The following is a 278,555-nucleotide window of genomic DNA, read 5'->3' as shown; positions in this document are numbered from 1 at the left end:
TATATATATATATATATATATATATATATATATATATATATATACACACACACACACACACACACACGAACATTACATTTCTAGACTAAGTATTACACATACCATTAATACGCCGAAAAAAAAGACTCAATGGACGGTAGAAGCTATCGTCATTGGGAGACTTATAGACACGCTCTGATATGGAGAAGCAATGTTTATTTGAAGTAGAAAATAACTCTTATCTTGCCACATCGTTAACAATGCCGTTACTTTGGACTGATAATGACTGGCATTACTAATTCGAACGGCCAAACATCTGAGGAGACCAGTCCGTAAAAGCCGTCTTTTATCTTTTATCTCGCGTTTCGTTGTCGCTCATAGTCCATTCGATCAATGAAGTGCCTTCCGTCCATGGACTAATCGGACCATCGAAAATGGTGCCTATGACATAGTGTTAACAACAATAACAGAGTTATCTTTATCTATTCGTTAATATAATAATTATCTTATTATATATATATAACATGAAGTTGAAGCTAAGATCGACATTAATGTCGACTTAGAATACATTTAATACTTATATGTTATTGTTCAAGTTACTAGCAAATTTTTATAACTTACACCTTACGTTAATCTTGTTATTTCTAGAGGGCGAAATAGTCCTTTTAAGGATTAATGCCTCAAGTATAGCTGACGAATATTACTAATTAAAGGATCACTAGCGACATATGTCGTTGACTTTGACAATATGGCCAGATTGGTCCGTCGATTAGGGTATTGATCAGCGCAATATTCGAAATAGAAAAAACGTTTCACGACTAGATTTCAATTCTTTTTGCTCGTTTAATGAGCACATACGTGACTATTGAATTCGTCTTCGTAGCTTTACGCCTTCAAATCGAACACTGCTGTTTCCTATCTGTTCCAAACTTAATTCGGCAAGAAGTTAACTTCACATAATTTTATCGCATTATATCATGCGTTTATGTCGTGCATGCCTTTTTGCTTGTACTGATAACAATCAGGCCGCATATACAGTGGTGATAGCCGCTGAATTGATCCAAGCTCACCGACTAAGGTCCCCCTGAAGTCGCTGATAGGGACAATAATCAAATAGTGCGCAAAGGAAATATATATTCATATACTATACAGGTTGTGACTAGTGGATAGGAAGCGATCGATTTATTTGTACTGCGATCAAAAACAAACTGGTCCTTCTACGAGGAATAGATGTGATAGTTTCGGACTGATCATCCGACATAACACTAGACTGCAACGTGAATATGAAGTGCTATACGTGACAAGGGAGCTCTTGACGAGATCAAAGACCCGCCAAAACCGCCTCCCTGACACAATTTGAGCTAGCGAAGGTCTTCGACAGTAGAACTACGTGCCTAGGCAACGTTTTCCAACTACCTACGAACCTTAAGTGTTCCGACGTCTGCTTTGGGATATCATCAGTGCAGAGACATGCATTGACAAGAGTCCCAACGCTATGGCCTATAAACCAGAACAGGGGGGGGAGGAGGAAGGAACAGAGGGAAATTTTCGTGAAACCTGATGTATATATATCTGTCTTTATATAATATTGTTCTCACAGATTCGTTTGATATTTTCACGCGCGCGCGTAGGACCGGTAAACCTAAGTGGTATTCGACAGACCTATCTGGACGTTTTTAGTAGGGAAATCGTGTCGTGGATTTAGAAATCCACATCCTTATTTGAATAGAGGTTTTATATTCTCAATATTAATAGTTGTTGTTACTCTTGTTAATAATAATTATTGTTACTCGGTCCTTTGTCACCTTTACAAAGCTAGCATGTCAAAAGACCTGTTCACAAGTTAAGTAAATATCTTTGCAGTATTGTACTACGGAAACCGTAGTTGTTCTCTACTTTACACGTAAGATATAAAGCGGCAGTGGCTTAGGATATGCAATACCTGTCTGTTCAGACATGCACAGTGTACGCCAATGTAGCACGATGTAAGCCCCGATGTACATTCTAGTATACGCTATAACCTCACCGACTTCATCTTTACCTAATATTTATATCCACTTATAGTTTGTGCTCTAACATGCCTGTTGATGATAAACTAACATTTGATTCGTTGTAACACGCTTTTCGTTCGTGGTAAACGTGTCTGTCTTCTACTGCGAATCAGTGAACCTGCAAACCAGTAAATTTAATCTATCTTTCGTCAACATCACTTAATCGGTACTGTCTGAAGGGACGGTGATCCTGCTATATTAGTCATCGAAGTACGGTTTTAGATTAGCCAAATAATGCCGTTGAGCCATTAGCAGCTGCCGCCTCTTCTATATATAGAGGACATAGTCTCGCGCGCGTAGACACTCATAGATACACACGGCGTCGAACACAGCTGGAAGGTAACCTCCTCCCTCATCTATATTTTGCCACCACTATGATCAATGCAGCAGGCACCATTGGGACAGAATAGCTGCATGTGCTGGCTCTAACAGCTACCTGAGATGCCCCGGCTGAACGGGAGACCAAATCGGCCGACCACGGAACGAATTGGCTTCTGCACAGCGCCGGCGGCAGCGACGAGCACTCTCTATTGACGGCGGTGGCGGCGACGACGACGACGACGACGACGACGACGACGACAACGACGACGTCGATGAGGGAAAGTCGTGCCACCGGCACGATTCGGAAGGATCGAAAAGGTGTTTTTTACCGCTTCGGCAAGAAGCGAAACGCAGCGACGCGGCGGTGACTGGCACGGTCCCAATTATACGGATTCATACAGCTTTCACAGACTGCGGCTTCTATTACGGGAATCTCCAGGCTCACTGTCGACGCACTGGCAGGCTTACGACCTGCTAGGTAAATACCCAACCACCCACACGTTGATGGTTTACATTTATCCTATAGCGGTGGAATGGAAGTGAGTGGATAGGACAACACCTGAGACGGCTTTAGGACGCGCACTGGATAACCGTGGTTTTCGCGCTGATATCGGCCAGATTCCCATGGCCTGCCATTATAGAGTCGGGCAGGCCGCATTTCCCCAAAATGAGAGCATGCGTGCCGTAGAGTTGGAGTGAGGAACAATGTATATAAAATCATATGTGGAATCCGTCGTCGAGACTGAATTCTGAATATTGTTGGTGGTAACGAACGTAGAGTTTTTAGTTGGAGCGTATGCGATCAGATGAGCTTGTGGGATTTTTCATGTGAGTCTACGTAAAAAAACACCGGCAAATGGTGGAATCAGTGAATCAGGTCGGTCATGAAGCCTGTATCATCATCGAATACCGATCACCATATATAGAGGGTAAGTTGTGTACGCACCCGTTAGATTTCATCAATAATAATTATAATAACGTAAATGAGGTGTTTCTTTTTACTTTACGTATTTGTGAAAAGCTCCAAACGTATTAAACTCCATCGAATTTACATAAAAGTTCATAACACAGATTTAGCTCTTACTAAGATTCTCTGACAATGTAAGAATAACAGCGGAAAAACATTTAATGTATTTCAATAATGTGTAAAATTTACACTGGCAAAAATTGCAAACAGAAGCCTAAAAAACATTTACAAGACGCCGCAAAGATGCAACACATCTAATCTGGCAATACCAAGACGTGGTTGATCTCCAGCTATCAAAAGGTTACTCACCCACAATATGTAAGACTGCACATTTTACCCAAAAAGCCGATTATTCCTTGTTGTACGCACTACCGCCTTACCATTACCGTCCATAGCATATTTTAGCCAAATAAAATAAATAACAACTGAAAACCATTGGACTCTAATAATAAAAACATTAAGATCATTTCACCCTAATTGACGCCTTCGCCCGTATCGGTTCAAAAAAACACAACGTCAGTCAGCCAGTCGACCTCGTAGGCGAACCCGCTCCATACACTCGTCCTGTTTGTCCAAATAAAGAATAATTTAGACCACCCCAAAAGACATAGTAGTTCTCCGATCGTTTTTTACATCATCGGGAGCTTGTGTCCCGTCGTCATCATAAACATCAAATCGAGCTGCTTTGTCTTTGTTACGTCTCTTTTCACGAAGAAGAGAGGATGGATTGCCGATAACATGTATAACTGCATAGCTAAATACCTGAATATTTGTATGTACCCCTAGTTTCGATTATTATGTAGCTTCATTAACAATAAGCGTGCGTGACAAAGAAAGAAGTAGCCATGCCTTTGCATGTAGTCTGCTGCGTGCACTTTGCCCTATCCGCACGGCGCGTAAAGTTGTATGGAAGGTCAACTTTTTCGATCCCGAATCTGTATTGTTACGCGGAGATCCTTTCGGCTGGTATTGTTATACGGCGGTAGTCAGATAAGACATCGTAACTCTGACGTAATAATAATGCGCCATCTGATTCCGACGCGTGATAACAGGCCAACAAACGAACGGCCCAGTGAATGTATGCTTTCGACGGCTACAGCGTTCGAGCTAAATTGATGCAAGCCGAAGCTAAACAGCATTGTGAAACAGTCATCTAGCACCGCCACGAAGGTCCTGGCGAGTCTCCTATTTCGACGTTAAGGGCAACAGTTGCGGCTATAGTGTTGGCAAAAAAGTGGAGAAATTAAAAAAGTCTGCCATTAATGAACACCAATGGGAACGATGATTGCTCCATGCGCGTTTTAAAACAATTGCTTTGTCGGTACTCGAACACATTTTACATAAAAAATGATAACATAAATAAGGTAGCATCGTATAATCGTCGGAGCAGTATTTTAACCCGAAATGGGTTGAAAACAATGCCTGGAAGAAAATATTGTGACGCTTTTCAAGCCAGTACCGACAATTCATTCTGAATTGTGCTTGAATATATAGAAGAGGCTAAATACATATACGTTTTACAACAGGGGAAACGTTTAATACTGTTCTATAAGCTAAGGTTCAAACCGGAACGAGGATTCTGTGCCACGAACTCCGGCAGTAATTCACCTAATAAGGACGTTGCAGTTGGTACTAGACTGATAAGCACAAAACATCTGTTAGGACGCCATTTATTAACAAAACTATTAAAGGACATCTTTTTTTAATTGAAATTTCGTTTTTATACGTAGATCGTGTGCTGAAACTCGGATAAGAACAGAGGATAGACAAGTGTGTCACCGCTAGTCTTAATGCGAGAGAGTTGGTCCTGGAAGTTTTATAGCTGCAAGTTTTGTAAGGAACCATATTTCAAAAAAAGTAGAAATACAATTCTGAAGGACTATTCAACGGACGCATTCCTTCTAAAACTTAATTAGATTGTTTAAAATATAACGGAGAGCCTAATTAGTAAGTTTAGTGGTGGCTAGCGGTGCTTAATAGTCAAAGGTTACACTGTTTTTTTTTTTCATTTGAAAGTAAAAACTGTCAATTTCCAAAGAATCTGAAAGCAGCTAAACGGTTTGTCTAACGGCCCAGTTTGTAAGTTTCCCTGGTTGTTTATTTTTGCTTGGGTAATAACCTGCGAAGAAAATATCTCTGATAATAATAATTCTCATCATTTACTAAAGACTGACAATCTGTTTATCACTTTAAGTAGTTATAATGCAAGCCGACATTGCTGTTTGCTTACAAGCTTTGGGCAACAGAACGCTATCGACGCAAACAGAAAGCCCAGGATAGCACCAGCGACAGAGAACAAACGAAAATATGAAACAACCATTGTGCCTGAAAAGGTACCTGTAAGTCCCATTGTCTGACCTGTAGGCCCGGATCCTTGCTTGCCATTGGGCATGCCTCGGATCGTAAAATTTCGCTTGACAGATGACATCGATCGTGCCGTATATTACACATAGAGCATTTCACTTTTGATATGATCTATCGATTGACACCAGTCACTCTGATCGACTTTACTAACAAGTATCACGTCAGGTCTGACTGGGCTTCCGGACATACATGTATGGCGTTCGTTTTTAAGGCGATGGATTATTATTGTTGAACATAATGTAAACAAAGAAAAGACTGGCATCCATTTTGAGCGAATACAGGCCATCTCGGATATGGTGAATTGTAAATATGGTTAGTATTCGTAGGGGTAGTCGGACTAATATCGTTTTCAGTTGTCCAACGTTCAAAGGGCAGTGGGTATCCGATCACTGTGGCCATCGGAACTGAATGAAACCATAACATGGCCATGTGAAACATTAAGGAAATTTACTTACTGGCAGGCGCTAATCGGATATGAAACACTTGGCTGATTAACGTACTCTATCGACACGAATATAACATGCAGATCGACCGAGCGGCTGAACTTTTAAGCCAAATAGTTTTTTTTTTGACGCACTGATATGTGAAAGGGAAAAGAGGGAAACCCAAGCCAGAACGGCAAAAGAAACAGATTAGCTGTTATCGAACTTTCTCGCTTTGCGTATCTGATTTCTTTTCATAGAGTTGGCGATCTGATCTAGTTGGGTCCGATTAAATGCAAATGACAACGATAAGTCGGTAAAATCCGTTTGTCGATATGGCAAGACACCGACGCAAGAGCCATACTCCGTGTTCACCTAGCTAATTTGCCTTGTCAAGAAAACATGCACAAAACGTGCCATATTGCTGAAGTAGGACTAATTGTGCAGCACCCCGACGAACGTGACCCCCCGAGATCAAGAAGACAGCGGGCACTAAGAGTGAATACCAACGACAGGCACACATTTTCGAGACCGAACAGCTAATGCAATTGATGTAAACGTAGGAATCGCGTGAGAAGAAGGTAGTACAACACGCCAGTTGATACACCCATTGATTGTTTAGCGCAAACTGCCCTACCAGTCCTTTAGATATAGCAGTACATTTAGTGCCATATATATATATGCACGCTCGAAGTGCCATCAACATCTCGCGGTCGTTGTCGGCGAATGTCAACTTCTTTTTTCAGCTTTGCTATCGCTGCCAGCAGCGCCCTTAACGTCTGTTAGATTTTGGGGCATTCTTCCGTTTTGTCACACTGACTAGCACCGTTGACATCAACCTAAGTAGAGAGGGTACGTTGAACGGATCGGAACAACATTTAACAGCTTTTCGAGCAGAGCTATGAGTATACGTGGCTCCATGCGCATGGCCAAATCCTCACGGCCCAGCCACCAGCATCGCGTGTCACATGCCCAGCTCGAGCACTCACAAGAACGTCATCCGTCGCTGCAGAAGCGGAATTCTCCGCATTTTCGCCCGCGTGAACCACAACCAACGGTGTGTCATCACCATCTGTGCTCCGGGGCATCGGCGTGGACTCAGCACGCTTGTCTAATAGAAAAACTAACCAGCCTCGTTTTCGACTGGGAAGCGGTCGACTTTCTCAAGTTAATGGCGGATTTTTTGCTTGTATTGTTGATTTTGCTGTTTGTGACTGTGTTGATGCTGTAAGTACTTAATGGTGTCTGGCTACTCCGTCGTTCAATGTTTCCGTCTAATGACATGATTGAACTAAAGATCAACTAGCAAGATTGTTGGTGTAGGGTGGTAATGGCAAGGCTTTGCGAAAGATTCTTGCGCTTGCCGATAGGTGTCGTTATGCTTCACGTAAGTATGAGAGACAGAAAAACACGGGTGAATAGCGATAAGGGGCCATTTTTTTGCTTGCCTGGTTTAACCAAATGAGCTGAAATTGGCTCAATGGTTTCTCACAGGTATATTAGAGCGGCAAACACTCAGCGCAATGGAACCCGAGAGATATTAAACATCATCAAGCTATTATACAATCACCATAACGCTGTATATATCTAAAGTAATTGAAAAGACTGACGCGAATGATCGTTGTCTATGTGGTGGAAAATGTCTACGTTCTAATTTATAGCTACATGAAAACCTTCTTGAGAAAAATCAGAATAAAGTTGTTGTAGAATGGAGTCTCAAGGCCTTTCTCTGTTCTTGTGAGACCACCTTTTTGGTCCCTTCGATTCGATATTGTTGCTCAATAACTTAAGCTACAGATATCAGACGGGTTTGTGCTTGTCGCAAGCAGGAAAAATACGACAATGTAGGAGTGGTTTTTAAAGAAAAACTATTAACTAGATTATATATATATGTATATATATGATCTATGTAATAAAGCTGATGTTGAGAATGACGAAGGCGTTACGGATTCGCTTAATAACTACGCGAGTACTCATATGCCCCAACTAAGACCACTGACACCATGCTTTTTATGTAGTTTTGTTCTAGCGTGCGTGCTACCTTCGTAGTATTCGTAGGATTCGATAGGATTATTATATACTTGACTCGTACGGTTAAGTAAAGCTAGTCGCAATGAAGCCCGTGCAAGTTTGCATGAACACTACCATAGTATGCCATAGACCCCTTTACTCATTTACCCAGTGCATTGCTAAATTTCTAGAACATCTGCGGAAACGCCCGGTTGTACGGTCACACTTATCGATGCCCCTTTGATCTATATACTGTGACCTAAAACGTAAGCTATATGTTTACGGGAACCTCAGCATGAAGCATAGATAACAATAGAACTTAATAAAAAAATAGAAAAATAATAGAAACGATGACAGCAAAACGTGTTGACCAGCGAAAGTGCTACCTTTATCGCAGTTTTTATTTCACTCTTACGGCCAACAACAGGAAAACGCCGCAGCTATCTACTGTTAATCTTTTTTGTACATTTAATATGTTACACAACCCTCTTGGGCCTTTTTTAGCCTACTAGAGGATCTTTCATACGACCCTGTACCGGATGCGGCCTGCAGACGAGCCGCCGGCAGCGGCAGTCACTTATCGAGCAACTCCCGTGTTACTGTTGCCTGCTGCGGCGGCTCGTCTACAGGCTGCATCGGCCCTTCTATCTCCTATCGCTCCTTCGCCGCAGGATCTGGTCCTGGCATCCCGCCTTTTCTCTAGCATACCACGACACGCCGTCGTAGCGCCCATGTCGGCGGCGACGATGACTCTGGTGAGCATCATTTTTAGTAGAAAACTTCACTCAGTCGATTATTGCTGAGATCGTTTCTGCTGGAGAAGAGGCTAAAGAAAAAGAAAAGGGAAACAGTTGTCCATTCGAACCGACGAAGCAACGAACGATGAAGTCGCCGCTACTGCTGAAGCACACCGACCCATCAAGAGCCAGCCAACTCGTACCGAATTACTAGCGACGTCTTCATGTTGGCAGTTCCGCGCGAAATCGCCGCTATCTCCGCCACTGCACCAATACGCTTCGTCATTGCGACCCAGTCCTCGCGCTCTTTTATCGCACTGGAGAACTGCCACTCAGACGGATACACGCAGACAGAGCAGCAGAACGACAGCACGGAGCAGAAGAGTTGAGACCAGTCACCGCAAAAGCGAGGGGCGCCACTATTCGAAATTGAAACGTTGCCAGTGTCCCCGTCTTCACAGCGCGCTCGTCGATAGCTGGCCGACAGACAACAGAAGCGAAGTAAACGACATGATGAAGGCGACGGATGCTGGTGCTGCAGGCGAACGGTCCACTTCAACGAGCTGACAGACCGGTACCGAAAGATAGAAAAACACAGGAAAAGCATACGTGAGCTCCGAGCATAGCTTGGACCTAGTCGGGTGGAGTGCCTAACGTGCGAGTTAACGCTGCTTGACGCAGAGTTGAGTTTGTTGTTATTGTTTGTGTCAGTGATGCGCTGTGATTGGTGGCGTTGTATCTTGTCTTCGCGGCCTTCCCTGCCAGGTCCCTCTCCGGCTGCTCAGTCCGCGCGGATAGCAGGCTAGAAGGCTTATACGTACGCTCGTAGTAGTTCTTTCTTGAAGTTTGCTTGTCTGGTTCGACTTCGTATGGAACGGAACAAAGATGATAGAACAACAGTGAAAGAGGCTATTGCAGACGTAGAAGAACAAAATCTCGCTCCCTCTCTATAGTTTTCGTGAACAAAACAAAGACTGACTGAACAGAGTTTAAAACGAAGTACCTTCAAACAATTGACGAGCACTATTGAGAAATTGTTATGAATACGTAACAGCAGGCATTTGTTTATCGTTTAAATTATGGCACACATCGAACAAGACGCTTGTAGTGCTATACTCCGACATACATTGCTCACGTTGGATCCATAACGTACGTACGGCCGTCTGTCTGTCTGTCTACTTGTGTCGGTGCGTTTGGCTTAAGATGTACATTTCAATCACATGCTAAGTCTACTAGTACTTTAAATTTATAGTTTCGTGTTAATAAAGGGGGTGAAAAAGTTTCTCGTCTCATGCGATTTAGTGGGTAACCACGACTGTACATCGTGTCCATGGCAAATGTGCGAAGCATACGTCAAGTCTTGGTGAAGTATCGAGTGCTTCCCTAAGTAATAATAATACTCTGTGGTACAACCGATTCAGCGAAGCCGCCGCGTGAAGTGATGACCTATACGCGTTTCAGACCGAATCGGAGTAACCCAAACCTTGTTGTTTGCTCCTTGAGAGTGCTGTTTTTGGATTGTTTTTGAATTCACTTTGATCTCGGGTGTCTATATATATATACTATATATACTATAGTATATACTATGGTGAAGTGTGTACTGTGAATAACGTTTGCTTATGACGACGGATAAGCAAGAAATGCTCACTTGAGCTGAATGGCCATGGGCGCAGGAATATCTCCAGGCACTCAAGTCGTTGTGTGCTGTAAGTAGACAGCTAAGTGAGACCTTTGACCAAAACTGGCATAGTTGGGGTTTCAGTCACCTGCATCTATAGGGTGTTGCTTAGTGCTAATAACTGGGAGCTTAGACGTATTCGAGTGTGAAAAAGAACAGTATTTTCTAACAAAAAAAAAAAGCTACCTTCGTCGATTTAACCGACAGTTTTTCGTCAACAAAACCGAAATTACTCTTACATGGAAAAATCTGTCAACAAAATTAGGAGGTGTATTGCTAGGGGTTAATAGTGCAGTACTGGAAGCTAAAATGAGGTTTTGTCTTCCTCTAAGTGAGACTCAAGAATACACAAAGCTTACATATCCGCTAGCCTAGAACGGACATGCAAGCTTCGCTGGAAATTTCGCAAAACCTCTACGATTTTAACATCTGCGTAGATAATTTTCTTTCGTTTTCCAAATCGCATATTGTTATCTTACTATATACTTACAGAAAATCGAAAGACCAATAACATTGGTTCTTATCACTTATGTCACCTTTAAAATTAGGCATCTAAATTTAGCGACTAAACACATTTTCACTAATAACCGTTAGCCGCAAGCCTTTCGTCGGCACCTTTTTTTTTTTTCTTTTTTACAATTCAGAGAATTTATATAATCACTTTCAGTCCTGAAGTTCGGACGTCAGTCGTAACATGCGCACAGATTTTGTGCTCCTGAAATCTCACTTTCCATACATCAGCCCCGACTACGTAGCTTTCTTACTCTATTAAATGGCTTCACTTTGACGTCAGCTTTGTTTCGTCTAACGATCACGTACCGATATGATACAGGCGATACGTCTACTCATTCGTCTGCTGACAATCTCAGAACCATAGTTCATAAATTTTCCGCCAGCGCTACTCGATCGCCTTCGAATGTAAACAATGAAAAGCTGAATGGCATAGCAGATCCTCTGTTTTACAGTCATTATTTCCTGCTTCTTCGTATTGACGGCCTTAACTGAAATATCCCTCCGAAATCATGCATGAATCAATGATATTGTTTTGTCTAATTCGATTCGAAGTTGTCCCTGGTCTATTTAAATATGAATCAAAATGGCGGTATTTAACGGTGTTCGCCCTACCATAATACACTACTTACGCAAACTTATTTATCTGCAAACAAAGATAAGAAATGTAACCGTTATAGCACCAGCCACGCTTAGACCGAATATTTTTTGGGTCAGAATGTTTATATAATCAATAAGGATACTCGAATTTTCGTATAACTGTTATTTCTTTGTTGAAAGGCTATAGCGAAGTAAACGATGTACTAATGAGACACTGTTTACACTGTCTGACTTCAATAGACAAAAGGTTTTGAAAAAACTATATGTGTACTCACATTTTGTAGAACGAATTTAGGTTGTCATTTCATGATGTGTTGTGTTATGGATGGGAAGCGGCCGTATCATATAATTACAAAGCCCTACAAAACTCGTTCTGCTCAATGAGCGTGGAGTACTCCAGACAGGCCTGCTCACCATTACGCGCAAACGTCTACATTTCCTAATTTCACAAGATAGAAACATGCCGGTCAAGGACGCCAGGAGGTCGTAGCTTTTGACGGTAATTGGAGTCCGTTGCAATTACTACGGAAGGATAACGTAGATATTCCTTATAATCCTTCTGTAGATTCGATGTTTACGCATTAGTATATAGCTGATTCCTGGGGAACGTATCGCAAAGTGTAGAATGGAACTCTTTCGGAGTGTCAAACAAACTTTTTTAATACGCCAGATCGCCTAAACACTATACCGCTACACTCGTCAGTGAGCCACCCGTTGTTCCTGAATAGAACGAAAGCCCGTTTTGCCATTGTGAGCACCGAATCTTCGGCTGGACCTGTGGTCCTCTCAAGGCCACCTAGCGAGGCGCAGCTTATTATTTGCACCGAGCGCCAATCGCGGAAAATACGTAATCGAAATTTCTCTGTATTTTCACTCGTGAGTTAGCTGTATGGCTAAAGAGTGGTGACTGTTTATTCTGCTTATAGGAGTTAGTAATCTTCAATCGTTTAAGTTGTTGCGATACACACTGATTACTGAGCAACAAAAATCTTTGCTAAACAATAAAGTATTGTACAGTTCATGTTGCGCGCAGTGAGATTGTACTTGATTGCTGCTTGTCCCTTGTAATTTTCTCTATTTCTACATCTCAATTGCAGAGTTGGACTCATTCAATAATAATAATAGCAATAACAAAGCGTCACTCATTCTGAGTAGTTTTGTGCGTAATCATGACAGTCTGTGGTACATGAAGGCCATGTCGTTTGATGGACGTATGAACGGTACGCGCTCTGAAGCACAACTAGAAACCATATATAGAATGGCAATTTGAATTTGCTACAGTAAATGTTGTTAAGCAATATATATAGCTGATAGATTGCGTTCAAAAAAAATTCCAGATGACGTATTCATCAACGGGAATCCCCGCTCGCAGTTTTTTAGTTTTCACTTGGCAGTGAGAAACTTATTCTCGTCATTTCAACACACTTCCCGGAGATCTGGAAAAAGTAGGCATCTGGAAGAAGAACAGTCTTCGCTCACGTTTATAAAACTGGCAAAGTGAAGAGCTGGTGAATGAGACGTTATAAAATTCGCGGAGGATGCATTCAAATTTGTTCTTAAATGAGCTATAGATACGCGCTATTGACTAACTTTCGTGGGTCGCTTTATACTACCAGCAGCGGTAGCCTATATGCGCCATGGAGGAAACCCTTTTCTGAAGTGAGAGACGTTAGCATATGAATAAGCATCTATTCCAATAAAAATAACAGTAATGCATCTAAGACCTAGTAAGAGGTAAGTTCGCAGGGTACGCTTATAGCGTGATACTACTACTAGTTGTCTTTTGAATTTCTCACACGATGTGCGGGATTCAGTCCATGAAGCACATGCAGAAGTGACATTTTACGGATACAGACTCCTGCCAATAGTTGCTCTCGACTGCTAACACAGTCTGGGCTGGAGATGGAAGCTAATAAGGGCTAACTGGAAAACGAATGGTCTAAGTTTTCTAATGAAAACTTTGTAAATAAGTGTTGTGTGTTACGCAGAGGTCAGCTATTGGATATGAGTAGAACTTACAACTGATCTGCTCAATTATTATCAAGGAAAAAGCAATCTACCGAAGTAGGTACAATGAGCCGCCATACGCAAAACGAATCTCGTAGGAACGTGTTGCTCTTTTTTAGGTAATAAATTTACTATTTACCTGTTTCTATTACATTTTTTTTCAGTGTTTTGAGACAGATATATCAAAAATAAGATTGAGCAGAGGTCGTTGCAAAAAAATCTTAACAGGACAGTAAACTGTTGTTGGAAAAAAACAAGTTCAACATGCGTCTCTGTGCCTGTCTTCCGGGTGGAAAAATACGGTATATACTTGAACACAAGGAAAAGATTATCTACTAAGTTAACACAGGTTTGTAGCCCCCTGATGTACATGTTTAGCCAATCGTGCAGTTTATCTAGGAATAGCTTGTACAACCTGGTGGCCAAGTGGTACAAGCCATTCCTATAATCAATGCCTCCAGCTCCACTAGTACGTTTACATCAGATGCTTCTTCAAAAGCTTCTTTTGGAAACACGGTATATCATTCCCAAACATGCATTTTGAAGTGACGCTTTTAAAGGTCCCCTGAGAATATACGGTAATCGTTTACGGCTTGATATGGCTTGCGTTAGATCTTTGACGCGTACATTGGCGATAGCGTACTACCTGAGCACTGTTTGCTCCGTCCGCACTCTCCTGAAATGTTTCCTGTTCAAACCAGTTTGGCCAATAGCTCGTATAAAGCATCTGTATTGCGACGGGCCTCATTGCGGGATTGCAACGACCTGTGCAAATATTCTTTTCGAAATCCTATTTTTTACGAATCCGATGTGAGGTCGGACGTTGCTTTAAGTTATCTCCAATGTTATAATGAACACAAAACGTTAAATCCATCCTGTATCGACCAACCTTTCCGACGGAAAAAAAATCCCAACTTACGATGATTTATTTTACTGAGAAATTTCCATTATAGCGGGACATATGACGCGCAGTATTAACGTTTAGGCAAATTTCCGCTTTCGAACTTTACCTAAAAGCTTAAGCGTGTTCTCGGTCCGATCAGCGGCATTATTTATAGCCGACTATAAGTAGTCGTCTGTAAAAAAATGTTTGTTTTTTGCCATCTATTGGAGTTTTTTAAGGTTTCCTAAAGCGACAAGTGATAGTGCGGTAACCGAAAGAGCAGCACATTCATCCTTGTGGGACAGAGAGAGATGCACTTATTTGGAAAGCAATCAGTAGACGGAGAGGAAAAGAAAAAGCATTTTGGATAACTAAAAAAATGACCTAAACTACCTTCAAGCAGAGCTGCCATAACAGAACTGAAATCTGAATAGGAACAATGAGCATGGCCAACAATAGAAATAGTTTGAGTTAAAAAAAAAAGCGCTGCCTCGCGACTAGCCAGGAAGGCTTTTTACGTCAGGTTGAAATGTGACCGTTTTCGTATCATTTAAACCATACATACGATATTTAAAAAAAAAACAACATGCCATCCCCCATGTTTCTACTTCTAGATCTTGGATTACCTCTCTAGAATGAAGTAATGACTATTCGCCTAATCAGAATTAGAGGAAGAATATTGAAGTTTCTCTACTTCGTTCACTTTTTCTGTTGTACGAGCATGACTACTTTTCAGTAGTATTAATATTATGGTATAGCCTCGGGCAGACTACATGGAATTGTGATGTGTCAATCCATCTCTCTAGTAGGCGGACCATGAAAGACGAAAAATATGACAGCGAAGCTTTCTGCTGTCCAAATCCAGCGATAAAGCTGAAAATACCGACCATTACATGCCGCAACAAAGAAAGATAGAAAAAGGAATCGATATCGACGACCAGGCCGAGTGGAAACGTAGCTAATCGCCTATCTACCAGCTTGCACAATGTGGCATCGTCTATAATCATACAAGTTTCCCCTCGCTGTTCACGGCATACCAATTGATAACAAAAGGACAGGAAGTTTGCGTAACTGTGACACTGGCGCTTGAACTTAATCACTGGCCACGAGGCGAAGTTGTCTAAGAAAAACTTCTCACTAGCGCTCATCATACTAGCACTGTCCGCAGAGGCCGCGGGCAATAGCCGTGTTCATCTTTAGCTTCCTGTCTAGATAAGACGGCCAGCAAATATAGTTAGTTAATTATCTGTAATAAAAAGAATATATACTCGTCCAACCCAAGTCCATATCGGGCTTCGAATGCCACGTATTAGGCAAATCGCCCCTTACGGCAGTTACCCTCGTTCCGTATGATCGAACTCGATGTTTATACCAAATAGCTGCCGCGATAAAAACATTTGAAAAAAATTGGAAAATAATGATGGAATAGATGCACTTTGATGGGGTCCATACGTTGTAAGAGTTATTTCGTGTTCATCAAGAGGGAAGCGCAGGCTATAAGCAAGGCAGAAAAATAATACGCTTGGAAATAGTGTTTATAGTAAAAGAATGAATGGCACTTGTGATCTTGTCAGTAACTACTATAATCACTAGTCTTATTAATAGGCGGTGCACTATTGCTATATACTAACGAAACACGTGTAAAAATGGATTATTCTTCCTGCAGTGTCTTCATAACAAAAACTGATCATTTCTGTTACAGCACGGAGCGTCTTACCACAGTGAAGAGCTGAAGACTATAATCTTTTCGTTATAAGTTAGACTTCGTAATCACCAGTAGGCAATAGCATATAAAGTAGAATATCTATGCATACACACTGGGCTGTTACAAACGGATACGGTGAATTTTGAAATTAAACAACCTTCGAGCTACGCGCTGCTCGCAGACGAAATTTGCCTAGTAGTATCTTCAGCCTTCAAGAAACAGTGAACACCAATCGAGTTTATTCGAGGAAAGATTTGTTAAGAGGGAAAAATGTGTTTTAGCCTTGAAGCTTCTATCCTTCGAAGCCCACGACGCTGCAGAAATTCATTGAAGATTTACACAAAACATTAAGCAAGGAAGCTCTCAGGCGTAACCACAGCATGTGAATGATGTAAACGTGTTAAGAGTGCAGACATTAGGGCGTTCAGGACCCGAAAAACAGGAACGTATTGCCGCAGTAGAGGACGCTTTTCGCAAAGGTAAAGCTTTGAATCGAAGAGCTCTGGCGACTAAAACTGGCATTTCAGATATAACGTGTTGAGAAATTTTAACCGAAACATTGAAAATGCGGAAACTTAGTCAAAAACAGAGACCCCTTTTCAAACGAATCCTAGCTAGTCGAAAACGAGTGTAACGTTTTGTACTCTACATACAACACGCGAAACTTCAATCAACGGAAAGCATACGGTTGCCATAGACGAGGTATGGTTTAATCTCTACCGCCAGCCGGAGGGGGACCAGACGACAGAATGGCGTCGCACTGAATCCAAATCAATTTTGGTGGCAATGCAGCTAATACCTGCAATAGACGTTTCTCTAAAATGAGATTTCTCCGAAAAAGACATCATGAATGCAGGTTGCTATCTCGAGTTCTTCAAGGGACTCATAAACCGTTTGTAGGGTAGACGAAAGCACAAAGTATGGTACCTAATAATATCGCCAAACCTCCTTGCCGTGTCTCAATTATCTCCTGGACTGAGCAAAAGTTTATCCAACACTGGTTTAAGCCCGCTGCTTCTTCTCGTCTAAGTCCATACGATTACGTGGCTTCTTGTGCCCTAAAAAGAGCAATTGGTGGACAACAACAATCCATTATCGCTTTATTTCGAGAAGCTTTGCGTGGAGGAATTACGCATGGGAACGCGAGTGGTGGATATAAGGCTGTCTAGAAGCTGCCAAAGCGGCGGGAGAAGTAAAGACTATTTTTAACATACATCATCATTGTAACTTATCCAGTTTAACGGTTATTCGGTTTCCAGATTCTCTTGCCGATCGAACTTCTGGACACTCCGGTATCTATCCGTAAAAGTAATCTAGTTCAGAAAGCTACGTTAACTTCGACGTCTCCATGATTGGAATTAATTATGAATTTTCGATCGGTTGGAATAACAACCGTAAACATCACACACAGCGCGCCAGTGCCCTGAAACTGAATTATGTCAATTCTGGTCAAGAGATGCGAGAGCTTAGTAAATATAGTAGAGAAAAACTTAGTTTTCTAAAAAAATGTTGATGCTATTTGTTACCGGGAAGCCTGTTGATGCGCAATCTAGGTTCAAAAAAGAGCATTTAAGGCTAAGCAGCAACATCCGTAGGGAGCTACGTAAGAGCTGTAGTGAACCCTTGATTAACCCATGAACAATAATAGAAGTCCAAAGGTTTCTCCAGATATGTACCTGGGAAAACCTTATTCGCGTATTTTTCTGATGGGCTGTGTGCCTAGATTCATAAATTGACTACAAAAACTAGAATATTATGAATCTACCGTTGTGACAGAGACTCTGTCGCCCTGTATTCATGTCTGTCATTGAAACGACAATGGGATATCTGTCGTTTGTGCGTGCCACTGTAATAAAACGTCGCAGCAGATTCAGTATTTAATTTGTCAGCTCAGCCTTCTTTTTCAGCCTCCGAAGCGCCACGGTTTCATCGCTTAAGTAAGAACACTTTGTTCATGTTTTAAGGGCCTCAAACAAAGGGCCTGACATTATCGCTACCGTAGCATACCATAGTAAACGAGCAACGCCCACATCACAAAAGCATCTCATCCTACAATTTTTTTCCTAAAATGGCCCAGTTATTTTTGTTTCGTCATCATTTGCTCTGAGGAGCAGTAGGTAGAATTCTATGTCTCCGAAACACAAACCCTACTACTGTTATTATTATTACTATGATTAGACTGGTTTGAAATTTATACTACTGATTCTCACCCTTCTGCGTTCTTTCATAACAAGTAGATTAAAAATATTGGGGATCGTATATAATAGTGGCATTTATACAGAGAGTATCATGTCCTAATCGGTTTAACTATTATTAAGTTTTGTGGTGTGACCTGCCCGAATTATGCCGGTCATATCGAACACCCCTTTGCGGTAGCGGTCAACGTGTTTAGATACACATGCGTTTATATGTGACGCGTATCATTTGACACGGAGGGCAGCGGGTTCGTTAGTTTTATAGTAAATTTCCTGTTACGGTAACCACCGACGACTACTGACTGACTGGTCGACGTTGCCCTAGCAAACATACACGCAGAAATTTTTTAGTATCCTTTGTCTGCGCAAATCAGTATTCATTTTACTTCAGATTCTGTATTTCGTCTATAACAGTACAGACAGCCCTTACATCTGCAATTGGGACTCCTGCCTAGTAAATCCATCCTGACGCCACAGAGCAGGTACTGCTATTGCTAAACAGTCACTACTGTTTTTAAATGAATATTGTTGTTAGAATTACCGCTGCAGCTAGAAAGATACTGCCAAACAAAGTGGGTACAACCATGATACACTGATAGTCGCCTGCCACTGTCTTCTTTTCTCGGCAAAGTTTCATTGATCGTTCATTTTTTCGATTATCCTCGTTGGCTTCACTCAAGTTCGTGTGCTTCGCTTCGGACTACTTCGTCTTTTCGACGGGCTTTTTCGCTCCTCTTCAAGAGATAATTAAGTGCCGTTCCGTCACGATTTCGATGTCCGCAGCTCCATAATGACGCGGAGCTATCGGGACCAAGCTACTGTTCGACAGCGGTCGGACGACTTTAATCTCAAGTCAGTGATGGCTAACGGGAACACGGCCATCGATGCCATCGTCATGATCGAAGAAATAGTCGAAGTCGTATAGACATCTCATAATACACGGACGGACGGACGGACGGAAGAGGCTACGTTTTGACGGCCATTTTTGGCTGCCCGGCTATGTAGACTAGTTAACCAGTTTCGTCTTTTAGTTCGCTATTTCGGGCTTATAATTTCGGGGTCGCTCTAGCAGTATGAATTACAGGCAGCGATATACATCTCGATTCAAGAATGATTCCTCGCTGTTTTACGAGAGGAAGACTCATGGTTTGGGAGTGAGGTAAATCGCATCAGGCTAAATGAGCATTGCTTGTTAAAAGGAGTAGGCATATGGGCGATTTTGTCTGCACAGAGTTTTGCTTGATTTAATAATTGTTGGATATTTGAAGTTCCACTCTCTGCCAACGTACACCTCTGATCAGCACAGAATCTTGTATTACACATGTATATTTTCTACAGTGTATGTAAGAGTCACAGCTTACCGTAATTTCGCATTAGAGAATAGGTCTGTTCATGCAAAAGTCTTCGAACCTGATGACCATATAATAAACACAAAACAAAGTGATAGCTACCGAACCGGTCAATCTACCTCGACGATTTTTTTTGCCGATTAAAAGTGCATTTGAGCAGGCCAGCTACCGTTCGTCGTCTACTTTATAGTGGCGCCAACTCAACGTCAGAAGGACCGTTCCTACTAGCGGAATGTAACGGTTCACAAGTACAGTTTCGCCTCGTACACGGTCATTCGATCTTCGTGTAAAAAGTAAGAAGTTCATAGCGACACATCAGAATTAAGGTCGCTGAGTGATGGTCTTGCTTTCAGGCAGGCCATACGTCTTCTAGCTCCATTGCGTAGACAGTCAATACCTTGCGTAACACCGAAGGCAGTTTTTTTTTTTTTTTTTTTAGCTAGGAAGCTAAGATAAAAGCTGATTGGCGTCGGTATTAGAACATTTTTCGCATAAAAGAGTCTCTTGTACGCTGTATCTAACCTTAGTGTCTGAAAGACGTAGCTTGGAAACGTACGTCCTAGCGAATGTATCCCATCGGCGGATGCCGTCTACTTTATCAAAAGATCACTCCTCATGTATCTTTCATAAGCCCATCGCCAACTAATTATTGAGGTGTCTCGTAACCGAGAGAGATGTCCAGATAACCTGGTACGCAGGCACCCACATGTGCAAACACACTTAGACATGTTAATCCGCAGAACCCGTTTTAGGCCAGTGGGGTAAATCACTGTTGCTATGTTCATTGAGGTAGCATAGCGTAGATCGAGCAGGCAAGGGACTTCCCCGCAGCTGAGTAATCTACATATCATTAAAACTCCTGGCATGAAATAGAGTGTAGTACACATCGCGGTAACAGGGACTTTGAATGTAGAAAAGGCCATACATGACCGAATTCATCTACCGTCCGATTTTCTTGCGGCTGGCTGATTGTCCTTGCAGAGTAGCAAACGTGATAACGACCTTGTTTCGCATAGGCACGATGTTATTGACGTCTCTTAATCTAGCATTCTGCACCTCTTAGATAGGGCTTGCCGCTAACAACACTCTCATAGTCCGTTCACGTATCGAGGGTTAAGCACATCTCGCGAAATTCACGCGTGAGAAAGATCCGAATACGCCCGGTACGTGATTGAGGCGGACACAGTAGATATATGGACGTTAAACATTGTTAACAAAATACTAAAAACGTGCGTAAGTAGGCAGCGCTCTGAGAAACATTGTCTTTGAAAAGCCTTCGCGCTTTTTTTGTTTCTCTTCCCTATCTCCTATCGTACCCCTATCGTATAAGATTCTGTTGACGCTAAAGAAGCTGATAATATCAATATAAACAAGATAACGCCAATCTATTAGATGGCGACAGAGAAAATGACAACAATAAAGCCAACAATGTATTTGTGAGCTCTGCTATATTTTCTTTTAACAGCAGGAGGATACGCATTTTGTGTCATAGCTGATTGGCGGTAAACTGGGAAGGGAGCACATTTTACTCAAGTATTGTCTACTTAGACCGGAAACATTTTCAGCATAAATCGAGCGTTTCCTACTGATCTGAAGAAGTCAGGAACATTCGTCAGGAGTTTTTGCTCGTTGCGATGGTATTGTTGCCATTGCCGGCCTGCAGGCGTTATCCTTAGTCGTTTCGTCGGCCTCTGAACGAGGGTGGCTTTTTTTTTGCTCCCATAAAAGCCAGAGATCAAGCGCAATGCTACATGTAAACCGATCAATAATGGTACCGTTATCACAGCATTTTCAGTGGGTCTACTCTCTTGCTTAATCGATAAGAAGCAGTCCTGTTGTTGTTGACACCGTAGCTGCTGTTCCTTTCATGAGAGGTTTCGGCTCGTTGCCGGCGACTGCCCCATGTATGCATTTGATTCTTTACATGGGGCGCCGTTCAAATGCCCACACGTTTTCTGTTGTACTCTTTCCGGGCTTGGGTCCGCGCGCAAAGTGCATTCGATGCCTCACTAGAAGTCGTGCGCAAACCAGCAGATATAGAGGAGGCAAAAGTTCGTTTCGCTGATGAGGCATAGTGGTGATGGGCTATATTTTGTAGTATAGCAAGTCTGCTATTGTTTATTGTTTGCTATATATGTAGAGACGACATTAAACAATGTTGAAGCTAATACTGTGTAGCTGATAAGGTCCGTCTGTACTCGTTAATTTTTTCTCTAGCAAATAATCAACTAACTAAACACAATGTAGTATTTTTTTTCTACTCGATTCAGAGAGGAGTAGAGAAGTAGGTGAAGATTAACATTCTATAGGTCCAACAGAAATCAGGCATCTGGATAACTGATCTCTTCATGAGCACCATCAGTCTTACTTGAAATCTCAGACTCTCATGTCAGATAAAGCGAACGAGGATTTTATTTAACAAAGATTCGAGAACTGTTTATTTTTCCTGCAGCTGAAAAATTATTTTTATAGTTGCTAGAAAACTTGTCGAAATTAGACGTTTTCTAAACATCCATTAAGATGATGGTAGCTACACGATATTTTACACGATAACTATACGACAATAATCGAGTATATTAAAAGTAGTTGCTTTTCTTAAGTTATGGTTTCTTTCGAGTATGCCTGACAATTGATGTTCTCAAGAATAACTAAGTGCCCTTTACGTAATCGTATGCGTATTGGGAAACGAATTTTTTCTTAATTAGCTATTGCTATGGTTCATTTTTCCTCATAATTGCAAATAATCTAACTAATTCAAAGTTTTCAGTAGTCGATGTCAGTGAAATGTTATGAGCGTCTCCGTGACAATTAAGACCACTCTCTGATGGCGGCGGGTAATATTTGTAAGTGTTGCTCGAGGTGTGTCAAAATGACCCATTAAGCAGCCCGTTCAGCTTCTTGTCATCATTACAATCAAGCTGGTCATGATACGAGCGCGGTAAAACGGTCCATCGACTATTCTTTTCAATCTTTGTTTTGACGAGACAGAATGCGCCAAGGCGCCAAAATGCGTCCGAGGCACGAACGACGAACGAACGAACACGAACAGAACGACAAATTCACGAGAAAATGTCAAAAGGAACGAAAACAAAAATATGATTCTTTCCACAATCACTTTTTACCACCAACATTTGATCACGGCGAGCGTTTAAAGATGGCTCTTTAGAGCTACAAAATAACTGGCTTCATTTCTAGCAGCTTATCACAAAGCTATACATTTTTGGCGTTAAAAGACAACAGCGGCAGTTATTTGAAATATTGCGGCTTTCGTTCCAGCGTTTGCTGCCGATTTCCTTCGTAGCCCAAAGGGCCGTTCGAACCTTAACCACTGCCGTTGCCATTGGCCATTCGCGACGCCACTGAAGCTGGAAGTGGAAAAAGCAGTTTTGCGTTTTAACACCGTTTCCCCTTCCTCGTAAGCCGAAGTGCTATTTCAGCGCATGCGAAACGTATTTAGCACCGACGCTGACACTCTAATGGTCCTGGTCGACGTGGGATAGCTGTTGTGAGTGTCGTCGGAGCAGAAACAACAAAAGCGACCGACAAACGATCTAAGAGCGATGCTGACTGAAGGAAAAGGTCAGGCGTGGAGAGATAGGCTGAAAAGCAGTGCAGGGTAAGGGAGGTACGTCTCTGAAAGGAGCGTGCGCCACTTTTGATTGAGCGAGTCGCTCTGAAATCTCTGCTGGTCTGCGGCGTGAGGCGTTGATTTTAGCGGGATCACTTGTCGCCACTCTCATTTTCCATCAGTTCTTGCCCATTCGTCCGTTCCAGTATAGAAAACATGTGGAAAAAAGCGAAACACTCTTGGAACGAGTGGGTAGTAGGGTAGTAGAAACAGCTAGCCTTATTTAGATCTAAAAAGTAGAGCATTTTAGATCGACTCGCCGCCTGCGTCGAATAAAGAACAGGCAAAGAAATCTGGAAAGAGCCATGCAAGCGAAGCGGATCGTTCCCGAACCGTTTTCAAAAAATATCGCCGTTCTTTTCGGTTGGACCGCACCGGGACAGAAGGCACCGTTTGATATTCGTTATGCCAAAACTGTTGCTAGGGGACGAGTGGCTCCGTTTTATGAAAGATACGGAAATATTATCATGTTGTTATTATCGGCTTCGTATACAGCACGGGAGAGGGATAAGTTTTAGATTCGGAACCTGAAATCTTCAACACAGGACTGACAAGATGTGCGCGTAATAAAATGTATACGCGTATTGAGTTGCTATTATTTATTCTGTTTCTTGTAGTGTTTGGGAAAACAATCAAGTGCCGGGCGGAGACTCCGTCCTGCCTGAAAGCGTCCGCTGGTTCGGATTGCGCTATTTAGCTAGGAATATTCGGAGAATTTATAGCAAAGCTAGGACTTTAAGGACGAACTATGACGCACATCGTATAAGAACAGCGTAGTATATAGATATGGATAACTTGAACGAGAATTACCTGAAAAAACTTTTCGAAATTTCGGCGCTTGAAATCAGCAGCTATCCGTCATCCTCCTTTGTTTCCGATGCAGGCACATTCGAATAAAGCGATTGGTCTAACGGAAACGTTCTACCTAACAGCGACATACACGTGTACGTTAAGTAAAGGCCCCTGGAATTATGGCAGACTAATGCCCATGTTACGATATCTGCGGTGCTCTATGATCAATACTTTTTATCACAGCAAGGAAAATTCACACTGTTGCTGGGAGTTAGATGGGCCGGGATGAGAATGACTATAATGAACCAATGTGGTCGCGTTGTTCCTGTGAATATAGCGGTAGTACGATTATATAAATTAGCTTCGATAATTATCCGAGTGATTATAAATATATTCAGGCTGCGTTTGTGTTACGTGTTCGCGGCCCAATGCGGTGATGGCTTGTTTTGGAGGCATTTCATTCGGATGGCCTATAACAAAAATACAGCCGGAGCAAAACAGGTTTTCTACTGCAAATAGCATTCAGTTCTAAAATTCAATCGAAATATGCTTTAGCTATGTATTTTATACACGCACCAACGCGTCAAGCAGGATTCGTCGTCCGGAGCGATATGCTTACCACATAAATACATAAAAAATAAAATTACATCCTTTTTGCTTCTCTAGCACGCCTATATAGTGGTCACTGTAGCCGTTCCAAATATTCTATAATATAAGAAAACCCCAGATACATGTACTGCAAAAAGGATGAACGTTGATGATGTCTTGCCTTCTGTTTGCTGAAGAAGAGGGTAACGCCGAACAGATCGATACTTAAGGCAATACCTTATACATTCATAGGCCGAAATAATGACAATAGTAATAATAAATATGCGTACGTCAACTGAGGCGACGGCGCTTAAGCCTGTAAGGACATTTGTTTCGATTGCTGATGCTCGCCGGACATAGCATAGTTGTCCACGGGCAACCTGCCCGGAGCGCAGGAGACGCTCAAGCGATCACAATGCGCATCGGTTTGAGTTAGCGAGCGTTGCATCAGCATCGATATGTCTAATAGGCGCGCGGCGAATTCGACGGTGGGCTAAGTCGCCAATTCATTTTTTGCCCTCTTACTAATGCCGTTCGTGACTACGATCGAAGCGGCCGTCGGGGGGTGGATGTAACATATACTTTTTCCCTCTGACCTGTATCATTGCTGCATACAAACGTACGTCATGTATTGAAGTTTCCAACTTGACAGTGCTGAGGTTTCTTTATTTGCGGTGCTGGTCTTGCGAAATAATATCTACTAATACCATAACATAATAGTACAAATTGACTTTCAAAACAACCCGTCTCCACTTTAATTCCATTGGACCACTTTCGTCGATTTCCTTCACTGAGTTAAATATTCCGTTGACCGAATCACTGTGTACAGACACACGAAGAATCTAAATGAAAAACGTTAAATCTTTAGAAATAATTTACTTTCGTTTTAAACCCACAGAGCAACTTCCGAATTAAGTATAGTTTCTTTCAAAGATGTACGATAATTGCTAGTAATCGCGATAAAATTACTGCAAGTTCGGTTATTTTCGCAGAGTATACGTAAAACGGCCATGTGTTGACCAAACAAAGGAAAAAAATTTAACCGCGTCAACGTACAGAAAGGAGCACCGTGATGCAGATTCACTTGGTTCAGATTCATGCCTTCATTGTTCTCATAGCTGTTATTTGTAGATTTCTATTATCGGTGCTGATGTAGGTGGGTATCTCTCTGCACAGATTACGGACGATCCGGATCGCTTGGCTGTCATCTAGCTGGATGGTTCAATGGTCCGCGTGCTATGTTTAGTTGACTCATTCGATAGACCCGTTGATAACAACAAAGTACTGAAAAGTGGGTTCGTCTAAGATGGATAGGTATAATAGTTGATAGTTTCGATATATGTACATTTGACGACAACTTTATAAAGCATATACTTGTATTTAAAGCGCTCAATGGTGCGACAATTGAAGCCGCACCGAAAAATAGACGCGGATAATATATCTGTATATACATATATATACGGTGGGGCAAAAATCTATTGACAGTTTGGGTGTCTTCATTTAACATCTGTACAATATATACAATACGTACCTGTCAAAAGACTTTGGTCCGCCTCTCGATACTATAGAATGCTATGAATGGCGTCAGATTAAATAAGAATGGCTTGCCAGAGGCGCCCTCCGGCAATTGGTGTTGCAGACGAAAAGGCGGCAATAAAACATGTACTGCCTCTCGTACAAAGTACTATTTCGCACGCTTTGAAATAACCGTTCTTGGGGATGACACGAAGAAGAACAGGGAATTGACAGAATGGTCTTCTATTTCTTTTAAACAGAAAATGGTTGCTGTCTTCGGGGGACACTTCAGGCAAATCAGCCGGCGATCTGTTCATCTTCAGTATTTACTTGCATATCTGTTATGAAGGCAAAAACACTTCAGGATGAAGCAGTGGCAAAATGAACGCCGCCGAAAAAGGCGGTCGTTATTAAACCACCCAAAATAGACCTTCAGTAACAAGTTATCGCTCGTAGGGGCCTACAATTCCTGAGACATAACGAAGAAGTTACGGAAACGAAAGAATAGAATTCGGACAACGACTGAACGGACTTAAATGCCAGACAGCAAAACGCCCCAGCCAAAATCGAATCCATTCCACGGCTGTGTTTCGACAACAATCATATATATGCTTGCTTGTATCACAGTTCGTTCGTTTGTGTATATAACATTGGCGTATTTTTTGGCTCGCTCTATTTATCTGATCCATATGTGTTCCGAATCAAGGACACAGGATGTCGATATAGCAGCCCATTATCAGACGACAAATCAGAAATGCTAACTTCGCTCGCGTTCTATTGCTATTATTGCTAGCGCTTCTACTATATATGCAGCAATAAAGTCGGTAAGGTTCTGTAGGCGTGCTCTTACCTCCTTTAATATGTCCGACTGCGAATGTCTATACGTACCAAGACGCTGTTGTTGCCTATGGTTAGCACACTAGTACATTGCGATAAAAAAGCTGTTGTTCACTGCCTTTCGAGTGCTCAGTTACGCTATTACTGCAGGCCTTGCGGTTACGTACTCTGCCGATGGTTATCGCTACGATTTCTATTGGTACAGTCAGCAGCCGTTAAGGCACGCAGGCAGACGTTGTCAGATGTTCGCTGTAATTTTGCTACCGGGACAGGAGACTGCCGACGCTGTCTCGTCACCGGTCTTGGCAAGACGAGTGGCAGGAACAAGCCATTCAAATTAGACGAGTCCAAAGCTGCTACTATTGTTACAGAGTTATCTATTATTAGTGGCAGTGTATCTGCTACCGTTTCTGTAAACGTTGTTGATGTTGTCTATTACGTGGCAGGTCTCTACGTAGCTCGTACGTATAATGTACATGACTGTTATATGAAAAGTCCTTCATGCTGCGTCGCCGGTAAAAGTGCCTAAGCGTTCCTCAGTTAGATGCGAAAGAGTGGGTTCTTGACGACGACTCCTACTAGAAACATTCTGCTCCTATTGGTGCAACAGATGGCGTTTGGCGGCCATATCGGTCGGGACATGGCTTCTGCCGGGTCGACGGCGTCATTTCAGTCTTTAACCGTAACCAACTGATCCTGCTTTGGTGCCGCGTGCCCTTGCGCGGCTGTAGCTTCGAGATAGAAAGAGTAAGGGAACCAGAGAGGAAACCAGAAAGGAAAGGGGTACAGAAGAAGGGAACGAAAAATCATGATACGCCAAAAGGAACTGCTTGTACTACTGTTGCCACGAAAACGTATGTTATTAGTTCCACTAGCTAGACATGCACTTCTGTCGCTGTTGACTGTGGTAAAAGGGCAAATGTACTACTTGTAAGTTAACTAATAGTTAGGAGCAAGACGATTCGGACGATTGGTAGAGGCGAATCCGACTGAAATGAAGCGTGAGCTGAGTGTGTCCGACGCTACTGCCGTCGGTTCTGCTGCTCCCGGTGATGTTGGCCGGCTCCAGCAGTTTCGCAGCTGGTAACTTCTGGAAAGATGTACTTACGTACGGCTGCACGGAAAATGTAGGGTAGCGAAACAGATCAAATGAACGTACTAGCCATATTACTATCTGGTGATAATATCTACACTATATTGGGGATAGCTATTGTAATTATTTTTATCTCTTTGCCAGTTCACGTCTCCACTGGTTTGTCTTGGTGGCAAAATAGCTAGATAGCAGACTTACCGTCGTGTTGGAAATTTGAATCTCGAACTTATCTATTACGGTTTTTTAATGGATGTCACTCGTAGTTTTTTGTATTCATTAGAGGATGAAAAAATGTATGTAAAAGAGGTAGTTTTTTGGTGAGATTTTATTAAACAAAACATTGGAACCGAAATTGAAACAAGAAACGAAATCGATAATTATTTGGCGGGTTCTTATTGTTAAATATCAAAACCGTGCGATGGTCTTCTCATCGATGACACTATATAGAAATCTGGTGTATAATGAACAGAATGTACGAAACAAGAAAAAAACGTCGATGTATTGTTTACAAATTGTATTATGCTGTAAGGAACGCGATATAAATGCATTAATAATATCAAGATAAGTTGGCTGCTTGAATTAGCAACTAAGCTACTATCATTTTAGTTTAAGAGGTAAGTAAGAGTTTAGGAGGTAGGAAGCCTCCGAGCACGCAGGCCCAACTGGATTTGACACTGTCATTTTAGTCAATGCACTAGAAACGTTTATCATTCCAAAGCCTTATTTCTGCTCGTTTATAATGCCTTCACTTCCTAGCAATTTGAGCTCTGCTCCTACCATAACAATCAGCGTTTCGTACTTTCCTATCTAGTGACGTACATTTCTTTCAGGCACGAATAGCGGAACTCTATATGCGCCGAATGAACGTAGTAGCACAACATCCTCAGTGCCTGCTAGGTGGGTCGATTAGATAACGTTTTCAATGGTTATCTACAGAAATCGATTTTTACATTACATGAAAACGCCATTTGAATATCTGGATAGCAATGAAACTTGAAGCAGGATACTTTGTTTTTCTTTTATTCTATAGTGTTCCATTAGGTAAATCGTTAAAGAGATGTAAAAGATGACGAAAATAAAAATAAATGATTAATTCAGGAGTCCTGTGTGCCACACAGAGTCCGAGGAACAACTTATACGGAACACGTTTTTTGTTATACGACCCAGGCTTTCACAGATGCATACACGTCCACCCACTGGCATATGGATAAATTCGATACTTCAATAATTACGAGGACTACTAGCATTAATTTCTTTCCTATTTATACTAACATTAATTTATTTTCCTTTTTTACAGAAGAGTTAACCTGCAATGAGACGTAACCGTCGGCGAAAAGGACGATTTGGCCAACCATTATAGCAACAGGTCCGCCATGCGCATTCCTGGCCTTCGACCTCCCGAGCTGATCGTGTGTCCTATACCAATCTTTGTGATGGCTGCCGTTCTGCTCGAGCGTACTACGCCGGCATTAGCGCGGTTCTGGGGTACCCCGAATTTTTATTCGACCCGTACCACGATTGTACACCTTGACCAGTGGCTCTACGAAGACGTTGGAAGGGAATGCGCCGAACACCTTAACAGGGCGCAGGTTGCTGCAGTCCTTGTGAGTTCTGCCTCCACTTCACGATTATGTGTGAGAATATAAAATAACATAGATTATTATAGAGAATATTAGATAACATAGATTATTATAGAGATATTATTAGAGAATATTAAATAACATAGATTTACTGTAACGACAAACTTATAATTAACGCGGATGAAAAGAGAGGGATTTTACGAAGCCATACACACTAAAGGTCTACGAGAGGTTATTTTTTTGTAATTTGTAATCATAGGATTTTCAAACATATAACTTCCGATAGCCGCTGCACCGTTGAAAAGCAATGGAAAATTTTACTGCCACTTACTCACCGACTGAATCCTCTGATAAGCTGTAATACTAGTTAGATGTCTATCGCAATATCGATTCGAAGATAAATTGTCACTGCTTATTACTACTGTTGCCACGAAAACGTATGTTATTAGTTCCACTAACTAGACATACACTTCTATCGCTGTTGACTGTGGTAAAAGGGTTAAGTTAAGGGTCTGATTAAGTTGTTATGCTCGCTAAAAGATATGCTTCATCATTCTCTGTTCCGTGCAAGACAACGGCTCGGTGAGGCGGTTTTCATAATCGAGAAACTTTACCACACTTCTATTTTTTGTTTTGGACGTTGTGAAGCGCAAAGTTTTAAGCGGATGATGGCATCTATCAAGGGTGAACGGGAAATAGCAACAACAAGCTACGTACTAATGTATGAGCAGTAAAAAAATATGACAAATATATGTGCAAAATGAAGGCGGGCTCATAGATAATGCATTCGACTATGTCGTCAGCGCGATGATGTCGCCTTTCCAAAATAATCAAGAGACACAAAATAGTAGTAATTATTTTTTTTGCATTTCGGCTCCAGTTGCAACTGCCTACCTTCTCTCTTAAACCTGCGTCTGCTTTCTGCGACTCAGTAGTAATTCGCATTTAAAGCCCTGTCAGAATCCTGGCTAGGATTCAGGAAGACATACATCGGTCTCATCTCCTGTAAGGTAAAGCTGCAGGACGTTGAAGTCGGTGGCGTCACGTCTACAAAGTCGAATTCGCTTCCAAAATCGGCATATTTAGTTTTCATAATGGAATTTTCAACACTTGCCTCATCGCACCCATTTCAATGTTTTTATTTTATCGTTTTTATACTGTAAGAAGTAACGCACCATATTCGATTCTAGCTGAGATTTTATATTGTAAATAAGAATCTCCAAGTGACGCAAGCTACTGATTGCTTTTTTGTGGACGCTCGTTGAATCTGTTGACTGAACTGCTAAGAAGACTTCCTCCACAGCCAAGATGAGAAGGTAGTTTAGTTGCCGATTCTGGCTCAAGCAATTTCTGCAAAACCCAGAGAATTCAATTTAGGCTAGGATTTTGATAATAACATGTGTCTGATCTAAAGCTAATAAGGCATTTGCTCGTCCATGTTCAGTATCTTGAGCCTATGCTGTATTGTTTGAGCGCACTGATTATGCTGTTAAGTACGTAATGCATTTATATAAATTTTATATAAATAATCGGCAAAGATATGTTTTCACAGTTGACCTTGATTATAACTTTTTTCGAGTCCATTTTTCGTTCGATACCATTAAGTTGGAGAACGTCCTCTATCATTGCTTATCATAGCTAGATATACATACCTGTGGCTTGGTTATTTTTTGTGCTTTGTTCACGCTCCCCTGTAATCGACAGTCAAGCTTTGCTTAAGCAATTAACGGCTTTCGGTGGCTAGCCTCGTTTCGTTCGCGCAAGCAGAAGGTTCCCCCTGGTGTCATAATGTCAGTTATGCAGTGGTATCTTGTCGGTATTACGGTTGCACGAAATTGCAGATTTAATGACTCCGCTGTTTTTTTTTTTGACTATGCGTGATTCTGAAGAGGTCGTCGGAAACATCGCCCCTATCCATATCGACGGTATAATATTTCCACGATATGGTCTCTGCTGTAGAGGAGTAGATTGTGGTCGATACCTGAACAGTTCGTACTCTGACGTTTCGAATTTTCGGTAGTATTCCGCGTTAAGTTTTATAAAATCCTCATTAACTCCCCGTCCGCTATGAGTCAACAATAGTGGAAGATACACATACAATGTAATAACAAATTGCCGTTGTTAATAATTACATTAATATGTGCATACACACAATACATTCGATATATTCGTGTTTCATAACTCTCAACAATAGATTATATATAATCTAAAGTTCATCATGTTGAGAGCTGCCAAACAAAAAGCTTTCAAATTTTAAGCTCAAGCTATGCTTCCGTGTGTCAAATAACGAAATTTTGATTTGAAATTATGAAAAACAAACTTTTTACTGGTAAATTAGAAAGTTCTTCGTCTAGTTTCTATAGTCTAGAAATAGTTTTCTTTTTTTTTTATTTGTTGAGTTTTTAAGCCTTTTTTGTAGTTTATACCGAGATGTAATTAAGTTGATCATTTACATTTCATTATCTTTTAGCTGATAAAGTGACACAAATTGTCGACGTGTATAACATACCGCCTTCTTTTTTTAATTCTATATATCGATTCGAGTATTCCCTTTATTTAGGCGAAAGAGCAAATCTGGCGTATCATGTGATTAAACCTGAGACGTATGAAATTGAGTTTTCCTAGCTCCGATATCCGTAATCATAGCATCTTCATTTATACATGGGATTTATCGACAGGTCTGAAAAGTATTAGGAGCCACTTTTCTACTTTGGCCTAAAATCTCAGCCGACAAAATAAGAAGTACTATGATGGTTCTCTTCATCGATGGAAGCGTCTAGTCCAGCCATTGATTTAAAGTTAACAATTTGAACATTTATACAGATACTAGAAAGGATTATTTACTATTACGTTGAAAAGCATTTTCTCTCGGCCTGGTCCTAACACTAAGCGAACTACAATTTTGCCTAAACACATGCAGTTCTATTTCTACTCGCGAGAAGGATTTTTGTCCTGCGCCGCATCGCATTCTCATTTCCCTTCTTCTTCCTCTCACTGAGTGTCCTGTATTCGGCGATCATCTACACTCACGGCTCATCTTTGGTTTCGATCTCTCGCAACGGACGAAACCCACCCAGGAAAGCTCATATGAACTGACGTTTATCATTCTGGAGATTATATCATTGGGGACAGGATTAATTAGAGAAAGGCGAAACATAGAATTTTATAAAGAATCTGGCTTGCAGTGGAATACGATACGAAAAGGAAGGACCGCTATCTTGCCAGCCGTCAGACGTACTATAGTTTTAGCCTATTGAGGCGCAAGTAAGGACTGCGATACCTTTAATAGACCAATAAGCATGTTAAAGTTTTAGAAATGTAGAAAAAAGAACGTAATTGAGGCGAGATCGAAGAGCCTTTCGGTACAATGGGCCTAGATAACGCATTGGCCTTATTTAAAGGAATTTAAAGGAATCACTTGCTATCCAAGTAGAGTAATGTGCTTAGAGCGAATGTCACTGGATACAAGCCTTACCCGCTCCATTTTTTGTTTCTGTAATAAGTATTTATTATTTAATTATTAGTAAATTAGGTGAGGCACAAAATGAGACTATCATCTTAAATTAGCAGCAATCCGGTTTCACTCAGCGATTGAGTACGTACCTGTATTCACCCCTGAAGAATAATATCTTTATTCTATTTTAGAAATAAAATAAAGAACGAATATGTTGCCGTTACTTGCGAGTTCTACGACATATTTTTTCAGGTGTCAGCACCAAATGACCACGCATTTAAGACGGGCCGCGCCCTCGATGGAGTGCTTCAATATCGTGATTATACAGAAAGGTGATTTATACGTGCAAGTACACTGTACATAAATATATCTAGATGACTGAATAATATTCTAAAAATAAATCGCTATAGTTTGGGTAACTATGAGTTAAAAAAAAAACTCGAAATTCCACTCTTTTGAAACTCAATATGGTATCGATCTTATTACGTGATAGTCATACACTTACTGGTATGCACATACGTGGTATCCGTCACGGCTAGTAATTTGCATCAGTAACAATAAAAATAAAAAAAAAAAACTTGCTATAGTAACTTTGCAATGTTTAGTAATACTTCGAATACTGTAAAGTGCTTCATTTAAGGACCAGTTAATTAGAAATGCGTAGTATAGGCCTTGAACAATGACGTTGCTTGCTTCTTTACTTTCGTACGCAGGACAAAAAGGAGCGACAAGCACTATTTATGATTTGAATAGATCCAACCAATTGAGTAGCGATGACCAAGCACATTGGTTTCGCATTCAGAAAACGTATCTCATTATACCTGATAATGACCTCTATGTCAACCGCCTGATTACCCAGGTATCAACCTGTATCATTCACGAAATTGGATAGCGCTAGCGGCACATTCGGCCAGTTCAAACGTATGGCGCGAACCTGCAACGACAATAATATTCGGGTGTACGTGGACGTTGTATTGGGTAAGTTACTTCATGGACCCGAATGAATTTATCCGGGACAAATATAAAATAAATCGTAACCATCGGTGCATGAAACAGCATGCGTGAAACTGTGACAAGCTGCAAGGAAAAATGGTTTTCAACACACCTTGTAACGACTTTCCGTCACGTGCAACAGACCACAATCACACGGGTGCTCTTATCTTGATTGTTAATGGCTACTATTTACTTACAAATAATTATCTAAGTGCTTATGTGTATGCGTTTGCGCGGTGCCCAGCTCTGTTCGGAGTGCCAACGTCTTCCACGCAACAGGCTTTAGTTCTATACGATAAAAGACAACATTCGAGAGAAAACTAACGACCATAATAATTGTTTCAATATACCAGTAGCATATTTTTTCGGGCCATGTTTAAAAGTTGGATAACTGAAGTAGGGAGAAATCGACCTTTGCCTGCCGCCTATACGTGTTTTATAGGCGACTCAACGACTAGCTTTGTGCGATCATAGAATTAGACGTTGGAGAACGTGCGAACATTTCGATCGGACTGAAGACTAGCCAAATTTAATCGAAAGCGTAATGATATACTCCTAGCAAAGCAAATCTGTACGATCGCGAGATGATCGTTGAGAGCCTCAGACGGCAAAGTATATATAGTCGTCTTGCTTAGGCTTGCGACGATGAAAACAGTAGAACAGACCTACGCCGTTGAGCTGAAAGCATTAATACCGTATTGAGAATAGGTTATGTCCTTTCTTCTTCTTCTTCTTCTTCTTCTTCTTCTTGTTCTTCTTCATTCTTTAATGTTCATAGGATCTCGAGTCATCCGAGGCAAAAGGCATGGAGTTGACAAAAAAAAGTGAGAACATCTGGTGAAAAGCAGAAAAAGAAGAACACTTTCCAGGATGATGTATATTTAATTTATGCAAACCTTTGGTAGCGTTAGCTGTCCGTTTTCGAATGCAACCCCAACGTGTTGACACTGTATATTCCCAATAACCTCACACGTGATTTTACTTTGTGTCATTATGAAATTCAGTACTGCTGTAGCTCCCAGATCCATCTCGTGCAACCTATATGGAAGCAAAAATACTAATAGTGCTCTAAAGTCCCATAAAAAAATAGCGTAATCCAGCTTATTTTTGCTGTTTTAAAGGTCACACGACGTCTAACGTTTCTCGGGAAAGTTACGCGCACACAGCTTTTGATGGAAAGAACCTACACTTTAAAGACTTCAAAGCGGGCGACTTTATTCCCTCAGGGCGATGCCCCACGCCGTCTGGAAATGTCGAGGATTACAGGTACGATATCCGAGCACCGTCCAGACCCTGCGGAGCAAAAAGCGTTTTTCGTTCGGGAGTAAAGAGCATTTTTAATGCTCTCTAAAATTAAATGCAATGAAAAAGAAATTAATTGCAATTTTTGCCTATTAGTATAATAATAACTATTATTATGTTTAAGTATATGTCTCGGTGATATTCATTGCTGAGTTTAATAGGAGGTTCGTTGTATAGAATCCATTTATGGTACGGCTGAGTCTTATCTAGCGATCCTCTGGTGATCTCTGTTAGCTTGTTGTTGGTTTCGTATAAATAAATCTGCTCACTATCTTTTAAGACGCTTTCCGAAAGTGCTTTCGAACACAACATCTTTTACTGATATGATAGAACATTCCTGTAGACTATCTATTAATAGTATTTGTCTGAAGTTTTACCCTATTTCCTGTAGTTGTATAGTGATTTGGCTTCCGGTCTCAATTGTAGCGATCAGACGCAGCTTCTCTGGTGTCGTGAGCGCGGATGGCTCCGCCTAGACCTAGGCTCTGATAACGTGCAAAACGTACTCGGGGCCTATTTGCAACGTCTTCAGTTAGCGGGTGTAACAGGATTCAGAGTCGCGTACGCTGACAGACTTGACGTCTACGATCTTGAGGTAAGTGAGCTGGAATCACACAGAACACGCGGTTCGAAATAGGCATAATAGTTGTAATGAGTTATCTGTTCTCGCTCATTAAACAAGTGCGAGTTGCTGAAATAGAAAAGCTTCATTTCTTTCGAAGTATAGCGGCTGAGTAACTGTGCCGTGAAAGAAGCAAGGTTGTCTATCATCGCTTAGGCTCTTACCGCATTTTCAAAACGTTCTACTTACTAGGTGGCTTAATCAACGTTGCGACCAACTAATACACTAAGAGGGATTAAGAACGGAATTTCGAAGCCGCAGAAAGCTCGATACTGTTTCTAAGCAACAAAACACATCATATATTGTAGGGAATGTATGCCCAACTCTTGCTATGTTGTCCTGGACTACCCTCGAAGTTTCACTGATACGCACTAAAGGCGAAAATTGCCTGCACTTTGTAAAAACCGTCTCTCAGACACAACTGAAAAACGAATACGAGCAGTTAGTTATTGCTACTGAAAAACACCCCAGTGTGCGTCGCCAGCGCTCTTAGTCTGTTGCGGAACATTTGTTGACGATTAGTGTTAGAAGGGACGGTCTAATAAGAAGCAATAGCCGCAAATACAGGAGAGGAATTGAAAGACTTAATATACTGTATCTTTGTTGGGCCCTCACTCGAAAAATATCACATATTAGATATCACTATTGAGGTTTCAAAGTCTGACCATAACCATGTGCGTCGTGCAGACACTGATCAGTTCTTTTAAGATCGTCTTAATCTCAACAAACCCCGGTTATGCAGTGATGCATGGTTAATGTTTGCGAGCAATAAACGGGGCTATAAAGCCCCATCTCCCGCGCGCGCATGGCCTTATGGTGACATGTAATTAAATAGAGTAGAAAACGCTGCTGAAGTAGAGAGTAACATAAGAAAGAGAAAAATCAGAAGCACAGATACGACGGCGACGAGCTCCGATGATTTTCAGTATCGCCAAACCAGGCTGTAATGAAACATTAATGATTTCTGAATACGCAAATTACGTTGTACGCGTCTTATACGCGTACGTATCCATCTAAAGTCAGGGTCTGATAGTCGGGCGTATTTTCACTAGATAAATATTGATATTAAGCCTTGTAACAGAGTCACTTTACATTACGAAGTCGATAAGAATTGATTGCAGTCTAGACTGTTTCTTCACGCACTTGTTACTTACACAGAAATAATGGGCATACTTCACTTCATGAACTCGCAGAGGCAGGTGTTGTTTGTTAACGGCTCAAGGGACGAATTCTATTTACGAATGAGTTTCTTTTTTTAACAATTGAGATATCTCGAGAAGCTCGAGGTCGACTCTGCTCCCGCTCGTGATATGGCTAGTGCCACAGATAGCCCGAGTAATATAAATAATTTATAGCTTCTAAGAGTACTCAGTTCACGTTGTCAAAGCTTTGAGCTACAGAGAATACGTTTATTGTATCCTGCTAGCAACATTGTAAACCAGGACGATCACTGGACCGGTTTGGTAAGCATCAAGTGGAAACAGGTTTTGCCCCGAGTAATCCTAGTATACAGTGAACTTCTCCGTTCCGGTAGGGATAACCAAGACAACCTATCTAAAATAACGTGTAGAAGTCGGATAGCTGTTGAAACAATCAGAGACAAAAGACTAGCTTCATTTTTATCTAATTTGGTTAACACCGTTCATCTTTGACGATGTATTTCAGCGAGTCCTGGACAGACTTCTCCCGTCAACAACGATCCATAATCCTCAGCCGTTAACTCCATTTATAATTATTGACGCTCCTTTGGCGTCACAGGATCGACTGCAGAGTCTATCTTCGCTTGGAGCGCTTGTTAACTCTACTCTTGCAAAAAGCATTGAGCGTATCCTACGTAGACGCGATACCTGGCGGACATTCAGTGATGACGTGCAGTTATGGAAACCTTTGCCAGATAAGGTTAGGGCTATAAGGAAAATATCATCCTCATTATAGGTGCAAACCTAACTGATTACGTTTACTTATATTGAATATTTTGAAAATTTCACTTTAGCCCGTTGACAGATGAGAGTTGCAGATTATGAGTTCAGGTTCGATATATTTTTTAAATTAAAAGAAGTACATACCATTTAGCATTTGCTTGACATGTTGGCAGCATATGATCGTAGTCACACTGTAAGGTTCGCTGTCTGTACTAAGATCAGAACAAACTTCTCGAGTTTTGTTACGAGAACTTGTTACGATGCGCGTAAACTTTTTTATCACTTAATAGCATTTGCGCGTTTTTTGTTCATTAGTTACTAGAAAGAGGGCGCATCTTCTGAACTTATGCACACGGTGTTCCCTTTCGAAAGGTCTGATAGTGTCTATCGGCGCAGTGCAGGCGCCTTTTACCTATGTCCGATTAAAAAAGGTTTTAGTGTTCGTAAATTGAACGGTAGTTATAGCTAGCAATTACATACCCCTATTTTGGATAATTCTTGGATTAGAGTTACAAACTAGCTTGGGTGAATAAAATGGTTTTTCCATAATAGGAAACCGAAAATGCTGACATACCCCGCTTAACATTCATCGATTACTTGTGAAGCCGAGCGATAGTGCTTACGCCTGTCAAGTCGGCATTGTATCTGGATAGATCATTAGAAACATTTCTGTGTGGTATGAGCGGACAAAGCTAGATGGACGTGCCAAGCATTTAAGTGATTCGATGTCGCAAATAAGGTCATTTCATAAATAAGTTCAACGGTTGCGAACGCTGCAGATTGTAAGTTGGAAGAGCACGAAGACCCGGCTATTTTCATTGACTTGATGAGCATTCGGTACATCTATAAAATGCGTTAGACTTCTATGAGAGCTGGTTGTTCTTAGTATCATCCTTTTACCCGTTTGTCCCATAGGTGTTTGCCCTTCCGCGCCACACACGAGCCCTTGCTCGGGAGGATCTCACAGAGAACTTTTGGCAAAGAGTAGCCATACATATGGTAACAATGTTCCTGCCACGAGGCATTCCTGTTATCTACTCAGGTATACATAGAAAGCTGTTAAACATCAAATGAGAACATATAATTCCATAATCCCTAGGATGCATAATCAATATAGACGAAATGAAGATCGTTCAAAAACCTATTGTATACATAGAAAATAGTTTTATCATTGAATGCTCTGATCGTGTTGGTTAGGAGGTACTCATTTCCCGTAGCATGGAAAGAGAAAAATTATGAAACTCCATGAGTTTTTAGATTTTCCTATATCAGTGGCGTTATCACGAAAACGTCAGATTTGGATGAACTGGAAACTCTGGTTCCGTGGAGGTCGTACGCTGAGTGTTATTCCTACTTGTCTTCTAGGATGATTGATAGATATATGATCTCCGAATATGCAGCGGAAATTTGATGAATCCTGTGGTCCTTTTTTAAGGGCTTAGATGTCTAACATCCTTTGTTGAAAGCCTTGCACTGTTTTCGCTAAAAGAGATAGCACGTTCATATCTATTATCCTGTTCTTTGAGCGCATCTAACATAATTGCAACCTCATACTGCTGGGACGCTTCTATCCGAATACATTTTTCATCACATGCAATTCATCCAGCTCACAACGTATTTTGCTACCGAGTGTTTACAAATTGCAATTGTTCTATCTACCATTTAACCAATTAAAACCCTATCTTCATACTTTAAGATCTTCAAATTCTCCAAGTGGATTTGCTGTCCGCGTCAATCTTGCTGACGACCCCTGAGAACTGGAATACCTATAAGATATGCTTCATTGCTGGAATCTTCCGTACGCTTCCCGCCTCTTGCCCTTTGTATGCAGGACCCTGTTCCAACTAGCGCGGCGTAATCTTACGCTACCGCCGTCGCACACAGAAGCATGTGATTTTCAGTTTGACGTTTACGATTTAAACAAGAACCTGTCCTTGCGCCTCCCCAGTTGTACGAAGGTAATCACCGCCAACGTTATCATTTTCATCGTTGTTCCCATCATTATCGTGAATATTTCGTCATTCACATCGTTCTGCGACGCCGTCTTCATCAAAACCTCATACTCCGTACGCATGCTTCCACACCCAAATGCCATTCATCGTGACAGGCGACAGCGGGTATGGGTGGTCGCGCGCCTTTACCTCTTTCCGGTTTTCGCCGTCGCTTCTTCCAGGAACGGCATGTTGCCCGATTCGCCGCTTCTGCTCTGCTTAGTACTCGTTTCTCCTTTTTGATCAACGAAAGCTGAAGGCGACGCCGCCAATCCAGCATTCACAGTCTGCCTCATATGTATGCTCGACCCGTTCGTAATCGTCGTATTGTCCTGGTTGCTTGTTAGCAGTTGGCGAGGTAGCTCCCATCCAGCCGCTTGTCAGGTTGCTTCTAGGACAGCTTTTGTTGGAGGTCTGTCTTAGGTAGCCATGTTGATGCCTGCCACGTTTCGCCGTGTTCGCCTACGTTGTGGATGCAGCAGACGACATAGGTGCTGGCAGCCAATCATTTTGAGACTGTGGAGAAGGTCCAGACGATGACCAACCGACAGATAAAATGATGGTCAAAAAAATGTTGCTAAATTTTAGAACGCAGGAAATACACGTATTGTCGAACACGATATCGTTTAACTTAGAATACAACGTTGTCGAAATGGGAAAGGCAGCACTGTTGTAAGGAAAACGTTTGCTACCTCAAACAGGTTACTCACATTTAAGAGCTATATTGACGCTTATCGGTTAAACCTGTAACCTAAATTCGGCCGGCGTTAGAAAGTGATCAAGGTCCAAAGGCAGTTTATCGCTATGTTCCTCACAAAAATGCATTGTTTGTATGCTTGGCTGCAAACACACCAACTTATGTCACTTACTGCTGAAGTGCTTAACTCGACTTAGGTGATTGCAATGTATTCTAGAGCTCCGTACCCTGTAGAAAACGTTTCAAGTTGATTTTTGAGAAGCTTTAAAAAAAGCGGTGCTGTTCTATTGTGCTAAGTTTGTTCTTCGACTTAGCAGTGATGCATCAGCGAAGAATTTACAAGAGCTGTGCCACGCTAGGGGTTGCAACTCAATATTTTCCCCCAACGCCTTCATCCTCCAGGACATCGAAGTTTCATATTTGTATTTTTTCATCGGTATCACTACTAAGTGGTTGAAGTGTATCAGCTACAGGACGGTACGGAAAGAACGACATCAGTCCGTTGCCTTCCGGCAAATGGGGTTTTTTCGCTCATATCCTGGTCGGCAATAACTTCCTATCTCCTTCTGCCGCCATCTAATACATCCTAATGTAGATTTAAGTTAAAATACCAACCTACTAATTGAAATTTAGTTAGTTTGTCTTAATTCAGTTAATCAGACAGCTGCATGCATAAGTGGTACGCTAAAAAAACCAAGCAACTTACAAATTGTTTGTTCGCCAATGCAATGCATCGCATCTTGCCTCTCTTGTAACGATCACTGTTCAAATCCGATTCGAACTCGGAGCACCAAAGCTACACCATTGCAGATACGTATACGTATGCAAAAAAAGCTTATATACGAAGAAGCAAAGAAAGCTCTCTACTTTCTGTTGCATTCGTTGGTCTGGTTTTAAAAATACTAGCCCTGCTAAAGAAATACTACTAAAAAATAAACGGTTCCCTCTTAACTAACAATGTCTAACACTTTTGTTCACACATCAAAGGATGGGCACTTGAAAAACCCCCCGCGCTGGGAATTAATCCTGCAGAACTGGGCCCTCCATCGTCAACTGATTTTGATACGCTGCCTGTCGTTTCGAAAAAGGTGCGTTTTGATTAACAGAGATATTCTGATTTATTTGAATTGAATAAGATGTGAGCAAGTCAAAATTAATCTAAATGCATATACAGCCTATATATATATATATAAATAAGCTCCATTAAAGTTAATTATATATTAGTTGTAATTAAATAAAAAGTGTGCCCACAAATAAAATTGTAATCCGAACAGAGTCGGAACTACATAACAAATCATCAGGTCAATTTTTACTTGTATAACTAAACGAACTCTCTTCGTACATACAGGGTTCGTATGAAAGGGTCTAGGTTGTTGCTGAAATTTGTATAGTTTCTCGTCGTAGGGTACATTTCTAAGTCTTTATTTCATAGCACAATGGTAATGATAATATTATTAATAATAAAATAGGCATATCTGTGTATGAAATATACTCTTAGGATGGATCGTGTTCCGGTGGGTGGGAGTGCATACATCGTTTAGGGGCGCTATCCAGAATTCCTCAATGGCGAAACGTGGCCGGGACAAGTTCTGCCATGAACGTATGAAACTTTTCTTGCTGCTGGTATTGTTTTCTATTGATATTATTTAGACGTTATCGTGAGTTGTTTTTACACATTGATATACTAACGTCTTTGAAGAAAAATATATTGGATACTTATTTATTTCTTTTCTGGTTTTGTTGTCCAATCGATATCTAGCAGTAACTTTTACATCCCTCCGAGCTGGTTTGTGCATTTTCTCAATTGTCTCGTGCAAATTTCAATGAACGCAACGCTAATGAGCCTTGAATTACGGCACAGCTCTTCTGTGGATCTCATCAGATGTAGCTGTTTTGCCTTCAATGCAGACACCGTATTGTACCCCCTAGACGAAGGCGTTACCGCGACTTCCTTTAGCGACATGAGTAAGCTAGGGCGAAAATCTTGTAAGACGCAAGGATAGGAATTATTTGTTGCCACAGACATAATCACGAGCACATTTAACACGTCACGACTTCCTCGTAGGTGTACACGTGCACACATTTAATATACGAGTACCCACGTTTGTGTATGAACAAAAAGGCAGATGTTCCCGAGCTCTTCTATCGGCCATCGACATCTAAGAAACAAACCATTGGCATAGCATAATAAGCATTATTTTATGTATAAACGCTTGAAGGCATTTTACCATTGGCAATCTTTTACACGCAGGAAACTAAGGGCTACAGTCAATGAAATAACAATGCTAAAAAAGTACGATAGTGTCGTAATAGTCAATCTTCTCTTTTAGCTGCTTCATATTCTGCTAATATGCTGTCAACGATACAATGTTGTCTGTCTGATGGGGGGTTGGTAATACTGCATTAGCTCTGGCGTGGATGGAATTAGGATGTCGCAACGGAAAGCTATTTCGATTTTGTTGACGTCATAGTCGCCTAATTATATGTTGATCGACATCAGTCGTCACTATCAATCTGAAGTATTACGTGAAGCTGACTGTTTCAATATAACATTAACTAGCCAGTGCAATTAATTTCCTTAACCTGACATAATCCTGTAGAAATAATAGAAGAACTTTCGAAACCGGCTTGACACCAGCAATTATCCTCTTTCATTTATTCCGCTATGTTTTTGTAGCTATTTCATCGGTCTGCATTAGTATACCTGCCAGGGAGCTCGATCGATTTGTCTTGGTCATTACGATATGTGGGCTTTTGATACAATTCCTCAAGATGATTTTGGGGCGTCTGTAGCGTTGGGTGATTGGCTCTGTTTCTGGGATGCACACAAATAGAGCCGGCCATGAATTGACATCTGAGAAACGGAAGTGACTTCAATTAGTCTTCAGCTGACTTTTAATATGCGTTGCGGTCGAAAAGGTCGGCTGACTTATTAATGCTGAACGTTGCCAAGGGTTGAAATAGTTTTTCATTTATTTACACGAAATATTCACACCAAATAAAGGTAGGTTCTAGTACCGAAACACTTTTAAGGCTTAAGATTTTTTTCTTTTTTTTTTTCCATAATAGGTAGTTGCTCTAAACGAAGATATAAAGAAACACTTCACGACAATTTCATGTTTTGGTTGATGTATTGACGTTACCGAACTCAATATTTTTCATCTTTCGTTATGTTATTTTAGTCGTTTTTGGATTAAAAAAAATCCACTTTTCATTTGCCGGTATAATTTTTTGATTAACATTAATTTGAAAAAAATACTCAGAATCCCACCGTTACATACAAAGACCAATTGCGACCACTAGGGTTTTACAATATTTACTTAACTATTTTTGTCAGTATCGATATACATTTATTACATTTTTATTTATTTTGAACTCCCTCTTATATATCAAATGTTATATAAATCAAAAATTAAAAAATAAGTTTACGAACATGTGCTACAGTTTGACTTAATTCATCAATAACTTTTGACTGATACCAAAATACACTCCGCCCTATAAACCTATATATATACATACGAAAAAAAAAAAAAAATAAAAATAAAAAAAAACCTTCAAACGAAGAAGCTATCGCATTCGATTAATTGCCAGTTTTTGTGTCCAAATATCCATTTCCGTATCTATCGGTTAATGTGAAAGACTGACATCAACAAAGCTACCTAACAAAGAAAATTTTTTTCCATCTACTAATGTGTCTTTTTCAGAAAATGTGGAAGATAATATAGAAAAAATTAAAAGTTAGCCACATCAGCTGTCACAACCTTCCAATGGATACCAATCAGAGATCTGCTTAATACTCAGAATCGCCTTAAAACGCATTTTCACGTTACTGTCACGTTCGCTCGCAGGGATACGGTCATAGTCATTAGGTCCCACACTATGTTGTATCGTCGATAACGAATAGCAGCGCTTTGATAGTTGATGTCAAATATTGTTTTCGGTAGCGATGTTGGCTGTATGACTGATCGTTGAATCTTCATGGACGTCTAACTTGTTATCGTTCCGTAATACTGCCATGACGTCCTTCCCGCCACGGCCTATCGCATTTGCCGCCAATTTGCTCATACAAAGATTGTATCATGAACAGATTGCAGCCTAGAAAACTTCTAATTAGTTTGCTAGAACCGCAACCTTATAATAGAGTTCCGTAGGAAGACAACTGAATGAACGGATAAAATGTACGCGCCGAGAAGTTCTCGTCTTCATCGAGCGAATTGTTTTTATCTTACTGATAACACCAATAGTTTGAGTCAGAATGAACGCATGGCTATTTTGATATTAATGTCTAGTAGTAAAAAGTATATTGCACCAGTGCAATATTTTGAACATTGACATAAGACGAATTTTACTAGAACCGTGGTAATCAGGATCAATACAATACCCTATTGTGGCTGTCGGGTCAACCGCGCGCCTCAGAGCTTCCGTGCTCGCGCGATACTTAGAGAGGCTCCAGGCACGGAAGATCTAACGCTCTTCAGGGCGAAGGTCGAGGAAAAAAAATAAAGATATAATGCACCAATCTAAGGAAGTCATAAGAACTTCGGCGTTGCTTCCTAACAGGGAGCTAGTGAAGGGTTCTTGTGTTTACTTGTAAGTAGAGAGACGCAACAGTACCGCCTCCATGTATTGTTGAATGCGCAAGATTTGTAAGATGTTGAGCTAGTCTGTACATCCCAGCTTATAGAAAGCTGGCGGCGTTTCGAAGATGCTCCGTAACTTCTAGGAAGTTGAACTATATAAATAGAACTATACCTGAATAATGGAGCTTTCTGGAAATCGTAGGTTTAATACAACGGAAGTGCAATCAAATATTATATTAATAATCTGCAAAGTGCATTTATGTTAGATAAGGAATGTTCATCCTACACCTAACAATATTGCCTTGGACCAATCATTGTCGCAGTGAGTGCATCCAGCGAAGCCAATACAACTTTCTTGAAATGTAATTAATTTTTCTCACTTCGGCCATATTAGTATTTATAGATATGCCTGCTTAGTCCAGATCGTCTGCTAGGGATAACATCGGTACGTCTAGCGGAGTTCTTTCACGATTGTGGTACTTACTTCGTATTATTTTGTTTCGTCAAGCTCGAAAACGTTCGCTAAGTTTTTGATGCAAACGCTCTGTGAACGTTATCGTTACAATAGGAAGTTGCTGAACTAAGATTCTGTGTATAGCTCAAGAGCATGGCATCAAATTCACGTACTACGAAGCCTGCAGAAGCATTGCCTTCGAAATCTGTAGGACCATTGTCGCTTCCAAAGAAAATAGATCTTTGTCTTCTTGAGGAAGATGATGAATTTGAGGAGTTTCCAGCGGAAGAGTGCGCCGCTAAAATTGATGAGCCTATGAGAAAGGCCAATTTGTGGGACGACAATTGGGATGATGATAACATCGAGTCTGATTTTTGTCAACAATTAAAAAACGAACAGAATGATATTCCATATGCCAAGGAATTAGACAAAAATGCCACTGTAGTGGCCTAAACAAACGTTTCACGGGCTTGGTCTGGGAGACTGCAAGAAAAGGAAAGGACTTCCCCAAGTCGATGTAGGCAATCATATAGGAGAATCCTTTGATCGGCTGAAGCAATAATTAATAGCAAAGAATAAATTTATATGTGTGAGCTGTATATTTATGTGTGGTGGAAAGTCAGTAACTGTTTATTTAATCGACCTATTAGAAAAATGAAACTTCGTGTTACAATGCGTCGTGCGAAACGGGGTAACAGTAGTGTGCACTCTCTTCTAGACGCTTCATATGGCCCGTATTGATGATGGCCCTTTTCATGGGCCTCTTAGACCTGTAATTGAACTAGGGATATAGAGTTGCTGACGTAGTTCGATATGTTTCATATGTTATTGAACCTTTACCTTCAGACGTCAACTGGTTTCATCGAAAGGCCAGATAAAGAACTTGAGACCTTACGAAAAAACGTTCGGCCATACAAAAGAGCATGGAAAATTTATGTTCAAAGCGTTTGTAGATAGCCAGAAAACGTTCATGAGATGTTTGCTCTATTTACGCGTATCGACTAAAAAATGACACGGTCGGGGCATTTAGCGTGATCATATTTTGCCGCTTGCCTAAAGCTCGATCAAAAAAAAATTAAATACAGCTCTTGATTAAATTGTACATTTGCGAATAGGTAACGATGCGAAGTTGTGTGCAATTTTGCAATATTTGGGACTAACATATTACTAAGATAAAAAACCTAGGAAATTTCGAAGTCGATTTCGTAAACCGTTGGCAGCAATAGTGTTGCAAACGTAACAACACGCTATAACGTGAGAATTGATTTAGTGTGTTAATAAGTTCATTGCTGTCTAGGCTGTTCGTGACTCATGAGGCTTCGAATACTACAGGGCAATTCCGTTCCATTGGTTTTAGTAGTCGACCGTCGCCCGTTCGTTCTTCGGTATGACAATTCTATGAAACATTAAAATCTCTCATTCAAATCATCCAATCCATCTTCAAACTAATCGATACTGCGGCCATATATTGAATTCGAACGCTTTCTTGTGCTGCTGTGTGCCAATGAGCTGCATCAGGTCTTTCTATACACGCATACGTTAGTCTCTCGATAACGTCTGTATTTGATTTGTTCCTTGTCTCCTCTTATCTTTGCCATATTCTTCTCGTTTGTACTTTAGCACATGTAAACGGTACCGCCCAGTATATACAACTGTTTAATACACAATCGCACAGAAAGCGCGATATTTTTGTTTCAGGTTCGGCTGGACGACGATGATACGATAATATCGTTTGCGAGAAAAGGAAGATCATTTGTAGCATTAGCCACTGGCGAGAAGGCTGCCCGAGGGGACTTTAATACCACCCTACGAGGTATGTTAGAAAGGGCCACCTCAGTGCTTTCATTCAGCACACGTCGATTTCTGTTTGTAAATTATAGATTGCTTTGTGTAAATGTATATAGAGCTCATCTTATGAGGAATAGAGCACTTGGTAGAGAGATCTAGCAAGCTGAATGATTGAGCTTTTCCTAAACTTTGCTATTGTTATGAGACTCTAAAGTGCAGAATCAGCATATCACCCTTATAACACCACTTTTTTTCTAATAACGTTGTCAAAGCATGATCTATTTGTTTGTAACTTCCACACTTATACGGTTAAGCTTCGCAATCCTGCTGTCTAACAGTCATACATCATTAAGCGAGGATATAACGCGACGCCTTGTCAATCGCGGTACACAAACATGTGGATTGCCCAGGACAATTTACACAAACAACGACCATGCCACAGCTACCGGACGCGGTCCACGTGCGTATAAGCTGCACTACAAAAGCGTACAAGAGCGAAGAAGTGGGCTCAGAGAGCGATTGGCCGAGCGACACTAGCGTTAGAAGGGAGGGGGGGGGGGGGGGGGCGACTTGGGTGCCAAAAGGGACGTGCAATGCACGGCATGCACGATTGACTAAGCACACTTGCCCGTCCCCTTCTAGGACGACGAAGCCGCCTTAATTGAGAGTTGGTCCTGTACATGCAAAGATTTCTCGATTGCGTGCAGTCGGCCGAGGGCAAGCGTGACTAATCTGTCAGCCATCAGAAGGGGACCAATGACCACTCAGCTAGGAACGCACAAGGCTTCCAAAGAAGCATCGCTGAAGTCAGTATCCCACATCGCACGTTATTGCTGCTATGGACAGGTGTGGATGAAACAGACGGTCAAGATATTTAGAGAACGGTGGGCATCACTGGTTCCTGAATTCGTGGAAAATTATTTTTAGAATGAGAGCAAGCATTTGAGATCCTCAGGAAAAATTAAAGACGGTTACAATTTCGGGTCAGGATTATTCAATGACCGATGGTTGTGAGCCGTTAAGTCTGACACTCAGCTTAGAAAAGAGTAAGGATAACCGTCTGATTGGCCGACTCCTTACGTCGACCACGTATGAACTCGAGAGATGTCGGTTTATCTCAAGCCAGTAAGAGAAGGAGCCCAAGTACCCTCCCCGGAAGCTGGAACGCACAGCTGATGTCTGGTCTATTGATTGCTATGATTTTTTACGGCCTAAAAAGCTGCTTTGTATATAAACACGAGTACGAAAGCGGCTTTCGAACGAAGGCTGAACAAACTTCGCCCGGGCTGTATGGAAATGTGGCGAATAGAAAAAAACAGGAAAGATATAAGGTTTGGCAGGTCACTTATTTGACCTACAGATAAACTCAGGTATGCCCGAAAGGATTTAGCGGGTCCGACTGGTCTTCTGCTGCTTGCAGATATTCTCCTAAATACGTTACATTGAAATTAGCGTCTGTGCAGCTCAGCTATGAGCTGCCGGAGTATAATTCAATAGTTCGATTATCGAGGGCTTTGAGATGTCCAATAGTAAAACTATTGGAAACCACCAAGGGCTCCCTAAGAGATCCACATTTAGTAGATAGATAACTTGCTGATACACCAAGGTTAATATAACGTTAACACAAGTTACCTAGATGCAAGATAAGGTAAGTCATCCATTTTGCGGAGCAGATTATCTTGGATACATGAATATGACATTTGAAATCAATGAGCGAACAGCATAAATAATATTGTCTATTGAAGCGTAGATTACAGGCCTTGGACCAATTTCGTAGCGATGTTAAAGTTGAATATAATTAACTAAGTAAAAAGATTATATGTAGCCGTTAAGCATCACCTACTTTGAGCAGTCTGTTGGATATAGATAATAAATGGCACAACAATGGCGCCCGTTGACAGTTCAGCGATAACTTCGATCAGGCTAGCTGGCTAACATTACAATTGATATATTTTAGAAGGCTTCTACTGCGATATCATATCCGGCGAGCGATTTTTCGAGACGACCTGTACTGGTGATACGTACCGCGTCTATGACAATCACTTTGTGAATATTCTCGGTGAATCCCGCATCCATCGCTCACGGAGGCTACCTATTATGGCATTCCATGAAGAGGTAATTCAATGGCGATTGATCATTCTTTGGTCGACATGCCCTGCAAAGTTCATGGTTTCAGGACGGTCCCTGTACGATAGAGATGGCAGTATCGCGTTATTCTCAGTCATCTGTGCTACGTTAAATCAATGCACCCAATACTTGGAGCTAGGTCAGACTTTTACGAGGTTTCCTGTACAAACCCAGCGTGTAATTCGAATTCGTTGAACTATTGAGAGAATTCGATAGTGATTCCGGTCTAGTTAGCGTAAACAGTTAATTCAGTATAAACCAATCGCTTAATTATATATTTAGTTATTCTGCTTACACGACACACCAACGAGCCGTTCTGGTGAGCATTGGTTAATTAGTAGGTTCAATATTGTTTTTGTCATATTACCAACTACGTATGTACCAATATGGAGGAATTGTTGCATACAACATAAAAAAAAATTATGTTTAAAGTAAAAATATTGTTATTGACTGGATAGACGCTAGATAACACTTGTGCACGGATGAACCTACAGACGGAAAATTTTCCTAGGCGCTTTAATTAAATGATAGAAGTATTTTCGTATATAATTTTCGTTCCATACTAATATATTTTTCTTCCGATATTCTTCTTTTCCTAATTTGTCTTCCGACAATTCTAAAAGTTTTACCACTAATCGTTTCTGAGAAACGCTGTAGAGCAAAGGTGACCACTCGTTGGTTGTTTCAGCTCGTTTGTACCTCTAATGTCGAACCTTTGAACGTGAACATGAACTCGGAGCATTTTTTTTTTGTTACTTCTCATTCGTTCCTTTTTGTCTAGATTACCAATTCTAAGACACCAGATACGAGCAATACGCGTGCACCCAACTATAAAGTTGTGCGTCCCTTTTTTTTCTGTCTGTAACATAGTTTCCTAACATTGCACCAGCAGGTTCTTCGGCACCGGAACAATCTAGAGCAACTTACTTAAGGGATCAGCCCTCAAAAATGCACCTAGTGGATAAGAAGTGATCAATGAAACATCGTGGAGCTTTGATTTGTTGTCAGTTCGCTGGAGCGCACCTCAGAGACACCAAACGGAACCGTAAAGACACAAGTCTGGTATAGCGATACTCATTCAATGTGTAAATAAAACACAGCCAGAAATGTCAGCCGTACGTACTTTCATCCCACGCGCGCCCATCACGGGCTCTTTGCTGGATATGGAAATAAGATAATAACCGACGTCAGAGCTTTATCTCTGCGGCGTTGGCAATGGTGGGCGGAATTGCGCAAGCGCGATCCCGTAGAACGCCACGAACTCAACAAGCCAACGTGGGAGACAGTGGTAAACAAATGACACGGCAGCGGGACGTAGGAAACCTCCCTAATGGTATTTAAACTGTAAAAAGGTTCTCATAAGGTCAGTCTTCCTAAATTCGACCAAAGCACGCATGTGACGACCTTCCAGTTCTCCGCATAATAAACGAGGTATTTTTCTTCAAGAGAGACATTTTCCTGAATTGATTACCGACAAGTCGAGGGAAAATGAGATAGACAAAAGTAAAATCATGCCGAGCCTTATTGCGTGTAGAGAGGTTTTCCATGGTAAGGATATATAAAACAGTTCTAACGGAACGATATACAAAGTATGTAAATCAATCAGCTTCTAGGCTCCAATTCTAGACTACGTAACATATTTTTATTCAGGTTCAGTTTTTATATATAATTTTAGTATCAGCGGCATGTTTACAGAGTTGTCTTCTACATTTTAATTTTCATTCTGTAAAATAAGATCATCAGTCTCCTGAACGTTGCATCTTTGTTTGTAGTTGCGTGGCGTGAAAGGCAATAGTTACGACCATACGGCGCAGTTAACTCTGACATATCGCCCTTACAAGTTAGTTACTGGCGAACTTACCCAAATTTACCTTGGGATACCCCAGCTTCAATTTTTTTAGGTCACTCTCCCAATGCCAGAGGTGAACGATTATAGACTGGAACATCTCTAACCGAATTTCTCACAGTAAACTTCAAACTTGGGACATTTTGTTTGGCCACTGCCATGCGGTAATAGTCATTGCTATGATACTGGCAAGATACTGTGAAGTGGAAAGACCCTGTTACCGTATGCTTAGGATATCCAATCGACAAGCTCTTTCATAATGTGAAAGAGCAAATAATTTAGCAATACATTCAATAAGGAGGTGTCATACAGCCAACAAATGCTTTAATGCCCTGCTGTGTATGGTCGATGGCCTTATAGATACAAATTCCCGCGTGTCCAAAATATCCACACAGAGTATAAATAGGGCAAGTGTGTATACAGAATGTTATCAGACTAAATGATTACCTATGCGATTGTCCGGTACGTTTTTTGTTCGTCTGTATGTATGTATGTCCATCAATATACTTCGGTACCAGAGTATCCGATAAGATGAGCACGCAGGATATCGCATAACTCGGGAAGAACTGATCTGGGTTAAGGGCTAAAGATGTATGTGAACCGCTCCACTGTTCAGTGTGATGTAGTTCGCTGAGGCAAGCAGCGGATGACGGATCCCGGAAAAAATTGCCAATTTGTTTACAGATCTGTATTATTCAGTACTATTCGGTTAACGGCACGTTCGCCGCTTTCATATAGTAAGAGTCGTCTACGAATCCTATATAAACCCATACAGGGTGCCAGGTATATAATACATACATTTAACACCCTTCATTTTTTTTGCTGTTACAATTGCAGAGTCGTACGGTCTCAGAGAGCGAAAACCGTCAACATGTAGACGAATTTGAGAACGTCGTTATCGCGTAATGTGGCCCAAGCAAAATTGCTTAGTCGCAGCAGTACCGAACGAAAAGCAAATAAAGCGATATAATATCGAGAGAAAAGGAAAAAAGTGGGCGCAAACACACAGGATACGCTTATAGATTGCTAGCATATGATCGTGTGAACAACTATCTTAAACAATCTTATCGACCATAACATTGAAGTATTACAGATTTATATTATAAAATGGTCACCGAGCAGATCCAGAGCAATTATACGGCTAAATGAGATATCTGTTTTTTCCTTTTCAGGATGTTGATGAATGGGCGTCCTGACAGACTAACGCTCTACTGAGCAAAATACATTGGAAAAACGAACGGTCTAATTTGGCTGAGATCAGTCTTTAATGGATTGCCGTGGACATGGGCTGTTAGTGACGAGGATTCAGCGCGATGGAAGAAGGTGCTCACGCATGAAGCCGCTATATAGAATTACCATGCCCAAAAAGAGGACGGCACACGAGAAACTAGACGCATATGTAGTACATAATTAATGTGAAAATAATCGATGAAGCTGTAAATTAATTTCGTACAAATATACTGGGAGGTTAGTCCTGCACGGTACGGGGAAACCGATCGATACGAGAACGAATACTACAAAATGGTTCATTTGGGTAACCCGTGCAAATATTTATAGTAGCTTGTTGTTCCCCAGCCAGAGTCGTTACGCGTGCCTTACGTTAGGGATATGTGACTTGTCCGAAGACCTATTTTTGTTTCTATTGGAGCATACAATAGAGGAGGAAGACTTGGCATGGTGGTGGACTGTATGGCCTTACGTATCCTCCGTCGGTCGGGACACACATAAAACTCTTGTTGCGTACACCTAATTACAGAGAGACAGGAAAGTGAACTATATTTACCTTTTTGGTGATTTAAACTTCGCGCCAGATAGTGGAGTCTTGCAAAGCCATTCTGCTATTAACTCAACAATGTTAGTGACATCTTGTATAACGCGTCAACACGAACTTTGTGCCTAATATAGTGTTGTTACTTTACTAGTTATGCCATGCCGAAAGGCCGTATCCCGTTAGAATAAGTTCATCAAAATATCTAGTGCAATATGTAAATAGGTCATTGAAATAATTTCAAGTTATAACGTACTTCTTCGCATAGAAACGAAAAACGGCCGACTTACAATACGCATATGCTGTCTTTACTTATCCATTCGTTCCTAAAGAAGTTATAATAAACTCAAATCGCAAACTTAGTGATTGTTTTAGTTAGCTACATGTTTTTAGCTGAAAAACGAACAGGGATGAATTTCGTATGTCTGTGGCTATGAGTCGATCACAACAATTCTCAGGCAGGACAGATTTTCAAAAACAAACCTTATTCTCTCACAGCAAGGACGGGTATATAGATAAAGCATGGTGTACATTCCTTAACCACTATCGCTAGATATCTCATATCAGTTGTTCGGATCGCTGTGGAAAACCACTTAGAGGCGAGATTGCAGGCAACGAGGGCTGTCGAAAAGATTGAATCCTTGCAATTGCAAATTCGCTAACGACTATTTCTGAAGATTTATACCACACTCAAGGAGAAACTAGATTTGCTTATACGCAGGTAAATGGGTATGACGCGGCGACCAATGGGCATTCATCTGAGTCTAGCCACGAAAGCCGAGCTCAGGCCAGAGTGAGCTGCAAGAGCCGCATCGGAAATCAACCGTGATGTAGATAGGCCTCAAATCAGGGAGCTAAGTCATGGGCTGTTTACCTCGATAGGGTATTCAGTGGCTTTGTTTGGTCAACCCCTGTGTCCACAAGATACACGGGGAAGCCTTAAATGCACCTAACAGGAAATTACGTCAAGTGATTGACTAAATCGAAGAGAAACGAGAACAAAGCTTTTGATTGTTTTGAAAGAAACTGCAAAAAAAACTGTGGCTAATGTACATGGATCCGTAGAGGATTACTCTTAAGGGGATAACTTCGATCTGAACGCTTGAGGCATACGCAGTTGGTAACAAGGCCAATACTGCACCCTCTTCTTCGATCTGGTGGTATGATGCAGACTCTCTGCTTGTCTCATGTACCTCTTCGATAGTGACCAGCATAGATTAGCGGTTTGCGCAAAACAAACATTTGAATGAGATCCGCACGCTCTTAGTAAAAATATCTCCTCTATAATAAAGTAATAATTTTAGTTCATTTGAGTAGGTAAATAAAGAGTTATAGTCAATGTCGACTGGGTAAAAATAGTAACAAAAATGGGACACCGAAACACTTTGCTTACCTGGATTTTAATGAATTAAAGTAAAATTAAGTACTGTCTCTTAGACCGAACTATCCTGCTTGGTGAAAGCTCAAAAAAATGTACCGGGCCAATTAAGAGCTATGGCGTCGCCGGCAAAGTCTAGTGATTTTGCCATCTGATTTCAGTACAACTCTCAACTAGCAGCATCGAAACAGTCCACTATTAGAGCATAACAATCATTCAAATGCGATGATATAACGGTTACGTGTCTGAAATGGAGGGGTATGTCAGATGGCGTAAGCACGATACCGGGCGGGGACCCAAGATTCTGGGTCGCCATTCGTCATATCATGATCTCAGTCTTCAAATGTACAAAACTCAGATATAATCAACTCACTCATGGTAGAATGCAACACGCGGGTGCAAGTTGACCAATGGTCTTTCGAGAGCTAACTTTATTCCTTGTTCGTTCAAAGGAGTACCTATCGGCGGTAAGTGTTTTTCCCCTTCCTTCATTCGGTGAATCGGGTAAAATCCGCCCATGCTATTTCACTTTATGGCGTCCAAGAAGCCTGTGATATATATGAAATATAGAAAGATATTGAAAGGTGTTGGCCTGCCTAGCGCTTCTAAGGCGTTATAGAGTTACGTAACTTCTGAGACACTTTATAGAGAAGCGTGCAGAAGTGAACCCATCAGCAGCATACAAACCACTGGACCGTGTATGGCTGCATACACAGTCCACTACCATAAGAATCGGAAATTCGACTGAATCCAGATAGCTAGCTCACCGAATTGTAATTCCATATACACCTATCTTAATCTTTGTTCCAGCAGTCGCCTTGTTTGGCCAAAATCAACCAACGAAGAGTCGCCCCGTGTATGTATAACAATTCCTTTTTTTGTCCTAAAAGCTAGGGCCTACCTTTTGAATTTCTTCCATTTGATCGGCCTCGCTGTAAACGAATCTTGGAGATTTGACGGCGAGACTGTTGTAGGATCAGCACGTTTGAATGAATGTTTGTTATTGTCAGTGACAAGCAAGGAACGGAGCATAATCTGCTAAGATAGTTGATATTACTCAGATCCAAGACCCGACAATTTGATCAATCCACTATGCTATAATAGTGTCGCTACCGATCGTAGCTTTTTTAGGATAAGAACTTTGTCATTTTCGTGCCTTATGTATTGAACACAATAGCTGAATGATTTTCTAGGTTCATGAGAGACGAGCCCCACGAGGGGGTGGCCCATAAGAGCCACATAAACCCCTATAGGAAACACTGACTATCTGAAAGTTACGATGTGTAATTATCACTTCCTCGGAGGAACTAGTCGTTCAGATGAAAATGAGTTGCATAAAATAAGAGTTAGCGAATAACTCATTTTGTTGGATCGCTCTCTTTTGGACTCTTTGTACTTTCTCTTCCCATAAGTACTGTATTCCGTTCCGCCCGCTGCGGGGGGCTTTCGGTTCCTCGGCATAACTGGGTTCGTGTACGCATTCTCAGCAAAAACAGCTACCCATAATTGATAACCAGGAACATTGTTACAGAACTATTATTGCAATTACCATGATTTCCGTGTCGTTTCATAGAGCATCCGCTGCAATAACCACCGCGATAAGACTCCATACGAAAGTAAATGTTCGATGCTATATCCAAAAACAGATGATTCGGATAACTGAAAACGCCGAAAAAAACGCTATTATTAAGCGGCGTCATGAATACGGGATTATCGCTGGTTCCAATTAGACAGCTGCTATGGCGCGTTGTCAGTACGGCAGTCTAAAGTAAGCTGTTTGTTGTTGCAGACTATTTAGAATCCTAACTGGACAAATCAGCTATAAGATGGAAGCGTTTCATGCATCGGCGAACATGTCGTACGCTTACTTGATCACGATTCAGATCTGTCTAGATGATCTTATCTGTCAAACTATACTACTTACTATTATCATTGTTCTAGTCGGCACTCTTTTGACTGTGATGGATGAGCATTTTTCTTAGCGACAAAAAAATAAATTTCTTTGATAGTATTAGCTATCTGGCTTCGTTTCACCAGACCCGTCAGCAAGGTCAACGAAGATACACGGTTGTCAGCGCCGCGATCTCTACTATTGTAAAACTGAACCGTCATGGCAACGAAGACGCAAATGAGCGCCGGCAGCAGGTCTCGTAATATTTTTATAGTACTCAACACGGCTCTAACAATAGAAGGTTGTACTGAAAGAAAAAAGCTTTCATAATTTTACCATAATAAACTCATGCACCGCCGAAACAGTACATCGAACAAAACGGACGTATTTATACCCCAAAGTCTTCTGCTTTTTAGAGAGATCACTTAGCTACTGATATAAAAATCTAGACTTCAAAAATAACATCAAATCCACGTTAGGGTGTTTTGTGCTTTAAACGTAGATCAACATTCAGGATATGTAATAGTAAAAAATGAAGGACGATTATTGATTAAATGTGCTTGTTTTGCTTGTTTTTTTCAAGATCCTGCAGTTTTAGTCATGTAAAATCGCCGCTGTCCCATATAGTAATCGAAATCGGTTGACTGTCGTGCGTTTTTGCTCTTTGTGCATTGAATCGCCCGGATCTGAACCGTGAGGTATTACTACGGGGTTCGTTCAGGAAAAAGTTCATGGCGTAACAGGACCCATTTCGGCCTCCCTTCCAAACCCCCGGCGAAAAGCACGTTAACAACGTGAAATGTCAGCCCAATGTGAATTATGTCATATTTACTCCGACCAATTGTCTGGGAACCGTATCTGGTTTTCCTACAACGAACGTATAAAACAGCAACGTGACGGAATAGGCGGGAAGTAAGGCCTGACACTAATACAACCCTGAAGCTCGATCCCCAGCTAATATTCAGTGATCAGTTTCAAGTCATTAAAGTTCATGATATAGGTTCAGAGAGTTGCTATTATATGTATAGACAAAATGAAAATGTGCGACCTTCCCCTTAGAGATGGGAAAGAATGTTTTCCTATAAACTAGGTTTAATTACCTGTCCTTTTCGGTAACTGCTGTGTGCTTAACTGCTCGCTGTGTTAAGCAAAGTTTCTATTGGACAACCCCCTATTTGACACGAGTAAACTTTAGATGCCAGTTCAAGTCGCCAATAACAAACAAAGGAATTATGTCGAAATCTGTCAAATATAACAGAACAGAAGATAGCCTGAATTTTATCAGAATCTCTAAAAAAGATCCGCTTCTTCCCTGCCGAATAATTAAATACTATTTATAATACTAATAATCAAGTGTCCTCCTGCGTAATCCTGCTCTGTCTTCCCATGGCCTTTCGCGCTAATCGTGCCGACGTCGCGTGTGCTTGATGTTACGTGTTAAATACAACTTTAAATGTCTATTTCAGATCCAGGTGGTTGCCCAGTAGCGCTCCTTCTTGATTTAGGCATTCCGCCGACCATGTGCCATTTAGTCGAAACAGCAGTAAAAGCAGTTGTATCGTGCCCTTGTTAGTCATGGAGTTAATCCGCTCAGCCTGGCAAAATCATTGTCACTACACTGGCCGGCGGCGGTAACCGGCTACTCAACGGGAGAAAGGTAAGAAAGGACCTTGGCATAGGCGGAAGTCCTCTTTCGGCCTCATCACCAGCGGCTGAGATCCCAGCAACCCAGTTGGTGACTTAGCCGAAGACTTTGCAAGAAGTGAATCTAAGAAAGGTTTTGTCGTCCGGAAAGTGGGGGTTGCCTAGTGATTGCCCTGATAATGTAAAATTTTCGAGCCGGATTGAAGATTGCCCGCTGATCTGTCGTTTTAGTGATCGTTCGACCATATCACCGTGCGATTCAAGCTGCCGGCCTCAAACAGACACCACATCCTTTTGTAGTGCTGTAGAAGTACTCATTGCGGATGTCGCTAGTTTGGCCGGAATCAGCAGTTCTAGTATATGTGTAGGACGAAAACTCTGAGATTCTCTCGAAACTGTAAGGAGAACAACCTACAACGAAAGCAGCCATGGTCAAACTACTCGACTCGCTTTTCCTTGTCTATGTTACACTCTATTACCCCCACCGAGGAGACAAAGTTTCCTATGGCCCATAGCCACTCGCGTCGTCCCCACCATGACGACACTTCACTAGCAGGTGGCCAAAAATGTATACTTTCCTCCCCTTTCCTTTTCGCAATAGCAGCAAACAGCACAAACTCCCTTTACGCACCTGAGTCTCCCTTACGGATAGATGGAGTGCCCGACGACACAACGTACGAAATCGTCGACTCTGTTGGGCCTAATATTGGCCATGACCGAATCGTCGGCAAACACACGATATAAGAAGGAGAGGCACCTTCAAAGGAACCCGGAGCGCTTTCCATCTTACTGTCTTTTTACCCTTTGCCATCCCTCACCGCTCCTGGGTGTCCTAGTTGTGTGCAGAGAGCGTGAGTATGTAAATGTATGAATGCATGTTTCTTTGCTGCTGTGTATCAGTGTGCATGAGGCTTGTGTGGGGGTGGGTAAGTTATTATGTAAGACTAGCTGTTAGCCTGCAAGTATGCCGGTCTTCAACAGTGTCGGAGACTGTATTTTCTGCCTGTGTCTTAGGGCTCTGCGACGTAATTCTGCGCATGCGCACGCATTTTACCACCAAAACACAGTGACCGACAACAGTCTTTGCTGGCGCCCGGCCTTGCTGCCAATCTCTTTCCATATTTCTTTCGGGGGTTCGCTATTTGTTCAGCAGTCCCTGTCATCACCTCTCTTTTCTCTTCTGTATGTCCCTCACGCCTTAATTTAAGCCGTCTCACTCCTTTTCATTTTGCCCTTAGCATCTCTCTCCCGTGCAGCCGAAAGGTCTCAATGCTTATTCAACTTCCAGCTGTTCTCTCCTGCGCATAGTCCCTTTTGCTCTTTTGTGATTGCTCACGTCAGCTAGCATACTCTATTGGAGGGTGGTAGCTCAATGGCAAGCAGCAGGCCAGGCAGCTGAAACCGTGGTATCCGAAACAGGTCACCCCAGGCCACCTAAAGCCAGCCAACCAAACTCTGCTAGAAGCTGGCACAGCGCTGTTACTTCTGCTCTGTTTCCACCACCGCTACGGCCGCCGCACCCAGCTCTCTCCCATTCGGCGCGCGGACCCCTGTGTCTTGGACGGGCGTTGCACACGCTCGATTCTATCCAACCAACACGGTTACCGCCACCGCCATTACCAGCCAACTTCTTGCTTAATCGAGAGGGGGAGAGAGTGAGACAGTGAGGGGACTGACGTTCGGTTTAGACAGACCGCTAGCATATCGCCAAGCTGTTCCGACAAGCTAACTGTGAGTGGCCTGGTTGTGCAGTAGAGAAGTCTTCTCAATAGTAGCAGCAGACCCAGAGAGCGCGCGGATTTCCTCTGATCCCTGACGACGTTCTACCGAAGCTGTCAGACCAGCTGTGGTGGCAGCGGTAGTGATCGTTCGGTCGAACTGTATCTGCGAAGAGGTAAAAGTAGACGACGACCAGCGCGAAGAAAAAGCCTGGCATGAAAAGTTGCAACAGTCAGCGATTTCGCACAGTTTGTTAGCTTCATTTTCAACGGCGTCACCGAAACTGTCGTTTCTGTCGCTGCTAACGAAGCTGCCGTTAGCTCCATCTATAGCAACATCAATACCTTCGTCACTACGCCTACCCCGCTATTTCCACTCCATCATTTATTACTTTTAAAAGTTCGAACGTGTGCTGGTGGTACGTTTGTTTGTTAATTGCTCTTGTCGCTCAAGTGGTACTTGTGTCATCGACAGCGTCGATAACAAGAAACACGCCGCGGGAAGTGGAGACGGCGTCGAATATTAAAAAAAAAAAAACATAATAACTTGTCGTGTGTTTCTCTGATTGAGGCACACACAGTGGCTGCTAGATCAGTAACGCCCGCCGTCACTCATTGTCGATTTTCATCATATTTCATCATATGCTGAAAGTCGGTACACTCCGTCCTCTTCCAACCATTGCAGTGCTTTTTGGCGTCGCGCGTATGAAGGCGATCCAAACGCAAGAGGGAAAGAAAGTAAAGAGCGGACGCTTTTGGAGTACGTCTTGAAACAAACTTCCTCCTTCTCCTTTGTGATTCTCTGCGTCCTTGTATTCGAAGCAGTGTAACGAGTGCGCATTGTTTTTGTCTGACCATTTTGATTTTAAGGATACTAGCTGTGCCCGCCACAAGTGATCACGATCCCAGCGCTGCTACGAATTCCTACGTCAGTTAGAAGAGCGCTTTCGTACTGGCCCTGCATCGCCTGTTTGGGGTCGGTCACCGTTCAGTTGGTAACGCTCAGGTCAGAGCTGTATTTAGCGACGACAACAAGTTCCAGAAGAAGAAAACAAAGTACCCTGTTAACAACAACAACAACAACAACAACAATCAGCACAACGATCGTCAACATGAGCAGCAGCGAGCAGGTAAGAATTATTCGGTGGATGGAGGAACGCACCTAGCTGCCCTCCCCATTTGGTCCGTCACGTGACTAGCAGAAGAAAGAGTACAGCGCAAAAGGGAACAGCCTATGCCGTAAAGGTTCTGGCCTACAGAACTTTGTGGCAAGGGCCATCGTTCAACCGTCAGATAACTATAACGGGTGTGTACATGCCTTTTCAGGTCATATTGCTGCCGTTATGCAACATTAGGCTAACTATAAGGCCTAACGAACTCTGGCTGGTGCTGTTTACATAAAATATGCCGGTTCCTGCAATAGTATGAATTGCCGAAGTTGATGACCATTGATAGGGGCCTGTTGTTTGTCAGTTTTCGGCGATATGTAAACAATCGCGAGCAGCTGACCTTCTTAAAGGCCGTTCTTGTCCGGTGCTTTAGCAGGCCAGGAGAGTTGGCTTATAGTGTATTGCGCCGATATTTCTTTCCTCACTTTGATGTGATCTTTTCGAAGACTTATCATATCGATTGGAATACTGCCAGTAACAACCGAGGAAGTTTGGAAAGCACTCGGCCAATAATCAAGTGTTCCGAAAGTATTTGCTTTTAACCTTACACCTGTGGAAAGCGTTTATCGGACTTTCCAGAAAGATGCAGCATCCAGCTATAGAACTAGGGTTTTTGTAGGTGTGCCATTAAGAAAGATGATCTACTGAAAACTGACTGTCGAGAAGATTAAGCCTACTTAACGTTGTCCCTAATGGTAAGCTGTTTTCAAAGGGCACAATCGAGGGATGGAAACGCAAGCGTTGGTTGGGTATTATTACATTGGGTGTTACGCAACCAAATATATGGAAGGTGAAGGGGTCCAAGTGGGCCTTGGAAGGCGAAAAATGACACAGTGACCATTGAGTGGGTTATAGTTGCTGCATATGTTTTGCAGACGATCGAATTCTTTTTAAAATGAGCCAGATTTGCTATATATACATTTTTTTTTTTAAAGTTACATAGGCGAGACATTGAACATGTGGCAACATGTGGTAAAACAAATATTTGGCAAATGATGCTCGAATAAATACACTAGAGCGGTACCGACGTGTCGGTCATACAAGAAATATTCTAAACCTCAATTCCGTGCCATATGAAGATAAAGACCGGCTAACGCGCGCAATTATTTAGTCACATGAACTGGTTTCCCTTATCATTTATTTGCAGGTTTCCCATCGTTCAGTGACCCACTAAATCTATAGGATTTCGTCCGGTTATAGATTATTGAAGCTGAATAAGGTTATCAAAATTTAGCTTAATAATGGCCAGGCAAGGCAAGGCAAGGCTTAACGTACGATCCTTTGAATACAAACGCATGGAGCTTGATTTTCACCGACCGGGACAAGTAGCACGTACTAGCGGAGAACAGCAAAACCCAAAACAAAGTTAACATTCGTTAACCAGTTCCGGTCGACAACTAGGGAACGTATTATCTATTCAGGTAAACGATCTAAGTAAATCAATGTGGCCAGCTTTTGATGGCCTCCTATCAATAAAGGGAATTTGTTTAGTAAATAAAACTATATCTATATTGTAGAGGTGAATGTTGGTGGTGCCTTTGCTATGACCCTGTTTGCTTTAATCTTCTATGGTCGTAATCCATTCGTTTAGACGTGCGGGCCCTAATCTGTTACGAATACGAACTTCCGTGACGCGCGGTTACAGACAACAGAAAGGTCGCCGCTTCTTTCGGAACGTCCCGTATGTAGTGGTACTAGTATCGATATGCGATGAAAGCTGCGTTAACGACAAAGTATAAATCTGTAACTTCATAATAGAAGCCATGTAGTTCTTAATTATGATTAACTTAATTCAACAAGATCACCTGATATTTCATGTACTTGAGGTATGATGTTGTTTTCTAGTAAGTACGAGTTTTGGCGAGACTCACTGATGCTTGTTTACAGAAAGAACTACGTCTGTGAAGATAGGCATCAGTGAGTCTCGCCAAAACTTATACGAGAAAAAAGGTAGAAATTTAAGCCCCCAGAACGTCTGTTCGCTGTTATAGCGTCGTTGCTAATCGAAAAATCGCCTGCCGTTCATACATCTTCATCAAGGTGCCGGTTACAAAATACTCAGTCGTGCCTCGGAAATGTCGCACGGATACCTATAAATTCGACTTATCTGAACGAAAGCGATACTAAAACACATGTCGTTTCGTTATTATGCTACCATATCTCGTATATGTTCGTCTCTTACGTTTAAGCTGTCGATCAGCTGATGGTCAAGCCAGACAGCTGCTGGTGTGGGTGCAAATTTTGCAAAAATATCATAATTAGATCCCACATCTAATCCGACAAACCTGTGTCGACATTATGTAGGAGTGTATCGTAGCTTCTGATCAGTCACAACTGTATACTGTGTTTCGAATTGGTAATGGCACCTCTGTGTGGGACCTGTATTCTTGCTCGTGTGGATTGGCTCGTGAAGGCCATTATCTTCATTTTAGCCAATGACATTTTCAAAGTACTTTATATCCTCGGATGTGTGAGTCGACCACAACTTGAGAAATTTAAATGTTTATGGTTGTTTTATAATCAGAAACTATTGTGTAACAGTGGCGAACCAACATCGGGCGATTTATGAGATATTTTCGGATAATCGAAGTTAGTTGGCACAAAAAGCGTTTCCGTGTCTAAAGTAGATAACATATTCCAAGCTGAAAAGTTGCTGAACGAATTACGGGATTAGTCGTCATAAAAATTATATTAAGTTAGAGATTGAACTTGTTTATATTATGTAATGTGAATCTGTGCGAAGAAATAATAACAATCGTCATAACATTCAAGTGCAAAAAAACAACATTTGTTTCTCGTAGGTCTCGAGCGGTAGCCCATGGCTTTGGAATTACCATGTACAACTGATAAATGTTTAAAATGCCACTAAAGAGCACCAACAGAATGACTGAATACTTGGTACGCTCATTGATTGTCGACAGACCAACAAAAAATTATTGCTTAACCAGCTGCAACAACACAGATATCTTAACTAGATGAATCCCCGCTTCCCTAGAACCCTCTGCATTGTTTATCATACTTGACGGATGTACTTTTTTCTAAGCGCAGGTAAATCTTAATAACGAAGTGCTTTGTGAAGGCCAGACATTATCGGACACATGCGAGGTGCTAGCTCAAACAGCACTCGAACATTCGTGCGCGGCCATGTTGCGTCATCTGCAGGGAATCAATGTAGATTCATACCTTATCACCCTTCATACGCGTTCTGCTGTTAATGCGATGGTCACGTCCAAGCGAATCAATTACGCATGTTCTGCTAAAAGCAACTGGCTGTACGCCCACTTAATTTGCTCAAACTTACAGAGAGTACACGAAGCATATAAGGATAGCGACAGCTACTTCTATTTAGGCAAGTAGGAAGGACATACAGGGGAAAGAAGGGGGCATTGCCTTCGTTGCCATTTTCCTCTGTTTTGGAAATTTGAGTATATCATTAAGCAAAGGTAGAGAGCACAGACTTAAAATAGGGGCAGAGGTTGCTTCGAGACTAGTGGAGGTTTCCGTTTCAGTACCTTTGCGCTCCTCGAATAGTTTCAGGCGCTGTCCTACACTCAGAACGTACGCGACCTTCACGGCTACAGTAGATGCGGGAATTAGCATCGCCAGTAGTCCATTGACCTAACCAGGCTAGGCTAGTCAGGCTGCGCTCTAACTTGAAAAACGAATGTGTGTCGGATTCGATAACTGAAGAGAGCGAGAAAGCAGAAGGCTCTCAATGTTCGGCAAGCTTGATGCGGAGCGGGCCGTACAGAGTGGATGAGAGGAGAACAAGAGCTTTCCGCTACCTCCCAGGAAAAGTGCGCCTGTAGAAGCAGCAGCGAAAGCAGCAGAACGCGATTTCGCGACCAGTGCTAGGAAGGATCTTATAGGGTATGATCTCAGCATGTAAGTTAGGGTTGTGGGGGGCATCTGTCTGTATAAGAGAGTCACCATAGCTGACTTTTGGGGTCACATATTGTTGGAAAAAAGAAAAAGCGTAAGGGACGATATGCTGAGAAGGAAAAATCGAAAATTAATGGAACGAAGATGTTTGCATCGAAAACCGTTGAGATTTGCGATTTTACGACCAATGCATAGCATATGTAACTGACAAATAAATAGAAAGGGGTAGTACTGCGCAGCCAGAGCTATAACCTCTAATTTCGACACTGGAGAAACTTGTAATGGTTATATTTTTTGTTTCCAACAAAATTGTGTAATTCAAACCCTTGGTTTTTTGGATATTTTTTTGTATCAAATCTAGATGAGATATGGCATTTATGATAAAAAACGGCGTGAGAGAACGGCGTGTGGTACGTGTTCCATGTAGAATTTATATTCGATAAGTAACCTTCTACCCTTCACCACAAATGGAAAAACTTAAAATCCATTTATTCTAGCTTTGAGTGTTGCTTTATGTGCATAATAGTCCTCCTGAAAGGAAATTTTTACGTAGAAATCGAATTGGATCTTCGTTGCCATAATAACGGAAACCAAAATGTCGGTAGTTTATACCTACTATTATACGGGTCTGCTAATGTGAATCAGAAACGGTTCACGTAAGTTAGTTCTGGTTGTTCAGAGACCCGTTGAACCGAGAATAGCAGTCGTTATTTCTGTTTGACTGAGACTCAGAAATCTCTGTTCAAAGTTGGCTTAAACTAAACATTTTATTGGGTAAGTTTATAAATCACCTACTAATTTTTCCGTTCAAGTAACTTTAGCTGGGACGTTGGTATAAAACAAAAGAAAAACAAATACCTTGAAAAAAATAGGTTAATTAAAATAGCCTTAACATCTTTCGCATAAACCACTGGTTTTCGAGGGCATTGAGGCCAGCTTAGGTCCTCACAGGAGGCTAATTATAAAAGACACTCCTTACTATTTTCCCGTCTGTGAAAACGTCTCTTTAACTGTCGCTATCCTCATAGAAGCAAACGTGTTGCCGGGTGGCGCATGTGGTGAAAATATATGGATACATTTAGAGAAACAGTAATGTATTAGAGCAGAACTTGTTTAAGCACAACTACGATCTGACTCGATGCTTTAAAATTCAATAACAATGTAACAATAAACTTCGAAGAAGCCCGTGTTGCTCTGAGGTAAAAAGCCTGTTGTGTTGACTGTGATACTACTCCTTTGGTGCTGCCTCATTTCATACACGGACGAAACCCATTGGCTACGTAGGCCCACTGAACAGTTGTTGTTGAACTTGTTATTGTTGCCCCCGCATTGTTAACTCCTAAAGACCCAATTTCTTTAAAAAATGAAGACATCAAAAATAACGTCTGAGTCCAGACACTCGCTTGTAATATCCTCGCTTCCGAAACAGTTACCTTTTTTTTTTTTTTTTTTTTATTAAAGATCTCTCGGTCGAATGTTCACAATTCCTAGATAATCTGTCACACTAATCGACTTGATGAAATGTTGCTTTTATGAATAGATCACATACGCAAGTCTCATGGCATTAAAGCTGAGCAGAGGATTCCATGGAAATCTGACATAGCGAATAGAAATTCAACATATATTAATGCTTTCTTCCAACGTTAAAGGGCTACGATTCGGACTGATAAACCAACGAAAAACAAACGAACAAACCTTCGATGGCGAACGCAGAAAAGAAAACGCGATTATTCTGTAACCCATTAATCTTTAACCAGTTGTTTACATGGGCCGACCCACTGATCGGATACCGTATCAGCAGTGACCAGAATAGGCATGGATCGCTTGCTTTAATTCATGATAATTGGTAGCGGGAAGCAGAGCGTCGTTCGCGCATTGTCTCCGTAACAAGACAAAGCTCATCCATGCCCTCTGTTTCAAAGTTGTTTTCGCTGACGCCAGCTGAAGTCTAAGGCAAGCTAAGACTAAAACTTTCTTAGGAATACATTGAGATGGGCGATAGAAACCCGTATTACGTTCAAAAAGTTAAGAAGTCCGAGGTTTAAACACATGATAATTAGTGAATGACCTACAAAGCTCGCCACAGATCAAACGTCTTTTGTTAGTTATGAGAGGGATTACTGGTCCGTAGAAGTATGGCGAAGGCTAAGAAATGTCCACTACACTCAGCCAAATTTTGTTTGAGGTTAAAAAAATACCGAAGTTTTGTATGTCTGGCGAACGTACCGTTTTTCCTGCGTTATAAGCTTACTTAACATACGATTTCTTCCTTATTGGAGAATTTCCTATTTGTCCTTTGCCAAGCAATCTATATATCCTTACTCAAAACTCTCCCATTTACTCATAAAGCCGAACATTAACGGTCATAAGACCTTTATCCTGCTACGGACTTGTTAAGCGAACGATCGAAATTGCTATAATCATCCTACATTCAGCCCAACAGCGAAGTCGTTATGAAGTGGAAAGCGGTTCCTCTATTGTGGATTCGGGCGAGCGTTCCGAAATTACTTCGAATACCTTTTGACACGCCTGTCTGGGCCCGATTATCCAAAGGACGCTCTTCCGTCCGCCAATTACTGTTATAAGCCAACCTGGTGAAACATATGGTCTAACTCTGGTCAGGTATCTCTAATATGTTCAGCCGATAAGAGCTGAAAAGCAACATTGTGTACGTGGGATAGTCTAATAAGCGTGCATTTATAATAGTGGTGGGTTGGAGGAAAGCATTAACTTCCCTGTCCGCTACTGAGAGAAGCAGTCCAATGTTCTATTCATGAGAATATTGAAACGACGCTGAAACCAGTAGGAGACTGCTGGAAGCGTCAAACGAGGTAAACTGTCAGACTGGGACAGTAGATGGTAGCTTATATAGGCCTTTTGTCACGGTTTGGGTGACCATAGACGTGCAGTCATCGGTGGTTCAAACTTCTGTATTGGTATATAATTACCATGCTGTTTGATAGGTCTTCTAGGGGAACCAGAGATATTTTCAGCAAAATTAGCCCCGGATAGATTTTCCAGTGGGGCCACGTCTTTGACGCTATACCGAAGAGGCAATTCCGAGGGTTCGTTCACATAGCAAAAATAGCTCGAAGCGTAGAAAGGGCACTTTAATAAAAAATGTTTTCGCTAATTAGAGGTGGGGTGACAGGACGACTTGACAAGCGACCCAACGTATTGTGGAGAACACGGAAATACGTAAATAGTTCTTTCTTCATTTCGCGAAAGGTAAATCGTGCGTCTTTCCTGAATTGTTTCTCGTTTGTACTAGCAGTATAGTGTAGTAACCCGTACGTCAACGCCGCTAAGGTAATCCCGTTTCTCATCAGTTTACCTATTGACTATTCTGTTCCAATTAACTTTGTTGCATTACTAGTTGAAAACGAATTTATCTTTGGATACCCGTCGTATATATGTATATACCTTGTATATACGACCGTAACCTTGTTTGGATAGCAAAAATTGATCATTTTTGAGTTGTGAATATCAGCCAATACCGTGGACTCGTGCCGTTAACTGCTTGCATTAGGTTGTCGATAGGTGTACGATGTGACTGGACGCGCTCAAGAAAGCTGGGCTGTGGAAAAACGACGGAGGGTAGATCATAGATTCTATAGCGATTTCTTTGTGAAGTTCAACTTGAACGTAAACATTTGCTCGGCCTACTCGAAACAACTTTAGGATCTGCTAATAACAATTGCTTTAAGCGTACTAGGTGGCTGGACTTTCGCGGTAAGGTTATCTGAATCGATGTAAACAAACAACGTGGGAACTTACTCTAGCTAGGTTACTACTAGTGGATTATTTATTTGTCAAATATATGCAGACAGGTTGTGACCCAGAAAGACGAAGGATTTGTCGAATGTACGATATATAATTACTGCTAGAGAGTGGCGAGAGTTAATAGTCAATCTGTAGCAGTGAGGTAACGGATAAAGGTAACCGATTTGCTCAGTTGAAGATCTACTATGTTCATAAGCTTCCAGGGTCATCAAGCTCTTGTCTTTAATTGTGTTGCAGATTATAGTACTAAATTATAGTGCTAAGGACCGAAATTAAACTTTAATTAATGCAACTTAAATTTGTACGCTCTCGTAAATTAAAAGTTGTTTAATCACGAGCTGTGTTCCGAGGAGTTGGCTGTCTCCTCGAAAGACGTATTGCCCGTCATAGGAAGAGTTCATTACGTAGTTAGTAAGTAAAAAAAGAAACTACTCTCTAACTATATGAAACGAGTTCGCTTAAAATGAGGACGATTACTGCACTATGTAAGTACTGGCCGTCAGAAAAAAACGTGATACTTCTAGCCGTACAGATCTATAGCTTCCAGTTAGAGATTACAGCTCGGATTACACACAATGAACTTCATAATGAAGCCCTTTTTTGAAGTATTTTGTCTACTATTAGACATACAGGAAAGACCGTGGTACACAACAGCACCACAGGAGTCCTAATCTAATTAGCAAATTAGAATCCTGACAGATCGATCGCGGATAGACATTTCTGTGCAGGATTTGCTCTACGATTCAGCATCTACTACGGTGTTTGATGTTTGGGCGAAGAGGGCGGTTTACGACCGATACTTGCAAAATCATATAACCGAACTTATCCTACGCTTTTTCTGTTCAGCTATAATGTTGGGCGAGCTCGACCGGTCTGGTTGTCAAATTGTGAGTTGATGCTTCGTTACAACACAATAAAATACCTGCATCTGACCATATCTGAAGAAGTACTTTCTGCAGGACGAGTTTATTTCAAAAGGACAATTGCTTACGTTTTCGTTCGGTCGTGAGCTACTTTAAGCAGAAAATATACTTGTTCTCATAATGCTGTTAACATAGTCTGCGAAATGTACGTCTTTGAAGTTGATTTGCAGTATCTCGTGGTATAAGTGATTCAGCCCAAAAGAGCCTCATGTTCGGAGTTCCGTTAATAGTATTCATCCATTTGTCGTATTTATATTGAACTCACTCTATATTCTACAGTCAGTGACATAATTGCTTATACATATAACAGCTGATTAATTAGGCCCAGCAGCGCTTTTCTTTCATTAGGCTTATTAGCGTTAACATCGTAAGAAAGAACCTTAGTGCGTCTGTCTTCCTCTTGTCCTTAGCCAAAATCACTGTTAATCGCATAGAACCGCATCTGTCAGCTGAAAGGCGAGAGCCTGATATCAGGGTATATACACTAATCTATGACGTGTATAATACCCTCGGGCCTTTCAGTATAATCATAATGGCTCTGGCAGTTAAGTGAATTATCGTAATACTTATTATTTCTGACAATAAACCTTCCTCGCTTAGCTAATACAGGTAGACGGGCTTCTATAAAAACATACTCTATTAAAGCCTTTCCTTCTCCATAATATGCATAGAACCTGCACAACCTAACCAGCCTGAATTGAGGGCTGCGCCGGCAATATACTGAGTTTCTCTTTTGACTTTCCCGACGTCTGTCGTCCATGCCGCCTTTCGAAACCTTAATAACCCAAGTCCTCTAGGATTTTATTACGCTAGGTCGAGCGGTGGTTAGAACTAGAATAATGTTAAAACTAAACATTTTCGAAGGATACGTATTAGACAGACGCTTCCATACATACGTACATACATCACGTCGCCATGGGACGTACGCCATGTCGTACGTATGTGTTACCAGTATCCGTGCCCCACAAAAATGGGCAAGTCAAATTAATTTATGTGCGTCTTTCTTATAGAATATTAAAAAGACTATCTTAAACATTTACCGTTTACGTTTTTTACAATACTCTATTGTTTTGATACTGGCAGCGATAACTGTTAACTAATTACTTGTCTAACCCTAAAGTTGTTGCTGAATTCACGGGATTAAATCTCTTTCTAGTCCTAGTTTCTAGTTCGATCAGTGTCTACCCATTGTCCGAATGCTACACTTTTGCCAAATCATCTATTGGATGCGAGTTTTTTTCGTAAATATGCGTTCCTATTATACGTGTTTCCTCTGCGCAGAAGGTTTCTTATCGGCAAGACGAAAGAAATCGACGCTGCGTGCTAAACACGATCGCCGTGTTTTAGTCTTTGTCTGGTCGTCATTTTTATTGATGAACTCTTTCGTCCAAGGGGGATTATGTGAAGGGCTAACGAGAAAGAAAAACTAATGCACTTCTGATATTTAGCCTTCTAGGAGCGAATTAGTTGTTACCACACCATCGTTTCTGCATTATGTTTGTTTGCCGTTCTCGTGCCGAGTCGTGCATGTTCTAACTAATGCAACCGAAAATAGTATAAGAGGCTTTATGGTTTCCAGCATGCATACAATTGAAATCTTTCGAAGATTTCTGAGTGTGTGCAAACGTACTCACTAAACAAGCCACGAGTCACCTGACGGAACACATAGATACGTCCTTCTCGTGTGCAAGTAGTAAGATCTGGGATGAATGTGGTCCTAAATAGGGTGAAGATAAAATAGGAAAGATTATTCTCAATTACAAATATTCGTATTTTTTTTATGCTAGTCATCCATATTAATCCAATGGTTCTTATTATGAACTGGTAATAATATCACGGGTAAAGCATTTAATTGACAACAAGGTTAACAAAACCCAATATTCAATCAATTTTAAAAGGCGTCGGGTCTATTGCCATCGCTGGCTTGCATCCAAAACAATATTACTAATGTTAACCATTGGAATCACGGACTTGTTCAAGTAAATAGATGAGTTTCAAAATCTGGAACTTTGTCGTTGTTTATTAGGTATTTTTGCTGACGAGCCGGTACTTAAGAGAGCCTCAGCAGATCGATCGGCCCAACTTGTACCAGCGTCCTGCCGATACACACCGTTCAACAAGGGTCATAAAAACCAAATTGAGAAAACAGGTTTTGTTACGGAACGACATAAAGCGCACCAGCTAAAACTACTTGTACGAATCTTTTCTTCATCTATTCATTGAATGGATCTCTGTTGGTATGATCCGACTTTAATAAATCCATGGAACGAGTCATTTGTTGACTCTGCGACCCAGGGCTGTTGCTTATATGTGGATGATATGTCTAAAACCATGTTTTTCCCTTAGCTAATATCGTTCTGGATAGTATCGTCAATTAGCGGCCAAGAGAAAGTTTTGTTAAAACTAAAAACCTTCGACTGTCAAAAACGTATCGACTTGTCCTTAGGCCGAACGTTAAGCAATCTTTTTTTTCTTTGTATCTTAAGATATTATTACTAAATTAAATATGCGCCATTGTAATCAATGGCCTTTTATTATTTCTCTAGCAACATCATAATCCGGTCACTGTGCAACTTCAGTGTGTTTCTGGGCGAAATAGTGTAACTAGTTATTTTTGCGTCGCTTCATTGAGACGAGATTATTAACTCTGCATATACCGAAACAGTAATCGAACGATGGATGCATTTAAATTTTCGACCAAAGTGCTCTCGGTTTTCTTTATTGTGTAGCTAAAGATGTCTCCAGTCTGGCATTATTATGGTGGAGAACGAGGTTTTTTTTATTTACTAGTTCCGGTCGATATTTTCCAATGTCTTCTTCCACTCCTATCCGTCCGAGGTCCGTATCAATTGTTTTGCAGCGCCTCATGATGCGCGATTCCTTTTGATCCTACGAAACACATAACGTCACTTCCCTCGGCGTCAGTCTCTGCTTAGCCACAGGCCGTGGAACACGTTTTTTCATCCACACATTATTGGTCACTTTAAATTGATTTGTTTGTAAAATTTCCCAGATAGAAATACTATCAAACGTTTAGGACTATTTGATGTTTAGTTTTTTGGCGATCTTGTCACAATGATTTCATCAACTTGTTTCCATAATTGATCAGCTATAACAAGACGTTCAGGAAATTTCCGTTCGTTTGGTAAGGCATTTTAATCATAAAGGGATAAATAAGGCCCTTTAGTACGTTTCGATAGCGCGAATTGAACAATATCGTTATCGTAGGACCAAAGAGCCCTAGTAGAATTTTGACACTAGGTGTTTATTATTATATGACAATTTGTCACCTACTATTGGACAGATACATCAGTAGTCATTGCAACGTTTTTAACTAAAAAGCTGTTCACTTGAGACCTCTACATGCGAATATTATAGTGTATTAACACTATAAACAGGATCTCATACGTATGCCTCAGCCTCGTAGTGACTTTCCTGCAAAAATATGATGTTTATTGGGTTGTTTTTGGCTTTCTCTCACCGTTTAGAATGCCCCAGTTCAAAATTCGTACAACCGGCCAGGTTGAAATCCTGTCTCGAGTTCAAGCCTTCACCGTCGCAGAGTAGTCGGACGAAAAACACAACTTGTAGCAATAACATAGAGGTTTATTAGCACTTCCTACACGGTCCTAAATGAAGTGGTTCCATTATTCAGGGATCAGCCAGCGATCCCCCAGGAACTTTCTGGCGCTCTCTTATTTTAATTTCATAAACTGCAACGTAAAACGTATTTTTCAACTGAATATCGCTGTTTCTAGGCGTCACACAATGTTCTCTTCAGCCGTATATAAAATACAATGCTTCGAGTCAGGAAAAGGCATTAGCGTATGAATGTACCTACAAATGGTAACAACTGAAATAGCTCTGAATAGCATTTACTATTGAAAATGATAGAGTTTGGATGGAAAGTTTTGCATTTTTGTGGCAAAATTAATAAACGTCAGTCTTCAAACTGCTCGCAACAACGTACAACGATTTTTTTTATTTAGGCAAATTTATTTATTTGTGTCGATAACCAGTGAATGCCCCCGACGCTGGTCTTTTTCAACGGAAGTATTGACTTCTAAGCCACTGTGTCAAGAATATAGAATTAATCAAAGCATGAAGTAATTTACAGCAGTCCGATTTGTATATGGAGCGGTTTCCATATATAATAGTACATCATTTACTTTGCCATAAATTTTCACAGATCAAACTGTAATGTTATGAGTCAATAGAAGCTAGTTGTTATAAGGATACTATAGTTAGAAGACAGTTAATTGGCATCACCATGACATCCTTAGGATGTTTTTGATACTAATAGATTTATAGGGGATTCTTCCATAAGAGAGCTATGAAAATTTTGCCTCACGGATACAGCTACCTCATTATGATAGTATTTCTTGATTCTTACCCGGTTTACGGTAAGTTTAACGTCCGGCATCGCCATTTGGCATTCTGTTCAACGGTTGACTCCCACCGCGAAACAAAGTGTGCCTACGCCTAGATACGAGCCTATACCACAACGTATCTACATATAGCTCGTATACTCATTATCAACCAAGCTACCATGGGGAAGGTATCTAAGTAGTGTTTTGTACCTCTTTAGACAATGTCGTATTCCGTCTTTTTCTGATCCAGTGTCTCACTGCTATTATACATTAAGCGTACTATTATAGCACCATATATATAACAGATGATATACAGCTGACTGTCTATGGAACTATGTAGGGAATTCAACTCTATGGGTGGAGATCGGCTTTGGACAGGAAAGCGGTATTAGCACATTATGTCCGTCTTCGACATAGAAATAATAATTGCACTCGTGGGTATTTTCTGAGGTCAGTAACTAAGGTCAATGTATAGAGAGTAGGCCAAAAGCTGCTCCGTAGTTAGAAAAAGTAGAACTTATTGCCTTCCGTAACGATACTTAACAATAAGTAAAATATTTAGCGTGAAACGAAACGGGAATGTCCAACAGGTAGGACTGTGATGAGGAAATGTCTTTTCTCGTATTCTACGAAAAGAAAGCAGGAGGAAAAAACTATTAAAACACGCAAAAGCTAATAAATTAAATCCGCTTATAAGTATCCCTATCTCCGCTATTGTCATGCCTTTTATACGATCCACCGTGACGCTCGTAATTACAGGCGATGCTGCGGGCGCAGCATCCTATCTAATCCTACAAGAATCATGATAGAGCTATGATTCTGCGTCGCCTCCCATGGTTATTATTGGTATGTAGACGGTAGCGTTAACTCCGATTCGGCATATTGTGTAACTTATGTGCAAATTTTCACCACAGCTCCCTCAACACACGCCCTTTATTTATTCGGTCTTGGTTGTCTAATCAGTTGCGCTTATTTCGCCACGAATCCTTTCTTACGAATTTCCTTTATTACGAATCCTTTTTCGCCGTTGTGTCGACGTTTTCTTATCCGCGTAGAAATTCGTTCTATGGAAAACTGCGTTCGGGCCGCCTCGCTATCGTTGCATCCCTGTATACGATAGTCTGCTTGTATTTTGCCCGATCATGCTTCATTCGGATGGTAACGTGGGACAATTATATTTCGGCTAATAGACAATAAGAGACAATATTACATGAAATCCGTTCAAAAAAAAGAATACATTGATCAGGCCAGTTTGTAAGCCACTAAATCACCTAGTTACCAGGTGTTCGTTGGTCACACAGCCGTCGCTTACGTCATCTCTGGCCAGCTTCGGCTGGATACTCCCAACGGTTGTGTCTGCTGAAGGTATAGCAGAGTTAACAGGCTTAAGGCCAACTCCGGCAGCACGCACGTTGCGTCCATTCGTAATTCTATACGCGACGACCTTGTCCAGCGCCAGCCAAATAAGGTTCAACTGGTTCATAGGCTAACTTAAAGCGAATGGTCGCAGCGAGACGGTAAAATTATTTCCTGTTGACAGCTCACGAGCTCTCTGCTTATCTTCAGAAGCAAAAATAGAGAAACGAGAGGCGCGGCCACGAATAAATGAAGTATGAAAAGTGATCTCTCAAAGTAACTACTAACTATACATATAGATAATTATATTATTTTTCAGTTGTATGACACGCAATTAAGCGACTGCAGCAGAAAGCAAAAGAGATAAACTAGATAGAAAAGATAAAGAAACGTGGTGTAGTTCCGGCCAGCAAATCTTATTTGCTGAGCGGTGCCCGATTATGAATCTATGGACTTACGCGTCGTTTTGGCCTGCGCAACTCTCCTATACCGAATAATATGAGGCGCGATCTGTAATAATCGTCTATGTTACATAGGCAAATATCATATACTATAGGAACATTTAGAAGTCAATAAAAATGCAGCTTGTTAAATTTAAGGCCTTAGAAGGAACGGACCCATTTATGGGAGGTCCATAGGATATTGCTGAATAAAGCTTAAGAATTTATAGCAGATCGGGCGGTTCAATAACGAAGGAAAATGCAGGGTAATTCTACATTCAATAAGTAGAATGACGCAATTCATTTGAACGGCACGTGTTCAACTGAGTAGGTGCTAATTTAAGCACAATTATAATATTCCTTTGACCGAACCTTAAATGACGGAAGTGCCTTATAGCTTCTGAGTCTTAAGGCTTTTAGGACACAACTAATGAGGTCATGAGGTGCGCACGCTCGGCTTCGTAGCTATGCGTTATTCTGAAGGTATGCTTCCTGGCCTTGTTGGTATGTTGTTAGTATTTTTCCTGTTTTAGAAGACATTTCTTTGTTCTTCGTCAGGTCACAAACCACCAGATATCTCAGGTCGAGTCCGTCATCTTCCGTGCTAAACTGATAGCCTCTATATCATTTGCGCCTACAACTTTGGTAGGCTTAAGGCTACTTTCCTACTTTCTCATTTTCTGGCCTCTTGCCCAATGAATGTTGATATATTAATAACACTCACGCAAATTCTCCATTGTGCAGATTGTGTGTAAAAAAGACCTCTATCACAAATACGCGCGGATACCGAATCTGAAAAGGTGGCTTGTCCAAACTGGTTTACCCTATCAGCCTCGTTGCCACTTCAGCCGTCATCGTAGTAATGTACCAGCACATGAGCCGAGCATCGACGATAATGATTACGAGTCAAATCAGCTTGGAAGATTTAGGAATGAATGTAGCGTTGTATGCAGTATCGTCACTAAAAGGCATGCCTTCTTTCAAATTTCTTCCTAACGTCGACCACGACTCAAGCAGTCTTTAAGCTAGAATCGAGTTCAACGTCTCGTTCTTAACCTGTTTTGGAAACTTCTAGCGCTCTCTCTTTCAAAAATAGCCGCTTTCACTATTTCAGCCTCCTCCCTCACGAATAAATGGCACTGACCGGGAGCCGGTCCGCACCCTGAAGCTCCTGAGTTTTCGTTCATAGACGACGCCAACTGGGATGGATGTGTTACGCTCGATTCCCTATGGCGTGCTCATATAGGCACTCATATAGGGCTCATATAGGAACGCCTGGATTGCGAATAAAAGCAGGCAAAAGTTTTCACCTCTCAGCGTTTCCTTGTTCACGCACTATTACTGCCGCCCATTAGATTGGCCGGTGTTGTACTTAACTCCGGAATGCAATTCAAGCGCCAATTTACGGGCTGGGTGGCCACGAACAACGATTTCGTTTTGGGAAAACAGACTTTGAGTTTTGAAGATTTTGGAGGTTTTGAGATTGACATTTAAGGTTGTTCAAACCTAGAAAGCAGGCATCGCACGAAGCTACGGATCACGGCTTTGCGTCGTGATGGAACATGGAGGTAGAAAGAACTACCTTGATGGATGAAGAGCAGGAATTTCTAGTCTAAGGTCTTGGCTGTGCTGTCCATGATCTCAGTTACGCTGGCTTTTGCCATGCGGCAGACCGTCACATCCACAGGCAATAACGGTGCAGGTTTGTTCGTGCCCACAGCCCGCTAGTTTCGGCTGCTCGCCCATCAATGAGCTGAACGTCTGCCGTTCCCGAAATCAGCTCATCTAGGCGAGTATTTAATACCCAGCAGAGAGGAGGAGAAGCTTGAGCGAATTTGCCCACGTAGGTAGTAAGTACCATTACTACTCTCTACTGCTGGCATCATAAAGTGGGTAAGCATAGGCCAGAGTGGGCAAAAAGGCTGCAATGAATCCTGCAGATCCTCCAGCCTCCAAGCACGACAGACTGCAAAAGGTAGAAGATCTTAAACTCGCTGTCTACGCTGAACATAGTTTTTTTCAGCAGCCGAGAAACCAAGTGCACAATTGCATTAAAGGAACGCGGAATGGGAAGAAATATATTCTGCCAGGTAGAAGAGGAGAAACGGGCCTAACCTACGAATGATACAAGTTACTTGCAGGCTACGGCATAGTAGCATTTGACTTCAGCCATCATAAACATTTTTGGCCCAGCGCGATGCCCCTTCCTCTCATTCTGATCGGTAACTTTAGCACAGTTTATTGTTTGCATTTTCACGCCTTTAAGGTACCTGACTAGGCTGAGAAATGCTCTTTCGTAACCCCGTGAATCAATTAATCTACCACGATCTCGTGCGAATCTTACTTTGTGCACTCAAATTCTCATATACCTTCCATAACATAAGGGTCACTTGATGCACAAATATCATAGTGAAATTAGCTAAGCGTATAGTAGTTTGTCCGATACTGATCGAGTCGGTTCTTAAAATGTCAGAACTTGGCGTAGCGCAGTTATTTAACGTATCCGATAAGCGTCAAGTTAATTAAATAGACTGGATAGAGTGACAAGGTCGACCCTTCATATAAAGTAGTCATATGTTCGATAGGTGTTTCCGTGCAAAGTCTTTTATTCTGCCGTCTTCTGATGTTAGATTAAACCACTGAGTAGACAAATGTTTCGACAATTGTTGTTGTTACTATTTTAGTTACGTAGCAATCTTAGGCCTGAAAACAGACGCGGATCATTAACGCCCAATCATTATGTCAGCTGACCGCAGAAGAGAGACGGACAGGGCTAGATCTTCCTTATCTTCCTTCTTGCTAGTTCTAATCCATTAGCCCTTGATCTCGTTTGTGGTATCCATTGAACAACGGAGCGCACCAATAAGCATCCGTGCTTCACCGACTCATTAATTAGTCGCCTCGCTCTGGATACCTTGTTAGCCTATTTACTATTAATTAATTAGCTGATAAACAATCGGGGAAATATCAATATATTGTACCCTATTAGGAATTGTAGTCAGTTAGAGAAAAAGAGTGGGTTAGATTTCTATTATAAGAGATTTTCCACGTCCCGAAAGCGTCTAGTGATGTACAATGGTGCGTCTTGAACGTGAAGTGTCTAGGTAAAAGGAGAAGCAAAATGGTTAAGAAATACATGCGCCAAAGCCATAAGCGCCATTTTCTCAAGTTGTCATTTTCAAAGTTTATATTGTAACCAAGATTTTGAGCAGGTAATTGTAAATACATGTACTTGCCTGCCGTTTAGAGTTCGCTTCCGATTCCATATATATATACTATCGAATGCGCTAGATTGCTTTGCAGCCTTGCAGGGCATCACTACCGACCGCTCGCATTTCATAGTTCATAGGTCGAGTAGGTGTAGTCCTCTTCACGTAAACATAGTAGGAGATTCAAACTCCACTACCGCATTGCAGTCTACCCAGTGGGCGTAGCTTATTTAAAGATTCGTCCATCTATCTACGTTATCGACTCCTCACGCCCATTGCCCTACGGTCACAAAGTCGACGTAAGCGTCCTTCCAGCACTCAATCGTATGACGGTGCAATTAGAATGATTTAGACAATAATATGCTACGAGCATATTGGAACAGAAAAAGATTCCTAATGGGTTCGTCCATGTACGCTCACGGATGCTCTACAGATCATTGGGAGAAAACAGAAGTAAGTAAGGACGAGAGGCCGAAATTAGTAGCGCATAGCACGCTTGCGTGTGTATGTGATCATAATGTGTGTAATCTTCTTGCGTCCCCGATTGTGACAATTAGGAACGCAAGAAAGTAGTTCTCAGCAGTGATCCTGGGTCGCTGTAACTAGGAAGAGATGCATGTGAAGCAGCTGTTTGTACAAGTGAGAAAAAAACAAGGTGGTTTATAGTTATAGGCCTTAGATAAGTCGCTTCTTCACTTCCAAACCATGCCTAAACGATAGCTGAAAAATGCTTCTATCAACGAAAAGCTTTATAATGGAACATAGCCAAGTAGTCGTTTAGGTAGAGACTGCTTCAAACTATAACAGTTTCCGCATCGGGCTAATGGCTAGAAAGGTAAGAGCAACGACAATTGTTATATAACAGGGCAGTAATGGCGAAACGGGTCTGGGAAGCTTATTAAGTATTGGAAAACGAAAATAGCTTTTTAGCTTCGACTTCGTTTAGATTTCTACAGCGTCTTCCTGACCTTCATGGCAGACGTTGAAAGGCTTGCGAAGGCCAGTGTTGCGGATCCAGGACCACTTAACGCCAAACAGAATCTACGAGCTACACCTATTTTGTATAATTTATACTTTCCCCACTTGTTGTAACCCGTGTGCTGTTCGAAGCAAGTCCGTCAAAAGGCGGGCTGGTAAGTGTACTGAAAAATAAGTGTTAGACGTAGCGACAAATCACATCAATCTGTTTTAATGTCAAAGCTTTTCTCCGCGTAAGGCCTAAAATTTTGTTTAAGTTTCTATTGTCAGTGTGCGTTACGGTTTCATGCACACCTTACTCATCTGGCCAGATCATTAGTCTATTAGGATGGATAAGTTGCAAAGTTTAAGTAAGCAGAATCGTCATTTTAAAATGTCGTAATTATTCGATACGACAAATCGAAATAAAGTTAGTTAGAGAGAGAAAAAAAAAAAAGGTCTAGACTCATTATATGGACGAATATGTATCTGATATTTAATGTGTCGAACTAGCCACACAGTGGATATTCATACAACCTGTAATTGGCAAGTATAACAACTAATTTTTTCTTAGACGCAGGCGGTGTAAGGCAAGCCTTGCCATTACTGCGGTTAGATTGTTCACTCCGCTGGAAAAGGAAGTTCATCTTCTGTTTCCATGCTTTTGTTATCAAGTAGGCAGGAGATAGAACGATCCGAAAAAACATAACTTTTTTTTAGTAAAGACGGCCTATCTTTGTAACTGTTAAAGCTTCGTTTTTCTCTTTCAGGTGAGTACGATTATAAGCCAGCTAGGAAACGAATCGATGTATTTCTGGCAATAAACAAGCGGAATACAATGTGTTATAGACCTACTTATCGATAGCCAAGGGTTGGAACATAAGAGAGGCTAAAGAAAAATTATCTTAAATATCACACGTGTTCAGAAAAGTGGACATTATCAAAGAGAAAACGTAGAAAATTTAACCTAATTTGATGATTTTTTAAAAAGGCTCTTGTCGACGTACTAGCAATGGAAAAATCGCGAGTGTACCAAAAAACGTTTTCGTTCAATAAGTTTCATAGTCGTCAGCCGTTAGTTTTCGCCACCTCGCCATGAAACTGGTCATGGCTAAAGCAATTGAACATTGCTATACCAATAACGTAAACCTAATCGCATACGCAATTAGATTTATGTTTACACATACTATACACGTTCCTGCACGACAAGTTTCATGGCAAGATATGTTCTAGTGTATACACATAGAGCGCTCTGCTTGAGGCAACACCTGATTAAAAGCAGAAACTTACTGATCCGCTCCTGTAACCAGTAGGCAAAACATTGATTTAATTTCGGCCGGCCTTGCTATGGTGGCCAAGGTAGTAGTACGAAGCAACAGGAACAGTTGAGATGATAGCCGCTCTCGGATACCTGTAGTAGCAATATAATAGGTTTGCGTGGTACATTTAGAAATGTGATGTTTCGGATTCAAAATTTTCGTGTTTCTCTTTATTTCCCTGACGCAGCAACCAGCCACACATGTAGATGGGTTCGCGCTGGGACTCCGTCGGATATTTGCTTGCTTCGTTTATAAAATCTATTGTTGTACGGGTTGTTGGGGCATTTTCGCCTCCTGTAGACTGCGAGATGAAAAAGAAGTGCGATCATATATTAAAAGAAGGGCAACTATGTTGTGCGTATATGAGTAATAGCACTGCGTCTTGTAGTTGGAATCCTGTGTGAGGCAGGCAGGCAGGCAGGCTAGCGATTAGGACGAAGGTGTTGGATATTGTTTAATAGTTGTGAAAACATTCTAGATGAACCCTGATTTCTCCACAGTTGTTCGACGAGAAAATGGAGGTTCGGAGAAGACAATATTGAAACCGGAGCGTGCGAGCGCATATCGAAGAAGGCTCTCAGCCAGCTGTGAGTTTTTCAGTCCTCCGGTGTTGACCGTTCAAAATGCTTCCTGCTTACTCACTCGCTCGTTCGACGGCGGAATCGGGTGGCATTCGGACACCTAGTCGCAAGTAATACCGTGGGAGGCACTGTTGAACACTACCAGGGCTTATGTAGGTATGCTCCAACTAGCTCCGTTGCCCCTTTTTTTCTGGAAGTGCGGCGATTGTCCCTCTCATTCACTTGCACCTAGATTAAACTGGTAGATGTCTGGTTGGCTAACCGCCTTTCGCTGTTGCTTACGACATACGCCAATTGAACCCTCATTTAGAGAAATTCACATGGAGACCCCAGTCTGCACCATCTACTTTTGGTCGACTCTCCGCGGGCCTATGTTGTCGTAAAATGATAAAAAGGGAACAGTCTCGATGTTCCTCAGCCAACTACTGCAATCATAACTTACCCATGCTTTCTTCCACTTAGTTCCGCGGTCGAGGTGTGATTTCACGTTCTCAACGATAGGTTCCAGCAGCGGCGGTGCTGAAATATGGCCGTCCATCTTTATTCTTGTTGCACGCAGTTCCGCAGTTGTTTTTCTACAATGGAGTTTGTTTCTGACTATTCAGATTGGTTCTTATTAACTTCTTCTGACCCCTCGACGAACACAGAGCCATGAGTGTCCACGTAATTATGCGCGTATGTTTAATTAGTTAGACCTACTTCACCTTATATCGGTCAACTTCTACCTTCGTAAGAAACAACGTCGAGCGACTGAAGAAGCAACGCATCACTTGTCGAGCAAATGCGACATCCGTAGGGTCTAGGGCCGCAGTGATTGTGAAGGGGCACTAACAGAACAGCCTCGGGCAATTCTTGGGGGGCGAACATCAATCAACGTCCCCCAATCTACCCATGATTATGAGACCTGCAAGCGACCGTTGCTTCGAACACGAGCTGCCAGCGAATGCGCTGTCATTGCATTTCGTTTGTAAGACACTGTAATGCACTGTGTATGCGTGCTCGATACCGTCCTACAGGCCACTGAAGCCCTGCGAACTCGCGCAACAGACTGGACGAGCCCTAAGCAATAGAGGGTGGTGCAACAATACGGCTGAACTCTTAATGACCCTACCCCCAATCGGTGTGTTTCCGGTCCGGGTAACCTTTGTTCAGGAGGCTTTTTTATCTGGTATCAATACAGTAACAATAACCTGTCACGGATTACGGCTAACTACATCGCACACTAAGTCATATGACGATGAAAACGTTGCAGTCCAAGTAGTTCAACGAAACACAATTGAGATAGCATAGGTATCCACGTCTCTACAGACAGAAGGCTGGAAATTTCTAACTAAGATAAACGGAAATGATAGGTATAAATATAATAGAGGGATCGGTTTGAGGGTGAAGAACACCGACTCGGCCAGGATTGATGTTAAAGAACGGATATAGTGAAGAACATAGGGGAGTTGTTCAGTTGGTGCCTTTTTGCTATGCATGAAAGCTTAAATAATCCCGAGCAGATCGCTAGCAAGTATTGCTATTCAGTCCAAACTCTTAAGTTCTTTCAGATATTTGTATATAGGTTGAGAGACAATAGGTATTATCTTAGGGAGCAAGCCGTCTGATGGACTACCTAGCGGCGATACTGGACGTAACAACTCGAAACATAGAGGTATTACTTAAGGAAAACAAACGGACAGACATTTTATTTCGAACTGTAGACCTGTCTCTTCTTCGCAACTGTAATCATATACTTGTCTTCCCTGCATTATCCCATGTATGGCGATAAAAACTCCGATGGACAGAGGTTTGAACGTGCCCGTAAATCTTGCTTCGATCCATGCAATACGTATACGGGCCTGCAACCTATGTTCGGTCAGAAGGGGCGAAGGACTGTTCCGTTTGAATCTATTTTGAAGTTGGGAGAAACAACGACGCAAATGGGCCACAACTTGACGTTTATGGCACAGATCACTTTACGTTTACGGTAATACATTCGCGCATATTGGGATGGATATTGACGAATCTGTCGATTTGGCAAGGAAAAGTAATCGCTGAGATGATCTCTAAACCACTATCACTGCGCTAGAAATGATATATCCTGGAAAAACAATAGGCGTGAGGAAATGATAACAAATCAAACTTTCGTCAATAGAATCTACGATAGACGTATGATATCCGAGGATATTATCTAGCTAATTTTTGAGGGCCACAGATGTTGCTGGTATTTCGTATTTGGGAACTAGGACAGATATAATGAGTCGTTCACAGAATCAAATTGAGCGTTTCCCAGTCTTCCGATAAGCATCTCAAAGAGTTTCGCTCCTTGCAAAGCGAAATTTCTAGTCACGAATGCAACAAAGACGCTACACAGAAGAATACAAATGCACAAAACGTATTGCATAGACGGCCTGCTTTAAAACGATAATCGCAGAATTGCTATTTTCCTCGCGTTCTAAATTGATCTGATGCCTAAATTCTTACAGAAATTTAAAAAGTAAGTAAGGGTAAGAAAGTTTAAGTTGAACGTTTTGTCAAAAAGTGAATTTACCGGCTGGAGTCTAATGACCGTCTACAGCTAAGCTCCTCAAAGTGAATAGCACTATAGATCTAGCAGAATATATAAAAAGAGAACGAACGGAGTAAGTCCGTAAACAAGTGTCCTCCTTCACGCGTTATTTTTCCCTAAATAAAGATAGGGATCTGCTTGGACTCCCTGTTTATCCGATGTGTCCTTTAGCACAGCTAAAAGGATACATCGGACAAAATGCAAGAGCTTAGAGGTTTGGGTAAGAGATTTTTGTACGCGGATATACCTTGCTTATTTAGGACAGAACTGTTTGTAAGAGTCACAAGCCAGTCAGACCACGTAGGGTCTCTTCAAATCGGACCTAGATATTTCGGTTGAAACTGAAGTACAGTACAGACAAAATGCAGTAATTTATAATATCCACTATGTTTTAAAGGAAAATCCCCTAATTGTAATAGTGAACGCAGGCTTAGCGGGACCCGACCAGAAAAAAATCAATTTTTAATTACGCTTGCGTATGTTGCTATGCCTATAGTAAGCAGGGTATAATTTAATTGTTCGTGGATTTTTTTGATCTTGCAAGCTCATTCTCTATATCCTTCATACGCCGCTCTTGCCCTTTTTTCTCTATTTCAGGGGAAATAAATCTGGAATAGGGAAGATGTGCGGATGATTTGGTGAGTACCTGTTTAAAATATAGGGTACTACGAGTAGTGAATGTAATTATCCTCAGGCCGATAAAATACGACAACAATACGAGTATATTTGCTATAAAATTGAAGCGTTCTGAACAGCAAAGAGGAGGCAAGATGCATTGCTGATGGCCGCTTTGCAGCTAACTGCGATTTCATTGACTCTGAAAACCAGATGGTTCCCTATGTTTAAGGTTAGTTCTGCCGTGCGTCTTTTTATTAAACATATTAGAAACTCATCGATGCAGAGCTAGAATTTAATTCAGAATTTCGTTATGTAATTTCGGTTTCTGCTTCACCTAGTGATCGACGCAGCGCTCATTATGCATTTACCGCTCATTTCTTGCGTCTTGTCCAAGTGGTTTGCCCCTTCCAACAATCCAATATTATCCGTTATGAGGTTCCTGCCGTAGGTTCTTCCCTGTAGGGACGACCACCGCGTAATCGAATCTGACTGGCGAGCGACAGCCATTGCTCAGATAATGTTTATGTCGCCAGTGAGAATGCAGGCAGGGTTGGGCAAAAGGCGAGTTAGAGATGATTGAGGGAACAGCTGAAATGCCGCCTCGACTCGCTGCAAATAGCGAACCTTTGCCATCTACTATCTGCGTACGTATTGTACATATATATATATATATATATATATATATATATATATATATATATATATACGTCTGTGCTGGTATATATAGAATCGTTATAGAGGTGGCAACACAGCGATAGGACTAAAGGGCCTTGAAGACAAAAACAATATACGGCATATAAAGCTGAAGAATGCTGGAAGCAAAAGCGGAACCCCTTGGGTATAAAAACTGAAGGTACACAAATAGGGTCTCATGAAGAATTAAAACAATTCCTGCTACTGGTGCTGTTGTCTCAAGCACAGAACCAAACAGCAGGCGTCATATAAAACCGCTACTCCCAGCCAACCACTACCTTCCGCGGTTATTGCCACCGTGACCCTAAGCACAGGGCAGAACGTGTCAGTGCAGACTATAGCGAGTTCCGACTTGCTACGGCCGATGTGCGCTGCTTGGGTTTTGTTGTAGTAGCCGAGCATCACTCGCTTGGTTAGCTTTTCCTCATTTCCGCATATTTCCACTGCTAAGACATTGTCCTACCCGCAAAAGCTTCTCTCTACTTCTTTCCGCATAAAGAGCTGAACGAGAAAACAGAAGACACACTAACAATAGTGTGTGAATGTGAAGGCCGCAAAAGAGTGAGCTGCGAAATCAAGGATACAAAAGGAAGAGGACAAACAAGACTCAGAAATGTGTCCATTGTTCAGGAGGAGAAATGCCCCTGCAGTGGGCGCTGCCTCAAGACAGTTTCATCAGCATTCGCAAAAGGTGGGTATGAGCGATATGAATTTTTATCGGAGTTTGTGCGTGTCTACGCCTCCATTATGTCAAAGGTTGAGAACGTAAGAATGAACCGCGAAGACTTTGACAAGTGCTACCCAACGCCCGCTTAGTCTTTTATGACCCGAAGCCGAACACGACATTGTCTCCTGTTTTTTGGCATCCTTCCAGTTGCAGGGCTATATGGAACGACCATGGAAATGCTACATCGTGCAAAAAAAGAAGGGGCAAAGGCAGGAAAAAAATACAGACACTTTTCCTTTACCTCTTCTTCATTTGATCCAGGGGCCGACTGACTCAGAAAGTGATTCGAGGTCGTCCAAGGCCTTAATCCATTTGTTCAATAAATGCGTTCACACGCATTGGCCACAGACACGAGATAGTGGCATACAAAGGCTCGGACTTCTGCGGCTGCTGTTTACCGGTAGTCCCATTCAACTGTTAAGGGTTTAAAAAAGAGGGAAACGTGCGTTGCACACCTAATCTGCATACATATATATATACACATATAACATGGTTGAGCCCTACGCAGTAGTGGTAGTTGTATTTCTAGGATAATTATGGATTTGCTGTTAATAAAAGGAATTGCAATAGTTCATAGATATGGACTGACCAGCGCAGAACAATTGACAATCTAAGCCGAAATTTGTTTATGCGCCGAAGGCGATTGGCTGTCATACATATATATACACATTTATCTATGCCCACATACACAAGGTCTTGACGACACACGGTACATGCCATATGCGATGGAATGAAGAGAACAAAGTCAAAGGTTCCATTGAATCAGGCGTAGATTATAAAAATATAGGAATTAAATCGTATGTGTCCATCAGTTTGATGATACTAACCTATATTTGGCCAACAAATATTGATACTTTCAAGGGTACGCAGAATTTGTATAGGACCTTATTTCTGTCACACTAGATTGTAAACAACTGTTTACTTTGTAAAGCATTGTTAACTGTTGCCAACACATTGTGGCAATTACAAAAATCATTTAGGAGCCGTTTAAACGCAAAAGGACCTTAAATCTGAAGCAAAAGTTACGAACAAACAGGCGAAATCAAGCAAAGCCCTACAACCAAGTCCATTATGATATAACCCACCACTCGTAGCAGATAAGTTTGATTCGATACTCTGTATTGTTTTTATTGCTTTAAAAATTAAATCATGTTTACCTAACGACATAATAAAACTCAAACAGATGAATTCAAATCAAATACTAAACGGAGTACATTAACAGATGGCATTCAATAGCAAAACATCAAGATAATTTTGCTACCGGTCTTCGTACATCAGGATGGGGTCGCACCGACGGATGTCCCTGGGGATCAATAGAGGTCGCTAGTCACCAGTTGCTCTAAGGCAAGGGTTAGAGAGAAGGCATTAGCTAATTATGTTTTCTGTTTCATCGTTCTAACTGAATCGCGTTCTGTTATTAACAAAAGGACAAGAAAACGACAAGCAGCCTCGAACGATACCACGCCCGCTGGTCAGCTGTCTAGTTAACTCAATTGCCAAGTGCACGACTCTTTAGAAGACAGCATTGCCCTTTTCTGCCTTATCGCTCTTTTACGTCGTCCACTATGAATCTCTGTTGCTGCTGCTTTTTGTGCCCGGTCACAGACTGCTTCACTTCCGCAGCAGTCGAAGGTCATGTTGCTGCTATTACCGTGACGGCTATCCCCTAGTCCACTTTAGCGTCACGAAGGAAATTACTCACGTGGTCGGCATCGGTGAGCATTGTGAGTCTGTTACTGCTTAGGATCTTATTACATACTGGTGGGGTTGCAAGGTCAGCCTATCGGTCTAACCCTAGATTTTCTTGTCTCTCTATCGAAAGTTTCCATTGCTCTTAAAGGAGTTTATTGCCTCCTGCGTTGCTCACCTATTTTTTCCGCTCCTTCGTTCACATACCCCATTTCTACCTAAACCCCCAACACCTCTGTTGCCCTCAACCTGCAACCCCTTGAGCAATTGCCTCATGAGAGAAAGAAAGGTCAGTGAGAGGTCATTTTAGACTTACAAAAGCCATTCGAAGATGTCCACGGAATATTTACCAGTCAGCAATAGGCCCCCATTTTATTATATGGTGATGGGCCTGGTCGGCTGCCGGGTTACTATTAGGCGACGTCTAAGATATTACTACCTGTCAAAGTTAACTCTGTCTAGCAGGATTCAGTTGATATAATAGGCCGCAAGCAAAAGGGGAAGGCTGGCTTTGGCTAAATGAAAGAGCTGATCAAAAGCTAGGGTATGTTTTTCCCGCTGTCAAAAATGGGATTTTAGCAGTGCCGCCTTTGATTCTCTTCTCTCGTATTCTCTCGAACCACTTGAGTAGAAAAGAGTCTTTTTTCTTTTGTCTATTGTCCACCTCCAAGTTCGATCTCTCTTGTTCGTCGAGCACTTTCTGTTTTTTCTAGCCTATTTTTTCTTATTAGGCATTGCAGCGGAATCAGCAGGGCACAATTACCGTGTTTGCCTTTGCCTTTCACTGCTGGACCATGATAAAAAGCTTTATTTTTCTTTTTCATTGGTTTCATGAGTAAATGTGCATTTTTTTTTTTCATTTCGATTACTTATTGAGCCACAGTTAGTGTCTTTTGCTGTTTTGTACTAGGCATCATTCGCCTGTCAACGAACCGAAGAGCCAAGATCGGTTCGCTTTTCCAGCCCGTCGTTCCCATGGGCTACAAGTTCAAAGGTTTGCCTCTCAACTTCCATTGCTTCGTTGCCCTTTCGAGAACACACCGGCGTCATAGGCAGATATGTAGAACGAGTTTAAAACGAGTGTGTCGATGGTGGGCTGAAGTTATGAAATTGTTCTGCTTCTCCATTTAATTATACTGTGCTTTACTATCTTACGACCGCCTGCACTGTCGTTCCCATACAGTGAGGCTGAAGGGTGCCAAGTTCGTCTCATCGGTCGCATCTAGTTTTACGGGCAAAATTGGTCAAAATGCTGAACGATTATCCATTGTTTCGTTACTTATTAGTCGCCAAGCGACATGGCCGTTGACCTCGCATCAGGGTTACGGTCATTATCAGCGATGCAAAAACTTACAGTTACCTAACTGTATCTTCTGATTTTTTCATGTTGATATGTTCAATGCTTGGCGCGAAGAGTATTTGGCGCTGGTTCATTTACAATATACCACTAGAGAAAAATATCTGTTTTTCGAACAATGACCAATGCTAAATACGCTAATTTCTATCCAGCGTTTATGCTATTAGACTAATTGCCCCTGTGCAAGCTCTAGCAGGGGCAAGATTACATTTGTTGTTCAAACCGCTGTGTTTAACAACATGCGTAGCAACATAGTATATCAAGCTTATAGCGCATAACCTTCACTCGCCTTGAGCTTTTTACGCTAATTTGGGATTAAATATTACTAATTATTCCGCTCCGATAGAGTCAGACGCGTTTACACATACGCTGCAACGAATTTATCCATAACCGGTCTCTACAAGGGCCGATTTTAACGCGCGTATCAGCATGTTCGGATCATTAGATCGAGGGTATTACAACACGTCGTAGTGTCTTTCCAATCGTCCCGGTATATCATATACGAACCCTGAGCAAGTAGATGTTAAGTATTAAGTTATCTAGTCAAGTGGAGGAAAGTTTCTATTATGTAAGGACATCGATCGATAAGTGAAGATAATTTGTTTTGTAACTTCTTGCTATGTTGAGCCGAATGAATCTAAATGTGCGGTTGAACAAAACCCATTGTGTTCTAACATCCGTAAGCACCCAGTGAACAGTTTCCATTCCCGTTGTTTGTAGACTATCGATTAATAAAACTTACGTGGGGCATTTGGAATCAAACGCTGGATTCGTTTATAGTTTGACTCAATTTTATAGGTACGCGGCGGTGTGTCTGTGGAACAAAGATAAACTATTCATGTTCGAAAGAGTTGGGCGAACGGCATTTTACCGTCAGAACCGAGCCATATACGTACATTCAATGGCTATAGATTTTCCGCGGCTAAAATCGCTTGCTTTCAGTAACTGTGCCATGATGAGTTATACTGTAAATGTTCAGGTGCCATTTTCGTGGCTCGTTTGCAAATAACATTTCGTCCATGAAATATTTAGCTAGTCTAAGCAAGAAGAGGCTGTTCTCAGGTTGCTATGTAACAGCTTTCCTAATTACGCTAATTACGGTGTTGAGCATTGACGAGGGACAGCCGTCAACGGTGCAACATATAATCTCATATGGTATCGTGCCAATATTATCTCTACTAGTATATATTTGCTATATTATTTTAGTATAGGGCTCAGATTTTTGCGGACACAGACGTTGCTTAGCTTCAGCCGTTCATTCAACGTTCATTGCATCATGTCTCTGCTGTCTTAGTATAGATGCCATAAACGACCAAACGCTACGTGCTTCTACTATTCTTTCACAAATATCTCTCGCAGACAAATTACAGTCCCGTTCCACGTTCTATCGAGCACTTCTTGCAGGTTGAAACATCATACATGGTATGACGAAGCATTTTGTTTGCTCAGTATGAACGCTGGCTCATATAAACATTCAGTCGTATATAGTGTTCAACATCTGTTTCCTCACTGATTTTCCCTTCGTAATTGAAAATGCATAAAAATAGCCGGCTTTGTTTCTACTGACATGCTAGGTTTTCGAGTTAATTTTTTTAGCCAAAATCCTATTTAAATTCTGTCCCAAAAATATCCTTATGAGGATCAATTTGTCGTCGCTACGAAATCACTGTGTACTACCTGAATGCTTGCTCATTTAACCGGTTTTTTATCGCTAAACTTCTCTTCGAATGCCATTCGTTTCAATATCGAGAAGTGCGTTATCGTAGACAGAAACAAAAGCCATCATGTGTCCTATTGTTAGCAGGCTGGCAGTCCCACCGTCCCCCATAACAGGCTTGCATTTAAACGAACAGTATTAGGAGACTTTATAAACCATTGTAGGCACTTACGAGCAATACGGTCGAACGCACTTACAAATTCCTTCCATTTTCAATGCAAAATTATTATTTTTTACTAATCAGCTCATGCTGTAACTTTCCTCTGACAGCATTCATTCCCTTTAGTACCCTATATTTATACGTTTTTGTCATAGTCATCATCTTTGGTGGCCAGACTGGCCTACTGGTGCCTCCGCATCTGTCGGACAAACAATTAGTTATAGCTTTTTGAAAACCTATTTTTGTTCCATCGTTTTGCTCCTCTTTCTACACATACGGCTCGTACTACGTAGTAAAGTTTTCTTATTCATCAGCCTGTTCGGCTTGTCAGATTGCCGATCTGATCGACAAGCCTCTTCACCTAACTATTATTCTTCGTGATGCTATCCATGTGTCCAGCATTTGAGCATAGATGTTTGGCAGGCTGTTGATCTACTAAGGTATCTTGAATCAGTTGAGTATGTGTGCTTCGTGTAACGTGTGGTTTTGCTTGCTTCTAGTTTAAAAATCTGATGAGTCGGCCTTTAGGCGACGGTTGGCCTGGCTTAATCGAGAGTTCGCCAAACCACCAAAAATCAAAGGCGGTCACGAGTGCACTAGCCATAATCAGGCCCGTAAAGTGGAAGCCTACTCTACAGTACGCAGATTCGTTAAGCCTGAACACAGTCGGATGACAGTTATCATCAAGCGTGCCTAGATATATCGTTCAGGGCGTCTATGCTCTGTTTGTATGAGTGCCGTAGCAGCTGTTTTTCGGCCGAAAAAGAACCAGCGTCAGGAACAGGATGAGGCACCGGAGGAAGGAAATCAACGTTAACACCGGGATGCATGAATCATATCGAGTGTACGTGACAAGCCGACGCGCTATTTCGTTGCCGACGAACGTTTCTTTGCCGCAGCCAACCGATCCCAATTCCCCTGGCTTTTTGTATTTTCAAACACTCTTGCTTGCCGGCTTCGGGATAAGTGCGTTCCTTTGTACGATATTTCCCGCCGTCTGAGATCACTGCCCTCCTCAGAAACGGTTATCTATTTATATGAACGAACTGATCTAAGGGTTGAACTTAATTAAAGATTCTTCTAATCAGTCTCCGACAAGTGTCTCTTGCTGTTGGTGTACACAGTACGTAGTAAAGTGTAGAAGTGCCGTACTTGACAAATTGCGTAGCTTGAATTGTCAACATTCTATCATTTACTCGGGCGAGCATCATTACACTGACGGGTAATTTTTACCACGTGGTACATACTCTGTTTACTCGAATCACGCTAACAAAGCGACAGTTTCGACAATGATTGCAATGATATTAAATCTTCGTTTCCTTTGGCTGTTCCGAAGGGCAAAAAACAGCTTTATCACTCAGAGTAATTATCTCCTGGGTTTCGTTGTGGTAGCGGAATTGACAGTGCGATACGATTACACTGCTGTGAATCGATCGCAAACGCAGTACAAGTCTACCTTTGTTATCCGACTGTATAGCTAGCAGTTGGTACCTACCAAACTATTAACAAGGCACGGTCTGCACTGCAACAGATCAGCTACATATATATGTTATATGTGGCTCCTCCCGAAATACACAATCATCCTTGGCTTAACGTTTGTTTTCCTGCTATGAATAGACATTCATTAGTCTTAAGCCTCGCCACTTCTCTCTCTGTTCACCCTGTAACGCTTCCCTTGCGATGCCTGTCGCTAGGGCTCTCCGTGTACTTGTCAGCTTGACTGCACGCGACCAGCCTTACTTCCAGAAGGAACTTTTTCAATGTCCATAGACGCGTGAAGTTCTTTCTGGTTGATGCCAGTGGTGAAGGCCAAGCGAGTGTCAGGACGAAGAATCGGGAATAAATTAGTCCGTCTGACGGAGGCAGAGCGCTGTGTTCGCAGAGAAGCTGTGTTCCGTCTCAGCTGTCTAGACTACATTTTTACAGCTGTTTTCCTGCGGAGCAAATATCAATAGGAACCTAGAGCGCCGAGTTGATGTTTGGAGCCTAACAAAGTGTACTTCTGCTCCTGTGTAGATCACAAATATGAAATTCGTTGTTAAACCTCACGCCAAAGAAGCGACGCCATCGTTATTACCCCACGAAGCGAACAATATATGGGATCGCTACGCATCTCAGAACTAAATGCGTTCGCGTGTACACACTGTCCCCAACGTCTTGCGCCAAAGCTAATTGAAAGGTCGGCGAGTTTTTGTGGCGGCCAGGAACAGCTTTAGGCAAGCCTTATGGAGTCGTTAGGCAACGAGTTCCTCAGTCTGAGGGAACCGAGAGAGCAGGACTTTGATTCTTAGGGCGACCCGGCATCAGTATGGCTCATCACGCACATCGTGAACAATCAATTTACAGTGACGTCAACTTCTGCAGTCTACTAATAGCAGTCCTGCAAGCAAACGATACGATGTTTAAGATTGAAAACAAGCCTAGCCTGTCATGCAGATGGATGAGTTATTTTTCTCTTGTTTTTTGTCGAAACATAATTTGCTGCCTAGAAAAGTCCTGAACTCGCTCTGTACGCAAGAAGTCAGTTTCGCGTAGCTTTAATCGAAACAAAAGAATTAATAGAATTATTAATAATAATGATTTGCCTTAAGCAAGAACGCTTCAGTATATCGACTGAGTATCATACACGGTGAACACAAAGATATGTTAACGATTTGAGAGTCTTTGCCCCACATCGATACATATATATTACCAGGTAATTTTTATTTTATTCTCACGCGTTAATTTGCACAGTCGAGAAAATAAGGACCCATAGTTGTTATAGCTAACTTTGAAATGAGGCATTGATAATTGTTTTGGTCGTGCTAGCGTCATAGCTTTTTTTTTTTTTTTTTTTAACACACCGTCAACTTTGGGCTTGTGTTTACCGTGTGTTATATCGCGCTGGATCTAAACTATAATATTACCACAAGGATGGGTTTTTTTTTATAATAAACCCATGAAACGGAGCACTAACGATACGCCGTGACAGCCATATGCCAATGCTGAGCTTTCAATCAGCGGTGGCCACCAGTTCACGGTTACCATGGCCACGCACCCCAACAGATGGGCATTTAGACTACACTGCCCCGCCTGGGCTATAGCAAATGATAGACTTGTAATTAGGCTCGTGTTGCAGCAAATATTATGGACCCACGTAACCCTGACATAAAGCAATAGGCCAATATTCTAAAACCTTGAGCCATAATAAATTATGAATGAAATGAACACGGTGATCTCCAGTGCAAGAGGCTTAGACAAGAAGTTTATCTAAGTATCTTAGGAAAGCAAGTTATATGCTGTGGCAGTTACGGCTGTTAGCACTTTTAGCTGAAACGAGTTTTGCTCTTAATAATTATTAATTGTTATCACACGCAGTGACTTCAACATGCGACGCATCGACTCGACATAGGAGAGCCAACATGTATAAAATGCCGTTCTAGTTCACCTTATAGGTTTGCCCCGCGTACTCTAGGTTCATGGTTATATTATCTAACTACACATCAATAAAAATTTATTCCAAAAAAAAGCCATCGCTATCACTGCTGCCTGATCGAACTGACGCAATCTTTAACTTATCCACAAACGATGACGAATTGATAATAATTTGAATCAGATTTTTAAGTTTTGTTTAATTATTTTCGCAAATAGAAAATAAGAAGGTCTTTGAAAGGGCTTGAACTAGGTTTCTAAATAATCTGCTAAAAGGTATAGTAGAATACTCGAAACATTGGCTTATCGCCTATTATAACACGGAAATATAGTTTCCTTTCTTCATGCGCAACAGCCTAAGCTACTTGAGGGATTGGGGTACCCTCTCGATTCTCTGACTGATTATTTTTTGTTATGATAAAATTTCGTTGAAATCCAAGTTTGTATTGATTAAAGAGTGCACATATATGTACACGAGTGGAGGCTGCTATGTCAATAACAAGCGAAACAACTTAAGCCACACAACATGTATTAGCAGTTTAATTTTTACTCGTATGTATAACATGTACATATAAAATTATGATGCTTAATTTACTAGTATACTTGGTATAGAGCTGTTGGTATAGAGTTTTGTAATAGTTATTGGAATATTTAATACCATGGCGAATTATCTATTTTTCTATTAATTTGCCAATTACCTCGCAGATATTTACTATTACAGTTTACCAACTGAGGCTCCGCAGCTAACAGTCAGAGGCGCCATAATCTGGTATTTTTTCTTTACAGTTTTCGTTATTTCCCTGTGAGAACAAATCCTAGAGACGACCTCTTCGGTATGGAATGAAGGATTTGCCCCATTAAAGGGTGTAGCCAGGATGTGTCTCGTCGAACCTATCTCGGTTTTTCCCAATAGACCTGTGAAACGTCATGGGAATCATACAGCAGCCAGCTGATCAGCGCTAAGATCCGAAGCAGCGTAACTGCGTGCCTCCTTTGTGGCTGTTGTAGCAATGAGATATCGATTAGCCACTTAGATCACGCCGCCGCTAGGTGTGACTGTTGGTGATCAACAGATGTTGACAACCCCACTAATAAGAAACATGGGGGCGGGGGAGATAATGAAAGATAAGGTGCAATCAAGTTATTAGTCCACTTAGCTACCCCAACTCCAGCTGCAGCTATTCCTCACTTACAACTCTACACTCACAAAAGTGGACGTAAACAGCAGACCGTAAACAGTAGCAAAAGGAGCAGTAAGCAGTCGAAAGCTTAGTGTGGTCGGGTCGTTACCGAAGGGACATTCGATAGGGGGATTTGTTGACGGAAGCACAACTTTGCCAGCTCTGGGCCATGTTCACTAGGGAGTTGTAAACACCTCATCCGAGCACTTCTGTCCCGCTGCCAGTGCCAGAAACTGCTCGTGTCCCGCCAATCATCCCTAGTTGCTTCCTGAAGCTAATAGACAACAAATAAGTGGCAATGAATAGGAGACTGTGCATGCGCATGATTTAGTATATACAGCCGATCTCAGACAATGTTTACTTCGCGATTCAGTCGGTCGTTCCTTTTGATGATATACTCCTTTGGGAAGGTATCTTCGTTAATGAAAGGTATTGCTCGACTAATATAAGCTTTATATAGATGCTAGCATCGTTGATGATTGCCTGTTTGGGGTTTCCCATTTTCTTTTTTTTGTAATAGCACATCATTAGTAGTGCAGTTATTGTTTTTGATCCGTCATGGCTATTGCGTTGTATACTATGTGCTGTTCGGTGGAAGAATTTTCGAACGTCTACTAGCTACAAAGTTTTTTGTCGATCGACAGTTTGTCTCCCATATTGTGGAACGATACACAGAGTTTATACGACTGATGCAGGTAAAAAAACTAACGTGGAATGTTTGGAAGTTAATTGCCAACATAAAACTGCAGCCGTGTAATGTACGGAACCTAGACGCTGAGTTATGGTCAGTGCTTCAGCGCTTGTGTAGCCTTCATGCAGTACCTATGGTCTTCAACAATGTGTAAAATGCTATAGGCTAATGTAACTCTATGTGACGATGCATGGTCGTTTAACTACAACTCTGAGGCCACTTTCAAATCCTAAAGTTTACGATAAATTATTCGAAACTATGGATTCCCCTTAGGATGTTTGAAGATCTAATCTTTTTACATTTAACAGGGCCTAGTGCGATTCTTACTGAAGCCCTGAAACTAACGAAGTCCAACTATCCATGTATTTCATCGTTTGAGAGCCAAGTATTGGTCATGTAAATGTAACACAAGCAATTATTTCCTATAATATTATATATATATAAGCAACCTTTTCCTATGTTTCGCTGAACTGTTGTACAAACTAATTGTAAAATTTTGTTTATTTGCACAATACCTTCGTCTTTCCAGACGGGTAACACTGCGCAAGTATATTTAGCGACAGATAGCTTTCCATCGGTTTTAATTTACCTGTTCCAGAGTGTTTGGACGAATTGAAATGGCCTAATCGTTCCTGTTTGTTGTCCTGTTAAAAAAAATTAGCCAGCCGCAATAAGTTACGATCCATCGGTTTCGTTATTTTCGGATGCATTCAGGCTGATTCGATGCCTAGATGCCAGAAAGGCTTAGTTCTCGGATTAAACGAAACGACACGAAAAGAGTGAAACATCTTTCTCAATGGTCCTAATCTTTTGCGATCGACCTCCTGAGATTTGGTTCAACTTAATCACCTCTGCTCGACTCGTGTAAATAGCTTTTTTCAGTCACCATTGCTTTCGACCTATTGGCCGCCTGACAAACACGAAACAAAAACTTAACGATATGAACGCAATTCACTAAATTCTGTATGATACCAGTGTTTGTAGAATACGACTCACTTACTTAGAAAAAAAAAAAAAAGTGTTATATACTAGTTTGTCCTTGGGAGACGCATCACCAATGCTCTGCCTTTAATTAGAACCATTCACCTTTGTGGCATTTTTGCACGATCCTGCTACACCGGGAAATTCTTCATTTCCAACATCAGGTATCAACCGTATGTTAGTGCAGCTACACGATGCCATAATACTTACGTTCCTGCAAAAGATATATCTCTTTTCAAGCCAAGACATATATGAGACAGTGGGGCTTTTAATCAGCCTTGTTTGCACTGTCACCTTTTTACGCCCCTATCTTTCGAGTAGCCATCAAGCTCTAACACGATAACGATATGCACGCGAAATATTGAGAGGAAGTTTTTGCTATGTTAGTGCGTGGATCGATGTCCACAATGTATATAGACAATTTTTGAGCACATTGTCGCGTGGCGCACCACTCGCTATGGCCTGGATCTAAAGAAGATCTGCCCTATCCCACAGGAACAAGAAGCACAGAACGATAAGGGAATAAGTAGAAATTGTATGTATTGTTGTCGTTAGCAATTTTTCTATATGCTAATTTGCTGAAGCCGTTATTTTCACTGTCATACAGAAGAACAGCTAGCGCCGTATCTATCGCCAGTGACAGCTAAATCGTGAACTAGCGCAAGGTTAGGATGCTCTACGATGTTCCGAGTTTATCAGCCCTTCCTTGTTTACTACCAACCCGACTTGTTCATCTGCTGCCGAGAGAAGACTGCGGCTGGTCTCACTTGCTATCGCTGCTGCTATGCAAACGTTCTCATCGAACTCTTTTTTGTTTTTGAGTGTTTAAAATAACAGGCGATGTTGACATGGCGCGATGGTTGCAGCCTTATCTAACAATACGTTTAAGCATTTATCCTGACTATATACGCCCGTCTGCAAGGGATACAAATGGCTTTTGGAGTTCCGCCTGACCGATCGTGTTTTCGCGTTCGAACCAGAGTCGAACTTCTCGTGTAAGCAAACTTCGAAAACTAGAAGAAGAGAAAAATCAAGCTTTGGCATCTATTCTTCGCTGCTCCTCAACATAAACGGCACAGCAGCCCAACGAAGGAAGAATTAGTAGGCGCTCGTTTTCTAAACGGAGCTCGTGTTTGCTCTTCGGGTCCAACGTCCGCGTGTTCTCCTACAGCTTAGTGTCATTAACTATGGGTCCTACCTATACGCCTGTGCATGCACGTACGACAGCGTCGTTCCACTTCGAACCGCTAACTTTAACAAGGAGTAGATCTATCTCTCATTGCTTCGTGTATCCAAAGGGGCACCTAGTTGTGATTCATACCGAGGTGGAAACTTTCTTCCTATTCAAAATTAATTTTGCCAGAAAATTCAGAAAATATAAAAAAAAAGAGCAATCACCAGTCCCTTTGAGCCCAAGGGCCTATGTTGGCGCTTAAAACCTGGTCCCAAAAGGCTGTTCTACCGCTTTCTGCAGTGTCATGCACTCCCTATACCCCTAGACGGAGTGAAGAGCCTCCCAAGTCTCGCCTCGCAAGGTTCCCTCCAGGAACCTTGCGAGGCGAGACCACAGCAAGGATGACTGCTCCAGCCTTGGAAAGATTTTGACAATGATGCAAAGAAAAAAGTACCAGAGCAGAAAGAAAACGAGCTGAGGTGAATTGGCACCATTAGTTCACCCGTTTACGATGAAATAGCTAAATAGATAAAAAAAAAAAAAAAAAAAAACAGACAGAAAAACATCAATTATTTCATTATATCTTTCCCTTGGTCCACGCTGGCAACAGGCTTGCTTTTTTTGATTATTCCTTAGCCCTACTAGGTCTTTAAGGCAAGATCATATTATGTCATATGTCATCGATTACCTTGATAGGGTTCCCAAAAAAAGACTCGTCAAAAAACTAAGCGAGACATTGGCTCGTTGAATATATTTTCTTCTACAGTCTCGTGCCTCGTGACAATAAGCGGTAAATCTTAGAGACGAAAATATTTAGGCGATCTTAATAAATATGTAAACGTATGTACATAGTAAACGCCTAGGGTAACTCGCATAGTTATATGTCTTATTATTAGTACAGTAAGGAAATATATATTATTTCGTCAATGCTGATATTTTCAAAGTGTGCTCACAAAGAAATAATATTTTTTAGTTTTATATAGTTCATTTATGGTTTGATGAAGTTATGGCTAACAGCACGATTTGTACCTAAGCCTAACGTTCTGTTGCTATCGAAACTCGAATGGATGGAGGGTATTTTGAAAAAGTGCAGTACTGCTCACGTCCGGATGTGTCATATTCGGTAATCTAGAGCCTGCAATATAACGGGGTGTGGGAAGGAAAGGCTCGTCGAGCGGAAGAAAGTTGAAAGCATTGATACCTCTACCGTTGTTAACGGTGTTAAGGAAATTGTAATGTATTGGTCACAAAAATTTATAAAGTGACGATTTATCTTTACTAATCCTTGCTTTTGAGTACATTTATTAATTATTATATACATTGAGACACTAGCTTAGCTACATAATAATGTTAGTAATATATATATATATATATATATATATATATAATTAACATTAAATAGCATTTTTTGCTTACATTAAAGTAAATAACGAATACTATTTTTAGTTATACATTGCCTTTCATTTTAGTGAAAGAAGCGGCTGGTTCGATACTTGATAACATCTAAAGGTGGTGCAGACTTTGCACAGGTTCACTTATCAGATAATGATAAAGCTTGAGTCCAAGTTCGTAGAACTGTATTTGATCGCTTTTTTTTAACTTGAAGTGAAAACGTATTACCGGTTACAATCTTATTTCGCCTCAAGGAAGATATTTTTGAAAATATTACTCTGCAAGGTTGCGTCACATCGAGGGCTTACAGTTAAGTCGCTAGACAAGTTATAAGTGTATTTTAATATTTTCCGCAAAAATCCAATTCTTAATAAACCCGTGAAAAGGATTACACGTGTGTATCACACGCAAAACTTGTTGCGTCCGTATAGCTACACATTTTTAGGTTTCTGTAGATAACGGGTCGCAGTTTGTTTACAGGGACACTCCGGTCAAACACACTCACAGCTGATTAATTAATTGGTTGAATCCGTTTCAGCAGAAACCTTATCTTAGGGAAAAAAAAAAAGAGACTTCATATGATTTATTGTACTAGCGGATGACATGAAGTATACGTAACTAAGCATCCTTGATTTAGAAGTTCAGTCAAAACCTAGAATTTCTCAATTTCCGTTGAAAGGCATTCTTTTAGGTTACTCAGTCGACTCGATCTTCTGTACTTTATAGTCAGTTTAGCCAGCGAATAACTTGGACGAGTTGTATGCAGCGTATTTGCTATTAAGAGACTGTATACGGTGAGCGTCATTTACGAACAAAATCTGTCATCTATCTATGCAGTCTGCATTATCTATATGTATTGGTTCTCCCAGATGTCAATTGTGACCTACTAGTAGCAACATGCTGGCCAATTTAGAGTTTGTTGTATGTTCCGTCACGGGCACGGTCCCGAAGGTAGACCGATCATAGAATAGACTAGGGAAGGGATTTTAGCTCAGTACCTTGTGATAGATTGAGACAATGCAGAATTTAGGCGCTAACATGCAAGTACCTGATTCTCTCTGCGGCGCCATTATCAAACGCAACCAAATCGGGGTAATTTGTTTGGAACTTCATTGTGTTTTTTGCCCGGCCAGGTAGTATTATTTTTTTTTTACCGTCGGACATATCATAATCGCGCACACGAAAGCGTTTTAGAGAGGCTTTAAGAATGCGCTTTGTTTGTTGATTAAAATTTTACATAATAAATACTAGTTAATACAGCAACTACCATATAGTAAGAAAAAACGAAAGACCTCAATTGACGATCCGCCATGCTATGCTTCTGGTTGACCTTGGAAGCGGCCGCAAATACCAAAGAAAACCTCGCGAGTCACACGGTCTCACAGGGCAAGATTAGAGACGAGTGACTAAAGATGATGGGTTCATTCTGTGGGATAGTTGGAACGGAGTAATGGAAATGGCGGGAAGACTGGTTCGAAGCGAAGGCTAAGATGATTTGCAATTCCACGAGCTTCTCAGAAGCCACCGGCCATCAGTCACCGACAGGGTTGAATTATGTGGTCGTGCTGTCAGTGTCGGTAGCTAAAGGGGTCGGCTAGCCAAGGCATTAGCATTAATAGAACAGAAGAAGATGCAGTGGGAAGCATCGCTGATATATACTCTAGCTTTGACTCTTCCCTTAACCGCGTTCGAATGCCTGTGTGTCCGTCTGGTGTATCCTTCCGTCAGCTTTTCCGCGTTTCCCAGCTTCCAAAATGCCACGATCAGTGGTTGATACGAAAGTGAGAGTAGGCTAATAACGCTACATTGGCCGACTATAGGGATGAGAGGCGTGTATCTGTTGTCGTGACGCTGCCCTCTGCAAGCCACCAGTGGAGCGTCTGTCAGTGAAGTGCCTCTGTGTTGGGGTACATAGTATTATTTTATGGGGTGACAGCAAGACCTATTCAGTAATGCGATTAACGAATAAAGCCAATACTTAACCGCTATCTGAACACTAGCTACTCAAAGAGGCTATCAGTAAGCCACCGATTTTCCGGACTGATTATATTCAGCGTCTTAGTAGCCATTGTGGGCAAAGTATCCTTTCATTTGTCTCTCGTTCCTCTTTTCACTTCGGTTCTTATCATCTTAGATGGAACTTTCTTACCTGATTTGTCTTCAGTCCCTTTATTCTGCTCTGTTCTTCACTCTGACTTTCTACAGATGGACCCGAATGAAAAGGCGCTGATTTATTCGACATTAGAGACATCGTCGATTAAGAGGCGCGTAAGATACTAAAACCTTATCATCAACTACTACCGCCTTCTATTACCAGCCAGAAATGGAAGTGGTTATTTAAATATAACGCGCCTCCAGTTGTTTACCCAAAGAAAAAATGAGAGGAACAGCGCCAAAGAAATAGGTTATGCGGGCTACAAAGGCAGTTCGATATGTGACATCTTCCTGGAAGGAGGGACAGGAATAAACTGGCTATTGTTGTTGCAATAAGACACAAGAAGCGGTATCCTCCATTCATTGGCGTTTATCTATAACACTTGAGTAACTTTGGATAGGATCAAGCATGAACCGCTTCTTCGTTCACAGCCGCTGGTGTCTTTCTCTTGTTGGAGTCAATAGGACTTGAATGAAAACGATCTGAACCGGCCCTAATGGTCAGTTCTGATAAAGGTTCGTTGTTAACTGTCATATCCTGTATTTTGCTGCTTCGATCAGGTTCTTTCAAATCAAAAGCAAAAGACGTTATGAGAGGATACTCCCACTGAAGGCCACCCAGCCGAAATAATTTGATGATGTAATAGAAACCCCCCAGAAAAGCCTTTGTGAGAAGATGTAAAGACACCTCTTTGCTGCAAGTCTAGGCTAGTTTGGGTTTGGTCTCTACGTCTTCTACCTAGTCACTGGAGGGTAATACAATACAAAAAGCGTTCTTTTAAAAGGGGAATGATACGGTACGCTGAGGTGTCCTTGTCTGTGTATTCGGTTAGTTATACGCTACGCAAGAAAAAATATTTACAATACCGGTTTCGGTTATATCCTATGGTTGTATCGAAAAGTTATTTTTTAAATTAATTTTTTTCTGACCACGTGAAAGTAACTGACTTTACCATTTTAAATAAATTTGTTATTAGAAATTGTCAGCGATACGAAAAAGATTGATTTGGCCTCGCAATATGCCGTAACTCAAAACCTCCTTCCAGAAACCGATGCTATACACATCAAAATAAAGTAATCTATTTTAATGAAAGGTCATTCATGCGGTATAGCCAATAAGTCATCTAATCACAGATATTTATATTTGTTTATTGAAGACCCCCCCCCGCGAACGAGATTGCTGGTGCTGAACGCAAGCTTCATCATCCCCAATATCTGAATTAGGTATCTGCCAACTTTATCGAACGCAGCCCTCATATTCTGGTTAAAAGCTATGAACATTTTTAAAGTCTGGCCCTTAGGAGGATTGTCCGGGGTTGCGGATTTTGGAATTGATACCCCTATTCGATTTGCAGTACCCTAGGAGGAAATTCTGTCGTTGATGCTTTTTAAGTTTGCACCTTGTTTCTGCTATCCCAGACCTACGTGCGCATTCTAATGTAACCGACATACGTTTTATAGGTAACACGAAGTCTATGAAGACACACCTTTGTATAGAACGTGAAGACTGCACACAGAACGGCATCTGGGTTTAGGTGATTTCAAAGAAGATAGAAGCGTACATCTATATTAAAATTATGTGCACTGATATTGCTTTATGCATATATTTGAAAAATATTTGCCTTTCTGTATAAATAACCAGCATTTTTTTAGTGCTGTGTCTTCGTAGTGCCTTCATGTTTCGAGTAGAAACAACTGGTGAGTGCAGTAAGCAACAATGCCGTCCACCATATCAAGCTTCGAGGAAAATGCTTCTAAAAGGAAAAGACATATTAATAAGTTTTTTAAGTCTATTCACACATTCTTCCGTTGCATTACTTTTGCGGAATAGCCAAAATATTGCAAACGAGTTCGTATGCGCCTGCGTCTTCGAACAAAAATCTCTAGACTCGAAATATAACTGAAAGAACGCTAACGAATAGGCTTGATCGTGTCTCAAGTTATATCGAAATTTCAAAAGTTGTCAAGTAGTTAGTCTTTGAGATGACATGCCCTTTCGCGTTGAGCGCCGGCGGTATTACTTACTCATGCTTGCTATTCTGTTCAGTGCCAGCCTTTTTGACACTCTTTTGTTTTGCTTCGCGCTCTTTGCCTTTTACTAGAATGGAATTAGGAAAAAGCTGGGGGATTACGCAAGCCATACGCGAATGACAATTTCAGCCAGAAACGGTTTTAGGTCAGTTACCAGGCCAGGTAAAACAAAATCTTGTCCGGCTACAAAAAAGCTTGATAAACACATCACCTAATCTTTCGTTGCAACTGCTAGGGGTGTTTCGGGGCAAAGGTGCAGGAAGCAGAAGGCAAGCGTTTGCTTAGAAGAAAAAAATCAAGATATGATATGAAGAGGTTTCCTAGAGGCTCCTTTACAACGAACATGACAGGCTGGGCTTGCCAAGCTCATGTGGTACGTTGTCAAGTCTCTCAAGAGTACTTGCGTTAAAAGGGGGCGGCGCCAGGAAAACCGCAGCCACCAAGTGGGTTGCGTTTTGACCTTTGAGTTTGGCTTTTATAAAAGACCACAGAAGCAGCAGCAAGAACGATGGCGACGCCTCTTGCTTCTTTGCCAGTTCTTCGTTTTAAGGTCATCATTACGTGCGTACGTACCGTTGTGTTAACGCTCTGCTATTGTAACTGCCTTAAGGACTTTCTTGCATTCTAAATTAGAACTATAGAAATTTTTGTGCTGAGTCTCTTTCCTCTCGTGGAATGGGTGCATAGGCCAAACCTCAAGTTGTACGTACATACTCGTGTTCATGGCGACACCAACCTGTAAAGCAAAAAGCCGTAAGGCACTGAAAGAGAGACAACGCAGCAACACACATCTTTAGTTCACTGTGTATGTTTCGATATGGACATGAAGAGCGCAAGGGTGTAGTTATGTTTTGAAAACCATTTGAAATATATTAGACAAGAATGTGTTACAACGTATAAAGAGCTCCAGCTGAGAAGTAGGCAGGTCTGAGAAGTTCACGTTGTTCTTTTAACTACGCACAAGAAAATAAAATCTCCTATGAAACCGCAGTAGTTACTAGCTTTCTTTGATACAACATATATTGTTAGAATGGTAAGAACATAGGCTGAATTAATAGAAAATACCTCATTCTTAAAACTATACGTCTATTGTTCTCCGGGCCAAACATTCCACTTTACCATGTATATGACGATGTCCTTAAAGTGGCTAAATTCGTATTCAAGCGTTAGTGCTCAGCGCAAATAACTTCCTATGCACTATCCAATCAACGTAATAGATATGCCTGCGAACTTTGATGAAGTGCGTCGATTAACCCATTGGAACTTCGTTACCACCTTCCCCTCAGGCTGTCTTTGTTCCGTCCACAAAGTAAACACAACTTCCGACAATTCTCGTACACGTTTCATCTTTTTTTTTTGCTGGCAGTTTTCCACAATTAATATATACGACTAACGATGATTCACCAATCAAGTGTTTTTTTTTTTTTTTTTTTGTTCTAGAAAACGTCACTGGCGAAAACGCTTTATGTTCACTTTTCGTTGTTTAGCCTGGTAATATGGGATTTCAGTTTCGGCTATAACAATACTGCTGCAACTTTCAGAGCCTATCACAAATTAAAGTTGCTGGAGCCAATGGATAAAATCAACATTAGGTAAAATGTACGTACCTACAAAGAGGTTGTCAACCACCGCCCAGGCAATTCCCCGCTCGTTGCCACTGGAGGTAACAGCTATGTTACAATAGCTACGTCTCCTTTTTGATCGTAGTGCCATGAGTTGTGCTACGCTATAATTCTCTTATTAGGCACCACCTCCCCTTACCTTTGTTAGAGGCCGTGTATTATTCCCATAAGTCATCTACCAACTTAAATTTGTCGCAAAAATGGATTTTCATCATTGGTAGATTAGCTTACTTTGGTTCTTAGATATCCTGTGAGGTTTTTTTTCTATAGACTGGACATCATCTTAAACTGTTGCATTAGTGACCATCCGTAATGCAATGAAGACATGTAATCAGCATTCTCAGAAATCTTGTACTGGTGACCTCCTCTATCGCATTGATAACACGTTGCGGCCTGCTTCTTCTTTTCCTAGCAGTTCCCGTGTTTTGAACAGAGTTTCGGGGACACCAGCTTCTCAAGGTTGCACATGATACACCCTTACTGGAACTTATCTTGTTTAATAAACCTGAATTAACCTGCGATAATTATCTTTAACATTTTTCCTAGGTGGTTGTACCTCTAATACATTTCACTTTAATTTCGATACTATGAATTGTACTGTTGTGTGCTTCTTGACTCCGGATGAGCAGTCGTGGCCTCCGATTAGCATTCTGCCCTCAGCTGATAGCTGCTATTTGCGACAAGAACTTTTCGTGTAACGCTGCTTTTTTTTATTAACTACGAGATTCAGCTCCCCGTTTCTTTCAAACGAAATTTTGTCAACATCGACATACAGGTCTGTTGGGCTAATCTGATCCATTTTGTCCGCTTATCACACTAACTGCCAGGCTATTGAGTCTCTTCAGATTTTTGACACTTTTCCTGGGGCTGTCGTTGGAAGACTCTGCTCCGAAGGCTAACCTCATGTTAAATATGTAAAATGCAATAGAACGTTTTCTCGAGTTCCGTAGTTAGTTCATTATTGATTTCACTAGAAATTTTTTCCATTATTGTTACCTTTGAGGTCACCGTTTCTGTGTTTAGGTCACCCCGTTATATATTTTCACGTTTATTATATATATATATATATATATATATATATTATTTTAAGCACCTTTATGTTAATTTTATTAGCAAAGTACTGTTAAAGTTTTGCAAGCCCATGGATTTGTGCTCTAAGGGTTCTTGTGATTCTCCTAAAGTTCAGGTCCTGGTCCATTAACAACAGCAATTAGCATCTCTGTTTTTAAAAGTAGAACAGTTTGGTCTTTTGATTAGTATTTATTGACCAACGTGATCTCTATAGCTTGCTCCTCGCTTTTGAGGGTACCTACTTTATAGCGAATATTAGATACTAGAAATAAGTCTGCTAGAATAATACTAGAAATGAGTCTGAATCCGCTTGTCTTTAACAACTTTCCAATCCTTAATTATATAATTTCAAAGAGAGCGTCGAAGATTGTCTCACGCATCTTCCATGTGCTTAAATATCCCACATGTCAAATAAAAGAATTACATTATTGATGGCTATAGAACACGATTAGAATCTTTCTACCTGAGAGGTGTTCGCTAGAGGGGAACGAAATAGCTTTCAGTTTAACGCAAACGTCCGAGGAATTAGTAAGAGGTCGCAACGTTTATCAGGATACTTACCTCAACGGATTTTATACGGTATATATATAGTATATATAGGATACTTCACGAAAAGCTTATATATATCTAATGGATAGAAAAATCTATTTCATACGTTCCTACTAGTCGCTTGGCTAATATATAGAAGTAGCTACCATTATGTATATAATATATAAAAATGTTATAAAAATATTTTTACAGAAACTGCATGTGTTAAAAATAAAATGATGTCTGCGTCATAACAAGGCTCAAAGCTCCGCCCTCGAAGCTAATGGCTATGAATCTAAGCAACAGACCAGATTGCATACAGGTAACATAGCTTGAACAAAATTTGTAGAATTAAAAAAGTGGTCTAATTCTCGACGATTGCCTACATCGATTACATATATACAGTTAAAACCCCTCAGTAATTTGAAAAAAAAAAAACTTTTTTGTTAACAATTGCATACAAAGGAAGGTTGGTTATTTTTGTACATTGAAAATAGGACACAGCAGTTGTGCAGGGTCGAAGAGTCTCTTAAGAAAGCTCCTATCCGAGCGTTAACTATCTCGATTGACACCTTGTAATAGGTTTATAACATGTTATCTTCGTCTCATTTCTTGACTTTCCCTTGCCTGAAGAAGGAAAGATGATGAAGTCTTAGTTAATTGTCCCCATTTTGGTTGGTAGTTTACAGTTATAAATGTTATCGTGGCCTAATTTGATCAGGTGCTGACGTAATTCAAATAATACCAGCATTATTATCATTGACCTGATCTCATAGCGTGACTTGATCACGCTAGGTGATCGCGCTAGTGATAGGTCAAGGTTTTTAGATACTCGCCTATTTCTAAGGCCGCTCGTATCGTATAAATTTAGCTTCAGACTTTCGAGTGGCTGAATTACAGACACAGCTTTTTTAATACTCAAGTATTATATGCACTAAGCCACCGGTCCTAAGATATTATATCTGTATTGTACTGTGTACAAAACAGGGTATTACTGAATGAATATATATTATGATTTAAAAAATAAATGAAGTTAAATGAAAGCATTTGTGATCGTCACTATGAAGAAAAGGCCCCAGCAGCTTCGAACATTTAAGCGATATTTATTCTGTTCCAAATGACTATACTTTTAGTATACGGCATAATGACACCTAGCATACGTAATGATATTTTAGCAAAACATTTTACTCGATATGGTTCCTCACTGCAAATAAAAAATTACAGGACAGCAGCTATCTTGTTTATTGAAACCACTGCTCGTGTACTAGACCGAAACGTGTGTGTAGTCGTGCTGGGTCTTGGTTCGACATCTTCTTAGGCCGCCACGCTGATCTCATTGTTACGGATTTCACGTTATCCAGGGAAGAAAATCATTTCAAAAGCATGGCGGTCTCGAAATCCAGCTTGGAAAGATAGTGTATTCACAGTTGGTCCTTACCAAACATTGCCGTCTGGCTTTTTTTTTCTCTATTTCCTGCGCCATCATGAAGTGCCACCTGGGGCCCTGATTTGAGACTCCTATCTTTTTCGTTTTACTAGACAGGACACCCGCGTGACCCGATAGGGTAGAACAACTACTGTTGAATCCGAGTACATACATAAGGGTTACGTGAGCGCTATCTTTCGCCACAATGCTTGGCTTGCGCGCTATGGCCAAACACGCATTACGTTTTCCTATGTTGCGACCACTGGATTACTAGTCATACGCTTGCAAGTTATCGTCGGACATTCGCCCGCGATGAAGCTGATTCGAGTTCAGCGCTAAGAGTAGTTTCCATCGCCGTCGCTAGCGTGTACCTAGAGAAGAAGTGGGCAAACAAATTTTACAGTAACGGAAGCCACCTTCTGTAGAAGCCGCTCTAGATCCAACTATGGCGGTTAATAGATGCTACCTGCGTTTTGCAAAATGGAATTGGTTTGCGTTAACATTCAATGGCATTTCTATAGTAATTATTCCTTTTTCCTATTGCCTGGCGTTAGAGCTGAACTGCTACTTCGATGCGCCTTTTTGGACCTGCTGAAGGCCGTGGCGATCTCGATCGTTTGCTGGGTAATTGTATTTGCAGCAAAAATGACCTGCTTAGAGCCCCCTATCATTGGGATGTACGTGAAATGACGACAGCGAGCACAAATCTAGCCATGACTACTAACGAGTCAAATACTTGTTAAAAGGTAAAACTGTCCTCATTAAAAATCAGTCGTCGTTTGAACTCCTCCTTATCTGACCTCGCTTTACATCAGCGATAAAGGAGGCAGGAACTACTCAGTGCCTATAAAGAACGAGTAAGATTTTTACCTCCGTCTAGACATAATTATAACCATCCGTTGAAATGAAACCACAAGTATATTCAATAGCACAGACAGAGTTTATTTCATGTAAAATTAAATAGTACAATAATTCAGTATTCATATAAAACCTTGTCTAGATGATAGCTATGTTTTCTACAAATTCTGTAAGCACGATAAGACATTGTATTTCGCTCAGTGTGCGACGTACCTTATTATCAGGTTAGCTAAGAGTTTTTTTATCAGGCTAGCTAAGAAGAGGATAACGTGATCTGGGTGGCAAATGCAGGTCTTTTTGATGCGGTGCCATACAAATACAATCTGAAACGCGTGCAGTCACGGTGGCTCAAATCTCAACGCTGGCAAAACTAGGGAAGTAACGTATTTAGGAAAATAGGAAATCGAGATTTATAGCTGCTTGCATGACCATCATTCCGTTTCATGGGCCTGTTAAAAACACCTCAGATAGCACCTACTTCGGTTAGATTCCTAGTTGGAACAAGTCCTTGATGCTGTATCTAAGAACTAACTACTAGGACTTGTTTATATAGAAAATAAATAAAGATACAAAAAAAGGGATTGAATATAGTAAACTAAGAAAAAAAACTCTACACTCGTTTTTACGTCACGAGATATCTGTTTATTTACGTATTGTGTCACCTATTGACGGCTTCGTAGGCACGACACTAGATCTCACAAGGCCTAACCTCTCTGACAGATGTAGCTAGGAGTCGTGGCTGTCGCATTATTTCCGAGTCGCCGATATTATTCACGTAGTAATCAGTTTGTTGTCTGCTAAACGCATACGAAAGCAAACTAAAAGACGAGTATCAGAGGGTGCATCATCTCAGCCAGCCACGTAATAGGAAACGGCCGCCGAACTACCAACGAGAGGCAGGAGCGCAGCTTGTGCCTCTCGTTGTTAGTTCGTTCCGCTATAGTTGGCATTGATAAAGTATCAAATAAAAGGAAAATACTTACATCAGTTAGAACGAGGGCACCTAGCGTCCTCTGCGACCTAATCTGCTCTAGGTAGACGGCGAAACCACTTGACGCTTCCTGTCATTGGAGACGACTGAATCGACTGGCGATCACAATTGTAGAAAGATGACCGTACGTTTTTCGACTAGGAAATACAATTTATAGAGTCAAATTGCCAAAACAGAAGGCTTAACAGTTTTCTATCGGCTTATTGGTGAAGAAGCTAGAGAAAAAAAACTATGTCACTTATTTAAGGTGTTAAAGCTGTTGCAATAGTGAAGCTTAATCTGCAATTTGTTCTGTTTCCGATAGGGGCTCGTATAAATGATTTATCAGCTGATGAACTACTATGTACGACTGTCTTGTCGAGATGTCTTCGTAAGTGGTAAAGAATCGGGAAACAATAACTCGACTGGTACCCATCATTTGACAGTCAATATTAAAAAGGTTGTATTATCAGGTTAATATTGATTCTCATAAGGTACGCCTATATAAAATGCTTGGCTTCACCGCACCGGATCTCGTGTTTATGAGCTGTACGTTTTCGCAACAGGCGCAGTTACTGAGCCTGTACTATAGTCTAATGACGAAATAAAAACAGATCACCAAGATCATGCTAAAAGTTAGGTAGTTTGGATTTTGCATCCGGAACTACTCTTAGGTACCGTACCCGATTCCGGATAATCATCTTTTTATTAGGTACTTTTTGATGGGAAGTAGCCGGTTCTGGACCTTAGTTCAAAAAGAACTAAGGCCCAGAACCGGCTACTGATATTAGTGCAATAATATATCGATATAATTTATTAGCTCCGCAGACCAAAGTACATATATTGACATGTGTTTTAAATACGCTCTTCAGCCTCTAGCTCGCCTGGTGTTGTGTATTTTCCTGCATCTGTTTCCTAGCGCAAATGCTCCAGTGTCTTTCATCCCTTATTTGCTCTTTATGTATAAATCGATATCTACGTAAGCAAGAGATCTGAAAACATGAAGAACCTGTCTTGAAACCGTGTTCCCTGAAACCGTTCCTTGAAACCGTGTATTTGCTGTTACTGGTATTACCCGTGCCAGCTACTTGAAAAGCTGGACAGGTAGTAGCGTGTCCTTCAGAGGGGCACTCGATAGAATTACCCCGTTCTTGGTATTCTCGTTTATGTTGTCCCCCAATCTTTTGTTTATCTTTTTTCCTCTCCCGCAGGAAAGAACATGACAACGCCGACGGCAGCTTCGGCGCGGGCAACTGAATTAAGCCCGTGTAGCTCGATATATATCTCATAAGGTGACGAGTGCAAGGAACGCTAGCGCAGTTCGCTATATACTTGGTGATCTGCTTTTCCCTGGCAGGCATCGGGCTGAGACTGGCTTCACAAGCGGCAAATTCGAGTGCTGGTTGGTTTCAATTGAAGGCCTTATTTCGTCGGTGTCCACAGGAAAGCCGCTGCACACCTATCATCGAAAAGCTCTGCCTCATTATCACTCGATCATTGAGCGATCACGGCAACACTTGGTCGAGCGCCATTGGCTTTTCTAACATTCATCAGACTCCAATAAATTACTATGAGGGCAGCCATTGTCAGTGGCTGTGGACGAGTATGAATTTGTAATCATAGTCAGGCAAGTTTGAAATCCATTATGTACTATCACGCCCGCCATAATTGTTTCGTGTGCTTAAACGGTGTCCGACTGTAAAAGCAAAGCTTAAGCTGTCGACACCGTCTAAGCGTATGCAAGATAGAAAACGGCGAAGGGGCTGAAAAAGGCGAACGTAAACTAGAGCTCAGGCGCACAGAGACAAACGGTTATAGAAAGATCAGACAAATCCTGTTGCGTTAGAGGGCTCGAATGGTAGTAAGCGGCACCGCTACCGATGTTTCGGGTTCTGAAAACGTTGGATTTTCATCGGAAGAGAACTAACGGCTTGGTGGAACAGGATGGGCACAGCATGTAGATGCTATTTGTCTCCCACACAACGCCAAGTATCTCTATAACACTGTAGTTCACCTTTCACAGATTGATCAGAGAGTATTTGGTTACTGCTCCTCCAACCAGCAGCGAGGCCATGGCTATCTTCATAAAGGCAATTCGAGAAAACAGCTTGATTGGTTTAAAAAGGTAACCACGATGGGCTATATTTCCTACTAGTTGACAAACTCGCACTTAATAATATCCTAGATTCATATGCCAGTATTGCTAATGGATGATTTTTTCTAATGGGATCTACGAATAAATGTTTTGATACTTTGTTTTAGTTACATTTGAAATAATGCTACGCGTTGCGACGTAAAAACTCGAAGCGAAGTGCGTTTACGCCCGATTTCAAATGGAGACCACCTGACGTGTCCCTGGGTTTACTAAGCAGATATGTTAAAGCTGCACTATTACGGGAAATTCTAGCTAAATTTAGTTAGTTTCAATGTAGCTAATTTTTTTGCGCAATCGATCAATAACGAATAGACAGACAAATAAATTGAGCCAACGAAGCGAGTCAGACCTGAAGTGATTAACAGAGGAAGGAGACTCTAATCGGCATTAAAAAAAGTTTTCTTTTTCCATGATGGATGTTCGGCATGGCACCTTTTTAGGTGCCTACGTCTTTCACACCTGTTAGAAAGGTACAGCGACGCAGAAAGGACGTTCCCACTCTTCAATCCTGAAGCAAAAACGTTCATAGTTAGGTGATGTTTTTGCTTCAGGTGTGTGTACTTCATGACACTTGCATAACCGTGTATTGGGATGATTAGATATTTTCAGTTCTGGTATACGAAACCGTGCCCATGATACAAGCTACAAACATATGGCAATGCAAATTTTATAGTGCAAACACTTTATGCTTTTCGCTTTAGCGAAATGGACGCGAGCGTTCATTATGCCATTTTGCCATACTTTATAAACCGGTCGAAACATAGACCTCGTGCACTTCGTCTGAATTGTCACGTTTCATTATAGGGAAATGACTTAGCCTAAATGTCTTCAGATGCAGTATAAACCATTTTTGTTAACATTGGTCCACGATGGCAATCTATCCGCGTATTTAGCAAGCTATAAAGACCCTCGAGTTCACCCTAAATTTTACACAATGATGTTATCTCTAAGAGACCCTCACGAGGCAATGTACTGGGTGACACGTCCGATGCTTAGGGGTCTAGTAGTAAATATTGTTTTATTGTCCTGTTATGACCGCGTTATGCTTCCTACATCCATATTCTAATTATTTCTCTTTTATATAAGTAGCCATTTTTTCAGAATGGCTTTCATATACTATTCTTTGCATATAATTGATTGGCCTTGAAAACTCGCTACTTATTCTATCAGTTTTTGGTTTGCACAATTATAATAAATTTTGTGGTGAGTTATCGCCGAAATTTCATTTTCATTTTTTTCGCCGAGGTTTCATTTAAACGAAGGTCCAGTCAAATCAACGTTTAAATAGAAGATAATTAGATGGGAAATGCAGCAATACCAGAAGTTACATCACGCATGAGTGCGTGGTTAAGTAAAGATTTAACTGTGGTAACGTGACTGGTAAAGGCTTAGCCAACGTGCATGGTGCGATCTGTAATTACTGGTCTCGATTTTCCATAAAACGTACGTTTTATCGGATGAACAGAGGCCGACAAGGCCAGCAAAGCAGATCGTCGATCTACGAAACCTGTGAGAAGGAACACCATGCTTAAGGCGCGTAATCATAGAGCTCGCTAATGAACGTATATTTTTGTAATTTGTCCTTAATGAATACTAGTTCTGCGCGGGCCATTTGTTAAGCTCCCCCATTAAATGACGAAACAATGATAACGGTAGTTAAGGGGCTGATACGTTGTAAGTATATTGTCTTAAAGTTCCATCAAAGAGCCGACTTAAAGACGAAGGCTGAGCTGTATTTATGGGCAGAAAGGTCTCTTTTAAATAAATCTACTTGCTTAGGAATAGTGGAGTTGGCCTGTATCTATCGCATTGTCTGAATTCTTATTTGGTATCAAGGAAATAAATTTAACGTCTTACTATTTTAGATATGATACAAACAGAATCATTTGTATCTCACACAACAAATTCAAAGAGGTTAGTATTTTCCCGAGGTCGCCGACATTATATAGTCGTGTAACCAATCGTAAATAAAGTTATGTTATAAACAATGTTATATTACATTGTTTTTGTCAAGTTTACGTCTACAAGCAGTGCTGGTTTCATCTGCGCAGTGTCCAATGCTCATAGAGCAAGGGACATACAATCAAGTGGGTTATGAAGCAACGTGGATGACAAAACCTCGAAAAAATGCATATGCCGTAGAGAAATGCAAAGAAATGTTATGATCCAGGGATAGCGATTGGGAAATAATGATGTAGTAATTGTCGAAGCTCTTCTGTTTGTACGGTCCCATTGCTTCTTCCATGCAAAGCCACTCGTTCGGTGTCCTTTAAGATACCCAATTGTCTCGAAATCATGTTATTAATACCTAATATTTAGTATTTTTAAAGACCGTTATGGATCATTACTCTACATTTATTCCACTTTGCTCAGTGTTTCAAGCCAGCATCAATGAACTGGTAGCGTAAATTTCATCGGCCGAATATTTGTTCAGACAAATTTCGCTATATGTCTAGTTACCCCTCGTGTCATCGCTAGGCCTTGTGTTGCCATGTGACTAAATAGGTCGAGAAAACCTAAGCGTTGAGAAGGCCCTAAGACCGCGTGGTACACAAGGAAATAGTAAAGGCGCGTTGGGAGCTGGGTTGGTTCTGGGAACGAGAGTGGCTTAGGCGCAGATTGATTACGTATGTTGATAATTAGTTTTTGAGAGTTGCTGTTCGCTCCTCGTTTCCCGCTTACAGACCTCTCTGTCTGCCTCCGCCATTCTGCTGATTGGGGACAAAACGGAATAGATTCTTATGCATTGACTCAACACTGGTCGGCTGATGATCGGGTTGATCAGCCCTTATCCTATTTGTGCGATTATTGTTGCTACCACCTATGCTCCAGACCTTCAATTTGGCATCTGAAGTAACTTTGATATTCGTTTCGACTCAAGATTCTGAATGAACTCATACAGCATATAACTGGTGCTATATTTCATGAGGTCCACCATTGCGTCGGAAGTCAGGGGCCTTTGAACGCCGGCTCCATGAATCACTCCTAACAAGGCTAAAGGATAAAAATGAAATGATAATCAGGCATTCGTGTCCAGAATGGCCGTGAAGAAAAATAGCTCCAGCTGAAGGGAAATCAATGGTGCCTGTATAAAAACTCCAGAAGGTTTCTTTACCGACGCTGCATAACGCATCGAGATAGTCATGGGAGGACTTTCCGTGTTTTCGTTTATTTATCTTTAATTTAAACACGACATTAAGTATGTTTTAATTCATTTAATTAACACATACATGAAACATCTATGTGTGTATCTTGATTGGTTCTCATAACAGAGAACAATGGCTCGTTTTAGGGTAAATTCTAAATAACTCGAAAATGAACCCTGGACACCTTACATAAAATGTATTGCCATATTTATACATTCTGCGTTGGGACTTTAGCTTTTCCCAGACCTCGTAATTCGTGCAATGGCACCCGGCAGACCAGCTGAATCTTAATACTCGAAAAAAAATTCCGACTGACATCCGAATATCCTTATATGCCGCTATCTAATATAACTACGGGGTAGTAGCGTTAATTTTCTGCGTTCGCAGGTAAAGCTCTTATGAAGACGCTGTCGTGTCGCGCCGTTTTTACGCATCAGTTATAACAGACTGCGTTTCGCGCGATGAAGGTAGTTTTGTCCGAGTTTCTATACGTATCTCCGTGTTATCGTCGTATCTCATTTCACAGATAAGTACAAGCATATCGTACGCGTATCTACTGTGGCTTAGCCGGCGAGTAACCTTACATGTTGACCTAACCTAACCTCAGGGTTACTTGCTGGGCTTGCTGATTCATGCTCGCCGTCACGCAGCTATAAAATCCATACGTATCAATAAAATAAAATTTTCAATAAGACATTCCGTTGAAATAGCATAGCAATGATTACTTTTTCTGTAGCCTTTTCTGCGCGTTTATCAATACACGCTGATAGGCATTTTCTAGTCGTCAAAGAGGACCCATTACTACGAAGTTTCTTTTCAACGAGAAAAGTCTTTCTTCTTCGGCCAACTCGATAAATTTCGCTATTGCTAGTCAGTCCCACTGCTGTGCGGATCATCTGCGCGGATGCCTGTCTACCTCATGTGATCCCTCTTCTATTGGCTTTCGATTGTCCTTGAAAGTGACCCTTGAACAATTCAGGTTCAGCGGCACAGAAAATCTTTGTGAAATAGCCTGAGAAAAATAGCGTGTCCGGATCAGGCCATTTCTTCTCCAAGCATCGTATCGAGGTCTATAACTTTAATTATCGTACTAGTCGTTTAAAAACGAAAGTTTTTTCGATGCTTCTTTTACGATTGAATAGATAAGTGATTTACAAAAGTCGTCCAAGTGAAGAGGAGCCGGAATTGCCTGTGATACCGTTAATTCTACCCATTTGTCTGATCGGCTTGTCGGATTGATCCGTCGTAAAACTTAGTTCATTTCAATGACCTTGGTAGTCAAGAGCCGTGGGCTAACAAACCTAATTCTAAAATTATCATGACAGATCTAACCAACGTAGAAGATTCAGGAGATGCAGGTTCAAACTCATTGGTTCAATAGAAGACGTTGTTTCCGACAACATTTTCTCAGTCACTTTAGCTGTATGATCTGAACACGATTAAAGCATTGAGTTCTAATTTGATAAATTTATTTATAAAAAAATATCGATCTGAATCGAACGATCTTCGATAGAATCGGTAAATACTACCTGGAAACCGGTTGATCGTTCTATATACCATATTTAATATTTTAAGTAGTTAAAATTGTTCATTACTGCTAATGTTCCTGCGATCAGTCCTTAATAATTAGTCGATCAAACCTAACCATGTCATTGTATATATATGCTTTACTTACAGTCTCCATATACCGTTTTCACTTCGAATTGTACATTTTTCAAATCAGATTCAATTGCACCATAGACAACTGGAAGCACAAATGGTATATCTAGCTGCGTAAGTGACGTGGCGGATCCTATGAATATATGAAATAAGTTTTAAGTTATAGTTAAGTTAAGCTCCAAATGAACGAATTTTACGTCGTGTGGCTTTCCTAATCGTGCCATGCTACGGTAAGCCCATGTGCTCCCAAAGAGGCACAAAAAGTGATCTTACAAGCTTATATTCACACACTTATGCACATGTAAGGATACTGCCGCATTTATTTGCACACACTTCAGGTATTACTGTTCAAATCCCCAACAAAATCAGCTGACTATGCTTCAATGACTTCTAGCCTGTGTATGGCAAATGACGGTTTTGCGACGACTCCAATACAACTTCAATAAAAAGTATTTCATTCAAATACCCGTAAAAGAGGCCCGTCATCGCATTTCGTCAGTACTTGTATGATAAAACGAACACATCAAGGGGAGTGAGCCCCGCCATGGGAGATAACAGAAACAGGCGGTAGAAGGTAGGGGTAGATCGGGTACCTATTTCCAACACGGTTAGGGAGACCTGGGACGTCCTTTGAAATGAAAGACCGGGCCGGCGCGTTGGCATATGTGGGCGCTATGCTGCTATGTCAATATGCTTCTTGAGCGTACGTTATCGTGACGCTCGAAAAAAAAATGCAGAAAAAACCCGTCGCGTCTGAGTAAGCTGCCAACAGAATGAAGTACTGACCCGTGTTTTTATCTGGCTTCAGGGCTGCCAAGGTTGGTTCTTGGCAGCACACACGAAAACACCAAAGCCTTAACTTCTTCTCTTTCTTTCAGTTCTTCATCATTTGTGAACAGCTTCCTATTTTATTTGCTAGCCGAGGTTGGAACGAAATTTCTCGTCTTATACTGCTGCGGCTCAAGAGCTTTACAATTTTGCAATGCATTCGGGCGCTTACGGCTCTTACCAACTCTGACGACGTTGAAGATGCACAATATTCACGAACAGTGTTGAACCACCTTGATCCATGTATAGAACTCTTTTTTAGCGCTTGGCTTGCTGATATATACGTAAACAACAATCTGCCTTTCAGGAGTCTTCTTTCCGAATCGTCGACGAAACTTGGGACCGGTTAAAGGGTCAAGCCGCCACGAACGCGGAATTAGAATGCTGAAATGGAGACCTCTCCGTATAATTCAGAGAGCATTCAACGCTGCTGTTATTTTTATATCAGATTTTCTTCTTCGAGCTATTGAGTGAGACGTTACCGTATTGGCTCTTCCTTTACCGTCCGACGTTTGACGCGTCAACGTATCTCTGCGCTAGGTTTGTCGACTGTACGCGAGGCAAAAAGGTACATGCGCCTGATTTCTAGCAACAGATTAGCAGTATGTAGGCGGTGTAATAGGATAAACGCGGTTTCAGGAGAAAATGGCCAGACTCGCTTTCCTCAAGGTCCTTTAGTAGATCGGCAAATGCAGTAGCGAATGTCTACGTAGTGAAAGGACCTGTTTAAATGCAAACCCAACATTATGCATAACCGTAATAGCCAATATACTTGGGCATTCTATACCGATGATTCGCACAAACAATACTCGACCGTACGTATACGTAGCAAGGAATGCCATTTATATGCCGTAAACTCTGGCCGTATGTAGACGAGCTTAAGCTAAAATAAATTAGTTTTTTTTTTTTGTTGTAATGGCATTCTGGTGTGATTAACTAGATATGTACATATAAACGTAATGAGAGAATAGATCGTAGCGTGCGTAGAACGGGCAACCTGATCATTTTTAAGATGCTTCGCCATCTTCCACCCACTTACTCTGCTAAGAACTATTTATCCCATGCTATAGTTTTCTCACTTCATTGACGAAACCGAAGCGCGTTTGTCACAGGCGTAAGCCTGTACTGAATGTTGATACAGCCCCATCTGTTAGCCGTATCCTTAAAGCTTGCATTTCGTCGCGCTAGTATATCAAACACACGAATATATCTAGGTATTATATAACCGATAATAGCGATTTTATTTCGCATCCGACGCAAGGAGCGCCACGAGTGGCTTCATACCCTCCCAGCCTAATATTCGTTGAACCCTCTAAATGAAATAAGTACGCCTATAAGGTCACGGGGCGCGTGTTCATATCTGCTGCACACGTTTGAATGCTTTTTCGTGTAAAAATTGAGGCATATTAAGCACTACCGGGGCCGTCGTCGATGGGGGGCTGAAAGGTATCAATAACCATTAGACACCGCTACGAAATAGTTGATGCCTCTTACGATAAATGTATATTTACACAACACACGTTAATGTGCCAGGGGCCGTTGGTTTCAACCCCGCCAATGAAATACGCATTATACGACAAGCGTGACTAGATAAAGAAGACATAAATATACGCGCTATGAAGAGACATCAGCGCGTAAGATCCTCGTCCAGCGTAATTTCCTCTCAAGATGATTGCTATAATAAGTGAACATAACGTATTAGATTACCAGAGTTTACACCGCCTTAGTAACAAATTACACGTAAGCCCTCTGCGTCTTCACATATATAGAGAGCGCAATTATTGTGTACATTTCTTTGGTTCACGTATCTATGAGATTCGATGTGCGCCTTCGCTCATTAATTTTGAGCTGGGAGTAGATACGGAGCAGGTGAGTTAGCAGTAGGGAATCGTCCGAATATGTCGTATTCTGCTTTTTTTTTCTAGCTTCAACCAGTACGAAACCATTAACTAGTATACGTGATGGCCTGAGTGCTCCTATATGCGCCAATATTATGAAGGCCATAGAGGTGCATCACATGAAGCGACGCGAGTGTTTCCAGCTATTCAGTTCCAAAAAGCACCGAACCACATTGTCCGGCTGCGCACTTTGCCGTTGAATCGCGTTGAGCATTCTTGTTATCTAGGTCTGACCTTATCCAGGGACTTCCTGCGGCGCGTATCTAGCAGAACGCTTTAAAAAAACATGAGAGAACGGAGCGCTACTATAATAAAGCTCACACCAATAGGCTCATATACTTTCAAATCTATCTGAAAAGAACTTCGAGGCTCGACTGGTTGAAGCATGCTTTTACCAAGAGAACACCGGACCTGCGTACCCTGCCACAACCATTACGCATACTTGCTAATGGATAAATGGCCGCTGCCCGTTGACGACCTCTAACACTAGTTTGCTCTTACAAAGATGGTGGAGTACAACTGCCAACGGAATAAACAAATGGTTGAAGTTGATCCAGAGTTCCCCGTCAGTAACGCTATAGTGAACGGAATACAGAAAAAGGGACACAGAACGAACCTCGATGTGGTAATTCATTGTTTGCCTTTGCGATATTATGCAGGCTGATGTCCAAGGGTGCTTTCTCTAAACAGCAAAATGAAGAGAAGAGCAGCGCGGTCGTAGAGCTTTGTTCCACGTCTTTTATTTTTAGTTCCGTTTTAGCATTTAAAAACTAAAGTGGAATCTTTATATTGTTGATAAAGATGATCCTTGACGAAAGCGAAAACAAATAACGATGATTATTGAATATTGCAAAGCCCTCCTATCAAAAGAAACAGACTATTCCATGTAGCACGCTTCTGCTCTATTATTCGTAGACGTCGTATTCAGGATCCATTTTTTTAACTTGCTGATAGTCTTGCAACACATGTACAACCCAAACCTCCAAGCCGATGCGGCGGAAACTCTTCGCGATTCCCGATATGACAATTATACAGTTCATAGCTCGTATACGATAAAGATGTCGCCATTATCATAGCCTTCCAGGCCTTGTAGGAAACATTGCAGTTCGACTAATTTCAGTCTTCGTTTAACGACTTCTACCGATGCGCTTGTACCGCGTTTGTATTCGTCATACTTACACTTACCATAGACTGCAGCGCTTCTTGTCGACAGCTGGTCCGCTTTAGTGTAAATACTGAAACAAAGAACGCCTCCACAGGGCTTGGTGGAAGCTACAGGCGACGATTGGAGAGGAGAGGAGAGGGGAGGGGTGGGGAGGGGAGGGGATACGGTACGGGGCCGAAAAACACGCAAAGGCATGGAATAAACAAAGCCTATTCTATGTTTCGAATGCTTATATGTCTGGCTGCGTGTATAAGCCAGCGGAGCCTACCCTCAAAGCGAGATGTATAGCGAAGCCATTTAAAGCATTAGTTGGCGGAAGAGGCAGCGTCGACAAACCATTTCCAGTGAGTGATATCTCTCGATACAGCCACAATGCAAATCGCATGGCAGGTGGAAGGGCCAGTTGCCGTCAATGGACTGTACGAAGCTGTGAGACTCCGCCTTTGCAGACGTCAACAAAAAACGGGGAGAGAGAGAGCGAGGAAGACGGGAAAGGGGGTTTGCGGGGTACAGGGAACGAGCTTGCTGTTGCTCGGCTTCAGTTGGAGCAAGGCGTCCAAAGCAAATAACGACGCGAAAAATGCGTGCGCGCACACTGGCTCTATCCCTCGTAAGCGGGAAAAGAACAAAATAAAGAAGGTGAAAGGAGAGACGCTACAACTACAGAAGATGAATTTTTCGCCGGTTAGATTGCGGAAACGAGTGAACGTGCTATCGAAGTTAGCATTGAAGGGGAAGATGATAAATCAAAGGGCTTATGATCTGCGTTATGCTTCCTTTCCCGCTCCGAAATTGTCTGATTTAATTCCCGTAGAGACTTGTCAGCTAGAAGCTTTCCCAACGTATAGTTTGATTCGTCGACAGCAGCTTGACGTGGTGGATAATCGGTGATCAAACGGAATGATAGGCCCTTTTTCAACATCTTTGTTGATTCGGGGCTGAAAGAACTTGGATAGCTCAGTGGTCATCCTGTTACATAGTAGCCTGTTACATGTAGAATTTTCGGTAGCTTTTTGCTGTAGGACACCAACTGCGTAAGCAATAATATCTTGAACCCTTCATGGAATATTCTTGGGCTTGTTAACTTCAGTCAATTGATGGTGATCACTGGCCAATGAAGTGACATCGATGAAAAATGACTGCTATAAAAATTTTGCAATTTCCATCACCAGATTCGTCACAGTGTTTGGTGGAAAATTAAAAAAAAAAACGTCTAGAAATGTATAGAATCTTTTTATCGATTGCACACGCTTTTGCAAATCCATTGAGATGCGCATTGACTTGAACAATATTGATCGTTTGAGATTCACCAATACGTTTAGGGAAACGATTCAATGTAATTGATTGATGCAACGAAATAAAGTTAATATGACCTACTGTATTTGTATAGCGGTCTGTAGCTCTGTTCCCCGTGATGGAATTGCCAATGTCTGGTCAAAGTAGAAGCAATCATAGTAGATAAAGCTGGCAACGCAGCTGCTAGTCGTATCATTAGGTATAAAGCAAGTGATTTTGCCCTGTACGGGTCGGTTTTTCTTTATTCCCCTGTATTCTTATTTTCTCTGCCACTCTGTTTCACCAAGCGCAATGGAAGACGAACGACAGAAATTTTGGTTATCAAGTTAGCAGTTTAATGTTTTTATTTTACTTTTATCTATATTTTTCTTCCGCATAAAGATTCCGAGTCAGCGTCTGTCTCACTCACGATCTTCATCTATCAGTAAAGAAAAACAAAGAAATAGTAAAGTACTATATTCACTTCCCGGAGAAGTCATTTCCGTTTCAACCCACGATAATCCCTTGTCAGGAAATAGCCTAGGAAAGGTCACATTACGGCCACGTACAGGAAATGTATCAAGATCGGATAGTGCTGAGGCCTGGACGCCCTGGTGCAAAAATAGCAGGCTGCAAATTTCCAAAATGGGGACCTGGCGTGAGTTGTTTTGCAAAGTTATATAATATGGGTTTACTCGATGTTTATTAGTTTTACGGTCACCACAGTTGGTTGGCGAAGCAATTTAAGTTTCTATCTTTTCAGCGCAGTGCAGATTATTCAAAGTGTGCAGATAATCCCCAGGATAAGGAGCGTCAAACCGCTTACACAATTGAATACGGTGCCGGGACAGGATGTGAGTCGACCAAGTTTGTGCAACAGGAAATTCATGGAGTTAAATCATAAGGCATACCCCCCAAGGTCAAAGAGCTGCCTTCCTTCAACAGAAACTTATCGTTTATTCAAACAAAAAGGTTTAAGGCTTTCTCCGGCTACACAAAAACGCTTTTCAAAGGATGCAGCATCTAAGAGTATTATTAATCGCAGCCAGTTGTCTGTAATAGAACCTATATAAATATAAAAAATATATAAAAGATTCCCTAGGTGTAAGAAGGAAGTAATATAATAAACACAATAAAACAACTACCCATTAAGGCATCTCAACGAGGTCGTGTCTGATCGCTAGAATCAGTTCCACCAAACAATCTGTGTTTCTAAAGTAATAGGTTCTAAGCCTTTTCAAGGTTTTTTTCAGTGTCGAGCTGAGGACTATGAAGAAATTAAGTGACGACTAACCGTAAACTCCGCACTAATGGATGTTACAATCGCGATTTGTGCCCTGAAGCAAACAGTTCGACCTGAACGTTACCATGTGGGAAAATACTGTTCATAAGGGATTCAAAATTATAAAGAATTAAGATATCTGCTACGATGAATATGGACGGCTACGTACTACATTATATAAAATTTCTACAACAGTGGGCATCTTGATTCCAATGACTACGCTTTCTCCTATTTTCAGTACGACCAAATATTTTTAAAGCCGATTGCGAGGCGTATACGGTACACCAGTTTTTTTTTAAGGTAGAAGTTAAGGCTTTTAAGGCACAATTTTTTATATTATCATTATGGCTGCTCATATAATACACAAAAACTTCATTCAAAGTTCAAGCTCTGTCAAAACGAATATTCATAGAAGTTACGCAAAGTCAAATAGGTGGAAACGCGTTCTGCGTCAACTGCCGCATTGGCGGTGGGCATATAATAAGGCGGGGATTTTTTTACTTAGAACCAACTTAAATTAAAGAAGAGATGAATAACAGGCAAGGCATCTCTACAAAAATATAGTTCACCTGGGCTGGTCACCCTGCCCAAATGGCAACATAATCTAAGCTTATAAAATGTCATATATCTATTAACAATTTTTTACAATAGCTTTGATGTTTTCCCAGTTTGAACAATTTCGCGCGCAAAAATCCCTACTAGCCTCACTGCCATCATTGCTGAATTTAGGCCAAACGTCTTCGCTAAAATGTATAATATTCGACGCAATTCTATAGTCTCATGAGAATCGTGTTTGAAGTGCTAGTATCAACGGCAGAATGAACCAATTCCGCCGACCTACCAAAGGAAAGGTGTCCTATAACTGGCGTCTATGTTACAGCTCATTGACAACCATAACTGTATGTGATTTGATACCGTCTAGATCAATCATGAACTCAATCATATCTAGCACTGCGTCTGTGATAATAGAATTCGATTTGATGTCCCCGTCAAACTTCAACTTAAACTTGAAGCCCTTTTCCCTTTCAGCAAATTCTGCTAAATCTTTTTCTGGCGTTGCAATGGCCAGATCAGCTGCTACGAATCTGAGTAAACATCGTGTGCAAAATAGACACTGGCCTGACAAATTCCGAGGATAACGGTTTTGCTTTACACGGATCAAACACTGATAATTCTGATTCTGTGACGTATCGATGACGAGCCATGCAGCAAAAACACCGACGAGCGAACAACAGTTGTTTTGCGAATTGATTGAGAAAGTTAAGGTAATTTGAAGTTTTTTTTTGAACCGCTGACCATCTACGCACTTGCTATAAGCAACGTACGGTTATGCGTCTAGAATTGGCTATTGTTAGTCTCCTGAATTCAAATGATCAACCTATGTCGGCTATGCACGTCCAAAGTATACTTCCAAGCGAACATATTCTATTGAAATCCAGAACTCCTATTCTCCTCGTGCTATATTTTTCTAAACAATTCTAGGTGCGATTATAGTGTAGCATCTACGCGAGTACCTACCTACCTATTAGGTCAGCAAAGGAATGAAAAACAATGTGCGGTAAGTGCTGTCATTGTTATGCTCGTCGTAGATACAAAGCGAAATATATATATATATATAGATATATATACGGCACCAAACGACAACAACCACGTGAGTTCCGTTGCAAGAGTTCGCCATTGGCGTGCGTCGCCATGATTTAACTGACATTCTGTCGAGTCCACTCTATCGAGGCAATTTCGTCGTCGCTTTTCGGCGCCAGTGACTTCATCTCCCAATTCCCTCCTGTTAGTAGGGTGTTTTTCTTTCCCTATTCTATTGTAAGACATTCTTGGGACGGCTCCTATTGCAGGCGCTGCTGTTACTGCGCAATGCGCAAAGGCCTCTGACAGTCCTCATTCGACGACGGCCGGAAAGCGGCAGATCTGTTTGTTGGCTTCTATCCCCCATAAATTACCAGTCCCCGCGCGTCTGTAGAGTAGCCTTACCCTGTTGTTTTCCCCGGCCTGCCTCCCTTTGTCACTTCTTGAGTGAAAAATGACCGCAGTCTTTCCCCGTTTTCGCTCTCTTCCTCTCGCCTTATTTCGCATGTTACCCTCAACAGGCGGTGGCTTCTGGCCTTTTCCCAAGCCCATTTATGCCATGGTCGTGTTCGTGGCCGACGTAATCGTTATTGTCTACGCATGCATGGAGACCTAGTTTGCCTGCCTTACTATACCAACTGTAGACCTTTAGACTCAAAGATATACATAGAAACATCGACCGACATAAAACGAGCAGCTTCCCGCGCCGCTATATCATGTGTGCTATGAAGCGAGGTCAAGTATGCGCGGCGGGCGGTACTGGGTCTACATTGTAACGTGGTGAGCCCTGCATTGAGGCCACCTTGGACGATTATTTTTGCTTGCCGGCGATTACGGGACAGCCCTCGACGACAGTGGTAGTTAGCACTCGCACACCGCACCTGAACGGGATACACAGATCTTGGGTCGGTCTCATTTGGGTGGAGTCGGGTAGGCCGTATTGGACGTCGTTGAGTGGTGTAGGAAATGAAGCTGATGCAGAAACGAGAGCCGGCGAAGGTCGGTACTGGCTAAAACTGAACATCGGTAAAGATTCCGTTCAGACCCGGGCCGCTGTCGTGGTCGAGTAGATGGTTATATGGTAAGACAGGGAGAATGCTTTGGCCAGGTCTGGTATACCAGTAAACTGGCCACTTTCCCGCGTCAGTGAGAGGTGAGTGAATGGATCGAGATTGCTGAGGCGTCCACCGAAAGCCGCCCATTTTGAAACTGTTTTGAAGCCGACGAGACCCTTTGATAAGGCGGTAAGGAAAATCACATTCCTGAGCATTCCTTTACACAGACAATCTGCGTGTTGAGTTCGATAATGGTACTGGTGGGAAGTAAATGGTAACCGTATCGGTGCGGAAGTGTGGGGAATCGAGGGACTTCCAAGGCTAATAAGACGAAATAAAAACTGCAAGTTAAACTTATAGGAAAGAAAGAAAAGGCCGAACGTAAAGACCACTTGTGGCGGTCTTCACGATTTCTAGGAGATTTTAAAGACAGACCAAAAGCTTATTGCGCCCGCTTCATATGCAATCTAGCATAATATAGGTCATATGCAATAACATGAATTCACGCTATTTACTTTGGGATACTGACGGTTGAAGAAACGGGTAATTATATCGGAACGTCATCCTGCCGTGGTGATCGCTGTTACCGCCCTTAGCGTCATCTCGTGCTTTCAATTATTAGCCTAAACCCTGTATTCCTAGGTAAGCTAGGTACCGGACTGTTAAGGTAGGCTAGTTCCTTTGACGTGGCCCGCAATAATCTAAATAGAATTAAAATAACGAATTGTAGGTTTGTACTATTAATGGCGACAGATCAAACTATATTTTCAGTTTTTTACACCTGTTTACCATCGAACCAAATTATGTTACTGTATGTGTCTAACGCGCACCATAAAAGCGAATAAGAAATGCAAAAAAAAAAAAAAAATTGGAACAACATTCCTACGAGTAGGACGTTGTTGCTTAGCTGATACATACAAATTCATCTTGTTGCGGGGAGAAAACTACAAGGTGCCATTCACTGATTGTGTGCGCTTGTTAGGACAAACCTCTTTCAGTAGGACGCAGACAAAGGCGAAGACTCGCTGAACATTCCGCGCTTTACTAATTGGACCAGCACCAATACCATCCGGTACGAGAGACCAAATGTTTGTGATAGGCGGGAAATACTTTAAAGGAAAGGTCACGATTGAGGTCTCCAGTGTCGAGGTACGTTACGTACAGGTACACCCAGGCAAATTCAGGTGTGCTTTTGTTAGGCGAGACCGCATCTGGTAAACCATTTCGCATGTAGCCGTGACAACGGTTCGTTCTAGCTAAGGCGGCATCGGCATTAGATTTTTTTGTTCTGTGCAGTTATAACAACTCGCTATTTGCAAGTCAAGTTGCCAACCAGATGTTAGATCATAGAAAACCTGCTCCTATCATTGCTGATAGCTTACATAGTAAAGGCAATTGTTTTATATTTATTATAAAATCTTTATATTAAATTTCAATTAAGAATGAATCCATAAACTTCCATTCGTTTATTCGTGGATCGTCGGTAAGCCATAATCGTGTGACATATTTACTGGATAAAAAATAACACGAGCCGCTGATTCGGGAATTGCTGAAAACATGGTCCTGACAAAAAGTGAAATAGCTAGATTGAAATAAAGTTCTAGGAGACTGTTGAAAATCTCTGCAAAGCCGAAGCCACCTGTGTCGCCCACCGTATTTGTGACCTTTGGGCTCTTCTTGCATTTTATATTCACTTATAGGACGATATGTGGCTCGTAATGCGTCACTCATATCGCCATAGGTAATCTCAATAATCTATCGTATAGGATTTTAGAAAATAGTGCCTTTTTTGTGGACATGTGTCTTTCGAACATCGAATCATTGTGTCAGACGTTATCATCTGAAATCGTAACGGCGCTATAGATAAAAAGACAATGCCGGGAAGTCAACAGACTATTTGGAGAGAGATGACCTCTTTCGAAATCAAGGTCATCAGTTTCAATCGCTAAATTACTCGATCAATTCAATTCGTATAATGTGTCTGACGTTCGGGGTTTACGTCCGGTACGTAAGCCATTGGGCATTGCGATTTAGATGCCTAGGTCCTGCCGGTGTGGAACAAAGTGTGTCTATGCCAGGATCCACGTGTCCCCCCAAGGAACACGTTATTACCCATTACGCTATCACGGAGACAATATGATATGTGCCAGTGATCATATCGGATTGAGTTAAGATATACTAATAGTCTGCGAAACGTATCCAGCAGACCGTTTTTCGACTATTGAGTTACTTCACATTAAGAGACTTTCTAGCATTCGAGTTGTTCCGAGGGATTTGAACTAGTCCAATGAAGTAAGGCGTACTAAGAAATGATATTTTCAGCCACCTGAAGTTATTGTTCTATTATTTAGACGAATCGTTAACAGCGTATATGTATACGGGAATTAGCAGGAAACGGGTTCCAGTGAAAGGAGCCATTTCGCTATAGGTAGAGGCATAACCTACGATAGATAAAACTGATACATCATCTGGATTTTTGCCCTCACCGAATCAAGAATGGATGATCAAAAGGTGCGATTGCATTTTTCATTGTGTCCCTATTCGTACGAAAAGCAAATAGTGCCCCCGCGTAAAGGTCTGTTCTTAACAGTCTAACTGAATGTAAATCACTTATAAGGTACAGAAAGACAACTATCGACATAGGAACTAAAGAGAATTTATTATCATTAATGCCGATATACCACAAAACGTTCTGCTATGAGTAAATCCTTGCTAGCTTAGGCTGGCGGTCGAGCATATGTGCTTTTTGGTAGAATTAGAATACATCCAAAAAATAAGATCCACTCGGTCAGCGTATGCGGCATTCACGAAAATATCCTCTATTTAGATCGAGGTACAAAATGGCAAACCTAAAACGTAAGCATGAGGAATTCGTACCGTATGTATAACACCGATTAACAATCAGTCAGTTAACAGATTTTCCGTCTACCATAGATCCGTAATAATAAAGTTATAAAAAAATCGGCACTTAGATAAGAACTTGGACGCATTTTGACTCCACGTTCAAATTGTTTCACCGAAAGTACCCATTTTTAGACCACAGTCAATTTTTCTTAATCAGTTGTCAAATCACCAACCCCACAAACAAAAATGTCAGATTCGTTTCCTCGCTGCCTGGTCGTTTAGCAGCTGTTAAGCAACAAATAGAAACTGGCACTTGAAAGCTTCATTATCAGTCAGACTCTTAAAGCGATCAATAAAGCGTTGCGTTGGCAAAGGGTATGCAATTAGGGCGAGTGGCAATCGAGACCCTTTCAAACACTGACTGAAGATCTGTCAGCCAATTGCTAGAATTTTCCAATTGCAGAGAACTCTGTGCATCGCTGTTTCTGAAACGGCAAATGTAGCGTCATGAGGTGGACTGGAAATTGGGGAGAAGATGGCTCATACTGTCGAATCGTACAAAAAGCGTAATCACTTACTTACTTCTATGTCTTACGGTTTTTAGAAGTCTGAGCAATCCACGACTTTTGACAGGGTAACGACTCGCCCTATCCCTAAATGCAAGCGACACTCTGTAGCTTTGCGCGAACAGGCAGATTAGCCAGTATTTGCAGACCGCTAAATATATTCATGAGCGAACGGTGTAACGAAAAAGTTCAACAGAAAATATATCCATTTCAGTTGATGACAGAAAATAACCCTTCGCAATTTATTCATATATTTGGTACTATTTGAAGAGCAGTTAAAAACAAATTAGCAGATAGCATTGGATCGCTACCGCAGACAGCGTGTCCCCACGTCAAAGGTAAAAGCTGGAAATATATCGGCACTACTACATGCTTTAATTGAACGTTCGCTTTTGCGAGAGCACCCCCTACCTGCGTACGAGTGAGGTTGTAGCTCTGCTATGGATGTTGTATCGTAGCATTGAAGTTCGTAGAAATTGAATTAGCACAGCACTAGCGTGTTCTTGTAATTGAACGGAGGGTGGAGGAACGAAAAGACGAAGCCGGCAGAGATGGATAGAAAACGGCAAGGAGTTCGGCTGTCACCGCAGCTACTGTTGCTATTCTCCTTTAAAACTCAAGTACCTGTCTAAGAGACTCAACCGCGTGGGGTTAGCGGAAGCTAAAGAACGAGGGCGTTCATAAAACTCCATAAGTGAAACTATTAATTGGGAAATACTACACCACTGGAAGAGAACAACGCCGATTCGTACTGGTTACCGCAATACACAGCAAAAAAATAGTTGTACCTTTAAGCCCAAGTAAACCTTCCGAACGTCCTGTCCGTATCCTATTTCTTCCCTGCTACCTTTTACGCACCGTTTCTTCGTCCAGGACGTATTTCTCTTCAAATGATGTACCGCTAATTTCCAGTCTCCATCCGCCCCTCACTTTCAGGTGACTTTATCACCTTTATGATGACATAACTATAGAATTATGCAACCGAATTATATTGTTGAGTTAAAATTGAAGTTAGAAAAATAATAATTAATTTAAGATGCACTATTCTGTCGGTCATCGGCTACCGCTACCTTCTAGCCAGTTTATAACATAATGTTTTCGATCAAGTCTTGCATAGGTAGAAAACTAGCCGAGCGGCAAAAGCTAGCTCAACTTTTTTGACATTCATCTTAAACATCGTTTTGTTGCTAACGGTGATTTCTTTATTAATACACAGTCATATTGATACCCAAAAAGTCGTATACTTGAGATAAAGAGGTACAAATGATACTCATCATATCTATCGCGGTCGCATGAGATGCGCTTTGAGACTTTCTGAAGCCAGCTGTGACATTGTTGCCTCGTACGTTATTTCGGTGTCTGTTTATGTATACTGAGGGCAAAGAAGAAACTACTTCCTCTCTAAAACTTTTTGCTGACGGCAAAAGTATCGTCAGTCAATAGGTACCAGTGACGACCGGATGCCGGCCGAGATTGCAAAAAGCTTGCCACTGTCGATCGTTTCTGGATAATGACATTACCCGGACCAGCCCGTATGGGCAAGACCACTGTTAGGCTCATTACTATCCCTGAATCCATTCGTAAATGGAACGTTGAAAGGTGATCTACGGGCCACAAGCAATGCTTGTATAAAACAAGTCGAGTTGACTAAGGGCAGTTCACTTCGTATAGCATTGCCCTTTTCTAAATAAAAAAAATATCTTGCTCTAGCACTTTAATGAAATATAGTAATTTTTATTCTTATTATATGGATTATATGGAAGCTCATAGTCAGACTATACGATAAAAATATATCCCCATAGCGCATTGTTGGATTTGACGAGCGGAAATCTCATCAATAATGACCAACTATGCAAGCCATCTCTGCGTACATTCTGTAATAATAATCATGACAACCGAACACCCCTCGAAGTTTTTTTTTGAAAGGTTGGTATATGGCTGTTACGCCCTGTCCTTGACCTTCCCCGCTATCAAACACGATACGTTCAAAAAAAGCATAGCTGTTAGCTATTGAGAACTTGATATCGTAGCTATTGACACTTTGAACAAGGTCGTGGTTTTAAAAAGTTAGAAACCCTATCATGAATGTAAGTTGAGTCAGATTGAAGTCTAATAATGTTTAGCATCGCTACAAATTCTAATTTTACAGTTGAGAGCTTACCGCACGTAGGGTCGTGATGTTTGCGGTCACGATAATCCATGCTAACGTATATTTGCTGGCTTTGTGCACATATACAGGCTCTACATGAGTATAGTAAGGAAAACTTCTTGTTTATTCTTTCGTAACATGACCATACAGGGTGGTCTTTTTGATCAAGTGAGACGCTTCAGATAGACAGAACAGTTTACTGAACGGTTGGAATTGTGGTTGAATTTTTTTTTATATACATCTACACGGCCGATCGATAAGCTTTTCGTTCTTGTACATTTACGTTCATTTCCTACGGTCTGAATAGCGCCAGCGACATGTCGGTGCCGTTGTCATAGTTCTTCGCGGCGATTCCTCATGCAGGTTCTGGTGGAATGGCTCACGCCTAGTGAGAGGTTTTTCTTACGTTACTTCTAACAACTACGCGGGAGCTCGCTGAAAGTCGGCGCTTGGAACGGCCAATCGTCATAAAACAGTTATCTAAATCCCATGTGAAAATTATACTAACTATTACAAATATTTGCTCGTTTCATGCCCGACAAATAACTCCGCTATCGAACGTCGTATGAACTGATGCACTCTGGAATTCTAAATGCTTATCATCGCAAGAATAGTAACGACATATCTGTAATTTAACTTATCTATTTAGAGTTCGCTAATTATTACCGTTTCTATCGTTTGCCGTCCGAACTCGATCGTGCGAAGCGACAGACAGATATCGTTGAAAAAACGAGCCCGCTAAAGTAATACTCGTTCACTTGTCTATTGTCAAGCCAGCTTCGTCTCTGTTTGTTTTTGCTTTTGAGAAGCACCATCGGCCTGCGACAAAGTACGACGAAATGGAGGCTATATATCGATTCTTTTCTAAAAGTCCTTTTTGACGTTTATGAGAGACACTCGCCAAGCAATAAAATAACAACAGGATGATACGAATCGAAAACTTTTCAATTAAGTCGATCTTATGAAGTCTGCACAGTCCTACGCTAGCCACCTTCATGACTGACTCATCAATTTACTCGAGGTGCAAAATATGTTAAAGACAGATTAGGACATGCTAGTTGTTTGCTAATAGCTGCCCTTCACTAGCTGACCCTAGATAGGCTCAAACTAGTGATTTACGACTTAACGTCGAACTGTTTGGGCAAGAACGTTGTAAACGAGTCAGCCCGAGTGAGTACTCGGGCCATCGGCTATCTAAGGGGCCTACGTGGACTATCTCGACGAACTAGCGGCCTGTTAAGAAAAAACAGTAATGATTTGTGTTTTTGCTGCATAATGCTGTATAGTTCTGTGTTTGGAAGGGGTCAGCATGGCGACACCATATCCCGGAAATAAACAAGACAAAAAAAGAAAGCCAATACATTCTACGTAAGGCAGTGGCGCGACTAAAAACGTTCGATCAGCCTAATTGTTGTAGGTACGTATAAGTGTCTGGATAGCACACCTCGTCAAAGACGTGAGATTGTTACGGCAGACGTTAAACACGACACTGTATTCAAGTAGGAATTACCCCAGCATGATACTGTAGCAAGCATCGAACACTAACCTAAGCTTCGGATTTGTTAACAAGCTTTAAGAATCGCAAATAAAGATCATTCCAAAAGAAATAATACGACAGAGATCAGTCAACCGCATTGCTTCATCTGTCCCACGTCGCTCTCTGCGGTGTACGATAGTATTGAGTCGCACTACTTCAGTTGCTGATCTCTACTACAGGAAGAAGCAAGTCATTATTCACTGGAAGATAATCAATCCGAGAAAACCTTTCTTTAATGGATATACTGTACCGTGTTTTTCGTCAAGCAGAGTTGCTACGTACGTCTACCTGCCTGCTATAGCGAGATTCGAAACAAAATATAAAGCATATTATTCCAATCAGATAACGTCTGCTTTTTATGGCCAACGACAGGGGGGACCTATGCTGATAAAACCGTCGCAAATTGAATAAGTCGAATACTGACTCATGTACAAAAGCGCGTTGATCTTCGCACGACCGTAGCGATACCGTTCGACTGGCATGGAGCATCGAATCGTCTGTGTTGAAGAGACCATTTCTGAGACGGCGAAGTGCCGAAACAATGTTACAGCAGTGCGTAAAATTCAGCAGTCCGTAAGTTTATTGACAGGTTTTCCCACACGGCAATTAATGAACAATGTATCTTTAACTAGGCCGTTTAGAAAAGCATTCTCATTTCGTTTGCTCTGATTTCCTTTCTAAGACGTCGACGATCGTCACCTCTCAGAAGTTCAAACGGACGCAATCGGATCGTATTTGCCTGAAGTGATACTCATGAAATCTCCCGCCGCCTGATGATGGGGCAAGTCCTGCTGCAGTGACCTCACCTCGGTCCACGTTGCGCGACAATGTCACAAATCAACGTGCCCATTCATTGCTAATTTGTGCTCGATATATGAAGAAATCAGGTGCCATATGGAGACCACGTGGTTGAACCATATTTATCCATTAGAATTTAGGGTACTCGGTCAGTTTGTCTAAGCAAGAACCACGCGATTCTCTTCATGCTGAAAAAGCCGCGAATTACCTGAAGAAATGAAACTCCGAACCTCTATTTTCGATAGAAAAGTTCGGTTCGAACAAAAAAAAAATGCTTGTACTATTTGTTCAATAGTCTTTGACATTTTCTTATTGCTTCGAATTGTAGCCTATGCGTAAACGTGTCGCAGTTTCGTGCGTTCGAGTTAGTCTCTGTCAGTGCAAATGGAAGCCTTGCCTTCGTGTCTAGCGTGAGGTGTTCCTCCAGGTTAATACCTCGCAGGAGATAGCCTCTTTAAGTCGATCGCTATTTCATTAAAGAATGATCACCTTTGCATAACGACGGTTGGGTGGACAGCACAGAGCAGTGGGTTAGGTTGAATCAGACCTAAGGGTATGACCCAGCTGAATCTACTCGTTGGGTACGACTATGTGCATTGCACACGAAGCGAATACATTAAATTCGTAGACGTGCCGCCAAAAAGGCGTGTTTTCTCTGTAATTAGGTAAACGAAAAGAGCCTTGTAGGACTATTTGAACTCGAACTTTTACGTTGATGTAACTAAAATTACGTCGCCGATTTAAATATTCACTGTGATAATATTTCACTGTGATGCCACACAGAGGCATCGAGCTATGTATATAATACTGGAGAAGCCCCTGAGCTCTTAGTCTTTTGAACACAATTTGAAAGACCTCACCAGCGGAGTTGCGAGGTCTAAGCAACGACACAATACGCTCTCGACAAAAATGTCTCAGATTAAATCTGTAAAGTTTAAGGAAACCAAGCACATATGATATTTTTTTTCGTATGGTAACTTCTTTTTGGCTGCTAATCGTGCAAGAGACGCCGTCCGTCAGTCAAACAATTATCGCTGGCGGAGGTACACCAAAAAGAACTTCTGTCTGCACACACGTCATGAGGAGACAATGCGTTTAAACACATTTTACACCAACACACTTACGTAGTTTTTCGCATTGCTTTGATCCGCTAGCAGAAGAAAAGTCCAAGATCCCTTCGGAAGCTTTTGGGCGTCGTCCGTTTACATGCGTGCGGGGCGCGTATCGATGCGCCCTATGCAGCCTTTGTGCATTGACGATAAATCGTGTGAAGATAGTTCTTTATAGTGGCATCTGGTCGTATTTACGATAATTCATGCGTATAGCATACCTATCTGAGTGTGCATGCATATTTCAAGGTTAATTTCAACGAAGATACCACTGGACGAGTGACTCGTGGCGATTCCACCAGTGACCTCAAACCTCTTCTTCTGTGAAAGTAGAAAAAGTTATTCGATATCGGTACCGGGCCCGCTCGGATAGAGTGGATGAGTATAAATAGATATGAGGGTTAAGTATCATTTACTTCTTAGCTAGATATATAACTTATAGGCGTAACTCAATCGTATGCATCTTAATATCACCGATCCAACGACAAACAGTCATAATCATAGGACCGTTTCTACTTAACCTACAGGCTTCTTGGCGTGTCTATTTTACTACGGATGCGGATGCTGTTTCTATGCGACGCTGGCGCACAGACAGGCATCCGTATAGTATTCGCTGTTTTCGACTAGACCGTCATAGGGAAAAGACTGAATAAAAATTTTACGAATTTCGTTGGTCTAGTTTGAGCTATTAATGTACGCTTATCGACCTCGATGTGGCTCGCTATCGCAGTCTTCTAATGTCATATAGATGTAACGGGCACTTCTGTCAAGAAAAACCACCTACTTAGTTCATAACAGGGTTCACCAATCGTGAATTTAGGCAAAAATTAGCATACATATATTTTACACGTATGTGGGTGTCAGTTTCTTATACAGTTATAGCGAGTTACGCTACACATTACGCTTGAGTTAACCGAAAGCATTTGCTGGGCCAGCGAGGCAATCTGTGTCCTCTTCCTCGATCAGCAGCAATACATCGAGGTTACGAATGGAACAACAATTCTATTCAGGTTTTCTTGTAGGTGTTTCGATCTGTTGTTCGAGTTTCGATCGAAGATTACAGCATCAGGTGAACTGGGCACGCTCGAAACACCCAAAAACTGTATCTGTATCAATAGAGGCGGTAAGCTGATTAGAAGAGTTACCAAGCGACCTTATTGTCGTGTATTCTCAAATAATAATAATAATAAGCGGTAACGAAGAAGAAAGCGACATCCTCTTTGGTGGGGTCAGTCCCGCAGAAAAACGCACTGCAAAAAATCGAGTACAACAATTGCCGCAACGGCAAAACATGACCGTTTTTTTGAAACAGGCTGGATGTAGAGACGTGTAGGAGGGGAAAAGTACAGATGATAGGTTTTCAGACCTGCTGTTGTTACTGTTCAATAGCGAACACAGAGATGAGCGAGCGCTGACTACGAAGGCATATTTTTGGGGTATACGGTTGCCCTGATAATGAAGCTATTCATATTTATGCTTTTTGTCGCTTTTAAGGGATCTATTGTGTGAAATACTTAACGTACTCAATTAATTCTAAGCTAAAAATTTGTGTGCTTTGCAATGTTTTATGGACTGGGTTGTTCACAATATGTTTAATAGGTGAGACCCTTCTGAACCGAAGCCTGTACAGCGACTGCAGATCGCCAATATAGGAAAGACAACGCATGATTAAAGAAACCTTTCCATATGCCATATAATTTAGTTAAGCAGATTATGTATTAGAAATGTAACAAGTCAAATTATTTTCAACAGTACACGAACTGCTTTAGACACGAATACCGTCTACGGCCTATCAGCCTGCGCCTATCTGGTTGTGCTGCCTGTGCACGTATTTAATACGATACTTACCTACAGGCAAATCAATCTACATGCATGAGTGCACATAAGTGGTACCCATAATAACACTCTAAGAAATCTTAGGAAAGCCAGCTGTATTCCATTGTTTTCCATGAACGTCATTGAGCACTGAGACAACCATGTGAAGACTTGTCGCATAGATGCATAAACGCTTCTTGAGGAAACCTTTTATACCAGTGGTCATTTAACGACTCTATGTCAACTGTCCTGAAGCATCTGCATATAAAATAAAGTTATATATTTCCGAATGTATTGTCAAGTCTGCTAAAGGCAAATCACCAGATGAATCCTGTCGACGAAGTGTTTTGCACCTGAATGCGTCGATGCGTACAGGAACGCTGAAACATACTCCAAGGACACATACATCCTATTATGTATGAGCTAGAACGTTTTGTGTGAGACAGCGAGACAGTCCTCTTTCTTCAGGATACTCCCCCTGCGAAAAACACTCGTGCACGAACTGGTTTAATCGGCTTTATATCTCTGCAACGCGGAAGGCAAGCACATTTGCTACAGGAAACCGACTTCGTATTACCTCTTCTATTTGTTTCCGTTACGCTTCTACTTCCTGTTGCCATTATCTCGACGCTGTTCCTCCGATGCCACTACTACTGTATGTAATTCTTACCATACGACTCTTTTATATATCCCTTCTCTATCGTTTCTTGTCTATTCTTTTTCTACTGGAATTACCGCTGCCGTCGCTTCGTGACACGTTCGAGTGTTAACTAAACGCTAAATAGATGGCCTAGATCGATCACCGCCACAGGCACAAATACCTTGCAACTAGCAAAGCAATAGTCGGACGAAGTAAAATAGTCTTCGTTCTATCCGACCAGTGAGTTTGTAGACCGTGATAGGTGTTGAAGCTACAAGAAGACGTTCAGCAGGTCCCGGTCTGTTTCTTCCCGTCTTTTTCGCTAGAGGCCCGTGGCAAGAGGCAACGAACTACCCCAATCGGCTCCTCAAGACATATCAAGGACGTTAATAATGAGAGAATTTCTGTAGCGTAAACCACCTCCTACTTATTGTCTTCATTGTAAACAACGGTTTAACACTAATGGGTAGGGTGAATATCACACGACTCAAAAACGAACCATCTTAGCCCCGTTGCCGTTATGGCTACATCGATTAGCGTAACAGCGCGTTTGTGTCCAGCACTTGAGCCATTACGAATCGGATATGATAACACCGTTACATACATAACTGGTATTCTGATCGATGACAACTGAAGTGATCAGATCTGGAATCATAAAATATACAGGTATTAATTATCAAGCGAAATATAGCTTCTGGCGGACAACAACCGTACTAGGTCTGTAATAGTAATTTACCTCCAGAGCTGATTGCTTCAGCTTTGTCAGGATCAGATTTGGCTGTCTATTACACGTTTGCGGAAAAACAATGGTCTATAGCTGGTAAATGGTCGCTGTTGTGAGTGAGACGTTAAATGTGAACCGAAATGCTTTGAATCTACTTTCTTTAGCTGCTGTTTAGTTGCACGCGGTGTTATTGGGTTCATTACGCCTAAAGTTACACTCAAGTCATTGTCCGCTTGTAAACATCGAAGGACTTTACACGTTTTATGTAAAGTACTCCGCTTGGCGGTCTCGTGTCATGTCAAACATTACTAGTGGTTCTAAGAAAAAGAACTAGCCGCCAATAAAGATCTTCGAGACATTAGTAACTTGATGATTTAAATCTCACCGGCTCTGTCCGTATGTAAAACATTTTCGAAAGGGTAACCGAAGACATCAAACTAAACTCTGACTGTTTCAAGTTCTTGTTTACTTCGAACCCAATCAGGGATCTGCATATGTCTCCTGCTTGATATCGGCCTGGTGAAGGAGACCAGTTTAGCACAGATTGCGGTACAGTAAGGCGCACTGCGCATGCATTCGGCTATTTTCGTCTGCTTCTGGCCTACTAACGACTAGACCCAGATTCCAACTTTACTATAGGCAGCGTATTTTCTCTAAATCGATGCGACGTTGCCGCATGGCTGCGTGGGTCTGCCAGGTCCTTTTTGGGGGTTCAACGCTAAGCGTTTGCGGCTGAAAACAAGCTAAAGGTTGACTAGGATGGTCAAGTAGTTCGACCTGTGCCACGCTTAGTTGAGCCTCCAAACGTACAGGTTGGAGCTGAACAAAAACAATACGCCTTTCGCATTTACTGGCAGCGGTACAAACGTAACCCGCCGATGCTTCTGCACACATCGTTTGATGATGACGACTGGTACAAAGCAGAGTTGGACCTGCACCCGTATGGCTGCGATAAAAAATAGCCGATAACAAGCCAATCATTCGCGAGACAACGTGACAATGGAAGATAAGAACAAACAGAAACAAGTAACAATTATGGTTACCCCGATCTGCGGAATTAGCCCACTGGCCCATGCTGACTACCAATGAGCTCTGGCTTATTCGTATTAATCTTCAAATGATACGCGTTTACTTTGTAAATCTTCTTCGCTTGATTTCATAAGGACTTCACACCCAACCTTTTTCGATCAGTCTGTTGACCGAAACTGATGACGCAACTGCTCTATTGGTAATACGGGCGCGAATTATCGCTATACAAACTGCGACACGCCGGCAAGGATTCCATTTAAAGAAAGTTTAGTGTTTATTTGTAAAAGGCAGCTGAGTTATATCTGTCATGGACATCTATTCGTTACCGTTGAGAAAAAGTTGGTTGTGTTAATACGTTGACCGTACCCTAAACAATACTACGACGGATCGTCGACAGAACCGTCCAATAGTAAATCAACTCAGATCTTTCTCGTATGTTATCCCTCGAGGGCTGAAACAAAAAATAGTGGCACCTACATTTCTAGAATAAATAATATTGGGATGAGACAGTAACCTTGGACAGCTCCAAATTATGTTTTGTGGTACGGACGTGATAGGATGAGAAAATATGAATCCTGAATTTGTCTACGCATTATTAACAAAGACTGCCGATTTTTAGGCGAAACGCGTTGTTTACTGCCGTGCTGATAGGCTATTTGTTAAGGTCGTCTTTGAGCCCCACACTGTTATTAAGCGTCTTCGCGAAGTTTCATACGTTTGAACTGTTCGGGTTATTCGATGCTGTAACCTTGTAAATCAAATCAGCTTCGTAACTTGCGATTCAAACCCGCGTTGACTATTGAGTTGTTGTGGCGTTTCCACTGCCACCTTCCGTAAATGCAGCTCGTCCCATGGCTTTACGATCCTTGTTCGCGCGCCCCCCGCTTGTTCACGTTTTGGACACGTTTACTATTGCTATAGCTTTGAGAAATTAGATCAGTCGACGACGGAGACACGGGAACGTGCTTGAAATGCGTAAAGTCCACGATAAAGTCAAACGACCATGGACAAACAATAACAATATTTAAAACGATGATTAAGAGAATAAACCCATTCTTTTGCTGGTTGAGCGGAAGCTTATATCATAGCGATATGCTAAAACTGTGAATTGCTGCAAACTTATCGGATACAGATATTTATATTATCTTGTTGTAAATTAAGAACTAATTCAATATGAACGAGACACGCCCCATCGAGACAGCCCCGTGCCCCCATACACTCCTCAGAGATCCATTGCCTCGCCTTACAGAAACCAAATAGAAGGATTGAGTGAGAAACGAAAAACAAGCGATTATAGAAATTCGCACGCACGAGCAGGTGCGTGTCTTGCCCGCCATATGTAACCGTAAAGTCAGCTTGTCAATAATCCAAAGTGCGAAAACTATTTTCTATTGATGATGCATAGCAAAGTAGAATCAGGACAAGCTCGCTACAACAACAAGAATACCAATACATGGTTATGCGTCTATGACAAAGGCTTGTTTACCTGATCTCTCGATCAGAAAAAAACATAAGTCCAAACATTCTATTCAGACTTGTGATCGTCGGATCTCGTTGTCAAACGTGTCTCGTTGTTTCAACGATGCGTTTCGACCTAACAACATAGTACTATATACAAATTGTGCGATACCAAATAATCGAAGCTTCAGTGTCCTTCACGCCGATGATGTGCCAACGCGAACGTATTCAGTGTGTTTTTTTCGTTTGCTTTTGATAAACATATAGAAACAAAGACGCCAGTTAAGGTCATAAAGACAAACATTTAACGAAAAAAAAACTTTACCATTGAATATAGAGTAATAACCCTATTATAAATCTATAAAGAGAAACATTCATTCATCAGAGATTCATTATTATCCTGCAAATCCTATTCAAACTATTAACATTTCATACTTTGTAATGCCACAGACATTGTGTAGGGTTATTCTGTGAACGTGTTTTGAAGCTATTTGATCTTCAGTATTCGTTTATTACTGTTAAAAAACCCTAAGAAGAGTAGTGACGATTTGCATGAAGAAGGACCCCATACAGCACGATCGAATCGAGATTATCGCTTCCGTTATGATGTTTTTTGTGTCTCCGTGGGTCAAGTCCTTTCCTCTTGCGATTTCAGCACGCGTGTTAGGCAGATAAAAGCATTCTAGCGGCTACTGAACGGTATGTGTCGCTGAGACCCGATCGTTAGCTCAGTGGAAACGTAGACCTTAATTGTTAATCCCTTTAAGCTTAAAATTACACTATCTTAAATTAATAACGACAAGCTCCATGTTGTGTTTGAACATCGCGGCGGTCACCAATACATGGTAACGAAAGATACAATGCTGAGAGATGCATGCTCATCTCATAGAGTTTCAGTAGAATAACAATTATAATGAAAAAATATTCTTCACAAGTTGGTTTACATCTGCCTACGAGCTTTTCTATTTATGAAGAATTGTCAAGCTCGCTTTTTTCCAATCTGTGCGGTTCAGTATCGAATCCAACCAGTAGCAAAGAGCTAACAAAATGCAATTTTTCGTTAACAGTTCGTTAATGATCCTTCAATTCTTCGGATGATCTTTTTTTCGCACTTCCGGGTACCTTTCGAAGATCATGAGTTGGGCGGGCCGAACGATGTCGATTCTCCGGAGTGGTACTAATGATCTTGGAAGCAGGGCAGGATGTAGCAAGACTTTTCATGTTTTCGTAGCTGTTTCGCAGATCAGGACAATTTCAGTTGACAGAAACAAAAAAAAACTTCCTCTATTTACAGTACAGGCACACGGGTGCAGCTTTCTTGAATCTGGCGTCAGCAGGACGTTTCGTTTAGTCAAGGCGTTGGTATTCAATAACAAGGAGATTTAAATTTGTTAGCGAAACGAAAGACATTTAACACAGCAACTGCCCAGAATATATCCTACTGCTTGACAATATTGAGCGGGACTTCCCAAGGGACCTAGAAATAAGTGACCTTCTAAAAAACACATATGCACCTACTTGGAATTTTTATATAAAATACAAAAGAAAAAAACATGCATACAGGCTGAGAGTAGCTCTAGGGCTTATTTTTAGGTCTATGCTGTGAAGAAGCTCTGGCCGCGTAGTGGCCATTGGAAAAGCTTCACAATACTTAGCCTAGCACCACTTAGATAGGCTACCGAGAAGATAGTCTAGGTATTTACAATCATTTTCAACGCTTCATTCAAACTATTATGCGTCGTCATGTTAGCTTTAAATAACCGAACTAATTTTGTGTGCCGTTCGCTCACTGAAGAGCTACACTGACTAGTTCAAACTCTGCACAGACACATATCACAAATAGTTTACAGCCGCCTACCTCGTGTAAATCAAATCGTCTACATTCTGCGAGCAACGTATACAGGACAGGGCAACGTATAGGTAGACAGTAGCCTTTTAAGGTTCGATAGTCCGTAAGTTGGCCCAGTTGACGACTCTGGCTTTGCCTAGCGCGAGCTTTTAAATGCCGGCCGCCTTTTTTAGTAAAAGCCTTTGATTCACTGATGTACAAGTGTGCAAGCAGTTTATAAGGTTCTTTGAAAGGTTAACCTTATTGTTGTTACTACGATGTAAAAATAAGCAGGTTTTGGCCATTGCCGATTTGTCATTTTATCCTGTAGATAGATAAAAGTCGTCGCTTACGAGATGTGTAATAGTGAACGAAAACGATAGATTACGATGCTAGTACTATGTGTACTGTCCAACAGGCAGGGGATAACCACAAAACGAAATGTTCCATCAAAATATATAGCAAAGCATATTAGTAGCATAAGCAAAAGGAAAACAAATTTCCTTTCCTGTGTGATCACTCAGAAAAACTATGGCCAATACGAACAGAGAGCTTTCCTTTGTATAACTATTTGTTAAAAAAAAAAAAAGGCACCGTTCCTATTGCGAGCTGATTGTTTCTACTTGACTATATTCCACTGGTAACATTTTTAATACTCCTGTTGACTGGGTTCATCAGGCGTGATTTTTTCAATGGGACACTGCATCGTTAGGCGTGCTCACTGTCCTCCCCTTCGCTGTATTGCAGTATTCAGCGTGAAAAATTGGCTATGCGCGTTCAAGCGAATTGTAAACAATACGCTATGTTTGACTGAGAATAATACATTTAGAAGAAAAAACACCCCCTGAAATGACTACACTTCCGTGCGACTGTGGTCTGGATAGATAGTCCCGACGGCGGTGGTCTTAGCCAGCGAAAACAGACAGTTCCCACGCGCCCTCGGGAGATTTTTGCTCCTCCACGTGCGAGGATTCACGTAGCAAAGTATTAACCATTGACTTTAATATGGTCCCATCCAATCACGCAGAACGACCAGGTTAACATGTGCCTTCAATAGGTATGGGGGCTTGTATGTGTGTGTGTATAGAGTTTTAACCTAAGCTTGATCTTGAACGAGTCGTAAAATTAGATTCAGAATCAATTGAGACAATAATATATAGAAAATGTCTGCTACTGTAAATTTTCTTTTTTTTTTTCCCTTGAGTTTCCAAGCCAAGTGGGAACATCTCCCGTATATGCAATGGGAATGATCTCTTATAACACTCACTGGCTGCCCTTATAGCATATGAATATTAACGAGTCGCTCGTTAACAACGGCAATCGTTTCGTGAGTGCTTCGAAATCGCTATACATCGATAAGTAGACTGGCAATATTTATTTTAACAGTTCATCTTTAATTTTTGCATTTTTAGGGTGGGCGGATGTTTTTGCAGTTTCGTAATTTACTACGAAAATTCAGATACACTTCGATGACAGATTTGCTTAGAGTAAATCCCACAAAATAACGTTAACTAAAGGTAGATAGATAGAATATGGCATTGTCCTTGTTTAATTGACAAGTATCCACCTCGTTGCCTATACTAAACTGCTTAGGCCCTGGGAATTTAGGACATTTTACCTAAATTCAATGTTTGGAACTGCACGTTTAGTACCTGAGCCAGCATTGAGCCTTGCTTCAGATGGTTAGCTGCTTCCGTGAAACAAAGGATGTCTACGCTCGGATGCCACGAGTGTCTAGGTACCACTGCACTATCACGAAGCTTTCACTATTACAATCTTTTGATGAATTCATACAAATTCTATCATAATATTTCTCATTATATTGTCTATAGCAGACAATAGCTTCTTAGAAAGCATCGGTACCATTTTGACTTGAACTTAAAACATGAAATAAATCGTCATTGCCCGTTATGTAAGGGTCTAAAGATGCATGACATATCACAACGCTTCTACTCTGCTCAGAGCTTAATTGGATTATGTCAGCCCAAACCACAGGCACGTAACCAGTTGGTCTAGCGGATCTAGTTCGTTCATGATCTTCCGATGATCCGACTGTCGAGGGAAAATAACAAAATAATCACAATACTTTTCGAATCGTCAGCTGGGCATTTATATATCTAATCGAAACGTCTATTCTTTTTTTGCTCTTTAGAGAGGACGACACGGCGCCCGCGCACCTCTCTTCATTTCTAACACGCTTAGTACCAGTATACCTAGCACAGAGTGTCGAAGCCTAGGTACCTGCAACACGCATGTAACAACAATTGATTATTGTTTCGCTCGACAAAGGTGGCAAAGGAACTAAACGGGCAGACTAAAAATAACTAGACCTATTACTGTGTCATTAAAATATCATATGCGGGCCATTTCTACGATCTTGCCTACCGAAAGCTCAAATTGATCACAGACTGTAACTATAATAAAAACTAAATACTCACCCTTTCTCAAATCCATTCTTATATAATCCACTATTATGGCTACTGGCATTTGGTTTTCTCGGGCATAATATGGATAATTTTATCTAGCTGTTATCGAAATACCTATGATTTATTTACGCCTACATCTGTAACATTTGCTACCTAGATATCACACATTGAAATGTAGTATTTACATCATTTATGATGTACGATCGAAACTTTCCCGCCAGTTACGTTGTTTTTACTGGTGTTGTAGTAATAAAAATAGTTATTTGATTATCGGCGTCAGGTCGAAGCGTCCACCTCTTTGCCATCAAAAGAGCTCTGCAAAAGGCTTCTGGTTTCCTACTTGCTATGATAACGGCAAGCGCAGAGGTTAGATAACATTTGCAATCTCAGTTAGGTAATCTTCGTTAATGCACCTTTCTCTATCTCAGGTACGTCTTGCCGTGTCGGCGGCAGACACCACTGCTGCTGCTGCTGCCGCCGCCGTTGTTAAAACTTCACTCAACAGTTCCGTTAGTTCTCATTTACAGCAGTCGTTGAGATACACTATGTACTTCATTATCTATTAGTATTAATAGAAATGATTGGGTCTGATGACTTAATAACTTAACTTATTGCTTCAAGATAGCCAAGTGCTATCGCCTTTCGCAACGGAAAGACAAGCATCGTTCCTGACCCCTATGGCCTTTAGCCCCTCGGCAAGCACTTCCCCTAGTAACGATTCGTCGTCTTAATCGGCTGTGATAACAAGATCTAGCGGCAAATAGTACCCGGCCAGCTTTCATCTATCACGTGCAAAGGCTGCAGCCTAAAGTCGTTAAGTAGACACTCACCAACACCCCTATTACTATCTGTGTTCGCTGTACATGCATCTATGAACTGCTACTGATTCGTCTATATACCTATACGTTAACGTCTTTATTTGCCCCTGCTGTTGACTACCTGCGGCTCTGTGCGTACCGCTACTGCAGTCTTAGTTATTTGTATTATCTGTATAGTATTATATATCTATATAGCTTAGCAACTGGTAATTGATGTTCCCTTTTTCAAAACCGGTGTTAATTGGCTATCAAAGACCTATGGCTTTTCCAGTCATTTTGATCAACACTTGCCCCTTGGCACTCCTTTCCGCCATAACGATTTTTGAGCCGGTTTTCGGCTGGTTCTGAGTGCATCGGATGAATGCATTCAGAACCAGCCGAACGAGCAACAGCTCGCCAATATTTTTTTTTATTTAAAAGCACTACCATGTATATAATGGCGAGCCGTTGCTCGTTCGGCTGGTTCTGAATGCATCATATATATATCTTACTTTTGTCTAACTTCATTTGGGAAAGACTTAGTCATGTAGCGTGTAAAACGACAAACAAACCTAAAGTGCATTTTAAAGCGTACTATTTGAAAAGTCCTGCCTTGGCAGTTTCTGCCGTCTTCTTGGCCAATTTCTGGAACGAATAAATCATTGTGTTATATATATAATGCATATATAAAGTTCTAAATTAAAGTGAGATATATTTCATATACAAAAATTCGACTGTCTAACACAATGTAGTAGACTAAATGCTCTAATCAATGATGAGTCAGGAGGTAAATTATAACAGAGCTTCTTAGCTTAGCTTGTTGCTCCAATGTCACCATTCTATTACCCGCGCCTTGATCTCTTGCTGCCTGTTACGGTCACTACCGTAATAGGTCACTTTGTCGCAAGTCTCGTCACGATTGTCCTGTTTTCAATATCATTATCATCGTCACATGCCCTGACTCTGTCCGCATATCAACTACCTATACGTTGATAGAAAAATACATTAGAACAACATCTAAGTCATAACGGTATCTCTACAGAGACAATCGTTACCATAGCCACTTTCCTCAGCGCTTGTTTTCCCTTTCGATCTGCCCCTCGATTTTGCATTTTGTTGACACGAGCGCGTGTTGAAAACAGAGAGATCACAGAAGCGATCCGGAAAAGGCAATAGCAACGTAAAAGACCAGGGCCGGTTTTGAACTGGGCCGAAAATGAATCCAGCTTGCCTCATTCAATCGACGGTAGGCAATAGAAAGGCTCGGTTAGAGAAGCAGGTATTATTTGAACAGATGATGACCACAGTCGAATAAAGCGCCTATGGCTAAGCGATTCAGAGACGCGCTACCAGACTCTTGGCCAGTGCGGTTAGACAGCCTCGTAATAATAAAAGAGCCTAGTGGGGCAAGACGTTTCAGCAACATCAGGCCGTGATGGAAATTTCCTAGGATCATCATAATAGAAACTGTCACCGCTGTAGCAATAGCGTCCACGACTGATAGGTAGCGTGCTTCCTCTAACGACTCTAGATAATTGCTCATGTCAGGCTGCGAAAAAGGGCACTAGATGAATGGCTTCTAGCAGCTTCGTGAATATAAGGCGCGATATTTATGATTTTATTGTTAATGAAGACGATCGCGATGGCGATGGCAACAACAACAAAAACAGAAGCAGCGCCAGGCGTATACTTGCAGGAACTGTGCTTCTCTGTACGTGCCACGAGCGGCTAATCAATTGCGTCAGAACGACGGCGAACATTACGACCATTTTATAACCACAACATTTCTCGCAGTCGTCTTCACCAGTTAGCGTTAACGTTGCTATCAAATCACAAACGAGCGTCAGTACCCGTTCCCAGGACTTCCCTTTCCTCTCAGTCTGCTCGGCGTTTACCAGCTTGTATGGACTCTCCTATGTACGAGTGTCTGTGTCAGGCAGTGAACTAACGAACACGCTCGTCTAGAGTCTCCCTCTCTCTGCACAACGCACCATACAAGGGGCCACCGAGGGAAGCGAAGCGAGGGAGTGATCCGTAAAGGAAAATAGGCAATGCCAAAGCAAGGCATAAGACAGAAACACAGAAACAGCACAAGGCGAGAGAATAAACATATGCAGAAAAAATCAGTGGAGAGCCGAAGGGAGAAAGCGAAGAGGAAAAAAGGTACTGTTGCGGAAACGAGAAAGGAAAGACTCGTATTACACAGAGGGAGATGAAGATGGGAAACAAGAGAGTCGGCAGGGAGACTTGGGGCGAAGGACTAAATGAGAGAGAGAGGACAGGAGAGCAAAGCATATATATATACATATATATATATGCTTTGCTTATATATATATATATATATATATATATAGAGAGAGAGAGAGAGAGAGAGAGAGGAAAGAGGAGAGTGTGGGGGTAAGGAACGTAGCGTGCAGCGTTGCTATTAGCTGCATAAATCGAGTTTGCTTCATAGCCAAAACTCGATCATCGATCGTACCTGCCGAACGGGTGATATGAATACTCATCGTTGATTCTTACTGTTGCCAACAGGGCAGATATTGCTTCACATCTGCTTTGAATTATGAAATCTCTCAACACAAACATACGTATTCTATCTTATCGAAAAACATCTCGTATCGGCTTATAGCCAGTATCCACTCAGTGCTCCACGGTATGCAGAACGGGGTTCGTTATGAAAAATGAGCCCACATGACAGAAATGCTGCACGTTCTGCCTACCGAGGTTTTTAGCATACAAGGTCCATTTAGCATATACAGGGTGCGAGATCAATTCTCAACAGGGTGCAGGTTCAATTAGTGCGTAGAGATTTTCGAGAAACTCCAAGCTTTCACTCATTGACTTCGGTCACGGCCGCACAAATGCGTTTCTACACGTGTCACTGACAAAGTCAATCAAAGGCTACGATAGCATCGGAAGGTTACTACCCGTCTGTAACTGGACGCCAGAATCGCCAATCAGGTTTGAGCTATCAAAGGTAGGAACCTTTGCGTTTACCCGCTTGTCCTTTTCAGTCACGAAGCTTTGGTTGCAGTCATTTTGCGTAGCCCCCTGTTTGCGTCGGGATGTGTACGGTTATTACGATCGCTTGCTTGCAAGAAAGCTCGCAATCCTGCATTTGCCTGATTCGTACCGTCATCCACATGGAACGGTGCGGCAGCATCAGCTGAATGACTGACTACTTGCCCGATCGTTAGCTTTCTGCTTACAAACATATGACGTACAGAAACACATTCGTATGTGAACATTTGCTCTGTATGTAGATAATTTGTTGTAAAAGTTGTCCTAGTTGTAGTAGGGGGCAGGTTGGTCGAATTGATCGACGTCACTTTTCCGCACTTTCTTTCTCATTTGCCTTAAAATATAATAACCTAATAGTCAACACCATCTATGATAATCTCTACTGTCCTTGTGCGCTATGGCAGCAGTGCAGCTTCCACGTGATTAAGAGCATGCGACACGGTGCCCGTACCGCACTCGCTGGGTTCTGCGTGACGCGATACACGTAAAGCTTGAGATGCTCGAAGTCGCTCTTTCTCGGTATACCTTTCAGAGTATATTGGTGCCCGTATCATCAATAAGGTGCTATATCCCACAGAAAACAAACTCTTCACATCGGTCATAATCAACGAGCATGATTGCAGATTGTTGAAGAGCTAGCAAGCAATAATGATGAGCGGGCCCTTTTATCGCGTCAACGATCAACAGACCGACGACGCCACAGAAACCTATTTGCGACGCGAGCAGCTGCCATTGCTCTAGTAAGCGACCATAGCTGATCCGAGCTGGAGGTCGACTATTTTTATACAAATCGCCTATCGGCTCACTAAGTGAGTTTAGCCCTGTTTGTCCTGTGTCAGTCGACCAATGGAAAGATGGAGAGATATGACTATTGCTCAACGACGGCAACGCAGTGAAAGCAGCCAGCGGAAAAAAATGCGCCTGGAAAAGGTGCTTCGGATCGAGCGATAGTCAGTCTTAATAAAAATAACATACGAATATCTGTGTAGATACTGACAGATATGGAGTGCCACTGATACAATTGCTAGCGTTAACTACACTAAAACCATTTATTGCACATTATCGTGTCTATTGTTCGTATTGCCTCGAATAAAGGGAACTGTAGAAGTTGTACTTGCAGTTTTATTTTATTCCCTGTCAAAAAGTTTTGAAACTTGGTTGGAAACCGTTTCGCCTTGTTGGCTCTTGTTTGTCTGTTCAGATAGAAGGAAACCATCTAGAAACTCATTTTCTTGAGACTTTTCAGTTTCGTGCAGTTAATATTCCCCATCTAGTTTTTATCAGATACCGGTTAAGGGGATTAACGTTTCCTTTATAAGAAAAAAATACAGCTATTTTGTTGTCTGGTTCAGGTCGTGTGAATTTCTTTAGGGCTGAGGGGATGAGACTCTGTTTGCTGGACAGCGATTGCAGTTCTTTATTGGTCTGTACATACCATTTTCTTCATTTGGATAGAATCGTACCGTATAAAGGCGTGTTTCTCTTATCAGGAACAGATTCTATTGTGGTCGAATATAATGCACGAATCGAATTAGGACACGAGGATAGCTTAAATCGTAAACCCTTAAAATTTATATAAAGCCACAGGGTCCGGCCGGGCTAAATTCACGTCTGATCACACCCTAACAGACTTCGTAATGATGAGAAGATGGCTAAATTCAATGAGAACGTTATCTATTTAGCAGTAGCGTACTTTATGGTTTCCGGGAAAGGTTACCCGGAATGAGTCCAGCGCCTCTCAGATCACTGTCAATCGACCTGTAGGTAGCGAAGGTAGATTACATCAATATAATTGCTTTTAGTAACGTTTTACAGTTACAGATACACTTTGGGTTCCAATGCTTGTAAACATAATACGAGTTGTCAATGTATCTAAACGTACAAACGTCATTTTGAGGACAAACTAGACGTGTTCATTAGGGCATAGCTGCTTATTCTATTACAAACCTCGAAAACAGAATTTTTTTTTCATTTTGTAATACCTAGTAATCATTCTTATCCTGGCTTCAGTTACAGAGAGCCCTTACCGACAAACTGGGTCAATTTGGAAATTATCTTGCGTAGCAGCAGCAGCCTATCACACAGTAACAGTCTTTTTCGTTTTTATAAGAATGTCTTTCTTATGTGTCATGTGTAGCATCTCCGTACATGCCGAGCGGGGCAGAATAAAAATTGTTTTTAAATTTAAACATCCTATGATTTTTTGAGAGCTGGTTTACTTCATAAAAACTAAGGTGATAGCGAAGTGTTGGTGAAACACGAGTGATCTGACAGGTGAAAAAATGGCAAAAAAAAACAACTACAGTTGATAGTCTTGTCTACTAACAGTAGAAACCGTATGTTTGTTGCCACGTAAAAACTAGTGATTGCTGCTCTATTGGTCTCCGACCCTTCCAATGTCCAAGCGAGTAGAACCCGACTGATTTCCAGTCTTTTAAGATCTTTTGGAGGCTGAACTTAGTGTTTAGCAGTAGTGCTTTGATCTGGGTAGTGGTAGTTGATTCCTAGTCTTTCGAGTCAAGCAAACTCGACTGTTTTTTTGCTTGAGTAATAACACCAGCAAACACACAATGTGATTCATTATCAGTATAGGATCTATTATCGGTAATTTCGATTAATTTACTCGGAGAATAGAACGTAATGGTAGAAATATAAACGGCTTTCTTGGTTCTATCTTTACCTATTCCGGCAATTATAGAACGGTCAACTATAGACAAGACAGAGTAATAAGTAAACATTGGACACCCTTTTTTGTCGACATGATTATATAACCTTACAACCGTTATTGCTAGCTTTGTTGTGGCTTAGCAACTTCAGACGTATGCAAACTCCCATAGGCTATAGGAAGTTTTCCTGGCAATGCGGAATAAAGTATAGTGATACCAAGATCCATGCCTATGAGCGAGATCTTTAAAGTCATTTGTTTTATTGATTAGGTAATCATATCAGAAAGTATGTAAGTATTTTTTTGCAAGTGCTAAATTGATTTATTATCTGACCGATATGATCGTGCTACCGACATTATTAGTCCCGCAAATACCAGAAACGAAACTATCTATATCCGGTATATGTGTTCGGCCGGCAAATTTCGACCTTGCGGTCAGTTTACTACACTGCCTAAATACAAGAGTATAATTTATTCAAGTGCGCTTTTTAAGCGGGGGTTCTTTGAGGTTTTGCGCGCTTGTCACTCATCGGGCCGCTGTACCTCTGCCACTGTCGTACACTGAATATATACTACTGATCTTGTACGAAGGCCAGCAGTAGTGCAGTGACGCGGTCAGAGCGGCACATTGCGAGGCCCTGAAGGCACCGGAAACTACTGTTGTTAATTGCGGGTCCTTCGACGATTAGCGCCACTAATGGTAGTGAGTGCCCCTTCCCGAACATGGAAGTCTCTGTCTCGTAGTTTTGTAACGATCTGCTATGTCGCCAGTCCTATCAAGGCTCATTACCCGCAGCCTATACATGGTCAGAGCATTGCAGAAAAAATTTATGGTGAAATGCTCTATTCGACCCGTACTTACACACAAACGTCTACAGTGGCGTCTACAGTCTTCAATACGGTGGCGACCTGGGGACGTTTTGGGAAGTCCAGATTGAAACCTATATCGCTGGATAAACCAGAGATGCATAAACCTAGCACCGGCGGTAAATCTTATGCTGTCCGATTAAAAACAGCAAGTATGCTTCACGACTGAATGACGTACATTGTACTTGGTGGTGTTTTCGTACGAACTAACGTGAGACATGCTTCAAGCGCCACAGCGTACGGATTTTTTTGTGTTTCTTTACTGAAGTCGTTGGCTAATAGGCCAAGCGCAATGCCGAGATCGCTAAACATATTATGACACAAGTTCCACTTTTTGTCGTTTAATCTGACTGCATTGATCTAGGTGAATCTTCCTTCGTGACCCCACTTCATCGTCCCTGTCTCTTATACTTTGATCTCGAAACTAACTTCTTTAGCATATGCTACTGCTAAGATAGGCGGAAAAGCAATACATGGCAGAACTATGATCCTGCATAGAACAGAATAAAAACTCTGCAGGTAGGACATCAATTGACACAAGTTATTCTGCTATGTATATATATATAATTTGTTAACCGCCAATTTGACGCGACCGGCATTATAAGGTTAAACTAATAGTACTAACTAAAATAAACGCTTGCCATTAGTTCTGTTCCACGTCCTTAACTTATACCTTCGTTGCTGTACTGGTAGAAGAGTATTGCTGAAGAAGTCATGAATAAACAGCAGCCTATATGGGTCCATGAACTTACCGATGAACTTTTCCAGTTCTTTATATGCTACGCGTAATAGTTGTTCGTTTTACGTAAAATATACCAGTTCGGATTCCGTTCATCCGTTCCGGATATCTAAATACGAAACACAAAATGAAATCTTGTTCGTTGTACTATGACCGTACTCGTTTCGACTCCGTGTTAAAGGTATGTTAAGGGAAGAAGTCTTCGGCAACATAGCAGCGACTCCATTGCCCTGGCGTACATTTGTATTAATATACATCAATCGACCTCATTTGTTTATTTTGTGTATGTTTGATTTCAGTGTTATGACACATTTACATCCACTAGTCATCTACATATCAGATATATTATTACTCTGTTGTAGTCGAAGGGGGGCTACTTGTTTAACTGCCCTGGCCATCGTCAACAGGACCGTTCAGCGATTCAAATGCTTTCCTGTTTTACGTCTGTCACTGCCTCACATGTGTTTCTACTACTTTGGACGGCAAGTTCATTTTAACAAAAAATCAGATATGCCTACATTTGGTTCTCGGTTCGTCCTAGATGCAGTAGGCAAACACATAATCACAGCAATTCAGTGGGCGCAGACGTAGGCGCGAGCGCAATGCGGCTCTGGTATTGGCACTCCGCAGCTATCTATCTATCTGTCTGTATATTAGAGGAGGAGGTAATGGTTTTGTTTACTGCATAGCCAAGCGATCAGGTGCGAGCGGCTAAAAGCAAAAGATACGGCCAAGCTAAACTTAGTTCGAATCGAATATCTAAAGGTGGAGACTTGAAAATTTACGACGACCCAGACCTATTCTGGGGAGCCGTATTAATAGAAACCCATGGGAATAAATTAAAAATAACTATTTCAATATATTTCAGCATGTTGATTGGAAGCCCCGAATAGACTGAGCTGTAGACGATGAAATTTTAGATTCTTTTATATAGGATGACGCTAGTAGAAATGTATATATTTATTTCAAACGTATATATATATGAGCGCCACGCTACGCTTTGGGATATTTGAGCATGGCATAAAGTACCATTTCAAGTTTATTCTAATTAGGCAGGTGTTCATATTAATAAATAAATATATCTTAGTTTGCACTAGCATTAAACATGAATGAATTACGTTCGAGAGTAATCCACGATGACGCGGGACTTCCTGGCGCATCGAGGGTCTTTCAATTGTCGCGCCCGCTGGATTGGCATTCGTATCCTGTACTAAATTAGTTAACTGGGAAATCCAACCAGCTGATACATAATTCATTCCTAGTAGATTGTACCGTGATAACAGTTTCACTGAACATTTCGTGTGATTTTGGATAACATCCATTTAAAAAAAGTAAGTAGGCACTGATATTTTTGGCAATGGCATCGTTGTTCAATATGTTTTGTCCTCGACATTCTGGGCCGAGGAAAAGGACAGACTCCTTAAGGGATCGCGTGCCGGCAGTACCATAGTCATCAATGACGGAAGATCCTCATTACTTCGTGTCGAGTTAGGACATTTTGTCCAAAAGATTTCGGAACAACTTCACTATCCCGCCCTATCCTATTGCGACTCACTCCGCCAGTGAGACCCTATGCCACCTACTAAGAAATTCATTAAAAGGTTTTGTGGAGTGTCGATGAATCAGCTCAAATAGCCGTGTTTTCATTAGGCAGGATCAGGCGTCGTTTTCGATGCTGTATTACTTATGACTGCGTTGCATTATACAGCAGCACATTTATCTTGCGCTGCCTGTAATATATTTCTTTTCCGCTAGTTTGACTCAATCAAACCCGTTTTTTTTTTATTGCTAGCGTAAGTGTCAAAGACTACGGAACAAAGAACGGGAAAATACAGAACAACAAAATTGCACACAATCGCTTAAGCGATTCAAGACCCGGGACCAACTTATCCAGCTTCAGGCAACTCTTAAGCGTACAGTGCATCTACGTGCACTACATACATACTATAATGCCATTTGTGATGCGTCATATACAGTGCTACCCTGAAAAGCACGACCGAACACCCCTACGATACGCATAAGCGGAAAGCTAAACCAGAACAGAGAACGCATGCTTATCGTGCCGCCCATCTTGCCGACGAAAAACACAGTCCGACCGCAGCATTGACGCCACTCTACAGTCTGTCGGGTGTCCTTTCTTTTTCTATGCCGCCTGATGCGTTCGACTGTCGATGCTGGCCCTACTGCTGGCGTGCATTGAGTTGCCTTTGCCGTTGACTAGCTTAACCGTCCTCTCATAAGCTCTCTAACTGTCTAGATGGCGCGACTGACTGCGCAGTGCTTGTAAACACAGAGGGATCCCTTCCTCCTTCTTTCCACCGGTTTGTGTGCGTGAGCATAACGTATAAAGGGCCAGGGGCAGACACGCATCTCCATCGTGACCACTCGCTCTTATTGAGTAATAAAAACATGAACTGCTCATTAACAATTTTCAGTGACAGTTTCTTCGGAATCGTGAGTGCCTAATACTGGTTCCAAAGTGTCATACACTAGCGTACGTTTACTTCCTCCACTGAGAACACAACGTCAGGAGTGCGCCACTGTCGTCGTTGCTCAATTGGACCTGATTGATGCAAACCTGACTCCCCATAGATTTTTTTGACTAGCTGGAAGCCCATTGTTCCTTAGCCACATCTTCTAGATTCACCGAGCCACGCAAGAAATATCCCATTGCAGAAATAAGATCTTTAATTAATAAGCGCATGAAGTACTTGCGTGCCACACCAGTGTAACTATAGGACAATATAGGCGGACAGCGATAGCTCGTACTGTTTATATTCACCTATTTTACTACGTCAAGCTCAACTACTAACTCGTGAATGTCGTATGGGGACTATACTACGCATATAATTGTTATACCGATATAAAGGAATTTTTGATCACGAAAAACGAGATTGACCCGGGTCCGACCCGAGGAAGGTTTTAGAGCACAGTGCTTTCCAAATCGATCTCGAGGTCGTTTGTTGCATTTACGAGTTTCTCTTCTAACCCAACGTCTAGTGAACTTACAAAGTGGCGGATTCAGCGAGCAAGATGGGCTTCGGTACGCATGAATCAAACGATACGGTGAGTTCCCAGAATGATTATAATTATTAGGAATGTGAGGGACAAACTTACCAAGTAAGAAACATTAACATTAATAACGCGAATTACACTATTTTGCATAAGTATTTCGCTATTTACTTACGTGCTGTTTACACGCATGCTGGCATGTACATGGAGCTGCGCATACAAACGGATTTTGTTTAGTAGTTATAGGCGAACGCCTCGCCGCTTGTGTGCCTTGGAGTGCACATGTTTATCAGCCTTTACTAAGCGCTGCTGACACAGTCACTCACAACACAGCGAACTGCAGTTCTTTTGTTGGGCTGCCCAATTATGTCCCAGTTGTATACCGAGGCTGAGGTTTGCTCTTGCGCTTTGTTACGTAGTAAAAGAAATGGGTAGACGTTCGTGGGCCGAAAGCTGCGCACTGAACAGCTCCGAAATATCTGCGCTATTCAGTTGGGAATGACGGAGGCCTGTATTGAAGTTCAGCTCGTTCGGATTGTCAAAGTTACCGGCAAAGAGTGTAACAGAGAGAAAAATGGTAATGCCTTTTGGGATTACTAATATTTGCAGAACAAGTAGTGACGGGTTTGTAAAGTCGGCGACGGTCTTGTTCTGGCTCTTCGGACTAACTGGACGAAAGGTTGCGCTTTAGACAACAACGCAGACAAAAATACAGAGAGTAAGCCCGAGAAATCATTACGGCACCCATCAAAATCTTGTAACTGCGAACCCCATTCCGCAGCTCGCACAGAAAGGCAATACGTTAGACAACAACAAACGACTTGAAAAAAGACATGGTGCTCCGATATCCGGGTCTACTCTAACATGATGTACGCCATCACGCCCTGACCCGCATTGAACAACTTAGCAGTAATCGATTTAGCTAGCCCAGGCACGACGACTTGCGCTGCTATCTCCCAGACGTTTTATAGGTTCATCCTATATTACATAAAGGCGTTGCTACTGGACATAATCGCGATAGACCGAAAAAGCGTTTAATGTTGGCAATAAATACTGGCCGCACTAGCAGTCAAAGGTGGCCTGTTGCACCGCAAATATACACCGCCTAAAAATCAACCCATCAGACGCACACGCGCTGACTGTATACAGCAACGCAGTTAGCGATGAAATAGAAGGATGAAAGCGATGAAGTTTATTGTGTTAGAAAAATGAGGAACAAGAGTGGCGCCATTGTGGTCATGATAGCTTTCAGATCTTGTACTATGTACGGTCGGGCCGTTTTACTTCACCATCTGACTCGGCTGTTATCGACGTTGAACAGCTAAGTGGTAGCGTTTAAATAAGACTGACTGACTGACTGACTTTGCGTGTTTCCATACGTAGAGTGTCGAAATGTCACTGAAAACCAGCAAATACTAATTAGCAGATTATTTTGTTCAACTAAATGTACATGATGCGATTTGTACTTCTCACTATGCACGTTGCTAGGAGGCTGGGAGAAGGCTTGTCGCTGTCGTAGATAGAAAGCATTGGAAGAGGTGTAATAGGAAATGGGAGGTTGGTCTCGTATGATGTCAAAGCGGATTAAAAAATCGTGAATACGTTTTGTTAAAAAAGCTGCATTTTGCCGCCAACCCAAAGGCAGGAGCAGCGGCTCTATCAAGAAGCACCGGTGGAACGTTCGAAAGAAACGAGCTCATTTTTATTAGCGAAACTGAACAAAACGTGGGACCCTCGAGAACTAAGAAAAGTCTGTCCCTCAGACGACCCTCATGTCGAGATTCTTAGAAAGAACTCCTATCAAGTTTTTCGATATGGTGGTGAGCGGTCTTCCGAACACCATGTCGTCCTAAAAATCAAACATCCATTAAATATTATGATGTGTTCTACGATTTCCGGCGAGGGCCACCACAATGACACATTTTGCACAAAGGATACTCGAACAGCAGGATATGCTGAGCCTATAGAGAGCGCAACGTGACCGAAGTAATAATTTTCTGACAATGAGTACGTCATGCACGATGCCGTCTGGAAAATTATTGATTCGGGAAGTAACCAATATTCGAAATGACCCTGAAAAGATTATTAATTTATAGTACAAAATCCACTCACAGCTGAGATAGTGGAAAACAGTATCAGACGCGTATCACAAAAACGGCGACACTTATTGGTGCAAAAAGGCTATGTTACAAACTACTGTTTTTTGACAGTGTTAAATGTTTGGGTCCGTTTTTTAACATGGAGGGCATTATTGTAAAATGGTAATCTTCAACAGTTTAAAAAATATCTCGTTTTAGCGTAGTTGGTCCTAAGAGCTGAAATTTTTTGACTGATTTTATTTGAGTATGCTTGTCGAACCATCACTGTGGATATATATATGTCAAGGGAGAGACAGAAATTTATTTGGATGCGACTAGTGGATTCAAGCACAAACATCTGAACAGGCAACGAAAACCCCCGTAGGCCCACTTTATTGTGTTAAGGTCAATTGTGGAGAATACGATAACGATGTATAGTGTATACACGTGTTCATGGGTCGATACACAGTCGTCTGAAAGCTTCTAGAAACTAAGTCTGTCTCCGTGAAGAACATTGAGCTCAGCATAATTTGCTAAGACTGACCATGTTTAAATATGGATTGTCTTTAAAGCGTTCAGTAGATTTCACAAAGTGATGCCCGCTGTTATAGTAAATCGATTACTACGTTCCCTGCGGGTAATCTCCTAGATTGACGGGAATAGCATTCTGTGTCTGTTCTTTTCGATGCTAGCAAGCATCGATTTTATGATCAGTCATGACATGGCATTTTACAGAAAGTTTATCATAAGGGTAAACATATATTGGTGATCTGTTTATTTTGCATCAAAATAGAAAATTAAATTACCAACGTGGAATTTTCTAGCATTTAGTATTGCAGGTTTTTGTGAATAAACTATGTTTATTAACTGATACTGCTCTACCAAAAGCGTTTATGGAAGAAGTACCATGTACAAGCTTTTTTATATTTGGTACAGTGATCGTCTTATGGTGCTGTTTCACGTTATTCTACCGAACATCTCATTGTTGTCTATGTAACATTATTGTTGTTACAGCAGTCATCGTAACGCTCTGGCAATAACTTCCCTTTATTAAATATATGTTAGTTGAGAAATGGAATGGGAATCCTTGCTCCGGATAAATCTTCTAGCCTAATTTCAAAGTAAGCTTTTTTTCCTTAATTTCTTTGCCAATTCTGCTTGTTTGCCATTTGATTTTCGTTTATGTCGCTGTCAGGCCAAGCCTTGGCAGTGCAGTCAACAGCGTTTTACTTGGGCTTTTGTTACTACTTCAGTCTGCTTCTGAGTTCCGCTCTGGGGAAACCGGAAAAAGACTCGCTATCGTATATCTAAACAGAGATCCTGTACAAGCCGTTATCGATCGACCCGTAATAGTGGCTGGCTTTTTGGCAAAATTATCTGTTTTTGCCGTATGTCTTAACATCAGCGGAATCTTCTCGATTGCGATCGTCGTTCTGGCGGCAGGTAGCGAAATTGGTATGATAAAGTGCCAACTTGGCAAGATAGCGGTTATTGACAGGGGCAGCGCCTAGTTTAAGTGGCTAGATTTGCTTGTCATAATCACATGTGGGCCATGGGCGTTATCGGTGTTCTATGGGCAATAATCTGTAATCTATACGTATTCGGAGAAAGCTAGGAATCGTTGTGTAAATAGTAAAAATATATTATGGGAAAGCCATTAAGTATTTCTCCATAGAAATTACGCTGGCCAAATTACGAGGTAATACTCCCGAACGAAGTTGCTAGTCGAGGTTGATTATCCCGACGTGGGCAACGTTCGGGTGTGTAAGGAATAAACAGTAGCTGAACCTCAAAGTTGAAAACAAATTCATCTAGTTTTGCCTAAAGCACACCATTAGAATATGATTGTACTAAAGCTATTCTAGAATCTTATGGACGGCTGGATGAAAACACGTTTATAACCAGCCAACACTATCGGGAGCCATATCCTTGAATCTCAAAAAATCAAGTAGCTGATATAATTCAGAGAGCTCAAGGTTCAGTTCTATAGAGCATTATCAGACTGGTTGTCTTTTTCGTCAGAACTAACAAAACCGAAACATGCTCTAGGATCACAGTGACTGAGTAATCCCAAAAAGAGAAGCGTTTCTCTCTGATTGAAAGGCTAAAGGAACTATTTAAGACCCGTAATCAATTTGAAGATAATATAATACACCTAAAGGATTGATAAAGACCTAACTTCATCAGAGCCACATCATCTACCTAGTTGTCAGCTACTTATAGTTACGAATTTTATAGTATCAGTGGGACCACTATTATTTTGGGCTTATACATCACGAACAATTTGCTCCGCTACCGTCGAATGAGCACCGAGATCATTTTATACCAAATTAACGTTTTTCAACTTAGTAAAATTGACCTTCTATAACACAAGCTAAATAAATTCTGTTACGAACTAAGAGTTAGAGATGTACTATGCTCAAATGTAGTCATGGACACGGCCCCGCACATAACTGCTGTCTGTTTGTCGATAAACGAGTTACAGCGTTTGTTCAGTCACTCATTCGCTTTATTATATCGTTATACTTCCGGTAAATATAAGGCGGTTCAGTCACTCATTCGCATTATTATATCGTTATACTTCCGGTAAATATAAGGCGGTTCAGTCACTCATTCGCATTATTATATCGTTATACTTCCGGTAAATATAAGGCGGTTCAGTCGTAGCATGATGCGATCTCTACCTATAGCAATGCCAGTCACTTAAACAGTAGCAGGCCCTGCAGAAATCCGATCAGCGAAGGGCGCTTGCGGAGTGGCATGAGACACTGACACATTGTTCTATAAGAAGACAGCGGTATGGGCAGTGAAAGTTGGTCGCCCGACGGTCAACAACTTCGAAGGACTCGAGTGTGCCAGAACAGAGCTCAGTTAGCAGAGAATTCAAACTTTTCCGATCTGTATTTGCTTCATTATGGTGACCAACGAAAGCAACGGCGAATGTGAGGTTGGCAACGGTAACAACATCAATAGAGGTCGTTGTATGGATTACAACACTGGCACGTAAGATCGACCTGTTCTGCAGACTGTTCTGCAGACATCACTGATTCGAGCCATACAAGTAGAGCGGTGACAGATGAAATGACAGCATGTAGCCGCTAGAAACTAGGAACAAAATGCGAGTGCTATGGTGGTAGCGGCGAAAGTTGTTCATTGTAACTCCAACCGTGCCTATATACGATAGGCAGACCCAAAGGCATACAGGGGAATATCTATACAACAACCTAGAGATCAAGAAAATGGAAGAAGCACAAAAAGACAGATCGAGATTCTGGCGGAACAAAAAGTAGATGGGAAATGGGCGGCTATACAGGAGGTCTTAGTATAAGGTGAAACCTGTTGAAGGCAACCTTCCTGCTATCGGCGAGAAGACGGGCCTAGCGCCAGTGAGAAATGTTCGTGCATGCGAAACAACCAAGAATGATTAAAGGCTTGGCAGGTCATCGATGATGCCGACACGCTAAGCTTTGGCTCTGCTGTTCGAACAGATGTTGTCGAAAATAGGTAGTAAAAAGCAAATTCATTCATCCAGAAATGGTATCACTGACGTTAAAGGTCATAGTAGTCACATTTTTAGTACAAATAATGACCACAGGTAGATGTAAACAGGTGTACACAGACAGACTGACACTCATTCGACGGGTATGAGGCTGTAACGGGAGAGGACAACGCTGTAGATGGCGGGACGACTATAGTCTTGCAGCGTTTGAAAACGACGAGGTGTTTCGTGTTTTAGTGCCACAATAGCTGCTAACACTGATGCTTGAACGGCCGATGTCGTCACGTAAACATCACCGCAATCTTAAACAAGGAACCGGTCGCAGGCGATTGTATGGTAAGAAATTCGTTTTGGAGTAGGTAAAATGCAAATCAACAAATGGGCTGGACAGAGATAGCTATGGCCAACCTGCTGCGATCGTTTTGTTGTTTTTTTTTTCTCAATTTAAGAGTATTCGGCTGCAACTCCTATTCGATAACTAAATTTGAGATAATTGAATGTTTTTTTTTATTTTACTAGAAAGCGTGATTGCTTGCTAGGCGCTGTTGTGTGACACAGGCGTTCGGCCCTCCTTTTGTGAGGCGAAATTATTTTAGGCGTTGAAGCTGAATATAAAATTATTGGCTCTGCTGTTATCTTAGTCCGGGCGTACTGTGCCGTCTTTGTTACACGTCCGAGAGCCTCTAACTCCTAAAACGGAAATTTAAAAAATAGCCAAATCTATAACTGTACATTTAACGACAGGAAAATTAAATTAAAACAAATAAACCGAAAAGTGAGATACATTTTCGTCCAGGCAAATGGCAACTGATTATACTCCAAAATTTCAAAGAAAACAATTTTTTTTCCACTTAAAAAAAGCAAAAACTATCATATTGGCTCCGAGATCATGATCTAGATGTGCTATAGCTTCATAGCAAAAACCATTGCCGCCTCCCACAACATTTTGGGGCACAGGAGGTACATGTCTGGTCCGTGCGCATAACATTTTTCATAAAGGTCCAAAATGCAGAGGTCTAAGATCTTTATTTAAAGATGACTGGAACAAACAGTCCTCTAAGACAGAAGAATTGGGGAATTCTCCAGTAGGGGTGTATGCGTAAAGGTTAAGTCATCGTCGGGAGCAGCCATCAAGGTGTCATTCCGAGTAATGTTAGGTTGATTGCATAGATAACAAAGAGCGCACAACGAGACGGCACTTAACGGTTTCTGCTGATGCCGCTACTATTCTTCTAGTTGCCAGGGGAATCGGTACCTAGCCATTGAGACCGAAACCCCCATTCTGAACAGTGGCATCCGAGGGTCTGGAATGTGTGGACACATGAGCCTTCTACCATAGGCTTCTCGTATCGTTGAATTATTCAGATCGTTTTTTTCCAGCATTCAGTCTCTCTGATCATATTATTGCTGTTCCGCATGCATTCAAATTGGAAATCAACCAACAAACCTAATACAAAGCTGTCTGTTCCAAGCGATGAACAACGCAAGGAAAAAGACTAGAAAAAACGGTGTAGCTGTTACGTGGCCCTTTCGATGTAAGCCCGTTCACAGGCATTTTGACAAGGAAAGGGCAGTACAGACTTGTGGGGTACGCTTGCTAGTGGTCAACGTCGTTACAAGAATGAAAATTAGCAGAATAGAATCAGTTTCGTCGCGTTGTCAAGATGCTGTCACGCGCAAAAGAGCTTCCAAGCCAAGCGCATTCGACATGGATAACGGCTTTTTCGTGACGGAATGCGCTGTAATAAATAAAAGTCGAAGTGCAGGGCGTTGAAGAGGTAACAAACGAAGTAGACACAACAGGAACGCAGGGGATATTGCTAAGTGCAAAATCAAAGGTGTAGGGAGTCGTAAGAAGGGGCGGATGAGGGGACAACAGTGCAAACAAGAGGGTCAGATATAGCGGCTAGACGAGTGTGTAGAGCTCACCTGATCCAAAAACCCAAGCTAGTTAGTCAGTCGAATAAAATAGCACAGAAGAAAGATAGAAAAAGGGGTAGCTGCTCCTCTAGTATAAATCATAGAAATATGGCCGCTCTTGCGTCTATTAGGCCGTAAGTCCCGCAGCGGATCCAAAGCGCGTATAACATCGTATGGTAATCGTGTATAGGCGACAAAATATAAGACCTTGTAATTCGGAGCTTTTCTGGGCTGCAAAAACCTTGCTTCTGGGCTCCTGCCACCGACTTTTATAACAACTACGATATAGCGAAAGTCATTTGCAGGGCAAAAAGCTCGCAGCGGAAAGCTTCAGTCCCGTACTTGTCTTCGTCATAGGCATTCACTGCATGCCGTTGCAATCGCCGAAACATACGCGCTAGAGTTCGAGTAAAGGCTGGGGAACGTTCTATGGGCGGTCAATTACAAAAAAATGACTATAAGGGAGTCGTGCGAAGTGAAAGAAGTGTCACAGCCGATATAGAAGAAGCGTGAAAAAACTATCCAGAGCTGTTGTTAGTGCAGTGACACGGCGCGAGGTTTTTTTGCTTCGAAGATTTCCTGGACAGAGACGATTTCCATTTTTCGGATGCATAAGTTAACAGTAGCACAAGTCAGTACGGTTCTTTAGGACCCTCTGACTTTAACAATGGCAGATGCAGAATATAAAGTGGTAATCCGAGCTGTTTGTTATATCTATTTACAAACAGAGGAAGCCAATCGTATATTATTGTTTCGACTCTGTAGAATTAGGCTAATTTATAACTGGACTACCCTAGCATTAGTTTAAGTCCAACAAAATGTTTTAACTATGTGTGGATGTGGCTATGAAAAGCAGAAAAATCGTTTAAGCTCTGAGAAGGTCTCACAAACTTAACGGGTGTTTGTCAGGTGACGGGTGCTGTGGAGTAATGAAACGTACCCTGACGGTTCCCTCAAGCAAACTACGGTCCACAAAGCATGTACCACACAAGATCATCAAACAATGGAACTACCTAAGTGGACAAATTACCTGTTTTGTTCCCGGTGCGTAGAATCAAAACACTGATCCTCCTCTCTCTAAGTCCGTCCTCTAGAAACTCTTGATATATTTGACTATTCCTTATACAATTATTGCAAGTTTTGAAAACAAATTGTACAAAGAAGCGCCGTAACTTCAATAAACTGTAAATGTAAATCTAAAAAAAAAAAATGTAAACAGGCTCAGATCAGGCCAAATCGAGGAAAGAAATGATTAGCCCGAGAAGATTTTATTTTGTTTTTGTTGAGACACCTGGCGTTGAATATTTATCCGGCTTATGGCTACTGTTCTACATTTTGCTATCAAATCAAAATTATCCTCGTATCGCGCTTCGTGTCGTCTTGTTGCTATCTGGGTTTCGTGTATGATATGGCTAAAGTTGGGGCCGATACAATCGCACCGAAGCGCTGCAGCAATGTTCCCAGCGTTGAAGAAGCTTGACCGTCGCCATTGGTCGTTAGTGGACCATCAAAAAAATAGTTTTTTCAAAACTTTGGCCAAGCTCTACTGAAGTCATTGGGTCTGGGAGCTCTTTGATCTAGGACCATGTTCGGTCTTTCCGTTATCGTTTGATGTATTTCGTCCTTTATCTACGATGTTGTCAGGTTACTTTGTATTTCGAAATAATAATGAACTACATCTCCTACTTGTTTCGGATCGTCGTCCTTCATTCTCTTACTTTTAATAACACTGATATTAAAATGTATTTGTCTCTGTGCAGAAATATTAACGTATGGTTAAATGCTGATAGCGGCACGCTGTTCGGGACGGCTGGGCCCCTGATTGAAACAGACTAAGGGTCACTGCTTCAAGTTCACTACTACTCCACACACTAATGAAGTTGTATACACAAAGGAAGCTATTACTAAACGCTGACGCCCAGCCAGTTTTGAACGATAAACGGAACTAGTTTCTTAGATATATAGTCTTTAATTATCAGTGATTAAGGAAAGTGTACACAGAAAATTCAGCAGTAGTTTAGAAACGGGAACTTTCAGTGCCACATTATTTACTAAGGTTTACAATGTCTACGTATGCTGAAAATCCTTAGGTTAGTTTGTTTATATTTGCTTAAAAACGAACGACCCTCAATTCTACTAAACTCTAGACTGCCGTCTACTTTAATTATGCTGGGCACTACATTGGTGTCACGCTTATTCGTGGTCTGTCAATGAGCTATACCGAAAACGATTTAGAAAACTATCAGTACTCATAGCAGAACACTTTCCTTTCCGATGAGAAACAATAATATGACGATACGTTACCACGTGGGGAAGGTTGACGTATACGGATGACGGTAGCGATAATCCTTTTACGTCTGGAGTGCTAACTGAAAGCTAATCATAAGGGGGCCGTTGTTCTCGCATAAGAACGTCGCTGATGGCAAAGCACAGCAAACGCTGAGGCAGAAAACTATCTTTAAACTGAAAAGTCTCAACGAAAAATGTGGCAAGTTTAGAAAAGAAGTGGCCAGTAGAAAATCTTCCGCTTATCTGGACGGAAAGCCGAAATCAAGGCCGTACTACATCTAGGGCTTTCTGAGTTGACGAAGCTTCGCTGTAATTGAAAACAAATTGGAGGAAATTCTGACATCGTGACATTGCATTCTTGCAATATTTCTTTAATCAAATTTTTATAGTGTCAGGAACCACTAAAACAAAAAGAGACACTCCAACGTACTTAGTCTTTTTTGATACTCGCGTACGTAAAAGCGGGATAAGGCGGGCAAGCTGGGAAACCGATGAGTCATAAAGAATATGAAATAACGACGGAGGCTTACGGAGTCTTTTCCATCACCTCTACCCGGCTTGGGACGAACTATACAAGGTCTATACTTCACACACGCTCCGAATATCTCGCCATCCTTCCGCTCTGCTCTAGTCTACCTAGACGAGAATAGACTACGAGGATGCCGCTCAAATAAGTGCAGCCCCTCCCGTCCTGCAGAGAACGAATGTGATTACTCAGCATATCGGTTGCCATTGAGGAGCCATTAAAGGAATACGTATTTCCGAATATGGGCCCGAAACGTATTTAATTTAACTTCTAGTGTACGAAATCGGAAAATACGGAAAGCATCACGGTAAGTATGAATCAGTCGTAGAAGAATCCAACAAAATCACATTATTAGATTATATTGAACCAAGCTTAAATAACCTATTATTGTTAAGAACTGAAGTAATAAAGCGTGAACTATATTTAAAAGTAATAAATTAATATCCATCTCAATGACCACTTAATGGTATTTTAGTGGTGTCGCACATGGTCTGATTTCACGAAACTTTATCGATAAGTATTTATCTCTAGGTCAATACTGAACGTAGAAGTCAAAATATTTACTGAGTTATATATTTATAACTTATATGTTTTTCTATTTTGTGGCTCTGTAGAACACAGGAGACATAAGTGGATAATATATAGCGGACAGGAGCAAGCAAATCGTGTGCGAGTTGCCTTGTATGCAATTATCCATCTTTCATATATGCACACCGCTAGAGAGCTTGCGCGCCTCATATACACATATACGTTTTTGCCTTCGGCAAGCTTTGTTTATCATAGCGAGCATGTATTCATCCGCTATTCTTAGCATCGAAAAAAGACTTCTTTGCGCAGTTTAAAAGAAAATCTACTACTATTCAATTTGTTCAGGCCAAACGAATTTCCTCCAAAATTAAAAGATTCAATTTTCCTTGAATCGATGGTCTACCCTATTGCCAATTTCTGTGCAACTTCTGAAAAGTCCAAGCAATATTTTAGCGAGGCAAGGTTGAAAAACTTCAATAGTGTTTAAAGTTTAAAAGCTCGAAATTCCGCCAAAACGGCGCAAAGGTCCAATCTTGATATAATTTGATTTTTAATACAGTATATGTATTATATATATATATATATAATTATTATTATTATATAGTATATCGCTCATATATAAGGTTACCCAGACAAGCTCTAACGGTGAGTTTCTTTTTAGAGCTTTCGCTAATTTTTTAACCCTTGGGTGTCTTACCCGTCTTAAGCCCTTGCATCTTTGAGAGACCTGCGTTACCATAAGCCCAAAATCGAATCTCCCTGAAATTTTTTTGCATATAGCTTATTCGAGTGATATTCTGACAGATTTACGTATTATAATATGGGTGACCGTCAGATTACTAACGAAAACTTATTTACGTATGAAAGACGAATATTTGGAAAGAGAATAGTAAGTGACTTAGATCCCGTTCGGTCGAAGCTGTAATGGCGGTGGATGGTAATCATATTGATAAATATGACCATCACGGATATCACTTTTAGCACCCGCAAAGAAAATTTCGGATAGAGTGTTAGAAGAACCTTATCAGAGAGATCACGGATTGAGGCAAAATATTCTGTATGTTTTTCTCGTTGTTTTGTTTGTTCATGGCGAGCTTTTTACCTGTCACTGGCGGCTGTCAGACTCATAGGCGTCCTACTAGTAAAAGCAGAGCTCTTAACTGAAGCGGGAATTTCTCTTGCGCTCGGGTAAGCCCGCAAAAAATAGTGCTGGCACTACTAGGTCAGAGAAAGATGAGTCAACATCAACAGCTCTCCGACTACCACCCATTACTTAAGCTTCGTCTCTGCTTGTCAAGGCACACTACCATCAATACCTATAAATATTGGCTGCCGGCGACAGCCATCAGCAGGCCTGCTCGCATAGAGTGCAACGCTTGACGCCTGCTTGGCAGTGAGCGAGGCAGTAAAGAATTACCAAGCCATTAACGAGCTTCGCAATCACGCAGAGCATCCCGCCCTTTACCGGGCATTTGGCCAGCGCCTATGGATACCCTTAAATTGTAGTGGTCGTTATAGGGGTGCCAAACAGTCTGTATATCCCCCATGTCCATCCCCTTTTCTAGCCTTAATTTTGATGCATGGCTATTTTGCACGTTCGAGGTCGCCACATATGTTGCATCCACTAGCGTAGACGTCCGGGCACCCGTGCCCACCTCAAAGTGTCATTCCTTCCTTTGAGAGCATCAAGCCAATCTTAGACGCTAGGTAGCTTGTCGGTCGTTCCATGTGCGAGACCATGCCTGTGGCGTTGTGCATCGTAGTTAGTCATTCCCTTTTTATCATCCGGGAAGAAACCATTCGAGACTGGGATGTTAGTGATGAGCAGGTGGGTGAATGAGAACTTATAGGATCTCATTATGACGCAGGTGCCCTTGTCTCATATTGGATTCCTTTAGCTACGTCGATCCACACGGACTTACGCTTGAAGCTGTTGCCATCAACGCCGGAAGTACACATGGGGGCTGCGCGGTTACGATGCGAAGCACGCGCATTTCGTAGATTCCCGCAGTAGTGAATTTTAAAAGACTTCAGGCCTGGAAAACTACGAAGCACTTCAGGCTAAGGGTCGGCCAGGGAAAAGCTTTATACAGGCTTACGCAAAAACTATTTGGATGCATACCATTGGTGGTCACTGGTGAAATGGCCCTAAAATCCAACCTAGTGAAATCCCGTCTCAAACACACGCTATCGAACATTGGCAGGCAGCATGCATAGTTGACATCCAATTAACGTAATCATAATAGGCTGTGACGGCGTTTACCACTGACCTCTAAGATTCTTCAATTGAACACGAGAATAGAATTAGTCGAAGATGTCGCTTTGGACCCTGGGGACGTTTGGCATGAACCGCCGGACTAAGCCCCGTCTTTTAAAGACCGCTCGCTCGCTGGTCGCACGTTGCCTACTCGCTCAGCTGTAACAGAAGTCGATGAATAGTTACTATTTATTCTTCATATCTCTATATTGGCGAAGGACTGATATGTACAATCGCATCAATGGTTTTATTTGTTGTATTTTTTACTCGTGTGGGCCGCTATTGGTTTCGAAATTCTTCTTGGTCTTCTAACTAAATTCAGTTATTTTATGTGGTGTTGTCTGAAACCACCAATTTATCAAATCAGCCATTCGTAAATGTATCGGATATTTGTGTATTAGTCGAACTTGATTGTAATAGTTTTTCTTCTAGTGACTTGCTTAGCGCGAACGTTATTTGGGGTAACTTCTGGCCATATGCTCTACTCAAATAGTTGCAACTTGTCTATCTACACTAGCAACTTCAAAAGGTTTTTATAAAATACGACACTACGGAAAAAAATCATTTTATTTATTTTTCGACTTGCTTTTGCAATTTTCCGTGTAGGGCTACTAGTGCCAGGCTGATCATAGAACAATGATCCGCTGATGTGCTTTCGAATAAGAAGATTGGCTGTGTCATGAAGATTTACAAGAGGGCATAAAAACAATTCAGAATAGCTAGATGTGACTGATTTACGTCAAGCAGGCCTAAAGACTGTTACATTGCATATTGTCAATAGTTCAATTGTGTCGCAATATGAATAATTACGCCTAAAAAGATTGCCAGCAAAAGATTCATATATTTCTCTTATTAATGAACCCCTCTCTCTAATTCCGGTACTTGGATTTACTGAAAATAGAGGAAATGTGACACAGTGGTATTCTAACGGGTTGGACGCTACCCCAAAGGTTCTGATAATTTTATTTATATTCTTATAAGCGTTCATATTGTATCATAGGTCTATTTATCCATGGACCAAGACGTCATTTAGTGTGGCGCAACCTCAAGATCGAACCCGAACTTTTCTGTCGGGCGGCTTTTAAAAAACTCGGTTCACGTGAGACATAGGGAACACGGCTTTTATCATTACTGTGATCAGGCTCACTTCTCTACCAGTTCATCTTTTATGCGGAATGTTAACTATAATAGCTTATGATGGCGGAGAAAGTCCCTAATGTCTAGATCATGGAGTTTGCTATGATCAAGTACTAATTCAAGTTTCCTATAACTTCTCTTCAGTATCTTGTTTCGGCCGGTAAACCTAAATGTCACATATTGTTGGTTAAGTAGCGGAAACAAGGAAATCTTTTGTCGTCACAGATAGTTTTTTGTAGGTTTCGATCCACTTAGTTTCGTGGAGAATTTTTTTTTTAAATAAAAATAAGCCGTCCTGCATCTGGCGATCAGCAGCTTTTTCGAAACAATTATTCGTAGCATGTAACAGTGGTTCAGCATCATAGCCACCGCAGTGCCGAATAATGGCATCATAATTTATGTAAACAGCTGTAATTCTTACATATTAACTAACGCAACTTCCCTAGTTTTTTGCCCTTCCTTTTGTTACTCATAAATAATTAGAGAATTTTCCAGGATTGTTCTGTCAAAGGATGAATAGGGACTGTAGGACATGCACTACATGACTACCGGGGGCTTCTATTCAGCTATTACAGAAGTGAGACGTTGTGGCCCACGTGATCGGGACAGCATTCTATGTGCTGCGAAGCGCTTCACTATGAACAGCGCGCGATTTTTCCCTTTCTGAGGAGATGAGTGACATGACTCTTGAAAATATGACTATCTTTGCACTTCGCACAGCTTTCACAAACAGGCAGCGTGTCCTTTGGCGTTATTCAGCATGACTTCACGCGTCTGCTTTCGAAGTTTTGTGATTCTCTTCGACGTTACGTTATTGTGTAGGATTCTGTAGGCTGAGCTCAGTTGGTACAGATGACACCGTGATACTGTTTAATCTATGGCAAAAAAAAGAAAATCCGTAATAAGGGAAGCCGATAAGTGCCACAGTCCTCACATTGCTGCCCACTCGTCTCGACACCTTTCCGTAATTGCGAGTCCATTTCAGCAGCTCTTCGAAAAAGGGAAGAACTCGTAAAGATGACTGATAAAAACTGGATTGATGGACACGCGCACTGTTGGCCATCAAGTGGATGTTCCACGGAAGCATAACAATATCGAGCTAATAATGGTATTAAACCCTTGATAATATCTTCCAAGCCTTTCTGGGGAAAAATCGCTTCATGCTGCTATGGCATAAAGCCGAAGATAGAGGAAGTAGAAGAAACTATCAAATAAAGATTCTATCAGATTGCACTAGAACATCGCCAATCAGACTCAACTTGAACTCGCTGTAACAGGAAAAATTGACCCATAATATTAGCTGATGTACATATAGCAAGGTTATATAAGAGTGATTATTATCATCATCCTTATTCTGCTACCGCCCATAAGTAATATAACGTGATACGAACGTCGTTAGTACGTTATTACCTCGCCTTGCCGGATGCTAGTAATGTATGGAGATAAAGATTCAGTTCCCAATAACGCGTTGTGATGTAGTTTCAAAATGCTCGTTCTCTTGCTCAGTGAAACTATGCGCTGATTCCTAACAATTAAGTAACCAGGTAAAGCCCAATAGCCTGTATTTTTAGATGCCCTGGAATTGCCCTCATTGGTATTAAACTTTTACGCTTGCGTAGCTTGTACACAGTGGCAGCAATTTCCACGTTGCCATATTGACGCACCGTGCCTATATCCTTTTATAGGCTGTTTAGTTCGTCATAACACTGTTTGCCCCATCTTTAACGTGTTTTTGATATCACTATCTTAGTTACGGTGGCAGAGGTAGCTCGTAGTGCTCCGCGCCCTTCTCGGTCTCTTCTTTCTACAGATACACCAATCTCAGATTATTGGCACCGGTGGACCAAAAAAGTAATACCTGTCAGCCCAGATACTCTTCTTAATAGGCTATTTGTTACTAGTTTACATCGATCCGAACCCCACTTCTTTCTGCCATCGCTTATTTCGATGCTCTAAAAACATCTAAGGACATGGCAATCATCGCCACAATTTCTGTAAATGTTGACTTGCCATTTGTCTGTCCTGGTCGCAACCCTTTGCATAGTTCTGGCAGGATGCTGGACCGGCAACGCATGGGCGACTGGTTTTGGAAAATGACCCCGACAAAGGAGTAAATAATCTAAAAGTAAGGTGCGGGGTCGGGGCGTAATCGGGGCAGCTCTATGCGTATTTGTCTTACGTGGGCTCAGGTCGACGCTCAACTTCAGCCAAGCTACTTCCTGCTGTTGTTTTGTTGCGAGTTGTTTTTGTTGTCTATTTACTTCCTTTGTGATACTTACAAAGCTTCCCGTCGCAAATCAATGAAGAGAAGTAATTTCAATAATTATCTTTTGCCTGTTAATATCGGCCGCAACTCATTTTACCAGAGACTTATAAGTTTTCGCCGTTTTTTTTTCTGTGCCAAAGTGTCCTAACGACGCTTGACTAGCTTAATTCTACAGAAAGTGTAATCTCAGACTAACCGAGGGCTGGCGAGCCTTTTCTGATAATGTAATTACTAAGTCAGTTTGTTAGTCAGTCTTGATCGGAGCTAGCTCTCTCCATAACATTGAGAGCCTTTAACAAGGCTGAGCGCTACTCATATTCAGTGTCGTTGTAGTTTTTATTTTGCAAATAACAATTATCGGGCACACCGTATGATGATTTTTTTATGGTCAATCAATGGTAATGGGCAATTGATGCTACATCCATTTATTAGAAGAACGTTGCATCCTAAATGAGATCATCTGGGTAGCTTATCTACAAGTTCAAAACCTGACGGATATATTCGTATTTGTGAGCAAACACTTGTACGTGTTGTGTGCTCTTTGACGTAAGTGTCACCGAAGCCTGACTGAAATGTATACATTCTATTACGAAAATAATAAGAGTCTGATCAAAATATCGTCGGTTCTATGTGTGCGAAGACCGAAAGAATTAAACTTGAAGAGCAAATAGACCGACTAGTGGTAATCGCACTTAGTGCTACAATATGATCTATATATGGTCTAAAGGAAGACTGCTTTCGGCCAAACGTCGCACAGTAGGCGGCTCTTCGTTTATGAACAAATTGTAATAGGGTAACTTTTACAAGTTACAATTGGATTCCGAAAGTGTCAAGACCCGATGCTGATGCGCTGGTCAAGTTCTTAGAAAAGTGGCTCAACAAATAGAATCATTTCCTAAATGCCTATGACAGGCCTCAAGGTAAGTAACAATCGCGTAGAAAAGCCACCAGTTTTCATGCTGTCAGTATTTCTCATAAATCAGTAAACAAAACAACGACCGTTCAGCTTCAGCGCAACCGTACGTCGTGAAACTGCTGCGGTGCGTTTCGAAATTGTGCTTCGTACTGTGTGCTCATTTGCATTGGTGAATACGTAGATAAAATCAATCACATATGAGAGATGGTCCATCTTGGGCGTCATTTCTGACTGCGTGGCAAAACTGACAAAATATCGAAGATGTTCGCAAACCAGTACCCAAAATAAATAAGAGATGTTTACAGCTTAACTCATCGATGCCTACGTCACTCTGTAGTGGCTATTAGAATGTGTTTAAAAGTTGTTTATTAATCACAACAAAAGACCTTTCCTTAGGTGTCCATTAAGCGTTGAACTGGAGCCGATCCGGTGAATCAGAACGGGGAAAAAGGCCAACATCACTTTTACCGCGTCCATTCGTATCCTTTCCTGGAAGAAAGCTAACAGGAAATAAATAGAAATCGAAAACAAATATAGATATACATACATAGAGTGACGATGCTTACTCTTTTCTAGCCACACTCCTTCATCAGGTTAGACACAATAGATTCACTTCTTTACTCTCAACTACTGTTGTTTCTCGTTCCGTACGAACGAAGACCAGCATTGTTTGATATCTGCTTACGGCCACAGGCTGACAGGCTAAACAGAGGTGACTATAACCTTGTGGAGTCCCTGGGCCCTTTCGGTGAATTTCCAGCCAAGAAAAATAGATCTGAACGATAAAAAAAAGGCTGGAATCCTTGCAATATTGGATAGTTGGATAGATGATGTACGTCTTAGAGCCTGATAAAGCAATTTTTTCTGTCGAAAGAATTTCCTATGTACCTGTGCGTGCTAACACGAATCTATGAGATCGCGTGAAGCTTGTGTAAATAATCACGGCTAGGGCAAACGTAAAACACATCTTCGGTTGACTCATCAACTGACCGAGAAAGCGGTGCAATCGTATGACAGCGTAGTTTGTTTTCACGCGAAGCCGGGCCTCGCTTATCGAGTGCGCCTGATGCGCCAACAAGTTCATCTGCTTTTTTCAGCTGGCACTTTCGAAAATTATTATTATTTCATCGTTGCAGAGAATGAACTTCTTTTGACATTACAGATTCACTAAGAGGAAAAATTCCTCTCAGAAGAAAACAGATGGAAAAATATAAAATGAACGTAGCAAATATAAATATATATGTCCTGCTTCTCCGTTCGCGTACAGAGAAAATGGTAGGATCAAACAGTAAAGCAATGCAGTCAAATATGCTTATAGGCTGATCTAGGCATAAATATCAACGTGCGAGTTCGGGTTTACGGTACTACTTTTATTTTCTGTTTGTGAATTTCTGTCTTGTACTCTTGTTATTGTTGGAAACGCTATTTTGGCTTTCCTATAATAAATTTCTCTTACGTTTATTGCATTATTTTGACTCCAAAAAGTGGAAGAAGTTCATTCGCAGCACTTTTTTTGGCCTCCAACTGCCGTATAAGGGTTCCCCAATCCCAAAATCAGATACGTCTCCTCGTATATCGCTATGATGATTCTGCCCCGACCAACGCCCCTTTCGTACTTCCGCCCAGCTCGCGTTACATCTATTTTTCCTTTTTGACGATAGTCTGCCTCGATAGAGATCGATTCATACTGTATCGTATCGATCTTGTGCTTCCAGCGTCTCCGCCTCCTGCTCGAGTTGTTGTCCTTTGCTGGATCAACCACCTGATCCTTGGATTTCCAATCCTCGATTTCCTTTGTCTCTTCGAGTTGCTGCTGTTCCACCGTCTCACCTTTAGCCTTATATCGCGTCTACCTTTGCTTTGGTTTTTATAATTCGTTACATTTATTCCTGCCTCGTTGCTATTTATATGTGAGGTTCACTGTGGCCTTCAACGTTTTTATTCCACCTCTTCGTCTTTTACATTTCATATGTTTTTTTTTCCATTTTTTAGTTTAATTGTCGTTACTGCCTTTTTGACTTCTAGGGCTTTCGTTGTAGAGAAAAGATAGCAGCGTTATATTGGCCCCATACTTAAAAACTAGGACGAAATACTTCTTTTCATTCCAATACGATTATTGTGTGTTTTTCATTATGAAAAGTTAGCTTTTTGACAATCAAAAGGTACCACTGCCGAATGGATAATAAATAAGTTGGCATAGAAGTTACACGGAACATCACTTTCGTTTTGGAGCCACAGACCGTTCGCAAGACCGACCTGACTGCAAGGTATCGATTGGTAAATTGAATCCATGATTCTAATTTTAAACACCCGCAAAGGTTTAAGTTGAATCCAAGGATCAGTCAACGGAGTTTGGCAGTGGATCAGGCGAAAAAGAAACAAAAAAAAAACCTTCAAAGCTCCGTAAGTTCATGTTTGCGGAAAAGCTCAGTGTCGAAAGTTTTAACTCGGGCTCTAGAAGATAAGAACCTAAAAACGGCCTTACGATCGCCGCTTTCGAGCCTGCAGTGAAAAGATCTATAGAACTATGCCCTTTCTACATACTGGCAGCAGGATATACTAAGGTGTAAAATGTGCTAGAATGCTGTATCGGCATCAAGTGCGGCTAGGGCCTGCAGAGGATAACGTTTGGTCCAACTGCAAGAAAACTGAAAAGCAAACAAACGAAAACGTCGGCAGTAGAAAAAAATTCTACCTAAGTTGTACTTGTTTTGCTCCGATCTTCTTCGCCATTGGGTTAGAGCATTACCGTTCGTTGTTCGATAAGGGGCAACCCTTTGAAGGTCCAGAATTGACCTGGTAACCTGGATGGCTGATGTGGTTTGTACAAGGAAAGCATCCATGTGAAATAGGATATCATGCACCAGCGCTTGTAAATCAGTGGCACAAAGATTAAAGTCGTACGTCTATGCACATATCATAGCAAACAGCATATAGTAAACAGAACCTAGTTTTTTCTAATAAATTGAACATATTAGAGCAGGCTGAAACTATGTGACCAATATATGTCTAGCATGTATGCCTCGTAAAGCTTATATGTTCTTGAGGATTCAGATGTAAAAAAAAATTAGACAAGACAGAGGACAGAACCGCGACAGCAACACGAAGCGACAAAAACAGTATGCAGTAAAAAAAATTCGTGTAACTTATATGAAGTACTAGTGATTGTGAGTTAATGGTTGTCAATTGAAGTAAGCTCTTTTCCTTTGCCATTGACGAAACCGAGCAAGCCAGCAGCGATATTGAGCGTCTATAGCCTACATCTATGTTCTATCTATAGGGAATTTGCCTTCTGATTCAACAGAAAGGGGTTATCAAGAAAGAGAGATTTTACAACGTTATCAAGTCCAGAACTGATCTAATGATGATTACCGGTAATTATGGAGGTAGAACTAGGAGCATTTAAGCATGACGTGGACACCAAGGTTGTTTATGAACTTTGTAATAGCCGTCTCCGGACGTTTTTACGGACGAAAAATCCTTAGCAACTTCTTCTTTATTTATTAAAATATTTTAGCTTTATTTAAACCTAACTCCAAGTCGTATTTCTTCTGATCAACTGTTCATTATCATTAGAGAAAGATCTTCAACCGAAAACCAGAAAATTACATACACGCACTGAGTAAAATATTTTAGTCAGAGGAGCCCTAAGGTCGCCTGAAATATTCCCCATTGAGCCTAGTGTCATACGTCGACTGAATGCTTCCGTAACTCAAAGTTAATGATCAACATCTTATAAATAAGCTTGAAAAATACTATCCTTATGGAAATAAAAAAGAAGTGTATGTTTAATATTACTAGCCAATATAGCATATACAAGTCCAATCATCAATCCACAGCCATATCTATTTTTATGTAATTGAAAATTTTATGGGCTATTAGAATATGTCCTATACAGAAGGCATACATTGTCGTATATTGACGCTGGTAATCCGAATGGTTAAAAAGGAAATTCACACCGCGCAGTATAAGGGCATCGTCCTACTTATCACGGTAATATCCAGTAACGGCTTCGTAGGCCATCTGGGACGGATCCCTTTTTCGTAGTTGCAAGATGGCTTTATGGTACTAAATGTAGCTGGCTGTTTAACGCTTTCCAAGCAGTCACGTCCACCCAGGACGTGTGGAAAAGTTTGCTACTAACTCCGGAGGGTGGCCAGAAGGATGCGAAGCAGCTAATGCGATAATAATCGGCCTACAGCCGTCTACTGACATACGGTGATACAAATATACATACTGCCGATCACAGCGCATTGAGATCTGCTCCAGATTGCAGCAAACCCTAAAAAAGCTAGACCTTTTCGGCGACCGAAGACAACGAACCAAAACTGGGCTACACATAGAATACTTTAACGTATTCAGTACGATTAAGTAAATACCAGTCTATCTTGTGCTGGATGTACAGACAGAGTCACACCTAGTTCGAAAGCAGGCCCTGTCCTTTTTTTAAAACACACGGTTAGACCTGCCGAATCAAAATGGAAAACGACATTCACTATTGGCATTATTTTGTAGCGAGCTTTCGCTTGGTAAGTGCATCGAATGTAGATCGAAAGCGAGTGAGGAAGTTTCAACACTTCTAGCGAAACTTCAAGTATGTAATGCTTTGAGTTGTGCTTGCGAAAAAAATAAAAACGATAGGCTCCCAAAAAATTTAAGCCTATTGAATGATACCCAACATAACTTGTTCAATACTCCCAAAGAAGAGAAAGCCTCTGGTTGCTTCCCATATTACACAGCTAAGAAATAGGCGTAGAAAACCAGTTGGCATTAAAATAAGAGGAAAAAACTAAACCAAAAGGGTGTGATATTTCGAAAATATTTTTTAGGTTTAGAAAATGATGATACAGATAGACAGAAAAAACAGCATCACTTCATTAGTTATTCTGCATTCAATTACTGTTACCAGAGGGTTTGGTTTAACATAATTAGACTTTCCTCTGAGTTTGACAGATTGAAAAGCTTCGAGAGTATGGTTGCAGCATTAATTAGAAGTGGGAAACGAAAAATTTTGCAAAGATAAGGCTGGAAAGTGTGGCAGGGTCGTTTCATTAAAAATCGACGTATACGTTACAAAATCAAAATGACATCGGTTATACTTACATTTGTTATTATAGCTGTTAGTTGTGTTTGTTAATAATTATGTTAATTAGAAATTAGAAAAATAATTATGCTGTACTGTGAGGATTCGGCAATACGGCTACGTAGTCGAACAATCGACCTATGATATAAATGAATATAAGATTTGCACAGAACTTTAACATAATTTTCATGCACTATGTATCCATATATAACGTATATATGTATGAATATATAACACACATATAATCGTAACATTGGCACAGGATTTTGCATTTGATGAAGACAGATATGATTACTAAGGTGACTTTCGTTGGACTCGAAATCCAGTCAACCAAATTTTCATTTAGTAGAAACCCATTTAGAAAGGGTGAATTTTTTTGAAAAATAGTTGAGAGAAGCTGCAAAATTTGCCCGTCACTGTTGATCGATTGCATACAAACGATTCCGAATTAAGTTGATAAAACGTAGAAGGCCCTGATTTTAATTTACGGATAAGTATTATGTAAGGCAACCGCAGGCTGATCCGAAGCTGAAAGTTGAGCTAGGACCAAGCCGATCACCGAGCGGTACGCCAACATAGTAATTTAGCTGAGCTGACTTATTTCGAGCTGGGCGTAAAAAAAATGGCTTTCTAGGCATCCCGGCACCAGCATTATTCTCAGGTCTCTAGAACACCAAGTCGATGGATCAGGCCGTTTAGAGAGGCGCCTGAGTTGATTCATACGATGTCAACACCAAAACTCCTGTTACATTATCACAAATACTAACTGCAGTCGTCATAAGCTACACATTGATAGGATGAAGATATTTAGCGTCCATTTTGACACATCTGCCTTTTTGACTACTTATGCCATTGGTACAGTGAATAGGAGCGGTGGAGATAGCCCATGACTGACAACATGGCGCAACAGGTTGCTAACCGACTTTCCCAGTGTGACTGTTTCCCATTCTGTCATGAATACGTGTGCCCTCTGTCCACTATGACCAAGAAGAGGCGTCGTAATACTAAATTAGGTGATAGGTAATCGAACCTGCCTTCGACTATACCTACACCGGCTGGTGTCACTCGTATATTTCAACTGGACTCAGTTGAAATGTACGAGTCACCATATACCGCTGTTTTTGGCGACTTATTGATGTCGCGATGTCGACTGTGGTGCTATGTACGACGATATAATAGATAATTGCTAAGTGCAACATGTCCTAAAAGGCAAGAGAAGTAAATATAGCAAAAGCATCATTAATTTTACCTCTTGCATAAAATGTATTTCTGTGAATCAATAGAAAAGAACTCGAATTATCATCCTCTACTGCATTTACGTAGTAGCAATACGTTCCTCAGAGCTCTACTGCTGTTCCTTCTGCGCTGACGAGTCCCCGTACCAAGTCTATAAACATACATTGAAAGCAGCGAAGTTGACCTATGCACAAATATGCAGTGGAGACACCGGAAAATGTTTATTGCATGCGATCACCTTAATAGCGATAACCCTGTCTGACGATAGTGCGCTAGCATAGGACAACGCTGCTGTTTGACCTACTGGCCAACATTTTCTCATTCTGTTATTACTCCTAGCGTTACTGCTGCTGCTGCTGCTGTCGTCAAAGTGATCTTCTTGCGATCGTAAGCGTCACCGCCGCCCTTTATGTAGCTTAATATACATAATGCCATTTTACGTGGGCGGCGACCTATGCGGTCGCCATATTCCTGTACCACTCATTTGGCGAACCGTACTACTGCTCAACTACCGACTTAGCGTATTATCACGATGAATCAAAGGGGTAGTGCCTCATCACTGGCTGATCGCTAGCGGCGTCATAGAAGGCCGGTTTTTACACAGGCTGCACCAAACGCTTTCATTCCTCCTGGTCCATTTCTCAATCCTCCATGTCCCTCCAACTTTTAGTCTTGAAATACCTTTTCTATCAACTGGTTTAAAGCTTATAAGCGAACTATCGCAGAAGGCGGACATCACATACGAAGAGCGCTTGCTAACAGAGTCTTATCCTAGTTATGAATATAGGTAGCAAATGATCGAAAAGGCCCGATTTTGCCGTCTGCGTAAAACTGTATCACTCGGCTTTGACCAGATAAATCGACCGAACCATCATTGAAATAATACTTTAAATTATTATTATGATGTGTTATATTATCAATTATTTGCTTCTATCGTGACAATCGTTCACTCATCGGTGCCTTGCATGCCCCTATAGTAACTAGACATCTGCCGGATGCTATGCTAATTGCATTATTATTACCATTAAAATATACATTAGAGCGCGCGAAGGTATATAATTGTTCGAGAAACGTGAATTTATTTAAGGTATAGCACTAACATTTGGGTATATGTTAAATGCACTCTTAGGTGCACCTTTTTGTCGTTTGCGGATTGAATCCGATATTCTAAAGGAGCCTCAACAATTGTATACCTCTGATTTGTATTACCGTACCTAACCTAGTTACTGATGGCTTGCTCGAAAACATTGGTCGTAATACACTATCGGTAGAGATGCTGAACTACCTATCGTTTTTTAACGCGCGAAAGCAATCAAAATTACACAGACCAAATTTTAAGGAATATGGATGGGGTTGAAGATATCGTTCGTCTTCGTTCTTTATCTAGGCCGTATCATGACCGCGATTAGGTCATGCGCTGTCGTCGAGATACGCGACAACATCAACTGTTTTCTTTCTGGCAATAAAATCTCGTCATGGTAATGTTTTACGCCCGAAGCTATTTTTCTGGCATGATCTTCCTTTTCCAGATGCCCAAATTGACCCATATGTCATCTACGGTGACGGCGTGCTCTCACCGAATTCTTTTTTGCCCATAATTGTCTAAATTGCCTCATAAAATGCAGTAAATACATGATGTCTGTCTTAAGTTCAATTCCCGAAAAAAAATCAATTTATTTTTGTTGTTTTTTCATCAGTGCTTGTGCTAGAATTTGATGGTACGTCTTCGATAGGGTCTGATCGATCTTGAAAAATGAACGGTTGATGAACTAGCTTCCGAGTTGCGATAATGTTAAGAACCCTTGAGTATTAATGCCTGAACATACGGTTGTCAAGAAAATTGACTTTATTCTTATAATTGTTCAAGCAGGCCTTTTTCATTGCCATAAACTTGAATACGATTCTGTAAAAGTACAAAACAACAGCAGTACGAACCGTTTTTTTTTATTAATTTATCTAATATTGTTGTCGTGCCGCTGTGGCAAGGTCAGTTTCGACTCGCAGGAGCTTTCATCGTCTATTTTTGCCGAATATTACGACGTCAGCGTCCATATGCTCGCTTTCTGCTGGTCCTGGCGTTTATTGGTTATCTGTCTGTCCGTTTGCCAATTTGATGCTAACGTACCTTTCACCTAGGCTAGCCCCAAAACGTTTCTTTATGCGAACCTTACTAGTACCCGCAGCCAACTTTCAACAGCACACAACAAACTTTTAACGCTCTTGTTCTGCCGGTTCATTCATCCCTCTATCGCGGCGTAGTCCAATTAACTAAGACCTAAGTTTTTTTAGTTTTAACTGTAACATCCGCATGAGTTCTCATTTGCATCACTGGTCGCTTGTTTTCTTCCAGTGAGCTGGCTCGCTACTTCGCTGTTCCACAAAAGTCGTATTCTGAGAGCAACACGTAGAAATACTATTGCAACCGTGGTTAAGTGCTAGAAGGCGCGATGGCCTGCAAGGATGCACAACATCTGCAATACAATGTAAGGCAGGAGGTGAACAAAACACGATTCGGTAAAGGAAACGTCAAATCGTCAAGGATGATCGGAGCGTTTCTCGCTATTGCAGCTGGCTACACGAGTCGAAAAGCCGAAAGAATGCCGAAAAGCCATCTCCATAGTGCTCCTTTCTGGATGAAGAGGGTAAAAGACGGCTGCGTGTCCGTATATTCATCTGCTCGTTACTGTCTGTCCGGTCGACAACTGCGTGCGTGTGTATAGTACACAGTTGCCTCTGTGCTTACGACAAGTCAATTTTTCGTTCCCCGCGCACCCCGTTCTTACACCGAAAGGAAGGAGTCGTCTTCGGAGGAGCATTTCTTGTACAGAGCGATGCTTTTACTACTGTGTTCGCTGCTGCAGCATTTGCCATCAAGACAACATCTGTCAAAGGAACAGCAGCGTCAATAGTAGAAGAAATTGCAGCGGTAGCAAAAACGGTCATGCTCTCTGCAGCAAAAAAAAGGTCCAGTTCTGTGTCCATCTGTGGCCCGTTGAATCTCTCGCTCTGTTTATGTGTATGAGTGCGTCTGAACAACTTCTGCAAATTCTCGAGTTCGACAGGATCTTGTCGCCTACCAAAAAAAGACTGCTGACTCACTCCTGCTTTTCAACTGAATGGTGTTTGTCGTTCGCTCGATAGCGCGCAGGGGAACGGTTGTCCCTTACTCCACGGCTGACCGATCGCGTTGGCAAAACGCGTCTACTGCGTTGGCACTTATGATTGCCTTCATTCGCGTCGGCGGACGACCGCTTCTTGGTTGCCCAATGGTGCTGTCTACGCACGTGTTGCTTTTGCAACAGCAATGACGTACGACATTGTATCGAGAAGATTTAGAAGAGAACATAACGCACAGGCAAAGGAAAAGAGATTGAAAGAAAAACGCAGTTTGCTCGCCAACATCTCTGACTAAGGTGGTCGTCGAGTATCCGTTTTTCTCTGACGTGATGGTTGTCGCTGTCGCAATGTACGTTGGTGGCCTTCGCTAGGAATATAATAGCGGAGGCAATCAGTGCATTGCCTATCGGCCTGAGCTCACTATGGGCCTACAAACCTAGACGCTATAATTTCTACCTTTTCTATGCAAATATGAGGGGAAGAAACTTACGTGTCCCTAAGTAACGATGCTGCCCTTTTTGATATCGCTGTTATTCAACATTACGATATGAATAAGCTGTTGGAGTTGCCGTCCCAACAAGTGAAAGACTATGAAGCATGCGGAATAATGAAACGGGATATACAAGATCATTTTAGTTGTGATCACGTTCTCGCTTGAAAACCATCCTAGTGGGCGTTGTCGCACTGCTCACTTTTCTTGGGCTTATACCTTGGTCGCCACCCTGTATTACAAATAGATCTGGCCCACCAGTTTAACTAATGTTAGCTAGTTACCTGGAACTTTTCTTCTCATATCAATGGCAGTGTACAACACTGAAATGAAGTTGTCTCCATCCACTTCACTTCTAGTTGCTTTTAGGTCCGCTATTCTTGATGCTTTTGTGGGTGGAAGGGCGAAAGGACAAACGAGTGCACGGTGCTTGAGGTGTAACGATGTAGGAGAAATATCTCAGTGTTCAACATACATTTATATACATATACCACATAACATACAGATGTATAGACCAACCAAATTTACGCATACTGTTATGGGTCTAATTTAAAGGGATGGATCGCAGCTATACTATCAAAATTTGACTATACATACTATATAAATTACTTGGAACAGGCGGAAAAAAGCCTTTGAGTGGGAAATCGACTTAACTTCGATTTATGCATGAATAGGCGACAGTAGCGAATACCCAATCCTAACTATAGTAACGCAAATTTGAACTTTTAACGTACAACTTTGTTAAAACGTAAGTTTTACCATTTACTTGTACTAGCTCTTTCATAAGAACATGATGCTCGTATCAACGAACTATTGACCCCATATTGCTCTCTGTCTAGTTGTGGGGTACAATTTGTCGTTTATGCTATAGTGGTTCGCCGAATCACGTACTATCTAGCCTATCCAAGCCTTTCGGCCAACCTTTTCATGAATCTATTGGAGAAAAATCCAGATTAGTCCAGCAAGACCAGTCTAAGGTAATGTCTGACGCTTTAAATACTAGACCTCAAAAAACAAGAAGAAAACAAAGCTTTTCAGTCAAGTCGCCCTAATCCGGTTGTATCATAAAACTAGATACTCTACTCAATTTAGATCGGCGTCACTTTCAACTAAACGGCACACATTTGTAGTCCTTTACCTATTCATCCCGTTCAATTGAGAGGGCTATTAAAGTAACCCCGCCTGCCTGACGTGAGGAACACTACAAAAGGATATATAGCACGAGCCACAGCAGCAATGGAAGGACTACTAGCACACATCATCTGTATCTGTAGGTGCTCCGTTATTGGCCTGTACGTATGCACGTTTGGGCGGCCACGACGCCGCTTCACAGGACATCTACGCCAGACAGAGCTCGACTTTTTATGACAAAAACCCATTCATGTGTGAGCAGAACATGTCACCTGCTAATGTTGACCTGATTAGCAGCGAGAAGTCGGATGATTAATGCATATGCCATAGAAGAGAAAGTGTCTACTTCCTACTTGGAAACTAACGGAAGTAGTCAATATGGTTTTGTAAGTTGGTTGCCATATGAAACACTCTTGCTTTGGGATACCGCATATGCGGGATGGATGGAGAAGCGTTCACAAGGTTCTGTGAACGCGACCAAATATCCATGATTCGAAGCGAACGACAAGTGGTTACTTAAGCGCGCCTTATTATGAATGTTTTAATACAAAATTGAGGGAAAACCAAATTCAATTTACAAAATGCCTGTGTTTAGTCGCTTACGCCATATAATAATGCATCCACTTGGCAAAAAACGTGACTCCAATATTATGCTACACTAAAATAAAGAAGAGTGAGTGTAGAATAAAAAAATGCCAGGAAGCATTGGAACTGCTGTGGTAAGCAAACTGCCTTTATATGTAGAAACATGATAAATATTCAAGGCAAGACGGTCGAAGGTTGAGTCTATGTAGAAAGTCTTCAACGGATAATAGAACGTTCTGAGGCCATGTCAAAAGCTTGCCACTGCATTAGTGCACAGTGTAGGACGCTCGAAGTGTTGAAGAATCGAGCTAAAGAGTTGCACGGTCGGAAGACAGTTCGATACTAATTCGTTTAAGTATACCAGCATCTCAATGATTTAATAGAAAATTGAAAATCGATTTCGGCAGATGAATCTGTTAGTAGCATGCATTTGCTCGCACAATGGCTGATCTCGTCCGATTCGTTCTCTGCCAATTACGAAGGACCCCTTTGTACCTGCGCGCCAGCCATACCGAGGTGATGGCAAACGAAAATGACGTCAACAGAGTTATTACGTAGCGTTAATATAGGATTCTACATATGATAAAGAGGCGCCCTAGCGTATATGAATGATGAAGTACATGGACTCGGCAAGCTTATAACAGTGAGTCACATCATAGTTTACTGCATAACGATATTCGTATGTTACATCGTTCGGTCTACCGCATGTAGAAAAACAGCCTGACCCACTAGACTGATTTGCGAGCCAATAAATAATATCTATACTTTATGCTCGCAGGCCTATGTGACCACTATATTCTCACATGGAATGATATGTAAATGAAAATTTTATCCCCTGCAGGCCAAATAATCATAAGGGCAAATTAGCCATTGACATTTAATCAACAACCCTATCTAGAAGAGATTTGTCACAGTCAAGTAAGACGATTTCGAGCACCTAGTTTCGATATGAGTCGTAGCCGGTTGTTAACTTGTTTTTTATTTTTCTGTGTTTTACAGGTAAGCCGCGAGTACTTCCGGAGCTTTCACACACTGATGCTAGTCGACTCATGTCTATTTTGGTTGTCTAACACTTTTCAGCTAGTTTATATCTTAAAGAAAGGATAATTTAACGCGCTGAACGAACTCATTCACCGAAGCACAGTTGTGTCACAAATACACGAACAAGAGAAAACGACGACAAATAACAATTACCGTTTACAATCACACACACACACACACACCGATATAAGCAAATATTCTCGCCATTATAACAAAAGCAAACCCAAGTTCTGGGCATACAATAAAATGTTAAACATGCCCAAAAACGCCTATTATTATTGACATCCCATGATAGCAAAAAAAATCACCTAACCATTTCAATAGCAAACCTTTTTATATGCGCATGTATACACATTGAATATCACACAGCGTATTATATAATCCTGCCTTGTGTGCCTTCGATAAACAGGATCATCCAGGCCGTGCTGACAAAGGTCTCTTTTTGCGAGTATACTAATGAGATGGAACGATATCGGCTTACCCTAGCTAATCTTATGTACTATTGATATTACGTGTCATGGTAAGTATAAACAACTAACTCGGTCTCTTCTACCTGAAAATATCAATAATTTTAGGATAAAAAGGGTCGCTTTCTCGCTGCCCACCTCCTAATTACAAAGCTCAGTGGCTATTCATTACTAATCTTTGCTTTCTATAATGGGCTTTCAGTGCCCAGTTAGTTAAGTGGCGATTACGAAATCTCATGATGAAATCCGGTCGATCTTTTGTTGTCCGCCTATGTGCTTTTATTCTTCGTACTACCCACTTCGAACTTTTTGTGGTGTTTTTATAGGCATTTCTGCTTCATTGTGCTCTGTTTTTTCTTCCTTTACTACCACTAAAAGTCAAAGTTTTCATCGTGCTCTGTTTTCACACTGGCAGTCAAGAGCTGAGAAGAGTTTTCTATTTGGGTGTCGCAATTCTTTAGAGGTCTACCAGCACAACGGACCCCTCGATAACAAATGCGCTTCCTTTCGAGCTACCGATTGTACGCCATGATTGTTTCGTAGGTGACGCTACCTATATATGTGCTTGAACGAGCAGGTAGATATCCAGGAATGGCTCGCGCGACTGGCGTCTTTGACAAGCAATATTGCCTAACAACATTCGGTTGCTACCATTCCATTATGGACGTTCGAACCGGCGTCGTCTTGTAGCACATACTCATTTTAATCGAACATCAATCCATTAACACATTGTTGTTTTACATTGATATACGTAATAGCTTTATTATAACTTCTCCGAATTCAGTTATAGATAGAAGAGCACTACATCCGCGTATGTAAGCTATTTTATTTGTAAAAAAACATCACGACGCACAGTTCTTCCTCTTTGTCGCTTCTTTGTTTTTGGACAAGCTAAAAAGGACGTCCACTCTATAGAGCAGTTCTTTCGCGTAAAGTTCAGCTCGGATCCTGGTCATAGATTCAGTCATTACCCGCCCTATAAATGTTTTATTCTGCTTATTCATGTCGTTGTATGTCCGAACAGATTCAACCGTTGAGGCCCAAAACTAGGGCTTTCTCTTTCCTTTTATTGACGATAAAGGTCATGTCGTGGCCTTCTGCAGTGTAAGGGCCCGCAATATACGCCTGCTGTTGTTGCGGTTGTCAATATTTATAGCGTTATCGTGAAGTAACGATCGAATCAGCGTCGGTCCAGTTTCGACAGCAAAGAGGCCAGCAACTAACTGTGATAACCGACTTCGTCTCCCACGAAAGAGCGAACCCCTATTTTTGCAGCACATGTCTGTTGTGTTTGCCTTATTGTCGTCATTGGTTTTGGCGCTATTGTTAGTCCTTGCGAGGTGTCAGCCATACTCTTCTGCCAGTTAGCCTGCTGTAACTACAAGCGTTACTATGATTCCTGTTGAGCCGTTTCTTCGCAGCGTGCAGTGCCCACGCCTGTGAACCACTTTGCCGATGTTGTGCCTACACGTTCTTTGCTTTGTTGTCACTTTGGAAAATCTTCTTGATGGCCATTTTGCTATGATTCCAAAAGATTCTTCTCGTTCCGATACAGGGGATGTTGGACATTACATGCATTCAGGGCAAGCTTCTATGTTTTTTCCGCACAAAGACCTTCATGTGCCTGTGTGTCTGTTTGTCGTGTCATCTCGTCCGTCGGAGCGAGAGAAGCCTATAAATGAAGGCGAATGCATCGGCCTGTGTGTCGGTAGGTTTTCCAACGTCGACATACGCTGTTTCGGACTTATTGAGTGGTTAACTAGCTTTTCGTTTGCTACACGCAAAGACAGGCAGAGAATATAGCGAGGTGAATGAGAAAGTGGAAGAAACTGAATAGGCAATACGGCCTGACGTCTCAGTGTCCCTTCTGCCCGGCTGAGTTGGCTGGGCCCATCTGACCTTCGGCCCGAATCTGTAGCCGGCAACTTGGCAATGTCATTGGGAGAAACGTTATCAGCAGCGCCAGAGGCCTGTCAGCATGTCAGCCTTTCTTCTATAAGCACATCCTATTTAGCCGTCCTTTTATGGCTCTGTGTCTCTCTGCTGCAAGATTGGCCCACCAAGAGCATGTAGTATTGTATCTTCCCTATCTGGCTACTGTGCTTAGTTATAGCAGATGTCGGAACAAGATACCACATGCACCAGCTATGATCGAATGTGTTGGCATGGCACAGGTCCTCCCGTATTAGTGACTGTGTATATAGTATAGCTGTTATGGTTATGATTTGTATGTGGTTGAGACTAGGAAATTTTAACCAAAACATCAGAATGCCACCAGAAAGTCAAATACGTGTTAGGCAAAGATCACTCAAAGCATACTACGTATTTCATTAGGAAACAGTGTTACCTGTGTTTTCGTGCTTAACGTTCGGTGCTTAAGCCGTTGCTTCAGATTTGGCACATCGGGCGTTCATAACTACCTCTTTCAAATGTCACTAATGAAGGACTGTTTATAAGAATTGTATAGTCGATGTACTTCATATGAATTCATTTCGGAAGAACAGACGCCTTACGTTGCCTAATGAGAAAGAAAAACGCGTCACTTATGTTTATTCTCGCTGTACTAAAAATACGAAATCGGTAACATATAATAACTTCATAGTATCATTTATGGGAAAAACGTGTGCGTACACCGACCCTGATTTGATACTCTGTCTTTTCTACTAATGTTTAATATCACAGATGTGCCATTTTTCTTTCCACGCCGTTATAACTTCGCTGTCCCGCTGAATCGAAATCTTAGCTTTTGGTTGAATTTGTATTTTATAAGGAGGTTATCCTGTCGCCTATATTAGATAGCTTTGTACTGTCGGAACTTCCCGTTCATCTTGGCGAGGCTAGCTGGCCCGTAAATTAAAGATGAAGCGTCTTTCCAACGAATAGAATTAGACCGAAAGCCATTCGAAGTGTGGCAGGCCGTACGTAAAAGCATAGTCATCCGCCTTTTGCCTGCACATTACAAACTGTGTCTCGTGTACACGAAGAAGATGTCTGCTAGTGCACACATTAAATTTCAAGAGCGCTGGGATAGTGTACCGTTCAGGGAAACGTGAAAGGCGCTGAACAATAATAATAATTTAATTAGGGCAGAAAGGCCACTTTTTAAGCATAAAATAAGAAATTACATTCGCACAGCATATGTTATTATGCAGAAGTACGCTGTACCCTCAGGTTGCTACGTCAAGCGTGTGGTTGGGGGCAAAAGCTTCTGTTTAACAAGATCTCTCCGACTGCACGACCTGAAGCCGCTAACTTATGTCCCAGAATGTGACATATAAGTAAGATGGCTTTAAGCACGCATCAGTAATGCAAATTATTCTCAGTCGTCTGCCTAGGATGAAATTATAGGTTATCATTTAGTAGATCTAAGAGCACAGGGCCTTCTTTTCTAAAATTAGTAGCAACTAACACTTTATCGCTTTCTTAAGACAAGATGGTGTTATTTTGTTGTGGCAGGAAACAGGCTACGAATATCAACTGGACCAAACGTTTTCCATCGAAAAGAGTCGTCTGCTCTGTGTAAGAGAATTTCTTAGCAAGATTGTGTTGACATTAAGCACATTGATTGGCAAAAACGGTTTTCCGCTCAAGGTTGAAAACCTCGAAACGCACGAGAGAATCCGAAAAAACATGTAAAAGTGCAGGCTTCGTCAGTCCGCTTATAGTTCTTTAATAGTTATTGCAACGATAGGAGCAAACCAAGCTGTCACGGTCGATGAAATTAAGTTTAAGACAGTTATAGACTAATTCTATTTAGGAGACCACAATTAGCGCCTTAGATAGTGAAAGATGTCCATATGCAAAGTATATATAAGTGCGAAATGCATATACACTATATATATATATATATTTTTTTTTTGTTGAGTTAAAAGTATAAAAAGTAGCAAATTGGATATGTACGAATATTGGATAGTTTCATTGATGTGAGTACATGAAAGGTGCTACTTGAGCGCGGAGTTTGAAAGGCAGAACAGCTTATCTTCATAGACTGTATACGTGATGAACACAGCATACACGTTAGTCCTTAAAGGATGAAAAATGATGGATATTAATTAGAAAAACTATTCAGATTCAGCTTTCGTGGTAAGGCCAGTTAGGCCTGCTGGAATGTCAAGAAGTGCATCTTCCGCTACCCGACAAGCACGTCGGATATTTCTCTAAGCTGCGTTCATTGTGCGCTCGTATTGTTCGTACGTGTACCTATCAGCGGCAGCATAGGCGCCTATCCCAACCAAGGACTTGTTCTCGACAATGCGTATGAGAGAGACACGCTCTAGAAAAACACCGAACATTCGTTTCCGGTTATCATTCGTTTGTTTTTAAAAAAGGGAATCCAGGGAAAAAGGGACAACTTCAGGACGTAACGGTCCAAACAATCAGCCAAATGAACGCTAAAGTCATAAACGTTTTAATTAATCTAAATCATCTAGTTGGGATTACCTGTTCAGTAGCTACTATTCCACTCTGTCGAAGTGATTTAACAAAGGAGGAAGCGTCTGCAAAACCGTAGACAATTAATGGCGATAAACATAACGGTTTTGTTGCCTTATTTATGTCTTATGTCCGATAAAAGACGAGCCATTTGATGCCTTTTTTTTTTCTACAATTTTATCCCTCTATTATCTCTAACTTTTTTGGCAACCCTTTGTAGCGTATTACGAATAACATAAAAGAGTGGTAACTATTTCCGTTTCAAGTATAAAGTGATTTCAGCCTGTTTCAACTAAATTCTATTTGCTAAAAGCATTTTTAGAAATAGACGGCCACTCAACTTCGGGTTTAAATAAAGAAACATAACCAATTTTTTTTACCGAAACACAGATGGACGAACACAAAGGCCTTGTCTATAAGGATGACATGTTCGGCATGATTCACGGCTGAGGCTTGACTTCCCTGCTAAACAGAAATGAATAAACGTTTGCAACGCAGACCGTTTTGATGACCAAATGGTAAAAGGTGGCCTTTCGAAATAAAGCCTTAAGGACCACAAGCGTAAGTTAAATTTCGGAAAGCAGCGAACAGTATGCAGCAGATACTATTATACAAGCGACAGTGTCCACAAGATCTATGATATATTGGTAAGGCTAGGTTCAGGCGAACGTTTTAGAAAAATGCAGACTTTTAAAAATGATCCTCAAATTTTATGCGCCCCTCTAAAGATTAAGGTAACACGCAATCTAACAAATACAAAATAACTGAAAGAATTACGGAAAATTGAAGAAGTCTCGTAAAAGGTGAAAAGTGAAAATCGCCGAAGCCAAAAGATGGCCGAATTTACCTACGACTTAGCTTTGTCCACACTACAGTCACGCTACGTGAGTTTTATTTTTTCGTGTCGCTTTTCTTGTCGACTCTACTAAAAATTCAGGCCCTCAGAGACCTAATTTATATATTTGCTTACCGCTTTTTCTGCTGAAGGGCCGATTGGACATGCACTTCGTTCATAACGGTATCCTTTAAAAAAGCGAAGAGTGTTTCCTAGGCTTCAATACTATATTATACTCCTATGTATTACGTATATATAGTACGGGTGCTAGTAAGAAAGATTTTTATTGTGGGTGTCTTAAAAAAAAAAAGCATAATTATCACATCCGACAGAGCGAGAGAGAGCCACGTCGTAGGTTTCCATTGGACGATTAGCGACGTGTCGCGTCTTTTCACTATTCCCTTTTTTTTTTTTACTAGTGTTTATCACTAGATAAACGAAGGCGGACACACATAATCGAGGAAAAACTATTAGTGCGACTACCACAACACCGTGTTACACCCATCTAAAGGAATGAAAATGGGTTGGTAAATGGGCATTTTCGTTCGGTGCTAATTACAGAAACAATACGTCATTTTCGCGTAACGACCATAGATATAATGAAGTGGTGTCATCACACGCCTACACCTGTTTAGACTGGTAACGTTCGGTATAATGTCTTTTGCTATCTAATTTGTATGTTTCGAATTTCGTTATCTAATCACACCTATCGTGTGAGCGTCGTGTGGCGGATTTCGAACCAGCGACTGCAAGGTTTTGTAGGCTACAGGTAAACAGTGTTGCAGTAGCAACTGATGCTATGCGTTGCTCGATATTTAGCCTTGTTGCGCAAGTGTACTCAGTTAGTTGTTCCTCGTTTATAAGAAGCGCTGGCTTCTGAACGTTGCGATGGTGGCGTCCTCTATGACGTCGAAAAAAAAGATGATCGGACCACTCACGCCCGGCTGGTTTAGCGGTTGACGTAATAAGATTGGCGACACACATGCTGCCTCCGCCGACGTTGCCGCCGCCAGTAATACTACTCCATTAATGAATAGCTGCTAATGGTTAAGGTAAAGGTGTTTGTGGTACGTAGTTGACATGTTCCCCACCGCCAATCCGGAGCGTTGCATTGAGTGATCGCTCACTTTATGCTACATAAGAACAACAACAACAACTGCGACTGAAACGGGTGGGCTGTACTTCATTTGTTGTTCTTTGTAGGAGAAAAACGTGCGGAAAGCCCGGTCCAATCTGAGACAGAGCTAGTGGCGGACATTTTCTTTATACGAAGTAGGCATGGTAAAAGGTGCACGTAAACTATAGGTAGCGTAAGGGGCGCCTATTTATTTTTTTCTTCTATAATACAGCACGTCACTAACGATAAACTAGCGCTTGATTCGAACTAGTCATGTAAAGGGGTGTGACTTTCTCATCAGCTGCCGCTTAATGTTAACCTAGGCTTACGCGAAAACGATTTAATATCAAATTGTTCAATAATGAACACTATAATAGCTTGAATTTACTTAGAACAGACACATATGATTAGATAGCACGAAATTCGGTAACAATGCGTGACCTATATTATCTTAATTATCCGATAACAACAGACAGTTTCTATAAGGACAAAAGCAGACGTTAATAACCTGCCTAAATATAGTAAACGTAGAATTAATAAGATAATTAATCGAAATGTCTGCTAGCTTTGCATCGCATAGATGGGTTCCGAACGAACAGCTGCGAAAAGAAGCAAAACTAGAATCGCAACGCTTTAACGGCCATGATCAGCCTAAGCAGAAGATCAAGTAATAGAAAGATATTTTATATTCTATAATACATTAGCTGAAAGAGAATTGTAAGGGAGCAAACGTCTCTATTTATTCTATAGAAATAAAATCGCATAGACATGATAGATACCTCCACGATTGTGGAAGTAATCGAGCAACGCTCACATGTAACGAAGAAGCCTTCTGATTGGCGCGCTGAGATGCGCTGGGTTTCCAACGAGAATTAGCAATAACCGGCTGCAATGACGCACCACGCCGGCCTCGAACAGGTAACAGATAGATTTTCAGCTGTAATTGTCTGTTCAGTAGAAGTTTTGATCTATCTTCGTGAAGTATCTGTAGTAACTGTATGGACGAAACGATTCTAGGTACGAATAAGGCTCAAAGATGATTTAATATGTTGCAATTTTTTCAAGTCGACTGCCGTCCTTGTCACATAGAGTTATCTAAATAACTAAATTAGATTATATATGTGCCGTTGTTTTGCACAATTAAGCTAGACATGTAGGGAAAGGATGGTCGTTTTCTGTTTAGAATCTTCGGCTCGTGATCGAATCACGAGTAGCCCTGCAAGAGTCTAATCCTAAGGCTCGATTTTGGCAGCCGATTTATTTTTTGCCACAGGATCTTGTCCTAGACTTGTCTCCTTTAACCGCCTTGGCCCGCTGCTAGCTTTTCTAGCGCGAGCAATGTTTTTCTGTTCTCTACACTGTAATTTTCGGCCGACGCTGACAGGCGGGCCAAGGTCACAAGACTAGGCTGAATCCGACCAGCCACGCAAAAGTGCACCACCCATCTAATGGTGATCGAAAAGTGCCGGTCGGACAGAAGCAGTCCGGCGAATAGCGAAGAAAACACATGTCGCAACGATAGTTGACGGCCGACAACCTTTTTGTCCGCTGACTGCCCACCCCCACGGCCTTTATCTATCTCGTTCGCAATAACCTCGCGAAGCATCTGTTAGTATACTACGCTAGTAATCAGAGTCCAGCGAAGGCAATGTTAAACAAGCTCAAAGTAGGGTAGGCGTCGAGACTCGAGACGATAAAATTATGCTGTGTGGTGCCCTGCTCATGCACCCGTCATACTTAGAGGAGTGATGGTATATTGGGTATGGAGTGAACAGGGCGTTGACAATGCAATTTGCTGATAAAGCTGTTACGATGGCAAAGGGCCTTAATAGGATTTTGAAACGTGGACTTAGCAAAAATTGTATTTCGAGTACTTTTGCTGCTATTGCAGATCGTAGGAGTAGGTGCGCCTGCGTCGAACGATGCGTGCGCGTGGTCATTTGTATTACAGACCGTCACCAGTTGTAGCCTTAGAAAAGGCCCTTTTTCCGAAGCAAATTTTTCCAGATATTCTTTTGCAATCTAAACTATTTAGCGGATTCGCTTTATTCAGAACCATCCCCGAAGAAACTATAAAAACAACATTAGCAGTAACATCAGACATTCTGACGTGACCCTAATAATGATAATACCATCCCTTGGTGATTGCATAAGCTCAGAACTAGTTTCGCGTCTAAATAAAGACGAATTAGAGAACGCATATGCATAATCTCACATCTGCGGTTCGAAGCAGGCATTGCAGGTTTGGGATCCAGCCATCAGAAGGATATATATACATCGCCTTAAAGTCAAAGGTCCGTCTTTTGTCCTAAAGCGTTTAGTTTATCTAGGACGAAATATGCAAATTAGGCTCGTTTTGTCCTATCTCTATAAAATGTAATTTGCGCGTCATATATTTATCCCAGATTGACACACATCGTCTGTATATATGCAAAAAGGATATATTCATCTGGAAAGAATACGACGAGCTGTTTATAAATGTGTGACAAATAAAAACAATTTAATCGGGTGCCTTTAGTTCAGCTGAAAACGCTGAGCTTTTATTAGATTCTGTGTTATTTATTGCCTTGAATACGTTGTTGAGAATTTGCCCACAAGGGCTAACTTGATACGAGTAAGAAGCAAATAAAAACATACATGATACACTAACTGCGCCCAGTACCGCGTTTGTACAATGGAAAGGAGATATATGTGTAAAAGAAAGTGTGTGAATATACTAATAATACTCATTATTATTCCGTACTTTTGTCATAAGTGATATTCTGTAAGCTTTTCATTAAAACCCTGACACAGTGACAGCCTTTCCTGCAACAGGCGATTTCTTGTTCAAGATCATCATCGTAATTGTCCAGAAAAAAAGCCTCTGCAGTTTCGGTTATGTACAATTTACACGCTAGCATTTACGTCACATAAAGCAGTGTTATATACATTATCTCCATAATAGTAAAGGTAATTTTTCCTCGTACTAAACTTTGATGAAATAGGAGTTCCACAAAATGATGCGTTGATGAGATACATGAAAATGATCAGCTTTTAGCATGGGTAATAGAGCGCTAAGTACACCGAAACACTGTTTTCACAGCGCAAGGCATGACTTCGCGTTTGTACCCACCTAATGCAAAGTGCAACTCTGCCTGTTCCGGGCAGCGAGTTCGGCTCCGGGCCTGATATGCCACTCTGGCCATTTCTGTTTATCGGAACAGTCCCTACTAAACAGCTGTCTATCCTAACGGTTGCAATAATTAACTTCAGCATGGTCAAACAGTGCGAAAGGGGACAGCGTGTGTGAAGATAACGCGGCGAGCAAGGAATCGAGAGTAACGCACGTATCAAAAGACGTCGTCTAGACTAGTTTGGGGACGTAACTAGTAAAGTACAAGTCCTCGTTTATGTAGCGGAGATTCTTACAGAAAAAGGTAAATGAAAAGCCCTGTTTCTGACTATTGCGAACGAACTACACTTAAAGTCGCTCTGAAGAAAACCGTATGGCTAGACACCAGCTTAAAACGTTTTGTTCTGATAGGTAACTCTAGTTTAGCATTTCGTGTTTCGCCTGCCCATACAAATACGATCTACCTTTTAATAGATTATGTTTAGTGGCAGCATCCGCCTTTTCTGCTAGAATCAGGAGCGTACGTTCAAATCAGATGGCCGCTATGAAATAAGTCAACACGCTGAGGCACTGTATAGTTGAATGCAGATCCCATTGCATTGAGGAATTCGCAGTGGCGACACAGCTGCTTTTAGTTCCAACAAGTTGAGGAAGACAACTTTCGGAGGGGATGTTACAAGTTGCTGGGCGACCCAGGGACCCCTCAATGTATTCGCTACGAATGACTGTTGATTGTACACACCGGCTGAACTATACCGAATGAACGCGAAGATGGAGCTGAAAATTGGATCTGGACTAGTTAAGCGCACTGGTATTTGAGGTTCAAGCTTGAATTGTCTTTGACCAAAATCGATGGCACACGTTTCCTGTTTGTAGCTAACTTATCTAACTGCCAGATAATCCCAAAAAAAAACCAAATGAAAGTGTAGTTGTGCTACAACATCAGTCTACATACTACTTCCCACCACACGGTATAATAACCCGCCTAGGAGACACCTCTAAGGCGACATGCCTGCGCGTAACCTACGACAACACATGATTACAACTTATAAACTTGTTTACTTAGCTAAAAAAATGTCCAACTTATTTTAACTCTTGCTCATTGCTCAAAATGTCAGCTGATTATATTTAAGATCACACACCTCACAGGAGCAAAAAATTATTTCAGCAAAAAAGTAACATCAGCATTACTATCACAGTCAATTGCTCTATTTTTGTTTTTATACTAATTAAGTTCTTATCACACGATGTTTTTCACCATTCACAAATTCTACTATTAATTTAATCTTATATAACTTCATCTGACGTACCATATATTTACAGAACTGTAGGTAGCAGTGTTCCCGAAGTAAACCCCGAAATAGGTTTCATTCCTTAGGTCACTCGCTCATTGACTTCCATCAGTGACGCGCTAATAACTCTCGCACATAATCATAACATATAATAGGTAAAATCATTTCCGTTTTAACGAGTTGCTTATATTAGCATTGCTAAACCCCTAAACCATAGCAACTTATTAATAATTAATGACTGCTGAATCTAATTATCTAGTATGGTAGAGTAATCGAATTGGTCCTCGATAAAATTCGTAATTATATGATTTTACTACTGCTAAAATATCCTATTAGGATACCTATTAATTATATAGATATCTGTTAAGTATAGTCGTTGTGCCTACACCAATAGAGAGCCTGTTCGTTTGTGCAGATGACCTGATCGTCAAGTTTTTTTTTGATTTTATAGAAAATTTATACTAGTTGTTATATCTTGTTGCTCATATCGTATAGCTAATAAATAAAACAATAGCTGCTACGATCATATTTAGTTATGGCGAAATTATTTTCTAACAACATGTATTTTGTCCGCTATCTCAGTAACTCTTAATAACAACATTATCCTTTGATAACAAACCTTTGTTTTATTCGAAATAAAAATTCTGACCTTATACCTTTGCATAGTCTTAGCAAGTCTACTGAATTTTGGTTCAACAGCGCAGTTCTGTCTGCTGCAACAAATCAACAAGCATTTATTATTTGGTGCAACGTGCAAAACTAGATGTAGCTTCACCCTTCGCCATGTCTACCCCAGGAAGTGAGGGTTCGTTAGCATCCGTTAGCTTATTGTGTCCAGTTGCACGCTATAGTTTTAAGGGGCGATGAGAAGGCGGGGACTCCATTCGATAGATCTGGGTGCACAACTTATATTCGTTGTTTTGACGTATGAGTTAACCGAACTCGTCCTTCATCGAACTCTCCGCTGATCTACCTCTCGTCGTTGGGTGGCCGTGCGATTGTTGCGTTGCTCCATGAACCGTGCGCACGATACTCGATCATTTGGATGGCATCCCCAACCTCCAACATCCCGCGGCTTCGCTGACGCTATACGGCATCCTGTCGTTTCGTTCTGCTATCTCTCTTTATCTCTGTATCTGTCTTTTTCTTCTTCAATCTTCTGTGTCTATGTGCTGCACTTGTATCGGTTCCAGACAGAAGAATCGAGGACACATCCCATTACGCAGGCCATTCCAGAGAATTCGGCCGTAAGTATCCAGTTCGAGATAAACATTGGATAACTGAATTCGTATCGCAAGGAACTAGCGAAAACAACTTCGGGAAACGGTAAAAGGCGACACACACCGGCCAAACACTGTGTTAGGTCTAGGCCGGAGACTGCTTATTCTGAGTACAAGTATAGTTCAAATCTGAAATCCCTGAAACGATGAGTACTGTCATGATAGTCAAGCGAGCACTACGCCGTCCGCTGCAACTCTGTAACACGTGATGGTGACCGCAGCTTTAATCTGATAGACTTCAACAGAGAACTCTGAAACAAGAAAAAAAGTAGAAGAAATTCATTGCGAAAGCGTGGTTCGTTATGTCAACGATCGGAAAGCCAGCTTCCGTATTGTCGATACCGGCTTTTGGTGACAGTTTTTTAACGTCACTTTCATGTGAACGAACCCAGAGTCTGGACATTCAGCAATTGTACATAAACAATCACGCAATTTTCGTCAATTTGTCAATATTTTCCACCATAGTATTTATTTTACGCAAATAGATCGTGACTCGTCAATCTTTCAGAGTTGTCAAGGTCGGCAGTATTGTGCTATATGCAGTAGAATTAAACGTCACCGCCCACCTCGTAGCGAAATACTCAATACGGCTGCAAGATACTGTAAAGCTTCTTGAGTCGTATTGATTATGTAGTCATTAAAGGGAATCATATGTTCCTCAGGGGGTATTCAATAGTGCGCAACGAATTGTCTTAAGATCGTCGTTTACACTGATAAGTTTATTTGCATTGATTTGACAAGACGTTGCTGTTCGCCCTCCACTATTATTAAGATGATTATGAGACGATTTTTTTATTGCCATGGCATGAAGCTCGATATTATCGCTTACGCATGCGCTGATCTTCGCTTCCGTTGTGCGTCTTTACTATGTAATGTGGGGGGGGGGGGGGTCTAACAATGATTAGCGGGAACGTATACGACTAGCATTGGCATCGCAGCAAATGTATAGCATACCAACGTAAGCTCTACAAGCACACAATTGAAAATCATCATCCGGCAGCATAATTACTATTAAGATGATTTGTCCGAAACTGTCTAGCTACTAAGAACAGCCGTTGTTACAATAGGCGGTACTAAATAGATTTCGATTAGCGTGTTATTAATGTAACATATGTATTTATTTAGCTTTAGAACTTCTTTATATACAGTGATCTGTCGAAAATGTTTAAATACACTACTATATCGTTAAAGACAATGACCGCCGCTGTAGATCGTTGGAGAGAATCGAAGTTCCAGTATCAACCGTTAGTGTCGAAAAATTTATAAGCACGTGGACAGTTCCTTTGTTTTGATATATCAAACGGGCGAGGCACACTAATTGCATCATATGATGTAAACACAGACTATATGTACTTCAACAATAACATCTACATAACGCGTTTCAATGGCATTATGACCATGTCTGGTACGTTTACTTTCCTTGTAAACACAAGTTGCCAAAGCAATCAGTCGCGACAACACCAGATGCAATAGCACTCTCTACTGCATCGAGTCCGTTTGGGAATAAGACAATTCTTGCTCCTCTTGTGTGTACGCGTCCTTGTCTCCTTAGTCGTAGGAATTCAACGGCTGAATTGAATGCTATATTGCGTGCCTCTTTGTGCTCCGTATCCCCATGACGGCCGCTTTTTTTCGTCCAGAGTTTTGCCTTGTCAAGCAAAACCTTGCCCTCGCCCTAGTTTAACTAGCGAAGGCTAGCGCTAGCCGGTGAATAGTGGGCACGGGTTCCAGTAAAATAAAGTCGAGCAACTCCAACACCTCAGCTTCGAGCTAGGGCCGGCGGCGCTTCGGACGCTGCTGAAAACGCTCTAGCGATGAAGGGCGTCGCGCTAGGTAGAGGATGCCTAGTTCGTAGAGGAAGTCAATGCAACGTTTCAACTGGAACAGTTATTCGCTGGCAGCGCCCGCAACGGTAGCAATTGAAGGGCAGGCCACTTCCTTCTTCGTGTATTTCTCTTTTTTTTCCTGTCCCTTTGCACTCGCAGAAAGCTGATCGATTTCAATCTCAGTCTAACCAGTAGCTTTAGCTCAGGTAGGGTCTCTCTATACGTTTCGATAGCGGCTGCTTGGTTGTCGATAGAGGCTTGTCCGGTATTGTCCCAGGCAAAAGCTCTTTTGGCTTCTGTCACTCATTTCTGGCCTAACCTTTGTCTCTTAAAGTTGATGCTGTGAGGACATAAGTCTGCATCACTTGAAGTTATCCAATTCTCTTAAATTAATGTATACAACCCTGGTATACGAGTAGGCTAAGATGAAGAAAACGAAAAGATGTCTGTAAACGAAACGACGATTTTTGTCAAATACTAGGAGTTGCTGTTGCCTTTGAAGGCGCCCAGAACCGGAGCAGAGGCTTAGATCCGCTGGCCACACAATCGATAAGTTCTCGCGGGGGCCAAAATAGTCAACCATGATCGAAGTGAACTCTTTATGAGAAGAGATATTAACTACAAAGTACTATTCTTCCGTTCGACTTTCTAATTTCACATACAGTTATGTTTGTTAGCAGGCAGAAACAGCACAGCGGATTGCCGCGATACGACTAGGAAATTTTACAGAGCCTTTTTTTGGTTATTGTTGTCTACAAAAAACGAGTCATCCTATAAACTGTCGTTGTTCCCTTCAGTTATACCGATATTATTAATAGATTAGGTAACAGTTAAGAAAGTACGATTTGACAGTATAAGACAGGTGAATTATGTAACGGATTGATACGCCTGGCTATAACAAGATACATGTAATTATACGACTCAAATGGAATACATATAATAGGTATATTACAATCCTCAGAAGTGCATTTTTTTTTTATTACAATATTAAACTGCGAGACAAACAAAAGAATAATCACTGATTCGTGATCCATTACTATTACATAAAATTCCACTATCACCGAGTGACACAGCCATTCCGAAATACGTTCCTTAAAAAAAAAACAGCATTTTTACAAGGTTTGCATGTATTTCTGCGCTCAGAATCGGCTGTTTACGTAATTGACATTAATCTGGTATACTGTCCACGATTCCATAAACGTGTCGTCTAACAGACACACGTTTTACCACAACGTGCATCGTATGTCTAACTCGCACGGTGTCCCCAGTCTGGTGGTGAACGTGCAAACACAGCCGCCGTATTTCCGTATGTCTGCTTTGTGATCCTGACGCTGTCTTTTCGTGTTTAACGCATATTTGTTACGAAAGATGTCTATTTAATTTGTCGACAGAATGTCGTTCTTCGTAATGACTGTCGTGTACGTCTGTTTCTCTGTCCTCTGCTGAGCTACATTAATGATTTATCTCATTGAATGTTCACTCTACTCGTAATACTAATATTTGTGTTAATACTGGAGTTGACAGAGCGATGTCTATAGAACGGTGTCGTCTTCCTGTTTTGTGTCCCCAATTCGATATAAGTTATTAGTATATTAAGTTCATATACATGAAATTTCGCTCCCGATTACGTTTCCGTCGGTTTTTTTTTCTTCTTTTTTTGTTGTATCTGGCAATGTCCTTTTTGCTGTCCTATTCCGTATGGCTCTGTCTCGTGTGTGCGGTTCTTGAAGAGTTGCGGTGCTAAACGTAGGTTTATTTGTGTTGCATTTCAGATCGACGCCAACGAGGTCAAGGTAAGAGAAGTAATTGACGAAAGCCTAAACAAAAAAAACTTCAGTCTGTCTTTATAGAAGTCCCAGAGTAGTTATCAACGGCAGGGGCTCTGGCGAATCGAAAAGCTTTGCCAAACTCAGAAAGCCAAGAAATTGTTCTGCTGTTAAATGCTCGAAAATGCAATAGGAGACTATATAAGAGATCTAACAGTAAAAAAAGATGTCTCTACGATATCCTTGTCCTCTCTACGACACGATAGATTTTTTTACTCCTCAAAAAGGAGGGTGTAGGCAAAAGAGTGAAAAGAAAAGCCGATCTTTAAATGTCACATGGCTGGTAGTTGCTATCTATCTCTGTCACCTCATCCGCTGTCCCGTGAAATATTTAATCGGTCGATTGGCACCCGGGGCAAACACTGTACTGCAGAGTGGTATAATCAACATAAGATTGTGTTAGAAAAACCAGTACATATACGTTTATCAATATATTGATATATAATTATGTTCCTTAAATAGCGACAACTAACTATAGTTGTTAAGTCCTACTCCGCAGCAGCAGCATCACGGGCTGGCATCCATTATCAGCATTTAATTACATGTGTGATACAGTCAGGGCATCCTTTGCCCAACTCTTGCCATTGATCCCGGGACCGGCAAAATGTCGAAGCCCTGCGACCAAATTACACGTTTCATACAAGGAACTGTGGACAAGTGACTGGGCTGGTTGGACAAATTATTAGCAAGACAACGAAAAATGTCATGAACAAAAGCATTTCCTCTTCTTCGTATTTCGTTTGCCTATTTTTGGTACGCGGTGCACCTTTAACAATTTGGGGCATTTCCACAAATGCACGACACTTTTCTCGAATAACTGGATTCGATTAGTGTACAGTGAGAGCTGTCACATTGTTTTTGGGCAGAGCCGAACGAACCCCAGTATTAAACAGCCCCACAACAATAGCAGGTTGGCTAACACCGGCTGTGAAACTCGAAATTTTTATTTAACAGATTGTAGGTTAGTCTAACTGAGAGACTAATCATTTGATATTTATCATTATTTCGATCTAAATGATATGGAATAATCGATAATAATGATATGGAATCTAGCAGAGCGCTACTATGGTAACGATAATCTTCTTTTACGCAATGAATTAACTGAGTACTGCAAGTATATGCTAACTAGCATTCCGGTAGCAGACGCTTAAAGGTTCGAAAAGTTCTTATGATATCGTTGCTTCTTCTAGTCTGTTTAATTATTGCTATCATCTTAAGTTCTTCTTAAATATCTTGAAGGGAGTTCTTCAGTATATATTGAGACTACAAGGACCAATTTGCCAGGCAATAGCAGACAGATAATAATTGGATACGTCTAATTGAATGATACTCATATATAGATAGTACTTCAGGTTTCCTTCTACAATCCCAGGTAACACTCAAGTTACAGACAGCGCCCTTACATATCTCACGCTTGGAGAACAATAGTATAGATAGTGAGTAATATCGCGAAATGACAGATTAAGATGGATTGGTTTTCGTGTGATAATGCTGGCGTCGTTGTTACGGATGCCGGACGTAGATGAGTGGATGGCTATTAACTAGAATTTGCAGACCTGCTATTATACGTCTATGTTTGACTGAATCGTACTGCACTGGTCGTTTCTTTTTGCGCTGATTCGCCGTTATGGGGTGATAGACGCTAGTCGAGCTTGTGTGTGTGCGATGGCTGATGATATTATTATAGTCAACATAGTTTGAAGATAATTTAATATTGAATCAGAATATCCTAGATAACTGTTATCAATTCAGTTGATTGTATACACGTCCGAGGGGCAGTAAATACCTAGTAGAATAAATATCTTTTTGAGTACACATTTTTTCAACCCAGTTTACCAGGTCTCGTCTTCCACAAACTACTTGCTAGCAGTCCTCTTTGCCTTCCCCTATGTTGCGCCTGTGGGTTTCGCTTTCATATACTCTTTCCTGTGTCTTGTATGCTCTTACCGGCTGCCTAAGGCCCACGTTGCACAAGTCGTAATAAGTCAGCAAATCAGATTTTTCTCGAGGACGATCTCGGGCTTCGCGCTCTCGTTTTACTACGCAGGGAAGCAGGGTAACAGTAACTGCTGGGGCAGCTTCAACATCGCCTACAAGAGTGGCCGTCATTTCAATGTTCCTTTAGTATAAATAAACAAGTAGGCTGCGTTACGCTGCTCAAGGGGGAGCAAAGAGAGTAAATTGGGCGAGCGAGCCAAAAATGGGTCCTTGATCCCGTTTTTGAAGGCAATTCGATATTCACATAACTTTGAGCACGCATACGCATGATATCGGCACTGTCTGTCATTGATATGGTCAGCACTACCGCCATTACTACGGATGAAACGGGCTATTGCTAGAATTGAACTTTCTCTCTCGGCGAGAACTCGTCTTCGGTATCCGCCGGCGAGATACTCAGCACCGCCGCAAAATAATGGCTCGGGAAGGGATTTTGATAAGCCTCCAGATTGCACAGCTTGGAGGACAAGCCACAAATCCCTGTGGAAGTGATGGCTGGGAAAGGGAGGCTATTGCTTGCGGCCGACGGCAGATGCGTAAGAGCAGAACGAAACGGTCCTTCATTGAACTTCGTTGAGCTTACTGAAGTAAATGGATCACTTTATATGAGAAAAGTAATACTGACGGAAGCAGCAAATTATTGCTCTTTGACAGTATTAAAAATAAAGATAACTTGTAGCTTTATGTGGGAGGTGCATACAGCAAGTTCGATGTATCTGAGAGAATTTCACGTGCAGCGTGTAGATAGAAAAGGCAATTGCGCCATACATTTGCTCAAAACCTTATCATTAGCAAATTGTATAAACAAACATCAAACGAGTCAGAAATATATATGAGGCTTTTAAAGTGTTTTACGAATGGATGTCTGCTTACCTGTTCCTGTACAGTTTTGTAGAGGGGTACAAGTTTCTTAACTTAAGAGGTAAAAATGAAAGGCCGTTTGTCCATATTGAAATAGAAAATGCGTTCACGAACCGTATGAGATATCAGCTTACATACGCGCATGGCACACTAAGCTGTCTCTAGAGAAACAAGAATCCTGATGAAGAAACAAGGTCCTGCACTTATGAAAGATATTCGCGAGATATCGGGTGGTTACGCTCGCTGGTCATTATATTTTGCACCCACATTGAGAAGAACTTGACATGACAATTTTTGGGATACTGACAACAATTCATAAACTATATTTTTTGCCATTTCGCATATGAATTTATTCATTTTTATGCTACTTGCTTTAGGAATTTACAGTAGATGACCAGGCGACTAGACTCGATCGAGCTTCGTCGTTGTCGTTAGCCATTAGCATCCTCAAATTTCTCACAGAGTTTTTCGCGCCAAGTAAATGCCATCCTTGGCAGAGCGCACAATTTCCATAAGGCGATCATTAATTCATTTACAGATAAACAAACAGCGATGGAACTTCCTACTGGCAGCAGGAACCCCGTACTGCAGCTCTTCTAGCGTCGTGTGTTGTACGAAAAAGCGAAACAAACTAGACAATGACAAAGTCTTAAGGCAAAGAAAAAAAGGAGCTTGGTTGACCTAACTGCAGCGAGCCTTCATTGGCTTAGCCTAAACTATCATGACCTATTTTGATATGGTTGCTGCCGCGGGTCTAGTGAAGAGCCTTTGCAGAGTCGTTTAGCCGTTGATCAACAAGTTGCCCATCAGCGTTTGTCGTTTTCGAACAAGCGAGCTTATACTCTCAATATTACTCCCCAACAGACACGTAAAGTCAGGGGTTTGTTCTGTTCATGAAGTGGCGAGAACTTGGAGCAGTAACTAATATGCGGTGTGCATGTATTTAAATTTGCGTGTGATTAGATTCAGCGAAAATAAAGAAAACGACACTCAGGTCACCAAAGGTTGGGGGCTGAGGAGGGACGAGCAACAAAGATTGAATTCGCAGAAAGTAAAGACCCAGCTTCGCTTAAAAGTTAAATCGTGCGCAGAAGGACGCCCTGTGGGACGGCGGAACCGTGTGTGCCTAAGCTTGTCTATATTTTTATTTACGTCCGTCTATGTGTGCGTTGTAGTGGCCAAAAGTTGAGTGGATGTATACTATAGAACTCAATTCGGCTATAGGTTCTGGTGGGGTTTCTCGAAGGCTTGTTGTAGGGGGCACAATGCCCTGAGTCTATTTTACAGCTCGATTTCATTCAGGCCACTGTGGTGATCACTAGTTATGGTGCCATCTGGCAAAGCCGATAACGGACGCGACGCGTGAGTCAGGTTTTTTTTTTTGATTTATTTCGAACCTTCTTTTGTTTTCTCTTACATAGATCTCTCTCAGTTTTGTGGCTCTCGTCTTTCAACATTGGTCCTGACGGGGTCCGCTGATGCTCTCGTATCTCGCCGCTGCTGACTTCCACCGGCTGGTCAAATTGAGTAATTTAATAGAGCTTGCTAATATACTCAGCTGACAAAGGACCAAAGTACGAATGACTCAGAACGAATTGTCCATCCCTCGAACTTGACAGGAGTGATAGAGAAGTAATAACTTCTTCTACAAAAACCATTTAAAAAAAAACTGCTAACATTGCTGATCTTTCTGAAGCTTTCAAATAACGAACGTGAAGAATAACAAGGACGAAAAGGCCTCTAAAACCCGGGTCCCAGTTCAAGGACGAAGATACGCCGTCTGTAATGGGGAGACAATACCACGAAAAGTAAAAAATCTCAGTAAATCGCAAACGGCGTCCGCGTTCACTGTTAGTTTGTTGGCTGCAACAAAGGGTAAAGGAGATCAGCTGAAAAATTTACCCCGGGTTCGAGTGACTTTACGAACGTAGTGATTTATGTCGCCTTTTTTAGAGGCTTGAATGAATCTACATTATAATGAAATAGGAAATTTTAGATCTAATTTTAGCCTTTAGATTTAAAAACATATGGGTCTATATATACGGGATCTCGTTTTATGTTGGAATTTTTTTGGCAACTAAACAAAACTACTTAGGATGAAGCTTAATACTCCAAGGCATGTAGGAATAACTAAAGGTTATCTTTACAATTATTAGGGCACTGTGTCGAGGCGATCTTATATGCGCGATATTGAAACTCTATCGAGAAATCCATTGCCGGATTTGTTATCGTCACGTATTTTTCATTAGAGTATTAAAAGACGAGCAATTTTGCATTTATGCGGACCTATCCTTCCCTAATGCGGAAAATGCAATCAGTTTGGTCTACACAAGGATGAACCGGCATCTGGCACCACATTTGCCCACCAAGTTTTCATGTTTTGGAGGCACTATGACCCGTGGCACGATGAGTTTATTGTGGATATTTCTAAGTAATTATTAGACTATACATAAACTTTCTTTATTCATGCAGATTGTATAATATATATATTTGCTACTTCTAACTTAATTTGGTATACATCGATCGAACCTCTAGTATTTAGACCAGGTCGAGATACAACGAAGTTGATTCCAGATAAATTGCTTAAGATTAGATGTCTTTATCCAACTGAAGGAGAAAGTGCCACAGCTTCGCAATATGAGTACTTTTATTGGCGTTTATATATATATATATATATATATATAGTTAGCCAAAATTGTGTCTACAAATCACAAATCAAACCCTTTTAGAAAATAGCATTTTCAGGTTTCTTTAAAGTCGATAGTACCCTTTGCGGTAGAATAAGTGTCGCCCAAAACGTTACGGTTCGGCCGTATCGTCCGTTCTCTAGTTAAAAGCATATACTGCTGCACTAAGCCCTTGACGATAGATTTCGCCTCACAAAAATCTTCAACGTCCTTCAGTTTTACGTGTCTCGATGTGCGAAGCGCATGGCACAGTGTACCGTAACAAACCCTGAGAAAAAAATGTTCATGTAAAATCTATTTATCAATATTAATTACCCATTTGGTTAGAACCTGAACGCTTATATGGCTTACCCTTGAATTGATCGCGACCCGTTGTGTCCCGGCCTACACGGCTGAAGAATGAAACAAGATACCGTGGAGGCACTAATAGAAAACGTGGCCAGGAATGACATTTTATCAGGAAAGCTGGCTTGCCTTCTAACATGCACTACTATAGATGAGTAAACGGTGTGATATTCGATGTCGGATGAATCTTATCATTGCTGCTGGTGCTCACACTACAACAAATACTTTTCCACCTTCCCTATTGTCCTGTTTGCCCATCCCCACGATCCTCAATCTCTAACGGCCCGTTTTCTTATCTTGCATTGGGCCCACTGGCGGCCGACGATTGGCAGCCTGGTCAGCTTAGGTTGCTGCTCACTGGGTGGCAAACGTACAGAAGTGGGTCATACAATAAGTTCCCATTTAAAACCGATAATATCGCCCTGCGAACGACGATTGGAGGACAAGCACTAGCTTCTGGCCGAATATTGTCCGTAAGCAGCCGGTGGTGTCGACACGAGTCTGTAAATAGCGGCAAGACGTCTGCGGCTTTGTGCAGAATGTTCCGTTGCTTTATTTTTCTCGTTTTTCCCATTTGCCCGTTGCATCCATTGCGCCGAGTGCAATGGGAGAAGTTTCATGGACGACTTCGTGGCCACTCTCTGCTGGAGGGCTAGTTACACAGCCACTGAGTTAGTCAGGCAATTTCTTACGTTTCGAAGATCGTTCCTTCAGTTCTTACATGTATCCCCGAAAAGCTCAGCCAGATCTCGATTAGGTTGACGAGACGAAACAACGACTTAGCAGTCGAATCTATTCATTGAATACACTGTCTCCTACTTAATCTAGTTATTAGAATAGGGACCTATGGGAGTTGTGCATATAAATTCGTTTTTAAACCTGAATACAATCAAGCAAATGCTACACAATATGGTCAAAACTTCGACAACAGCCAAATTCACAGTCAGCCTTTTTCGTTCCACATCTCCTTTGTCCTTTGAGTTTGCTTTTTGCCCCAACTGACTTTAGCAAGTATAATTATTGAGATATTCTTCTGCCGTAACGGGTTCAATATTCGTTACTGCCAAAAACAACTCTACCCGGTGCCATCCAGCGGCCCTATACCTGCTGGATACTGAACGTCCCCACGGCAACAGCCTGCTCGAAGTACTATCAGCAGAAAGATTCCCTTCTAAAAGCCTCTCTGCTAGCGGCTTCCTCGGTTATTCAGTAACAATCGTTTGGTGTGCTTTAGTGGCGGTTCTGGGTAGAATGGGAAGTCGGAGGTTAGAAACACTTTCGGCTAAAATTAAAGAAGAGACACGACGAGCTGAACCAACCCAGCAAGGCTGTTATATGGCCTTAACACTATTTCACTTTTCTTGCGTCCAGCGCCATTGAAGGATTGTGTGTGAAGAATGATCGGATTAGTTTGAGTACCACGATGTTCCGAGGAGAGTAAACGAGAAATGCATAGAGCTATACCCCTGGGCTGTTGTCGCCGTACCAGGCAATGTGTGCCTTTAAATAAAGAGCGCCAACGAGTGTTGCGAGACCCGTAGTGAACTCACATTTTAGAGTAATCCACGCTTCTTTGTCGGCTTGTCTTTTTGGATCCATGGAGACCTCATAGACTAGATTAGTTCTATGTATCTAAGGATACTATGCGTCGATATGTTGTGTATATCTTTCTGAGTCTTAATTTAAAGATCCTATTGTTATCCCTGTAATTTCAGTTCTTCTTTCGTTCGATAGGTACTTGCGAAAATTTAATTTTTAAAGTTTAATTTCTTCGCAATGGCTATGTATACTAATAATGAATTTTTCCAAATCAATAGCTAACATTTGATTTGGGCCATTTTACAAATTTACAACGCCAGTTTACAACGGGTTTACGGTAAATTGCGATAATAAAATACCGTAGAAATAAGGAACACCGCAGTATTCAGTCGCAAAACAATCAACGTAAAAACTTAAATAGAGAAATAAAAGAGGACCAGATGATGATTCCGAAGCAGTAGCTGGCAGCCGATGCCAACAGAAAGCTGGAAGCGACGCGTAACATCAGCCATAGAGGAAGCCCAAAAAAGCGGACGTGAGAAAGCGCGGTCAATTTAAATGGTCGCTTCTTGCCGTTGCTTCCCTGCAGGCCGCTGGACCATTCACATTACATTTTCTCCGACCATTTGCGCATTGCGCATTTCGACTTAATCCCATGTTTTTCAACAGAAAGTAGTGTTTTTACTTTTGAGGCTGTGGAACACGTCGACGTGCTTGAGAGTCTACAGAATAATAAGTATAATAAGAGTAATGAAGATGAGATACTGCTTTTTACAGCTCCAGCTGAAACTCTTTAATGAAAGATCATTAAAGTTGAGTTGTAAAAACGTCTAAATCAAAGCGCATAAAACTTTAATGAATGGAAACTTGTCAAATGGTGTGGTCTATCGTCGAGAACACTTCATTCATAAGAATTTAGATTGGTTCCGAATACAATATAGAATGTAACGCCGTTGACAGCAAATAAATAGGAAAGGTATATGCACAACATGCGCGATATGGCTATACAAACGTTAGCATTATGTCCTATACAACGTTTACATCACATTCATAATTACATATGTAAATACAATTCTTCTACGCGGTCCTCAGGTTTTTGTCCCTGTTTCAAAAGCTTTTACTTACACGACTTCTTTGTGGTACGGGACGCTCTCAATAATGCCGTACATATGTATCATTATGTTGCTAGGGGGAGCCGTACGGATTACCAAAAAAAAAGTACCCTGCATGTTTTGTCACAGGCCCGTGCTCTGTTTGCCACAAGCATGTAGCTCTTTTGCTTGCCGGCCCACTCCAATATGCGCGGAAACATATCCTGTAAGATAGCGCTTTCATCAGGAACTGTCGTTTTAGTTAAAGTCGTCTCTAATCAAGAAAGGTTCGTTTTGCCTTTATGTGGGTTGTCTGTTTCACGTTCTGGATCCTCCCTCTTGCAGCGATACAAACTGTTACAGAGCTAACATACATACAAACGAGGATACTATGTTAGTCTCTGAGGAGGATGAAGTTTAACTGAGTGTTTTTTTTTTACTTCACTACCAAAACGCTCATAGACGCGAGGCCATCGCTGCTTTGAAGACACAATATATAGGGGGCTCCGAAGATCTTAGCGTTTCAATGTCGGCTTTTTTGCATGCTGCGAGTTAGCATGGCCGATACAGAAGTTCGACAGCTAAATGAGACTTCACATGTGTGTCCTCTAGATTTCCCATCTACGTCGAGCTGCTCAAGCTGTAAGCATCGCCCTCCACGGCAGTTTTTTGTCTAAGACCCTTCTTCACGGCCTGCCGTGGCCCTCATCGTTGCCAGCTTCCGAAATACAGTTATGTTGTTTCTTTCCGCGACTCGCTGTTTTTACATTAGCTGGTCCTGCGGCCAACTGTTCTCCTGTGCGAGTGTTTTTACGGGGTACTTAGCAGCGAATGACAAATCCAGGAGAACTTTGCTCTACACCCTGACGTCATTCGAAGTACTCAGTTTAAGAAAAACTGTTCCTAGTACATATTCCGTAGAAAATGCGGAACTAGACATGCCTTTACACACAGGGGGAAAGATGTTGGTACGGGATGCCTGGAAGGAATATAGTTACTGCCTAACGATCAAGAACGCCTAACACCCGGGAGCCTGGCAACGAACGAAAGACATTTTAGCATTGAACAGGCTGGGTGGCTCGCTGGCTAATTTAAGGTGACGTGACACAGTAACTTTCAAAAACAGAAAATCAAGAAAGTACGACAGTGGAATAAAAGAATGAGAGGTGCACAAAAGAGGCAAGACCCTAACGAGAAGGCGCGAGTCTCACTGCTGCAAACAAATTACGAGAGCAGCGGCCCTTCAAAGATCAGACCGTTACAAATCCTTCTTCCGCACTTACGAAGAATTTGTAGCGGTTGGCTATGTGTGCTTCAGGAAAATAACGCAAAAACATAGCGAGTAGTCGGAAAATAATATGAATGATGAGAAAAAACAAGTTGCCTTATGAACGCCTTATGAAGCATGAAGGCGTGCATTACTTTTAACCAGACTCCATTAGGTCAACCGGCCCACTACCTAGGAATATGAGAAATTGTACATTTTTTTTATGAAAAATGGTAAACAACAAAGCACCTCAGTAGCGATGTAACAATGAAACAGTCTAACAGAGGTATACGCTAACCAGATTATATACTAAAAATGAATTACTATTTCACGAAGAATATTTTCCAGTGAAGATTCCAGTGAAGAATAAGATTGTTTCGCCCTGTCACGAATTGATTAGGAAGTCAAACGCAATACAATCGTAGTAAATAAAGTCTAAAGTCACTAAAAACATCCATTAGATAACTACTCAGAATGCAATTATTAGAAAAAGTTGCCAACTATCGTTTTATTAGTACTTCTCGCCTTTTGAACACGCATGAGATCGTCCTGTTCTTCTAGCATACGACAGGTGAACATAAAACAGTAGTCAGTACCGCATCCTGTAAAACATCAACCAACAACATTCTCATCGTTGGCTGATAACAACCTGCTAACAAGGCTAGTAGCCTATACCTTTCGCATAGGCCTTATCCATTAGATGTGTTCCATTCATCTCCTCTTCATTGTAGCTACTCCTCTCGTCTTACTGAAATGTTTTCCCCCTACATTGACATCTGGTTGACATCTGTTTTACGAAACCTATATCTGCTTTATATCTACCAATTCCGACGGCGGAATTGCGCAAAACGTATACGTTTGTTCCGCTTCTGTCGACACAGCAGATCATTACAAGCCGGGGCTACTTTGTCAAACAAGGTTTCTTTATTGTAAATTGATAGCTAGGTTTAAAATCAACTGAGTCTTGCTATATATATATATATATATATATATATATATATATATATATATATATATATATATATAGCAAGCCAATATACTATCGAAACCCTTAGTTTATAAATAATATGTGAATAGACTAATTAACAATAACTATTCATTGGTTAATGAAAGTATTACGCGCGTCCTGGGCTTAATATGTCACTCCAAGTAACAAATATATACAGTTCAGATACGGAACGCGTTACGTCGCTACATACTGAGGCCGTGACATTACATTAACGTATATACAATAGGGACCTACCGTATATACATTTTTCTTATCTTTTGAAGGGGAAAACGGTTAGGTTGTAGAACTCCTCCTTTTTTTGACTTAGTGACGTGACATCATGACGGTGCAGGCTCTGTTTGACACTACGAAATGTCCAGACGGGCAAAACATAATGAATAGCCTGTTGCTGTCGAACGCGTCAACTTACGTTATCGACTATTGCGTTGCGTATAAGTTTACGACATGGATAGCCACAGCACCAGTACCGGTATCATAATTGCGCAGGCGATAATGTCTGACAAGTGTCTGTACAAAATGTAACAACAATCGGACCACGAGACAAGTGACAAAATCGGTGTTTGGCTTCGATATCTGTCATGGCAGATAACAATACCACGGTATCTGTAGTTGATGCCGCCGTCGTCGTTATTCGGGGAATAACATGATCTCTGGATCGCACGAGTTTGCCCTCCACGAAAAGTAGACGTTCCAGCAGACTGCGATTACACTCGAATAGAGAAATCGGTACTGCAATGGGATGAAATAGAAGTTTAGCAGTTGAGAAACCGGCCAATAGCACCAGGCAGCTTTGACGATTTTGTAACCCTCTTCACGAAGTCGAGTGACTATTGTGTTGACATTTTTCCCCTGAAAGCAAAACAAATATCAGCGATATACCAGTTGAGGCTTTTGTCAAAAACAGGCAGAATTAACAGATGGGTTGTAGCACCTACAGGAGTCGAAGTGATAGCCGAAACATTTTTCGTCGAACGACTCATGTAACGTCGAACGACTCATGTACGTATAGAACACTTTATGCTAAAAAATAAACCCGGCACCTTTATATAGCTCTAACTTAACATAGGCTAGTGTATCTCACACTATAATCAGCGTAACAAAATAAAAGAATTAGTAATTGTTTGTTTGAACGTTGGTTGGTGATTGCAGGCACATGCAGCTTTACTGTCTAACACTTCAATGGATTAATTTCAATTAACAGAGCAATATCTGTCTGACGACAGTCAACTGAATACATGCCGCTATGGTATACCTATTTTACAGTCAAGCCGACAACTGAAGGCTATCGAACTCGGACATTGCGTCTTACATAGTAGTTCGTTACTTTGACACCCATGTGAAGTTTAAGGCAAACAAAGCCTAATAATATATAATCCTTCATCAAATAAAATATTCTATAGATTTGGGGGCCCGAAACATAGGCTATCCTTAAAATGATGCGGTGACCGTTAATGCGATATACGACGTTAGCATTCGAACATCTCCACTGCTAGCAGCAGAAACCCATCCCGCCACTGCCACTGGGCTATGGCATAAATCGTTGCAGACAACAAAACGGTCTGAAAGTTTTTAGGTATACGTCTACAGCGACATAAGGTTCACTCTATGCTTATCCGACGAGTGCGTCATTTTTAATGTTAAACGCACTGCTTCCCTCAGACGATGCAAAACCCACTTTAGCGTACCATGCATTTCTAGGCTACCTAGCGCAAAACTTCAGCACGCTGACAAATCGCATATTACCAATAGAAATAGCATTTAAGAAGTTAAAAATTTTATCTCTCCATAAGTGTCAAAAAAACACAAAATCCTGGAACTGACGAAATAGTTACAAACACTATCCGACAAACTGAGGGATTCGCCGATCACAAGGTTGAGTCATATCCGGGGGCCAGATCAAGTAAATGGGCTGCTTTTTCTCAGAAAGAGCAGTGAGAGTCATAGTCTCAAAAGTCAATAACATCAACATAGCATTCGGAAATAGCTTTAGTCGCAAAACGCCCATTTCGTCTGCCAGAGAGAGAGAGAGAGAGAGAGAGAGCGGGGACGCAAGCTGGGGGCGAAAAAGGGGCATCGAAAAGCTACAAAAGTGCAACTGAAACGGCTCCGACATGTACCACACAGATCGACAACGTTAAACTTGCCTAAAATCCCTCTTTTTAATGATAATTTTCTAGAATTTCTTGTTTGGTCACCAAACTGTCGATGTAAATAGGCTAATTTCGAGAAATAAAACAAAGATAGGACCTATGTAAAAATGATGCTGTGTATAGAATATTGTTGGATAGAACTGGTTTGCAAGGGAGAGGTAAAAAGATCTCTGTTCCGTCTGTAATTGTGTTCGTGCGTCAATCATCAATGAATTATAAGACCAACCTCTTACAATTTCTCTTAAGCAGAGAGAAAACTTACCTCAAGGGCAGAGAGGAACGCTAAAACGCCGTGCAGGTAGGGTGGCGCGAAAATCAGTTGATCAACAGCTACCTTTTTGCAAGCCTCCATTTTAGTCTGCCCTGGAAATTTCTTGTCCAAGAATATATACCTAAAATATGAGTCGTACCAGTATAAGCACCTTCAAGTTACCTGGCTTTCACCAAGCTAGATTAATGCTAGATGCGGCTAGATTTTACAAACATGTTCTCTTTCATAATAAATGGTCACTATCACGATATCTGTTTGATCTAGTAATATTTCAAAGTCCGCACGACTTATTGTGCCACATCTTTGAACAGAAAAATCGACGAAGTCGATTGTATCGTTGACCGTTTCATCATACTCGATCCACGCTACCTAATCATTGAAGTCGTGAGTGACCCTCATCGCTACACGGAAAATGAACTTCTGCTAGGGGTCCGACTGTAGGCGTAAAAAGGTGAAATTGGTGACATACAATCGTCGCCCGTAGCCCAATTCATCCTATTTTCTATTTCGTCTCTCATGACGATGATCTCCAACAGTGCAATCGATGACCACCGATAGTATCAGTCAGAGATACGACAAGCTAGCGACGTCATTCGTGGTACGATCTATCTCTAGCATCTCATAGACGCTATCTCGCTCCTTGGCGACGCTACTGTCCATGTTAATGTACATCCACTATAAACTTCAGTCTTTTAATTATGATACTGACAGTATAGTTGTGCTGATCGTAGTGATAATGATACTGAGTTCGTTGCAAGTTTGAGCCCGGATCTCAGGCCATACTCTATGTCACACACACAATTCTCACATTGTTACCGCTACTGATCGAGAGAAGCCGCAGACACCATCGCCTAAGTCAATGATGACGCTGAACGCTACAAGATAATTCTATGAACGCGGCCCGCACTTTATCCCTCATCGTCTTTCTTTGTAGCGTGACTTCGTCCATCTAGACGCTGTTATGACCGAACGATCGGACGAGACGGTAAGAGCCGTTATTTGCGGATGCTTCCGGCGATGGCCTTGGTTGTGCGTTTTGCCCAGTAGAAGGACAACACTAGTCATACTGCAATCGCCGGGCGTCATAGTTTGCCATCTGTAATTGCTGTGAAATGACCCTATGGACTGAAAGATATCCATGGACTTCACAATCACTCGACGTATGGGGCAAGATATGGCCAGAAAGATAATTTGCATTCCTATTCGTACAAAGGATGTGGAAAGTGGCTAAAATCTACCAATTTCAAACCATGAAGGAAGTTCTTCGTTTGAAAAGCCGTTGCTAGACTGAGGCTTCCAGAGTAAATCCAAGTTCCTGTGACTTCGTAAGCCAGCATTAAGGAATTGGAAAGTGAGTTGTAAAGTGAGCCTATAGAAAAAGTAATCGCAGTTACACGATCGAAGTTGCTTTAACTTGTAGGTGACTTCCTAATGGCCTTCTGCCAGCTCAAAAATATATGACACGCACCAGCAGGTCAGATGTATTCGTATGTCGGCCTATAACTATAGTCCTCTTGTAGCGAAAATCCTAGAACTTCATTTGCTCTCAGCCTTGTTGTTGCAGGCAGATAAATATTTCCAATATACATCATGACGAGAACGAATTTTTGGGAAAGAATACGCAATGTTGGAAAGAACGCAAGAGTTGTACTGTGAACTACTGACCGAAAATGCCTATTCTTGGCTATGATCGATGAGCAACGGTGGAAACAAAACGTATCAAAAAATTAGAATGTATCTATCGTATTTTTTTATGTACCAAAAGGTTCATTAACAAATCGTACCAGAGCCTATGATTGTGACAGAAGCACGAGTAATAGTGACATGACAGATATTTTCTGTATCTTTTTTGACCAATCGCGTTTGTAAACCTACCATTTTCGGATGATGGGTCCGACCCAGCAGGTACCAAGAATAAAATAACGAGCTGTTCTTACAGGATCATATGGTTTCTCTTTCTCGATGACATTCTGACATATTAGATCCGACGTGGTCATCAGGGCACCGGAAGTTGTCAACTGGGTCTTCCATGGATGCCTGCGAAGTAAATCCGCGTAGCGTTTTGCAACAAAAGCCATGTTCACTGTTTTTTTTTGTTCTTTGTTCGTTGTAAAATGCTTGTTGTCGACGATTTTTCAATATAGGCGCCTCATGAAACTCCTAACCAAAACCCTGGTGAGAAAAGTGAAACCGATTAATATTGAGTAGCTATAATAATCACAAGCAGAACAGAATAAGGCAAAAGCACGCACATTTGAGGCCTGAAATTAGTCTTTCCGACTTCACGCGATGCACCACGTGCGAATACCGCACTACTAACTGATAAAATCAGTACGTAACTCACACGAAATAGGTACTACTACATACGTTATGAACCCATACATAGGTGTTATATGAATGACACTAATATCATTGTCCAGTGAACTTTTGGCCGACACAAAATATTATACCATCTACAGGGATGTCAGTTTTCGCGCTGCGTAAAGAACGCCTCCAAAATTTCGAACCGCATTAGAGGACGGGGCGTCGTCAGGACATGGTACCAACAGGATTTCATCCTAGCTAGACTAGTTTTTTAGCTAACTAGCTAGGTTACGATTTTGCATGTATAACGATATGGCGTTACGGACGGTATAGCGACTTAGCAGCAGGCCTAGTAATTAAAATGATTGTCAAATGCCGACAGGACGTCGTTTATAAGCCCAGTTCTTCAATTATGTTCCAAAGGCAATGTTAAGCAAATACACTATTGTGACCCAGTCCCTCAGCGACCACATCGAACGGTTCGCGTCCGAATCAACGCGCTCAAGCCAGCTTCGCTTATATTCAATATTTCCCGCTGCATGAACAATTCTCTAAGTGTTGCAGCTCAGGGTTTGGCTTGTCTTTTCGACTCTGCCAAGAAATACGTTATTTCTTAACGCTCACAAAGGTGTTCCGCAGAGAACTATGAAATGGACATAAACATCTCCTTTTCCGTCCGGACAAGCAACGTCGGAAGAAAGCGTTGAAAAGACTTCGTGGGCGCGAAATCGAACCAGTAATCGAATGTTATCATAATTTCGTGCCAATTTTTTTTTAATAATGTAAGGCGAAGCTGCTTCGTGGGAAGTGCCTCGTAGTTTGTCAACAAGTTACTTAAGTATCTTAATCTTGGCTTCCTGAAGGTTAGAATGATGAGAAGGTACACCTTGTTTAGGTATTGATGCCGACTGCTTTGTTATATATCGGTATAAGGCATCGGAACGGGGACGACACCATTCGTAACTTCCATAAAGCAAAACGTGCTGGCTTGATCACTTATGTGTGGTGCCACTGAAATAAGCCAGTTACCGTATCGTAAATGCAGATGCCATAATAGACCAGGTTTTTATCGTCGTTCGTTGAATGTAGCTATTCTGGATACGCTCCAAACGTGTATCAAGCAACAGGGCTTGACATAGATTATTGCTATCGCTGCACGTCACCGTTACCGACACATGCTCTGTTAGTATTCTGACTCGGCTGCTGTTTACAGGCTAAAAATTCGTTGGTCCCGAACTGACTCATACGACATCATATCGGAATATTGTATAAAACATTATTGCACACATTAGACACGATACTATCGACCTAAAAAAGTCTTACCGCATGTCGTAAAAGATAAACAAAGCAGATCTAGACATTTCGTTATTCAATACAGATAACTATTATCAGACTATGTCATCGACACAATTATTCGTTATAGAAGTACACTACACCGATATATCCAAATGAAAGACCGATCGCGTGCGGTTAAGGTCAGTGTCACCGGAACCGTCGTTTTTGGAGCACGTTTTCCTACTCAGTAAGCCTGTTGCCTACTGATTGAACTCTCATCCACGTCTCTGCTAGTCGACTACACCGTGTTCCCAGAGCACGACTACCATATTAACTAAAGTGCCGCCTATAGTTGAGTCAGTTTTAATGTTACAGTGATACTGGCACTAGGTCGTCTCGGCAAAACATAGTCCGCGCTCTAGCGGTGGAAATCGGTCCTGCTACATCTTTGGTAGCAATAAAAGTAACAGCAGTAACTGTGTTGGTCCCTGGCTGCACAGTGGCAGTGCCCCGTCTAAAACATCTGCCTGGTATTTCTGGCGCCGGCCATCGCGCACCCGCTCTACAATGCGTATACACGATGCAACGAACGTGGCATATTGAACTAGAATAGCAAAAACAGTATCTGCCGTTCAAATTTGACCGCGCTTTTCTTTCATCTAATAATACGCTAGATATGTGAATCGGTTAAATTCAGCACCGTGCACGTACGACGCTGTCATTTCTATGCCATTCTATGGAATTCGTTTATTTATTATCTAAGCAAATTCTATAAAAAAATGCCTTTGCTGATGCAAAAAGATTGCCAGTTTAGGAAACTGTTCGTCCTTCGTCGAAAGCAACGCTCAAGGGGCAAGAAGGGTGGCGATACCCTTCCCCCTGACTTGAAGCACACGCCTGGGTGTGTGCCTATGTATTTGCCGGACATAGGCAAAACGTCGCCAGGAAAGTAATTCGCTGGCCGTTCAGAATGGCATTGTGTGAAATGAGCTATTGGCCTTCTTCTACCGACTTTGACGCCACCTTCTTAGATTGTATTGTTAACAATTACGTCAACAATGAAATATTATAGCTAGATAATAAATGGCGCGCGTTGATAAGAGCTGAACTGTGCAATCTGCGTCAATACACACGGGTGCATACGTATATCTAATCATAACAAAGCACTTGCATACGATATTGCGCTCTCTTCAGATGATTAGCTAAAAACGGCGGAACGTCTTCAAACATATTACTGAAAATGAAATTTATACGAGCTCTTTTCACTGTCATGTTCTTAGCAAAAATGTACAATAGCCATGAGATTCCGGAATCAACTAGGATGAGAAAAATGCTATGGGATCTTTTCCAATGTAACCATGCACGATAGATTTTTGATTTGTTAAATATCTTCCTGAAGCCTATGATACACATCGACCAAGGTAGCGGACAAGAGCATTTATTAATGTAATAGTAACAATAATAAGAGAAGTTAATGCTCTAGATACGCTCGTATATTTACAATAAATATACGAATTGAATTAAATCAGATTCATTGCTATACTGGTAAACATGCCTGATAAGTTTCATTTCAAATTTGACCGCGTATACGTACACATACACCTTTTTGTTTTACGTTTTGCGTACGTCATGTCGAAACAGTTCATCAGAACTGTTTGCTGATATCATGCTCACCTATAGCACTGGCTTTTAGGGATTTCGTTCGCGCACAACATTAGCGTAGAGGCCGTCGAATAGTTTAATAGGCTCATGCATATATAAGCGTGTTTGTTATATATATATAATTTTTTTTATTAAATTCACATTAGAGTAGATATGATATCATGTGTAACGAATCCGGATCGTCAGATGTTTTCTACCATATAAACCAAGGTTTGATTCTCTCGTTGTTTCAATCATTGCTGTACACGTGTTTACAAGCTCCTGCTAGCGCCTATTAAATTACCAGTCGGCCTATTAGTTGCCCAATAGGAACAGTACGAGTACTTCTGACAGATTTTTCTTATCCCACCTCCACAGAGCATCGAAGTTACTACAAAGAACTGCGGAAAACTACATGTTCACGTCCAGGTAAGCCAAATGATGCATTAAATCTTTTTCTGTATGAATATCCTAAACGCGGAGTAAAACGCTATAGATCTCACACGAAAAGCCGGCCAACAAAAAAAAAAAAGCCATAAACGTTAGATATTCGTTATTCAACGGCCGCCACTGGGCACTTAATTAGCTATCTGTAAATATGCAGTAATAGGAAGAATAAGCATTCAGCTGTAAATGAGTGTCTATCTTAGGTACAACAAACCTTCGCGTGACACTTTTTTACACTACCTAACGGTCCCGTGTATCCTTCCGCGATCCCTACTTAAAATGTGAAAGCGTCTTCTTCCTTAGCAAACTTACTGGTACATTGCGACGTTATATTCCTAGTATACGTGGTTTATCTAATATAACGGTATATAATATATTGTGTATAATATATACCATAAGGTACTATAATACCACCTGATATTGTTTATTTAATTTCATTAGCAATGATACAAAATCAGGGTGATGCTGTTATTCAGTCTCAAGCCTCTCGGTCTTTTTTCTTGTAATAATTATCTCCATATTATATAAATCCGCTACTTTTAAGTGCCGTATCTCTCGTTGAATCCACACTTGCGAGTCGGCCTGTTTCGGCACAAGCCTCTAACTGGATAGCGGAAAAGCTGACAATTGTGCAAGCCGAACTGCACGCAAGACGTACTCCCTATAATGAGCAAGGGTCCTTTTTTTGATTCGCAGCTGTTCCTTGATCACGCTAGACATAGAGCCGATAGGTTATGATATGGCTTTATAGCCAACTAATATATAATATGGCCAACAGGCCCGATTTTATGGTCCACGGCAGGTAAAATCATGAAGAGGAACGCTTTACGTGACCGTGTCGAAATTCGATTTGATAGGTCCATATCTGACAGTAGAATTATTAAGTGATATAAACTTGTTTAATGTAATCGACTGAGAGCTGCAAGCAAATTACGAACACTAATTTCTCTATAGATCGCCTGTTTGCGGTGCCGTACTTATAATTTCGTCATTTGAACATATATGTCCCACTTGACTATATATAAACCAATCGAAAAGGTATTGCGCCCCATTCATACGTTTGGATCCTCACGATTTTTGTTGGTTATTTTGATGATAGTATTATGAGCATGTCGCAATACATTATGGATTTAGCCTTTTTAGGTTCATATGACGTTTGAGCTATACAGAAATCCACTAGGCCTGTATTATAAATAGGAAGCAGGTACTACTAACCCGTTGCCAATAATTAAAAGCTTTAAGGTCTTCTACAGGCTAGATTGGCATAGCCTAAATGTTGTGTAAGCTGGACAGGTAACAGTATTGTTTTCGTGCTTTCAGGGAGACATCGAGAACCTGGAGAAAAAGGCAGTTTTTCTGACCATCCACGACATTGGAAACAACCGTAAGGGACACAACTCTATCTGCAGAATGTGTATCTATTAAAATAGTATAAATTCTTGCTTGAAAGTGAATTATCCTCATAACATACAATCTTACTACAAGCTTGATTTAGATTCCATCTAATCATACGATGATTATATTGACTTACCGGTCTCCAATGCTCTTACATTTAGTAATAACACCTGTGAAATAAAAATAAATCGTGTCTTTAGTTTTATAATTCCGACTGAGAAAATATATGAATTGAATTTAAGGTTTTACTGCAACATTTAGAGATCTCCTCAGGGACACATTGAGGCGACTGAGGTTGTGCATTCAAAATTTATCAGGGGATCATTGGATGGATACGGACCCGACCAAGGTTCGTTTTGATCCTGCTGATGCACACCGTGTCTCTCTAATAGCGCAGTGATAACGTGGCTGCCCACTAAACTCAGGGACAAGCGAAGTGGTCACACTTCGATATATGATTTTTTGTGCAAAAAAGGCCGATCTTCTAAGGTAATTCTTAACGGCAGTGTTAGAGGCACAGTTTATGTGAGCGGGCGCTTAATGGACTCTTTAGATAAAACGAGATCTCTTAATATTTCGTTTTCGAGTTAGTGAACTGTCTAAAAGTCAAATAGTCCTAATTAGTTGGTTTATTAATCGGAATCATTTTTGCTGGTACTGATATAAAGCAGGATAACTATTTATCCGTTCCTACACATTCGTCAAATGCTTCCTCTCTTGGAAACAAGACTAGCCTGACCTTATGCGTTCCAGTGAACTGCTGCACTGTCCATCGGATACTGCGGTTAGGAAGTTAGTAGGGGCAATCGTTCGAGGCATTGTGCGCAGCGGTCTATGCACGACAACTGCTACAGTTGCCACCCTACCGCTATTTAGTATCGTTCGATCGTTCAATTAGATTCATTCATCATTCAATTAGATCTTGTGCGAAAAGAAGGACTCGCTTCGTTAAGCGCCGTCATCTAATCTTCAGCGGTATTTTACCAGCTAAATTTCTCTCCGTTGACCGCATGCTGTATATTTGGCAAAAAAAAAGTCATTATTTACAACCTGGCTGGTATAAGGGCTGGTTGTTTCATCGAGTTTTTTTCTAGTGTTAATTACACATACATGGTTAAACCCAGCTCACCGGTCATGCCTACGTCAATGATGATTTTTGTGCCTTGTTGGCTGCGCTACCTCTTGTAGCTCTTTTTCGTCTTTACATTTTTTTGCATTCTTGTTACGTTTCTTTTTTTGTATTTATGATGTTTGTGTCGAGACATCGTACTCTTGTTCCGTAACAGCGGCCAGGTCAGCTTCGTCTGCCTTTGTCTTAAGGTCGGTGCTTATGCTGGCGTCAATGGATAAGTTCGTGTCCGTGGTTGTTTCCTAATTTCTGTCTATTGGAAAACTTAAATTTTTGCCGCAGGCGTCTTCGTCACTATTCGTTAATAAGGTGGCCGTGTCGCTATAATATAGACCTTCTCCTGATTCTCCTAAATTACCTAGGATTGTGTCGATATGTTTATGAAATTAGGTACTCCTCGATAAGGAGCCTTTATCACCATAATCTTAACCTCCTCCGGATTCTAGTAGACTACCTACTTATATGTCAGTATGTCCACGACGAGCGGTACTTGTTTATGGGGTGCTTCTATTACTATGAGCTAGACTCTCTCGTGATTCTCCTGAATTATCTAGGAATATTTCGGTATATTCGTGATAAAGGGGTCTTGTTGGACGTTGTTATCATAATCGTATCTTGTCCCTTTTTCTTTCGCTTCTGATGCTGACCCAGTAGAATTGGCTTAATGGATCGATACGTGAAAACGATCATTAGGTTTGTGTTCAATCGGGTTTGCTATTATATTGCTTCTCCATATATCGTTTTGACACACATATGCTAACGGGGCAACACTTTAATAGAATCATACAAGCCGAACACCTATATTACTTGCCTTCGCCAACAATTGTGGGTTCCTGTAATGAGTCAGTGGATTAACTGACCTGTCATTTTCCTAGCGGCAACGATACCACGAGGGAAACTTCGACAGTTCTTGTGTTGAGTTTCCGCCTTCGATGCTGCGGCAAAGGCCAATGGTTAAAATATATATACCATATCTCTCTGAGATTGGTCATATAAGGCTGTAATTAGCCATAGTGAGTAGCGACGAGTGAGCACATGTTTGAATCGGGTAAATGTACGGTATTAACGATAGACGAGAAGTATGTGCACATGCAGAGCAAATACTTTCACAGTTTGGTAGGTTTCCAGCCCATGATAGATGCGACCGCGTCTTTTTATCAAATGCTCTTTTAGCTCTTAACATAGTCTTCTTGTTCAGTTGTAATTTTTTGAAAGTGGTAGTTGATCGACGAGAAAATCTTCACTTTTTTTCCCGACTGATTTACTCTTCGAAGTGAACTGTTTGGTTAAGGAGTGTTATTGTATATGGACCTTTCATCTGCAGGTATTGATCGACGCCAAAATTTCCGCTCATTTAACCTACACTACTCCAGCGGGCCTTTAGGAGCGCTTATTTAGTATATTTTGGTGAAGTTTTCCGATTTTTTCGTTTGTGCTAGCATGTTTTGTTCGTCCCACACTTCCATAGTCAACTAAGCTAATGCGACAATGTCGAAATTTAACTATCGAGACATTTCACGATGCCGAACTTCTGCGAGCGACGTCCATCTTGATTTTAAGCTACGCAGACAGATTGTTTTTCCAATGCAAGAATGTGATAATGGCTCGATATTCAACACCTTTCATTGAACGAAAATATTGATATCGATTGACAAAAACAACTGTCGGGTAACGATTGAGTGGCCAGCGTAGCTAAAATGGCCACTAGTTGTTTAACGCCATAACGATTATATGACCTGCATATATCTAAGAAGCAACGCCATCTTCATGTTGAAACTTGGACCTTTTCCAGCGACCTATGTTCGTCCTTGTTCATGAGTGCAAGCATCTAGAAACGATATTTGCGGTTCAGCCAATTCCAAAAGGGATTTGGCGACGACAAACAATTATAAAAAAGAGATGTGATTTCCTACTTGGAAGTAAGGCAAGTACATTAGGGTCTTTCGATATTAAGCGAGTGGAACGTAAAACGAACCTGAAATTCGACCGCTATAACGTAACTTGGATATGATTTATAAAACAATCATTCTATGATTTGTTCGAATTTATCTTATTATCACCTTCTTTAGGTTAATCGTGACACTAGTGTTTATATACTAACCTAATTATTTGAGTCCTATTACCTTTAATTTAATTCAAAAATATTTTTAAAATTTCTAAATTGCCGATAGGAACCTAGATAACTTTTGTGTTTCGTTACATGCCAATCAATAGATACATCAATTAGCTTTGGAATAAAATACGACATTATATATATTTATATATATTTACTTATACGTGATACAAAAAAAAATAATAGAACGTGATCAAAACCGTCTTCCATTTAAATGTATGCAACAATATCAAATAAATATAGTGTACTACCGGAACGCATTTAACGGTACAGCTCACCAACCAACGCCGTGGCAATCAGAAGTTTTCGTTCGCATACGTCCAGCGTGATGTGGACGCGTGTCGTGCTATTTTTAGTAGCTTTTTAGGCCTTATAATTAAGTATTTTATCAAAATGCCAAACGTTTATTGTGCAGTGAGCCAAGGCAAACCACTTACGGTTATTAATCTATTTGGCACTAGCCAGTGGCCTGAGAAGTAAGGATCCATAGAACGTTTCCGTGTCTAGTCCTCAATGAGCAGCAGTTCGATTATGACCTGTCTTACGCAGCTGCAAATGTACGGGTCGCATTTAGAGAAGAGCATACGTTTAATAATTTTCCTACTTTGTATAAAATGTCAGTGATACATACTCGTAGGATCCTTAACACAAGTATGTAGACTGTTGGATAGAAGCATATATTTTTTTACTATATAGACTAAATAAGTGGAAAACTCCCGTCGTATTTTGTCACTTTCATTGAACAATTGAGTTCATCTTAGTTAAAGTAGTGTTTTTTGCTTCTTACCACTTTCGGCCATCTTTCTATCTTGCATCTAATGTACTCCGCGAAGTAAAAAGGCTCTGTGCTTCCGCTTTTTGTCCAGAAGTGAAATCATTTGTTCTTCGACCCTTGTGCGGATTTCCAGCCCTGTCCTGAAGTATTTGTCTTTCTGGCTCTTCTACATTGACCGAAAACGAGTGAAATCAGATAAAACGACGTCCGACCTATATGCTGGGTGGGGTAGGTTTCTTATTGGGGGTTCGTAAGCGTTGGTGGGTCTGTAAAACAATATGAGACGTAGCGCTGTCATGTAGCAATATAACTTCGCGTTGCCCTTTGACTGTCCAACGCCTTCTCTTTCAATTTCGTGACTAAGATAATTGAGTTCATTCGCCTAACGGTTTTATGTAATCCTTGCCTGGACCTTGAGTAACTCATAGAACAACACACTACAACCTCGTCAGCCATTCGGACTTGCTCATTGTGTGCTTTCAGGTTTTCCGCCAGACAATTCCTGCATCCATTCTGCTTAAAAAGACCTTTTACCGTCCCTTGCCTCGATATTCTTTGGATCGAGTGTAAGATTGAAAGCTACAAGCTACAATTATCCTTATGATAAGTTGCACTGTGCTATCCGTTTTGTCATATTCTCTCTCTCTCTCTCTCTCTCTCTCTCTATGTATATATATATATATATATATACATATACGTACGTGTACGTACAGCAAGAAAACAGAGAATTTCACGCGCAGATTGCGTTCCTGTTGCTCACTGTTGTGTGAATTAGGGCCGGGTTATCTAGAATCATCTGCCGTTCTTAGCCGTCTGCTGTCAGCAGCTCTCATCAGAGACGCAACCTTTAACAATGAATATTCATTCGTGCCGTCGAATTAGCAGGATTTTATTGTTTCGGGTTGCGTAAGGGATGTCATAAAAGATCAGTCTTCCATCGCCAGTAATAATCCAACATAAAAACGATTTTATTTTCTGAGGTAGGACTATTGCCAAACGTCTTTTGTCATTTTCACTGAGTTCACGAAGATAAATTTTTCTTCCTATTTTATCTTTTTTACTATACGCACACGTTTATCTGCAATATGAATCGTTTAGAGCTGTGGAGAAGTTTTCGGGTCGCCCAATTTTGCTTAAGGAGTCCCTGCAGTGTTCGTCATCGTTCAGGTACCTATGTGGCAATGCAAGGGTTATAATCAAAATAATTTTGGGTAACGTACAATTCGACGAAATAGTTATTTATGGCGAACACTTTTCTTTTGATTACAGTAGAGATTAACGACATTCTCTGCTTTTCCTTATATCATTACAGATTCGTCGTTCCAAGACTTCGTGGATCATCCATGTATGTCCGAGATAAAACAGCGTTCCGTATTTATCCACGTTGATGTGCCTGGGCAGCATGATAATGCCGATGATTTGCCCAACGAGTACGTACTTGATGTGGCTAGACAACCTAAAATACCTTAATCAATTATGTTAGATGACTATACTGGGGACTATGCGGTTTAGGATGGGTGAGTATTTCAGGCCTGTATGAAATAGGATGTCTCGATCAGAGAAATTGAGAAAGAGAACCTGCTTTAAAAAAGCCCACACCCGTGAGCTCGATACGTATACGCTTATGTAAATGTCGTGTCCATATATTGCATAACATTTTCGTGCGCCACATCTTCAGAGTCGTTTTCGAAGGACCTTGTAACAATTGTTTTACCATTGTCAAACACTAAGCGTTTGCCATCGAATATTGCTTATTCGATTCGTCTTCAAGAAAGACACCACGTTTCAGATAATTCCCTACACTAAATCACGAATGGCTACAATGCCGAAAAGCGCTGTCAAAATTTCGGAAGAGTTTTTTTTTAACGATCTTCTCAGTATCCTCATGGTGTAGCGGCTTATTTCGTGGCTCTCCTTCATAGTTAAACTTGGAACAAATGAGGCTCGTCACAGATAGTTTATGATGTTCCTTCTAGATTTGCCACACGTGTGGGGTATGGTAAAAAAACTCGATTTTATTACAGTTATTATTATTATGAGAATATCGTATTACTATGAGACAGTCTCGGATGCCGAAGGTTTCGGCATTTTTCTGCATGCACCGTAATCAATCCTAGTTAAATCATAAGCAATACTTCTTGTTTATATCAGCCTATAAAAAATCAATGCTCAGGTAACAACATCTAGTTCGTTTTCAGCTTTAACTATCCGACGATTCAGCAGATCGGTGAGGATCTAGCTCAGGTGCTAGACCACCTCAAGTAAGTTATGATTAGCTTCACAATCAAATAACGCTTCTAAGTAACTGTTCTGAGTTCGTCAGCGAATGTCACTGCCACTAGATGTCGCTTCAAACGGCTGACAGCTTTGTTTAGAAAGCGCGTGTCTAGACTTTATTTCAAATTAAGATTACTTTACGTCAGTTTTTTGCGGAATCATTTCGTCATTTGTCTAATCTGCCCTTTGTTTATCTAAAATTGCGTATCCTTATAGGATTAATATCGTCGTGGGCTTCGGTGAAGGGGCAGGAGCTAACATTCTCGTGCGCTTTGCTGTAAGAAATCTATTTTTTAGAGCCGTTAAGGACACCAAAGTGGGTTGACACGTCAATTACGATTTATCTAAATAACAATATAAAATCAACATTGGCGGCAGGTTACTTATCGATGACAGATATTGATTAGTCGCGAAGGTACGTCATATGAAGGTAGTTCCCTATTTTGTCGTTTCGATAGAATATAAACTCTAATCAGAATACAATATTCAGCAATATGAAGGTAATCAAGGTAAACAATTGTTAAAAACGAAACCTTACCTTAGGTGTACAGTAATGTAAAGCCATTTACATAGAATGGATTCCAGATAAGTAAACTACTAGACGTTATCGATCTCGTCAAAATTGAAACCTATTCAACGATGTTTGTAGAAAAAAATCTTTGGATATGCACGAATATGTAAAAAATACGAAATGACTAAAAGTACTGAGAGTTAATATAGACATTATAAACTTTTTTTTTTTCAATTATTAAAGAAGGCATACAGGGTAGTCGTAACCTACTTCCCAAACTCGGTACACGAATGAGGCTATTTTTGCTGCAAACCCCAGCAATCCGTTCTAACAGTGGAAACAGCTAAATGCATGGTCGACGCATTCTCATTAACAGTTATGCTGTTATTTATGGTGTTTTTACAACAGCTTGCACACCCCTCACGAATTTTGGGGCTCGTCCTAATTCACCTGATAGCAACCGGCGTTGGTATGATGGAGTACTTCAAGGATCGAGTACGTAAAAATGACCTTGCATATTCCCGTTATAATCCCACCAACGATAATATAAAAAAAATCGTAACGCCACTACGCTTCACGACCTAAGGGCTGATGACCAATATAAAACAAAACAGATCACTTAACAACTAGCCATCTTTAAATGAATATGATGTCACTACCATTAGGCTTGAAAAGAACAATTTTATAATAATAGAGGATTTGGCACACTTGTTCCTACGTTGGAATAGGTGCGGGATTGCATCGTTTGCAAACAGGAAAATAGTATTTAAATTAAAAAAAAAATGAAAACATTATTTGAATGTTCTGTAAATAACTTGTTTTGTTCCATTTTTTGCTTGGCGAACTTACGGGCGTGCCGACTATTTACGGAATCGAATATAGTTCCTGAATTGGAAACTCTCTAGCGTCGGTATGGACCAGTCTGCCGAACAGTATCTCGTTTATCATAAATTTGGAGCGGTAAGTACCGAATTAGAACAAATACAATATGCACAAAGAAGAACGTAATAAGAAAGCCGTTGCTGATGTTATCCATCGTTGATCTTATGTTTATAAAAAAGAGATATTTAGGCAACTATCCTAGTTTACATATATATATATATATATATATATATATATATATATATATATATATATAGTATAATAATCTATTTAGAAAATGTACATTCTTGTAAAAAAGCATTTTTATAAACAGTCATATTCTGATATGATAGTGCAATAAGAAACTCGTACCATACACATACAATATTCATGAGTGTCTAAATATTTACATACATTTTTATGCAGAGTTTCCGAGAAAGAAAACTTGAAACTTAAAATTTTGAAGAACTGATAGCAAAAAAATGTACGCTCTCGACCCATGAGTACAAATCAATAGCCTAACATATTTGCTATCTACGTTGTTATAAGTAAATACTATTTTCTATCCTCTCTAGCTAACACACCTCTAACTAGGTTTTTTTTTTCTACTTGATGACACAAGTTGTATATATCGATATTATACTTCTGTTAAATTTAAATTTTACATAAGCGAATTGAATTTGTGTACCGTATCTATTTGTATAGTAAAACTATGCTATCTTATGTAGTTTAGTGTATAACCTGATTTTCCCTACAGCAGTATATCTTCATTTTGTAGATGTTATTAAGCATAGCTGATAATGTTGTTCTTATTGCTCAATCGACCTCTTTGTCTATGTATATCTATGCACATAGGTATAAATTTCTAGTAAGATTACGCTAGATTGTCAGCTATCGTACTGGTCATCGAATCGATTTGATGACGCAACCCATTAATACTCACTGTGTATCGTTCATCTTGTAACCTACTCGATGTCCTCGATGACTTCGCACACTCTCTCACACAGGAGGTAAATACCACCCCAAAAACCGACCAATCCCCAATAAATACGATGAACGAATTAAATCAGCAAGCAATCTAGCTTAGAAAATCATCACCTGCTATAAAAGGGTCAGTTTTTATAGAGCTGCTCTTCTTTTTGTTCGATTTACTTCTGAACAGTTCCTTTGCGTAACCTCCTTTTCAATTTCTCGCTCTCGCTCTCTCTCCCCCCTCTCTGTCTCTATATATATATATATATGTATGTACACACACACGCGCGCACCCACGCACACACAAGTTATTCATTCTTCCCCTCGCTAAACTTCTTACACGGGTTTCCGTTTTTTTGCGTTTTTCTTCTAACTTTACTAATATTTCTCGAACCGAATTTCTCTGCCTCGCGCTGTAAACCACTTCACTCGTGGCATCGATCTAGCCGCTCCTGTATGATGACAACCGTCCGTAGTAATACGATAGATTGGCAGTTTTACCTTTTTCCCTCTCTGCCTTTTTATGTAGGAACAATAGTAAGAATATTACTAGAAATACTATAATAGTTGAATTCTAGAAAAAAGATATTTTACATTTATTTTTTGCACGGCAGCAGAGCACGGCTTCAGCTCTAGCTTAGCGGCCAACCTTAATTGACAAAACGTAGCTAAACTTTATCCACACATACGCGCACGGACATACACTTGTCCGTACCCACATAAAGGAAGGAGCGCACATGTGTTTTAGCTCTGAGCTAGCTTAGTGAAATTTTTGTGTCTCGGCCCGACATTTTTTCTTCAAATACGTCAAAGTGAAAATACGATGAGGCTATTTTTTTTTAATTCCACATGTATATTACTTCATTCTGCACGCGTTCTAAGCGCATATTTGACTAGGCACGCGTCGACGTGCTATGTTAACACGGATGCACCCTAGTGCTCCCAGGGCACTGAGTTTGTCTCCGAAATTTGTTCTAGTGCTCCCTACGAGCCCCTCAGGGCATCGAAATCGTGATCAGGCATCGAAAAACCACGTGTTATTCTACATAGTTATTCAACTAACTGTCTTAAATTTCATAGAAAAACATCTAGCTGGAAAACTACGTTGGACAATTATACGGTTGTCCAATGAAGCAGGTAGCTTTAATCACGAGGGACCCTTAAATGGAATTATGTGCGTATCGTTTGCTTGCTTTTGATCGACTGGAATGACTATAGGAAACGTTGTGCTACTATATGATGTTCCTAATTAAGATTTCGAATTACCGACTTCAATTTGGTAATGAAATCGCTTGAAAAAAAACTGGGTTCTATGTCTATAGGGGCACAGAATGCTCGCCTTAGAGCTTCATACAAGTGGCAAAACGATATTGAACGATACTTACACTGGTAGAGTTTAATTCTATACGCAGCTCATTATCCGCGCCTGGAAGCAGCAAACAGGAGACGCGAAGCAAAACCCCTTTTTCCTAACCGCTGCTGAGACATACACGCCACTGCAATATATACCAGTTCGGCACAAGTTGTTCCCTTCGAACGGTTGCTTGTTAGTAAATATCATTGTTGGGTGTTGTTGTTGCTGCTGCTTTTCATCCTAAGCTAGTCCGTGAATATGATCATCCAGTTAGGTTGATTTTGCTATGTTTGCAGCGAAAAGTTTCCTTTATCCATCACTGAACTAGCGTATTTAGACTAGATTGGCCTAAAAGCACCTGCAACATTCGTAGTGTTTTTACCAAGCCCGTAGCAGAACACGGTAGAGACCAGCTGCTGCCACTGGCGTTGCTGCTTGACTAAACGACTAGATTAGGAAGAGCGAAAGAAAAAAACTACAGATTGTAAAAAATAGCGAGTAGCTAGTTACTCATTAAATTCTAATAGAACTACCCCAAGTAGTCACACTCCTTCCAATAGCTACAAGTGCTTTGCCGAATATGCCCGTCAACCAAACAGACGAACCATACATAGTTTTGAATCTAGCGAATAAATTTTAAGTAAGTCATAAGCAATAGGCCAAAGGCCGATCAGAAGTAAATCATACTTTGAAAGCGCGCCTTATATATATTGCTCCTTACGAAAGTCGCTTTGGTTGACAGGCAGGACCCTGTAGCAGAACTACAAAATGCTTTACACTCCGCTGTGCGAACGGACACACAAATCGATGCGGACGCAATAGATACTAACATGCAAATTATTATATCTTGTCTCGTACCAAAATGATGTTTTTGCATTTCGTCCACCTGTCACGCCACCCGCAACCCGTCCGTTCCTTTCTGCAGCACCTTGAAATGGTGGATAATAAAGAAACGCTTATCAGCGAATACACTGAGAAGCTGAAGAAGCAAATCAACCCCCGCAACCTCAAGAAATACGTTCAGTCTTACATGAAGTAAGTAACAAAAGGGCTGCACCAACTCGATTGATAAACTACAACAACTCGACGACTATATCTGATGTATTGACCACGCTCAATAGGGAGCTTCAACATTGGCAATGGCTGTTTTCTTTTTACTTCGATTCCAATAGTTACTAGAGCGTTCAACTTTCCTAAATTGATTTAGTGGCATTGAATTAATCAGAGCACTTAGCAAAAAGTCAGCTAAATGTTTCGAGTTTTACGTCCGGCATCGCCGTTAGGCATTCCATCAGACGGCTGGCTGGCTCCCAGCACGAAACGAAGCGTGTCTATGCCCACATTCGAGCCTAGACCACCACGTGTCCCTAAGTTAGCAGGCAAGTATGTTATCCACTGTTCTATAACAGGGACCGCAAAAAGTTACCTGAACCAAATCTGTCGTACCCTTAGACGACCAAGCATTGAGACTAATACATTAAACCATTATCTATCCTATGCCCGTTTCTGTCCAGCCGCAAGGATATCAGCTCGATGATCGCCAATAACCTTAAGTAAGTTTTAATCATTTTACGATACAATAAACATACGTAGCACGGAGTGGTATTTAGGTTGCCCCGCCTCACTCATTATGCATCCCCGGCTTATGTTCATTCTATTGGCTTTGAGTTAGCGATGCCTTCTTCGTTTGAGAAACCTGCTTTAGTATGTCGATAGCTATATACGCAGAATCATTTTTTCAAAGATCTATAATTATCTTATATATGGGCTTCAGCAAACGTTTAGTTGCCCACTAAGGCAATAGATAATACGCTGTACCATCTAGTTACAATGGATTTTCTTTGCATCGTTTACAAGTTACTTTTCGTGCACTTTACTCACGCTTATTCCCACTTTAAAGTGGCGGAATTATATATTTGGGCTCGGAGAGGATTAGCTTTACCTCCACAACCCGAACGATTCAAACTAAGACGAAACTTCGTAACCCAAGTTTGTTCGCGGTTTCAGAAACGTTGACATTCTGCTGGTTACTGGCAGCAAAGCTGCTTATGCGACTGAGGTGGAAAAAGAATATCAGAAAATGGGAAAAGAGAAGACGTCCATCCTTAAGATCAACGATGTCGCCGACCTGATGCAGGAAGCTGTAAGCTGATCAAATGTTCCATCATTTTCTTGTTATTTCTCTGTGTATTTGTCTAATCATCTTGGTTTTCGTTCGTAAACGACTCGATCTAGAGATTCAAACTCAAACCAAACGAATTGTTAAAACTTTATGAGAATAGAGGTTGGTTTTCGTTTAGATCGCTGTTCTATTTGATGGATTTCAGAGATTCTAGGCTGTTATCCTCATTTTAGATGTATTTCAGACTTAGGCATCTTAGATGCAGATTGTTTGCATTATATTTCTATATACGAACCACTCTATGGTTTCTGTCGGAAGTTTCACTTGACGATAATAATAATAATGATACAATTTATCTTGAATGTCTAATCACAGCCCGAGAAGTTGGCCCAAAGTCTCCTGCTTTTCGTCAAGGGACTGGGATTCCGTAAGTAATTTTAACTAACGTAATAAAAATATAGGGGCATCTGAGCAAAGGTGCTTGGATCAAGTTTTTGTTAATTTTCGAGTTATTTCTATTTCCCTCTTCGGATACCCCTAAAATTTACCTGAATATCCAAAGGAAATTTGCAACCTTTAAAAAAGCTTATGTACACCATATAAAAGAGCTCTGTGTCTGACATGCACACATATAGTCATAATACAAACAGAACCGGCGAACTTAATTATTAATTCTCCATGTAAAGACAGGCCAATCTTTTCGATTTGAGCGGCGGTTAAGTTAGGCCCTTGGCAGGGAAAACCTTCGTGTGAACCCTTAAAATTGTCTAACTATTAAAATTAATTCGCACATTTGCATTCATATACATACACATGCACCAAGAACATACCTCACAATAAAGGCAATCAACATAGGTCCTGAATACCATGCGTTACTGTGATGACATTTCCGAATCAGGGATAGAACTTTTCTCTACGTTCTCAACGTTTGTATCCATTGTTCCATTGCTTACCTTTAGTGACCTCCATCACCCTTCCGGGTGTAGAAAGGCAGCGAACCTTCTCCGGGGGTGATCACAAGATGCTGGGCGCCGTAGGCCGTCGAAGGACGCTCTCGATGGAGGAGTACGACCTGCCGCGTCCGCGCAGGACTTCCCTCACCGCCAACAAGTGAAGCACTACGTGAACAACCAATCAAGCGGCCACCCTGCAGCAATGACTGCCTGATGTGACCTATCTACATGTCTTCATGTCATAACCGCATGTCCCCGTTCCCACTGGTGCCGATCGCTCTTAACTCCTAATTATGTCGCACTTCTTTCCTCTTCTAAAATCCCTCCCTGGTATGCCCAGCCTCATTCAATCCTAAAAAAGTAGAGCTGGTAAAACGAGCTTCCTCCCTAGGAAAGAATTGTCAGAAGACAAGAGTTCCATCAGATCCTTCACAACATACATCCGCCACATGTTGGTTCAGGTAAACCGAGCCGAGTGCTTGTCTTATTGTGGTCAAGTCGTACTCGCTGCTATTTATTTCCAACTAACTCCAGTTACTTATGTCGATGTGAGACATTTTGATAAGGTTGCATTCTAACAATAGTTGACTTATGTTATTCGAAGTTACTTTTTCGTGCTGCAGAATTAGATAGGCAGAAAATCTCTATAATTTACTGCAATATACGCATACTTTTATTTGTTGTGCGCTTTCTATGCATCTGCTTATTAGCATCGATCATACTAGGGACACTTGTGGTTTTCCGTCGGTCGTGCTCCTCCTCTGAAAAAAAAAACCCGAAATGGTATCAGTCGCAATAATTGTTCGTGTTATTGGCGAAATATTCGTGTTAGGTTCATTAGCTTTGTTTTTTTTGTCGTTATTTTTAGAATGGGTCCTTGCCTCAGGACAGATCCTCCTAGCCATGTTTTCTTTATCGAGAGCAACTATTATAAGTTATTATCTATATATGATAGATGCTAATGTTTTCACCTATGTTATTACTATGAACACTTGGTTTAGCACGAAACCGATGATGTCATCTCTTATATTTATCCATCTATATATATGTATACATATATATACATATATATATATATAAGCGATTCGGTATTTAAGCTGTATAGCCAGTACGCATTTAGATATCTGTTCTTTCCCAAAACTAACTAATTAAAGATCACTAAGTTCCTTGGGGTCGAGTAGATTTCTTATTAGGACTCGTTTGCTTGTATAGTTGTTGTTCCGAAAAGCTATAAACACAATTATAAACAACTGCAAGTAGCTAGTAATTTTGTTCTAAGAGTTTATATGATTGGATATTGCTATTCAGTTATTGTGTTTAGTCATTGTCTTGATGATCTACGGCTCTCGTCTTTGCTAGAGCTGATTTATAAACTTTCTCTATTTTTGCTAATAAATACTTACGTTAGTCTAGATCATTACGGCAAAAATATGCTTAATTCAGTGTAATTCCCCTCTGAAAAGCCTATTGCTGTACTATATACCTATATCAAAATAGCCAAAAAGGTAAAAACGAGCACAATGAAGGCACACCCTCAACTAGTTTGTATTTTGTCGAAAATACGATTTTTCGATTGGATAGGTACAAGTCAGAAGCAAAAATCAGACGGCTGCAATAAAACGATAAAAATTAGCTACACATCCTTCATTACTCCCTGACCTGCTTCTCCTCGGTACTGCGTAAGTGGTCGAGCCTCTTTGAATCTGCCCGATAAAAGCTACTGAATGGACAAGGCTACTATAACCATAAGAATGTTTATCCTGTACAGGTTGATCCGTTGAAAGACGGACAGTTCTCCCCTGACAGCCTCCATCTTTTTACACCTCAATTGGATGCAAGTAACCTAGTTACCAGCACTCGGTGTTGTGCATATGATTCATTTCCGTCACAAAAACATACGCTACCCGTTATCTCTCAAGGAATCAGCGTTGTTGTTTATACGATGATGAGTGTGTGACAAAAAAATAAAATGAAAGATAAACAAACACACACACACACACGCTCACGCATACATACAGAAAATTAAGATCAGATCGTTTTTGTTCACCTGTACAACATCGGTCATGACCTAAGCGCTAAGAGTGCGCGCGTAGCCAAAAACCGCGTTATCGATTATTGCCCAATATCCTTCGCGACATCCGCGACGGTTTCATCGATCCGGTACATTATGTAATTTTGGGGCTACCATTCTTGCAAATGCATACATCTTTCTGATGTTATGTGGTCTTATTTCTCTACACACAGGCAGAATATTATCTAAATTGATGTACAGCCGTCCCTCCCGTTGATGCTCGATTCGTGTTGTGGGCATATAAGTTTTCTAAGGTCAGTTTAAATCGATAGCTTCACACTATCTGTTCAACGTTGTTAAAACTGCATCGAAGGCCTTTAAGCTACTAATGGTAAAATTGATTTCGAGAGACTGAACCAAAAAAGACATTCGCACTCGGACAAAGACACGCAGCTAATGTTCTCTAATATGAGCATCCCCTATGTCATAGGTGAGTTTCTTCTCTCTATGAAACATATCTTCGAGCATATGGCAACGACCTGAGTTGCCATGAAGATTACTGTAGACGACAGTTTTTGCTGCTTTGTACCAGTCAGCCTGTCGCTTAACTAACATCTTATAACCGCTTAGAGTCCCGCTGCTACCATTAATAGCTGTTATACTTCTTAAGCCTTCGCCATAGCGGCTGTATTCTTACGTATCTGTAGCACACGATGTCAACCCACCAAAATAGGAGTTCTTCTATCCCTGAGTACCCTATCGTTCCTTGTTCTCACGGCTGTTATGGTAAAAACGCCCCTTCTACGACACTCATCATCTGCCAAGCACTCACTTCTTTTGCCCGTCAATTTCCTCTCATTCCTTTCCGTTCTATCTGCATTCACTATTCTACGCGCGTTCCTTTGTTGACTCTCCTTAAACCGCTTTACCCTACCCTCCCCTCCCCTCCCCTCCCCTCCCCTGCCCTCCCCCAGATACCCCCTGCTCCTAACCCCGGTTCACGACTAACTTTCACTTCAACTATGAGGACATGTGCGAACATCAGTGCGTTCTTCGGGAGACCTCCAGCCCAATGGGCGGAGATTTGCGATCTGTTTGAATCTGATACCTGTGAGCTTGTTAAGCCAACGGATTATCAGGCAATAGCGGCACTTGTCTGCAACAGTTTCACTATGGAACAAGGTCAAGAACGACAAAATGAGAAAAACATAAAATTATTTTTTATTTACTAACGCTATTAATATTAATTATTACTGCTACAGAAAAAAAAACACTATAGGGCAATAGCAGACGGTTGTTCTGGTCTACCGTGTTCATCATGCAGCTATTATACCAGTACTGAATGGCGGCTATTTGTCAACTGTGTATTATAGTTAATGGAGCCAGAAATACGTTGACTAGATTCGCTCTAATCTATTAGTGTTCTTTAATAATTCACACACTTCTTTACTGCTATTTACTATTATATATGAGTATTACTGTTATTATGAGTACTCTATTGTTCTATCATTATTGTTAGAATCTAAGCGCTATGTACTACGTACGACTAATCAATCCTCTTCATAATTTCATAGTAGCAGACGACGAACACTATAATAACGTTACTAAATATAGCCAAAGGTAGCTAGTGAGGTCTTCAACGGCAGGAAGAAACGGAAAGAACGAAAAACGACGCGTAATATCGCATGCTGTTCAAGCCGCAACAGCTCTGTAGTGTCAACTGAGCAAAAAGAGGATGCACAAAACTACTCAAAAAATTACAGGAAGACTTAGAAACGCTGCGAAATAGAAAAGCGGCGTTCCAGGGTGGGTCGCTGAGCTGCCGTGCTATAATCACAACAAAATGAGGGAAATACCAATACGTGAGGTAAACACGCACGGGATGGGGAGATGATAGCACCAGAGACTTGGGACCAAAAGGTCTCCGGTTCCAATCCGGTTAGCGCTTTCATGCAAATTGTGTCCTTTACTTGAAAATATATTAATGAGGTAAACAATTGAAACTTTATTCACACGGAAGTCTAGAATGGAAAATAGAGTTAATTTCTTCATGCGTCTCTAGATGTGACAACATCCTCCCCAGCCCCTAGACGTTGCCTGTGAGTCGTGGTCACCAAACATCGATTATAAGGAAAAAAGACCCGAGTCAACAAAGTCTCGGTAACAACGAAATCAGTTTCTGATCATACTTCAAACATCAGTATAGCGCTCGTTTAAATTGTATTTAATAATACAATAGCAAAGAGAAAACGTCAGCGACGTAAAAATGATAACAACAACAGACACAATGGCAATTAAATTTGAAACACTAATCAAGTTCTTATAGCGATGGCATTGTATTGCATCAAGTACTGCGATAATAATAACGTCGGTGTTTTTACGTCTAAATACCGCCATTAGGGTGAAGTTAGTGAATGTAACTTTTACAAGCCCGTTTAGTACGGTCAGCATCAGGTTCAATGAAATACAGTATACACGATTGGGCAAACAAAAAACATAATTAGAAAAAATATTACGAATAAACATAGGAACACCGGACCACGCTACTACCAGACAAAGTATGACCGATGACAATGAATCGTAAGCAGCGCCGCATGAGTCACATGCTATAAACTGAGCGCTTGTGTGCATCGAATGAAATTGATAACTTAGATTGACAATTGGCTTGGGTAATGGAACGATATGTAAGAAAAGCATAAAAGATTAGCATGACTACCATAAAATGTCCACACCTCCTATGGCCAAACGGTCGCTGAAAGCTCGAAAATACAGGCGACTCGTACAGATGCAACTCGCCCTTCGTTGCCGGGGGGCAGTGATTGATACCTGATACTATAATACTATAATCTGATCTTAGAAGATTGAAGCCCCAGTTTATTTGCGTTTCCGAAAGGTCCATTGTCGAAGTATTGGGAGCCGGGAAAATTATGATACCGGGAGAAAGCCATACATCATCACAATGTCAACCCAGCTCCACAACTGAGATTGATAAAGAAAGTTGTTTGCTATTAATATTCGAAAACTCAAACAGTGAATTCCAGTCTCGAGTTCTCATGATGTGCACCGTCGTAATAGACCGAAAGCAGTCCCGTGAGATGCCGCTGTGGCATCTCGTCCGCTGGCTGTATAGGGTCTGTTGCAGGATCCTTGATTATAACCATGATGGTTCAGTTCATGACAATAACGCTTCATAGAATCCTGAGACAATATTATATGAATTAGTCGAAATACGACACAGCGAAGGTTTGCTATCTAGTTGGTAGGTTATGAAGGATGCATAAAGAAGGTCCAGATGCAGTTATACGACTATGATACTCTAATACTATTATAAAATAGCTACTGATTCAGTTAGAGGTTCAAGACCTCATGGTACTACTAACTATTCAACCATGGACTCTATAAAATATAAAATAAAACGCTATTTCGAGATAAACATGATGACAAAAGGGATGAAGAGAGTTACAATAACAGCTATAATTATTATGTTGCTAATATTGATATACGATAAGATTGAAAGATTATGATAGGCAACTATTATATATATATATATATATATACGATTTGTATAAAATAGTGTGAAGTGACAAAAAGCCAGCGAGCGACAAAGAAAACGCGTGTAATCAGAATATATCCCATAAATAGCACCATGGAGCGAGAACCGAGAGAAAAAGGTCCTACAGCATGCCTCTAAAGGCATGTCGATAGTGATAATACCGACATAATTATTTGGATATATTGTGCCGTCGCAATAAAGATAATCGTTATCAAAGCCGTGGCAAAGTGTTCTCAATTTGCGCTTACAGACTTTCCTGATCCCGAAAAAAAAGAGCTGATATAATAAGTGAATTCGCATAATTTCGAAGTATTCAAAGTAAGCCTTATCCGGCGCAATATTAGTACGGAACACTTTTCAACACTGTTAAATAAACAAAGGGTGAATATATCCGAAATATTTCGATGAATTTCCGCCGTACTTTGCCGAAATATTGAGCGCCAATTCAACACGTTTTATTTACCAGTTTGATGTCGCACTTTACCTCCGAACAGGTGAGACGATACCAACTCACAACTGGTTCCGAATCTTCAATAATATATTAAATACTAAGTTTTTGCGGCACTTTTTATACTATGGTTACAATTTTGGGCCAGTAGTTTACGGAATGGATTTCATAAGGGATAACACAAACTCGTAACCGTTTATGTACGGCCGTAGAAATACTATTGAGTTTACTTTCTTGACCAAATGTTATTTAGAATCGCCTTCAGAGAAATTCGGATAGTTGCAACAATGACTATGAGATCTTAATGTCAAGTGGTAAGGACGTTTAGTTTTACAGACGGCAAATACTAGTATACGCCAGTTATAAATAACGCATGCATAGACAATACTATACATTTCCAACAGCTTCTGTATTCGTCTCAGGTTGAATAACGGCTACCATCAAAAAGTTAGGTAACTAAATTATGTAAAGAAATTATCTAAGATTTCTCTGAAACAACAAGAAATATGTATAATACGAACACGTGTCTAAATCCATGTCTGAAGTAAATATAGTAGTAATTTTTTTCTACTTTTTCAGTACCTACAGTTTTCATCTCTATTCGAGTTTGTCATAGATAAGTTACATTTTTATATGTTTTTTTTTTGCACAGAATGGCAACTTCGTTTAATTATAATTATCCTTACAAATGCTGTCATATTCCTAATCTATGACCTGCATTAGCGCATTGAGAAATGATTCTAGAAAGTTTGCTGATAGACCCATATTTTAGAATTAGACGCGACATGAGGTTCAGCATAGTCTAGGAGTTATTCCACCAAATATATTTATTCTTAACAGAAATATAGAAAATTAGTCGAGCAGACCGATTGCCTTCAGTGCAACACATTACTGTGGATCCAGTTAAAAACAATATGTTTTCTGTTGTACCCTGTCTTCATACGAATTTATAAAAACATGCCGTATGGCAAATCATCTGCACTGGGCGCAACATGATTTTCGAGGAGTGCAATGGATCTTGGACTCATTATACTGACTATACTGAGTAGATTTATCATGGGTTTATCTCAAATCGAACTTAATTATTAAGTTATAATAATAATAATAATAATAGTGCTTTGATGTATTTGCGCAAGCACATTTGTTAACATGCTGTGCATACTAGTAAGCCTTGATGCACCTTGATGAATTAGTTACAATAAAAAGCCGATGTTTTTATTATTCAAGTTGATTATCGGAGGCCGATGACGGCTTATTATGTCGCTGTTCACAGAAGCTCAATTAAGAGGAACTTTCAGAAAGTCGAAGCGAGCACTTGTACACACGTAACGTACGAGTGTGAGAGCAAAATGCGAGCTAATCCTGATCTAGGCTCACCGACATCAACGAACAGAAAAAATCCACCCTGACACAGTAGACATGTTTAGGTAGACTACCTTTGTATGACAACATTCTGTCTAAATTGTTTGTCTACACCTATCAGATGCGAAGAGCCATCTATCTCTATAGAACTCAGCGGACACAAATACTTACCACAATTTAATCCGTTCAGCAATTGCTTGAGTCATTATTAAACATTGGCAAACTTTTTGTCACGAGATGACGGCAGCCATTATAGAACAATGTGTCAATCTTAAGGCCCATAATAGCCTACCTGTTTGAAGGGTGCGTTTTTCGGTTTTTACATTCGTTGCTTAAGCCGTTAGGCGTTGCTTCGGATGGTGTCTATGTCCAGATTTAAAATTGGACCACCAGGTCTTCCTGCGTATTATTAATATCACCTAAAAATATGAAATTTAATAGAGCCACCTCGTATTGACGGGATTTGCTAAGGAGGTCAGTCTAAGTAGTACAAACGCATATTTGAGAAGCCTGATTGTTCATTGTAACAATTGCAAAATAGAAATTCGCTAAGTCTCAGGTTTGTGCGCCAGGACCCGATGGTTCGTTTTGTGCTTTCTATCACTGTAACCTTATTATGTAGAAAGGTTTATGTTTTCTATAGAAAGGACGAGGAGCTTATCTAACCATCCACCGGTGATTATTTTAAGTGCGTGACCCGAAAAGGCATTGACGGACTACCCTCGTCAGTCGCTAGGACTAGGTGTCTACAGAATTGCAGGCTTTTACTGTTCGTTTTTATCGCCATGGTTGTCGCACTCTACATCATCGTTTGAGAAGGAGCCAATGGTGAGGGAAGTGTGCTTTTGTGAGCTAAGTAACGATAAATCTAATAAGGCTTTACATTATATTTGTGACTCCAACATACTCCTGTCTGTGGGAAATTGGGTAACTGGTTAGAAGGACTGCAGGAGCATACACATTCTGTACTGTGGTGCAGAACACACAGCTCCGCGACGATGCGGAGGTGACGTGTTGATCTGTTAACCTTAGAAACACGTAAGGTAACCTAGGTTAAAAACCAAGTATAAGCAGAATTTGCTGCGTGCTCGAAAGAGCCAGCCAGCTGAAGCAGTGCTTCGCGGCAGTACCGGACGTAAAACTCCAGACATTCGAGTAGACGATATTAGCTATATGACGGTGTCGGGTTCGAATATCGAGGTCACCTATCGGATGTGTCAATTGCAGGCATTTTAAGCGTAACTTTTACCTACTTATAGGTACAGTGCCTGTTTGCCATGATAATTATATCACAGCTGGATTTATATAGGCTGAAAACGTTAAGCGGTCTCCATAATTTGTACAGTTGAATATTTCCCGAGAGCTCTACATCGTATCGTTTCAAAAAAATGGGTCATGAGTAATGCGAGTCGCTTGGTAAGAACGTCAGCTTGGACGGCTGAACATACATTTAGAAAGAACAAAAATTGCTGGTCCAAGATTGGCCAGAGACATGCAATACAAACAGGTGCGACCAGGTTAAGACACAAAATCTGGAAGGAATTTTAGTTTCGATTGATTGACATCCTCTACAGAACTACCAATGGGGTCTATCGGGGACCATCTGTACTTATCGAATGGTTACATACATAAACAACTGATTCATTTGTCGTGCTTAGGTTTCTTAGGCTTCTGAGCATAGATTAAAGAGACTCTAGTTATTGTAGTAAAGCCATTCATGTTACTGGATCAAACGATACTAATGGAATTACTTATTACAGTAGTGAAATGAACCTCAGAAATAGAAATGGAGAAACAATGCGAAATAGGTCAATGTCGACACAGAGGACGCGACTAAGTGAGTCCATGAAGCTGAACGGTTGCCGAAATCGTAAAGATAATGGTGGACATACTATTTGAAGACTGAAGTGTACCGACGAGCAAATAAAAAGGACGCTTCGCTTCTAAGGGAAACTGGCGTCTGCTGCACATGTGAGCCATCATCTGTAATAAAGGCGCACTCATATACGGAGTGAAGTCGTTAGAAACATGAAATCCGTCGGAAACAAAAGTTACGTACACACGTTATTCTACTGATTCGTACCAAGTTTAACCTAACTCACCCTTTGCTATACGACGTTGGCAGCTCGCTATTGCCTCGGGACGCACAATGTCGCCTGTAATTACGGCCTACATTTTTTTTTACAGCCACCTCTCTGAATTGAAGCGTACTATCCTACTGAAATGTTTGTTAATAACACTGTGTCATGTGTTACCGTTTCAACTTGATTCACCACGAAGTCGTCACCCAACGAAGCGTTGCTGGGAAGTTCTAGTTGTATGCGTGCCAATGCTGACCACGGTCCCACCCGATAATCACTCGATTATCTACTGCAGCGATCGAATATAAGGCGTCGTTGTACCTGAGGAACAAGCATGCCGAACGATATCGATGTCCTTAAGGGTGAGCGCTTGTTCAGAACACTGACTAACAATTTGTGTAATTTTAAGTGCATATATAACTCAAACGAATTGTTCAGATCCTAATTACACAGGACATACCCCCCCCCCCCCCCGATCCTTCACAGCAATCGCTTCGGCAAAACAGCTTAATTTTATACCTCTAGTATCTTAAGATAATTTTCAATTTTATTGTTCTTTGAACCCGTATTATCAAACATGATGCTTTCGTATAATATATATTTAGCTGTATAATAAACGCTATTAATAGTCTTCAACCGGTATTACACAAGAGTATCAGGCTATTTGCCAATTCGAACCTATGCGGCACAATAAATAAGGACTTTTTTTCTTTTCGCTTAACAAGCGAAATACATATGGATTATTTTTTAGATTTGGCAAATCGAACGCAATTGTTCCCAGAGTTTGGCTCTGGGATCTGGGGAAATCGGGCTGTACTTAATATACGCCAGTTCTGCTGTTCTATGGAAGTCGTGATCGCATATCGTCGATGACGTTCGTTTGACTATTAGTCTTGAATCTAACAGTAAGTCTATCGTTCATGTGATGGCCTATGGCTGTGTCCTTAGACGTGGCCAGCCACAACCCTCGGCTACCTAAAAACAAAATGTTTCAAGCTTAGATGAGCATAGAAGCTCTTCGTTTTATGCTAGAAGGGGCCAGCCACCTGAAGTCCATCATGCAAAGTGTGGATAGTCAGTGGCAAAACTTTCTTGCCGGTTAACTTATGTGACAGATCATTTTGACTTTTCTTTTCTTCGAAAAATGCATTATTGAAAAACGCGATTGCATCATTGATCTTTGGGCTCATAAGGGGCTTGAGTTGAAGGAACTTGAATGTCTTGTTTTTAAAGATCCAAGATACAATAATGTGTCGACACGTATGTCCGAACTAATTCATGTTAGCAAAGAAAGCTATATATAAAGAAGAGCTAAACTTGCGTAATCTATATGTTTCTGTTAAAGAAAGCACGCTGGTTAAGCTGAAAGATTACAACAGGACATCCATTCAAGCGTTCCAAAAGTTACTTTTATCTAAATTTAATTTTCCTGCGAACGGAATAAAGCTAGGTAAAAACAAAAAAGAAGCTAGCTATACTAAACAACATCTATACAATTGTTAATGTATGAAATTTACAGATTAACTCTGTAGTAGAGGAATAGGGGTTCAGCACAAGCTGTCATACAAAGCTGCGAATCGGGAATTTAAGGCTGGTGCCTGTTAAAAGCAATAAAGCCTTTCTAGCTTTCTAATCTCGCTTTTTGTTATTTACTAACGAGAAAGATTTAGCACCGCTAAATCCTGCGCTTTTTCGATTACTTTTTATGGACAGTCGAAATTTAGGACATAAAGCCGAAATCAATGCTGCCACTGCGCTACTTTTCTGTAAATTTAAAAATTACCTACCTTTTACTACTGGTACCAAAAAACCGTAGGCCTCTCTTACAATAGCGATATAATGGCCTTGGATATCTGCACACCGTAATCTAGATCGTCGTAAATGCAATCCATTCAGTGATTATCTTTTATTGGCCAGCATTTTTTCGGTAATAACCAAGAAAAGTTCTACTAAAAGGACAACTTTAATTGAATTATAAACTGAGCTAGGTATCTGTGAATTTGGCCATTTCGAGCGCGCAAGATCTGTTGTTTTATTTGCTTAAATAAGCCAGAATTCGTGATTTAGCATCGTTTCTGCGTCAGAATATCTGAATGTCGTTGACAGTTATAACTACTGCTAGAGAACGTTGCGCCTTTATCTCTGATTCATCCGAATTGAATAAACCCACATAATTGTGGTTATATACTTCAGTGGGGCAAATAAGTACATTGTTAGAGCTCTAGCGACTATACTCTGAGACGTTGCATAAAAAAACGCAAGCATGTCGCCAATTTAGACGGAGCGGCAGCAGGACTTTTCAGTCGATTGAATGGTAACGACTACAGAAGGTGCCATCGTATATCCACAAATTTATAAGGAATGTCAATAATAATAATAAAAAAACAGCCCTCAGTCTTGACAGGTATTCATAACAGTAGTCTGCAAGACTATATATATATATATATATGATATTGAAGATATAGATATTGATATAAGAAGATATTGTTATTTTAAGGTAATAAGTAGTAGTCCATTAAATCGGCGGGGAAATTCCGATGCGTATAAAAGTTGAACTGAGACCAAATCCTGGCTGGCGGCTTTGCAAAGAAACATGTCGTAGGTAAGTTGACATAAACCGTCAACAAAGTTCCGACCTCGTTCGTTCATCTTAGAGGCAATTGCCCTGCGATTCATGAACATTGCTGGCGTAACGGATATATTATGAAGTTTTGTTGAAGTACGTTTGAACTAGATTCAAACATACTTTCCGCTAAATGATAAATATGCACTATATATTCAGAATCCGGAGACAAGCATAATGGTTTTTTTCTCAATTACGTTGATTTAAATACGAAGCAGCTCCGTTTGGTATAACCCTATTATGTCGTTCTATTTCTATAACATGTCGGCGGCGGCGGCGGCTGCTGCTGTTTTCGCCCTTTCAAATGACTACCAAGTAATTCTATTATCATTCATGTATCTTACACACTTCCTGAGTGTTGTCTAGCTCAGAAAGCTCTTATTGCACACGCAATACCCAAGTCCAGACGTAAACGCAAAACACAAATCATCTCCTTTATTACCAATTAAATAAAATAACATGTAAAGGTTATTAACATCGTGTTGTTATTAACTGCCCAGAAATCAATATAAAGCGTAACGCTCGGACAGCTACATACAATACAGAGGAAAACTTATCTTAGCAACTTATACGGCTGTATATGTATTTCTCTTCTGTCCAATAACAGTTCGACATGTATTCAAGTCAAGCTATTTTTAGCGACAGCACTTCAAGCGCTATGGTTTTGACAGTTTTTTTTTTTTTTTTTAGAAGAAACACTAACAGATCTAAAGTCAGAAATGATCGTAGCGGACAGGGAAGATGTACGTGAAAATTCTGAGGCGATATGCACAAGTGCATCTGTTTCGATTTTTAATGCAATACCATGGATTAGAGGTTGCTTAGACTGGGTCATAAAAACTTACCTATAGTTAGAAAAGGTGGGCAATAGATTCACTTTGAGAAAGTCCGTATTTATGTTTTCTTTTGTTTTTTTTAAGCAAGTCTTTAAAGCTTAATTTCATGGGTCCAGCAACGGCGCAGAAATTCACGCTTAACTTCTACTATGCGTACCGAATACAGGCTTTCAACGTATTAAATTATTATCATAAGCGATGCCAATAACTTACATCTTGACGTATTATATATACTCAAGCAATTTCATTACTCTTATTAATGTGTCTGAACATGCGTTTTTTAAATATCAAAACACTGCGAATTATCTCCATAAATGACTATGTTTTTAGTGTAATTTAGGGTGTCAGCGATTCTGCTCTGAAGAAAAAATCACAAATACCTATAGTGGAAAGAAGAAATAAGAGAGGATTGAATTTCCGCTCTCCTAGCCATAGATGCTCATAGAGATAGACTAGCGGACGATAAATCAACGTTTTTTGTTTCACTATTTGGACTTGAAAAGTTATATGCTTGGAAGTTGCTGTAAAGTGATCTTGAAAGTTACAGTAGAAGCTACTTTTTAAAAAGGAACGCAAAGTGCGCGGAAGTCAGTAGGCTGGAACGCAGCCTAGACGTGAATTTGTGTGCGATCACTTGCTCACTTGTATCAAATAGAACGCGAGACACTTCACTTTAGGGGGGTTGACACGCTCGAATTGAGACTGCAGAATAGCTGGAGGTCGTTCAATTCAATCGTTGCAAGGTAAGTGTTTCTTTTTTAATCTAGTGCTGCGACCATAACTTTTGGCTCTGACATGATTAAATAAAAAATAATAGACCTAAATAGAGCTAAATTTGAATTGTTTCTGTGAACTATATATACTGTAGGGTATTAGATAGATAGGATCAACTGAATTCTTACATTGGATTTAGTCAATCTATAAATAAAGTTCTATGCTTCGACTAAATCCCGCAATATGAAGACAGAGAGTAAGGCTGTTCAATCAAGTTTCGTTAATTGACCCTTACGAGGACATAGACGTTCATTCAGGCTGCATTTCAAAAAGAAAAATGATACACCCACTCAGCCACCGTCTCAAGGTACGGTAACGTTGTCAAACAACGCCATTGACCGTTATAGCATGCACATATCGTAGATTTAGTAATTACCTTCGGCAATGCTCAACCAGATTATCATTTACAAGTTCCCAACGTTCCGATTCGACCAACTATGAACGGAGCTATGAAGCTATGAACGGAACGGTGTTTCGAAGCCGAAGTGTCTACGAGGCTAGCAGTATCTAAAACAGGCTTCTGTAGATGATTGTGTCCAGCTGTACTATTTAAATTGTATGAATAGATGTGTAGCTACGGTAAAGACACTTGTTTTCCTAAAACGCTTTCTTGACTGGGGCCTGCGGACATCGTTCCATAACGCACGTTATCATGCAATGTGTCGTAAGAGATTCTTACTATAAGAAAAAAACTTTTCACCTGCAGATGTCATTTCTGGCGGTTGCATTTATTTAACATAACCGTTACCAAACGCAGTGACATCTTCAATAGTAGACCTAAACCACTCAATAATCATTTTCAAAATATTCCTCCTGGAACGCGCGAATAGCCTTCTGAACAGTAGCTGTGTGTCAAGCGGTACTGGTAAATGTGCTCTCGTCAAAGAGTCGCTTAAGTACGCTTTTTACAAAAAAAAAAAAAAAAAACAGCATAAACATAATTTCAGTAAAATCCATTTTAGGCTGAGAGCAGGCAAGTTAAAACAAACCGCTTGAAAAGTGCAAAAGCCCAAAGAAGAGATTAACTGTTATAACTTATATGAACGACACAGTTATCAATTGATATTTGAAATGGTCGTTAATTTTCGCGTCAAAAATACAGGTGTTTCAAAAATGGCTTTTCGGACCCTTTGGTGAACTCCTAAGCGTTTTCAATGGGAGCTTTCCAGCTTGCCTCATCGAAACATTCTTTGAATGTCCAAAGGCCGCACAAAAACGAGCAATAACCTACGGCGTCTACTTCGAGAAAAAAGGTAATGTATGATAGGTGCACTCTACCGGTAGAATGACAAAAGCGCACTTACTCATGTGAAGCAAATGGTCGGTATTTAGCTTCGGAAAGGCTTATTTCCCAAATAGCTGCCTCACTTGACTCCACATTTGAAATCTATGAAAAAAAATACAGTATCGTTATGGACAAACAATTAAGTGTCGTGGTTTTTATCATAATGCCTATCATTAGCAGATATCAAGAAGGGATGCGGTACTGGACTGAACTATAACTACCGAAGCCAAGGAAATATTATAAAATATCGACCGGCTGATATAAATCTCCGATAACAACTGGCAGTGCCTAAATTACTACGTCATCGTTCGTTTTTTCAAAGCAATGACTGACCAAGGAACATTTTTAAGACATAAAAGCGCACTAACAGTTTACTGATCATAAATAAATTCCGCAATAGCCTTCATTGACACAACCACCGTAGATCTGCCAGTGCGATTGTAAAATCGAAGGACTTGTATACGGAATATGCTTACTACAGGTAAAGTTTATGCTAGGTGGCCAGAGCGACTGGATACGACTTATTTTTCATACCATATATGAAACTATGCCGTCAAATGTACGACTATTATTGTTGATGTCGATCTTTTTGAACAGTTTGATACCGTTGCATATAATGCCGACACGTCCAAAGACCGACAATACAGGCGCCCGTTATCGAGCAAACTGAGACAATCAGATAAGCCTACGGGCAAATGATTCGATGTTTAATAATTTAATAACCATGTAACAGCCACGAGCCTTGTTGGCATATTTGCATTTACTACATAATCTACCATAATATAGATCACTTTTGGTTAATCTCCAAACAATCTCGGCAAATTCAGTGGTAATCGATTAAACTTCGCATTCACTTAATGTTATGGTTTGTCCTTCCGGCGTTCCTCCGTATTTTTATTCGTCCTTTCACAGTACATCAACATTTACATTTCTTGCTTATCTTTAACACGAGGTACGCTTCGCGATTGTTTGCTTTCAGAGTAAATCGATCGGCTCTGTCCTTAGAGCTCAGTGAAATAAACGCTCAATTGATAAACCAACTAATGTGTTGTTCGGTAACACGTTGATTGAAATAATATTGTTTTTACCTCCTGCTGCTTGTTGTTGCGAGGGTTTCTGTAGTTAGCAGATCAGCGAAACGTCACGCCTGCGACGTCAATCGAGCTATAGAATTGTAAGTGGCTTAAAAAGACCCATGGAGAAATAATGACATGCAATTACTCTTATCGGTAATAACGTGCCTCTCGAGCAGCATATCCAGATATGAGCCTAACTGTTGTTTACATGACTTATAATCATCCATATTTTAAATAGTGCATATTTAAAATTAAGTTATTCAGGTCGTCTATTCCTTCCACTAATACAGTAGTTCGGTCTAATAATCCTCTGATTGTTCTATGACAATGAATGATTAATAGTGAATGGCTGTGATAAATGTGACGACTCTAGCAAAGACTATTTGCTTCCTATCCACTGATGTGATTTATTTATATGTTCTTCATTTGTGCTTCAGTGTGGACTCAAAATAGACCAGAGTAACATGCCGACCACGCAACACATCGGCGTCAGTTATTCTTTCCCTGTGCCTGCTTGTTATATCGTACACGGTAAGAAATACGTTTGCCAGGTATCACATGTAGTCCAATGAATTTATACAAGTGTTTCGAGTCAAAGACAAAAGAGTATTTGTTTCCACTTGAAGCTGCGCGTTGAGCGTCCTGCAATAAAAACGTCGACCGGCCACCAATCTACAGCTGTCTCAACCCAGATTTTTCTATGGTGGTATCTTAAATATACATAAAAAATGGAACGGAGAAAAGGAAACTTCTCTGCGGCTTTGATCGTGATCCAGCTGGTGCTCACCCTGTTAACGGTATTTTTCGTCAAGTATGACGAAGAGGCGGACGCTACAAATCCAAAGCACTCGTACAAGCGACCTTTTGGTGGAGCCGATCCTCAAGATAATCCAATTGAGAAATTTTATCCAAGTAGGTTTTTTTTTCTATCTTATTTTACTAGTTTGACGCTGGCAAGTATCTATCGATTCTGCTCCTAGTCAGGAGCATTACCGGCTCCAACAATAAACTTCTTAAATAATCTTCAGAATGATAAATAATCGAAAATTAGTATCAACTGCATTATTCGTAAGTTTGAAAATAAAACGTAAACGTCTTTATCACAGTTATACAGAGCTCTGTGCTAATTTCGAATAAAGCAACCAAGTAAATAAAGAAACCTTCCTTTATTCATTAGGAAGCTTTCGAGTTCTTCTTTCTCCTACTTTGTGTTATTCTTATAGCTTACTGCTTTAGCCGAAAAAAAAAAAATTTGAATTTCTAAGTGGTAACATGTTCTAGTTCGTATGCGTCAAATATTAAGGCTGATACTTTTAGCATTGTCAAGCCAGCTAATAAATACGATTATATTGTAAATAATAATTTAAATCTATAAGTTTTCAACGAGGTTATCAAGTGCTATATTCTAATCAGGTGTATTTTACTTTTACCCTACTGGCTCGGTGACCTGTAGTGTTTCAGGATATAAACGTTATGATTTATGTCGGTTTTGGCTTTTTAATGACCTTTTTACGACTTCATGGATTCACTGCGACGGGATACACCCTATTGTCAAGCACCATTGCAATGCAGACCTCTATCCTAGTGCGTGGGGCCCTAGACGAAGTCCATAACGGCTACATATCTCTTGGTGTTGAAAGGTAGGCAGACAGATCCTGAAATTTCTTCCTAAGTATATATTGGGCTCATTAGCTTAAGATAGATAGAATCTAGATACTATGTAGTTCTGAATTATGAACAAACTAATTTTGTTTTTAATGTGCATTTCGCAGTAACGGCAACTACACAATACTCTTGGCAGACTGAGGCGTCTGCTAAGAAATTTATTACGCGAACAAAACGTACCTAGCTTTATAAATGTACGATTTACTGGGTTTAGTACGCAATAGCGGAAATACTTTTATGCATTACAAAAACTCATATCTAGAATGCTTGTGCCTCGACAGCTAGATTCAGGATAGATTCGTCACGTAATAATGTGGGAAAAAAACGCCAGCTATTGGACAAAATCTAAAAGTACAAGGGTCTTCCATTTAATTAGTTTAGATGAAACAAAATATGAACCATTAGGTCTATCTACGTGGAACTTTAGATCGTATGTCATGGTAATTTAGGCACTTAACGTTTGTTGTATTTAAAACCATGAAAAAGCACACTGGAGATATAGCATCATTACTAATGTTGTGATAAAGCGAAACGCTAATATAGTATTTCTACATGCATGTGTTCAGAGAGAACCTTATACGAAGATGATTTAGCTGTTTCGACGTGCAGTGGTAGATCTGTCTGTGCTCTATCTTGTTACGCTTTGTAGTACTATATATATATATATAAAGCTATAGCGAGATTTGTAACGTTTATAAAAGAAACGATAAACGGTCAAGCGTATTGTTTATCATGTCAATGTACCGCTTATGATTAGCGGTCGACGATCTTCATGGGTTACGCACAACAAATGTCGAAGCATTTTCACAGTGGTCTATTTTCATACAAACCCATTTTTAGGAGTCGCACATTTGTCTAAATATTTAATTTGTACAACACGTTATAACGTTAAATCGAATTTTTATCTTTTTCTTAAGAAGAAGGACTTTCTAAGAAGAAGGCTTAAGAAGAAGAAGGTGGTGACAGTGTGAATAGAAAAAGAAGTCGCTAAGTAGTAGCTCATCTGGAGGCTAGATGGGATGCCAGATGGCGACCAGTTTGTTTATTCGGTTACAAGGAGTAATGACCTTTCGATTTTTTATAGTCGTTTGATCCTCTCACTGTGACTGTGGTCTACAGTGCTTCTTTCTTAGGAAGCGGTACTTAATGGAATAATCGTATCTTAGATGATGTTAGCTGGAATAGACTGACCTATCAAATATCTTACAAGGAAATACGGCATTTTGGTTCCTGCATGCTGCTAAGTAAATGCCATGTCGTAACATTTGGGTCTAACTCAGCCCGCTGTAGTCTGGATAGTAGTTCCCAGCCGACCCGACACATGACATTTCCTCTATAGGCTGTATTATCCATATTTATAGGAAGCGTAAGCTACTCGAAGCATTTAACGACACCACGACGATGTTTCCATTTGCACCTATAAATATGAAGTTTAGGTATCTATCAATTAAGACGGTAACTAAGCCCATGCACAAGTGTGCCTAGACTAGCAACCTAAATTATTCTACACGATTTATAAAACTAGTAGATAATTTTTAGCTTCTTCTATTAATAAAAATATTCTTACAGGTGGCGAATGTCAAGCTGCAGATAGCAGTTCTACAGCGAGTTTAGGATATGTACAGCCATATTTCACCATACAATTAACAACAATACCACACATTTAACGTAAGACTAGCCTAGCGATAGCACAAAAACTGACGTAAAAAACAAAAATCCCCAAATGACGGAATCGCTTAACTGAAAAGTCTCCATACAAGCTGGGAGCTTATTTTCCTGCCAGTTGTATTCCTTACGTTTTCATTTATTGTATATCTACGTTTGTATCACTCTGTATTCGTCATCTCATCATGCCGGCCTATAGCATACAATTCCAGCTAATCATTGAGGGATTCATGTTATCATGTGTAAGTACTAATTTTAATAACTGAGCACCGATACTTAATCATTCGCTTGTCCGTCTTCGCAATAATGTCCAACTATAATAGATTGTCTCACCGATGTTTCTCTTTCTAAAGAACACTACCAGAAAAAAAGAAAAAAAAAAAATGTTCTACCTGGTATTCGCCAAGTGTCTATTGCGAACATCGACTACGGTGCTCACCGCCGCTTCGTGGCGAGGTGGGTTAAACACCTACTTCGAATTAATCTAGCGATTAGGCGCAGGTTCAAATCCGGTAGGTGACTGTGATGAAAAAGGTACCGAGGTTTCATTCGCGGTTTCCGACAGAGGGCTGGGAAGCTCAAAGATGTCTAGCAACGTCTGAGTCGCCATCAACCACACGTTTTTACAAATGTTTAATATGCAAAGAAAATAATTTTCCATTGATTAGGCTAGACGTTTTATTAGCAAGGCTAACTACATTCTGCCGAACGCACTTATGATAATTTTTTAACAAACTAATTTAATGGAATAGCGGTGTCCATTGTTGAATTATGTATAAGTTGGTCAATCCGTATAGAATGGTATTGTTCACCTCAGTGTCGACATTTTGAGCCTCAAGTTAGCCACGATGTTTTTTGGTCAACTTTAATTTGAGACATGTTGTTGTCTTGACCCGCACGCTTTTGTTTGAATGAATTGAAAGTATTTAGATGGCAACCAACACACTGAGAAAGGAACTTATTGTTTCTTGTTAGTGGTTTTCTCGATGTACAAAGTAATACGAATGTACGTATATAATTATTGATAATAATAGTAAGATTAGATCGACCAGAGTATCCTATTCATAAAAAAATGTCTTGCATAATTGTCTGAATTTATTTTAATACTATATATATATATATTAATACAATACCGCGTACAATGTATGCGCAGTTAATAAATACGTCGTATAGTTTTTTATCCCACACCCTTTGTCGGTTCGGTCTGCTGGATATGCGTTTCATGGACGGAAACGAAACTAAAATAGGCCTCTGTTTCCAACAGTCACATACCATCTGGCGGGAATATTCAAACAGGCATACTTTAATAATAACAAAAACACACGGTGCTGATAAAACAAATTACACTTATAATTATTAATTTTAATTTCACAAAAACACTAAGAAACTACATATGGAGCTACAGAAGTCAGCGACCTGGTTCTCATATATCGGCTTCCATTTTAATACTTTCCCTTCAGGTAAATAATCGCTTGTTGCCATGGAAACGTCGGTTCGAAACATAAAACGAATCTAAAAATATTACGAAAAAAAAAAAGAACCGCATTATTGGACCAGCTGTGCAAGTTTATCGGTATTGCAAGCTGTAACAAATGGTAGCTCCATACAGTCGGGAAATAATTCACTTAAATGCCACACGCCTAGTATCGAGCATTTAATGATTTTTTCCTATTCTCCAATTCGTTTTGAGTTAACTAATACAATTTATTAGTAGCATATCTGCTACGCCTACTCAAAAAAATTCAATGTAGTTAATGCGATTAAATATTAAAGTAGGCTTATTTATTAAATATAGCGTACTATCCACATATGTATATTGCATTTCTTACTGTTACTGGTATCTTATATACGAAAAAGTTCGGCAGCTATCGTATTTAAGTGGAGGTTTAAAGAAAATTAAAAAAAAACGTATAAATATCTTTTATTTTTTCAGAATTATCGAAGGTTTGTTTTCATCCACCGCCGTGTTGGTGTCGTTTGGAGCTATTATTGGCAAGATTTCGCCACTTCAACTTATCGTTATGACCGTCATAGAGGTTCGTATTCATCTGCCTTAATGTGTGAACACGCATTGGCGTGTTCTCGTCCATTTGTAGCTATGTTCGCAGCTTGAGTATATTGAAAAATGGTCGAAGCACCATTTGACATTGTCCTTATAGCGGCTAGGACCAGGAAAAATGGGAAAAGTCAGAATAGTAAAATACTCTGTAATATAATTCTGAAAACGTATGTGATGAACAATTCCAGGTAATATAAAGGCACTTTATGATCGGGTTACAGGCCATTTGACAAGGTACCTACCATCAATGCTAGTGTAGGAAAGCTCTCAATGCATATGAATTAATTATTACATGTTCGTTAAAATCCTTTTTTGCAATAGGTGGTGGTATTTGCAATAAACGCACACTTGGGCATGGTCGTACTCCAAGCGGTCGATGTAGGAGGCTCAATGTTCCTTCATACATTCGGAGCCTATTTTGGCCTTGCTCTGACATTTGTGCTGTATCGCAAAGACGCTAAAATAAGTACGAAAGAGGAGTCCAGTAGGACTTCTGATATATTTGCTATGATTGGTTAGTGGACAATTTCCGCTTGTAAACAACTAACTACGAAATTAATATTTTGGAAATATATTGAAGTGTTCACATGTATTTCTTACTTAATCAAAATGTCTTAACTTTAGTAAATGTAGCAAATATAAGTAAGTTCCTGTTCTCCTTTTTCCGCCCGTGAGCTGAAGAGGATTTCACAAAGATAAAACGAAACGTATTGTTAAACCTAAATATCCTTGGTCTGTTTTTTCCGGGGACTTAACTGACGGTTCTATTACGACGTTGGGCTTACCTTGACCATGGTTGTAGGCACGCTATTTTTATGGATGCACTACCCATCATTTAATGCCATTTCGGTGGAAGGTGATGCACGACATCGGGCGGTGCTTAACACGTACATGGCGCTGTGCGGCAGTTGCGTGACTACGTTCGCGCTTTCTTCCCTAACCGATGAGCACAATAGACTGTCAATGGTACACGTGCAGAACGCCACCCTCGCAGGTAACAGGAGACATTAACCAATTGCTATCAATGGATTATTTCTTCAATGGCACATACGTGAATACCACTATTCTCGAAATGTTGCTGAAAGTTACTTGATGTAAGTTATGATTAATAAAAGCGACTTTTCGTGAAGTTATTCCAATTGGATACCATTTGAATCGAAGTCACCATGTGGAAGGACGCTCAATGGCTTTTATTATTACTTTAATTCATTTTTATAAGATTGATGACGTTAGATTTGGAAGGTCGCCATAGAAAACAGGCTAATAGATAGTAGTCGAGACTATATAAAATATGAAATTTCAATTTACGGAATATTTCTAATATTTAGGTGGCGTAGCAATAGGTTGTACGGCAGATATGATGATACACCCTTACGGTGCTCTCATTGTTGGACTTGGTGCAGGAGTTATTTCTACACTTGGATATCGATATTTGCAGGTATCTATACCATACATAGAGTCGAAATATTTGACTAAGAATGGCTAGTTCGGGATGCGGGATTTAATACAAGTCTGAGCCAGCTCACGAAACGTAATGCAAATATACGTTGCTACGGTACTCTACCAAACGACAATTGATTTGTAGGTTTGAGCAGCTCATTTTGGCTAGGATCATGTTCAAGTAAGAAGTGATTCGGAGGCTTTTCCGTTAAAGCCAATTTTTTTCGTCAAAACATAATTAACAATATATTAGTATAGTTCATTCTTCAAACGAATATGTAGGATAGACATTTCTTATATATTACTCGTTTCTATGGATCATTTTAAATAAGTACCAGACTAATTTCTTATCGTTCATCAAACTACAGACGCTTTACGAGCCTAAGAAGATTCAGTTCGATGAACGATAAACCCCGTGATGTCTGCAACCGGAATCGTACATCTCAACCGATGTTCGTACATCTCAACGATATTCCCAACAATGCAACCTAAGATCGCATCTAATGGTCATCACAATATCTTCCATTTTAAACTATTGTACGTTTACTATGAATTCGTTTTTGCGTTTGTAGCCTATGCTTCTGCGTTACCGAATTCACGATACATGCGGCGTGAACAATCTTCATGGGATGCCTGGAGTTTTCGGCGGTATCATAGGGGTTATTGTCGCTGCCAGCGCCGACTACACCCACTATAATGACCAGCTTTATGAACGGTACGATTGTGAAATAGATAGGTTCATTTGTAGCGGTGGATTTCGAACGGAAAAATTCGAAGTGTGTATATTCACCATCTCAGTTTAGACTGGTGCATACTGTGATCGGTAAATTACAATGCCAAGGTTGGCCATATTCAGCCAAAAAAGACCAGATCAAAGCATACTTCTTAACTCTAATAACCATTCGTCATATAAGAAATTTCGACCGAACGAAGATTCGACTTATATATTTTTGCACAGAAACGCTTCAAATAAATCTCATTATGAAAGAATTTTTCACTTGCCAATATAATATATATAATAATAAGAATAAAAACTGATTTGTACTAAGGAAACTATTTATCAATACCCTAATGTATCTTTCATATCTGTATATACTAGCTACCCGGCTCGAGCTCCTGTCGCTAACAGCACTGATCTGAAAGAAGCCCAACAGCTAAACACAGATCTTGAGGCCGGCCTGGGGCTATCAGGACGAGAGCAGGCCCTTCAACAGTTAGCCGCTCTTACAGCAACCCTGGGGATTGCGTTAGTTTCAGGACTTCTAACCGGTAAGATCAGCACTTCGATATAGTTGAATAATAGATTGTTTTTTTTTTTTTAATAATAGCAATTCATTGTTAAAATGCATTTTCTCAAACTGGATATACAAGATGAGTCACAGTCTGTTTATAGGCCAAATATTTCCGCAGCGTCTAAAAGGTCGCACAGTTATTATGTACGCAATCCCATAGGTAATAATAGAGCGTGTACAAAGTGTAACACGTTCTTGTGATGTTTGAATGAGCACTGAAAACTCAAGGAAAGAAAACTGCGCTAGTTTTTGGACCCAGAACTGAGACCCAGGGCAAGCCCAGAAGAATACGTTGCCTTATTTCTTCTTTATCCTTCTTATTTATTAAGGCTGAGTGTGTTTTAGAATAGTCCGAATGCGTCACAGGTCGGCGTTGTCAGCTTGTAGGCTTTTATCTTAAATCACACGCCTCATTTTCTGTTACTTTTTTATTGAAGAACTGGACCAAGCTCAATAAGAATGTTATTATGTGCAAATATTTTTAGACAAACAGCGCGTATATAAGGCATGCTTAAGGCGGATACGGTATTTGTCGTTCAGTAATGAATCATACTTTTATCTATTTTCAAATCTGACCATTAACAAGGACAAAAGCGACTTAATTTTTGTTTTATACTCGTTTTTGTTGCGTCTAGACTTTTTCGAAAAAAAAATTCTTTCTTTTTTCGTGGTTTCATGGAAATTATGAAATACTTTTTGGTGGAATCAATGTGCAGGATTCATCCTAGTGTTGCCACTGTTCAATCAGATCGAAGGTGAAAATCTCTTTGATGACGAACTTCATTGGGAAGTGCCTGAGATCAGTGAGGACGATTCGATCCTACGACCAAAGCCTCTGGAAATGCTGTCGACGCAGGTAATTAGACGGCACACGAATAGCTACAGCCAAGATCAGGGAACGGGTGGAACGAAGGTAACGTCAGAGGACGTCAACAACACAAGCGTGAAGTTTTAAGGCAGAATTTGTGGGGTTTCATACGAAGTATAGCCTTGAATTACTTAGACACAGCTAGAGAGATCTGGTGCTGTGAGTTATTATCGTCCAGCTTAAACATTACTAAGCAAGCAGCTCAGATGAACCGAAAAAAGTCGAATTACAATGGAAAAGACAGAATGAACAGACGTCTGCTCTACTTACAATATGCGTACATTCGATGTAATTGCCGGCATAATAAAAACGTTAAGTAGAGTTAAGCCAACGGGATATCGTTTGGGTATTCTGCTTATCGTACGCGGGTTTTTAGTCTAGCCTATTCTAAATAAACCAACGTATTCATCTTTTCTTCCGAAAGCTGCCAATAGTCAATCATCCTATTTACCACAATTAAAACTATATCTTTATATATATATAGATCTTTCTGGTCGAAATAATTGCACGAGTGTCTACCCATTCAACCTTGAATACACCGGTCCTATACAAAAAGTCATTAGATTCAAGTTATAAAAACAATGTACGAACGTATAGCTCTGAAAATATAGTGAGTAACAATGTGCGTATAGTAGACGGATAGTTTTTATACGGCCAACAAAGTAGACTTCCGCGCAAAATGGACAATTCAGGCAAAGTATCTCGTATATGTTTACGATCCATGTTGGTATATCAAGATGTGAGAACTGCTTTACATAACTAAATAAAGATGATCGAATTAAATATTAAGCCTGTTCATAAATTTGTTTTTCTATTACTCCGCAATATTTTCCATGTTGCTAACCGTAGAGGCGTCTACTACGAGCCAATCGAGTGGTAATAAATCGTAGTAAACAGTAGTGTATTATAACCATTCCCGAAAATGCAGACTCAGTTAGCGTTGTGATCACAGCGGTCATTTTTAAAATAAATAATAATTTAAGCCATATGTAACATGACGAGCGAATTGGAGGCAGCGTCGACGTATACGTTATTTTTAGCGTTTCTATATCACGAATCTTACTTTTAGATTCAGCAATCTTCAATATAAAGTGAAAACAGAGTCCTCTTATTAGACTTTAAAGTTCTTTAATTTCGTTAAAGGCTGTCATTATTCCGAGGGATTACTAAGACTTTTCTAAAAGTGGATATACTTTTGGCTAAGTTAAAAAAATAGATGGATAGCATCTTAGGAACGAGATCAAAAAATTGTATCATTGCAGAATACCTAGGTCCGAAGTAAATAACACATTTAACCGATCGATGATCTTTACCGTAGTTAGCCTATGTGAATACGAAGAAAATCCGGAGATATCCACTTAAAGCGCTCTTATTACCTGCTGAGCTCTCCAGTGCGACAATTTTATACGTACAAATTTTGAGGGGGTCTGATGAAGCAAAATACGTTTCAATCGTAACTGAAATCGCCGTTCCGTAGCAAATTGTAGAGGATTTTTGGACAACGTACAGAACATGGGCAACTCGCTAGCCAATTATCGCTACCAAAGCGCACACCTATCTCGACTTTAATTCAATCGTTGAGTAAATTAGACCTTATCAAAGAGTGCGTAATACGTATATGCCTTCAGAAGTGAAATTAGTAAAGGTACTAAAGCACATGCGTTTTATGAAAATAAAAGACCGACCTATGATGCTAAGTATTGGCAGGACAAATCCGAACCCCAATACAGCATACCTGGGTAGCTTCTTATAAACGCTTTTGGGCGTATTTTTGTAAAATATCACTGAGCAAGCAAGAAATCGTCGTTCGAGAAATGAGAATGATTTCGATAGCTAGATCTATTACAGCTTCGAGATCTAGGCTTGAATAGATAGGGTAATAGCCTACCATCGGCGTGTGCGTTATAGCGCAAATGCTATCTACTTCTATCCAAGTATTTTATAAAGCATCAAAAAAAAAGCCTCAAGACGACAGTGTGCGAAAAGTAGAAGTGATAGAGTGGCTCAAACAGTTTTTGAGGAACCGAATACTTAATGTGTGTCTACTTCGCTTTCACGGTATTGGCTCTAATGAATGTGATGTTCCGTGTCTACGTTTCCACGAAAAATACGAATTTAACTATAATGAGTATGCTTCTATTTACTTTGGCTAACTTAGACATGAATGTGGCCAACCTCCAGAACCGTTATCTACCTATAGATAAAAAGATGTATGTCTGCATAAAGAAATAACGCATTTTATCCTCGTAGCCATTAAATTAGCACTTTAGATTTTCATTCGTCTCATAAATGAACTATTTCAATTTACGAGATACTGTACGATGCTAATACCACAATCTCTCCATCTGACAGACATCTCTAGGACGGCTATTGGCTTTCCCTCATCTTCGATATCTGTGTTCTAGCGGAACACCACTATGCCATTAATTTCCTTCGACTCTCAAAGATTTCAATGAAATGACCCAATATATCGAAATCAATATGCACAATCCCAACCTGTTCTTTGCCTTCCTTTCTGCCAGGCTGTATTTTCTGTGTGGAACGCCGGCCACACGGAACAAAAACGTTCACTAACGTGAAGTTACGTTCTGGCATGATGCTTTATCTATGTCGCACACTGGAAGAGTTGAGAGCTATTTGCCGAGGCCCGCTGCTTCATCAACATGGCTCGTGTCACATCAGAAGTACTTCTTCATTTCGATTTTCCTCTTAGCGAATACCGTCTTAAAGTGCCACATCCCTTCTCAATGGCAAACCTTTGTAATTGTACGGATACTGGACATCGCGGCTGTGGTCAGCCTAGCGCTTTTTTATAGGATTTATTTTCTAAGGAAAATGTATGAAGGCTTAATTTCTGTTTTCGATTGCTTGGTTCAAGAACAATAATTTTTTAAATATTTTTAAAGTCGAAAAATTTCTTCCACTTTTTGCTTACGTCTGCTTTGTTCTACAGGTTTCGATAAACACCGCATCAACAGCCACAGCAAAGGTCACCACAGCATCAGCAGCCACAGCAAAGGTCACCACAGCACCAGCAGCCACAGCAAAGGTCACCACAGCACCAACAGCCACGGCAAAGGTCACCACAGCATCAGCAGCCACAGCAGCAGCAACTCAAACAACAAGCCCAAGTGCAGCAACAGCAGGACGGACTGACTACAGAGTTATAACTTTCGATTGTTTTGAACAGAACAACTATTGGGGAACGCTTGACCAGGCAGGTGAAAATAGATTGGTTTGTCAAAGCCAACTTACAGACGGAACAGCGAATGTGATGACGTGAGAGCTAAAATCGGAGATATGCATAATTTATTTGAATGGAGTACGGGTCTAGTGGACTTTAGACTTTAGAAGATGAAGAGGCTGCTGGTGACTGAAGCTTGACGATCGTAGTTTCTACTTAAGACTGTTAGGACTTGAGAATAAACGAAGACTGATGTCAGTAACTCGCGACGGGATTCAGCATTAGCTAGTGAAATCGAAAATGGTGAAGCGTTAGATATGATAATATATACATGCATACCCAGCTGAGCTAGGTAGATTATCTGTTTAGCTTTTTTGTGTGTGCTTTATTTAGATATTCCACTATGGTCTCGTCATTTTTCGATGGAGCCTTCTTTCGAGGCTGAAAATATTATGAAGCGTTTAAGATATAATTGTTTCATTTAAACCAGTGGAAGAAAGTGCATGAACAAATGATTTAACAAATATTACAATGCTACTAGATCTTCTGGATGGGATAAAACCTTCCTGGATCGACAGAATAAACTGACTGTAGAAGTAGAAGATATAGAACCTACTACCAAACGAAGAATCGTTGTCTTTCAGATGTATACCTGGAACAAAATAAAACTAGCATCCCTGAACCACTCATGGCTCAGAATACGTATCGATGAACTTGCCCATAGATCCTGGCTTGCGATAGTAATGAAGACGATTCAAACACACCCGTTGATCAGAGCTGCATGAGAAGCAGGAAATTAGGTGGGAATCTTTTTAAAAAATGCGCCGCATAAGTTATAGGGATCACTGGTTTTGGACGTCGAACGATTAATTCTCAGTACCCGACGAGACTGAATAACCTGCCGACCCAGTAACGATATTGACCCATTGGGCATTTTAGCACCATGATACACGTTTCTAATTCACATATGAACTATGAGTGTGTTTGATGCGAGAGTAAATAAGTCGTTGTTAGCAATTTTCACAGCATAAGTGTACAGTAAATCCCACTAAAGTATGAATTGAAACTACCGTAAATCCGTTTATGTTGCATCCTCATCACGATAATTTATACGTATATCTTTAATTATATAAGGCTAAAATATGCTTGGCTATGTAATGGAAGCAACGAAATGAAACTGTATAAACTTTACATTAAGGCCAGGCAGTCAATTAGAAGAACATGGGACATTTCTGTGCGTATGGCACATTTCGTCCACTGCACCATCGAATCGGTGGCGTCGATGACCCGTTTACGAGCATACCCCACAGTTCTATATATATATATATATATATATGGAACGTTAAATTGTGATTTCAACATGAACATGATATTTTATAGTCTGAGAGTCGGAAAGTTCAGCACACATTCATTGTTCTGTGTTATTAGCTTTAGTCAGTCTATCGTAGAGTGCTACATTAATATATGTAATTAGGTGAAAATTGTATTTATTTTAACTACGTGATGATCTTTTTTTTGTCTTTGTAACTTGCGAACGATGTGTTAAGTTGAAAACAAATGTGTAACAGGGCTAAGTTTTATGACGAACACACGGCTGAACGCTCCTTGTATCGTTCTAAGTAACATCATAGGTTTTACATTACTAAGGAACAACGGGGAATATGAATGCGTTTTTCTTTTAATTATCGTAATTCGTAACGTAAAAGCTAACTTATTATGTTATCATAAAAGAATCACTAGAAACTATTAACTTGACGTTTTTAATCTAGATAGTAACAGCTCTACCAAGCCTTTACCAAACAGTATTGTAATCAACCTGTATTTCTATAACATGTAGAAAGTATATCAGTGATCTACCGACAAAGAAGGATTCGTCTATTAGACATACGTGTAACGCTTGGCTCCGAATGTATAGAAAGCACACATTTGGTAAGTTTAAGTTCGAATACGTATTTTTCATTCCCGCCGCGAACAAAACAATCTGGTTGATAGTTAGTAACAATGATGCAATCATAAGAAAAGGCGAAGTTCAACATGATTGGATTGCAAGTACTTTTTGTCTATATTATACATGTATTAAAACGGTGGCAAAAACCCCTCTGGCTTCCACCATCGTTGACTAATATATATAGATACACACACATCAATCGATAGGATCGGACCGGTTATCTTTTGCTAAATACTTTCATTTCAGTTTCGTGCAATAGATATAGAACGGATACATGATTGATGAGGATAATATTGATGGATTTTGTATACTAGTCAACGAGTAAACTGGAAAGGATGCTGTTTGTGGCTATGTTATTCTATGCACGTATTCCAGGCTAGGGGAAAATGAATGGAGACGAATAATAACAGCAAAAACAAATAATAGCATCATAGTAAATAAAGGAAAAAATCAATGTCTTCTAAAAGTAATATCCGTAACCAAAAACTGTGTGTTTCTTTTCGGCCGACGTAGTTGTCTCTATCTACTTCACAGGATCGCTTGAATACAATGGCGCTACATTTCAGGTAAGAACATTTTCCCTCACTGACCCTGAATCTAGAGTGGCTCACAATTTCCGGCCCTGGGAGCTTTCTAGAAAAGTTGAGAGGTGCGTCCGCTCGGCCTTGTAGCTATTTAGCTTTCAAACCGCACTTCAGCTTGTGATCAGATAAGGCTTATCCACGCAAGCACACAGACGACACTCAGACCGGTTCCAAAAGAACAGTAACAGTCATAATGTTGGCACCTTGGGTTGATCCGGGAAGAGTTTCCAACAACAACCCTTCAACAAGCAACAAAAACCTTCTAAACTCCGTAAGAGGTTCGACAGATTCAGTCAAGGGCACGTAGCGAACCAGGGTAGTACATTACCTGGCCGCATTTTATAAGAACAGGCCTAAGCACGGTGAGCTACCATATGTGCTCATATACGATCATACATATGAGATGTGATCACAGGCGGTCTCGCCCCTAGCGGTCCACGCGATCGCCTAGGTCGTACTCATACGAAGCCCATTAGCTGCTTAAAAGTGCTTCCATGGCTTTGGAATCTTTTATATCTTGGACGCTGCTATAAATTCCTGAAGTTTTTTTGTTCTTCTAATAAATAAAAGAAAATTCTGCAGTATTCCTTTTTTGTAGGTATACCGTAAATATTGGAGAAAAACCAGTGTTTTTCTTTCATTTTGAACAGTTTTCTCATGAAGTGAAAGCAACTTCAAAACCGTCATGTTTTAGTGTTTTTAGCAAAGTAATATAATAATAACTGCGGCTTGTATGGAGGAGATCGAATACTCGCGTAATGGTAGACTTGAGCCTGTGAGATGTTGAAACCCAACTTTTATTATCTATCCCTTCTCATTGACCATATTATACGGGCGATTAGTGACTGTGTGCTTCTTCTGCGTCAAGATTTCTTTAGTATGAAGGTATTGAGTTATCTGGAGTTCCTCGGACTATTGAGATCTTTGGGTTACTAGAAAGGGCGTAGTTCATACTCGAGCCGTCGGCACAGTGCCTGCCGCTGGATTACGGCAGCTCAATATATAGCTCCGTAACCATGAGGTAGTGATCCATGCTCGATGAGATTGTACTCACTAACGTTGCAAGTAAACAATCTTTAGAGCCATCTTTAGAGCATGATCTACTATGGCGACTATGTGTTGAACATATAGCAGCACACATTTATTAAACAATGAAGAGTCATCGATTGAATTGTCGCCTCGAAGGCATGAGAGACTAGCCTGCTTTGTATTCATATTTTACGCGGCAAAATCTGATCCATTAACTTCGAACTGACATAGCGCGCTTTGGGCACCCACTCTTGTAACGGTTTTATTATTTTTGGTCAATACGGGATATGGTTTCCTGACGAAACGACGTTGCTCAACATTGGGCAGGTAGGTAACACTTTTGTCGGAGATAGCAGATCAAGTCCCAAGACACGGTGGGCTGAGTTAACTGTTCTACAAGTATGAATGAATACTTTCTATAGAATAACAGATATGATGATTCAACACTCAGGAAAATTTAATACGACCTTTATCAAGTCATACAATTTTATGAAGAATCCGATAATTTTTTACCCCTTGAAAATTGCTTGGAAGATTGCTAATGGGACATGAATCAGTTTCAGTTTACACTTACCCCTTAAAGTGTCGTCGTTCCACTTGAATGCTCTACGGGAGATATCTATCGACAGGAGGCACTCTATGTCTTGAAGTATCAGAATTCTCGATAAACATTTGAGATAAGAACATTTTATTTTGGTTTTTGGTGGTATTTACCACTTATTGTAGATAGGGCCCGTAGGATTAAAGCCGGATTTTGCAAATCGCTTGCCCGGAGGGTGGCGGTGACCCGAACTCAGTAGTCTGATCGTACCATGCTAAACAACGATTCAAGTATCCATTTGCCTATGCAAAGCCGATGCTTCCAGCCATTATGGAGAACACGAGAGCTAGTACTTGGCACTGAAAAAAAAACCAGTAGAGAACACTTGCTGGCAAGAAAAGTTCTTAACGGTTCCTCAATGCGGAACGGAAGAGTCGACAAATGAAGCTCGGTGATCATTGGGGTCACAAATCGACTTCAGCTAATATTGATGTTAGAACGTGTTACCGTAACATGTCGGTGTGTGTTTCGCATGTACATGTATACACCTTACATATATATATGTATATGCATATATATATATATGTATATGTATATATATATATATATATACATATATATATACGATATTTACGTAAAGAGCTCAATAATGACGGAAAACACTGCAACATTTGCAGGTGTTTATACAATAATGAATGGCAGTGCATTGTAAAACGTTATTCTATTCTAATGCTCATTATTTACATATAAGAATGTTTCGACTTTGATTTGCCTGTAGACCTATTTTTTTCTAAAACTATAATCTTATGTTCGTTCCAACATATATGTGTTAGTGGGTGAAAATTGTTTTTATTTTTTACGACAAATAATTACTTGGCGCTGATCCTCTGCATGATTAGTATTTTAGCAATTGTTCTATTTAAAAATTATCGATAAATTATTTGCATTGGCGCTGCTTAAAATTCACGTGAAAACTGGTCCTTTTGCTCGAAACTCGAAAAACGGTATCAACAGAGCTCCGTTTACGGTAATAATTAGAGAAGCTTACTCAACATCGGTTACAAACATCTCGTGTCGCTAACAATATTGAATACTATACGGCGGCCGCACAAGATTAGATAAAAATTCCTTTGGAAAAGACTGTTATTTTGATACAGCAGTTGCTATTACTTTTCTCGTTGTCGCGGTGACTGTTTCTCTAAATGATAATATGTAACAAAAACATTTCGGGTTTTACGTCCGTTATCGCCATTAGGTATTCCATCATACAACTGACTCCCAGCGTTTACACTCCAATTCAAACCTCAATTGTCACGCGTCGTATGATAATACCTAGCTAATTCCCACTCGCAACAAGCGTTTTGTCTGTATTTGTTTTTTTCCTTTTGAGCTACTATCTTTTCGTAAATAGTTGATCTTTCCTTCTTTGGTTTGTGTCCGAGATCGACAGAGATCTTCAGTTCTGCCCGAAAACCTTTGCTAGTTACTCGTTCTGCTATTTTCCTTTCAATCAAACCGTTGACTGACGTGATGCTATTGTTGCTTTGGTAGCTACCGCGTATATAGGTATTATGGATTTCTTAAATTGGTACAACGGTACCATAGATAATACTTCTCCTAAATGAGCTTGGTGAATGATATCCATATTCTACCATGTTAGCTTAGGCTCTATATAAATTCCTGCGGTACAAGACAAGCGAAGCAGACTTCCAGCGGGAAAGCTGTGTCTACTTGTTTGCCTGGCTGTCCATCAGCTTGCATTGCTTCTTCTTCATCTGATTTTGGTTGGTTGATTTCGTCTGCAGCCCCCTCAGCCGTCTTTCATCTCGGCCTTCGCCTCACGACCATTACTAACTGACTCCCAATGGCTGCTGGTAACGTCTATGCGCAGTCCTGTGCTAGACACTCCACCCTTTCCTGGAGTAGTGAATAGGGGCGAGGGTAACCATGCCGACCGGGTGACGTTCCTCTTCAGCGACTAGGTAGAACCCGGGCCGATCGACGACGATCAGTAGCCGTCAACGTTCGGAGCGTCCTCACACGCTCCTCCGTTGAAGCAACCAGCAAAAGAAATTCAGAAGCAGCAGCAGCAGCAGCAGGAAACAGCTGAATCGTAGCGACACTGCTTTGTGGACTTGCGGACGTCAAATACTCAGCTATCTCGGTACGACAACCGTTACTTCTACTGCTACTAAAGGACTAGCACAAACTTTTCGAAGTTTGTCTATCAAAACAAGAAAACAGGAGAAACATCAAGAACACAACAAACAACCATCGATCTAGAAAGTTCGTCTGCGTTTTTTATACCTACAAGCAACTTTACTTAGCGACGCCGTCAAAATGGTAAGCGAGAACACTTGCCGTATAAGATAAGGTTACGTAGTTTAGAGAAGGGTACAGCCGTTGCAAGCTAGGACTCTGAGGGTGTTTTTCATAGATATAGTCAGCGTGCGACACGGCATGCTCTGAACAGACTAGGTAAGTCATTGGGTTCACATAGATAAATCGTTGTTTATGTTGAGTCACTACGTGCCCTCACCTAATGAGATTAAATATATACTACGATATACGCCACCTAAAGTAGTTAGCGGTCTGTATAGTGTAATAGAAGACGTCGATGTAAAAAAGCAATACTTCACTTGAAGTTTTTTTGTTTCGGAATCGCAAAGAAGGATGCTCCCGGGAACCTTACCCGTGAACGATTCGAAGACGTTAAACATGTTTGTTTTTGATTCATACTTCGAAATTTTTACGCTACTTGGCATCATTCCTCTCGCCGGACGAATTGAAGGTGTAAAAAAAAGCCGGCTAGTCGAATTTTTACACGATAGCATTACTTCGTCCATACGAAACCGCTGTACCTTCAAACGCTTTATTGGGATCCTAAAGAAATCCCTTGACGCATAGCCGCTGGTAGCGCATTACCTGTCTAAGCTGAATCAAAGGAACGAATGGTGTTTTTTCAACGAAATCTCCAACCAAGTAACCAAGGCGTGCAGTTAATGGTGATACGGGCCATTACTTTCATAGTTATTTCAAACAGTGTAGCTATTCTATTCGAATTACGTGCTTGTAGGAGTAGTATCAGTAGAACAATTAGTTATCTGTACATACAATTTACACTGAATTGAAAATTAACTTTGTTAAAAAAGTTCTTTGCCCTTCTGGACCGTCGGGGGGCTAAGCTGTTTAATGAAATTCCCTAGTTCCACATAGCTGTTCACTTGATAATGCAATCAGCTTGAAAAGTTGGCCATTGCAAGCGCATCCAACTTTACGAGTCCACATCTCGTCTTAGCCTTCTGCTTTTTAACAATTTTTATATCAGATTCCTATAGCTTTTACGTGAGTGTTCGACTTTGACTTGTGAAATTGGACTTGGCTACCCCACAACTGGGTACCCTTTGTCCAAGTCTGCTTGACTTCTTGCCGTCATCATCACTAAATAGGAAGGCCACCAGAGCTACTACTACAAACAAACGCTGTCCCCGGAAAGTTGTTACAGAGAAAAGTTTCGTTGTATTCATATTCACTGTTTGCTGCGAGCGAGCGACGCGTATCGGTTTGCAGCGACCGAAATGCGTCTTTGTCGATACCGACGCCGTGGCCGTTTAGAAGCGGACGCCATTACGCGAGAGCCAGGGGCACTGACACCCAGAGAACAAGCTACATTTCCACCATGCGACGGGCCGAGTGACGGTTGCTCCATTGAGACTGTGAGAACATGCGTTCGATCTCTGTAGCTAAATTACATGTGAAAGAATGAATCCTCGAATACGGTTGTGTTTCGCGCTCGACGCGACATACTTCCAGACTACCAATCGCAGCAAACTAAAGAGAATTTTTTTTTTTTTTAATAAACAGAACAAATGACTACGACTAGAAGTAAGCAGCGGACGAACCTGTAAAGGCTAACTAACCTAGTACGAATGCGAACCGTTTACATGTCTATTAGGTCGTTGGGCATTGTGGTAAATCTAATCTTCGACGTGATGTTCAAAACGATAAGAAACTAAAGGCTAAAAGATCATTAATGTTAGACGCGCGTCCATTTTTAAACCATCTTTATATAAACATACAATCCTATGAAAGTCTAGGTAAGATGTAGATATAGTATCACCGTATCGTTTGAAGCCAATTGACGAGAATGTTACTACTCCGACTGAGCTTACTGCTGCTAATGGTAGTCGCCCCCGTGCTATAATTACTAAGGCAAGTTCTTTATATATGCATATATATATATATATATATAGCCAAATTTAAAAACTGCTATTCATTGTTTGGAATACTGGCGTGACCGGAATTAACAGCCGCCTAATTGCAGTGGGATGTTATTATTAACAATAAGGGTTCCTTGACTATTTGTGTGCGATAGGACGGCCAAGTTCAATGGTTCTACATATGGCTTCGCATATCGTTACTTGAATTACCCCATGTTGGATAGAGTGAAAACTCGTATGTTTTTTCTTTTGTATACGGTTTGCTCGTGTGCCGTTGATCGAGCACATGGTTTAAGACATCACCAAGCTAGATGTCAGCATAGTTGCAATTGGCGCAGTGGTCTTTTTACTTAACTTTTGTTCTTAAGTTATTTAATATTCAGTGATACACATTACGTTAGAGTATTAGCATGGGGGATGTGTACCTTCGTCCAAAAATCGGATTAAGTCTTTAATTGCCAAGGCGTCGCAGCATAATTAGCAAAGTGTCTTGACGTACCGATGCACCACGTTTTGACCCATTTAATCCACTTAACCCAGTTTAACGTCGAGCCTGGTAACTGTTCGTCTGGCGATTTTTTACTAAAAAACTAACATGACTGCGGATCATACCTGTCGCCTGAAAGTGAAGCGTCTAATGGAAGCCTAAAGGCGGAAGGCACAACGAAGCCAGACCAGAACGCATTGGTTTAGGCAATCGGCCGATGACAAAACGAAACGCTCAAAGGCGTTAAGAATGAATGCGTCATTACAGACCGTTTAGCCTGGTCAGATCGTTGGCCGTCGTGCTCGCAAGGGCTTCACCCAAACAAACTGTCTCCTTTCGCGAGCTGTTAAAGCACAGAATGTTATTTTCTTACGACATTTTTGCACCGCACTTAAAACGTGTCGCGAAGTCGTTGTAGACGTGCTCATCCATGCGTATACTACCGCAGACTTGTGTAGGCGGAATCGATGTTAGGTTATCAAGGAAGAAATCTTGGTTTTCTAGTCTGATCTATAATCCTAATTATAGTTGAGGAGAAAGTCAGAGCTTAGCTCCTCTCAATACGGGTCTGCGTGGTTCGTATTAGGATTGGCGTGTCTATCAATTGCTGCTACTATTAATACGACTCGATGTCACGGTAGCTGTAACAAATGGCATCCTTGGAACAATTTTACAACCGTTGGTACAGAGAACAGTTTTGTGAAAAGGCGGAAATAAGGTCATTGATATATACTGTAGTCAACCCAGACCTCACATACACATACACGCAGCGTTTTACAGCTCGAGAGCTTAACCGGAGGTACTTCGGGGGATCTGTTTACATAAATGCACCAGAGATTCCCTCAGCTGCTTTTGCAGTTTGACCAGAAATGGAGAGTAGCAGCTTGGTATGGAACGTACCTCTGTCTAACCCACCAGGCTAGCCGAGCTAGCACCAGAGCATAAAACGGGATCGCCTGTTAACGTACCTAGTCATAAAAAGCAGTCGTTCGGCAACCGCCACATGTCACTCAAACATTTTCACGTTATTAAAGCACATGCCGTATTACGCACCTATTAAATCCATACCACGTAGGAACAGACAATGGATAGTGAAAAACCTTTGGGAAAGACGGGTCGAGTGACTCACCTACTAATACTTGTACCTCAAATAGGTCTAATAGTCTGTAAGATATATGACGAAAAGTACTTCTCTGGCAAAACGCTAAGGTAACTCAGCGGCTTACACGTGCTGCGTATCTCACGGAGTATAGCTGAGCAGTCGATCTTCTTTTATCTGTTAATTTGTAGCTAGGTACCTTTGAGACATAAGGAGGCGGCATAAAAAGTGGAGCCCTTGCCAACTTGTCTTATAAAAGAAAAATAATTGATAGACAGTTGCCTATAACACTATTGCAAATGTTTTAAACATTACTCTAAAGAGATCTGTTTTAAGCATTCGTTTATGTTCATATGCGTGTTTTTAGCGTCGATCTAAATCAAAATTAACCGAGTTCCAGGTTAAACCAGAATCAACTGTGTGTCGGTAACTGTCCGCCAGCCAACAGAACGGCCTCGCCAAATACTCGCTGATATGCCGAGAGCGGCGACGGCCGCCTGTTGGTGTTCCTATTCCATAGTTGATCGAACCAGTGGTAGCAAACATTGGTAGTTCCACTTAAAAGAAATGCTTCCTACCACAAAATAAGCCGGCTGCGTATACACGAGAGATGGCGCCTCTGAGCGTTTCGGACGTCTACTACGACATCGGGCACTGCGTAAAATGTTGCCTCCTGCAACCAGCGACCGATCCGGGGTAGTCATGTTTGGTTTCTTGTAACTCTCTTGACGCAATAAGTATAACTCTTGGTCATCAGCGCGGTTCGCGAATGACTGCCCAGTTTGCTAGAGAATGATGATAACATTCGGATATTGCCAGCTGCTAGTTCCTAGGAAATAGCTGGTATGCGATAGACGCATTATACACAAGACCAACAGGCACCAATGCGCTGGAAGCAATGTGGTCAGTATGACAATGTTGTTAACGGTACCTTAAACTATACGAGACAGTGTGACGCAACAGGCACTTTCTATGCGATCGTCCCACACGCTGAACAAACACTACGATAGGCACAACATATTGCCTAGCTACCAAGCGATCTGTGTCGGGGTTGTAACAGCGGCTGAAGTCAGCTAAATCCTTCAATCTAATATTCTTCGTTGGTTAGAAAATTGGAAATTTCTAGTAGAAATGTATAGTTCTACGGAACACGCTTTCATATAAGAAAAAAAAGAGTAGTTGTTCTATTGCCGCATGTCTCAGATATTAATATTTCTTTTTTTATGCGATGTGCTTCGTATCCGTTATTGTCGTATTTGTATCTATTATATAATTGTGATTTCATTGCCTATAAATTGTGCGGTTGCCCGTCGAGTTACGTTTGGCTTCGGTCTGCTCGGAACGCATCAGAGTGTTCAAATGAACACCGTAGCAGTCATCAAAAAGGAGTAGGAACGATAGTCTATTGAATTGCGTCTCATATTTTGGTAACACAGGACCGCAGCTAAGTGGTTTACGTATTATTTCCACGTTGTTCTTTTACCGAAGGCATCATTTACGCATGCCGCTGTCGGATCAACATTATACGTCAACTCAATGATATCATACGTGATATTCTCTCTTCCTTTGAGCGCTATATTTCAACTATCCTACATATGTTCAACGCCAGCCATATATACGCGAAGACAGAACACAGACATGAACGATCATACTCATAGCTGCTTCTCACGCGGTTACGAATCCGATCGGACATGTGAAGCCTACCAACGTTACCTAGATTCTATGCTTGATGCTATTGTCTGATAGATCCGTTCAACAATTCATATCGGTGTCAGTCGTGTCCGAAAGAATGGCAGTTGAACCTGAAAGTGGGTTAGTATATTCGCGCACGGTCTGAACTCCTACTGGTCCGTTGTTGGCCTTCGTGCTGCGTTACAACGATCGAGCGACCTACAACTTTTGCCTGGATTACACCAACTTCATGCGCAGGTCGTCATTCTCCTTTCGACAGGGTGGCAGGTTTTCTAGATACATCAGGAACACATATCTGTACGGGACGAGGTGTTTTCATAGTCAAAAATAATGTTCATTGCATTTTGTCGATCGGTCCGCCTTCATTAGAACCTAAAGAGCATTTGAGGCAGCATTTATGGCTTGCGATCGCAGGCTACAGAATGATAGACGCATCTTGGTTTTGTCGTTGTCGTTGTCGTGGCCATCATTGTTGGAGTCGATTTGAAAGTTTAAATGGCCTCTTGCCAATGGTAAATAGGCACAATCGCGCCAGACGAGTCCGATTGTGCCTGCCAGTAGATTAACCATGGTAGATAGCACGGGGATTGACAAACGGAACTAAAAGAATATCCGATTTTGTCTGCTCTTATGGTAAAGCGGGAATGACAAGTTCGCCTATGGCAAACAGATAGGTCACGGCAGCAAGAGGGCGCTTTTCAAATCGTCTGCTTCTTGCCAAATATTTTCAGCGCTCAAGATGTATATTGAATATCAACGTTGATTCATACCATGTTGAAGCAATATCACTTGCGGTGCTTCTTTTTCCTTGGGTCCATTGTAAACTCAAATAAAATGTCCATATTCTAGTATGTTAATGATTAAGCCAAGGAAAAGTACAGAGCTTTTCAGAAGCATTTTTTTTATTTTCGTAGCCGAGAGTGATCGATGCCTAGACAAAGGTCGACTAATAGTTAATAGAACGATTTGCGATTCATTGCCTTAGTTGAGTGTTTCTTATGTTTAGGGTCCAAAAATGGATACAAGAAATTACCGAGTACACCGCAAACTAATGTCACGACCGATCCACAAAAAAAAAAAGCTATAAATAGGTTGACAAATCGTGTTTGTCAAAGTACACCGGTTGCCCAATTGTTCACTATACAGATACAGAAATGTAGAGCATTTTTCTCCACTTACTTATTTATGTAGTACAATAAGGATTTGCGCCTACTCTAGTGAATCGAACGGAGAATAAGTCAATCTATTTTGCACGACTCTTACCGAGCATGAAATACTAATAATCCAATTGAAACAAAAGTAGAAAAACTGACGCTTTCTTTGAATGCTTTCATCCCAACGAAGCTAAATTGAAATGGAGGCATACTGCCTAACAGGAAAAATACCTACTTTTTTTTAAGCGGAAACAAACAGGTGTTCTATCTCACAATGTGGAGCTAATTTCAGAGTGAAGCGCTTTACATCAAATGGCCTCCAACGAGAACAGTTGTCTAATGGTAGCCTATACTGTATCGGGAATAAGCATTCGAACCTGAGGGGTAACATGACTAAATGGACCCCGTTTTTATGTGACACAGATTTATTACGAGCCAGCGCGACAATGTATTTCTATACCGTCAAAGTGTCTTGCACCACCCGCATGGTTAACAATCATCACACGTTAAGAGTGTACGCCGTCAGTGGTCAGTTGTTTCATTTTACACAATTTTTTTTTATTTACAAAAAAAAATTTTATGACGGCGGGTAGCGCGCACGAATTCAATTCGCATCGAACATCGGATATTACGTGTTGTTTCAACGGACATTTGCTGACTGATAGTTTTCTAATTTTACAGTCTAACTCAGTACATTGATTGAGAAATTCAGCAATCAAAATTACCATTACTTAGTGAACCCTTCCCACATCACAGGAACATCTAGCTGTTGACTAGCCCACACAAAGTACAAGACCCAAGTCTTATTTTGATCTTACGATGCGTCAGCGTTCCAGTGAACTATGGAAGAATGGGCCAGAAATTAAATGCAAAAGCAAACCTCGATTTTACGTCGTCTTCTT

The 278,555-nt window shown here is 40.9% G+C and overlaps 5 protein-coding genes and 5 long non-coding RNA genes across 69 annotated transcripts; 4 read left to right on the top strand and 6 right to left on the bottom strand.

Annotated features, from left to right (window-relative positions):
• Positions 1–2,337: 2,337 nt before the first annotated feature.
• LOC111253787 (alpha-amylase-like) lies at positions 2,338–53,717 on the top strand. Of its 24 annotated transcripts, none has more exons than XM_086974279.1 (15): positions 2,338–3,280; positions 29,062–29,128; positions 29,529–29,865; positions 33,518–33,597; positions 34,125–34,243; positions 35,380–35,524; positions 35,987–36,155; positions 37,848–38,081; positions 39,020–39,146; positions 41,780–41,880; positions 42,291–42,392; positions 47,525–47,639; positions 49,572–49,729; positions 52,425–52,578; positions 52,760–53,717. In XM_086974279.1, exons 3-14 carry the CDS (start codon positions 29,605–29,607, stop codon positions 52,491–52,493), a joined length of 1,680 nt encoding a protein of 559 aa, XP_086830405.1. In that variant the 5' UTR covers positions 2,338–3,280; positions 29,062–29,128; positions 29,529–29,604; the 3' UTR covers positions 52,494–52,578; positions 52,760–53,717. The 24 variants fall into 24 exon arrangements, with proteins under 24 accessions (XP_086830405.1, XP_086830407.1, XP_086830409.1 ...); XM_086974283.1 differs by lacking the exon at positions 2,338–3,280 and adding an exon at positions 6,406–7,491; XM_086974286.1 differs by lacking the exon at positions 2,338–3,280 and adding an exon at positions 9,708–10,000.
• LOC147754346 (uncharacterized) lies at positions 8,479–17,673 on the bottom strand. The gene is made up of 2 exons (XR_015316531.1): positions 11,020–17,673; positions 8,479–9,714 (listed from the first exon to the last, which is right to left on the bottom strand). It is a non-coding gene; the product is annotated as an uncharacterized LOC147754346 (long non-coding RNA).
• LOC111253788 (uncharacterized) lies at positions 21,210–27,859 on the bottom strand. 2 transcript variants are annotated; one of them, XR_015316530.1, is made up of 3 exons: positions 26,318–27,859; positions 25,843–26,087; positions 21,210–25,628 (listed from the first exon to the last, which is right to left on the bottom strand). It is a non-coding gene; the product is annotated as an uncharacterized LOC111253788 (long non-coding RNA). The 2 variants fall into 2 exon arrangements; XR_002674820.2 differs by having other exon boundaries at positions 25,843–26,070; positions 26,318–27,852.
• A 5,667-nt stretch (positions 53,718–59,384) lies between the features above and the next one.
• Positions 59,385–242,462, top strand: LOC111253600 (uncharacterized protein ZK1073.1). 22 transcript variants are annotated; one of them, XM_086973961.1, is made up of 16 exons: positions 156,388–157,099; positions 187,554–187,664; positions 199,592–199,645; positions 203,277–203,297; positions 222,123–222,197; positions 223,536–223,629; positions 228,940–229,057; positions 229,826–229,888; positions 230,121–230,181; positions 230,824–230,910; positions 231,298–231,376; positions 234,526–234,637; positions 235,117–235,155; positions 235,610–235,745; positions 236,100–236,151; positions 236,684–242,462. In XM_086973961.1, the coding sequence occupies exons 2-16, from the start codon at positions 187,662–187,664 to the stop codon at positions 236,836–236,838; spliced, it is 1,149 nt and encodes a 382-aa protein (XP_086830087.1). In that variant the 5' UTR covers positions 156,388–157,099; positions 187,554–187,661; the 3' UTR covers positions 236,839–242,462. The 22 variants fall into 22 exon arrangements, with proteins under 22 accessions (XP_086830084.1, XP_086830089.1, XP_086830093.1 ...); XM_086973958.1 differs by lacking the exons at positions 156,388–157,099; positions 187,554–187,664 and adding an exon at positions 59,385–61,116; XM_086973963.1 differs by lacking the exons at positions 156,388–157,099; positions 187,554–187,664 and adding an exon at positions 59,387–61,116 and having other exon boundaries at positions 222,147–222,197.
• LOC147754345 (uncharacterized) lies at positions 133,808–135,862 on the top strand. The gene is made up of 3 exons (XR_015317469.1): positions 133,808–133,997; positions 134,490–134,690; positions 134,800–135,862. It is a non-coding gene; the product is annotated as an uncharacterized LOC147754345 (long non-coding RNA).
• On the bottom strand, positions 199,011–205,439 carry LOC147754344 (uncharacterized). The gene is made up of 2 exons (XR_015316332.1): positions 205,278–205,439; positions 199,011–199,929 (listed from the first exon to the last, which is right to left on the bottom strand). It is a non-coding gene; the product is annotated as an uncharacterized LOC147754344 (long non-coding RNA).
• Positions 207,819–209,350, bottom strand: LOC147754343 (uncharacterized). The gene is made up of 3 exons (XM_086973979.1): positions 209,228–209,350; positions 208,957–209,144; positions 207,819–207,969 (listed from the first exon to the last, which is right to left on the bottom strand). The coding sequence occupies exons 1-3, from the start codon at positions 209,326–209,328 to the stop codon at positions 207,848–207,850; spliced, it is 411 nt and encodes a 136-aa protein (XP_086830105.1). The 5' UTR covers positions 209,329–209,350; the 3' UTR covers positions 207,819–207,847.
• On the bottom strand, positions 213,599–220,847 carry LOC111253602 (mitochondrial inner membrane protein Mpv17-like). 7 transcript variants are annotated; one of them, XR_015316331.1, is made up of 5 exons: positions 220,176–220,845; positions 218,424–218,720; positions 216,540–216,669; positions 214,362–214,976; positions 213,599–213,720 (listed from the first exon to the last, which is right to left on the bottom strand). XR_015316331.1 is itself a non-coding variant. In XM_086973978.1 (5 exons), exons 2-4 carry the CDS (start codon positions 218,624–218,626, stop codon positions 214,755–214,757), a joined length of 555 nt encoding a protein of 184 aa, XP_086830104.1. In that variant the 5' UTR covers positions 218,627–218,720; positions 220,176–220,847; the 3' UTR covers positions 213,599–213,720; positions 214,723–214,754. The 7 variants fall into 7 exon arrangements, 6 of the variants coding, with proteins under 6 accessions (XP_086830104.1, XP_022669004.1, XP_022669002.1 ...); XM_086973978.1 differs by having other exon boundaries at positions 214,723–214,976; positions 220,176–220,847; XM_022813269.2 differs by having other exon boundaries at positions 213,599–214,976.
• Positions 242,463–244,206: 1,744 nt separating the features above from the next.
• LOC147754342 (uncharacterized) lies at positions 244,207–249,943 on the bottom strand. 3 transcript variants are annotated; one of them, XR_015316872.1, is made up of 4 exons: positions 249,601–249,943; positions 246,307–246,453; positions 245,944–246,034; positions 244,207–244,470 (listed from the first exon to the last, which is right to left on the bottom strand). It is a non-coding gene; the product is annotated as an uncharacterized LOC147754342 (long non-coding RNA). The 3 variants fall into 3 exon arrangements; XR_015316871.1 differs by lacking the exon at positions 244,207–244,470 and having other exon boundaries at positions 245,353–246,034; XR_015316873.1 differs by lacking the exon at positions 244,207–244,470 and having other exon boundaries at positions 245,353–246,034; positions 249,805–249,943.
• Positions 249,944–250,057: 114 nt separating this feature from the next.
• On the top strand, positions 250,058–262,504 carry Rh50 (Rhesus blood group-associated glycoprotein Rh50). Of its 7 annotated transcripts, none has more exons than XM_022815314.2 (13): positions 250,059–250,334; positions 251,468–251,618; positions 252,630–252,824; positions 253,164–253,257; positions 253,353–253,638; positions 254,180–254,366; positions 257,990–258,092; positions 258,437–258,629; positions 258,918–259,109; positions 259,444–259,553; positions 260,128–260,270; positions 260,655–260,824; positions 261,564–262,504. In XM_022815314.2, the coding sequence occupies exons 5-13, from the start codon at positions 253,455–253,457 to the stop codon at positions 261,800–261,802; spliced, it is 1,521 nt and encodes a 506-aa protein (XP_022671049.1). In that variant the 5' UTR covers positions 250,059–250,334; positions 251,468–251,618; positions 252,630–252,824; positions 253,164–253,257; positions 253,353–253,454; the 3' UTR covers positions 261,803–262,504. The 7 variants fall into 7 exon arrangements, with proteins under 7 accessions (XP_086830788.1, XP_022671049.1, XP_086830787.1 ...); XM_086974661.1 differs by adding an exon at positions 251,831–252,131 and having other exon boundaries at positions 252,773–252,824; positions 253,164–253,638; XM_086974659.1 differs by adding an exon at positions 251,831–252,131 and having other exon boundaries at positions 253,164–253,638.
• The last annotated feature ends 16,051 nt before the right edge of the window (positions 262,505–278,555 follow it).

The sequence above is a fragment of the Varroa destructor genome, unplaced genomic scaffold, assembly GCF_002443255.2.
Source record: "Varroa destructor unplaced genomic scaffold, Vdes_3.0 BEIS01000007.1, whole genome shotgun sequence".
Lineage (NCBI taxonomy): Eukaryota > Metazoa > Arthropoda > Arachnida > Mesostigmata > Varroidae > Varroa > Varroa destructor.
Note: the sequence above shows the minus strand (reverse complement) of the source record. Positions and strands in the feature narration are given on the sequence as shown.

Excerpts from the sequence above, each read along its gene's own strand:
- LOC147754343 (XM_086973979.1), bottom strand. The coding sequence starts at position 209,328 with ATGTCATTCCTGGCCACGTTTTCTATTAGTGCCTCCACGGTATCTTGT. Across the intron at positions 209,145-209,227 it reads GGGTCGCGATCAATTCAAGG|GGTTTGTTACGGTACACTGT; the intron begins GTAAGCCATATA and ends TTTTTTTCTCAG. Across the intron at positions 207,970-208,956 it reads CACTTATTCTACCGCAAAGG|ACGGCGTATCTTCGTCCTTG; the intron begins GTACTATCGACT and ends TCCCCATTACAG.
- LOC111253602 (XM_086973978.1), bottom strand. The coding sequence starts at position 218,626 with ATGGCTTTTGTTGCAAAACGCTACGCGGATTTACTTCGCAGGCATCCA. Across the intron at positions 216,670-218,423 it reads GGACCCATCATCCGAAAATG|GTATATATTCTTGGACAAGA; the intron begins GTAGGTTTACAA and ends CTCATATTTTAG. Across the intron at positions 214,977-216,539 it reads CGTTCCTCTCTGCCCTTGAG|GGGAAAAATGTCAACACAAT; the intron begins GTAAGTTTTCTC and ends TTTTGCTTTCAG.
- Rh50 (XM_022815315.2), top strand. The coding sequence starts at position 253,455 with ATGGAACGGAGAAAAGGAAACTTCTCTGCGGCTTTGATCGTGATCCAG. Across the intron at positions 258,093-258,436 it reads TCGTTATGACCGTCATAGAG|GTGGTGGTATTTGCAATAAA; the intron begins GTTCGTATTCAT and ends TTTTTGCAATAG. Across the intron at positions 260,825-261,563 it reads AGTTTCAGGACTTCTAACCG|GATTCATCCTAGTGTTGCCA; the intron begins GTAAGATCAGCA and ends ATCAATGTGCAG.
- LOC111253600 (XM_086973957.1), top strand. The coding sequence starts at position 157,067 with ATGGGCTTCGGTACGCATGAATCAAACGATACG. Across the intron at positions 223,630-228,939 it reads CAACTCTATCTGCAGAATGT|ATTCGTCGTTCCAAGACTTC; the intron begins GTATCTATTAAA and ends ATATCATTACAG. Across the intron at positions 231,376-234,527 it reads TTTATCATAAATTTGGAGCG|CACCTTGAAATGGTGGATAA; the intron begins GTAAGTACCGAA and ends TCCTTTCTGCAG.
- LOC111253787 (XM_086974281.1), top strand. The coding sequence starts at position 29,605 with ATGCGCATTCCTGGCCTTCGACCTCCCGAGCTGATCGTGTGTCCTATA. Across the intron at positions 34,244-35,379 it reads GTACGTGGACGTTGTATTGG|GTCACACGACGTCTAACGTT; the intron begins GTAAGTTACTTC and ends GCTGTTTTAAAG. Across the intron at positions 47,640-49,571 it reads CTTTAATACCACCCTACGAG|AAGGCTTCTACTGCGATATC; the intron begins GTATGTTAGAAA and ends GATATATTTTAG.